At 40.2% G+C, this 280,643-nt stretch overlaps 1 protein-coding gene and 4 pseudogenes across 2 annotated transcripts; 3 read left to right on the top strand and 2 right to left on the bottom strand.

Annotated features, from left to right (window-relative positions):
• Positions 1-37,045: 37,045 nt before the first annotated feature.
• On the bottom strand, positions 37,046-37,213 carry LOC149128854 (U2 spliceosomal RNA; annotated as a pseudogene).
• An 8,509-nt stretch (positions 37,214-45,722) lies between these two features.
• Positions 45,723-54,809, bottom strand: LOC100354491 (synaptophysin-like protein 1; annotated as a pseudogene).
• Positions 54,810-69,729: 14,920 nt separating this feature from the next.
• On the top strand, positions 69,730-280,385 carry SVEP1 (sushi, von Willebrand factor type A, EGF and pentraxin domain containing 1). The gene is made up of 48 exons (XM_002708072.6): positions 69,730-70,573; positions 113,729-113,984; positions 117,069-117,245; positions 144,454-144,612; positions 146,555-146,734; positions 155,068-155,247; positions 158,823-159,017; positions 161,730-161,848; positions 171,203-171,332; positions 176,285-176,392; positions 177,136-177,267; positions 178,185-178,379; positions 179,501-179,622; positions 181,221-181,329; positions 186,617-186,781; positions 187,824-188,057; positions 190,000-190,161; positions 192,277-192,438; positions 199,054-199,215; positions 199,624-199,715; positions 202,231-202,327; positions 204,207-204,320; positions 205,878-205,991; positions 207,018-207,219; positions 210,127-210,284; positions 212,119-212,320; positions 214,341-214,516; positions 219,034-219,158; positions 220,120-220,243; positions 220,975-221,145; positions 222,076-222,249; positions 223,378-223,497; positions 227,380-227,556; positions 227,753-227,837; positions 229,212-229,403; positions 230,364-230,531; positions 244,502-245,174; positions 247,820-250,611; positions 251,195-251,420; positions 254,860-255,015; positions 257,425-257,488; positions 261,077-261,250; positions 262,378-262,554; positions 265,214-265,384; positions 270,210-270,305; positions 272,038-272,133; positions 275,960-276,053; positions 280,008-280,385. The coding sequence occupies exons 1-48, from the start codon at positions 70,043-70,045 to the stop codon at positions 280,027-280,029; spliced, it is 10,710 nt and encodes a 3,569-aa protein (XP_002708118.4). The 5' UTR covers positions 69,730-70,042; the 3' UTR covers positions 280,030-280,385.
• LOC127490493 (ADP-ribosylation factor-like protein 5A pseudogene) lies at positions 231,829-235,186 on the top strand (annotated as a pseudogene). The gene has a single exon (XR_016211302.1). The product of XR_016211302.1 is annotated as an ADP-ribosylation factor-like protein 5A pseudogene (transcript).
• On the top strand, positions 276,594-276,687 carry LOC127485119 (U6 spliceosomal RNA; annotated as a pseudogene).
• Positions 280,386-280,643: the final 258 nt, after the last annotated feature.

Here is a 280,643-nt window from a genome sequence, read left to right as displayed (position 1 = left end):
ACACGTGTACTATCTAGCTATAGTATTGGGTCAGGGTTCTTGGGGACCTCCATGCTTCACTAACAATAAATGATGTGTAAATCATTTTAATCTTGCTTTAACAGAAGTTGTATCTATCCTCTGGGATCCCTTGCTATTCAAATTTACAAATTCCTTTTTTTTTTTTTTTTTGGAATTGGATTGGCTGTTATAAGCTTGATTCACTAAATTGCAATCAAATAGTCCGAATAATAGGATTTTACTAGAAGAGATACAGACCTGATCAATTTCTTGCTCTGAAAATACCTTGTGAATGCCACATATTTTATGGGAAATTCCATCATTATCAGCATGGGCAGGGTGGCTACGTGCCATTTCCCCTAAGTAGCACTAGTAAAGCCAAGGGGTCTTGGAATCTCAGTGACTGCGGATTTGTAAGCCAAAGTCCAGCTCAGGATCAGTGCCAACCATCAATGAGAGGAAGCCCAAGGTGCATCACTCAAATGACCTCTTTATTCAAGGCTATTGGACAAACCTTAAGGACATTGTGCTAAGTAAAATAAGCCAATCACAAGTGGACAAGTATTGCTTGGTTCCACCTGTATGAGGCATGGAAAATTGTCAAACTCAGAGAATCAGAAGATAGAATGTGGCTGTTCAATGATAGGAGTTTCATTTTTGCAAAATGAAAAAGATCTAGAGCTTTGTTTTACAGCAATGTGCAACAGTTAGCATTACTGTATACCTAAAAATGATTAATGCATTAAATTTTATAGTATATGTGTTTGTTTATTGAGAGAGAGAGAGAGAAAGGGAGAACTCTTTTTATCCATTATTCACTCCCAATGCTTGCAACAGCCAGGGCTGGGCCCGACCAAAGCCAGGAGCCTGGAACTCCATCAGGGTCTCCCATGTGGTTTTAGGGACACAACTGCTTGAGCCATCATCTGATGTGTCTAAGGACTGCATTAGCAGGGAAATGAATTGGAAGTAGAGTAGCAGGGATTCGAACCAGGCACTCTGATTTGGAATGCAGGAGTCCCATGCAGCAGCTTAAACCCACCCAAGTTGTGTGTTTTTTACTCCAATTTAAAAAAGTAAATTAATCTATCATCAGCAAATAGAAGCCGTTGCAATAGCAAAGCTTTGGCACTCCACAGATCCCAGTGTGTGGCAACTGGAGACTGCCAGCCAGCTACACTCCCTGCAGCAAGTTCTTGGAACCCAGTATAAAATGACTTTGTATACTATGCTACAAACAAATACATTCCTTATGATCGTAAGATCACTCAGCCACAGAGTGTAGAGACTGGATGCCAGCCAGTTAACTGACTCCTTCTGTGGCTTGTTGAGAACGCATGGTGCTGATGGCACTTCAGTAACATATTCGAATGCCAGTTAAGATTGCTCTCCTCCCCTGGGATCTCTGCTGGCTAAGATTCCTGGGAAGTAGGCTCATTAGGCAGGTAGCTCATTTTGGACCACACTGAACTTTGACTATGACCTTGTCTAAATAAGATCGGAGTTTGTGAACTTAAGAGGCTTCCATAGCTTTGGCAGCTCATGACAAGAACCTTGGGTGATTACTGACATCATAAATAAGAGTGTCAATTTGTTAAGTCAACAACAGGAGTCACTGTGCACTTACTCCCCAGTGGAAAGAACGGGCCATCAAAGAAGGAGGTACCTTTCTGTGAAGGGGGGAGAGAACTTCCATTTTGACTACGACCCTGTCTAAATAAGACCGGAGCTGGCAAACTCAAAAGGCTTCCATAGCCTTGGCAACCCATGACAAGAGCCTAGGGTGATTACTGATGCCATAAACAAGAGTGTCAATTTGTTGAGTCAACAACAGGAGTCACTGTGCACTTACTCCCCATGTAGGATCTCTGTCCTTAATGTGTTGTACTATGTGAATTAACGGCATAACTAGCACTCAAACAGTACTTTACACTTTGTGTTTCTGTGTGGGCGCAAACTGCTGAAATCTTTAGTTAATATATACTAAATTGATCTTCTGTATATAAAGATAATTGAAAATGAATCTTGATGTGAATGGAATGGGAGAGGGATCAGGAGATGGGAGGGTTGCGGATGGGAGGGAAGATATGGGGGGGGAAAGCCACTGTAATCCAAAAGCTGTACTTTGGAAATTTATATTTATTAAATAAAATAAAGCAGGTTATCAAAAAAAGTTTTTAAAAAAGGAAAGAAGGAGGAAGAAGGGAGGGAAGAAGTAAAGTATCTTTATTAGAAACATATCTATGAAATACATAAGATCTGTTGTCTTTATATTAATAAAAAAGCAAAAAGTCAAGAATGTGACTTGGAAAAAAATATCATGTGTGTCTCAGTAGGAGTTTCATTTTAAGAGCAATGCACAGCCATAGGAGTGTAGATAGCAACTGAAGCTACAAAAGCAAATAATATAACCTAAGAGAAGAGGACAAAAGACCAAAGGTAATGCGCTGGAAGAAGTGACTGACAAGGAGTAGCCAGAGAGACAGAAAAATTAAAGCAGTGCAAATGTGTAGAGAAGGGAAGACAGCAATTCCAGAAAAAGAGAGTCCTTCCCAGGTATACATTGAGTGTGATGAGAGGGCCTGAAAAAGGGACACTGGAAGAATTTTGTTAATTTTAGCAGTCCACAAGTCATTTATGACTTTGGTAAAGGGAAGTATGAGGGAATGATGGTATATGTGTTGAGAAACCAGAGTGGTAGAGATTGAAGGATGAATATAAGATAAAGAAATGTGTCGCCCTGGGGCAAAAAAATGTCCTACGTGAAGGATCTCTATGAGTGAGACCCCAGTAGAAAGAAGGGGTAATCAAAGAAGGAGGTACCTTTCTCTGAAGGGAGGAGATAATGTCCACTTTGCTTATGGCCTTGTCTAAATACTGATGGAGTGTGTCGTCACAAAAGTTTCCCCTAGTCTTGGAAGCTCATGGCAAGAGCTTCAAGTGATCACTGATGTCATAAATAAGAGTGTTCATTGTTAAATTAACAACAGGAGTCACTGTGCACTTACTCCCCATTCAGGACCTCTGTCCTTAATGAGTTGTTCTGTGAGAATTAACTGAAAACTTGTTCTCAAACTGTGCTTTTTATGGTGTGTATGTGTGTGTGTGGGTGGGTGCAAACTGTTGAAATCTTTACTTAGTATAGATTTGGTCTCTGTATATAAAGTTAATTAAAAATGAATCAGTGAAGAATGGTATGGGAGAGGGAGTAAAGTAGGATGTGGTGGGAGGGAGTGGGGGTGGGAGGGTGGGTAAGGGGGAAAGAACCGCTATATTCCTAAAGTTGTACCTATGAAATTTGCATTCATTAAATAAAAGCTTTTAAAAAAAGAAAATGTGTTGAGAAATCAGAGTGATATAGATTGAAGAATGACTATGAGATAAAGAAGTGGGGATAAGAAGAAGTATGATTCTGTTCAGAAGACTGAGTATGAATGACATAAGAAGTATTTTTCAAAAATTTATCTTGGAGGTATGCTGTGTAGGACCCTGTGTAGAGCATGAGGTTAAAGACAAAGGAAAGAGAAGATAGTTCAAGGTTTGAGGGACAGCTGGAGCATCAGGGGTCTGGAGCATGGTATCTTGTAATAGAAGATGATAAGTAAAGCATGAGAAGAGAAATCTGTAGAGAGGATAGCAAGAGGTTTATTGAGCCCTCCCTCTACAGCGGAAGGTGAGGTTTAGAAGATTAAAGCAGTCATCAGGGAGAGTAAGAGATTTAAGAATTCAAGAGAGCACACAATGAGGTCTTGGTTAAGAGTGATGCTGATACTCAAATTCTCTCCAGCACTTTTTTTTCCTCCAGCACTTCACAGCTTCCCAATGACAGATGTTGAATTGTTAGATTTATTTGGGGGCTGAGGAGGGAAAGGGTGTTAGTGATATATTAGTCCAAGGAAGTAGCATTCCAGAAGAGACAATGAAACGTGATACTAGGATGGAAAGTGGTTTTATTGAGAATAGAGTTAGAACAGCTGAGGACACCGATGGGACAAAGAGGGTAGGAAAATGGACAAGGGGAACATGGACTGTAATGAGAATGGTTCAGAAACGTGGGTTGATTTAAAGTAGTTTAGGGCAGCACTCAGGCCTCAGAATCAGCCCTTAAGGCATTCAGATCCCACTAAAAAGCCCATGAGAATTTCTCAGGCATGGAAAGCCAAGACACTCTGGCAAAAAAAAAAAAAAAAAAAAAAAAAAAAAAAACCCTAAATGAAAGATCTCTGTGAGTGAGATCCCAGTGGAAAGAACAGGCCATCAAAGAAGGAGGTACCTTTCTCTGAAGGGAGGAGAGAACTTCCTCTTTGATTATAGCCCTGTTTAAATAAGATCGGAGTTTGTGAACTTAAGAGGCTTCCATAGCCTTGGCAGCTCATGACAAGAGCCTCAGGTGATTACTGACATCATAAATAAGAGTGTCAGTTGTTAAATCAACAACAGGAGTCCTGTGCACTTATTCCCCATGTAGGATCTCTGTCCTGAATGTGTTGTTCAATGTGAATTAACAGTAAAACTACTACTCAAACAGTACTCTATACTTTGTGTATCTGTGTGGGTGCAAACTGTTGAAATCTTTACTTAGTATATACTAAGTTGATCTTCTGTATATAAAGATAATTGAAAATTAATCTTGATGTAGAATGGGATGGGAGAGGGAGTGGGAAATGGGATGGTTTTGAGTGGGAGGGAGGTTATGGGGGAAAAAAACACTATAATCCAAAAGTTGTACTTTTGAAATTTATATTTATTAAAAAAGTTTTTAAAAAAGCAGTTTAGGGGTCAGTTTTGGGAATACAGATCTGGGGCCATCTTGGTTCAATGTAGTTAAGCTCATTTCACAGAATAGAGACCTATCTGGGGCCATTGTTACTGTTTATTAAGTGCAAAGAGGTTGTAATGGTGTGTTTGGAGAGGAGATTTCAAATAAAATGGAAAGAATCAAAAGGATTTGACAATAAAGTCAAAATGAATGCAGAATTTTCAATGGAAAGTAGAAATGAGAGAATTTAGTTATATGTTAGCAAGAACTTTCAAAAGGAAAGTTGCCTACTGAAATGGACCAGTTTGTATCCTATCTTGGGCTGATATTGAGATCCCACAAGGAAAGGGATGGCCCACTTTAATAGAATTAGGAGAACATGCAAAGGTGCCAGTTGAACAGAAACCACCAATATTAGTGTAGAATTTGTGAGCCACTAACTATTGACCTTTATCATCTCTAGGCCTGCAAACAGAAGGAACAGAAAGAGAGTTACTGGAAACCACAGGCAGGGATGATTGTATTGTAGAGAACTTCCTAAAAGGAGTTAAGACCTTTGGTTAAGGGATTCCACCAACTCCAGGGGACACCTTTGATTTCTGGCAAATTCCCACCATTGGCCATCACCAACAGTAAATTAGAGACAAGGAAACATAATTACAGAGTTGATTGAAATCAATTTCCACAGTCACAGAGCAGGGGAAGAAGGGTGGAGAGTGCATCAGGGGTCACCCTCATTGGCTTCTTTAAGGAGTCTTTCCAAAGCACAGATGACACATGGGTACTTCTGCTCTGCTCAAGACAATAATTACCTTTTAAATAATCCAGTCAAATGGCACAGTTTGACTCACCTCCCTACTTGTTTCTAAAGACTGATTATACTATACTTTTCTAGTATACTACCTCTTGGCTCATTGAAGTACATACTCAGTATTCTACTGTGTTACAGAGGCTTTGGCACACTATGGAACAAAACTATTCTCTGAGACCTTTAACCGTTGGTCATATCCCTGAATTCAACACTTCTTCCTGACTCATCCAGCCCCTCTGCCTCTGCTGTAGCCTCTCCCCCTCCCACTTCTCCCCTCCTCTCAAATAAAATGTTACATGATAATTTGATAACCTTCTGGAAAATTCTAAGATAGCTAAGGTTGGAAGACCCTGTGGTTCTCACATTTGACTTAGATTGAGGGAGGATGCCCTCACTCTGTCTGAAGATACACTGTTCGTATTAACAACCTTCTGGAGAAAGCTGCAATGCTGTTGGTATTTTTGCTGGCTTCGTGTACCTTGCTTCAAACTGCTGCCACAGGCTGTTCAGATATTCTGTGCTGCTCCAGAGGGATTTTTAAGTAATTTAAAAATGATGACAACTGCAAATGGATTAATCCTAAAAGCATATTGTAAGGGAGGCATTGTCTTCCACTGTGAATCTTTTTTAAATTCAGTATTTAAATCACACTCTATATTTGCCCAAGTTTTGGTAGAAGTCGGTTTCCTACTCTTTACAAAAGCCGATAAAAGCAAATATTTATGAGGTACTTCCTCCAAAAAGTTCATGGAGAATAGAATGAAAAGATAAATTTATTTTGGAGCAAACGTTTTGGAAATCCACACATCATTTTTTTTATAATATGCATTTCCATGGACTTTCTTAAAACCTCTTGTCATCTTCTGAACCCTGATAACTGGGTATAGACAGTGCCTCTCAGCTCAGACAACCAGATGCCTTTGCGGTGACTCTGGGTCTGTGATAAATGACACAAAGAAGATGAAAGTTAGGATTTATTCCAGCAGTGTTGGCATCAAGTGTTCAGTGGCGACAGTGCCAACAGTACACAGCCATGGCAGTGCCTTCAGCAGTATCCAGTGTCCAGTGAGGGCAGTGTCAGTGGCTGTGCCCAGGGTCCAGCAGCAAAGCTGTGTCACCCTGACCAGGCTGTTCCTCTGCTGAGATCTTGGCCATAGTTCTAGATACCTGACTGCCCTTTTTTTCTGTCTGACTCTCTAGTGTTTCCAAAGATTTAATAAGCTCTCCAGATCCTTCCAATAAATTCCTTTCCTCCTAGATTAACCAGAGCCATTCTCTGTCCATTGCAGTAATAAGTGTGTATCTTACAAACAAAAATATTAAGGCTGTAAAAAGCTAAGAATCATGCCTCAAGTCTTAAACTAGTAAATGGTGGTAAATTTTTTTAAACTTTTTAAAAAAGATTTATTTATTTATTTGAAAGTTAGAGTTACACAGAGAGAGAAGGAGAGGCGGGGGGGGGGGGGTCTTCCATCCGATGGTTCACTCCCCAATTGGCTGCAACAGTCAGAGCTGCACCAATCCAAAGCCAGGAGCCTGAAGCTTCTTCTGGGTCTCCCACGTGGGTGCAGGGGCCTGAGGACTTGGGTCATCTTCTACTGCTTTCCCAGGTCATGGCAGAGAGCTGGATTGGAAGTGGAGCACCCAGGACTTGATCTGGTGCCCATATGAGATGCTGGCGCTGCAGGTGACGGCTTTACCCTCTACAACACAGTGCCAGCCCCGGTGGTAGATTTTTTAAAGATCTATCTGACTTCTGAGTGTGATTGGTTTTTCCTTGTCATGCTCTGTATCAACGTTGCAATTGTAGACTTCATATTATAAGGGGATGCCTTAGATTTTACTTATTTATTTGAGAGGTAGAGTTACAGACAGTTAGTGGGAGAGACAAAGAGAAAGTTCTTCCCTTCTGCTGGTTTACTCCCCAAATGGCTGCAACAGTCAGAGCTGAGCCGATCTGAAGCCAGGAGCCAGGAGCAGCACCCAAGCACTTGGGCCATCTTCTACTGCCTTCCCAGGCCATAGCAGAGAGCTGGATCAGAAGAGGAGCATCCAGGACTAGAATCAGTGCCTATACTGGCTGCTGGCGCCACAGGCAGAGAATTAACCTATTGTGCCATAGTGCCATCTCCTTTAGTTGTGTGTCTTAATAACCTAGTAAGCCTAGAGGTTAAACTAGTCAAGATCTGTGGTAGTCTGATCTATTTCTCTAGTGTGCTCAACTGAGAAATCATGAAAATGCCAAACACAGTAGAAAATAATATGGGGATAAAAATGCTACCGAGGATCACAGTGGACAAGGTCTGCCGCATATGGACAAATCATCCAGACCTCGTTACAAAGTGATGTGACCAGTCTTGGCAAGCAGTCAGGCTTAAAGAGCTCACGTATGCACGTCCAGATTGTACAGGGATGTCTGCTGATCTGATCAGTTAGTGTTCAGGTGGCACTCTGCCTAATAAACTTGAGAAGCCCTCTCTCCATCGTCCCTTCCTCACTTCTCTCTCTGCTTCAGTGGAAGGCCTCACTGGCAGATCCCTAATAGAGCTCCTTGCTAGTCATGTCTCTACACCAGTGTCAGAGAGCTCTAATGTAAACATCACTGTCCTTGGAATATGCTTGGAATGTTTTTCAACATCTTATGAGTTTTGTACAAAGTCTTCCATGTACCCTAGCATGCATGCTTCCACTCACTCCTCTTCCCTCTTTTTCTCATCTTCCCTTCCTCACACTCTTTATTCTAGGCATAAGTATAGTTCTTAGAAATTACTATATTATTTCTGGCTTCCATGACTTTTCATGAATCCCTTCCTGCTAGAATGCCATTCCATTGTAAGTTTTTCAACAACTACTTCTGTCCTTTGAGGTTGTACCTACATCTTAGTTTTCCATTTCATGAGGACAGAGGCTCTCCTTGGAATTCTCTGGGACTTCTACTCTGTCACCATCTCTCTTAACCTACAATCTGCTGTACAGGGGATTTTTTACCTGTTCACATGTCTATTTGTCTCTCTGTCCACAAGAATACAAGTTTATTGGAGGCTGGTTTGTATGTCTTTTATTTCCACATTTTCTACGCCTAGCAGAGTTTTGGATGTATTGTTGCATTAGAGGTCAATTCCATGATGAAAGAGGGAATACATAAAATTATATTTACTATTCTCCCTAGGAATTTTCAGCCTTGGAAATGAGTTCTTTTGATGAAGGAGTAAAATCATTACAAGAGTCATGCAGAATTACATTCTGTAGCTTAGGGAAATGGTTGTTTGAGGGTGCGCTCCACACCGGAGTGAAAGAAGGACTGGAGTTGGACAGTGCTAGATATCTGAAGCCTACGCTTTGGTTAGAAGAGAGGAAATTATTTATGTTAGTACCACAGCTCATTAGGGGGAAACAGTGGGCAGGAATTCTGTGTAGACTCTGTGTACAGGAAGAGCGGATGTGACTTGAGCCTTCCACACACTTTATCATTTGGGGTCCTGAGAGCAGCAGTAGGCTATGCCCTCTCCTGGTTTCTATGACTGGAACCTGAGTGCCCTGTAAGCCGGCCTTCTGTGTCTTCTCTCATCTGCCTCCCTCAATCCTAAGCCTCACCTAGAATTCCCTAAGGTATTTTGGAGAGACACAGAACACGCTGCAAACCATTACCTGAACCTCTACCAGCAACCAGTATGACAAATTCAACCCCATTTCTCTCCTGTCTCTTTCTCCCTTCTTCCTTATAAAAACTGGAGTATTTAACACTCTTACCACATGTTCTTTAAAAAGTTAAGTATGTTTTAGAGCACTGCAGGAGAAACAGAAAACACTGGGCTCTCTCCCCTCCAAAGGAAACATCCCACGTAATGAGCTTTATTTCTCTGTTGAGTCCCAGCCATCAGTGCTGTTTCTACTTTGGACCATGGCTTAGAGTGGTACAGTTCAACACAGCACGGCAGGTCATTGCTAGGCACTATGCCAGGCACCAGAATCCAAAAGAAACAGTGACAACTGCATTCACTAGGCCATGTGGCCATGTGCAGGGAGAAGTACTTGGCAAGACGTGGAGTACTACAGAAGGAGAGCAGTCCTCACAAAGCCTGCCCCAACAGTCGTGGTGTGTGGTAGGCAGCCTCTAGATGGCTCCCACATGGAATGCCCTTGTGTAATACTTTCTCCTTGAATGTAGGTTGGACATAATGACTTACTTCCAATGAATAGAACACAAAGAAGTATACCATTACATCACTTCAGAAATTAAGTTATTTAAAAAAATTGCTGATATGAAGTGGGCATTTCACCTAGCAGTTAAGATGCCCAGGTCCCATGTAGAGTTCCTGGGTTCAATTTCTGCCTCTGGCTCCTGACTCTAACTTTTTGATAATGCAGACCCTGGGAAACAGCCGTGATGGCTCAAGTAATTGGGTTCCTGCCACTTATGTGGGAGATCTGATTGTATTCCCAGCTTCCAGATTCTCCCACGGCCTGGCCCTGGTTTTTACAAGCATTTGTGGGGTGAATCAACATATGGGAGTTCTCTCTATCTGGTTATCTGTCTGTGTCTGTCTTTCCGTCTACCTTTCCAAGAAACAAACAAGCAAAAAACACCCTGCTACTTCCATTTGGGATGTTAGAACTATAGTACTCAGTGAGGCAGAAGGAAAAATCAAAAATGATGCCAGATTTCTGGATTTAATGACTAAATATATGTGTTAGATTTACTAACAGGTGGAAGATAAGAAAAGGTAAGGTAAAAAAAATCATTGGATTTGGATATGAAGTTTGAGATATCCATGTGGCTTCCAAAACAAAATGTCTGTTAAGCAGGTTGGATAGAAGTCCAGAGTTCAATAAAGTTTGGGAATTGTCAGCAGTATAATGTTGCTTAACCATGGTATTCAGACAGGAGAAAATGAGGGCTCAAGATTGAGCCTTCCATAATAACAACTTTTAGAGGCTACATTGAGAAACAACAAGTTAATAAAGCAAAAGATAGAAGCAATTTCCAAGGAAGTTGGGGGAAATCCAGGTGTGTGCATTCTTTGGGAAGGAGGAGAAAAGAATTCCTCAAGAGGGAGGGAGTGATCCACTGGGTCAAACCCTGCTGAGAGGGGGAGGGAATTAAGGAATGGGGAGTTCCTGGCCTGATCTCGTCCCATGGGTGATTTTGACAGGAGCGGTTCTTGCAGATTTAAAAGTTAGCAGAGCTCAAAAAGCACAATGCAATAGACAGCATTTCGCATGGCAAGTCTCAAGATCTCTACATCTATTAACTGAAGTTTGATCTGACTTGATTTCTGGAATTTTCATTTTGGAAACTAAAAACATAATGTATTCAAACAACACATTCAAAGTAGCTTTGCAAATTGCTTCCTCAAATTACTTGCCTTCTTTCTTGCCAGGGGGTCAGAAGATCAAAACAGCAACAACAACACCAAAAAAACAAAGCACAGTGAAGTCTTTCTTCTCTTTACCTGGGAATAATTGCTATTTGCAAACACTGATTATGAAAAATGCTTCTACGTATTATTGAATCCAGTAGTATCATCTTCTGTCAGTATGTAAAGAGTACAGTACACTTGCAGTGACTCTACAAGGTAATAAGGGTTCTGGACTACAGACTGTTAATATCTAGATGATATGAAAATGAGTTGTCCAGTTTTGAAAAATATACTGCTCTGGGGAAAGAGAATCCTTCAGTTTAGGCCCCCAGTGGTTCAGCAGCTTAGCAGCACGACATAATGTTAGGAAACCTGCATTGCACAACTGATTCAGTATGACGTGATCAACTTATTCATAGTCTATTTTTGTGACAATTTCTTAGAGCTGATGCAAGGATTAATAAATGTGGTCTATGCATAGCTCTGATGCTCTTGGGAGATTTAATTTAATAAAAATATAAACCCACAGATAAGACTTATTTTTGTAATGTCCTGGTAATCACTGGGATTAGGGCAGGCAAACCAGCCATGCTTTTGGCCCTGTTTCAAAGCCTGAGTGTGTGGCCTACGGACTACACTGGAGGCTGCTTTTGGTTAGCCCAAGGCAGTAGCCAGATTAAACTGTGTTGAGTAGGGACCGTCATGGGGATTTTGAGCTGTGATTTACACAGGCGTCTGTGTGTTATTATAATGTGTACTCAAGGAGGCATTTTCTGTGGCTTTCCATCTTTGTGAGTGAAGTAATGCTGAAATGTTTCTGTGCCAACAAACAAGTGATATGGTTGTTGTATCTCTCTGGATTCAAAAATACTAGCAGGCTATAATAAGCTGATGTGAATTTTAGGACTCTTTGCTCTCAAATTTTCTTTATAAAAATCTTTTCTTATTATAGCTGTTCTATGTAAAAACAATAATAAGAAAGCAAGCATAAACTATTGAGGAAAATAATAACAGTCAACAGTACTGCTAAAACTTTAGAAAACAAGTATTCACCATATATATGTATTTAACATCTTTTTAATATTATATGCATAGAAAATATATGCATTTGAAGTATACCCCATATGATTTTGTGTGCATTTATACCATTACTGATTATAAATTTTATTCTAATATATAGATATAATCTATTTAATTATTCACCCATTAAAGTTACTCCCAATTTCTAATTGTTAAGAATAAAATGTCTCACCTACTCTTTATGTGATTTGCTAATTGTGGACTTCAGGTAAATGTAGAAATAGAGTCACCAAAGTCTGAATATTTATGAGGCCCTTAATTTGTTTCCAAATTTCCTTCTAGATATTTTCACCAATGTATACTCTAACATATTGTCATTTTAAAACTACCCATGATAAGTTTATTGGTTTAAAACATATCCTGATTTATTTTAGGTTAATGTGAAATTTAATTTTTTGTAATACGTGTATTTTCTATTAATACTTCTTTTTATATAAATTTTGTGAGTTTTTCTTAGTTTATTTTCCCTCTAGGATATTTTTCTCCTTATTTCATGTTTAAGATCTCTTCTATACTAAGAACTTTTCATATTATATACTCTGGCAATTTTTTTCTCATTTGTTTCATTTGCTTCTTATGACTGAACCAGTTCTAGTATACTGCCCAGCATGTATTAAGTACTCAGTAAGTGTTGGATTAATAAACCAGGAACTAAGACTCATGAAAACCAAGCATATTTTTCCTTATAACATATAATATATAAAGTGTTTTGTCACATAGCATTTGTTAGTAAAACCTGTAACATGATATAAAGCAAACTAATACCATGATTTCCTTTATGGCTAAAGAATTGTGCATAATTGTTATGCTCTTATTTTTTTTTCTTTCTAAATTGTAAAAGATTTGAATATTGTTGAGTAGAATCTGTTGTTATAGGGATGTCCATGCTAAGAACTTGGAAATAAGCATGATGCATTTTCCATCAGAGTTAAGTTCTGAAGTCTATGTATGATAGATCAGTACACAGACATAAAACATCAGCAAAAGAAAAGAAAGTGGAGGCCAAATGGAAGGGCTGAGATATAGCCCATGTTAGTACATTCACGTATTTAAAGAGTTCTGCTTAACTAAGGAAACTTGAATATCTTCAGTAGTACCCATCCAAGTAATATCCCAAGAAAACTGAGTTTCAGCAATCAGGCTTTCAGTTATCCTTGGAACTATCCTGTGTAAGATGATGTTAACAGCTAGCTCTGGGCCAGGCACTGTTCTAAATATATTATGCCTTTAATGTATTTAATTGTCTTTAGAATGTTGGGAGGCAGGTTCTATCTTTATGCTGTCCTCATTCTACAGGTAAGAGAACTAATTTTGTAATTTGCTCAAGATCCCATAGATATGAAGAGGTAGAACCATGATTTCAATCACGGAAGGCTGAATTCAGCACCTGTGCTCTTGGTCTTGGTCACTGCTCCACGTATTCATTTATTCATTCAACAAATTGGAACGGAATGCCTGTAGATGTCCCTGACACTGTGCTATGTGCTGAGAATCTAGGGAGATTCAAAATAAGCATGATACCTGCTCTTCTGGGGCTTATATTCTAGAAGTAGACAGGACTTAAATCAATCGGTAAATACAGGAGCACTGCCTGAGTTAAGGGATGTAAAAGGAAATGATGGGGTGCTCCACAGTGTACAGCAGGGGCCCTTTCTTAGGTGGGAAGACCAGAAAGTCTCTAAGGAAGTGATAATTAAGCTAAGATTAAATAGGTTGGTAAAAGTTAGTGAAGAATGGAGAAAGAAGTACTAGGCATGGAAAGAGCAGGGTGGAATGTTTCTAATTCTGTTGACACAATCCCATAATGCAATGGATTTATTTATATCAATGCTATTAAAATTAATCTCTCTGCACCCCCTTGTTCTGAGGTTGTATGCACTAAAATCTTCTGTTCTAAGTTGGTTTCACTTAGAGTTTGGCAAGTAGAATGCACTGATGGTGCAGACTCTCTGTGTGTTGAAGATTGTTGAGTAAAACATTCACATTTACACTAGTTTCCAGTATATTCTCTTCTTGTTACTAAGTTTGTCAGTTTCAGACCCTAAACTTTCAAACCAAAGCACCAGATCCTCTAAGGAGTGACCTGGATTCTAAGTTGAGTTCCTACCCAGCTCCAGCCCGCCTTCCCTTTAAACTATTCAAACACTTACGTCCTATCTTGCTCATCTGTAAAGTTTTAGAAATCAGTAATATTTGACAAAGTGGAAAAAAAAAAAAGTGAATGCTTTAAAAAACTAGATTGAGTGGCATGTGATTCATGATTATTTTGATGAATTTTTACTGAAAAGAAAGTCCATCTGGAAGACACTCTGAATGAAATCATGTTTTGAATATTTAGGGAATAAAACAGACACCATCTTGTCTTAGCAGTCATGTGCTGAGTGAGTAATGCTGGTATTCTTTTACGAGACTGTTTCAGTATAAAACTGTAGTAAACTCTGCTGGTAAGTGTTTCCCCACTACAAGCATGGAAACGAGACTTACTCATAATATTTATTTCTTCTCCCGAGTGCCTTTGCAGACCTGAAACATCTGAACTAACAAAAGCCCTCCAACTTCTAATATGACACAGCTGCTCCGAGGATTGCGTGCGTGCATATGTGTGTTTGCCATGGGAGGGGATTTCCTTGTATTTATTCATTTATGTGCCCTCTGGAGAAGGGGCAAGTTCAGTCCAACTGGAATCCAAAGTGTTTTTTTTTTTTTTTTTTTTTTTACTGGGCATTTGTTAGATGTAAAGAATTGGCTCATGTCTAAAGTATCTTCCAGGCAGTGTGCAGCTGAGGGCCATAAAAGACGAGATTGTGTATTGTTTTGGGACAGTGATGTGAATGGGTGGCATTTGCACAGTGAACAATCCGTTTTTCTACCAGTGTAGAATAGCATGTTTATCACAAAGAATTGGGAATTACACAGAAACCGCTATCAAAAGATATATTTACATGGTCATTGTCCATTAGTAATGATTTAAAATCAACAAGTTAACGTTCGACACATACACTATTCTTTTGGCGGAGTAGGAACAAAAATGGTTATCAGCTCCATAAATCAGTCCCTTCTTTATTCTTCACCTTTGTCCACACAAATTGGTCAAAGAGAAAAGGAGATATCCTTCAGAAAAACAAAATTTATCTATTTTGATTCTACCTGAAGGTCAGATTCTATCTGAAAGGGGGGAGAGTGGTGAGAAAGAAAGAGAAAGGGAGGATCTGTCATCAGCTGGTTCACACCCCCAAATGCCTGCAACAGCTGGGGCTGAACCAGGCCAAAGCCAGGAGCCTGGAATTCAGGTTTCTCATTAGGAGGCAAGGACCCAAGGACATAAGCCGTCACCTGCTGCTTCTCTGGGTGCACATTAGCAGGAAGCTGGAATGTGAAGCAGAAGTGGGACTTGAACCCAGACACTTTGATATGGGAAGCAGGTGTCCCAAGCAGTCCCTCACCTCAGGAGATATTAAATGTTACCCACTTAGGAAACATCCAGAAACTCAAAAAAAAAAAAACTTTTCTTTCTTTCTTTTTTTTTTTTTTTTTTTTTTGACAGGCAGAGTGGACAGTGAGAGAGAGAAACAGAGAGAAAGGTCTTCCTTTTGCAGTTGGTTCACCCTCCAATGGCCGCCGCAGCTGGCGCGCTGTGGCCTGTGCACTGCGCTGATCCAAAGGCAGGAGCCAGGTGCTTCTCCTGGTCTCCCATGGGGTGCAGGGCCCAAGCAGTTGGGCCATCCTCCACTGCACTCCCTGGCCACAGCAGAGAGCTGGCCTGGAAGAGGGGCAACCGGGACAGAATCCGGCACCCCGACCGGGACTAGAACCCGGGGTGCCGGCGCCGCTAGGTGGAGGATTAGCCTATTGAGCCGCGGCACCGGCAAAAAAAAACAAACAAACAAACAAACAAACAAAAAACTTTTCTTCTTCTCTTTTGTGTGTATTTTCCAAACCTGTTAAAGAGGCGAGTTTAGATTCCTTTGGAGACAGAGTATGGCATGTATGGGAGGCTATAAGAGCAATCTGAGATGACCCCCAGAAGTTAATGAAACAACTACATTCACATAGGAAACTAGAGAACTACCACCAAATCCTAGGATTTCCATTAATTACAGATAGAATCACGCAAATGAGACGTATTTAAAGAAGGTTGATGGACTGACTTGCAAATTGCTTGCCTTAATAAGCAGTGCTCTTCAAAAATTAAGAAGAGATTCTATGTGCTATAAATGCCATACGTTTACCTGATCTAGGGTTTGACTTGGAAATGGGCCATCAAATCCTAGGACAACCCTCCAATCAGAGGTCCTGACCAGGACGTTGAGCCTTGAATGAGTCAAGCAAAAGCAAAAGGGGATTTAGAATCCTTTCACGGTCATGGTTCTAGCAGCAGCAGTATGGGCAGCTGTGCTGGTGGCAGCAGGTCAGAGCACACCTGCTCCTGGGACATCACCTGGACGACAGCGCCTCTTGCTTCACTTTCCTGATTTCCACCCATCTTTGAGTCTGATACTCTAGTCCTCCTGCTTTGATTTGTGAGCTTTACAATATCCTTCTAGTAATGGTTTTAGTATAAATTAGTCAGAGCTGATACTAATGGTTGACATCAGATATGAAATTATCTTTAAAAACAATTTGCCTCATGAAGAAGTATATTAGCACTATCTTGTGGGCATTTAGAGAAATAAACATAGAAAACAGATCTAAAACTGTGAAAGTTTCTTGCCATAACCCATGAAGGTTAAAAACTGGGATCCCCCTCCCACGCAAGCGATGTCCCAGTGGCTGATGCTCAGCCACGCTGTGTTATTTATGTCTGTCCTGATGGGCATCTTGCTACCCATAAACAGATCTCATCGATCACAGCTGCTCTCCCAAAATACTCGTTGGTATGAAACACCTTCTGCATGTGTAGCTGAGGCTGTATTCCCCTCACCTGATTGAAAATCCTAGTTTGAACTGTTTTCATCATCGTGACTTAAATAGTAAGCCATGTGTTATACCTCACAGCTGAATCAGGTTAAAAATGTGACCGAATTAATTGTGTGGTACAAGAAGGTCTAAATTTTATGGTTGAATACAAGGCAATTGTATCTGTCACAAACGGGTGTCATAAAAGATTTAGCAAGACCTTCTCATGGCTCAAAGAGAGACTTGTCTGATTTACGATTTCTTGATAGCACTTAACATTTTATTTGGACTTAGAGATAATTCTAGACACATCAATCAAACAAGCTGTTTTCAAATCTTCCTTCTCAGCTGTTCCTGGTGCCAGATTGTCTAACAAATAGAGGCATAAACAGATGTAATTTGTGGCTGGTGGAGACCATTCTCTGTCATGCAATAGGCCAGCTGGTGATACAATGCACAAGACAGTCCACAGCCTGACTCACATCAGAGGCTTCTCACCCCTCGTGTACACAAGCAATGTTAAATGTCACACTTAAACAAAACAACAAGAGAGGATTACAGAAAATTAAAACATTTGCTTACAAACTTGGTAGCTGATACTTTATTCTGACATGAATTCCATAATCAAATCTTGCAAAGCAGAAATTTCATGATCAAAATAAATATGATTATTTGAAGAAAGGGACTTTGGCAAAAAATATCAACAGGGTATATAATTGATGGCACAGACACAAGATAATGTTTACATGCACGTACACACATAAATGAGGGTACTTCAAAGAGTAAAAATTGATCTAAAGAGTATTTTGGCACAAAAGAATTTCAATGTCCATGCATAATTTTTTCCCACAATGAAATCTTCCATTTTGTTTTTAAGACCCCCTCAGGTAGATATGTTCATGTATGTATGTAACATATACTTGTGCATATATAAAAATATTGACATATGCACACATACAACCTACCTATTTGGCATGTAATTATGTCATCACCACTTTGTGAACAACAGATCACTCTATAGAAAAGCTATAGAGTATAACACTATATGGAGATAATTTTTCAGAATGTAAGAATATTGCATTTGAGCCATTACCAAGTTTTAAAATATAAGAACAGAATTTACTTAAATAGTACTGTTTGCACACATGTATATATGTAGCAGGAGGAAGCAAAGTACAAATGTTAAGAACTTTCAGAGGTAGAATTAGAAATGAATGTTTCTTTATACTTTTTTGATTCCCTAAATTATTCACTATGACAATGTATTAATTTTAAATTAATATATGTTTATGCAAGTTATACATATTTGTATATAATTTTTAAATTTACATTTAGTTGTATAGCTATGCTCCTAACACTCCTCAGACAACTCCACAAATTATTCATGTGCCCATCAGTTCTTACTTAAGGGGGCTTTAAAAGGGTTCATAAGGAAATGGAATTAAAAGTTACATTTTTCCCTGAATGCAGTGAAGCTGCCTTCTGTTATAACATTATGTTGACTTATGAATATTGATTGGTTTTTATGCTAAAATACTGCTTTCTTTTTCAAAAAAGGTACAGAGTAGGAATGTTTTTGAGAATTTCTATATTAAAAGGCTGTTTATTGAAGGTTCCACTTACAAAAGATAATGGATTGAGAGTAGACTTTTCTTCACTGTTGTCTGACATTCGACAAGTTTGAATCTGATCTAAATTTTGTGCCATAAATTTCTCTGTCTTCTTTTGGCTTTGCTTATTATCATGAAAACTGGAGAAATACTGGATCCATTTGTCACTAGTTTAACCCCCGAGACGGAGGGTTGTTTTAATCTTCAGGTCAAGGTCTCCTGGAATCTGAGAACTCTGTAGTCACCCCTGGTGGAAACACAGGCTGTGTAGTCTCTCCATCAGGTTACACAAAGGTTGGGTTGCTTGGCAGAGCTAGGATTTGTGACTCTGCAGGTGAAATTATAAATATTCACCCTGATTAGTTTAAAAACTGTTACACACCCCATGAGTGATGACTCCAAACCCTACATTAGCTTTCCTCCAAATCCTGTTGAGTTTTCATCATTTGAAGATTGTTTTAGTCAAAGACTCAGTGGACTCAAAATGAAGATTACTGAATTCCAGCCATCATAGAGCATTGCTCTGCAAAACAGTCTCTTGATGTCATGAATGAAATTGGGTTACATTGATTTTACTGTTTCAACACAGCTGCTTCTTCTTAGTAGTGGGATCTTGTATTTTTCTGTAGGCCATAGCAGCAGAGGTCAAAGGAGGACCATTTATCAAGGAATATGTGAAGATTTTCTGTTTGCAACTCCAGCAGCTCAGAAGGCATCAGACCTTGTGCAGAATCTATCACAGTCATTGGAATCCCCAGCGAAGGGGAGAGGGTGGGGACTGAAATCAAACTCATAACTGAGTAGAACTGCTATTATTTTACTTTCCTGTGCCAATCTCTTCCATGAGGCATTCCACTGAACTGGTTGTAAGAACCCCTCAAAACTGTGACAGCCTCTATTGCTTCCTAGTAATAATGTCCCTGGGTCTGCCAATAGGACTGTCTTCTAATACTCCCTAAGCCATCAGACAATCAAGTAAGCCACAAGGTGACAAACAATGCACTATCAACATCCTCTCACAGAGATTAAAATAAAGTCAGCACTTCAGGATTTTCTAAGCCTCTCTCTCTTTCTCTCTCTCTCCCTCTCTCCCTCCTTCTCTCTCCCTCTCTTCCCTCCTTCCCTCTCCCTCTCTCCCTCTCTCCCTCTCTCCCTCTCTCCCTCTCTCCCTCTCCCTCTCTCTCAAACACACATACACGCATACCCATCATAGTTGTGGAAATAAAGTCACAAACTTAGATATTTTTGCTGTGTGGGATTTAGATCCTTGTCGTGCTTTGGGCAAGAAACTCTGAGAGTAATATCAGGATATAATAGTAATATAACAGAGATAACATTAATTAATATCTGTTTCATGTGGATATTTTGATGACTAAATATATCTGTTCCTTGTTTAAAGAGTTTATTTCTAAAAAAATTGTCATTAAGTAAAAATAGCCATTATTTTTTAAAAGATTCACCAAATGGGAAATAGTCCATTCCAATTAGGCAGCTTCCTAAACATTAAGCACAGAGTCAGACATTCAAACATTCTACCTTATACCATTTATATTATAGAATCCAGACCCCCCCCCCCCCCCGCAACCAACAATATGTGATGACATGGGTCTGTGATCCATGAGGTTGTGATTTGAAGGATGCCATTGAAGAAAGTAGGAAATATTGTGAAGAAAATGTGTAAAGCTACAGACAAGATCAAGCTTTTCAGTCACTTTAGAAGCATCTATTAATGAATATGCTAATAGATATGTGAATGCTAATTGAGGAGTGCACCAAGTATGAGGGTCAAAATCAATGTATATTTTAACATAAACAGAGATAACTGAAGCAGGGCAATAAGATTTTTAAAAATTGAAATGCAAAAATCGTACTGAAGATATACTGTAAGCTTTAGTGTATTCAATGATATACCAAAATATAGAAGAAATCAAACAGAAGTAAAAAGAAATGTAATTTTGTTAGTGATTTTAGCATCCCTTCTCCATGAGAAATCAAATAATCAGAGTATTTATAGTACTATATGGAGAATCTGAGAATATAACATTACTACAGAGCTTATATTCTCTATCATACAAATATAGACTAATCCTTTTCATAGTCCCTGTTAAAAGACATTTGTTAAAATATATCATAAAACAGGCCGGCGCTGTGGCTCAATAGGCTAATCCTCTGCCTGCGGCGCCAGCACACCGGGTTCTAGTCCCGGTCGGGGTGCCAGATTCTGTCCCGGTTGCCCCTCTTCCAGGTCAGCTCTCTGCTGTGGCCCGGGAGTGCAGTGGAGGATGGCCCAAGTCCTTGGGCCCTGCACCCCATGGGAGACCAGGAGAAGCACCTGGCTCCTGCCTTTGGATCAGCACGGTGCACCTGCCACAGCGCGCCGGCCATGGTGGCCATTGGAGGGTGAACCAACGGCAAAGGAAGACCTTTCTCTTTGTCTCTCTCTCTCACTGTCCACTCTGCCTGTCAAAAAAAAAAATATATATATATATATATATATATCTTAAAACAATTCTCAAAACAATTTATAAACAAAAAAGAAAAAAGATATATGCCTCTGAAGTAAAATAATACTCTCCTAAATGATATTTAGATCAATGGAATTCAGATACTTAAGATCATATTTTTGTAAAAAAAAAGTTTATTTATTTAAACTCAGAGTTACAGAGGGAGAGAAAGAGAGAGAGAGAGAGAGAGAGAGACACTCTTCTATCCTCTGGGTCACTCCCCAAATGGCCACAGTGGCCAGGGCTGGGCCAGGCTGAAGCCAGGTGCCTGGAACTCCATCTGGATCTCCCATGTGGGTGGCAGGGGCCCAAGCACTTGGGCCATCTGCTGCTGCTTTCCCAGGCACATTAACAGGGAGCTGGAGTGGAAGTGGAACTGCTGGGACATGAACCAGAGCCCATATGAGATGCTGGCATCATGGGTGGTGATTTTACCAATTATGCCGCAGTGCCAGCATCCTTAGAATAATCTTGATGGAAGTGCTCTTGAATTGTTAAAACATGAATATGAAATTCACATAAATCAAATAGATCATAAACTTATAAGAATATTTGAAAATATTTAATCAAAGACATATAATTTAAAAGATATTTGGTACCTATTTTGAGACAAATGATTTTTAATATAACATCTACTACGTTATATGTAATATGTTACATATGTAAGTCAAAAAGAAAAGTGTCAGGTTTCATGTTTTCTTGGAACCAATTTGAAAATAATATATGGGTCTTTAAAAAGCTCATGTGACATGCATATTATGAAAAAATCATGTATGAATTTTAATATTATCTTACACCAAACAGTTCTACAGACTTTTTGAAGTACCATTGTACTTTAAAAATGACTTTAATACAAAAGTTGTACAACTAGGGCATCCTTTTGAGACAGTTAGATATGTAACCTATAACTTAGATTTTAGATACCAGAATGTTCATGACAGTGTTATTTATGAGGGTAAGATATTGGAAATAACCTAAATTTCCTACAACAGATCATTCATTAAGTTAGGTATGTTATTACAATCATAAAAAATTATGTTGCTGAGAAAGACTTAGTGACATATCAATTTGCTTAATACATCATTTATTTTTAAAACCCTATTAGTAATCTCTTGTAGGCTATATTCCATTTTTGAGAATATTAAAATGGGTGTGCACTAAAATGTTAATAGTTATTTCATCTGCAATTATGAATCACTTTAAATTTCTACAATCTACATGTGCAATGAAAATAGTGACGATTAACCATTTTTTAAAATTATGTCTCCAGTTTTTAATAGATCTAAGAACTGGTTCTTTAAGTTAGCAGTGCCATCTGCTGATCATCTTGGGAGTGTTTATTCAGAACAACAACAAATGTTCAGGATCTAGGGAAGTCAGTGTTCATCAAAACCAATCAAATGAGATATTTAAGAAAAGTAGAACATATAGGGAGAAATCTTGTGGATTTTACTTAATTTCCCTAGTGTATGTATGGTGGCATTAAAATACTTTCCATAATCTGAACACAGACTCCATCATTTCTTATCCCTTCATTTGACATTATACTCTCCTCATCTTCAACTTATAGGCATTCCTTTCCATAAAAATCATGAAAGAATTGGAATTCTAATCAAGTATATGTGCCAGCCAGCAAATCGCAATGAGCATTCATCCCAGGTTCAAGGTAAAGTGAAATACCTTCATAAACAAATAATAAATGGGAAAATGAGCCAGGTTGGGTATTATTCTATTCTAACAATATATGAAGTACATTGAATCTGTTCTCTTTGTATTAACATCACATTAACATGACAGTTGTACTAATTATCATGCATTTGCTGTGACCCTAAAGATATAATATATTAATAAATTCCTTAAATTAAAAAAGTTGCAGTAACAAATGTGGGAAAATTGTTTAGGATATGGGAGTGGAGAAAGATTATGTTAATGGACCTCTTTCACATGGCAGGGTGAGTATCTGACACAAAGGTATGTCTAATAGCTTAATATGGAACAGATGACATCATAATATAGCCTCTATTTTTCATTTTGTCTACAAGGATGTAAGTGAAAGATTGCTTTCAATGTCCTCTGCATTCCAGATACATTATGTTTACAGTAATTCCCAAATCTATCTATCTTGTCAAAGCAAGTAGTCCAGGAGGATAGGACGCCTTCCCAGTGGATCCACGACCCACGGTCATCCGGTGCTTCAGCTTTGTGATACCATCTGTAACTGTACTTGGGGCCCAAATCAACGTTTCTTTAATTATCTTTTTTTTTAAATTTTTTAATTATTTATTTTTTTTTTTTTTACAGGCAGAGTTAGACAGTGAAAGAGAGAGACAGAGAGAAAGGTCTTCCTTCCGTTGGTTCACCCCCCAAAATGGCCGCTACGGCCAGCACCCTGCGGGAGCCAGGTACTTCCTCCTGGTCTCCCATGCAGGTGCAGGGCCCAAGCACTTGGGCCATCCTCTAATGCCTTCCCAGGCCACAGCAGAGAGCTGGACTGGAAGAGGAGCAACCAGGACTAGAACCCGGGGTGCCAACATCGCAGGCGGAGGATTAGCCTAGTGAGCCACAGCGCTGGCCCTCTTTAATTATCTTTAAATTCATCTTTGACTTTGCAAAAATTTAAACAGTATTTATCCACTTGCAAATCTCCTTGCTACTGTCTCATGTTCCCAAAGATCCTTAGCAGGGATTCTGGTGTCTCAACAGCAAATTCTCTTTAAGCACAGACCTAGTGACTTAACGTGTTTAATTTACCTCAGTACTCTTTCTGTGTCTATAGAAGTCTGCATCTTCTAAGAATGGTGTTTTTAAAAAAATTTTCAGCTGAATATTCTTTCACTGATAGAGAAGACAAAGTTTGCCTGGATCAAGGGATTTTCCCCTGTTATTAATAGTACACAACAATGGCAAACAAAGGCCTGCTCCGTGTCTGTGTGCTACAATTGAGTTTATTATGAAGCATCTTGTGCAGGTCTGTGAGATTGTTTTTAAAACTACATATCATTTTTCAATCTAGTTGCTAATATATTAAAATAGTACCACTTAAAAATAAAATCGGGGGGGAGGCGGTGCTGTGGCACAGTAGGTTAATCCTGCACCTGGCCTGCAGTGCTGGCATCCCATATGGGCACCAGTTCGAGTCCTGGCTGCTCCACCTCCAATCCGCCTCTCTGCTATGGCCTGGGAAAGCAGTAGAAGATGGCCCAAGTCCTTGGGCTCCTGCACCCATATGGGAGACCCAGAGGAAGCTCCTGGCTTCAGAAGGACTCAGCTCCAGCCATTGCAGCCATTTGGGGAGTGAACAAGCAGAAGGGAAGACCTTTCTCTCTGTCTCTCACTCTCACTGTCTGTAACTCTACCTTTCAAATAAATAAATAAAATCTTTAAAAATAAATAAATAAAATCAGGGGAGTTTGGGGGAAGCCATAGCAATAGTGGTGGTGAAAATTCAAATCTCGCAGCATTTCAAATACACTAAGTAAAACTCCTGACTTCAGCATAATTACTTCTATTGGTAGAGAATGTTTATTCAAACTTCACATTACCTGTAAAATCAGCAAAATGCAAAAACACCGCCAAAATCTCTCTCTACCACTCTTAGTGAGACAGTGCATGGAAAGCAAAAGCAGTCCAGTAAAACCTGAATGAAAGAGAGATGAAGGGACTAACAGTGGGCCTGCAACTGATCTAAAAATCACTTTCTCCGAAAGAACATCAATCTTTGGTCCAAAAACACTAAAGGGGTACTGACCTCATGGAAACAACCCAAGGCAATATTGAAAGAGTGAGTCTGTGGAAGAGACAAGGGTTGAAAAGATACAAGATTCACCATCTGGAAATACACAGAGAATGAGCAAAACAGCAAGAGAAGGAAATACAAGATCGTAGAAGACAAAGGGAAGTAAAAGTGTCAAAGAACACACAATCATTCTCCTCATATCCTGAAGAAAAACAAAAGCCATCTAGAAAAAAATTTATACTTTTTGATACGGCACATGAAGGCAAGTTTGAATAAGCATCTTGTGTACATAAATTCCTGTTCAAGAAAACAAATTAAAAACAAAGCAGTTCATCTGAGGAAAGTTTTCCCCAAGCAGAAGAAAAGGAAAGCAGACGTAATCTATAATACAAAATTCTAAGCTAAATTAAATATTCTGAAAGAAGCTTTTGGGAAAATGGAAAAAATAAACACCTTGCATCCAAGATTCAAAAATCAATAATGGAAAAAATGAGGGAGTTGATTTAATTCAGGGGGAAATTATTTAAGAAATAAAGATTAAATTATAGGGTACCTGAAAACCAACAGACAAATGAAAGTTTACTAAAACAAAACGAATAAAGGTAGGAAAACCAAAGAATAAAAAGCGTAAAATAAGGAAGATATTTTTGAAAAAGGTTAAAGAGAAGTAGTTAAAATGGTATCATTGAAAAGAAGAACTAATTGGGGCTGGTGCTGTGGTGCAGTGGGTTAATGTGCTGGCCTGAAGCGCCAGCATCCCATATGGGCACCAGTTGGAGACCCAGCTGCTCCACTTCTGATCCAGCTCTCTGCTATGGCCTGGGAAAGCAGTTGAAGATGGCACAAGTCCTTGGGCCCCTGTACCCACATGGGAGACTTGGAGGAAGCTCCTGGCTCCTGGCTTCGGATTGGCGCAGCTCCGGCCATTGAGGCCAACTGGGGAGTGAACCATTTGGTGGAAGACCTCTCTCTCTCTCTCTGCCTCTCCTCTCTCTGTGTAACTCTGACTTTCAAATAAATAAATTGTTAAAAAAGAAAGAAAAGAACTAACATTTATAATTGGAGTTTCAGAAAGAGAAAAATTAAATAATAAAACCAATATTCAAAATTATAATCTAAGCAACCCTTTTAGAAATAAAGAAGAGCTCTTTTTATACATTGAAAGGACCTACCAGGTACTGGTGAAAACTGATCACAATGACTAACCTGTAACATTGCCCCATAAAACCATGAGACTACAAAAATAAAGAAAATGATTCCTCACAATCACTATGTTAAAAAATTACACAAGTTACAAGAGCAAGAAAATTAAAGTAGCACCAAATTTCTCAGAAAACACCAATGTGGAGTAGAAAGTACAGCATCAATGGGGCAGCATTTTCAAAAAACTCAAGTAAAAGATTTGTGAACCATTTTATAAAGTTGTCTTTGAGATGTCAATGTGCAAATATTCACAAGATCACTAAATTCTTCACTTCATTCTATGTGTATCTTTACATGTGAAGTGAGTTTCCTGTAGGCAGCATGTAGTTGGATCTTGTTTTTTGTTGTTGTTTTGTTTTGTTTTTTAATTCATTCAGCCAACCTGTATCTTTTGACCAAAAATTTAAATCAACTCCTGACATATTGTTAATTGATCACTGATTGCATATGTATCTGCTCTCTTAGTATATGTGGTCCTGCCATGTATTTTCATGTTTATTTCTATTGTAAGACTCCCTTCAGGATTTCTTGCAAGGCTTGTCTGATGGAGATGAATTCTCTTAGTTTTTGTTTGTCTGAGAAATACTTTAATTCCTTTAACTGCTAAAGGATAGCCTCCCTGGATATAATATTCTTGGCTGGAAGTTTTTTTTTTCTTTCAAGACCATAAATATATAATCCCAGTCTCTTCTGACCTCTAGGGCTTCTGCTAAGAAGTCTTCTGTTAGTCTCATTGATTTTCCTTTATATGTAACTTGATATTTTTCCTTTACTGTCTGTAGGATTCTCTCTTTGTCCTTACATTTGACAGTTTGGGTACCATATGACTTATTTTTTGCTGGGTCTGTTTTGGGTGCTGTGAGCTTCCTGAATCTGGATGTCCATGTCTCTTTCAAGACGTGGGAAGTTTTTGACTATTAATTCATTCAACAAGATCTCAATGCATTTTTTCCTTCTGTTCCCCTTCAGGTGTCCCTATAATATGATTATTATTTGCTTAATGGTATCCTGTATACCACGTAAGCTTTTTTCATTCCTTTAATTCTTTTCTCTTTATTTTTGTCTGAATGGATTATTTCAAAAGTCTTGCCCATCAGACTAAAAACTCTTTTTTCCATTTGTAATACCCTGCTTTTGACGACCTCAATTGTACTTTCATTTCATTGATTGAAGTTTTCAGCTCCAAAATTTCTGTTTGGGTCTTTTAAATGATTTCTATCTCTTCATTGAATTTCTCAACTGATGTCATCTATTCTTTTCCTAATTTCTTTAAACTGTTTATTGCATCTCATTGAATTATCTTAAGATCATTATTTATTTTGAATACTTTTCATGAATTTCAGATTTCCTTCAGATCAGAATTTACTTCTGGAAATGTATGATATACTTTTGGATGTGTCATGCTTTTTTTCTTCATGTTTCCTGTGTCCTCACACTGATGTCTATGCATCTGGCATAATGGCTCATTTTTTTGTAGAGTAGGCTTAATTGGAGGAGATATCTTTGTTTTAATAGATTCTGAGGTGTCACTGGTTTTTTTATTTGGTTTTGTTCTAGGTCAGACCAGAAGTGTAACCTCTGAGTGATTTCTTCAGTGGTAATCAGTGTCAGCAATGCCTAAAAGTGCTATAGTTGTCTAGTTCATAGCAGTTTATGAAGGTAGTAGTATGACTTTGAAGTAGAAGTGAGCTTCTGAAAGTGTCTGTCTTTGGTCCCAAGAGAGTTGTGTATCAAATACACAGGTTTGTGATGACTATATCCACATTACCAGTGCTGTGAGAAATAGAGGAGGCTTTCCCCTTGTGCATCAGGTAAGCCTGATTGATGCTGGGTTTTGTAGCACCAATGATTATTACCTTCAGCCTATATAATGTGGTTAGGACTTTTCTCGGTTCTCTCAGTTCTTGTTTTCTGTAGGTATGACTAATGCTGGGGCTTATAGCACCAACACCTCAAGCTCCAGCTTTAGGAGATGTTAAGGGGACTTTGCTCCATTCTCACAGGGTGAACACGGGTTATTCTGAGGATTGTGCTTTGGCAGGTGTGGGTCAGAAGCACTGGAATGCAGATAGGTTCTTCTTAGATCCCATGGAGTATGTTCCAATGACCCTAAGGAATGTTATACTAATAGTCATAACCCTAGAGTTAAGAATACAGTGGAGTCCATACCCAGGTGTCAGATGGTAAGTGCCGGTTATGATGGGTTTTATGGACTGGAAGTCACCAGCCTGAAGCAGAGGAATGCAGTTAGGGGCCTCTAGATCACACAGGTGAATGTGAATTACTCCAAGGGGTATAGCACCAGTGGTGACAGTCACAGAGTTGCAGAGCAGAGAGAGGACTGCCCCCAGTTCCCACAGGGCATGCAAGGGTGTTACTGGGGATTGTGCTGTAGCCCTCAAGAACCATGGGATAAAAGCTGCATGAGGGGCTTCCTCAAGGTGTGCTTCTGGGACTGTATATAGGATGTTACTGGTAATTAGTACCAATAATTCAGTAAGAACTTCACTAGATTGCACAGCTCAAGCAAGCATAGCTTCAGGGCTTATGCCCAGATCTCTTGTGGCTACAGGATTCACAGGGGCTTGCTCTCTACCCTGGAGAGTGCACTTGGGGTCTCTGGGGACTTCTGATAGTGAAGGTGCTCCTCACTTCCACCAAAGGCAGGTGGAGTTTAGCACCTCTCAGCAGAAGCTCAGTTCTGGTGCTTTGTGGATAGAGGAAGGCAGTGTAGATTTCTTCAGAGCAAAATAGTCACTTGGACCCCAGTCAGCCCTCTAGACCTTATGGAAAGTCTGTGGAACTGTGGAATTCTCCCATAGAAAGGGTTGCCCATCTGTAGCAGCGGTGGGAGTTGCAGTGCCTTCCATTTAGCTGTTCATAGCAAAATGGCATCCCCTGCAGAGGAGCTGGGGAAGGAGTAGTGGGCAGCAGCAGTTCTCTGTCTACTGACCTTCAGAGTCTCTGTGTGGTTTGTAGATCTCAAACTTCCTTATTGAGATTTTTCCCTCAGTCAGTCTCCTCAGTTCTGATATTTTATTTAAAGAACACTTTTCCCAGCAAGTTGTTGTCCTCCAGCTAGGGCACTGCAGTAGGAGTGGTAGCAGCAACAGTGGCATTTTTTCGTTTTGGTGAATTGGTATTGTACTATCAAGTAATATCTGAGAAAGCAAATACAAATCTTGGTCCACACACTTCACATTCCCCACAGTAAGACTCTGTGTGAATGGAAGGTATTTGATTTTCTCATTTTTGAAAAAAAAATGATTGGGTTATATTACACATATTTATGGGGTACAGTGCAATATTTTGAATCATGTGTACATTGTATAATGATATAATCAGTGGAACTGCATTTTCATAGTCTTAAACATTTATTATTTCTTTGTCATAAGAAAATTCAAAGTATTTTGCAGCCATTTTGAAATATATAATGTGTTATTGTTAACTATATTCACCCTATTGTGCAATAGAAATCAAGGAAACTCTTATATATTATTTCTAGGAATGTACATTGTGGTGAACAATATGGAAGTTACTTAAAATTAAAAATAGAACTACCCCATTAGACAGCAATCCCACTACTGGGTAAAAAGAAGATATTAAAACTTCTTGGAAAACGGAATTAGAAGATAAATATATTTTGGCACCAAAATGTTTTAAATCCATACACTTTCAAAAATTATATGCATTTTTATGAATATATGCAGATCCTGTCTTATACCCAAAGGAAATGAAATCTATGTCAAAAAGGCATCTTCACTCTCATTTATTATTGTTCATCATAGCTGAGATATGCAATCAATTGAAATGTTCATAAGCAGATAAGTGGATAAAGAGAATGTGGTACATATGCATAATGGACTATATTCAGTCATAAAAATGATAGAAATCCTTTAATATGTGACAACACTGATGGAACAGGTGGTCATGACATTAAGTGAAATAAGCCAGTTACAGAAAGACAAATACCACATGATTTTACTCACATGCTGACTAAAACAGTTGATCAGATGCAAGTTGAGAGTAGAATAGAGATTATTGGAGCCTGAGTAGAGTACAGGGTGTAAAGGTTTGGGTCAGCAGGGCTACCGTGTATACTTGGCTAGAAGGATTAAGTTTTGATTTTCTCTTTTGAAGTCCTTTGGAATTCAGCTTATGAACCACTGGAGGGCAGCAGAGACAGGATTTTTAGCACAAACTTTAGCTACCAGACACTGACCAACTGATGGATTTGTTCATTTAACACATAATGACACAATGCCCATTATGTGCAATGTCTTCTCTATTACTGGATTGAAATCTGTATCATTTTACCTAGTATAATCGAGAGCTCAAAAATACATGGAATTTTAAAGCTAGCAAGAAGCACAAGACTTATATCTACTAAGTTGTCTTGACATTGTCTCTTTCTGCTCCTTCCCATGTTTAAAAATGTTTATTGGTTTTCTTTTTGACCTGCTCATTCTCATAGTATGACAATATAGGAAAGAAAAATGAAAAGAAAATTCAACCATAGATAAAGTTTAGCATTTTAATAGAATTCTTTCCAATCGAATATGCTGAGGTGTTGGTTTATTGAGTTTATAGATTTGATCTTACAACCTACAGACATAGCTTAAAGTTATGCAATAGCATTAGAGTGCTATATACATATTAACAATTATTTAAATAAATTTTATTTATGAATAATTTTTAGAAGTTCAGTACTGTTTATATATTACTGTGCAAGATGGCCAAAACAACTTATCCAGACAAATACAATTTTCATTCTTCTACTGAACATATTCATTTCTTCTTGTATTTCTCTCAAAAAAAGGAAAAAAATTTAGTGAATTTTCAAGTTGCTTTGTATTTGGATCCATCACAGTACATCCAAGAAAGAGGCCACATGATCTCCACAAAATAATTGATGCACTACTGATTTTAATACAAAACAGTATAATAGTAAATTAGAATTAAAATATTGTGTGGAGCAAAAGAATATGATTAAGTGTGTGTATTTACAATCCAATATTTTAGTTCAGATAGTGAAAGTTTACCCTCCTTGACCTCATACACTTTTCATTGTAAATGACCCCCTCAGAGTAGATGGGAAGGATTGATGGCTCACGTTTCCACTTACTCATTAGCAGATTATCCCTAAACTATGCCTAAACATGATTTCACATATTCAGACTTCCAGAAAAACAAGGTACACAAGCATTTCCCATCCTTGACAGCTGAACAGCCTATAGGAGAGGCAGAGAGGTAAATAACTTGCTGTGTTAGGTGCTACCTGGCGCAAGCACAGGTGTTAGAGGGTTCATAAGAAGCTCATCTGACCAAGCTTTTTATCTTAAGGGAAGTTTCCCCAAGAAGATGGTTAGGCCAGAAACTAAAGGGCATGGAAAGAGAAAAATGATTTGGGCAGAGGAAGTAAAACACAAAGATCTGACTTCTGAATTCTTCAGAATGGAGTGAGTATGGGGAGTCAAGGTCCATGAGGTAAGCAAAAGTGAGATAAGAAGAGGCATTAGTAAACCACGTTATGCAGTTAAATCTTAATCATGCAATTGTAACATATGTTTACTCAGGATAACATGGGAAAAACAGATTAGAGTAGGAAATACTGGAAGGAGGAAGTCCGCCTACTTCTGTGAAGATGATGGATGTGTTTTGTTTTTCAAATGATAAGAAAATCATTCACTCACAGAAACTGTTATAGAGTTGAGACACAGCAGGTATTGGATCAATATGGAAGGGATGAATGTTATAAACAACTTAACACCCGTATTTGGACATTCCTAAAGAGATAATTGGCCTACTGCTATTCCTTCTACCACAATTTCAAGAGCATCTTAATACCTTTTATTTACACTTCAAAATCAATGACTTAGAGCTATAGATATTGAAGAAGTTAAGTCACGTAATCTTTCAAGAGTGCTGTCAAGATCTGAAAAGACTGATTTTTATCCAAGTGTATACTTTGATGTTATAGAGGGAGGATCCATTTACCTTATCATGTCCTTTATACTGGCAGTATTGCCTCGGTCTGCCAACTTCCCTTGGAAAATTTGTTTTTGTAACCTAGTTCTGTATGAAATGTTTACTTATCCATGAAATGTATGAGACTACATGGAAATTTATTACATTTTATAGTTTAGATTAAACACATAGATCTGCATATTGTGAAGGAAAATGATTGCGTAGATAGTGCACAGTAAGCATAAAGTACAGCTTCCTCATACACAGTGTAGCCAGAGGGAAAATCAGAAAGGAAATGTCTGATCATAACATTAATGCAGCTCTGGGTTTCTGGAATAATTCATCTGCTGCTGCATAAGGAGCAAGCCGAGAAGAGTGGAAATTCTTCCAACTTATTTTCTTTAAGAAACTTCCGTGGAAGTGTTTCAAATCTTCAGAATCTGGAAATAAAGATTTTTAAAGCATGCCAAAGTAGTATAGGAGCAGATGGTCCTAAAGAATTTTTAAAGATGGAAGGAAATCATGAAAACAAAAGGCAGTAAATCAAAGAAATGTTTCAGTCATTTATAAACATTAACATTTTAGTTTGATCATTTGATATCTGTGTTGTTCACTTAAAACTGCTTAAATATGCCTTGTCAAATTTTTCTTTTGGATTGTAAGTTAGTTGTAATAGGTTGTCAAAAATAGAAAAGCTAAATTTATTTTAAACACATTTCTTAGATAATTTTTAAAGATGCAAATAACAATTTTTACATGTAATTATAAAAGACACCATATCTCCAAGAGATAGATGTGTAAATGTATTAACATTTATAAGGCAAAAGTTAGAAAATATGAAATCTTTTGTATTTTATAATTAAATCATTTTAGACATTCCAATGATTTAATCACATAAATCTCTATTTAGATAGATAGATCTCTGTGTGAAAATACTGCAAAAATATTTTTAAATTTATATAAAGGAAACAAATTTCACATGTTACATACATTCAGAGTTAAGAATATAATGACACTTCCCATCCAACACTCTGAATCTCACCCTCCCTCCTCCTCCTTTCCCATTCTACCTCCAATTTTTCCAATGACATACTTCCAATCCAGTTCACAATCTCAAGCTTTACACTCCACTAAACAAAGAATTCCATAAGCAGTAAGTAGAAAACTACTGTTTCTCAAGAATTTAGACAAGGGCTATAAACAATAATCAAATTTCAAAATGTAATTTTCACGCATATATTACATACTTTTGTACTCTGTTTATTAGTTACCACAAATCAGGGAAACATGCTATTTGTCTTTTAGGACCTAGAAAAATAACAACAAACCAAACCCAAAATTAGCAGGAGGAGAGAAATGATTGAAATAAAAAAGAAATGAACAAAATTGAAACAAAAATTGCAAAAGATCAGTAAAGTGAAGAGCTGGTTTTTTGAAAAAAATAAAATAGATACACCATTGGCCCAACTTACAAAAAAAAAAAAAAAGAAAGAAAAGACCAAAACGAATAAAACCAGAGATGAAAAAGGAAACATAATAACAGATACCACAGAAATAAAAAGATTCCTCAGGAATTACTACAAACAGCTACATAGCAACAAATTAGAAAATCTACAAGAAATGGATAGATTCTTGAACACATACAATCGGCCAAAATTGAGTCATAAAGACAAAGAATACCTAAACAGATCAATAACCAAGATTGAGACTGAATTAGTAACAAAGACCCTCCCAACAAAGAAAAGTCCAGGAACAGATGGCCTCACTGCTGAATTCTACCAGGAATTTTTTTTAATAGAGTGAGAGATTTATTTTTTTTAATTTATTTTTTATTTGAAAGTCAAAGTTACCGAGAGAGGGGAGGCAGAGAGAGAGAGAGAGAGGTCTTCCATCCACTGGTTCACTCCCCAATTGGCTGCAACAGCCAGAGCTGCACCAATCCAAAGTCAGGAGCCAGTAGCCTCTTCCGGGTCTCCCATGCAGGTGCAGAGGCCCAAGGTCTTGGGGCATCTTCTGCTGCTTTCCCAGGCCATAGCAGAGAGCTAGATCGGAAGTGGAGCACCTGGGACTTGAATGGCACCCATAAGGGATGCCAGCATTGGCTTTACCCACTAAACCACAGCACCAGCCCCTCTACCAGACCAGGCTTTTAAAGTAAAACTAATTCTGGCTGGCACTGTGGCTCACTAGGCTAATCCTCTGCCTGTGGCGCCGGCACTCCAGGTGCTAGTCCCTGATGGGGCACCGGCTCTAGCCCAGTTGCTCCTCTTCCAGTCCAGCTCTCTGCTGTGGCCTGGGAAGGCAGTGGAGGATGGCCCAAGTGCTTGGGCCCTGTGCCCACATGGGAGACCAGGAGGAAGTACCTGGCTCCTGGCTTCAGTGCAGCATGCCAGCCATAGCAGCTACTTGGGGGGTGAACCAATCAAAGGAAGACCTTTCTCTCTGTCTCTCTCTCTCACTGTCTAACTCTGCCTGTCAAAAAAAAAAAAAAAAAAGTAGAACTAATTCTAATACTTCTCAAGCTACTCAAAACCATTGAAAGGAAGGGAATCCTCCTACATTCTTTCTATGGGGACAGGATCACCTTAATTCCTAAGCCACAAAAAGATACAACAGAGAAAGAGACCTATAGACCAATATTTCTCATAAACATAGATGCAAAAAATCCTCAAAAAATACTAGCCAATTGAAACAAACAGCACATCAGAAAGATCATTCATCCAGACTGTGTGGAATTTATCCCTGGCTTGCAGGGATTGTTCAACATTCACAAATCAATAATTGTGATACATCACATTAACAAACTGAAGGACAAAAACTGTATGATTTTCTCAATAGAGGCAGAGAAAGCATTTGATGAAATACAACATCCTTTCATGATTAAAACCTTAAGCAAATTGGGTATACAAGGAACATTCCTCAACCCAATCAAGGCAATTTATGACAAACTCACATCCAGCATTTTACTGAATGGGGAGAAGTTGGGAGTATTTCCACTAAGATCCAGAAGCAGTCAAAGATGCCCACTCTTACCATTGCTATTAAATATAGTCCTGAAAGTTTTAGCTAGAGCCATTAGTCAAGAAAAAGATATCAAAGGGATACAAATTAGAAAGGAGGAGATCAAAGTATCCCCATTTGTAGATGACATGATTCTATACATAGAGGAACCAAAGAGGCCACTGGAACTATAAAAGGGTTTCATAAAGTGCTAGGATATAAAATTACTACAGAAAAATCAATAGTTTTTATATGCACAGACAATGCTATGACTGAGAAAGGACTTCTAAGATCAATCCTATTCACAATAGGTACAGAAAAAATTAAATACATTGGAATACATTTAACCAAGAAGATAAAAAGATCTCTATGATGAAAATTATAAAACATTAAAGAAATAGAAGACACCAAAAATGGAAAAGTCTTCCATGTTGTGGAATTAATATCATCAAAATGTCCATACTACCAAAAGCAAGTTGCTGATTCAATGTGATCCCAATCAAAATACCAATGACATTCTTCTTAAATCTAGAAAAAAATGCTGAAATTCATATGGAAGCATAAAAGATCCTAAATATCTAAAGCAATCTTATACAACAGAAACAAAGCTGGAGGCATCACAATACCAGATTTCAAGACATACTTCATGGCAGTATATTATTCTTAACGATTTGACAATTTGTAAAACGAAGTTTAACAAAATTACATTTGTTGCAACACTGTTACACACAGGCATTTTTTTTTTGTCTTTTTCTTTTTTAATTTCAGCTCCCACATATATGGGAGTACATGCTGTATTTTTGTTTTTGTGTCTGGCTTCTTTCACTCAACATGATATCCTCCAGTTGCAATCATTGTGATGCAAGTGATACAATTTTATTCTTTTCTGTACAATAGGCCTATAGATATAAAGATTAGATATAGATATACCCATTTTTTTATCCATTCATCTAATGAAAGACATCTTAGCATCCATTAGCTATTATGAATAGTGCTGCTGTAAGCATAGCAGTATAGGTATCTTTGATACAATGTGTTTATACCTTTTGGGTATATATCGAGTAGTGGGTTTGCTGGATCATATGGCAGGTCTATTTCTAATAATTGACCTGTGTACTTTTATCTTTTACTGTAGAAAGTGTAGTTTGGGAATCAATGGTACTGACATCATTTGAGAGCTTACTCAAGTTTTAGAAATGCAGAATCTCAGGCTAAATCCTGTAAAACCTGCCTTAGACCTGTTTTCTAACAGAGTTCCGAGGGATCTCCAGTCTTATTATAATTCCCTAAAGCAATGGTTTTCAATGTAGGATTTCCAGGACAATAACATCCATTTCAGCTGAGCTTTTGCTAGAACTGGAAATTCTCTGGCCCCACCCCAACCTGCTGAATCGGAAACTCCAGTCATCTAGGTTTTATTGAACTCTGGTGATTTGAATAATATTAACATGTTTGCTGCATGAGAGAGTAGTCACTTTGTTCACAAACAGTTACCTAGAGAACTAGAAAATATCTTGATTCCCTGGTTACAAAAAGTTATACAAGTTACACAGTTAAATCAAGGTCCTTGAGTGAAACCAGGGTGTCAGGGTTTTTAAAATTCTTCAGCAGATTCCAATGTGCATTCAAGTTTGAAAATTAGTGTTCTAAAAGAGAAAAGCTATGCAAATTCATTTGAGGAGTAATCAAACTGGTTGTCATTTTCAGAGTTACTACAGTTATTAGATGTCATTGCATTTATCAGAAATGATTATTGGTGTTGGTATTTGGGTTTCTTTTACAGAAAAGGTTTTTATATCTATGTCATCTCATATAGTGTTTTTTTTCTTCATTAAATTCACCATAAATCCTTTGGTGACATTAGTGTCATACTTGTGGGAAACATTTCTAGGTTAAGATTACACTTGAGCTGGTGCCGTGGCTCACTAGGCTAACCCTCTGCCTTGCGGCGCCGGCACACCGGGTTCTAGTCCTGGTCGGAGCGCCGGATTCTGTCCCGGTTGCCCCTCTTCCAGGCCAGCTCTCTGCTGTGGCCCGGGAGTGCAGTGGAGGATGGCCCAAGTGCTTGGGCCCTGCACCCTATGGGAGACCAGGATAAGCACCTGGCTCTTGCCTTCGGATCAGCGTGGTGCGCCAGCCTTAGTGCACCAGCTGCGGCAGCCATTGCGGGGTGAACCAATGGAAGGAAGACCTTTCTCTCTGTCTCTCTCTCTCACTGTTCACTCTGCCTGTCAAAAAAAAAAAAAAAAAATTACACTTGATCTTAGCCAAAAGGCCAAGAAGCGATCTAGGTTAAGATTAAACTTCTAAGTTTACATATCCTGTGAATTGAGAAGAGGAAATAAGAGAACAAAAAGGAAAACACCTGTTTTGAGTAGGGGTAGAGCATGAAGAGGTAACTACATGAAAGAGGGAGTAGTAGGCAGCAGTGTCTGCTGGCTGCAGGAAGGTAGGAAGGAAGGGAGTAGGATGGAGTTAACTCCGTGGGAGAAGCAAGGTTAACTTAGGACACAGATTCTGAGTATGGGGGAAACATGTACAGGGAAGGTCTCAGCTCAGAGAGGCAGACATTGACGACAACAGCCAGGTGTTTCTGGAAAGTTGAGGATCACTTATTCAGAAAGTAGTAGCCAGAGTGTAGCTAAGAGGAGGCATCCAGCTTGGAAGGCTACAAGGCGACACATGGACCATGTCTTCCTGACACTAATTCATAGGCAGGGTCTTGGATGGAAGTCAGAATTCTCAAGGAGTGTGGGAAAGGAATGAGGCCCAACTCTGGTGGTTTAAAGAAATCCATATTCAATATGGGACTGGCTCTTGGGTTGTTCAAACTTCATAAATTTTTGGCTTACCCGGCAAATCTATCGCACACTCAACTTTGCTACTGTACGCTCTCAAAATATTGCCAGGAAGGCACTCTTCTTGTGCCTACCAGGCTGCTAGCAAAATGTTACCTGGGAGTATATTTGAGGGAACTTCAAAAGTTTGTGGGAAAATGGAATTACATTTCAAAAAATTTTTCAAAAACATGCAAAATTTTTTCACACTATTCATTTCCCATGGACTTTTTGAAGACCCCTTGTAGTATTCCTTCACAGGCAATATTAGTTTGGGATATCACTCCAAAATAGGAAGAAATTGGTAAACACTGCCTAAGCAGTTTTCAGACATGGATAAGAATGATGATTTTGATAGATGTATATCCCATCTAATAAGCTCGCACAAAATAAGTAGGTAGCAAAAAAGAGAGGAGGGATTCTAGATGTTAGTTCATAAACCAGAATCTACTGACATAAGCTAAGTAAAACATACTGAGTTCTTCCTCCAGTTGGAAGCAAGAGCCATTGCAGATGTTCTGTTAATGTCCTAACCTTACCACAATTATTTGGACAATGAACTTGTCAGCTTCAAAAAATTTGCTGATTCTTTAAAGCAGAAAAGAAAGTTCATGAGATTAGCCATGCGCTACTGATTATCAATTGATTCAGAGAGTAGTGCTGCAAGATCTATGGAAGGAGAATGTGGTTGCTGTGGCCATTTCACAGAAAGATTCGTCAGAAAAGAGACTGAAAACTGTAGAGGACCTGAGGGAGGAGAGGGGGCTCAACTGGAGACAGCCCAGAGCCTCAAATGGGGTTGGATGGGATTTCATCTGCATCAGAGGAAATTGCTGCGGGACTGTTAGATTCCGTTTTCTGAATGAAGGCAGATGACTATGTCTATGATACTGTTGAGTACAGAAAGAGCCCTGAATGAGCACTCAGTCATGTAGAGAATAATGGGAAAGAGCTTTGGATCTTTCCCAAGGTGCACTGATACAAAAGGCACATACTGTTGTATTGAAGATAGTGGTTCAAAATGTTTCCGCAGACGCCTAAACTCTCCAAAGTCTCAGAAAGTTATATCAATTCTCACCCTCAATAAATGTGGTCTGGGAAAGGAAGAGTGATAGAATTAGAGGTCTACAGGAAAAAGGGTTAGGGTCAAAGCCAAGATTCAGAATTTATCTCAGATGGGAGCAGGCACTGGTTCTGAATAAAGGTTGGAGAGACTCCTGACATAAATGCCCTTGTCAACGAAAGTTTGGTGGGGGTGACTTTTGGTACCTTGCAGCTTTCAAGGAATTTCTGCCTTTCCTCTGTATCATCTAATTTGCGTGCATTAAGTTGTTCATAGTACTCCCTTATGTACCTTCCATATCTATGGGGTCTGTAGTAATAGCTCTCCTGATGCTGCATTTTCTCCCGACACAGCTTGAGCTATCTGGCTAGAATTTAAAATAGTGAACGGCCTTTGGTTTCAATGACCTCCTCTGTTGTTTTTCTGTTTTTCACTTCATTTATTTCTACTCTTGCATACATTATTTCCTCCCTCCCTCCCTTCCTTCTCCTAATGTTGTTTTCCACTAGTCCCTTAAGAAGTATATCAATGTGAGACTTTTCTTTCTTTCTTTAATATGACCATCTTATGCTATAAATTTTTCTCTAAGTACTAGTTTAATTGCATTCCATAAATTATAAAATACTGCATTTTCATTTTCATTCAGTTAATTTTTTTTCTAATTTCTCTTGAGATTTTTTTCTTTTGATCCACAGATTGTTTAATTTCAAAACATTTTAGAATTTTCCAGATGTATTTTTGTTGTTTATTTCTAATTTAATTTCATTACTGTTAGAGAACGTAATTGCATGGTTTCAATTATTGTAAATTAAGTCTTGTTTTGTGGCTCAGGATATGATCTATCTTGGTGAATTGTCCATGAACACTTGAAAAGACTGTGTTTTCTGCTATTGCTGGATGGAATGTTCTACAAATATTAAGTTTTTTAGTCTTCTATATCTTTGCTTTTAATCTGGCTCTCTTGTTGATTACTAGGTATAGATATCTCCAAATGTATTTGTCAATTTGCCCACTTCTTTCAGTTTTCTCAGTTTTACATTGTATCCTGCTTGTATTTAGGACTATTACACGTTTAAGATTGTTAGGGTTTTTTTTTTTTCTGTAAAATTTACCCCTTTATCAATACTTATTGTCTCTTGTTACCTGTGATAATATACCTTATTCTGAAATCTGATCTGACTGGTATGAATATAGCTACTATAGTATGTTTTTTAAAGATTGGTTTCTTTTTTAAAAAATAATTTATCTACTTGTTTGAAAGAATGGTGGGGGGAGGGGCAGATTTTCCATCTGTTGGTTCATTTCTTAGATGGACCCAATGGCTGGGACTCCATCCAGGTCTCACACACCAGAAGCAGGGTCCCAAATAACTGGACCATCTGTTGCTGCCTTCCCAGGAGCACTAGCAGGGAGCTGGATTGGGAGTTGAACATCCCAAAAGAACTGGAGCTTCCATATGGGGCAGCAGCATTACAAGCAGTAGCTTAGCCCACTGTGCCACAGTGCTGGCCCCTTCAGTATTTTTTGTTTGGTGTTTTCATAGTATATCATTTTTTCTATACTTATATTTAAAATGGGTTTCCTATAGTTGATATATAGCTGAGCTCTCTTAAAATCTGACAATTTCTGTTTATTTTGTAAGTTGTACCTAGAAACGTAGAAGCCTTATGTATACAAAGGCTCCTTTATACTCCCCTATTTGTGTTATACTTGTAACATATACCCATTTCCTCACATTAAAAATACCACCAGATAATGTAAAAATTTCTTTTGATAGTTATAGACACTAACAGGAGAAAAGTAAGCTATTATGTTTATTTAATATTTACTGTTTCTGTTACTCTTTTGTTTCCTAGAGTTCCTAGAGTTCTTCAATATTTGTTTCAGTTCAGGTCTGGTGACTACTAGTTCTGATAGATCTTCAACAGCTAAGAATGTCTTTATCTTGCTTTTTTTACTGAAATACATTTTAATTGAATATAAGATTGGAGACTGGCAATCCCTTTCAGTCAGCACTTGAAAGCTGTTATTTCACTATCTTTGACCTCCATGGTTTTTGATGAAAAATCCACAGTTATTCAAATTGTTGTTCCTCTGGATGGAATGTGTCATTTGCTTCTCACTTTCTCTCTCTCTCTCCCTCTCGCTCTCTCTCTTTTCTCACCTTATATCTTATGAAGATATTTTAGGAGTTGATTACTATGCATCTTGGCATCATTTTCTTTGTTTATCATATGGGAGATTCTCAAAACTCCTTGAATCTCTAAATTTATGCCATAAATTCACAAAATTTAAGAAGTATTCGCCTATATTTCTCCAAAACTTTCTTTGCACCAATCTATTTCTCTCCTCTTTGTAGGGCTATAGTGACACAAATATTAGAACTATGAGATTATCCCTTACCTGCCAAAGAATGTATTCTCTTTTTGCCCCCAATTTTTAAAAATATTTTATTCTAAAGATTTGACATTTCTATTTATTTCTTTTCTTTTTTTAAGTATTTTTTTATTTGAAAGTTAGAGTTATAGAGAGAAAGGGAGACAGAGAAAGAGAGTGAGAGAGAGAGAGAAAGAGAGACCTTTTATCTGCTGGTTCCTTCTTCAAGTGGCTGCAATGGCCGGGTGTCTATTTTGTTTTGATGTGTTTCATTTTATTAGGTCATTACTCCAGTTAAGTTTATACCATCAGTTCTTTTCTTTTGTGTCTGGTGTCTTAATCTTCAAAAGTTTTTCTGTGCTGTTCGGATCTGCTCCATGCATATACTTCATTGGGTTAGTCTTGGATATAGGTGGTAGTCTCTACTCTGGGTCACTTTTCAAAGCCACTTCTTTATGCTTGTTCCATGCATTTACAAGTTGTGGGTGAGGACTTGAGTCAGTTCACACACAAAATTAGGAAATCTCTTTTTTTTAAAAAAAAAAAAGGTTTATTTTACTTATTTGAGAGGCACAGCTACAGAGAGGGAGAAGGAGAGACCGAGAGAGAGAGAGATATTCCATCCACTTGCTCACTCCCCAGATGACTGCAATGGCCAGGGCTGGGTCAGGCTGAAGCTGGGAGCCCAGAGCTTCCTCTGGATCTCCCATGTGGGTGCAAGGGCCTTGGGCCAGCCACTGCTGCTTTTCAGGCACACTAGCAGAGAGCTGGATCAGAAGTGGAGCAGCCGGATCCTGAACTGGCACCCATATTGGACGCTGGCATCACAGGTGGAGGCTCTGTCCGCTACACAACTCTGGCCCCAGGAAATTTTTTTCGAGTTCCCCCTGAAATTTCCTCCTACATTCTTTGTTGCCTGTGGTCCCTTTTCCTAGTTCTGACTAGAAAGTCAGGGCATCAGCCTGCCCATCTGGGTGCAATCTGTGAAACTGAGAATGCCCTCAGGGTGAAGCAGCCAAAGAAAAGAGAAAGAGAATATAAAAATAATGGTGTTTCCCTCAGTACTCTGTACCACAGCTACCCTTTTTCTTTTTCTAACCAAAGAGATGGGTTTCTTTCTGAGCTTTAGGTACTTACATAGAAGCTTCCATGGCAAATTATCCCAGAACTTAGTGGCTTAACACCGCAAATACTTAGTATCTGACGTTTTCTATGGGTCAGGATTCCAGTGGGTGCAGAGGGTTGCACACATCTCAAGGCTTTACAGAAAGGTATCTGCTTCCAAGTTCACTGATGTGCCCATTGACGGGCTTTAGATGTCCCACTTGCAAGCTTATTACAGGCTGTTGAGTCACTACAGGACCCTGTTGGCTATTGGCCAGAGATGTCAGTTCCTTACCACGTGGGTCTCTCCACAGGACATCTTACAACAGAGGGATAGAGTGAAAAAGAGTAAGAAAAAATGGAAAATAGAGTCATTTTGTAACTTAATCTTGAAAGTGACATCCCAACACTTTCAATACTTTTTTTGGTTGGGAGTGAGTTTTAAGGTCGGCCCACATTCAAGGAGAAGCAATACACAAAGGCATGGATACTGGGAGGCAGAGATAATTAGGGGCCAGTTTAGACATTGTCTACCATACCATGTTAACCTGACATGCCTGATATGCATGATTTGTAAGAGCATTTTATACCTCCAGACCCTTTCCATATAACATGGAAGAATTTAAAATATCGTCATATGTTTTCTTTTCTTTCTTTCCTGGCAAATGTAGATTCCATCTGGGTTCAATAGACATTAAGCATGCTGGAAATTACAAGGCAGATCTAGAAAGAGCCAAGGATATGGAAAATAAATGTGGGTATGTTTGGTGCATTATTTCAATGTAGAATGGTTTCCTAGTCTGAATATTGTTACACAAATCAAGTATAAGAAACATCTGGGAAAAGGAAACCAAGGTACAACTTAACAGGATGAACAGAAGTCAGTCAGTGCAGTATGTTGCTTCATTATAAATTTTCAAGTCCACTAACATTGTAGATCAAGAACAAAAATGATTCCCTTAGGGATAAATTAAGCTACTGACAATTGGGTCTTTAGCAAGTAGTGAAACAAGAGAGAAATTCCTTTTTTAAAAGACTTTATAGCTGGTTAAGAGACATTGTGCACAATAAAGCACTTTGAAGACACAGAATGCTTGGATGTGGGGCCAGTAAATTGAATTTCAGGAAGCAGATTCCTCAAAGTGCCCAATTTGCTGCCAATAGTGGCAGAGTATATTTCCCAATGTGGTTTATGATGATATTATATTTTCTATTCCATATGTTATTCTGCAATATGACCTTGTTCCTCCACGTGGAATTTCTCCACCTCTGAATCCTAATTGGCCTCATGACAGCATTTACCATTAGAATGTGGCAGAAGTGATGCCACACCAGTCTCAGTCACCCTTCATAACAGACCCAGCAGCTTCTGTCTCCCGACTTGGAACCATGAGCCACCACACAAATAGTCTAGGCTATTCTCTTGGATGGAGAACCACAGGGAGATGCCCTGAGTTATGTAATGGAAATGAAGCAGTCATTTGGACATCCTGCCAACGGAGCCTCTAGGCAACCCCACACACAGCCTCTATCTAATTGCATTCCCATGAGAAATCCCAAATGAGGACAATCCAAGTGATCCCAGCTAACCCAAAGAATCGTGAAAAGTAAGACTACATTGTCCTTTTAAATCATCATGTCTAGGCCGGCGCCACGGCTCAATAGGCTAATCCTCCACCTTGCAGCGCCAGCACACCAGGTTCTAGTCCCGGTCGGGGCGCCGGATTCTGTCCCGGTTGCCCCTCTTCCAGGCCAGCTCTCTGCTATGGCCCGGGAGTGCAGTGGAGGATGGCCCAAGTGCTTGGGCCCTGTACCCCATGGGAGACCAGGAGAAGCACCTGGCTCCTGCCTTCGGATCAGCGTGGTGCGCCAGCCTCAGCATGCTGGCCGCGGCGGCCATTGGAGGGTGAACCAATGGCAAAGGAAGACCTTTCTCTCTGTCTCTCTCTCTCACTGTCCACTCTGCCTGTCAAAAAAAAATCATCATGTCTTAGGACAAGTTGTACACAATAGATAATCAAAAACAATGCTATAGACATGAGATCAAAATTTGAAAAAATCATTATGTTAAACATAGACACTTTAGGAGGTTTATAACATTAAATTATTTAACCATAAGACATCACTGATGGACATTTTATAATGTTCATCTATTTGGATATAGACAAGTTTATTTTTATATTCTGTAGCTTAAAATAAATGTAATAACAATAATGATTGGAATACCTTTAGATAAACATTATTGTTTATTTGTATGCTTCTTTTCATCATCTTTTCTATGTGCATAATTTTTATAAAAATTCATATTCTGTGAGCATGTATACTTTCGTATCCCTCCCATTTCAATGGGATCTATCTAACCATTCTCCTATTACATGTTCAGTTTGGTTCCAGTGGTTCAAACATGTTACTTTTTTTGAATTCTAAATCATATTCATTGTCACAATATCAATGCTAAACACAAGACAGCAACTCCATTGACTCTAGATTTAAAGTGTTTCAAAAATAAAATGTAATCTTAATTTTTTAACCCCCTACAGAGAGTCTACCAAAAAAAAGTGGCCCATTTTTCTCTACTTTCAAGAAGACTAGGTTTTGATCTATGTTTATACAGCATGAGCGACAAAGAACAGCAAACAAATGTGAACAAGAATAATGCCCAGACATACGAAGCTTCTAGGTGAACCGTGTTCTTTCTGCTAATACATAAAGGTACTTCAAAGAAGTTCATGGAAAACACACATTATCTTTTAATTCCTCTTAAGCCGCTGGTGTAATGTAAGCTTATACATCATGCAACAGAATTACTAAATAAACTACACATCTATTAGAGATTTCCAAATCCCTGCTCCCAACTCAATTTTAGTATACCTATTAAGTACAGTATACCTATTAAGTACACGTAGAAAAATAGAAATAAAACATATACCCAGTATTTTCAATTACATTTTTAAAACATGAGCAATGCTCAGATACAAATTTTGAAATATGTTTTTTCTAAATACAACTTTTATAATCTAGGCTTTCTTAAACAGACAGATCTTGAGCATATGATCTGTACAAACTTATAGTAGTGTATATCCCAAATAAAGAGTTTTCTTGCTATTATGATACAATTTTTCTGAATGAAGATATATGTTAAGGCTTAAGATGTAAACACTTTAGAAAGCAAACAACTTACTGCTCAGTTAAAAAGGTGTATCATCTCATAATACTTTCAAATTTACATGTGAGAATGCATTTACAGCTTACATTTCGAGGAAAGCTACAGGCTTTATGCAACACAGCAAAATTGAAAACCCACCAATTTTTTGAGAAAGCCATGACTTTTATTAGAAACTAATAATGCTTATCAAGATGTTGGCAACAAGTCATAGCACAGACACACATTTCCCACAGTGCATTTCTCCCTTGAATTATATTCCCGCAAGAGGTAGAACACCTTGGCCATGGGCAGTAGAAATATTTGATGGACTGTGTAAACTGGCCTCCTGGTATACAAAGCACACAATTCCTCCCCAAAGTATGTCCAGAGACTCAAAGTTCACAGATACATTTAGGAATCCTATACTAGTCACTGAACCAAAATATCAATGCACTTCCTGCTGTCTACAAGACAGAAGTTCCTGAACAATATGGTGGCCAGCGGCTACCTTAATATCCATAAGAGCTTTAGTCCAGGCTGAAGGGTCACCAACCACAACAAAATGGCAACAAGAGTAACAGCAAAATCAACCATGGGAAGTGTGCGACTATCTTGATATAGGTTCCTTTAACCAACCTACAGCAGGGCAGCAATGCAGTACAAGAACATGAAGACTGCAAACGTAACATAGAACTGTGCCCAAGAAGAGGAATCGCCTGTGAGGACGTGACTTTCCCAACTCACACCACTCACAGTTACATTTGGAGCTGCCTGAAATGGTTAATCCTGAATGGATAACCCTAAGTAGCTGTAACCGTTTTAGTATCAGGAACCCGAGGAGGACTGGCACTGGCACCTCTGTTTTGCCCTTAAAACCTCCACAGGGGATGAAAGTAAAGATGGTAGCAGTCCACTGGAGGACCTTGATGAAGCTGAGCGGCTCCTGGAGCAGGTTGAGGCTGATCTGGAAGGACGCCTTCTAAGGGAAGGAGGGTTATTTTCATAGAAAGGATTCTTGCTGAGGGATAGAATCATTATAGTTTGTTTTTAAAAAATAATTCTATTATTGGACCAGGTTGCCAAGGGCTAACTATGTGGAATAGCATCATTTTTGTCAAACTGTAGCTCAAAAGTGTCCATCAGAGTCCATCTGGACTACCAGCATTAATTCATTAGTACTGGTCCCCTGGTACTACTTCTTGAGAAGGAGGGCAGGACCACATGTGGGTACACCAGCAAAGAACGCCAAGGTCAATGGGTGGTGTCGAACCTCAGCGAAGGGGGGAAGTTTGGAAGCACATCTGCTTTGTGTCTGCAGACCCTGCCTTAGCCAGTCCTGGGGCTGAAAATATATTCATTAATTTTTGCCAATATGAAATGCATAAAAAGATTTCTTGTTTTCATTACAATGCATGTTTTCATAATTTTAAATGTGGTTAAATCCTTTTTCATATGCTTGGTGTCTATCTGAATTTATTCTTTTATGAATTGCTTTTCCATTATCCTTTGTTCACATTTTCAATTTTCATACTAATATGAATTTATAAGAGTGCTTTACACAGAAGGCTAATACATTTTTCCTACCACCTTCCTATTTGTTTTTAATTTTGACATTTTGTGATGAATAAAAGTGTTAATTACATGGCCACATAATGTATTTCTTCGTGATTTGTTTTTTTTTTGTGTATGCTCAAAACATTCTTCCCTACCTGAAAATCTTATATTTGTTTATCTATACATTCTTCTGATTTATTTATGATTTAATTTCCCAATAGTTATCTTAAATTCATCAGAAACCTAACTTATTATTTTTTCACTATTAACCATTCATCCTAGCATGTTTATTAAACAATCTTGCCACCAATGTGAAATGCTGTTTTTAACATATACTAAGTTCTTAGCTATTCTGACATCTGTTTCAGGATTTTTTATTCACTTTCACTGATCTGTCTCCTAATATTTACATCAGAGACATAGAGTCCTTTATCTTTTTTATTAATTATTTAGCGAATTATCTATGTGCCATAGAGGCAAACTTTGTTTTTGCCTAAAACTGGTTAAATTTAATGACTCTCAAACTTGTTTGTTTGATTTATTAAAAAATTAATATCAAACAACGAATTCCCTGTTGGTTCATCAGTTTGTGATAAAAAATTCTTTAGCTTGAGAGGAAATATTAAAAATCCTTCTAATTACTACAGTGCAAAGAGAAAAATCATCTAAAAGTCTTCCCAGAGTTCATTCTGTGTTGCTAGGACAACAAAGTTGCTGCACATAGGGGCATTCCTCCTTTTCTCTAGTAGAAGGAATTGTACCCAAAGTCAGCCTAGCATATGGCCAGAATCTTTTCTTGCTCTGCAGGAGGGTCTCTGACATGCCCAGCCCCCGTGTCTTCAAGTGCTAGGCCATTGTCCTTCCCACACAAGTCCTATGAACGGCTGGTAACACAGCCCAGACCATCTGGTCCAAACAGTCTGCTTGTTTCTTTATTTACTAAGCTGGATTCTTTTGCTGCCCTATAAGGAGAGACAGCAACAGGTTTGGGTCCCTCCAGCCCCCCAAAGATTTCCCTACTGCATGCTCAGCACATCTCTGAGATGATGACACCAGCAGGGTCCTGGGCCTTTTCTTGTTAACCGTTGGCTTGTCAGGTTGCACTAGCAACACTCTTTCTCCCTCTGTACTCTGAAATGATAGAATTCTCCTTAATTATTATCACATGACAGGTATATGTAAACTAAACAGGATTTGATGCAAATTTACCTGCTTGTTCTGCTCATATTTTGAGTTTTTATATATCTATTCATGGCTTAATATCTGTCTCTTTTCATGAAGGTTAGGAGTTCTTTTTTACCAAGAAAAAAAGATCAATTTGATCAATTAAGCTCTTTTCTCTCTCTCTCTCTCTCTCTCTCTCTCTCTCACACGCACACACACACACAGGTCCCAATTCCAGCATGTTTTTCATCCCAACATTTGGAGCCTAGCTCTTAATTCGTTATCATGCATTTGGAAGTTGAGGCAGGAAAAGGTGGAAGTGGAAGATGGCAAGTGAAGGGAGCTGAAACCTGCTCATCCTTTCAAGGGCACTGGTTGTGTCACTCCTCAGGACCAGGCACTCACCTGGAAGTTAGAAATGCTGCAATCCAAAGAACACACTAAACCCTACCGACAATTATCATTCATAGTTGTGTGTTATTCTCTATCATATGTGCATCATTTTCACAATTTATAATGATCAAACTTAATTTCCTTTTCAACCTATTAATGTAGTGAATCATATAGTAAATTTTGCATTCTAAAGATGAATGCAACTTGATCATGGTGTATTATTCTTTTTTTATTTTTTTATTTTTTACAGGCAGAGTTAACAGTGAGAGAGAGAGACAGAGAGAAAGGTCTTCCTTTACCGTTGGTTCACCCTCCAATGGCCACCGCGGCTGGTGTGCTGCGGCCGGCGCACCGCGCTGATCTGAAGCCGGGAGCCAGGTGCTTCTCCTGGTCTCCCATGGGGTGCAGGGCCCAAGGACTTGGGCCATCCTCCACTGCCCTCCTGGACCACAGCAGAGAGCTGACCTGGAAGAGGGGCAACCGGGACAGGATCCGGTGCCCCGACCAGAACTAGAACCCGGTGTGCCGGCGCCGCAAGGCGGAAAATTAGCCTATTGAGCCGCGGTGCCGGCCCGGTGTATTATTCTTAAAAACTGCAAATATTAGCACCGAGTTCAACATGATAACCTTTTTTCACAAAAAGATTCTGAAGCTGGTTTTCCATTTCAGCTACTTTAACTAGGTTTGTTTACACAGTTATGCTACATCTATAAAACAAAATTTTCCCTTTTATATGCTGAGTTTATATTGTATGAGACTCTCCTGAAGTTTGTTTCTTGTTGTTTTTTAAAAGATTGAATAAATGTGGTATAAAAATAATATACTTTAGAAAGACTAATTTGACAACATTATATTGATGTCAGTAATTTATATTTTTCAGAATACCATCCTTTTTTTAAAAAAAAAAAATTTTTGAAAGCATTACTGAAAGCAAGGGAGAGACAGAAAGAGACATCTTCCATCTGCTGGTTCACTCCCTACATGGCCACAATGACCAGGGCTGGGCCAGGCCAAAACAAGGAACTAGGAGATTCCTCTAGGTTTCCCACGTGGCTGACAGGAATCCAAATAATTGGACCATTCTTTGCTGCTTTTCCCAGGCCATTAGCAGGGAGCTGGATCAGAAGCGGAGCAGTCACAACATGAACTGGTGCCCATGGGGTGCCAGTACTGCAGGCGGCAGCTTTACTTGCTATGCCACAATGCTGGCCACCATCCACTTATTTCAAAGATTTTTTATATTTATTTATTTGAAAGCCAGAGTTACAGAGAGAGGGAAGAAGAGAAAAGATAGATCTTCTATCTACTGTTTTACTCCCCAAATGGCTGCAATGGCTAGGGCTTGGCCAGGCCAAAGCCAGGAGCCAGGAGATTCTTCACATGGGTGGCAGGGGCCCAAACACTTGGGCCATCTTCTGCTACTTTTCCCAGGTGCATTAGCAGGGAGCAGAATCAGAAGTGGAGTAGCCAGGACTTGAACCAGCACCTATATGGGATGCTGGTGGTGCTATAGGTGGTGGTTTAACCCACTATGCCACAGCACCAGCCCTAATACCATCCATTTAAAAAAATACTCCTCATACCCATGATTATATCTTGTGTATGACACTGTAGTTTCCAATATTGGTACACTCCAATATGGGATGCATGTGTTTCCCAAATGGCATCTTAATTGTTGTGACAAATGCCTACCCATACCTTTGAATAGAAAGAAAGCAACCAGTGATTAGACGGGTTTCAGGGGCAATTAAAATATTGCAGATAAAGGTACTGTTTGTCAGTTAAATCTCTGCTTGAGATGCCCACAACACAGAGGAGTGCCTGGATTGAGTCCCAGCCCTGTTTCCAATCCAGCTTCCTGTTAATACACATTCTAGGAGGCGGCAGGTGATGGCTCAAGTACTTTGGTTCCAGCCACTCATTAGGAGACTCAGACTGAGTTTGGCTTGGCCCAGCCCAGCTTTTGCATGCACTTGGGAAGTGAGCCAGTTGATGGAAGATTCTCTCCCTCAATAAATAAAATTAACATTAAAATATTGCAGAGATGCTGGAGGTCTGGGCTTGTAGATGTTATCTAAATTTAGTCATTACCTCTAGTGAGGTCACTTTGCACAACTTTCTTTTTTAAAAAAATTTTTATTTAAGTTATGCAAGTTTCATGTATTTCATATATAGAGACTTAGGAACATCTTGACACTCCCCCCCATCCTCCATCCTGCCCATGCTCCAACCCTTCCTCTTCCTCCCTCTCACATTCCCACTCTTGATTTTTTACGAAGATCTATTTTCAGTTTACTTAATATCATATAGTTAACCCTACACTAAGTAAAAGATTCAACAAATAGTATGAAGTGAGAGAAAAAAAATAGCACTGTTCCTCAATGGAGGAGACAAGGACTGTAAACAATCATCAAATCTCAAAAGGTCTATTTCACTCCAATACATTGCATTTCAGGTACTCTGTTACCTCAGATCAGGGAAACCATATATCTGTCTTTTTGGGACTGGCTTATTTTCTACATCTTTTCTAAAAGGGAAGTTCAAAGAGAAATCCCAAGCCATCTCAACGAATGTACTCCTTAAAAGTAGAAAATACTTTATTAATGAGAAAGTGATTATCTGTCCCCTCAGGAGCAGCAGACAGAAGTCATCCATTTAGAATCCCACTGGGACTTGTGCCATCAACATTATTTAGGGCCACATTCAACAAAGAGCAGTCACTGAATTTTTCCCAAAAGAAGGAACAGCAAACTTGGATAAAACTAGAATTAATGATAATCTTTAAAGTCAGTAATGAAGAATGGGAAACCTATACGTTTAATTTTTTATTCTGTAATCTTTAAAGTCAGTAATGAAGAATGGGCAACCTATACTTTTAATTTTTTATTCTGTTCACAAGAATATTTTTAATGAAGTTTGGGCAGTTATTTGCCCATCTTTGTGTCATCAAAAATCAACATTTGTACTCTGCTTCCTTCTTCAGAGTTGTTGGGCTTTATTTCCAACAACATTATGCACACAATGCACAAATGGTGTGCACGCATTTATATACATTCTTAAATATTCCAACACTCAAGAAATACATTTGTAGGATGCACTCCCTTGCCACTAATGCAGAGTTGAAGAGATGTAGGCAGCACTCAAAGTTGCTCATCTCATTCCACTTTAAGGAGGCAGAATTTCTCATCTGATTCAGGAGAACACAGCTTTCTGAGGAGGTCCCACTGGTCTGGCATACCAAGACAATTGTTCTCAACTCTGACTGTGCATTAGAATAACTTGGGAAATATAAAACTAAATGGAACACTCTAGAAATTCTTACTTAATTTGGCCTAGGAGATTGTCTGGGTATTGGTAGATTTTAAGAGTGTCCCAGATGAATCTCAGGTGCAGCCAGGATTGAAAACCTGCGGAGGTGGGGGCTGGAGGACACAGTGTGACTCCTATGAGTGGATGGTTTATCTAATCTCCCTTCTGGGTCTGGGACTCTGGGACAGGCTCTCGTCCCTTCCTTCCTTTTCTTTTCTTTTCTTTTTCCTTTTTTTTTTTTTTTTTTGGATGATTCATCTTCAGTGAACACATGGAAGGAATCATTATGTGTTTCCCTTGCCCCTGAGAACACAGGCTTGGAAAAGCTGATGGCAAAGAAAACCCCCATACTGCAGATGTGTGGGAGAAGTATGTGGGAAAGATCAGAGGAAGATGAAAAGATTATGAGAAAGACAGGCCATGAAATTTACTTATTTGCCTTTTACGTGAAGGAAAGCCCACACACAATTGAATTTTCTGCTGTCAGGAAATCAAGAGCGAGGAGAACATATAAGGGAAAAATCAAGGTTTTCTAATTTTCCTGAGAAAGACCTGAAAACTAGTGGGGTCACTCTTGCTAATGTCCTTGAAAGGAGACAAACTATTTTAAATGCCAGCATCAGCATGCGGGAGGTGACCTGCACCAAGGATGGGTTTTGTCCTCCAGGATGTAGACAAATAAAAACTGCAGCAGTGGTAGATGCTGGGCTATGGGCACAGGTGAGCTGGCATCTCACCCAAGTGCAAATGATGAAGCTGTTCTTTTATTCTCCCTTGGCTTTAAGTTTGCTGTCTCTTTCCCCTATTCCAAAGTTTGGCATAAAATTAAGCCTATACTTGGTACAGGACTGGAATAAGTACAGTAATATGCTGTAGTGATTCCTCTGTAGGTATTACAATTAAAAATGGTACAAGGGTTATGTGATTTAAACATCTTATGGTGATTTTTAAATCTGGGACATTTTAATCTGGCTGCTCATTGCTTAATATTCTTGCTGATTGGCAAATGGTTGGATTAGTCAAATTGGATATGATATGAAAGTACAAGGGCAGGAGAACAGTGTATGAAAATTAATCTCTAAGAGATTAAAAGAGGAAGGAGGTTATAAAGGGATATTCTGTTTTTCCTCTCCAGCACATACCTAACCTGCTAAATGAGAAGCAAAGCTATATCCATTGCTAAGGTCAAAAGCCCCTACAACTCCACACAACATCTAGAAAACTGGGATGAAGTGGCCTGGGGTTACAGATGACTTTTCCAGCTCATTTCACTCTTGAGATAGGACCAATGGATTACATGAAAAGACAATGCATTGATGAAACCTGTAGGTTATGTACTTGATCTTAAGAGACAGGGTGAACTGATAGGAGAAGCCAACTCCTTATCTTTGCTATCTAGGTTTTTACAGGAATCAGCCCCAGGAATGGGTCACATGTCAGAGGTGAGATTGAGTGGCATAGGTAAGCATAGGGCACAGTGAGAGATTGTCCAATGACTAGAGTTAGGGTGAGGCAAAGGAAGCTATGTCATGGATGCGTGGGTCAGATCCTGTCATTAGTTAAAACTTTGATACTTTGATCATCATGGACTTGTTTGCATTAATTTTGGGTTTTAAAGCATATTGCATTTAAACATTATTTATCTTGATTACCAAGATTATTAGTTTTCAATTAAATGTTGTGTTCAAGAGAAGTGCCTCATTTGCCATACCCCATCCCTGTCCCATAGGTTCTCATGAATGGGGGAGATGCACAGGGCTAACCAGAGGCCCCACCAGGGTTCACCAGACTGATAAGCAGTACAGCAGAAGACTGAGTGATAGAAAAACAAGCCAGGGATTAAATGCAGGCACTGCTCATCCTTAAAGGGATTTCATTTTCCTATAATCAGCTCGAGGAGGCAGAAGCTGTCCTTGCAACCCTACCTGTTGTTCCAGAATGTTCTGGATCAGAAACCACAGTTGAGTAAAGAACAAAGATATGGTCCAAATGAGGAATCTAAGGACAACAAGCACACTGTTCTACTTGTTACAATCAGCCAATATCTCAGGACCTGGTCCCTCCCACTCTCCATAGAAGAGGCAGAGGCTACTTTGGACAATGAAGGAGAAGACTCTACATAACATTTATTGTTCAGATTATACATTTAGAAGTCTGAAATTTAACAAGAAATAAGCAAATTAGGGCCAGCGCCGCTGCTCACTAGGCTAATCCTCTGCCTTGCGGCGCTGGCACACCGGGTTCTAGTTCCGGTCAGGGCGCCGGATTCTTTCCCAGTTGCCCCTCTTCCAGGCCAGCTCTCTGCTGTGGCCAGGGAGTACAGTGGAGGATGGCCCAAGTGCTTGGGCCCTGCACCCCATGGGAGACCAGGATAAGTACCTGGCTCCTGCCATCGGATCAGCGTGGGGCACCGGCCGCAGCGCGCCAGCCGTGGCAGCCATTGGAGGGTGAACCAAAGGCAAAGGAAGACCTTTCTCTCTGTCTCTCTCTCTCACTGTCCACTCTGCCTGTCAAAAAAAAAAAAAAAAAAAGGCAAATTAGGTTGATCATTTGATCATTTTGAAAATCAACAGAAATTGGTGGATAATGAGATTCCGGAAAAAGTCTATAAAGTTATAAATTACAAGTTAGGAGATTAGGTTATTTCGTTCCTGTTTTAATTACAATTCTCTAATAAGCTACAGGAGACAAACTGGCAAAAGCTTTAACCATAAAGACATTTCATATTCTTACCATAAGACAATCCTACAGCAAGTATCTCAGGGTTGGCTCTGTGGGTTACCAATACCATGACAGCTGCTCATTCTGAGCCCTTTCACCTCAGGCCACAAGCTGACTGGGACCAAGCTGACCAGGACAGTGGTCAACATCATATTCTTACCAGAACCTTCGAAAGGCTGGAACTAGGGTAATGTACGTAGAGTGGGGAAACAGACATCGCGAGTAAAGTTTCATTGAAAATTCTTTATCTTCGTAAATTTTATTTATTTGAGAAGCACACACACACAGAATATGAGACGAGAGAGAGAGAGAGAGAGAGAGAGAGAGATATCTCCTGTCTACTAGTTCACTCCACAGATGCTTCCAACAGCTGGAGCTGGGCCAGGCTGAAACTGAGACCTGGGAGGTATCTGGGTGGGTGGCACTTGAATGATTACCTGCTACTTCTCAGAGTGTGCATTAACAGGAAGCTGGAACTGGGAGTGGGGCCAGGATTCAAACCCCAGCACTGTAATATGGGAGGTGGGCAACCCCAGTGGCATCTTAACCACCAGGCCAAATGCTTGCTTCTCTCATCTCTTTATCAAGGATGAAAAATCTTTCCTAGAAGATCCAGTAGGCTTCCACTTAGGTTTCTTTGGTCAAATTGGATCAGCCTCTGTAATGGTGAGCTATCAAGAGTAAAAGGAGGTAGAATGATTATTGAGAAGACAATTTTTAAAAAAATTTTTATTTGACACATAGAGTTAGTGAGAGAGAGAGAGAGACAGAGAGAAAGGTCTTCCTTCTGTTGGTTCACCCCTCAAATGGCCGCTACGGCCAGCACTATGCCAATCTGAAGCCAGGAGCCAGGAGCTTCTTTCCTGGTCTCCAACGCGGGTGCAGGCACCCAAGCACTTGGGCCATCCTCCAATGCCCTCCTGGGCTACAGCAGAGAGCTGGACTGGAAGAGGAGCAACCGGTACTAGAACCTGGCACCCATATGGGATGCCGGCGCCGCAGGTGGAGGATTAGCTAAGTGAGCCACAGCATCGGCCCCGAGAAGACCGTTATTAAGAGTGTTTGCCGGCCGGCGCCGCGGCTCACTAGGCTAATCCTCCGCCTAGCGGCGCCGGCACACCGGGTTCTAGTCCCGGTTGGGGCGCCGGATTCTGTCCCGGTTGCCCCTCTTCCAGGCCAGCCCTCTGCTGTGGCCCGGGAGTGCAGTGGAGGATGGCCCAGGTGCTTGGGCCCTGCACCCCATGGGAGACCAGGAAAAGCACCTGGCTCCTGGCTCCTGCCATCGGATCAGCGCGGTGCGCCGGCCGCAGCGCGCCGGCCGCAGCGGCCATTGGAGGGTGAACCAATGGCAAAGGAAGACCTTTCTCTCTGTCTCTCTCTCTCACTGTCCACTCTGCCTGTCAAAAAATAAAAAAAAAAAAATAATTAAAAAAAAAATAAAAAAAAAATAAAAAAAAGAGTGTTTGCCACCTCCTGCCTCAGAATCAACCCTTGGGACATTCGGATCTGACTAAAAGGTCCATGAGAGTCTCGCAGGCATGGAAAGCCATGACACGGTGGCAAAAATCAATCTAAATGAAGGATCCTGGTGAACAACACCCCAACAGAAGGATCAGGCCATCAAGGAGAGAGGCGCCTTTCTCTGAAGGGAGGAAGGAACCTCCACTGTGATATGGCCTTGACTAAACAAATTCAGAGTTGTGAACTCAAGGGGCTTCCATAGCCTAGACAGCTCATAGCAAGAGTCTCGGGTGATTGCTGACGTCATAAATAAGAGTGCCAATTGTTAAATCAACAACGGGAGTCACTGGGTTCATGCTCCCCACGCAGGATCTCTGTCCTTAATATGTTTATCTATGAAACTCAAAAACAACACTACTAGTCGAACAATACCCTATACCGGGTTCGGTTGTGTGAGTGCAACCTGTTGAAATCCCTGCTTAGTATATACTAAATTGATCTTCGGTATAGGAAGGTAACCGAAAATGAAACGTGATGAAGGGCGGGATGGGAGAGGAAGTGGGTGAGGGGAGGGCCACGGGAGGGAGGGAGGTCGGGGGGAAGCCACAACAATACAAAAGATGCATTTTATATTCTACTTAAAACTATTGGTTGAGCTCTGTAATTAATACACAATTACTCTTAGGTGTTTAATCAATGCTATAACTAGTACTCAAATAGTATTTTACACTTTGTGTTTCTGTGTGGGAGCAAAATGTGGAAATCTTTACTTAACATATGCTAAATTGATCTGTATATAAAGATAATTGAAAATTAATCGTGATGTGAAGGGGAAGGGGAGAGGGAGTGGGAGAGGGGAGCGTTGTGGATGGGAGGGAAGACACGGGGTGGGGGGGAGGAGGCTATTGTGGTCCATAAGCTGTACTTTGGAAATTTATGCTCATTAAATAAATTTTAAAAAAAAAGAGTGTTTGCCACAACACCCAGGTTTATGGTTGTACCATTTGTTTGCTCTCTCTCTCTCTCTATATATAGGGATATATGCATAATAAGAAAAAACGAGAGATAACATCAACAAACTCCACAAACTCTCAGTGTGTGCAACAATAAGCACCATGAAGTGCACAAGTTAACAGGCTGGCTGGGTTCAGTGGAGTGGCTCTGCTCATCCTGGCTGCACTCCCCCAGGCACCTGGCAGTGGGCTCGATCCCAGGCTGGCCTGTGGAGACGTGGTCAGTCGGTACCACCTGTCTCTCTTCTGTCTCCTGAGACCAGCGGGCTAATGCAGGCATGTTTGTTTTTGTTTCTTCTGGCAAAAAAAAAAAAAAAAAAAAAAAAAAAAAAAAAAATCAAGAGAAAGCTCATTATGCAAATTCAAGCCCAAGCTTGTGTCATTCTGCGAGCATTTAATCTATCCAAGCAAGTCCCAGGCTGAGCCTGCAATCAAGAAGTCCTTCCCGTGGAAGAGATGAGAGACTGATCTGCTCTACAAAGAGAATGCAGTGAAGGAAAGAAGAAAACAAGAGAGCAAGCAAAGCTAGAAACAGAAAATCTAGAACAAAATGATAGGAAACTAGGTTTATTGGCTAGAAACATTCATGCAAATGCTTTAGTATCCTCCTAAGGCATCTTAAAGAGAAACAGTCTGAAAGGAAGTTAAGGTTGGTAAGAGCACAGCCTAGCAGCTAAGTTACCCATGGCCTACACTCCTCTAACTCCTGACTCCTGCCCATCTCTAGCTCCTGACTCCAGCTTCCTGCGGATGCTGACCCTGGGAGCCTGTGGTGATGGCTCAGCTGTTTTGGGAGACCTGGCTGGAGTTCCTCGTTCCTAGCTCTGGCTCTGGCCCTGGCCATTGCAGACATGTGAGGACTGAACCAGTAGAAGGGAGCACTGTCTGTGTCTACATCTGTCTGTCTCTCTTCCTCTCAAATATGTATAAAAAAATTTAATGAATAAGGAAACATAAAGCAAATTGAAAACAGTGATACTGGTAATGATTAGGACAATGGTAATAATTATAATAAAGCTGAGGTGCCATTCTGATATAGGTGGAATTCAAGGTTAATGTATTAACTGAACAAAGACTAATTTTTTACTGTTGACATTATGAACTAATATTATTAATGAATGAACATTTATTGATGCAAATACATAACTATTATGAACATTTATTCATGAAATTAAAAATATCATAAAAATAGAAAACAAATCCTGAAAATATAAATCATCAAAAAGTGACTGTAGCATCTTTTTAACATACTTGCAGTCTCTAATGGATTGACGAGATTAAAGTGAATAAGGATATAGTGCATTTGGGAAAGTATAAAATGAAGTTGATTTATAAGATTGGATAATTTATATCTTACAGCCAAAAATGCTTATTTTCTTAAAATCTCATGAATCTAATGATGTGTTTTACTGTATGTCACGTCAGGTCATAAGAAAGTTCAATAAGAACAGACGATGTACAAGCCTAGTCTTTAACCTCAATGAAATAAATTGAGAATTTATTTAAAAATAGGGGTGGGACATTTGACACAGCAGTTAAATTGCCACTTAGGATACCCACAACCCATAGCAGAGCACCTGGGCTCAAATCTCAGCTCCACTCCTGATGCCAGCTTCCTGCTAATATGTACCCTGTCAACAGGTGATAGCTCAATTACTTTGGTCCCTGCCACCCATGAGGGAGACAAGTTTAGTTCTGAGCTACTGGCTTTGACCTGGCCCAGCCTTGGATATTGCAGGTATTTGTGGAGTTGAGGAGTGAACCAGCAGATGGAAGAGTTCTCTCTCTCAGTCTCTCTTCTCTCTCTCTGCATTTCAGATAAAATGAAATGATTTTTTAAAATATGTTAACAGCTAATTAAAAATTTTTTAAAAATCTGAAAAAAGTAGGTTAACAAAACACACAAACACTTGGAGTCAAAATAATGACACAGAAACAAAATAAAGCAAACCACTGCTTCAGTAATTTCTTGACCAAAGAGAAAAATAAAATTTTAATTAGAAAGTATGTAGAAAGTAATAATGATATTATGCATCTGACTTAGCCAAAGCTATACTCCATGGAAAAATATATCTGTAGGAGTTTTATTTAATACTAAAAAAAATCAAAGGAAGATAGAATTCAAATCAAGAAGCCATAAAAGAAATTGTTCAGGATAAAAGCTTAAAGTAATGTATCAAAAAACAAAGAGTCTAAGTGTTGGCTTTCTTAAAAGTTTAACAAAACAGGTAAAATGTTCATGAGGGGGAAAGTAAAATTGCCAATGTGTAATGTTGGAAAGAAACTAAGTAACACCATGGCTATGGAGGAGAATGCAAAATATAAAAGCATATGACACTAAAATCTTTCTATTGATAACTTTTATTATTTATTAATTTAAATGTGAATTACTGATACTTTCTTAAGAAGTATAATTCTTCAAATGAACAGATAACCTCGGAAGAGACATGGAGTGCAATGAAATTATTACTCAAAACATAAGTAATAATTCTAACTCTGAGGAAGAAGGAAGGAGTGTGTTGCTCCCTGTCTGTCATACTGAAGACAATGATAAAATCTGCAAGGAGTGCGTGGAACCTCTCTATTTGAGGCCCTTGAAAAAATAATAGTGGCAGCCGGTTTGGGAGAAAAGACCAGAATTCAAAGCACCACTGAGTGGCAATGGGTTTTCCATTTTTTATTCCCCTCCAGGATTGCCCAAGTTTAATTCAACATCACCTGAAACCCAAAAGTAGACGTTGGTGGAAACAGAGAAAGTGCCAGAGGAGGCATTCAGTTTGAAGCAGAGAGAGTAGAAACAGTGAGGAAACTCCCATTTGTGGGGCCAGTGCTGTGGCATAGTGGGTAAAGCCGGCACTGCATATGGGTGCTGGTTCAAGTCCTAGCTGCTCCACTTCTGATCCAGCTCTCTGCTGTGGCCTGGGAAAGCAGTAGAAGATGGCCCAAGTCCTTGGTCTCCTGCACCCATGTGTGAGATCTGGAAGAAGCTCCTGGCTCCTGGCTTCTGACCGGCACAGCTCCAGCCATTGCAGCCAGTTGGGGAGTGAACCAGCAGATGGAAGACACCTCTCTCTCTCTCTCTCTCTCTCTCTCACTCTGACTTTCAAATAAATAAATCTTTAAAAAAAAAAAAAAAGAAAGAAAGAAAAGAAACTCCCATTTGTTTGTTTTCCCTGCGTTTCCTTAGTCCCTGCCCTATAAACTCTTGGCAGCAGCAGCCATGGCAGAGGCTGACATGCAACAGGATCCTGCAGGAGCCACAACCTGCTGGAACAAGACCCTTCCCCTAAGATGTGTAAATAAATGTAGGAGGATAGGGCAAAACCACCACATGCCACATGGCTCACACACAAGACTAATTATAGAAATGAGGAGAATGTAATAACTGAGATATCAACATGGGGGTCAGAGGACTGAAAAAGGGAGCCCCAGAAAGCCAGCGTGTAATGGGAGGATGAAGGGAGCAAGGGATTTGGGAGCTCGCGGACACCTGAGCTGCTGGTCCATGGATCTGATCTTCCTTCATTACTGAGCTATCTGATAGACCAACATCTATGTCCCAGATTGACCAGTGGGGGGCTCACGTACAGGAAAAACCCCACTTGCCCTGCAGACACTTGGAAATCTGAACTAACCCTGGAGCCAACCGACACAGTGTCTGGTTGCATCCTGTGCTACAAGCCTCCCCAGGTAACCTGCCAAGAAAAACAAAAACACCAAAGCTGCCTATATAGGATTAAAACAATACCCAGAATCTCATAAGGTAATATTCAAAATATTCAAGATATAATTCAAAATTACCCACCACTCTCTCTTGTCCCCCATAAAAGAGGCATAACTTGCATTGTGAAAAGACAGCATTATGTGACAGACATTGAAATTACAAACTGCAAAAACTTTAAAGTAATTGCTCCATAAAGCTCCAATAAGCAATGTTAAACCCTCTAGAAAAAATGCAAAAATATAAAGTTTTATCCAAGAATTAGAAGAGATAAAGAATGAGGTAAAATTTTTAGAACTGAAAAATATAAGTGAAGATAAGACCTTACTGAATAAGCTTGAGTCTATTTGAGATACCAGAGAGAAGTTACTATCAATCCAGAATTATATACCCAGCAAAAAGATTCGGTGGCAGTTTCAGATGAACTAAAGCTGAGAATTTATTGCCAATAGATCTGCTCTACAAAAATTTGCAAAAAGAGTTCTTCATAACTGAAGGACATTTGGAACTTCAGGAATGAAGGGTCATATTCAATATCAGCCATTGGGATGATGAGATACTAGTTCTGAGCTATTCAAATGATGAGTAGATGTGTGTATATACGTACACATATATATACATATATACATACACACAAATATGTGTGCATATATGCATGTATGAATATGTGTCTCTTCACACACAAATGTCAAGTGCTGGATGAGATCCAGGGCAACTAAGAGTTCTCACACGCTTGTATTGTGAATGAGAGATGGTAGCAGTATATCTTCTCAATAGAAAATTAATTACCTTTACTGATCCATTCATATTTCACACACTGGTAGGAGAAGGAAAACATTTTCGCAGTTTCTTATAATGACGTCATAATTCTACCATATGACCTACTAATTTCATCCTTGTGTACTTTCTGTAATTAAATGAAAACTAAGACCTATGTACAAATATAACAAAAGTTATTATGCTGTCTCTAAAATTTACATATTGCTTGTTTCCACTCATGTGTCATTCTTGAGCAGGACAAATATGATGATGAAGAATAGGTCAATGGTTGCTAAGGGTTATGGATGGGAGGAAGGTGTAACAATAAAGGGTTTTTTTTGAGTGATAGAAAACTGGATTCTAGGGGCCAATGCTGTGGTTCAGTGGGTTAAACCCCAGCCTGCAGTGCCAGCATCCCATATGGGCACTGGTTCAAGTCTTGGCTATTCCACTTCCGATTCAGCTCCCTGCTATGGCCTGGTAAAGCAGTAGAAGATGGCCAAGTCTTTGGTCCCCAGTACCTGTGTGGGAGACCTGGAAGAAGTTCCTGGCTTCAGATCAGATCAGCTCTGGCCATTGTGGTCATCTGGGGAGTGACCCAGGGGATGGAAGACCTCTCTCTCTGGCTCTACCTCTCTCTGTAACTCTGTCTTTCAAATAAATAAAATAAATCTTTTTTTTAAAGAAAGAAAAGACCTTTCTCTCTGTCTCTCACTGTCCACCACTGCCTGTCAAAAAAAAATTAAAAAAAAAAAAAGAAAGAAAGAAAACTGGATTCTGGTTGTAGTTGTGGCTATGTGAGTCTGTGTATGTGTCTCAATTCCTGGAACCATGCAGGTATCAAAAACTCATTTTACTGTATTATAATTTTTTAAAAATTATAAAATTACTATAGCTATAGGTGCCTCCATATGGGAGCAGTGGAGGTATAATTTGTCAGTAGGTAATATAATTATCTTTACTGGTTCCTTCATATTTCACAAACTGGATGGAGAAGGAAAAGTGATGAAAATAAAAAAGATATGTCTTTTGATGTCATTATTATTTTTATTTGCTTTTAGCAGAGCACCCTCTAGTGTAGTGGTTAATATCACAAATGGAGTTTGATTCCATCTTTGACTTTGGATGGTTTGTCTGCAAATATAGATAATACAATTTTTTGTATGGGTTGAAAATGATGAAAGAGGAACACACGGAGCTGCTGCTACTTTAACTAAATATTTTTGAGATAACATATTTTAAATTTACAGTATAGTCAAATTGCTCTACTAAATATACCAGCAAACAAAAAGATTATAGTCCAACAGAAAAATAGGCAAGGGCTTTAAACAATAACCAAATCAAAAAGTAAGTTTAAAAGTCACAAAATTATTAAAACTATACTAGTATGTAATTCCTATCAATGTGCTTGACAAATATTTAAAACAAAGTTGGAAAGAATACCATATTTTCAGCAGAACATACACACAGGCAAACTGCTACTTCTAAATGGATGCAAGGGATGATCTTGTCCATGAATCCAGAGAGCCTTTCTGTATGTGTCCTAGAAAAGACAGAGTCTCCTATAGCACCTTTGGTTCAAAAATTCAACAATACAGGCAATTTTCTGTGTATAAATTCTTTGTGGATGAGTCAAACTCCGTAGATGACTGTTTCTGAAGATGTAAAGAAAATGTTGACTATGCACATAATAGTTAATCTAAAGAAAGCTCATTGAATATTCAAGGAGTTGGAGGTACCTCAAAACCACACACTAAAGATTCTCAACAGGTGTGTCTCTCACCAGTTCAAATGCAGGTCCTGGAGTAGCTGTTGTGGGGCAGCACTGTAAGCCACCACCTGCACTCCCAGCATCCCATTTCGGAGTACGAGTTCAAGTCCCAGCTACTCCTGTTCCAATCCATCTCGCTGTTAATGTGCCTGGGAAAACAGTGGACAATGGCCAAAGTACTTGGGTCCCTGCCACCCATACAGAAAACCTGGATGGAGATCTACGCTCGTGGCTCCAGACTGGCTTAGCCCTAGCTGTTGTGGCCCTTTGAGGACAGAACCAGTAGCGAGAAGATCTCCCTCACTTTCTGTCACTCTCCCTTTCAAGTCAATAAAAATAAAATCTTAAACCAAAAGATGGAAGCCCTGAAAAGCTTAGCACTGGAAGATATCCCCTGTTGATTGGGAATGTGCTCCTGGCGCTCAGGTATCCTGAATAAGAGCACTTGGTTTCCTAAAGACAGTGTCTGGTTAGAGACCAGCTAACTACTTTACATTAAAGAAGAGGCAAGCGCATGGTACATGTGTTGTTGGGTCAGAAGACAATCAAGACAACCTGGGAGAGGTGCTGTGGTATAGTGGGTAAAGCCACCACCTACAGTGCTGGCATCCCATATGGACACTGGTTTGAGACCCGTCTGTTCCACTTCCATAGCTCTCTGCTGTGGCCTGGGAAAGCAGAAGATGGCCCAAGTCCTTGGCCCCTGCACCCACGTGGCAGACTCGGAAAAAGCTCCTGCTCCTGACTTCAGCTGTTGTGGCCAACTGGGGAGTGAACCAGCAGAGAGAACTCTTTCTCTCTCGGCCTCTCCTTCTCTCTGTGAGTAACTCCGACTTTCAAATAAATAAATAAATCTTTTTTTTTTTTTTTAAAAGACAACCTAGCTGCACTTGGGCCACCCACACAAAGTAAAAGTTAGAGTGTGGTGTGTCCTATGGAGAGCACAAGTCTTGGGACCATTGTTCATTGAAACAGTGTGTCTACCTAAATGTAATTCACCATGTGAAGTGGCCAATTAATGCCCACATTTGATTGGTTGTGAAAAGGACACCAGACGTGTTTCAACAGGCTTATGTACCTGTCCATAGAGTTAGAAATGTGAGGGACTAATTTGATGATGTTTTTCACAACTCGATTGGTTGGCATGGTTGTCTTCAGGAGACTACACGCTGGCCCGTTATGAAGTCCTTCTGAGGCTTGGCAAAGGCTCAGGTTTATTTAGAAGAAATCAAGACCAAATTATCCGAGGCATTTCATCACAGATACAGATGCTAAAAGTGGCACAAACAACATGTTGGTGCACCACCTTCACTGCAAGCCAGCGTTGCTAGCAAGGGGACAGCATGTTGGAACATGCCATGTACTGAGAAGTAATATCAACAAACCATTTTATTTATTTATTTACTTATTTATTTATTTTTATTTGACAGAGTTACAGACAGTGAGAGAGACAGATAGAAAGGTCTTCCTTCCGTTGGTGCACTCCCCAAATGGCCGCTAAGGCAGGCACTGCACCGATCCGAAGACAGGAGCCAGGTGCTTCTCCTGGTTTCCCATGCGGGTGTAGGGCCCAAGCACTTGGGCCATCTTCCACTGCTCTCCCGGGCCACAGCAGAGAGCTGGACTGGAAGAGGAGCAACCGGGACTAGAACCCAGCACCCATGTAGGATGCCAGTGCCGCAGGCAGAGGATTAACCAAGTGAGCCACGGTGCCAGCCCCAACAAACCATTTTAATGTGCTCAGACTATAGTCCTCATGTAGTTCTATTTCTTCATCTATTTAAAAACTCATCTGAAAAGAAAAAAAGTTGTATTTATTGACTAGAGTATTTGGCAGGATTAAGTGAAACAAAGCATATAAATTAAGTGTATTCTGAATGTTTTACTGTATCTAGTGTTATAACCAGGTTTACTACATTAATCTCTATGTATTGCTGTGTAATTGTTCTCAATGTTTTGCTCTCAGGGTATTTCCCTACAAACTCCATCTTCGGGTAGTAATTCTGCTTAGAAAAACATATAGAGTGACACATTTCCCTGTGCTCTGTATGTGGGACAATGTCTTCGTTAAATTCACAACAGAAAGATATTCTTATAAAATAGTCACAAGGTGGCATCTTCCTCCTATCACCACTGCCTTCTGCTGTGATTCCCTGACACTGCGTTAGGGATTTAAGAAGAAAACACCATTTCCAGCACACACGGAAATTGAAATATTTCCTGCCTGTGCTCCCATTACTGAACTTGATTCTTTTTAAATTTTTTTATTTAAGGTAAACAAATTTCATGTAATTCACATATACAGATTTAGGAACTTAGTGATGTTTCTACCTTTGCTTCCACGCATGCTCCCACACTTCCTACTCCTTTCTCTCTTATCCCCTGTCTCATTCCAGAAGAATCTTTTCCACTGTTACTCTCTGCTCTCTTAGTCCCCTTTCCCTCTTTCCCCCAAAGGTGTCTTCTCTTCTTATAGCATCTACTGCAATATAGAAAGAGAGAGGCGGGGAAGGTAGGGGTAGAGGCAATGTCCTCAACTCAAGTATGGGTCCCAGTGGGTAAACAGGATTGAGGGTCTGTTTCTGATTTCTCAAAACTGTGGACCTCTGAATTAAGATACAGGTGGTGAGAAAAATACAATGCATCCCTTCTCCCCTTCCCCCACCAACACATTTTTTTGCAAGTCTTTATTTCATGAGATGAAGCCAGGGTAGGATTTTCCCAATTCAGCTCCAGGGTGTCATTTCAGTACCTTCAGGTTGCTTTTCTTAGGTTTTGGTATGGCACATTTCTGTCATTTTCTGTGTTTATTATTGTGATATAGACTAGAGGTTTTCCATCTCTGCCTTACTGACAGGTTAGGTTGCATGTGTACCTTTTTGCCAGGACTGTCTAGAGCATCATAGAATTGTAGCTGCATCCCTGGTCTCTACACACAAGATGCCAGTACCACTGCCCCCATCAAAATCTTCCAGAAATTGCCCAGTGTTCTGGGATGGAAATGCAAAATCCACCCTCCCATTGGAAAACACTGCTTTAGACTAGAGGGTCTAAAGGACTAGAGCACACTGGGGATCAACAGCAAGAATTGGAGTAGCAGTCTTGTTTAAATTCAGTTGAGAGGTTTGCTGATTTTTGGAAAAATGGTAAAATTGGCTGGCGCCGCGGCTCACTTGGCTAATCCTCTGCCTGCGGCGCCGCAGGCATCCCGGGTTCTAGTCCCGGTTGGGGTGCCAAGTTCTGGTCCTGGCTGCTCCTCTTCCAGTCCAGCTCTCTGCTGTGGCCTGGGAAGGCAGTGGAGGATGGCCCAGGTCCTTGGGCCTTGTACCCACATGGGAGACCAGGAGGAAGCACCTGGCTCCTGGCTTCGGATCCGCACAGCACGCCGGCTGTGGCAGCCATTTGGGGGGTGAACCAACGGCAAAGGAAGACCTTTCTCTCTGTCTCTCTCTCTCTATCTAACTCTGCCTGTCCAAAAAAAAAAAAAAAAAAAAAAAAAAGATAAGGTTATTACTCCCTCCTCCTTTGGATTTAGACATGGCAATGTGACTTGCTTTGGCCAATGAAATGGAGCAGATATGGTTGTGTCACTTTTGAGGGGCAGCTTTAAAAGCTGAGTACAATTTACTGTGACCTCTTTTCTCTGACACAGAACTCATGAAAGCATATACTGCATCTGTAGCCTCCATAGTGACAGGTTGGAGTACATTGGTCATGATTAAATTCAGCTGGATGAGACAGAAACCTGCCCCCCTCCAAGTGTAGAGAGAAGTCAGGGATGTGTACGCTGTGTCTAGCCTATCTACAGTGAGCTCTCCCTAGAATGGGACCATCATTCTAATTGTCCAAGGTAGCTGATATGCCAACATGGCTGCTAGAATTCTGCCACCATATTCATGTTCCAGACAGAAAGCGGGAATAAGGGCTGACAGGAAGAGACAACAGAAGGAGACAGCAGCTGTCTTGTAAAGAGGTTTTCTGGAAGCTGCCACACAAAACCAGAATGCTCAGAACATAGCATCATGGTCGCATCCAGTTGCAAGAGAGGCTGGGAAATGTAGTCTTCACGTACCTTCGTGCCCAGCTAAAATTCAGGGACTATATTTCTGTGTGAGAAGGCAAGCCAAAATAGGAGGGTTGATGGGTGACTAGGAGTCTCTGCATGGTGAGCAAGAAGCCTAAGTTAGGAAAAATACAATGGCCCATCCTTAATCGCAGAGCTGGGTTAGGGAAGGCGCACAGGACCCACGCCTGATCCAATGCAACCCTTCAAGTTATGGTGGTGGTGTTTGTTTTTGCTTTAACTCGACCTCCTGGGGAAGCATCTTTGCTTTTCAGGCCATAAATCTGAAGACAGAGACTAAATGCACCATGCAATGAGCAGCAGAAGTCAGAGGAAAAGGGAAGACCTATGTGGTTCTTGATTTCCTTTCCCAGGTCTGAGACCAGCCCTACCCTCCACCTTTTTCCCAGCTTAGTTACTTGAGCCAAGAAATCTTTCTGTTTAAATGAAAAGTGCCTACTGCTTGCAACCAAAGAGTTTTCAGGCAATTGATTGTCCACCTCCCTGAGTTTTTGTGGGGAGCACATAGTGCACATAGTAGCTGTGGTGGTGCCTTGCACGCAGAAGTGCTGAAACGTTAGCTTTTCGTGATGTGCTTTAAGTAACACAAAGTAGATACAATTTGGAAAAACTTTCTCCTTTCTTTTTTAAAGTTCCAGCTCAAATGGTGTCTTGCTCATTCCCCAGGAAGATTTAAGCCTTTCTCCTCCTTGCTCTGTCTTCTCCATTCTTGGAACCATCCTACTGTTTTGTAATTATTTACAAATCTATGTTCTCTTCTGATGCACTCTGAATTTATGGAGGACTGAAAATGAGACTTCTTCATCCTGCAATGCTCAGTATTGGCAAAGAGTAGATGACTAATAAATACTGTTAGAAAAATAAGGATTTGGAGAGCATTCATGATTAAAGGTGAAATTAACAGCAACGAGCATTTATCAAGTGCATTCCATGTCCTAAGCACTATCCAAAGAACTTTACTTATTCATGATTTAATTCTTGTACTAAACCTTATTAAGATGTTATTATTCCATTTGGCAACTGATGTCAAATTCATTCGACTAGTAAATGGCAGAGCAAAGATTTCACTCCAGGCAAACTGTTTTCAGAGACCTACCATGTCAGCATATGCACTGTGATATCTTTCATCGGAGGTATTTCATTAAATATAGATGGAATTAAACCGTTCTCTATCAGAGAGAGGGCATACACTGAGCTCACTGAATCCCATCATGAATCAGATGTAGATACTCCACCAAGGACTGGGAGCAACTCGATTCCAGTGATGCACGTACCTGCAGAGGCATATCTACACAGGGCTCCCGAGTTCCGGCTGGAAACCTGTAACCAAGGCCCTCACCTGTCATGTCAAGTGCATTCCTTCTTTACACTTGAATCATCCCCTTTGGGAACTTGCTTTGGAAAAACCACCCCCAGGTAGCAATCCCTGTTTCAATGTTAAATATATATATACATATACATATATATATATGCCAGTACCATTCAAGGCCAGATGGCCCTCACCTGTCAGACCAGACGAAGCACATGAAAGAGAACTGGGGGAAAGGGACCCCCAACTCACCTTTCAAATTTCAGCATAAACGTCACACCCTCGGAGAGGGTGATCCTGGCCTGTCCAAGCTCAAGTCTGTTCACCAAAGCTTTCCTTCATAGCACATAGCACAGTGAGTTGTAATTAAAGATATATTGTATAAATGTCTAGTCTGTGGTCACCTGACTTGTTGCTCCTCAAATGCCTTAAGGACAAGATCCATGTCAAAGGTGTTCCTCCTTATATCCCTGGGGCCCAGTATGAATCCTGGCACATAATGAACACTCCAAAAAATAAAAAAAAAAAAAAATTAAAGGATGTGTGAAATGAATGAAAGAATAAAGGAACGGATGAACAAATAAGTGCACAGGGGTAGACGCAGTTTCTACAGTCTGGCAGGTGAGATCTGAGTGGGCCCTCAAGGCTCTGCACGTTCACAACCAGCACTGCTCAGACACCCGGTCAGAAGTCACGCACACATCTACTTGGTGAGCGCTTTGGCGCCCCCGAAGCGGGGGAGGGGAGAGAAACACCGAAGGTGAGCAAGCAGTTTTGAAAGGATGCTTTCAACTCCCTGGCCAGTCCGCGGGTGTGTTTTCTTCTGCAAAGTGTTTCCAATTACTGTGGCACTCTCGGTATCTGGATCCATCTCCAGTGAATTCCTCCGCAGCTCCTGCCAGACATATGGGATCAATCAGGGCTCCGGCGCTGGTGCGCTTGCTGCGGGAATGTTGACAGGCTGACAGACGCGGGGTTCTGGTGTCATGGAATCTCCGAGCCTTTGGCTGCATCCCGGGAGGAGAAGGCGAGGGGGAGGAGAGAGATAGAGGCAGAGATACAGAGAGGGGAGAGGGAGAGACGGAGAGAGGAGGGAGATCCTGGTTGACTGCCCCCTTTCCTTCCAACAGTTTATAGGCTTCAGGCAGACGGAGGAGGAGGAGGAGAGCGGGGCAGGAGCGCGCCGCCGGAGGCGTCTGGATTGTGTCCCCAGTGTCAGATGAAAAGGCGCTGAGGCTCGCGGCCGCTGCCCGCGTCCCGCTCCCGCGCGCGCCCCTTCCGCGAGCCGGGCCGCCGCCTGCCCTCAGGGGCGGCCGCTCCGTCGCCGGCGCGATGTGGCCGCGCCTGGCCTTTTGTTACTGGGGTCTGGCGCTCGTGTCGGGCTGGGCGACGTTTCAGCAGCTGTCCCCGTCGCGCAATTTCAGCTTCCGCCTCTTCCCCGAGGCCGCGCCGGGGGCTCCGGGGCGCTTGCCCGCGCCGCTGCCCGCGCCCGAGGACGCGGCGGAGAGCAAAGTGGAGCGGCTGGGCCAGGCGTTCCGGCGCCGCGTGAGGCGGCTGAGGGAGCTCAGCGAGCGCCTGGAGCTCGTCTTCCTGGTGGACGAGTCGTCCAGCGTGGGCCACGCCAACTTCCTCAGCGAGCTCAAGTTCGTCCGCAAGCTGCTGTCCGACTTCCCCGTGGTGCCCACGGCCACGCGCGTGGCTATCGTGACCTTCTCGTCCAAGAACAACGTGGTGCCGCGCGTGGACTACATCTCCTCGCGCCGTGCGCACCAGCACAAGTGCGCGCTGCTCAGCCGCGAGATCCCGGCCATCACCTACCGCGGCGGCGGCACCTACACCAAGGGCGCCTTCCAGCAAGCCGCGGTAAGGCGCTCGCCCCGGGGCCCTTCCCACCCGCCGCTGCCCGCCGGCGACTAAGGCGCCGTTCCGTCTCGGGCGCGGCGTCACCTCCCCAGGTGAACGTCCCCACCCTCCCGCTCAGCCACTGGGAACCCCCCCCCCTTTGGTAGGGTCATGGGTTTTAAAAGCTTGTAACGAGCGGTCGGGCCGCGTAAATGATCCCCTGTTAGGATGGAGGGGTCCTGCAGAGGCTGCCGCGTTCACACCTGTAGGAACGGCCCGCAGCCACGTGCGGCAGGTGAGTATGCGTCTCAGAGTGTTCGGCGAGCTGGGACGCGGAGTGCTGCTGAGTAGTGCCCCATTTCTTTGTTCGGTAGAAAAGTGCGTGTCCTTAACTGTACTCCAAGTCCTTTATGACATTTTGAGCCACTGGAAAGGGAAGTCAGTATGGGCTGATGGACTTTTACACTTGATCTTTGCTAAAAGGGCAAGAAGCGATGGGCTGATGGACTTTTATGAACCGAAGTCTGTCTGTCTGTCTCTCTATTTTGTTATTACAAAGTGGTACATACCCAGTCGAAGAGGGTTCGGAACATTTAGAGGTATCTGACACATAATATTGGAAGGCAGTGTGCGTGGAATGAATGAAAGAGAAAATGAAAAAAAATCACCTTGTGAGCCCATCACCCTTGAAAAATCGACTGTTTACATGTGGTTGGACGTTTGTCCAATATGCATTTTAATACACACTTTGAACCCAGCTGGTGTCTTTCAGTTAGCTTGCATTTTTCATTGGTTCTGTCATGGTTAAAACGTTCTGGGTTAGCTGCGTACTATTCCATTGCAGGCACGTGCCATAATTCATCTCACTAATAGCCTACTCTTGGGCACTTAGGTTTTCTCTTCGCTGAGTTCTAGAGAATACAAATATTTGTAGACCCCTCTGGTTTTTTTTTTTTTTCAAAGAATTCTATGAAAGTTGCTGAATTAAAGGATATGAAAATTTTCAACTTCTTCATACATACTGTGCATTCCTCCCTTGGAAGGCTGCGTGAATCTACATTCCCTCTGGAAAAGTGTTAGGGGAGTTAATTTGCTACATGCTTACCAACCAATACCATGTATTATTCATTTTAATATCTTTGCCAAATTGATAGGTGCATAGCTACATCATTTTAGCAAATTCAAGTTTTTGATTTTTAAAGGTAAATATTTGCCAATACCTTTACTGGGCATTTGTATTTTTCTTTTGATAATTACCTTGTTGTGATTTTTGCCTTTTGCTTTTATGATACCTGTTTTTTCCTAATGACTTGTAAAAGCTCTTTATGTAGTACAAAGCCAGAAATTCCTTTTTGTATGTGTTGCAAATGTGGTTGTTTGTTTTTGTAGGTCACTATGTTTTACTTTTGTTTATGACAGCATTGTGAGGAGGAGGACTTAGATTTTTTCTTGCTCAAAGTTATCAAACTTTATCCTTAAGATCCTATATTTACTTATATTTCTAGAATAGCCTTATTATTTCCCAAGTTGTAGAAATAGTTTTCCATTTAACAGTTTAATCCATCTGGAATTTATTATTCTGGTGTTTGGTATGACAAAGATGTCTCATTTTATTTTTTAAATAAATAGTTAATCAGTTGACCCAGCGCCATTTACTTAATAACCACTGATCCTTATCCAGTTTAACTGAATTCTTCTTTTACCACATACCAAATGTGTAGGGGGATTTTTAGTCTCTTTCTGGCTTTCTGTTTCATCCTATTATCTATCTCATTCTTAAGCTTTGCCAAAGTGATTTAACTATCATAACTTCACAACATAATTAAATATCTGCTTGTGCAAATTCTCTTTTCATTTTTATCTATCCCTTTTCAAAATCAATCTTATTTATTACTTAAATGAATTTTAACTCATTTTCACATAGTCCAAATGAAATCATCAAATATTTTTATTTTAATATAGAAAATATTGAACAAATTTGGATTCCTCCAACACAAAGTATGATTTTTGCCATTGATACAGGGTTTTTTAGTCTGTCGATAAAATTATAAATTTTATAAATTAAGTCCTGCATAAATTTTCTAAACTTAGACCTAAAATATATTTTCTATTCTATTTACTATCATGAATGTCATATTTTAAATTGAATTTTAAGCAATTATTATTTATGTATGGAAGCATAATTAAGTTTTAAAATATGTCCTCTGTACCTTGATTCTTGTTGAAGACCTTTGATTAATTTTTCTTTCCTCTTTTAAAATATATTTTATTTTACTGATATTGAATATTGTAGAAAATATAATAATGAAAAACAGTGTACAAATCATTGTAATGTTTGGTACATGCTTTTCTTGACTTTGCTATTGTCTAGGTAACAGGTATGTTTTCATTCATATACCTGTAACATGCATGAAAATACCCAGAAAAGGATTGAATGGACATTCTCTTGTAATTTGGCTTCTTATTCCACTATATTTTATATTCTTATAGCCATAATAAGTAATATATGCCTACTTTATTGTTGTTTATGATCATACAATTTTCTACCCTAGGATATGATTTAATTTTTATCCTTTACCTATCATTATACAAAGGCATTTCAAAAAGTTCACAGAAAATAGAATTAAGAGGTAAATTGATTTTGGTTCAACAGTTTTGAAATCCATGTAAAATTTTCCTAATACACATTTTCTGTGACCTTATTGAAAACACCTTGCATGAATAGATTTCTAACTTTTTGCACCAAAACAAACTTCTCCTTATTCTTTCCACAAACTTTTTGAGGTTTCCTTGTATAGTTATGCAGCTGCAAACAACATTGTGTAACTGTCTCTGCCCTCCTCTCCGGTGATGACGTGAAGTAGCATCATTGCGTCAGAGTATGCACCTGTGCCAGATTGCTCTGCAGAAAGTGTTCCCCCAACTGAACTTCACATGCAGTTCCTGTGTCAGTGGTTAGGATCATTTGAATACCCCCTCCCCAACTTGATACATTGAAAGTGATGTCCCATTTTAAATTGCAGTGCCCTTTTAATGAGGGATACTGTTGGCCTTATAAAACTCCTCCTTTTTCAATATCTATTAAAACAGTGATACTCACTATTATTATAGTTGATTGTATTATCTAGTTTTCATTGAGAAGAAGTGGTTCCTTTGCTTATTGACTTGCAAATGTTCTAGGTGTTTTTTTGTTTTTGTTTTTTTTTTTTTTTTTTTTTTTTTTGACAGAGTTACAGAGATAGGTAGAGACAGAGAGAGAGGTCTTCCATCCACTGGCTCACTCTCCAGATGGCCGCAACTGCCCAGAGCTGCGCCGATCCGAAGCCAGGAGCCAGGAGCTTCTTCCGAGTCTCCCATGTGGGTGCAGGGGCCCGAGGACTTGAGCCATCTTCTACTGCTATCCCAGGCCATAGCAGAGAGCTGGACTGAAAGTGGAGCAGCCGGGACTCGAACTGGCACCCATACGGGATGCCGGCACTTCAGGCCAGGGCTTTAACCCGCTGTGCCACAGTGCCAGCCCCAAATGCTCTACATCTTAATGACAGTAACCTTTAACTGCCAAGTATGGGGCAAATATATTTTTTCTCAGCATTTTACTTACCTTTTAATGTCATTTAGGATGATAGCATCTATCATTTTACCAATATATTTCATCTATTTTTGTTTTCATTTGGTCTTTTTCATTGTATATGAAGTCTTTTTTTTAAGGAGTTACTTATTTGAAAAGCAGAGTGATAGAGACGAAGAGAGAGAAAGAAAGAGATCTTCCATCAGTTGGTTCACTGTCCAAATGGCCAAAATGGCCAGGAACCAGGAGTCTAGAACTCTATCCAGGTCTCCCCCATGGGTGGAAGTTTGGAAGGACTTGGGTCATCCTCTACTACAGAGCACCTGGCACTAGAACAGGAGCCCCAGAGTGGGATGGCATCCTAACAAGTGGAGGCTTAACCTGCTGTGCGTCACAATATCGGCCCCATTGTGTGTGAAGTTTTAAGGGCCTTTGCCTTTAAGAGATGAAATAACTACTTAAAGGTGCTTTGTTTATTGAAGTAGTACCATCAGGCAAGGTTTAGCTTTGCAGACCTGGGCCCCTGTTGGGCCTGGCCTCTACCCCACGCACTCCTGAGATCCAGATGGCTGACCTTATTCTAAATGCTAGTGCCCACTCTACAAAAGAAAAACCCTGCTCCCTGCATAGGGGAAAAACTTGCCATAAACCAGCTGCTCTGTTTGGTTTGGCCAGGTTTTCCTGGGACTTCTGAGAGTGCTGAGCCAAACCAGTGAAATGGGTAATGAGTCAAGTACACAGCGGTCCCCTCAAGACCTACTCTGTCTTCAGCTTTCCCCTTCCAAATACTACATCCTGTCTTGGAAAGTGGAGCTGCCAACAAAGTTCCCAGTGTCTCACTTCGCTCAGGGTCCGTTTGTAATCTACCGAGAAGAGATTTCTCGGAAGTTTGTGTTCACTGAACTTCCCCTTGACTATTTTTCTTTTCTCATTTTGGATGCATTGTGAGAAGGTGCAAAAGGTTAGCGGGCCCCAGTCCCTGTGTAACCTGGAAACCTACATGTCTGTATTGTAACTCTTCCAAGCCTTGGATGAGCCTTCTTAGGTAAGGAAAAGAGGATACCGTGGCTCACTTGGTTAATCCTCCACCTGTGGCGCCGGCATCCCAGGTGGGCGCCGGGTTCTAGTCCCGGTTGCTCCTCTTCCAGTCCAGCTCTCTGCTGTGGCCCGGGAGAGTAGTGGAAGATGGCCCAAGTGCTTGGGCCCTGCACCTGCATGGGAGACCAGGATAAGCACCTGGCTCCTGGCTTCAGATCAGCGTAGCTCCAGCCATGGTGGCCATTTGGGGGGTGAATCAATGGAAGGAAGACCTTTTTCTCTCTGTCCCTCTCTTTCACTGTCTAACTCTATCTGTCAAATAAATAAATAAATGAAAAAAGGATACTTAGAGAAAGCTGATGGAAGACCAACATGTAGAAATGGCATTAGTGGAAATTTGAATTTGAATTTTTGCATAGAGATCAAGCAAACACGTTTTATTGTGGAATTAGTTTGAAAATGGTAGGCTGTGTTAGTTTAGATTTGGATATGCAACTTAAACGTTTCATCGTGGGAATGAAGCCATTCACCAGATTCCCCTGTGGTGCAAAATGGTAACCATAGAACTGACCGACCTTTGTGTGAAACTGGATATCACAGGAACATTTTTCATGCTGTTACTTACTTTTCCTACAAAAATTAGTTTTTTGGACCTCTTCCATTTGAACCTGAGTGCCTATTGAACTTTATTTGCACACAAGCACAATCACAGACAGGCAGATAAGGAAACACATAAATATAAACAGAGATACATGCTGGCAAGCACACAATCACTCCTTCATAATCAAGAATTCTTGTTCCTCTCATGTAAAACTGCGAGATGCAGAATTTCATTTACTGGCATGAAATTTGCTGTCACCTCTCAGCACACATGTTTCACTAATCTAAGAGGATAACTGTTTTGCTTCACTTAAAAAAAATCATTTGGTGTCCAGACTGTACAGTGAGTAGGGAGTCTCTGAGTGGATAAGCTATTGCTACCCTGGATTTGAATGGGTAAGTGGCTCTGTAGACATTTTCTTCTCAGACACCAACACTTAGCGCTCTTCAAAGTATACAAAGACTAAAGCAGTGAATTCTGCAGTTAGTACAGATCCATCCAGAGACATAATCAATAGCCTTGAGGGAAAACCGTTAGCACCTTGAACTTAATTACATGAAAACCTTTTACAGAATTAAAGGAGCCTTTCCTCTCTGGGTTATGACTGATTTATAATGACCTCTTTTTTTTTTGGTTTTTCCTTTTAGCCATGTATTTATAAATCATTCCCATTAGCTAAATATTTGGAGTTGGCCGCACTATGGATGCCAGGCTGTCTGTGTCTTAAGCATTTTACATCAAAATGAAGTCACAGTCCCTGATTCTCAATTTGCTTTTTCTAAATAGTTATGAAGCAAACATAGAATGAAGCTTCTTTTGAAAAAAAAAATTTCTGCTTTCCTCATTGTTCCAGAGTTCCAGAAATATGATACTCTGGTGGGGAATGTGCAGTCTTGCCAAAAATCCCAGCTTTCAATGGCCCGAAGACTGGGGATAGACAGGCGGACACTTTTCCCAGCTTCAAGCAGACAGCATCATCTGTTGTGTGTCTACACCTGTTCATGTTCTCACCTTTAGCTGGAGAGCAATTTTCTCTCTCAGCCTTCTGGAAAGAAAGAATCTGCTTTTATGTTTTCTAATGAAACCTGAACACGTGTGGGATGCTACTGGTTAAAACCCTGATAACGAAAACTAGGACCATTTTGTTTCTTTTCATGAAATAGACTGGTGATAATCTCCGTATAGTCTGCAGTGATCTCTCTGGTGGCCCCAGTGTTGAAGGAAAATGGAAAGTTTGTGTTCTCCTTTCCTATAGGAAGGGGTGGAGGCGTCCATACAATCTTCAGTGGCTCCAGCTGTCTGTCCCAAACTCAGAGCATAATTTTGATGTCAAGAATTCCTCATTATTGCAGAAGTTAAGTTCTTTCTTGTTACTGAAAAGATGTATTCCCAAATGTACCTCTGGAAACATTCACTTTTTTTATGCTTCTTATACTTTAAACAGATTCTCATGTTGCCCTTGGCCTTAGAGAGGAACCTCTTTTTAGTTCTTTTCAGGACTTTGGAAGTGGGAAGGGAATGGAATGGCATGGCATGGCATGGCATGGCGTGGCATGGCATGGAAAGGAAAGGATGAATCTTCCAAACATAAAATAGATCTAGACTGCAAGTGTATTTCCCAGGCAAAGAAAGTGGTACCCAAATTCTTAATTGAAAGAGAGAACAAGTAATTCCCAGATGTAGAATTCAAATTTCTACTTAATCTAGCATTTGCATATATTTTACCTGTTATTTCTACACGTAAGACACTGATGTGTAATACACTGGGGTGGGCATTTGGCTCAGCAGTTAAGAGGTGACTTGGGCTGCCTACATTGCCTATCTGAGTGCCTGAGTTTGAGTCCTGACTTTGCTCCCAGTTTCAGCTTCCTATAATGCACACCCTGGGGAGCAGCTGGTGATGGCTCAAGTACTTGGGTCCCTGCCACCCATGTGAGAGACCCAGATTGAGGCTTCGTCTTGGTCCAGCCCAGATTGCTGTGGCAATTGGGAAGTGAACCAATGGGTGAGATGTCTCTCTCTCTCTCTCCCCCCTTTCAAGTAAGTTTAAAAAAAATTTTTTTAAAGAAGTATACCTGCTAGTACTGTTAAAAATGTTTATCATTATCAGCTGCCAGTACTCTATATTATGTTTGGTTGAAATGCATTGTAGGCAAACTTGGTAGAAGCCTTCTTTAAAGTACTTCTTTTTTAAGTTCTGTGTGTGTTCCCAGTTTGTCTTCTGAACTTCCTTCTTAACCCAGGAAAGTTGGTTAGGCGTGAGTTCAGCTGTATGTAAAAGAAAAATTTAGAGTTCCCCTGGCTGAAATGTTATTAACTTTTACTTCTCATATTAAGTCTTTTTTTTTTAAGATTTATTTATTTATTTGAAAGTCAGAGTTACACAGAGAGAGAAGGAGAGGTTTTCCATCTGCTGGTTCACTCTCCAATTGGCTGCAATGGCCGGAGCTGCGCCAATCCGAAGCCAGGAGCCAGGAGCTTCTTCTGGGTCTCCCATTCAGGTGCAGGGGCCCAAGGACTTGGGTTATCTTCTACTGCTTTCCCAGGCCTGGAAAGCTAGATAGGAAGTAGAGCAACCAGGACTCGAACAGGTGCCCAAATGGGATGCCAGCACTGCAGGCGATGGCTTTACCCACTGTGCCACAGTGCCAGCCCCTCAAATTAAGTCTTGATTAGAAAGCTCAGAGCTAAGATGGCTTATCTATGAGGTCTTCAAAGATTCAGATTCTGCCTTTCAAGTCTGCTCCCCCATCTTCATTTTTTTTTTTCTCAAAATTTAAAATGGCTGTTGGAGCTCCACCTGTCAGAGCTCTCACTTCAGACCCCAGGAAGGAGGAGAGGACAAAAAGGCTCGCACTCCTTGTAAGGAGACTGTGGTAATTCACCCAACACTTCCATGTAGGTGTCACTGGGGAAAACTTGGATCTTTTGTGCACCCATAGTTTTTGCTCAGAAAGAGTGAGTGTCCAACCAGGGAAAGGACTAGAAATCCCACTCTGTTTCTTACACTGACCTGGTCAGGGTCAAGATGGAATAGCCTGGCCTTGCCTAACTTAAAATACCTTTGTCCTTGGGCCAGATTATACTTCTTTCTGTAAAAATGATCAAAGTTCCTAAATAATCTATTGAAATATTGGCAGTAGACATTTCATATATTAGCTCCCTAGAAGCTTCTAAATAATGTGGCAGTAACTCCCAATTGAAACATTATACTAAGAGTGACAGAAATTACAAGCTACCAAAAAAAGTGTTTAATGTTAATTTAGTGAATACCGTTGTACATTTCTCTGGAACACATGGTTTCTCTTTGGCTTTTTTTAGAGTGAGCTGTCAGGTTAAGAGACTTTTGCATTAGAAGGAATTTCCTGTTAAGTATTGTCTCTGCCTTTCCCATAGATTCTTAAAACTATTCTCTAAATCCCAAGACCAGAGAAAGAATGGATTTCTGGCAGAGTCTGCTAACAGACAGCCTAACCTGCTCTGGTTTGGAAGCTGGTTGTGGATAATAGAAACACCATGAGTTGTTGTAACTCATGAATGTTGTTCACTAAAAATGAATGAAAGGGTTGAAAATAAAATCGGCAGATCCTTTTTTTTTTCCTTTTTAAAAAGTTTATTTGAGAGAGGGAGAAAGAAACAAAGCTCTCATCCACTGGTTCACTCCTTTGTTGCCTGCCACAGGCATGACTGGGCTGGAGACCAAAGCTGGGAGCAGGGGATGCAGTCCAGGTCTCCCCTGTGAGTGGCAGGGACTCGAGTCTTCATCACTGCCACCCAGGGTCTGCATTAGCAGGAAGCTGGAGTCAGGAGCTCGAGGGGTGTTTCAGATCCAGGCAATCTGATGTGGTATTCGTAACTGCTAGGCCAAATGCCCACCCCAAAGGGGCATTTTCTTATCATTCTTGATGAAAAGATTGAAAAAGTATTCATGCTCTTTGCTAACTGGCTTCCTCATGGGCTCATTCAAGGAGTTGATGTTTTACTTGTGTAGAGTTACTTGTAGGGTGGACATTGTGCAATGTGGGTTAACTCGCTGCTTGGGCTGCCCAGTCCCATTTAAATGTGCCTGGTTCGAGTCCCAGCTACTCCATCCATTTCTCATCCTGTTTCCTGCTAGTGTGTGTCCTAGGAAGCAGCAGAAAACAGTCCAAGAACTTGTGTTCCTGCCATCCACATGGGAAACTGGATGGAGTTCACAGCTTTGGCCTGGGCCAGCCCTCTCAGCTGTTTTGGACATTTGGGGAGTGAACCAATGGACGGAAAATCTCAGTTTCTCTCTCTCTCTCTCTCTCTCTGTGTGTGTGTGTGTGTGTGTGTATGTGTTGCTCTACCTTTCAAATAAACAGTTTTTTAAAATAACAAGCAACTGTCTTCAAATTCAAAGCATATATATATATCATAGCTGTGCTAAATGTAGATTCTAATAATAACATATTGAGAGTTAATAGCAAATAACTGCAATTTGAAATTAAGAGTAAAATTAATTCCCACAGATGAGTAGAGAAAAAGCTTTTAAAGAAAATTCTTAGCAGGACTTGCTACATGATTGAGTCACTTACTAAGGAAAGCAGTAATACCAACTTGGATGTTTTCCCAAGTGTAGGCTGTTGCCAGAGTATATTAAATCTATTTTGAGGTATGTTAGTTTGATACTTCATTTTTTTAATTCCTGTTCTTACAGTCTTACTAGCCTCAAGTTTTTATTGTCTGTCCTGCAGCACCTGGATATAGGATGTACTGGTGGCTTATACAAAGTACATTTGTTTTTTAATTCCAAGGAGAGAATTAAAAATGTATGTATATATGTGGTTAAATTATATGAACTTGTAATTGTAACAAATACGAACTCCCAAACTGTCACGGTTCCACCTATAAACCTGTGCATCTGTGTTTGTCCTCACTTCCTGACATGGATCACAGGGAGGGTCCCTTCCCTGAGCAAGGTAGACCTCTCACCATGTGCTTCTCCTCCTTTCCTGTGTCTTGAAGACCATCCTCTGAACAGGCTCTTTCTTCTAGACAGAGCATTTATGTTATTTAATAATTGGCAGTGTGTTTCACCAAAGCAATCTGGTAAATTTTCAGTGTGTTTGCAATACAAGTAGAAACCTTAAAACTAAGTGTTTACCAATCAAAGAATTTCTCATAAGAAAATAATTTGAGATACAAAGATCCCTATAAAAGCATGTTCATCCTAGTTTTGCTTGGAACAGGAAAAAATAGAGGAGCAATAGGGCTGTCATTTGAGTGACACCTTCTTCATCACCCCTGAGTTCTGGATCCTGAGTTATATAATACAAGAGGAAAGACAGATGGCAAAAACCAAACCAAACCAAATCAAATGTGCTCTTGTCTCCTGATAATGAAAAGGGGCTTAGATGCACAGCTTCTCTGAATTAGACTGACTTACCTCCCCAGCAACAGGCAATGCTGCGCAGAGGAAAGCCGTGCCATGTGGGATCAGGCTGTGAAGCTCAATGGGTTCCCCCTGGGCAGGCAATGGATGAAGGGGGTGGAGCTTAGGAAGCCCCTTCTCCTGGAGGAAGCGGGGCTGTGGGGGTACTGGGAGGGTGACTGAGGCATGGGACTCCAGGCAGAAGCTAGAGGCAGCAGATCCTGAGTCCTAACGACTCCAAAAGAGGCTGTCATTTTTTTTTAATTTATGCAACACAGAGTTCCCATTTGCTTTTATCCACTCCCCGAATGGCCACCACAACTAGGGCTGAGCCAGAACAAAGGCAAGAGTTGGGAACTCAATCCAGGTCTCCTGTATGGGTGGCAGGCACCCAATTTCTTGAGCCATCATGACTGCCTCCTAGGGTCTGCCTTGGCAGCATCTGGAGGCAGCATCTGGAGTGTGAAGAGAACCCACGTGCTCTAGTAGGAGATACGGGCATCTTAACCACTAGCCTAAACATCCACCCCAGAAGACTGTAATAAAGACATATCTGTAGTCAATAAAATTATATATATATAAAGATTTATTTATTTGAAAGTCAGAGTTATACAGAGAGAGGAGAGGCAGAGAGAGAGGTCTTCCACCTGATGGTTCACTCCCCAGATGGCCGCAACAGCCGGAGCTGCGCCAGTCTGAAGCCAGGAGCCAGGAGCTTCCTCCAGGTCTCCCACGCGGGTGCAGGGACCCAAGGACTTGGGCCATCTTCTACTGCTTTCCCAGGCCATAGCAGAGAGCTGGATCGGAAGAAGAGCAGCCGGGACTAGAACCGGCGGCCATATGGGTTGCTGGTGCTTCAGGCCAGGGCGTTAACCTGCTGCGTCACAGCACCGGCCCAATAAAATTATATTTTAAAAGACTGTTTACTGGCATCCTAAGCTAACCAGGCATCATATTAAGTGACATGAAGCTGCATGCATGTATTTGCCATCACTGTAGAACTATAGAAAGCAATTCCCATTTCATAATGTGCATAGGAGGTGAAATATGACTGTCTTACTTGGGCAAAGGTGATTGCAAGTTGACGTAGCTTTAGGGCATCAGGAGACAGAGCCTGGAGTGATTATTCTCATTTGTGAAAATCCTTCTTAAAGTCTCAGTTTTTACCTTAAATATCATGAGAACTTTGCATTCTATTCCACAATACTGTTCTGCTTTAAAAAATAAATGCTTTTAGCTTATGATCAGGAAATTGAAACGAAACAGTTCCAGTCTTTTTCTGGCCAATGCGGAGTGCTGTGGCCTGGAGTCTTCTGGGCTGGAAATTGTGCTGGGTTGGAGGGGACCAGCCTGTGAACCCTGCTTCTGACTCAAGCTGTCCCTGTCCTCCCTCTTAGTTCACCCTGGATCTTGAGACTCCAAGCTCACATAAAAGTCTGCAATAGGGCGATTGAAAGCAGTTGTTTCACTGCCAGGCAAGCTCTCTGAGGCCTCAGCGGTCCTGCCAGTCAAGATAGGACTCAGAGCTGGGTGTTGAGGCTACAGATGGTGGAAATAGCTGTGTCCATGGCCTTCCTGGGGGTCAGTAGGTCAGCTCTGGCCCTCCTTGATTTGTCAGAAATGGCCAGGGAGTGCAGTGGAGGATGGCCCCAAGTGCTTGGGCCCTGCACCCCATGGGAGACCAGGATAAGTACCTGGCTCCTGCCATCGGATCAGTGCGGTGCGCCGGCCACAGCGCGCCAGCCGTGGCGGCCATTTTAGGGTGAACCAACGGCAAAAGGAAGACCTTTCTCTCTGTCTCTCTCTCTCACTGTCCACTCTGCCTGTCAAAACAAAACAAAACAAAACAAAACAAAGAAATGGACGGGGACACTTTGCACCACTCTGTCAGTCTTTTTTTTAAACTTATTTATGGTGGGGGGACAGAAAGATATAGCGAGTGTGCAGGCTAGCTCTCCCATCTGCTGGATCACTCCCCAAATGCCTGCAATGGCTAGGACTGAGCCAGGCTGAAGCCAGGAGCTAGGAACTCAATCCAGGTCTCCTATGTGGGAGAAAGGAACCCAATTACTTAGGTTATCACTGCTACCTCTCGGGGTCCACATCAGCCAGAAGCTGGAAGCAGGAACTGGAGCACAGAATGAAACCCAGGTACTTTGATAAGGGGTACAGGTGGCCTAACTGGTATCTTCACTGCTACATCAAAGCCCCGCCCCAGTCTCTCTTGTTCTCACTAGTAATACTCAGCAAAGAACATTTTCAGGGAAGAAAGATGTTTTCTAACATTGTAATGGTGTCATATGTGAATGATATAGTTGCTCCAAATGAACCATTTTCCACAAGTAATTCATTTTCTGTGGGTCCCAAGTAATGTTCTTTATTGCGATCTTTGTCCCATGCAGTAAAAGGCAACCTATTTGCTTACTGTTATCAATGGAGAGAGACCAGGCACAATTCAAATGTATTACATGACAGTGTATTTTAATACGGACATCTCTTAACTTTGTGCACTGATTTTGGCCTGTAGCAACTTAGTCCTATCTGTAGAAGAAGACTGCATCGTTTTAGTCTTATTTTATAGGTTTTACCTTTCCAGAAGAATCTAAAATGTACTTTCAATGAAATTAAAATAATTTATTTGTGTTTTTCATATTACTATTTCTGGCCAAAATTCCTCTCTTATTGGTCATGTTCCTTCAAAATATGCATGCTTGGCTTTTACACGTTGCTCCAAAGTGATTACTTCAGGCAGTGGTTGTTGGAATTTTCTAGCAATAAAGATACCAAAGTCTAGGCTATTTGTAAGTAGCCTAATCTAGTGAGTAAACACCCACATTCTAAATAGGCATCTGCGAAAGGAGGCTATGTGGGATTTTCTCTTCTGTCCCAGATTTGGAACCAGGACTCACACTAACATGGAATAGTCTACATTAAAAAAAAAAAATCACCAACAGTTGAGAAGGATCCATTCCCTCAGCGTTCATGGATAGTATACAGTACTGGCCCTAACACCCGTCATATCCCTCTATCCTGCCCAGCACCTTCCTCCAGTTTAAATCAGCAGAGAACTGGGGAGCAAGAGAGAAGCAGAGCACATACTGGGGTCTCAGACTTTGAGAAAGAGCCAAGCCCCAACCAAAAGACAAATCTCTCCTGTCCATGCAGTGCTTGCCCCTTCCTGCAACTGGATGCAGAGTTCCTCGGGCAGAAACCATGATCTGCCCTGTGCTTATGTACTAGAAGCACAGCCAGTGTCTCTGTGTTCTACCCGAAGCACACCCTGAGATGAGGATCGGGGTATGAGTAGCTTATTTGGGAGGTGACCCTAGTAAATACTTACAGACAGAAAGGCATGAGATAAGGAAGGGAAGGCAGCCAACAAATGCAGAGGCCATTGGTACTTAACTCCACTGAGGAGCAGTGGGAGCTGGTATAGAATTCAAGCCTTGGCAGTATCACAGTGGAAGGGGGAGGGATCACAGGTGTTCATAGACCACCTCAAGTCAGTCTCTGCTGAGGGTCGTTCCCTGGAGGGCACAGTTCTCAGTCTTTCCCCACATCCTCTGCAAGCAGGCAGAGTAGTCCCTAGGCACCCAATAAAGCTGTCTGGCAAAGAGATGCAGATGTGGGCATAGGAGATCTGCCTGCGGGGCCCTGCTGTTGAGGGTAGGAAGGGAAGCTGAGAGGATCAGCTGTGCAGTCAGCATTTGGCAAAGCAAGGATGTGTGGCTTTTGCATGGGTGAAGGAGAATGGAGAAAACACTTTGACTTTAGTCACTTTCTTGTCCACTAAGCAAGAAGACTCTAGCATTAAGCAGTTGTTGGATGTATGTGCTACTGGAAGTGAGATCTGAGGAAAAAAAAATGGAGAGTTCTCCAAAGAACTCACACATGGACCAGTGGCCAGTAGTCCACAAATACAGAAAGAACCTGTGCTGTTTTCTTTAATTCACCTTCTCTCTTTCAAGATTTCCTCTGCTCACTATAATTTTGGGGCATAAGACCCAATGTCAGAATTGAGTAGGCAAATATGGCTAGTGTTATAGCAATATAGTTATTTTCAGTAGTTGTATAATCCATGTTCACCTATGATGTGTTCCCAAAATGCAAAAAAATACTGTAGCAGAATATCTTACTAGATGAGAGTAACTGTAGGGAAATGTGTTTGCACATAATTCTTGTAGCACTTGTCTTGCCTTTGCTTATTGTCGTCAGAGTTCACATCTTGTCTGACTTCATGTCTCCTACAGGACTTCGAATATGGCATTCATGATAACCTTGGAGTTTTTGAAAATATCTTTAGTATATCTAAGATACTTCATTTTATTTTCTTAATTATTTACTAACTTGTGAGCCACAGAGCCAGAGAGAGACTGAGCTCCCAAGGCTGGGACTCTCCCCAGATGTCCATAATGGCTGGGACTGACCTGGGCTGAAGGCCAGAGCCAGGAGCCAGGAATTCATTCCAGGCCTCCCACATGGGTGGCAGGAACCCAATTATTTGAGCTGTCACCACTGCTTGCTGAGGTCTGCCTTAGCAGGAAGCTGGAGTCATAAGCAAATCAAGGCAAATCAAAGATCAAAGCCAGTTACTCTGGTGTAGGGTACAGGTATGCTAATTAGAGTCTTAACTGATAAACCCAACATCTGCCCCAACATGTTTAATTTCGGTGTATCAGGGATAGTATTTTGTGTCCCTGAAATTTTTTTCTGTTTCAAATAAATAAAGCAATGACAGTTATGCCTTCTCAAAGAAATATTCAGTGGGTACCTTCATTTTTAAGTGACAGAATTTTGGTAAATTGACCCTTCAGATCGCTTTCCCATGGAAGCAATATGAATCATTGAGTAGTATCTCACATGAGTATGCATCTCTCCTTTTTCCCCTGAAATCTGGTCAAGAAAGAAAACCCTACAACACCTCAAGAGAGAAGCCTATTCATTGAATTCTGGGGCATTTGCATCTTCTGGTTTTTTTTTAAACTTAATTATTTGAAAGTCAGAGTTGCAGAGGAAGAGAGAAAGATCTTCGATCTGCTTGTTCACTTCCCAGCTGGCTGCAGTAGTCAGCGCTGGGCCAAGTTGAAGCCAGGAGCCAGGAGCTTCATCTTGGTCTCCCATGTAGGTGGCAGGGATCCAAACACTTGGGCTATATTCTGTTGCCTTTCCCAAGCCATTAACAGGGAGCTGGATCAGAAGTGGAGCAGCCGGGACACAGCCAGCATCACAGGTGGGGGCTCAACCCACTGCAGCACAGCACCGGCCTCTGGCTATGGATTTTGAATTTATGTCCACTCCCATATCACTATCAAGATTGCCCTTTACCATTGCTGTAATGCCATCCTCAGCACAGCACGCGTTAGAGTACTGATTTTTCTGCTCCTCTGCCTAGAACATTATCACCTCTTATTAGCTCAGGCCTGGGGGGTGGGGAAGGGGTAGTTGTGTGGTTATTTGGAGTCACAGTTTTCTGTAATCTTTAGTTCCATCTTGTCAGCCTACAAAAGCATGAGTGCTGGCTTTCATTTGCAGCTTGAAATGAAATGCTGGAAGCATTGTAATTGGTTTATCTACTTGACAGACATATGTGAGGAACATGTTTAAAGTTCTTTTGATGAGTCCCACTAAATGGCAATGAGTGATTACTACTTGTCAGCCACTACTCTAAGCACTTTCCCATATGAACTCAACTCTCAAGAGAAACATCCTTAATTAAGATAGAATTGTCCCCTAACATGTAGATAGGGAAATTCAGGCATAGAGCATGTAAGTAACTTCACCAAGATTATACCGCTGGTAGATCAAGGAACTAGGATTCAAGTCCAGACAACCTGGGCCTAAATTATTAACTTCCAGGCAAAACTCAATGCCACATTGTCAGAAGATAAAGTAGATGCCCTGGTGCATCCTCCCCAGTGAACTTCCTGCAAAATGTAAAGCAGAGAGGGCAGCAGTGAGAGGAACTTCGGTGTGTGGAGTAGAGAGAGCAGACAGGAGCAGACGTGGGACTAAGAGGAGTGAATATTTGAAGATGGTCATTTGAACAGACATTCTCCATGAATTCAGGTGGTCACTCTTATCCCCTAACCATCATTCAGTGCAGAGAACCACCCATCAGAGCTCACTTCTAAATGCTCTAGTTACATGGGCCAGCATCTGCCACCTCATGTAAGTTACCAGAGGTTTCTACCAGTCATGACAGGGACCAAGCCACTGAGGACCTGGGAGATCATCTTCCAGTTGCATCCTATATGCGTCTATCCTCTTCATTGATCAGGTTTTCCAGATTCTTAGCTTATTCTAATCCAAAATTAGCACTGAGCCTCACATCCTTTATTAAATAAAAATAAACCTGAAGCAAACATCAATATTTTCAATCCTGGGTGTCCTAAATCCTGCACTCAAACAATCACGCAGCCTAAACAAGTTTATAAATGCATATGCTGAACTAAAGTACACAATTTAGTCTTCCAAATAAATTCATTTTACTCTAATATGGTTTTTTTTTTTTTTACATATTATCCAACTTCACTGGTTTGTTTTCTTTTTTTTTTTTTTGTTCACATATTTTGCCATTTCGCAAAAGACAATAAAACCTCCCTTTTGACTATTGCAATAGTTTCTTCAGATACAAAATGCCCTTGGTTTAGCAACCATCTCAGTGATCATCAGAGCCTGGAAAAATCTGTTCATGGAATCATAAGTAATGAGCTAGATTCATTTATATAGCCAGTGCAGGACACTGTCATTGTTCAAGGGCAAACATGGAGCTAAATTCTAAGAGTTGTTTAAGGTACCAGAGACTATATTTTACTAAAATAAGTTTTAATGTTTGTTTATTTTCATCTACTTGAAAAGTAGAGCAACATAGGAGAGAGAGAGAGAGAGTGATTGATTGATTGATTTACCATCTACTATTTCATCCCCCAAAATCCCACAATAGCCAGCACTGGGCCAGGCCAAAGTCAGAAGCCAGGAATTCCATCTGGATCTCCCACATGAGTGACAAAACTCAAACACTTGACCCACCATCTGCTATTTCCCGAGATGCATTAGCAGGAAGCTGGAGTAGAAACAGAGGAGCCAGGACTTGAGTGGGCACTCTGATATGGAATATGGACATTCCAAGCAGTAGTTTAATCTGCTGTGCCACAAAGTTTATACTGTATATTAGGCTTAAAATATTTTGAAGAGTCGATACCTTTGAATTATGGTGTATATAAGCATTACTGCAATCATTCATTGATAATTTAAATACATATACAGTTTGAATATTCCTTAATCAAAATGCTTCAGACTAAAAGTGTTTAGATTTCAGATTTTTTTGGATTTGGAAATATTTGCATGTATATCATGAGATAAGGTGGCGATGAACCCAAGCCAAAGCACAAAGTTCATTTGTGTTTCATAAACATTTTACGCACACAGCCAAAAGATAATTTCTTGCAATGTTTTAAATAATTTGTTCATTAAGCAAAGTTTTGTTGTGAGGAATTCTACATTTTTGGTATCATGTAGGTGCTTAAAAAATTTGAACCACTCTAGATTTTGAGTTTTCATATTAGGGATGTTTAATCTATAACAGATTTTAAAATTATGAATAAAACTTAACCATAAGTCATTGGTGGTTTAATTTCAGTTTTTTTTATTTAACTTTCATTTAGCAAATATAAATTTCCAAAGTACAGCTTATGGATTACAATGGCTCACCCCCCCATAACTTCCCTCCTGCCCATGACCCTCCCAACTCCCGCCTGCTCCTTCTCCCATTAAATTCATATCAAGATTCATTTTTAATTATCTTAATATACAGAAGATCAATTTAGTATATATTAAGTAAAGATTTCAACAGTTTGCTCCCACATAGAACATAAAGTGGGCCGGCGCCGCGGCTCACTAGGCTAATCCTCTGCCTAGCGGCGCCGGCACACCGGGTTCTAGTCCCGGTCGGGGCGCCGGATTCTGTCCCGGTTGCCCCTCTTCCAGGCCAGCCCTCTGCTGTGGCCAGGGAGTGCAGTGGAGGATGGCCCAGGTGCTTGGGCCCTGCACCCCATGGGAGACCAGGAAAAGCACCTGGCTCCTGGCTCCTGCCATCGGATCAGCGTTGTGCGCCGGCCGCAGTGCGCCGGCCGCGGCGGCCATTGGAGGGTGAACCAACGGCAAAGGAAGACCTTTCTCCCTGTCTCTCTCACTGTCCACTCTGCCTGTCAAAAAAATAAAAAAAATAAAAAAATAAAAATAAAAATAAAAAAAATAAAAAAAAGAACATAAAGTGTAAAATACTGTTTGAGTATAGTTATAGCATTAATTCACATTGAACAACACATTAAGGACAGAGATCCTACATGAGGAGTAAGTGCACAGTGACTCCTGTTGTTGACTTAACAAATTGACACTCTTGTTTATGGCATCAGTAATCACCCTAGGCTCTTGTCATGAGTTGCCAAGGCGATGGAAGCCTTTTGAGTTTGCCGACTCTGATCTTTTTTAGACAAGGTCATAGTAAAAGTGGAGGTTTACTCCTCCCTTCAGAGAAAGATACCTCCTTCTTTGATGGCCCGTTCTTTCTGCTGGGATCTCACTCACAGAGATCTTTCATTTAGGTCATTTTTTTTGCCAGAGTGTCTTGGCTTTGAATGCCTAAAATGCTCTCATGGGCTCTTCAGCCAGATCCAAATGCCTTAAGGGCTGATTCTGAGGCCAGAGTGCTATTTAGGACATCTGCCCTTCTATGAGTCCGCTGTGTATCCCGCTTCCCATGTTGGATTGTTCTCTCCATTTTTTATTCTATCAGTTAGTATTAGCAGACACTAGTCTTGTTTATGTGATTCCTTTGTGTCGCTCCCCCACTCGCGGAGGAACAACACTAGACCCTGCGCTGTTCTTTCTGCCCGGCTCTTCCCGGGTTAGCTGCTGGTCCCTCACTCGCGGAGGAACGACACCGTCCCGGGTTGGCTGCCGGCCCCTCCACCTCCGTGGAGGGGCGGCACCCCCCGCCGCTTTCCCCGCTTCTGCGGAGGAGTGGCACACCGCCGGCTGGCTCTCTTGGGGGCTGCTCAGATGTTCCTCAGGTGTTCCTCAGATGTTCCTGGTGCATGTTGTCTCTCTCCTCCTTTACAGTCCTCTTCCACCAATCCCAACTCTGCTACCCACACGCCGAGCACGCTGCTCTCCTCCAATCAGGAGCAGGATCAGCTCCTGCAGCTTATCAAACTGATGAGGCAGCTGCGTAGAGGTTGTTTGGTCTCTCTCTCAGCGCCATATTGTGGGAGATCAGATGCATAGAATTAGTCCTAGTTCCAGTAATTTAGGGTAGTCTCAGTTGCTCCCCACAGTTCCCCCTTTCTATTTTTTGGCGTTGATACGCTCCTGTCTTTGGTGCCCCGCAGTGCACACTCTGCTCTGCTTGCTAGAGTTGCCCACAGGTGCTTACAGCCCTACCAATCAGGCAAACCGAATCCGGGTCCTCTCATCGCCATGTTGTGGGGAGGCTTTTAGGCGCTGATGCATGCCTGTGTTCGGTGCCCTGCGGCGGATACGCTGCTAGCCGCCCGCAGGTGCTTATCACCTTACTAATCAGGCAGACCAAATCCAAGCCCTCTCATTGCCATATTGTGGGGAGGCTTTTATTGGCGTTGATACGTGCCTATCTTCGGTGACCCGCAGTGCATACGCTGCTAGCTGCCCGCAGGTGCCTTACTAATCAGGCAGACTGAATCCGAGCCTTCTCATCATCGCCGTGTTGTGGGGAGGCCTTATTTTTCTCTATTTCTCTATCTCCGGGCATTCCTCTCTCTCCTATTTTACTTCTATCTGCCAGCATTCCTATTTCTCTCATTTTACTTCTATACTTCTGTTTCTCTTATCCCCGCGGCTTCCCGGCGCCCACCCTGAGGCGGCTTCCTGGCGCCCCACACCGCAGCAGCTTCCCAGCTCTGCACGTCTTCAGCCCGCACTTCTCTTATTTGCGCGGCTTCCCGGCTTCGCGCGCTCCTCGGTCTCCGCGCCTTTTTGCGCCTGCCCCATGGCCTCCGCGCTATCCCCGCGTTTTCCTATCTACTCGCGCCCCGTGCGCTCTCTCCGCTCTTGCCCCGCGCGCTTTTTCTGCACGCAGCGGCTTCCGCGAATCACAGCCTAGCTCACGTTTCCGCTACCGGTTTAGTTTTCAGTCTAAGTTCCCGGGCTAACCTGACGAATTCAAACCTAGCTTACATCTCCGCTTTTTGGTTTGGCTTCCCGTCTTTTGCTCCCCGGGCTAATCTGACGAACGCCAACCTAGCTTACATCTCCGCTTTTGGTTTAGTTTTTTCGCCTTTTGCTCCCCGGGCTAACCTGACGAATTCCAACCTAGCTTACGTCTCCGCTTCGGCCTACCCCCACGGCTTCATTTTCCCTAGCTTATATTTTTCTCTACCCGGTATTTTTCCTAACTTTCTTCCAACAATATTTCTCTCTCATTTCTCCTAGCTTCTCCCCACAGTCCGTATCTGAGTCTGTTTCTTCTAGCTTTCAACCTTAGATTTCTCCTAGCTTCTCCGCGCAGTCTGTATCTGAGTCTATGTTTCTTCTAGCTTTCACTTTCGCTTTCAACCTTAGATTTCTCCTAGCTTCTCCCCGCAGTCCATATCTGAGTCTATGCCTAGGCTTTCACTAGCTTCTTCCGGCACCTTTTCCGTCCGGCTTTTCCCTAGGCTCTTCTCTAGTCTCTCTCGGTATTTTCCCGCTTTTTACCTCCTAGGTTTAATATCCGAGTCATGGCACCATTATGTCGCTCCCCCACTCACTGAAGAACGACACTAGACCCTGCGCTGTTCTTTCTGCCCAGCTCTTCCCGGGTTAGCTGCCGGTCCCTCACTCGTGGCGGAATGACACTGTCCTGGGTTAGCTGCCGGCCCCTCCACCTCCGTGGAGGGGCGGCACCCCCCACCGCTTTCCCCGCTTCCGCGGAGGAGTGGCACACTGCCGGCTGGCTCTCTTGGGGGCTGCTCAGATGTTCCTCAGGTGTTCCTCAGATGTTCCTGGTGCATGTTGTCTCTCTCCTCCTTTATAGTCCTCTTCCACCAATCCCAACTCTGCTACCCACACGCCGAGCACGCTGCTCTCCTCCAATCAGGAGCAGGATCAGCTCCTGCAGCTTATCAAACTGATGAGGCAGCTGCGTAGAGGTTGTTTGGTCTCTCTCTCAGCGCCATATTGTGGGAGATCAGATGCATAGAATTAGTCCTAGTTCCAGTAATTTAGGGTAGTCTCAGTTGCTCCCCACACTTTGACTCTTAGTCCTATCAGTATGATCAATTGTGAACTGAAATTGATCACTTTGACTAGTGAGATGGCATTGGTACATGCCACCTTGATGGGATTGTATTGGAATCCCCTGGTATGTTTCTAACTACCATTTGGGGCAAGTCAGCTTGAGCATTTCCCAAATTGTACATCTCCTCCCTCTCTTATTCTCACAACAGAAATCACTTTTCAGTTAAATTTAAACACCTAAGAATAATTGTGTGTTAATTACAGAGTTAAACCAATAGTATTAAGTAGAACAAAAAAATACTAAAAGTGATAAAGTATTAAGTTGTACATCAACAGTCAGGACAAGGGCCGATCAAGTCACTCTCATAGTGTCCATTTTATTTCAACAGGTTTCCTTTTTGGCGCTTGGTTAGTTGTCACCAGTCAGGGAGAACATATGATATTTGTCCCTTTGGGACTGGCTATTTCACTCAGCATGATGCATTTCAGATTCCTCCATCTTCTTGCAAATGACCGGATTTCATTGTTTTTGACTGCTATATAGTATTCTATAGAGTACATGTCCCATAATTTCTTTATCCGTCTACTGTTGGTGGGCATTTGGGTTGATTCCAGGTCTTAGCTATTGTGAATTGAGCTGCAATAAACATTAAGGTGCAGACAGCTTTTTTGTTTGCCAATTTAATTTCCTTTGGGTAGATTCCAAGTAGTGGGATGGCTGGGTTGTATGGTAGGGTTATATTCAGGTTTCTGAGGAATCTCCAGACTGACTTCCATAGTGGCTTAACCAGTTTGCATTCCCACCAACAGTGGGTTAGTGTCCCTTTTTCCCCACATCCTCTCCAGCATCTGTTGTTGGTAGATTTCTGAATGTGAGCCATTCTGACCAGGGTGAGGTGAAACCTCATTGTGGTTTTGATTTGCATTTCCCTGATTGCTAGTGATCCTGCACATTTTTTCATGTGTCTGTTGGGCATTTGGATTTCTTCTTTTAAAAATATCTATTGAGGTCCTTGGCCCATCTCTTGAGTGAGTTGTTTGTTTTGTTGTAATTTCAGGGTTTTTTTTAAAGGTATGCAACACAGAATGTTTTGCTCCATAATGATTAATTGATGTAGTCATTCAAACAAACACAAAAAAGGAAAAAAGAAAACATCCTTCCAAATCCCATTTATTTGTAATACTAATAAAATCATAAATTAAATGTGGTTTTTGATAAATTTAGGATAACTATAACAAAATGAATGCATAGTAAGTTTGTGAACTTAAAATTTTCCTCCAACCTCCACCCCTTTGATTCTCCATGTGTCCATAGATTTGATTTGAAGTATATTTGGCTTTTTGAAACATTCCAGGGTTAGATTGTTGCTTAAGCCCAAATATTTGCAATGTAACGGTTTGATTTCCTGTGCCTTTCACATATTCTAAACTCCTGCTAAACTTTTTTTTTTCATTTTATTACAACACCTGGAAGGAAGACATAATTTCTTTCCTAGTGGCTTTGAATTATAAATAACATTCTTCTGCTCTCTCAGTAATGCTAGTGTTTTTACCCTTGAATCCTCCCAACCTCTATACCATGTTTCCTGCTGTTTGGTGCTCTTTTGGAAGGATAATTTGACCTGATAAATTTTAAAACAATTTTTCTACTGGATAAGTCTAAGCATAACGCAAGAATTCTACTATTTGTGATTCACATCCTTTGTAGTTCACACCAATCCACAGCTCTTTCCATTGTAAACAACACTTACCCTCCCTCTCATTCTCAATCTCTGTCTGCCTATGGCATTACCCCTTTCTGTTTGGATTGCAAGTACCCATCCAGAGGTTGAGAAACATCATTTATACTCTTTCTTCTAGCAATTTATATTAGGGTACAAGAAGCCCTGAAAGACTACTTTTGTTTTTAAACAGTAGATACAGAATATACAGTTGAGATTGTACGCAGTGAGCTATAAAATTCTCATCAGTGCATGGAGTGAATAAAGATAATGTGTAAAGAGAAACACAGCCTACCGTGTGACCCAGAGGGAAGCATAGGAAGGCTGGAGGGAGAAGCCACGGCGATTCCTACTGACGTGCTTGTTCCTGATTCCAGTGTCTCCTGAGGCCTAGCCCTTCTCCTTGATCATGAGTTGGGAAAGCTATTCCTATGTAAATTTCCCACTTTATTTAAGCTGATTATGTGAATAGCCAGTCCTAACAGCTAAATGTGGTTAGGATAGTCTTTGTAAATTTTGATTTTAAAACTGCAATATCTTTTCAGAATCAATTTATTTTTATGGTTTCTTAATATTTAATTCAATGTTTTTGAACAATATTTAACATTTTGCCATATTTACTTCATATAAATATTATATATATACACACATACAATTATTTTGAGAGGGGTTGATGTATTAATATTCACATAATGTGAGATGCATGATAAAAATGAGGAAAGAAGGATATTTTATTATTTAAAGAGTATAATTCATTGAAGACAACATTTATACATATCTGCTTACAAAAATATATAGCATCTACATGTTAATAATTAATAATTATTAATTATTCATTTCCACAAGTGAGAGAAAATATATGGTCCTTGTCTTTCTGTGTCTGGAATATTAGTCATTCACCAAAAAAAAAAAAAAAAATGGAATCCTGACATTTGTACCAAAATGGATGGGATTAGAGGAGGTCTTTTTTATATTTATGTAAAAGGAACAAATTTCATGTATTTGATATAGCTTTAAGAGCATAATGATGGTTCCTACCCTACCCTCACTCCCTCATTCCCACCCTCCCTCCTCCTCCTTTTCTATTTTTCTTTTAAGTTTTATAATTATATACTTTCAGGTTACCTTATAATCATAAGCTTAATTCGCCACTAAATAAAGAATTCAACAAATAGTAAGTAGAAAAACCATTCTTCCTCAAAAATATGGATAAGGACTCTTATCTATCTTAGAAATTCAGAAATATAAATAAAAAATAAATATAAGGAATAATTAAATCACAAAATGTCAGGGGCAGCACTGTTGGGTAGTGGGTAAAACTGCTGCCTGCGGTGCTGGCATCCCACATGGGCACTGATTCAAGTCCTGGCTGCTCCATTTCTGATCCAGCCTTCCCTTGTGGCCAAGACTGCTCACATCCTTGGACTCCTCCACCCCCATGGGAGACCTGGAAGAAGCTTCTGGCTCTTGGCTTCAGATCGGCTCAGCTCCTGCTGTTGTGGTCTTCTGGGGAGTGAGCCAGTGGATGGAAGACCTCCCTCTCTGTCTTTGCCTCTGCCTCTCCGTATCTCTGCCTTTCAATAAATAAGTAAATCTTTTAAAAATTTCACAAAGTATCAGTTTTGCTCATATACATTACTTTTTTATACAGTATATATGAATTACCACAAATCAGGGAAAACCTATTATATTTGTCTTTTTGGGACTGACTAATTCCACTAAGCATGATAATCTCCAGTTGCATCCATTTTGTTGTGAAATACAGGATTAACTTCTTTTTTTTACAGCTGAGTAGTATTTCATCATGTATATGTATCACAGTTTCTTTATCCAGTATCAGCTGAGGGACATTGAGTTGATTCCAAATCTTAGCTATTGTAAGTTGAGCTGCTATAAATATAGGGGTACAGATAACTGTTTCATATGCTGATTTCATTTCCTTTGGGTAAATTTCCAGGAGTGGAATGGCTGAGTCATAAGATAAATATGTTTTCAGGTTTCTGAGGGATCTCCATACTGTCTTCCATAATGGTTATACTAGTTTACATTCCCAGAAACAGTGGATTAGGGTACATTTTCTCCCACATCCTTGTCAGCACTTGCTATTTTTTTTATTTTTGGGTGATCACCTTTCTAATTGGGTTGAAGTGAAACCTCATTGTGGTTCTTATTTTCATTTCCTTGGTGGCTAGTGATCCTCGGTGTCTTTTCATGTATCTACTGGCCATTTGTATTTCATCCTTTGAAAAATGCCTGTTCAAATCCTTAGCCCGTTTCTAAGTTGGATTGCTTGTTTTGTTGTTGTTAAGTTTCTTGAGCTCCTTATATATCCTGGATATTAATCCTTTATCAAATGTATCATTTGCAAATATTTTCTCCCATGCTGTTGTTTGTCTCTTTACTTTGTTGAGTGTTTCCTTTGCTGTGCAGAAACTTTTTAGCCTGATGTAATCCCATTTCTCTATTTTTGTTGTTGTTGTTCTGTCTTTTTATTTTTTAACTTTTATTTAATGAATATAAATTTCCAAAGTACAGCTCATGGAATACAATGGCTTCCCCTCCATAACTTCCCTCCCACCCACAACCCTCCCCTTTTCCACTCCCTCTCCCCTTCCATTCACATCAAGATTCATTTTCAATTCTCTTTATATACAGAAGATCAGTTTAGCATACATTAAGTAAAGATTTCAACAGTTTGCACCCACATAGAAACACAAATTGAAAAATACTGTTTGAGTACTAGTTATAGTATTAAATCACAATGTAAAGCACATTAAGGACAGAGATCCTACATGAGGAGTAAGTGCACAGTGACTCCTGTTGTTGACTTAACAAATTGACACTCTTGTTTATGGCATCAGTAATCACCCTAGGCTCTTGTCATGAGTTGCCAAGGCGATGGAAGCCTTTTGAGTTCACCGACTCTGATCATATTTAGACAAGGTCATAGTCAGAATGGAAGTTCTCTTCTCCCTTCAGAGAAAGGTATCTCCTTCTTTGATGACCTGTTCTTTCCACTGGGATCTCAATCGCAGAGATCTTTCATTTAGGTCTTTTTTTTTTTTTTTTTTTTTTTGCCACAGTGTCTTGGCTTTCCATGCCTGAAATACTCTCATGGGCTTTTCAGCCAGATCCGCATGCCTTAAGGGCTGATTCTGAGGCCAGAGTGCTGTTTAGGACATCCGCCATTCTATGAGTCTGCTGTGTATCTTGCTTCCCATGTTGGATTGTTTTCTCCCTTTTTTATTCTATCAGTTTGTATTAGCAGACACTAGTCTTGTTTATGTGATCCCTTTGGCTCTTAGTCCTATCATTATGGTCAATTGTGAACAGAAATTCATTGGTACATGCCACCTTGATGGGATTGAATTGGAATCCCCGGTATGTTTCTAACTCTACTGTTTGGGGCAAGTCAGCTTGAGCATGTCCCGAATTGCACATCTCTTCCCTCTCTTATTCCCACTCTTATATTTAACAGCAATCACTTTTCAGTTAAGTTTCAACACTTAAGAATAACTGTGTATTGATTACAGTATTCAACCAAAAGTATTAAGTAGAACAAACAAAAAAAATACTAAGAAGGATAATGTATTAAGTTGCTCATCAACAGTCAGGGCAAGGGCTGATCAAGTCACTGTTCCATTTGTCTATTTTTGCTTTTATTGCCTGTGCTTCTGTAGTCTTATGTAAAAAACCATTGCTACACCAATATCTTACAGTGCTTCCCCTGTTTTCCTCTAGTAATTTGATGGTTTCAGGTCTTAGATTTAGATCACTGATCCATTGTGAGCTAATTTTTGTAAAGGGTGTAAGTAGGGGTCTTGTTTCATACTTGCATATGCAGAGATCCAATTTTCCTAACACCATTTGTTGAAGAGACTGTCCTTTCTCCAGGGAGTGATTTTAGCTCATTTGTCATTTGTTTGTACATGTGTGGGTTAATTTCTTGGGTCTATAGTCTTCCATTGGTCAACATATCTATTCTTGTGCCACTGTTAGCCTGTTTTGATTATAACTGCCCTGTAATATGTCTTGAAACTTGGTATTGTGATGTCTCCTGCTTAAATTTATTGATTAGGATTTCTTTAGCTATTCAGGGTCTCTGGTGATTCCATATGAATTTTAGGGTAATTTTTTCCAGGTCTGAGAAGAACATCTTTGGTATTTGGTATTTTATTAGAATCACATTGAATCTGTAAATTTCTTTGAGTAGTATGGACATTTTAATGATATGCAAATATCTTTAATTCAAGGGTAACTGTTAAAAGTCTTTATAAATTTATATTTAAAACTATCAAATATTTTTGATTATTATTGATATAGTATACACATTTTTAAACTTTTATTTAGTAAATATAAATTTCCAAAGTACAGTTTATGGATTACAATGGCTTCCCCCCGTCCCCATAACTTCCCTCCCACTCACACCCTTCCCATCTCCCGCTCCCTCTCCCATTCCATTCACATCAAGATTCATTTTCAATTATCTTTATATATAGAAGATCAATTTAGTATATATTAAGTAAAGATTTCATCAGTTTGCACCCACACAGAAACACAAATTGTAAAATACTGTTTCAGTACTAGTTATAGCATTAATTCACATTGGACAACACATTAAGGACAGATCCCACATGAGAAGTAAGTACACAGTGACTCCTGTTGTTGACTTAACAAATTGACACTCTTGTTTATGGTGTCAGTAATCTCCCTAGGCTCTATTCATGAGTTTCCAAGGCTATGGAAGCCTTTTGCGTTTGCCGACTTCGATCTTATTCCGACAGGGTCATAGTCAAAGTGGAAGTTCTCTCCTCCCTTCAGAGAAAGGTACCTCCTTCTTTGATGGCCCCATTCTTTCCACTGGGATCTCACTCACAGAGATCTTTCATTTAGGTCTTCTTTTTTTTTCCAGAGTGTCTTGGCTTTCCATGCCTAAAATAGATATAGTATACACATTAATAGTTTTACACAGAGCAAGAAAGTATAACTGTTGTGATTTTGTCTCTTTTTTATGTATTTGTATGAATACATATAAAATTATATATAATATATAGTTGAATCTAAAATTTTTCTAAAATTATTTTGCCAGCATATGTTATCATGTAGACATATAATAATTGAGTTTTTATTCTTTAAAAAGATGTGTTTACTTATTTGAAAGAGTTACACAGAGAGAGAGAGACAGAGAGATAGAGGGACAGAGAGACAGATCTACCATTTGCTGATTCACTCCCCAAATTGTGGCAACCGGAATCTGGAACTCCATCCAGGCCCCCCACATGGTGGCAGGGGCCCAGGTACTTGGACCATCTTCTGCTGTTTTCCCATGTGCATTAGCAGGGAACTGGATCACAAGTGGAGCAGCCAGGACTTGAACTTTTACCCACATGAGATGCTGGCATCACAGGCAGCAGCTTAATTCCCTGTGCCACATGCCAGTCCCAAGAATAAAATTTTTAAATCTCTATTAGTGGTTAGTTGTCAATGTAAAATTTTGTAGTTAAATTCATAGTTAATTTTATAGTTATAGTACATAATTTTTTTCATGATATTTTCTTTCAATTTGATTCTTTTTGGCTGCCTGTGTTATGGCACAGGGTTAAGCTACTGCCTCCAATGCAGGCATGCTGTATGAGTGCTGGTTCAAGTTGAAGCTGCTCCACTTCTTATCTTGCTCCCTGCTCATGTGCCTAGGAAAGGAGCAGAAGATGGTGCAAGTATTTGGGCCCCTGCTACTCATGTGGGAGGCCCAGGTTAGTTCCAGACTCCTGTTGCAAACATTTGTGGAGTGAACTTGTGAATGGAAGATCTCTCTGTGTCTCTTTCTCTCCTTTTATCTCTCTGTAACTCTGCCTTTCAAATAAATAAATAAATCTTTTTTAAAAAGTTAATTCATGGGGCCAGTGTTTGAGGCTGGCTTCCCATATGTGCACCGGTTCGAGTCCCGGCTGCTCCAATGCAGCTCTCTATTAATGGCCTGGGAAAATCAGCAGAAGATGGCCCACATGTTTGGGACCCTGCCACCCATGTTGGAGACTTGGGTGAAGCTCTTGGCTCCTGGCTTCAGCCTGGCTTAGCTTTGGCCTTCACGGCCACTTGGGAAGTGAACCAGCAGATGGAAGATCTCTCTCTCTCTCTCTGCATCTCCCTCTCTTGCTGTAATTCTGACTTTCAAATAAGTAAATGAGTCTTTAAAAAATTAAAAGTTTGATTCTCTTTTATGTGAAATATGTTCACCTTGTTATTATACTTATTTCCACTTCTTGCCTCATTGGGTTGGCTAGTGTTCCTACATAGAAATGTAGGGGCATTGTTGCCTGTTCCTGAATTTAATCAGGAAGCTTCAAGAATGATTTTGGACTTGGATTTTTGTTCATTGTCTTTTTCCTATTAAGTAAGTACCCTTCTATTCTTTGCCTAATTAATTTGTAAAGTCATGAACTGATGCCCAAATACCAAATTATGTTTGTATTATGTGAGATTGTCTTTCTCTTTGTTCTGTTGTCTCCTGACGTGAGGCATATGAAGAAATTCTCTAATGTCTGCACTGTGCTAAATGCAGCTTGGTCATATTGTATTGGCATGTAACATGTCAACTGAGGTTATTTTATAAGGTTAAATGTGATAAGATTCATATTGGAGTTGAATTTGATTTTATCTTAATAATGTAAGAGTGATATGTCATTTGGCCTCTCATTTTCACTTTTTGAGTCTGTAATCCTTTCTTTTCCTGTATAGATTTTCTGTATTTCCCTGTATGTTTGCAGAATGAATGAAGTTGGTGTGATTGGAAATATTTGGTCTTTTGCATGTTTTTTCTGTTTCTTTTTACATTCTGGATTAAGTCTGTCACTCATCAGCTCCTATACACACCATTTTCCAACTAGACGTATGGTCTCTATGGGTCCATTTCAAAATGATTTGTGTACCTACTTGATAACTAAAGCATGTATGTGGGTAGAGAATCCCTGACCATCAGTCTGAGCTGAAGCTCTTTGACACTCGGTGTGATTTGGCTAGACTATCATGAGTAGCCTAAGTGTGAGTTGACCCAACATTATTTTTCTTCCTTGAGTTTCAGCTATGAAGACTGAGTTAGTACTTAAAATAAATAAAACATACTAAGTATGATTGATTTGCGATTACAATATATATAAATAGCAAAGCTCAGTTACCATAAATACTCTTTTCCAGTTATAATTTTTTTATATTTTATTTTTTAATTAATTAATTAATTAATTTATTTTTTTGACAGGCAGAGTGGACAGTGAGAGAGAGAGAGACAGAGAGAAAGGTCTTCCTTTGCCGTTGGTTCACCCTCCAATGGCCGCCGCGGCCGGCGCACCGTGCTGATCCGATGGCAGGAGCCAGGTACTTATCCTGGTCTCCCATGGGGTGCAGGGCCCAAGTTCCTGGGCCATCCTCCACTGCACTCCCGGGCCACAGCAGAGAGCTGGCCTGGAAGAGGGGCAACCGGGACAGAATCCGGCGCCCTGACTGGGACTAGAACCTGGTGTGCTGGCGCCACAAGGCGGAGGATTAGCCTAGTGAGGTGTGGCGCCGGCCTCCAGTTATAATTTTGTCATTGTTTATTTATGTTTGTTTTTATTCAATGGTTCTGTTGTGTCAACTAATGACGCAATTTGATATCCCTCTCATGGTGCCTGATGCATAACAAGCTTTGGTAAAATAGGTTTAAATATAATTTTTATAAGAATTTTCATTTCATTATAACAGAACAGGATTTACAGTAACAACAATTTTTGGCCTTGATTTTATTATTTTGTTCTGTATGTTGGACATGTCACTAGTGAAAACTTAGGCGTTTTAAATTTATTCTTTCACTCATCTATTTCATAGCTGCTTTTTGATCATTGGTGGAGAGGGAATATAAAATTCAGTCCTTGGAATATAGCCAGACATATAAGCATTAACTGTAATTATGATAGGGTTAGAATAATGGAATGTGAGTAAAGGCACTGGAGTGGGTTTATTTTATGCACTGCAGAAGAATTTGGGAAAGTTTCAAAGAGAAAATGGACTTTGATCTAAATTCTGAAGAACTAGTAAGGGACAGAGGCAGACATGTTGGGAGATAAGAAAGACTTGGCGAGAATTTCTAGGCAGAACAGACATCAGGAAAGTATCATGTCCAAAGCCACCAAATAGACTGAGTGTCACTAGAATAGAGTGAAGGAGGTGGGTTGAGGAAGTAGACAGAAGAAAAGGCCAGGGTAAGTGGTGGGGCTGGGGGTATTGAGATGGATTAGCAAAAAGACTGGTAAAGAACTTCCAACTTCACTTTGTAGACAAAAGGAAAATGCTGAAAGTGTATTTGATGTCATGTCAGAAAATGGAATTGAAGTAAGAGTTAGAGATGCTTGAACCAACTTTTGTTTTCCAATAATCCAGATTAAAGTACCTGAACCAGGACTGGGGCAGCAAGATTGCGAGGTAGGCAGGTAATTCAGAGGTGAAATCAGAGGTCTGGATTCTTACTAATGTAATTGGGCAGACAGAAGACATCATAGATCACTCCAAAATGCAGACCGTGAAAATGGGGTGGATGGTGGTGCTGCATTTGCTAAGTCTCAAAAACAGATGGAGGAATAGATGTGCTGATTTTGAGAGATCCCATGATAGATTCAGAGTTATCCACTGGGCTCTGACATTTCACCTTGGGGGTTTAAAGGATTAATTTTGTATTGACTTGGGAATTATTAGTTTAAAGGTGAAAAAGTTCTGCGCTCACATGACATTCCCTGGGGGATGATAGAGGAGAGGAGAAAGAGAAAATTCAAACACAGTTAAAACACATACACACAAAAATATAAAATAGAAATGAGTAAAAACCTCTAAATATACTAGCAGGAGAAAGCCAACATTTTGATACATGTGTTGTCAGTCATCATCATAAAAATATATACACATACATGTGGTGCATTCTCCAGATAGCTGCACACCAATACAAAGTAAAAAAATCATGTTTGATTGTCTACTTCTTAAATGTGATATTATTTAACAATATCATTGTAATGATATTATAGGATTGTACCATAATTTAGTATTCTAATTCTGGAATTTTTTATTATTGCCAATTTTTAATGAAATTATTATGATATATACTTTATTTTGATTATTTTTGGGTATATATCCATGCTTATTTCCTTAAAATATTTTTAGCTGTAAAACTGAAGCTTAAAACATGTGAAATTCTTAGGGCTTTGATCACTTTGTCAAATAGTACTCCAAATATCATCAGTCCAGGTGGGATTCTCAAAAGAAGCACTACATATTTTATAATTTTGAACCTAAGCCAAAAGTTGTCCATGTGAGACATGAAACAGATAACATTATTATTATTATTCAATTTACATTACTTTGGTGTTAGTGAAGTTAAACATTTTACATATTTTCTGAAAATAGAATTCTTTTGTTTTTCTTTTGTTCTGTGGTTTGTTGGGTCAGAACAATCATTTATGTTGCTGTTATTTTTCTTTTCCTTTAGAGACATGTACAAGTTTTTTTAAAATTTTAAGGCCATTAATACTTTATTTTTTATGTCTGATGTACTTATTTCCCAGTTTTTTCCTTGCTTTGTAATTTTGAGAGGAACCCAAAATTTTAAAAGGCATAATACTTTCTATAGTTTTGTAATCTTATTCCCTTAGCTAGAAATTTCAAAATAATTTTAAATAATAGTGAAAATACTTAGAATCACTAGTTTATTGCTTATCTAATTGTGAAATTTGGTTTTTTACAGTTGAGCTTGGTTTCTTTTATTTTTATTTATATGTATCATAAATACAACATTAGGAACATAGTGATTCTTCCCGACATACCTGCCCTCCCACCCACTCTCTCCCCCGCACCGCACTTCCTCCTCCCTCTCCTGTTTAGTCCAAGAAAGAAAAGAAACAAAAAGAAAGAAAAAAAAGAAAGAATGGAATAAAAAAAACTAAGAGAATTGTTATGGTTTCATTTGATGTTTTGGGATAATCTATCACATTAATGAGGTATATATCTATTCCTAATGTTTGTTCATTAAAAAGGGCAGAATTTAGTCTTAATGAATGCCTTGCTAGAATCTTGGATTTTTTAAAATTTGGGCAATGATTATATTTAATTGGAGTAGAAGACTAATTTTAATCTATTTTTGCATTTGAGGAATAACTCCTATCATATAAAGAGGAAAGATCCTTTTACTGTTACTTGAATTAAGTTTGGCTGTATGTAGAATTTTGTAAATTTGTGAAAAAGTTTATTCAGCAGTTTTATACACTAAAATTTATACTAAACTCCATCAGCTTCAAGTTCTGACATCTTGTCTCGCTATATACAATGTTGACTTTCATTATGTTTTGACTTTTCTAACATTATTTTCTTATCTCTTGTATACATATTTCTTTTCATCGTAGTCTGTTGTCTTTCTGTGCCTTTCAGTTCTTGTTTTCATACAGGTTTTGGCTTTTGAAATCCTAATGATGTAAACACCATTTTCTTATACTTATTTTCATCATATAGTCATGTACTTAGTTGATTTTGTATATCTTAGATTTATAGAATATTCTCATTAGATTACTCTAGATATTTTATGTTTTTTAATGCTGGGTTGATTATATATCTCTTTTGACTTATTGCACTGTCCAATATTGTAGCCACTAATCACCAGTGTCTATTAAACCTAATGTAGTTAAAATTAAATAAAATTTTTAATTCAGCTCCTCAGTTTTAACACACTCATTTCAAGTTCTGAGTACCCAGATTTGTCAAGTAGAACAGATACCATATGGGTCATCACAGAAAGTTCTATCGAACAGTTCCGATCTAGACCATTTTGTTTAGACACAGTATGTGGCTTATTTTTTTAGCCCTCTCACTAATCATTTGGGTAAGTTATGTTTGTTTTAATAATAATAATAGATGGTGAATTTTTAAAAAGATTTATTTTATTTATTTGAAAGACAGAGTTACAGAGAGAGGTAGAGACCGAGAGAGAGGTCTTCCATCCACTGGTTCACTCCCCAGATGACCGCAATGGCTGGAGCTGCACTGATCCGAAACCAGGAGCCAGGAGCTTCTTCAGGGTCTCCCACGTGGGTACAGTGGCCCAGGGACTTGGGCCATCTTCTACTGCTTTCACAGGCCACAGCAGAGAGCTGGATTGGAAGAGGAGCAGCAGGAACTACAACTGTCACTCATATGGGATGCCGGCGTTTCAGGCCAGGGCATTAACCCACTGTGCCACAGCGCTGGCCTCAAGATGGTGAATTTTAAAGCCATGTATTCCAGCATTCCTTTTATTCTATGTGTTGTTTGTTGCAAATAATGAAATTATATATTTCTTCATTAATGAGTAAGAAAAAAAGGATCAAAAAATAAATCCACAATTCTATTTGGCTTCTTTGAAAATTTTCTACTAAATAAAATTAAAATGAAAGCTAATATATAGATGAAGTATAAGAATTCACTATGAATGACAGCTACATCTTAGAAAACATTGGTTTCATGTGTTTATCTTAAGTAAATAAAATCCTGAAATGAGAATGGAAATAGAAATGGACGTAGAGACGAAGGGATCAACATTTAAACAAAATGAGATGGGATTATAACAGAAAATAAAGTGACACTGCATAAACCCAAAATGATGATATAGAAGAAAAGCTTGAGATATTCCCACCAAGTGCAAAAAGAAGGAGGATGAAATAAAAAAATTTAAAAGGCTGGAATATGTGAAGAAGTCTGGAAAACGATGAATCAAAGCGAGAATAACTTATCTTCCCATAGATAATATTCAAAAATATAAAGCAATAAGCATCCTTTGAAATGAAAATAGCTGAGCATTTAAAATAAAAATATTAATTAAAGAATCTTGGTGAAATTTTAGAATTTGAAGGGCAGGGAAAGTATCCTATGTAGTTTATGATTCCTTGTTTGTACTTGATGTTTTCTAACAAGAAAGAGTGTAGAAAACAGGTTGAAACACTGGCCTCATATACTAATTTCTCCTGGGAGAAGAGAAGTCACTAAAGGTATTATTAGTTCATGATATCAAGTTCTTTCAAGGAAAGAATGCTAGTTAGGATCTTCAGTCAAGGCTGGTCACAATGGAAATCTGCAGCAAAGGTTGTGTTGAGTGGATATTATAATTGTGTGTAGTTTAATTAATGGAGCTCTAGAGCAAATTTTGTTCCTAGCCCAGATTTGTTGTGAGCTCTCTTTTTCTTCCAAGACCATTTTTCAGAAGAATTCTCTTGTGGCCTGACTTAGGATGGGGAAGGGGCGGGAAGGGGGGAGGTGCAATCTTGTGTAATGGTGATGGATCTCCGGTGTTAGAACGATGTTACACAACCCTGCATTTTTATCATTCTAATGACTATTGCTGGACAAGGGAAGCTTACTTCCCTGCCAGATATTTATACAAGCTAATCAGAGGCTTGATACAATACAGATGGTGATAACCTTTTGCCATCCAAAGTTCATGTTGAGTTTTGTTGAGTTTTTCTTTGGCAGCAAAGGGTTTGCCTCATTCAATATTCTAAACCAAAAAATTCTTTCTGAAATGCCTCACAAAGGGTAGCAGATGATGTAAACTATTTCAGGAACACTAAAAAGAAAATCCAGTGCCAGGCTTCTAGCACATTCCACAAGCATTACCACAGATCTCTCTTACTTCTTAAATTTTGGTATGAAAAATGTTTTTATTATGATTTTATTCAAGTACAATGAAGCACAAAGACTAGGGGGTAGGGGATAAATTATTTTCAGTAAATCATTCACCCCTCCTCTCTCTGTAAATAGCATTCCAAACCCAGGTCTTGTGTAATTCTTTGCTTGGACTATGCGTCCTGCTATTCTCCTTGCTATTTTAAGCTTAATATATTGTCTTGTCAACAGATATAAGGGTTCCTGTAAATACTCACCAGATCTCTGCAAAAATAGAAGACAAGTAGAATCATAGCTTAAAGTGTTTTGTGTGTAATAAGTAGTAAAGCAAGAAATCTCTTCGAGGTCCTACCCTGGCTGTGAAGGAATGTTATTGACATGAGCTAAGTTTTTTTTAAAAGATTTATTTTATTTATTTGAAAGAGTTACAGAGAGAGGTAGAGACAGAGAGAGAGGTCTTCCATCCACTGGTTCACTCCCCAGATGGCCACAATGGCCAGAGCTGCACCAATCCAAAGCCAGGAGCCAGGAGCTTCTTCCAGTCTCCCACATGGGTGCAGGGGCCAAGGACTTGGGCATTCTTCTACTGCTTTCCCAGGCCATAGCAGAGAGCTGGCTCAGAAGAGGAGCAGCTGGGACTAGAACCGGTGCCCATAAGGGATGCCGGTGCTTCAGGCCAGGGCTTTAACCTGCTGTACCACAGCACCAGCCCCATGAGCTAAGTTTAATATCACACAATAGCATTTGTTTGTGTCAGAGGGACAACAAAGGCACAAAAAAGAATGCTTTATCTTTTTCATGTGAAATATATCCATTCACACTCATATTCCTACTACTCACACAAGATCAACTCAAGTAATCGTCTTTAGAGTATCCTAGAATTTATCTATCCAACTCATTCATTCATGCATCAATATTTATGAGGACTCACTCTGTACCAGGCACTATCAAGATTATCATACTGTGGGGCCGGTGCTGTGGTGCAGCGGGTTAATGCCCTGGCCTAAAGTGCCGGCATCCCATATGGGCACCAGTTCAAGACCCACTTCCGATCCAGCTCTCTCCTATGGCCTGGGAAAGCAGTACAAGATGGCCCAAGTGCTTGGGCCCCTGCACCTGCATGGGAGACCTGGAAGAAGCTCCTGGCTCCTAGCTTCAGATCGGCACAGCTCCAGCCGTTGCAGCCATTTGGGGAGTGAACCATTGGATGGAAGATCTCTCTCTCTCTCTCTCTTTCTGCCTCTCCTCTCTCTATGTAACCTTGACTTTCAAATAAATAAATAAATAAATAAATCTTTTTTTTTAAAAAAGGATCCATGTATTGGCACTTTAAGCCAAGGTACTTCAGTATATATAAAAAAAAGAATATCATACTGCAAACAATAAGTTACTTTTTTCTCCCTTCTCCTTCCTTCCATCAAAATGCTGTTTTAGGGTTTTGCTTGCTGTTAAGTGCCATGACCTTGTAGAAGAGACAGTAATCAAAATTACTGCAGGCATCAGGGGATTGTCCATGCAGGCCAGCTCATAGCTTTAGAGAGGGAGCATGGGAAAGTCGATTACCCAGTAACACATGAGGATGATATAAACACATTGTGCTGCCCTTTGAATATGGAAAAGCATAACTGTAAGACAAATTAAATACAGTCTCATTTCATGTCATTCATAGCAGGTTGTTTATTGGTCTTTCTCCTAGAGGTAGTATTGAACAATAACAACAACAAAAAGGTATGTGTATAGTTCTGTCAGTAATTTTTATATATAAATTTTTATATATAATACACACGTGTGTATTATACTTCATTCAATTAAATACATTCCAGTTATTTTTTTACTGATACTCAAATTGCTCTTTATTTGACCAGAGGGAGCTTCAGTTTTGGCTTGGCCTTCATAATCTTTAACAGCTCTCTGTCATGAGAGGAGGGTCCAAGCTCATGTTGTACATTCCTTGCTCCAGACTAGATGTCAGTCATTTCTGCAAGAATCCCTGGTTCCCTTGAGTGAGGGACGGCACTTGGAGACTACGGTCAGGACTTTACAGATGCTGAATTTCCTGGGGGCTGATCCTGTGTGTGTGTGTGTGTGTGTGTGAGAGAGAGAGAGAGAGAGAGAGAGAGATGCATGCATGCATGCATGCCAGTCAGTTTATCTTTGGGATTCCTAGAAGTAGAAAGTAGAATTACTTGATCAGATGGTTACACAGAAGAATTTTAGTGAAGAATTTAATAAGCATCTCTGGCTCGCTCTCTCTCACTGTCCACTCTGCCTGTCCAAAAAAAAAAAAAATAATAATTTAATAAGTAGACTCTCAAGCTCAATCAAAAAAGGAATTTTTTATGTTAACCATCAACATATAGAAAGAGTGAAAAGATGATAGGCTTTCCCTAAAACCTGTGAAAACATACTTTAACGAGATAGCAGCCCAAACAGGGTAGCAGATTAATAAATCAATAAAAAAATGGAGAAGTTGTAGCCAGGACAAGAATGGGCCTATCAATAAATGATTTGGGGAAATTATTTATTCTATTGAATAAAATAAAATCAGTCCTTCCCTCACACAAAAGACCAAAAAATATCTATCTGAATTTAAAAAATAAGAAGTAAATAAAAGTACTAAATTACTACAGACATGTATAGGAGACTATTTTACTAGGCTTCATGGGGAATTTTCTAAGGTAGCATATGGGAAGAGACAGAGATAAAGACAGCGTGGGGTTTTTGCATCATCAGCTGCAGTGTGGAATAATTACTACCCTGCGCCCATCCTTTATTGACAAATATTTATTGTGTGAGTACTGTTTGCGGAACATTGTTCTGTACTCTGCATATTGGGGAACTGCGAAGATACATGCGTTTAAGGAAGTCCCATTTGGGAAGAAGACCAGGCTTCTGTGTAAAGCTGTCCTTGCTCTTAAAAAGCTAGGCCTGTCCCCTCTGCATGCCTGTGAGCTGTGTTGCAAGAGGTTAGATAAGGGGACCTGCTACCTTCCGTCCCTAGCCTTCATCTCTGCTCCCTCTAATACTGGGGATGGCAGAGTTCCAAAAGATGTTCTCTACTGTCCAAGATTTCATAAGGTTGTATCAGGAAGACAAGATATGCATGTAAAGATAAAGTATTTTAACATCTGCAGCTTGAAATTTTTAAAAAAATGCTCTATAATATTGAATGTAATTTCCTTTTGAGGCCCCAGTCAACCTGATGACAGAAAGTTCCAAGCAAACTCAAAATCAGAAGTATTGCATGCACTTTGCTTATCAAAACTGAGTTACATTCAGGAATCTTCCACTTCTGTTTCTCCATGTAGTTGAGTCTAAGCTCTGTGGCTTATGCAAAGCTGCAGCAAAGGAGCTATGTTCACCTCTCAGCTCTGACTTTCTGTATTTCCATTCTCTGAAATGTTCAGTTGTGTCGTCAGTGGCCGTGATGGAATGATGGTCCCCACTGGTCATCAGCATGTTTTCTGTTCAGTTTCACCTTCATCCTTGAGCTCTCCTCTTGGGGCTTCCATGATCTCTTCATATTAATATTGCTCAAGAAAGACACATCTCTATGTGGCTTTGGACTCACATGGTCTATGAGGTCACCTACTAGTACACCCTTACTGTTGTAAGACCGTTAATATGATAGGAGTCTTTTATAAAATGGAGAGGCTGGTTTACTTTTCAAACACCTACAATGGCCAAGACTGGCTGAGCTGTGGCCAGTGCTCTGGCATAGCAGTTAAACAAACCTGCCACCTGTGGTGCCGGCATCCCATATATGTGCTGGTTCAAATCCTAGCTGTTCCACTTCCGATCCAGGTCCCTGCTGATGTGCCTGGGAGAGTGGTGGAAGATGGCCCAAGTCCTTGGGCCCCTGCACCCACATGGGAGACCTGGCTCCTGGCTTTGGATCGGCCCATTTCTGGCCATTTGGAGAGTGAACTAGCAGATGGAAGATCTCTCCCTCTCTTTCTGCCTCTGCCTCTCTGTAACTCTGCCTTTCAAATAAATAAAAATAAATCTTTAAGAAAAAGAAGAAAAAAAGATTGGGCTGAGCTGAAGTTGGGGACAGCTCACTCAAGATTGCCCATGTGGGTGGCAGGGACCCAATTATTTGAGCTATCATTGCTGCCTCCATCAGCAGGAAGCTGTAATCAGGAGACAGTGGCAGGAACTGAAACTCAGTACTGTGCTGTGGAGCATGAGTGTTGGAACTGGCATCTTAGCTGCTATGGTAAAGGGCCATCCCTGGAAGAGTCTTAGTGTTGCATTGACTTTCTCTCCTGTGCCTCTGCCAGAGTGAGGAAGACTCATCACATCCTGTCTCCTTTAACACCCATATATTGTATTTCAGAGTCTCTTATTGTCACCAAGGGCATGTCTGTGGAACTTGCCACTATTCCCAAAATCCAAATGGAAGAAGGCCTATGGATCCCTCTCCCTAAAGAGATGTGTGTCACTCATCTCTTTTGTGACTGAGTGGAGGTGTGGAGCGTCTCACAGCTATACCCAAACTCTTGTTCTCTCCTTCTTCCTCTCCTCAGAGGTTCTTTTCCTGCCTGGAGCATAGAAAAATCTCACACTTACCAATCATTCATCCCAAAGTTCCTGTCCGTCATCAAGAGGGAAGCTTTCTAAACTTGAAGAGCCAGGAATTTTGAGACTGTTCATTGGGCCACTTTTTTTATGTATTTGGGGAACATCTTGGTTAGCATTTACATGATATTCTGCTACACAGTCAGCCCTTCATTCCTGTCTTCAGCGTGGTCCCATCTGCACTATATTCCTTCATGTCACGTGGCTTCTGAGAAAGACTGAATTTCCAGATATTCTCAAGAGTCCTTTTTACTTTAATTTCCTTTAAATTCAAGTTTAACAGCTTCAGCTTTAGCTTGCAAATACTAACAACATTTATATAAGGATTACTGAGTTATAATTAATATCAGTTGATTACTTACTAATAGAGTTTGCTTTCTATAAGCACAAATCTTACAATCTGAGATAATCTGGATCTTATAATGAGTCTACTCCCTAAAATGAATTGAGACCGGCGCTGTGGCTCAATAGGCTAATCCTCCGCCTTGCGGCGCTGGCACACCAGGTTCTAGTCCCGGTCGGGGCACTGGATTCTGTCCCGGTTGCCCTTCTTCCAGGCCAGCTCTCTGCTGTGGCCTGGGAGTGCAGTGGAGGATGACCCAAGTGCTTGGGCCCTGCACCCCATGGGAGACCAGGAGAAGCACCTGGCTCCTGCCAGTGGATCAGCACGGTGCGCTGGCCGCAGTGCGCCGGCCGCGGTGGCCATTGGAGGGTGAACCAATGGCAAAGGAAGACCTTTCTTTCTGTCTCTCTCTCTCTCACTGTCCACTCTGCCTGTCAAAAATAAATAAATAAATAAATAAATAAATAAATAAAGTGAATTGAGTCAGATTTATTTTTAAAGCCATCATATTGCCTTTTCATTTTAACAAAATATGACACAGTTGTCACTCTTCCAGCCTACCTTCTGAAAAACATGGAGTGTTTCTTGAATTATTGGATTCCTTATAAGGATTTGCCAGAAAATATGGATTCCTTATAAGAATTTTCCAGAAAACATATCCTGGTTCTTCTTTACCTTTTCTACCCATTTCTAATGAAAAACAACAATAGCAAATATTATGATGCTAGATTTGCCACAGGAGTGCTGGTGCCTTTTCAGGTTGCTGTTAAAAAAACATCATTAGAAGTAAATAGAATGACTTTTTAAAGTTTTCATTTTTTTCTTCTATCTGTAGGGATACACTAGCATATCAGATTTTTAAAACAGAATTCACTTGTCCTACAATAATAAAGCCCAAGTGTCAGATTTAGTGAATCAATATTTTCTCATGAAGATTGGACTCCACTAAAATCATCAGATTTTGTGCTAATACTGGGTGGTCTGAAAAAGATGAAAAATTGAATCAAGTCTACATTTTTGGAGAAGCAGTGGAAAAACAAATATAGAAAGCAGGTCAGCCATTACCAACTCTGGGAAAGATAAATCCTGCTGTGTTCCAGTTAGGTGTTTACTGTATGATCATGTGGTGGTTTGAATAGATTGACAGACATAGATCCTCATAGATAGATAGTAGATACTTTTGAAAGTAGATACATAAGACTCAGATTTGTTCCGTATTTTGAGATCCTCAGAATGAATAAAATAGAATTTGAAGCAATTTGTGGTGCAGCAATTAAGATTCCTTATAAGAATTTGCCAGAAAACACATCCTGGTTCTTCTTTACCTTTTCTACCCATTTCTAATGGGTATACCTTGAGATACCTGCATCCCATATGAGAGCATCTGATATCAAAGTCCAGTTCTATTCCTGATTCCAGTTTCCTGCTAATTCACACCCTGGGAGGCAGCAGTGATGGCTCAAATAGTTGGGTCCCTGACACACGTATGGGAAACTAGACTAAGTTCATAGTTCTTATCTTCTGGCTCAGCCCTGGATGTTGCGGGAATTTGAGGAGTGAACCAGCTGATGGGAGTTTTCCCTGTTTCTGACTCTGTATCTCTGTTTCTTTCTCTCTCTCTCTCTCTGACTCTGTCTGTCTCTCTCCATCTATCTATGTATGCCTTTCAAATCAATAAAATAATTTAATGATGAGTGAAATTATTAATTAAAAACTCACTCCATTAATATTTGTTACCCTTCATTAGCAAGCTTCATATTGACATGATGACGATGACACCAACAATGACAATGGATTTTAAATGCAGTTGAGGCTTCTTGTGGTTTAGTGAGAAGACTTTCGCAGGCTCTCTGATGTGCCTGTTTCTGTTTTACTTTCACTAATCAGTGCTCCTTTTCCCATTCCTGTGGAATGCTACTGATCTCATGAGTTCTCTCTTACACAAGAAGAGAAGTACGTAGTAGGAAAATACAACACAAACTCACTCTGACTTTCCTTATTTCTTCACAGCAAATTCTTCGCCATTCTAGAGAAAACTCAACAAAAGTTATATTTCTCATTACTGATGGATATTCCAATGGAGGAGATCCCAGACCCATTGCAGCATCACTGCGAGATTTTGGAGTGGAGATCTTCACTTTTGGCATATGGCAAGGGAATATTCGAGAACTGAATGACATGGCTTCCACCCCAAAGGAGGAGCACTGTTACCTGCTCCACAGTTTTGAAGAATTTGAGGCTTTAGCTCGTCGGGCACTTCATGAAGGTAACAAACCTATTGACATAACAAAGATACCTTTCGATGGTGTCTCCTCTCCTTCACTGCTTGAAACCCACTGATGAGTAGCGTCAGACTCTCACAACGTCTTCGTTGAGCATGATACCCACATGTCTTCAGTATCATAAAATTTGCTGAACCTCATAGAGATGACATTCTGACCTTGCACTGAGAGTATTTGTTTTGTCTTGCTTCTTAACTGTTGTGATGTGTTTTCACTAAAATATCCATATGCACCCACCTAGAACCGTGAGAATCATGGAATGAATTTAGGTGTGTTTGGAGACCACACACAGAGTGGGAAGCTTTGACTTAGATCTCATTTACAGTTGTCTGCATAGATGAGATAAACATTCAGAAACATGCAAAGTGAATCTAAGCAGAATGTTTCCAGAAATGCACAAGAAGATATAGGGCAATAAATACTTAACACACCCTTCTTGACCTAACAATTTGAAGATAAATAGGCTTATAAAGAAGCTTAAAAGCATTAACCTAAAAGGAAAGAAAATCAACAAATGCATCCAAGTTCTTTGTGCATTACTTGCAAAGATGTTTAGTTGCATAATTTAAGTGAACTTCCCGTCACGATATGAGCATGTGTCTTGGTCAGCCAAGAGAAGAAATTACAGAATGAGAGGAAATCAGACCAAGGTGATATGGTGAAACAAGCTTGGTTCTTACAAATACCCATGTGAGAGATTCTGTTGGAGGGGAAATCATAGCAGCACAAAGCTCCAAGCAATGAGTGAAGTTCATGATAAGTGGGTTAGCTCTACTGTAGTCCCAAGACAAGAGTTTAGAGGAAGATGTCAGGCTGTAGCTATGGAGACAGCGAACAGGATTTACCTCTCTCAGGGATGATGTTGGCAAAAGTTTTGGAGGTTAGGAACCTACTGCAATGGGTAGGGATTCAAGGTAGGGCTCGGAAGCAGCAAGAAAATGAGACTGGAAAATAAAGCAACTTAGATTACAGTTCTGGGTTGAATGAAATTTAGATTTTAAGAGACAAGCCTGAAAAATCCAGAATGCTTGAATTTTGTTATCCATAAACTGAGTGGTTTTTGATAAGTTATCTGTCTTTTGCACTCTTTAGGGTTCTTGTTAATAGAATGGAAAACAAGAATGGTATTTATTTCATAGGATTGTTATAAGGATTAAAAGGTACTGTTCTCATAAAGTGATTGGAGACTTACTGATGGCTTATTGTTGTAAACCCTCCAGTTATCTGCTATTACTACTCATTAATATTAATTGTTTATATTATTAGTTACCTTATTCAGTTTATTTAAGAGTTATTAGTATCGCTTTCCTCTCCTTTCAAGATGGAGAGTATCATATTATATAAAACATAGGTTTTTTCAGAAGGATTAAATAAAATAATTAGTTTTCCCTTAGTATCCAATTCATGCCAGAAGTTTAGCGACTATGACTACATCCCTTTCTTTTCTCCAGGGAAGAGATATATTAAGTGGGAAGACAAGGTAGTTGGCAGGTGGGGATAATGGGTACTACTAATGGGATTATGGACTTATGAGGGTTATCAGCATTCTTCTATCCTATAGAATTGAAGCATTCTGCTCTAATGTGAGTTGAACTAGAAACTACTAGATATGACAGAGATTTTAAGGAAAGGATTTTGTTTGCTTTCATGCAATAGGATTTTGGAAGGCACCACATTTCTTACTCTAAGCTAGCATCTAGAATTCATAATACTTGGGTGGAATTTGTAGATTTGGTAGAAAGAAAACTGTTTTTTTTTTAATTGAAAATCCATGATGATATCAAAGGAAAATTACCTTATTTTCCTCCTCTGTGTTTTCTGAAGCTATTTTAAATTTAGGTGGAAATATTAGTCTCAAGACTTACCATGTTTCTGGCCATTTGCAAAAAACACAGGTTACAGAAAATAATTTTCCTTATATATAATTCTCTCTCCTAGACCTGAATGCCAATATACCATTTTTGATAGCTAAAATTTTCTTGATCCCTAAGTGGCTTCACTACCAAATAAACCTGTGGCCTAATATCTCAGGGCTAAGTCCCAGGAGCCCATGTTGTAGACCTTTGACCCATACCACAATCTGTTGAGCTGGCCTCTTTGCCCTGGTGCTGAAGTCATCCCTATCTATTGTTCAGAGTCTCGATGCATAGGGACAAATGTGCCATCATTGAGGCCATCACCAGCCTCCTTCACAGGTGTTCCCTTGCAACCTGTGTGCCTTGCTGAAATTCATCCACTTGAGTTGCTACTTTAGAACCATCACTCTATCTGGCCCAGCACCAGGCAACTAGAACTGGGATGTGTGCAGACTTTTGAACTTCATCAGCAGGATATGTGGACTAATGGTTTGCTAATTCTATGTCATTTCTTCTGGGTCAGTTACAGTCAACCTTACCCTGTTAAGTCACTTTCTCAAAAGTTTATATGAGTTGTTGGATTCCCAATATGCCTCACTTTAGGGCATGGCTTGAGTAATCAGAATGGTTTCTATTTATACAGCATGTGTTACTTCATTTAAAATTGAGAGAGATCCTAGTTTTATTATTTAACTTAGGTGGCTCTGTTCTTTAAGTCTTTAGTCAAATAACTGGAGAAGTGATGGTATTTATTCCAAAATTAGTAGCTTGCCATCAACACTCCTGCATAGCAAATAGGACTGTGGCTTTATTTCTAACTTGAACAAAGATTTTAGAACTCTGGTTGCTGCTGTCTGATCTCATCCAGAGGCAGTGGAAGCCAGAGGAATGACCTGAAGAACCGACTGCCTTACTTCCTGCTGCATCTGGAGATTCCTCACTGAAGTATTTAATTTCTGCCTGACCCCATGTGGCCTTGAGAACTTATGATGAGCTCCCAGACTGAAATAACTTAACTGGCTGAAACAGATTCCCAGAGTGTGTAGTGAAAATAATGCGCATTCATATTTGGGTGGGAGTAGGGAGCAATTGGGAATTAGACGGATATGAAAAGATCTTTTCTCCAGCTTGCACTTCAGTTTTAAAGGCTAGAAAATATAATGTTCAACCATTAATCACTTTTTATTGCCTTCTGTCATGTGTTATTGACAGATTTACCTTCTGGGAGCTTTGTTCAAGAAGATATGTCCCACTGCTCATATCTTTGTGATGCTGGTAAAGACTGCTGTGACCGAATGGCGAGCTGCAAATGTGGGACACACACAGGTCAATTTGAGTGCATCTGTGAAAAGGGCTATTATGGGAAAGGTCTGCAGTATGAATGCACAGGTAAGTTGCCAGTTGATGTGTTAACTCTGCAAGTTATCTGTTTCTGTGTTCCAAGTGATCCTGAAACGCAATTGATTCAAAACCATAAGTGTGTATCATTGCTCATGAGCCTGCCTGTTGATCTTGATTGGATTCACCTGGCTATATCTGGGCTGTCTAAAATAGCTCTGTTTGGGACAATGAGGCTGTCCTCTATGTGCCTCCCAGTACTCCATTAGGATAGGCTGGGCTTCCTGGGAATTGGTAGCAGGCTTCCAAGAGGAAGGATGTAAATTTTCAAGGTCCCTTGAGTCCTAGGATCACAATTTGGAGGTGGAAGATTTAGTCTTTTTCATTTGTAATTAATCTAATAAAATAACCAAATCTGCCCTGTAGGCTCCTAATCCAAAGTATGTGTCCATCTCTCTACCAGAGTAAAGCCAGTATGATTCTGGTCCAGAGGCCATGTGTAACTTGTTGGATTGTCACATTACAAAAAAAAAAAATGTAACATTTGGGACAGGTGTTTGGCACAGTAGTTAAGATGCCACTTATGACGTTCCCATCCCATGTGGGAATGCCTAGGTTTAAGTTCCATCCTTGATGAATTCCGGCTTTCTTCATGTGCACCCTGGGAGGCGTCTCAAATATTTAGGTCCCTGCCACCCATGTTGATGACCTGGATTGAGTTCCTGGCTCCTGGGTTTAGCCTGGCCCAGTGCCGGGTGTTTAGGACATTTGGGTGAGCCAGCAGATGGAGCATCTTTCACTATGTCTCACAACATATATATAAAAAACTGCTTTTCAAGACATAAAAATAAATAAAGATTTTTTTAAATGCAACATTTTCTTGATACTCACTTAGCTCTTCATGAGCCTCCAAAAAAGGCATCAAAAAGTTCCCTTCAAAAATCAAATTCATTTTGTTGACGTTTGTAATTTTACTTTCTCTAGGTTTTCTTACAAGATCTTTACATTTTCATATTTGATTAAAGAGGCAAGAAGAGTAACTTAGGATTCTTAGATATATCTTGGGAAATACCTTATACATAGAAGTAGGATGTGGTTTTTCTGTCTTGGATAGCATTTTGTTTGTTCTAATTTGACCTAGAAGGCAACAAATTTTCTTGCAGCTTACAGCTCTTCCATCATTTGCTGTTTTGGAAAACTCTATCCCCATGGAAATTAACACCCATGAGGAAAATTGAGGAGCAGTAGGCTTACTTTGCTGTGTGCTGTGTGAACACTCATTACTCGTTTCAAGTGAACATTATTTTACTCTGGCATCTGGGAGATAGACTTGCTGTGAAACACAGAAACATAGTTCTCCACTACCTGTCTGACATGCTTTTTCTCTCCATTTCTGCTTTCTCTTCCTCATGGGACATTGCCTCTTGTGCCATTCTTGTCCTCTCTTTTTTATTCCTGTTGCTCCTCATCTCCTTACCCTTTACTTCCCCTCCCTCTCCTGGCTCGGTTCCCAGCTGGCAGACACATCCTCGCCAGGTCCGACCATCCATGCTGGCCCAGCAGAGTTCCTCCTTGCTTGGCTCCACTCCCACCCTGCTCAGCTTGATTTCTCACTTAAGCAGAAATGAAGATGGGGGAGGGGATCCACCCAGCTGCCTCTGGGTTGGCAATGCGCCTCTCCTTGTCTTTCCCTCCCCTCAAATCTTCCCACACTCCCATCAGCAGCCCAGCTTGGCACACTCCCCAACACCCCCTCCCTGACTCCTCTCAGCCTAGCCTACCAAACACAGGCAGAAAATCTCAATTTCTTTGCTAGATACTTCAGTCAGCATGTCTGCCTTCTGTGTGGTCCTAGACTGAACTGTTCCCTGCCAATGAGCCACCACCATCTTGTGGCTGCCCGGCAGCCTCAGGCACTATGTACAACAGCCCCCACTACTCCATGGCGCTATAATCTTGCATCCCTAGGGCTATGCTGCAGGAAGAGAGAGGAAGCAGTTTACATACTCACACGCCCCTAGTTACCCAAGTAGTTTTGCTGCTACCGGTAGTACATTCCAGGTTGAAAGTTACAGCAATCCTTTATATGTATGAGGTTGGATGAACCTGTTATTGACGCATCAATAGAGTAGTTGGGATCCCTTCTGCTGGTTTGAGCCAAGAACACTGAGTACAAAAGGGTTACTTTATTCATACTTCTCTTAATTTAGTATACCTCAGCTTAATACTTTTTTATATGCCAGGTTTAAATTAGATATAGTTGCATCATTATAAATGTTCACATTATCATTAGCATTTGTTTCTAAGAGATTATGAAAAGTCAGTGATACAGAAACTCCAAAACATACTCCTTCTTCATTTAATTGTAGGAAACAACACTCACTTCTGGTTTCTCCAGTGTATTAGGAGCTAAGAGAAATTAAATAAATTATATGTCTCTTAATGAAAGGTTCATTGCCACTCTTTTCTATCAAGAAGGTTGAAAGCAATTTTAGATTTAAATCATCCTCTACTGAAAACCTGGAAGCAGTGAGCCCTTTTGAAAGTGATTTTTGTCAAGAGATGTTATTATATGCACTTTCTCCATGCCAGGCCCCGTGTCAGGCACCAGGAAGGGAGTCAGTGGTGTGCAAACATGCTTGCTGTCTTCTTGGAACTTATGATCCAGACACGGGAATTAGCTCACAACTGCACACTCTGTGTGTTATTAAATAATAAAAATGTCTATGGTATGAGGAATGGACTCCAGGGAAGACTAAAGTAAGCTCCACGCTAGAATCTGAAGGATTCTAGGCCACAGCTATTTTATTACTCAAGGAGAGGATGATAACTTGCATTTTGAACAGTTGGAATTCTGAGTATTTATCCTCATTGTAGAAATAATGCTTTCAGAACTGAGCCATTCCTCTGTAGAGCCAGAAGAAACCCTAGAGATTATCTGCTCTAAACCCTTCATTCTGCAGGAGGAAATTGAGGCCTGGGGAGAGATGAATACTTTGCTCAAGATGACACAACCAGCCCTCAGTAGGACCTGGGGAGGGACCCAGGACACTTTTCTCTACATCCTGTTGTATTTCCAAAATATTCTACTGCTTGTATTTTCCTTTGAAAATAACTTGAAAACAATGCAATGCAGAGTCCATAGACACTGAATTGTGTTCAAAATATTTAAAAACACAAAACAATATGATTCAAATTCAACCTCTGCCAACAATAAACTTCATGGTTTTAGACAAGTTTGTTTTTTCTGATTTCTTCTGATTCTCATTTTCTTCTGTAAATGATATTAATGGTTTTATTTTAGATAGGTAGGTAGGTAGGTAGGTAAATAAAGTTGAAAACTCTTTTATAGTTTAATTTATGTGTGTGTTGTACATATATATAGTTAAAAACTAAAATGATATATTTATATATACACACACATATATATATATGTATATATATAGCCATGGAGACATACATAGATACTTGAAGATAAGTGACAGTTGTGTGCTTTATAAATTTCACTCTTCTAGGATAAACTAGTAGCCCTTCCCTGAGAAACTGTGCTATGAGAAGGATAAGGAATATCTATGCATGCAGGCAAATACCACCACGAGGCCTTTCACTTACTCAAGGTGAACTATATTATTGATCGGATGAGTATCTGTGAAGATCAAGAATTCTGAATGAGAGAAGGCAATGTGTCATTGAATGTTGAAGAAAGTAGAAATTATTTGCCTTGATTAGGATAAGGTTATATGCTGAGGTTAGTTATGTTTGTTCATTAATTTCCTAGAAAGGTAAGCTAATGGAGATGACTATAAGGGTTTTTTCAACTGTCTATTTGAGGGATAAGGAAATCTCACCCAGCAATCATAATGAAGGGTCTTGAAAAACTTATGTAAATTTGTGAGGGCAAATGTGTATTATATGAACACTATATATGGATTTCAAAAAATGCACACCAAAATAAACATTTTTAATTCCTTTATTCCATGAACTTTTTGAAATACACTTCTATGGTAAATTCATGGTGGAGCTGAAGTAGAATTACAGTCTCCTTATACCCAGCCCAGGGTTCCTTCTTTATATGAGGCTATATCAAATGCTGTCAATTAGACTTCAAAGAAAGCTACCCTCTATGATATTATCATGATTGTCTCTTTTGCCATCATTGTTCCAAGAGTTTGGCCATGTGGGTTACCTGGGTAACCATGGTCTCCAAAACATGTCCAAGACAGTGACTTTACTTAAATTAAACACTATTTCTACTAAACTACTTCATGGACAAGACTCTTTTGCAAAAGATGATTTAAATCATTGTAGATCTGTTAAACATCATGAAAATCTGAACCTGAATGCAAACCTGAAGATATTTGTTAGAAATCTCTGACAACTATCCTTTGCCAAAGAATTCCATTTTATAATACATTATCTGTTTGAGCTGCTTTTAATTTCTCTTGATTCAGAAGTTCAAATTAATTTCAAAATCATTATGTGCTTTTAGCCCATAGTCTTAAAGAGCATGTGCTGGTGTATTTTATGGAAGTTAGGAAAATATGATGTAAATAATCGTAAGTGGAAGAGTGCTTTGTCCATGTAGGTCTCATTCACATGTGTAACAGTACTGAACATCCTTTTACTTAGGAACCGTAAATCTTCTATGCTTATCTCTTCAAATCTGCCCCCTCCCATTTTGTAACTCACACTTCTTATCTTTCCTCTTAATTCTAATCTTTAGGGAACTAGAAATGGAGAAACTCCAGAAACACTCATGTATCAATACTTTTCTTGTCATAAGTCAGTGCTTTATAAATGATGCATGCTATTTTGTTAAAAAGAAAACAATCTACCTAACTCAGTTTGATTTACTGCAAATAGTTGGTATGGTTCAGAGATTCACATGTAGGTATTTTAGCACTACATGATCAGGTTTATAAGATTGAGAAAATATCCTTCTTGGATTAGTTGTTGAATTTCCACTAAGCGGAACAGCTTTGCAAAACTGCAATCTAGTAAGAAGGTTTTTATTTCATTTCTAGCTCTGTTACTAGTATAACTTTTTTTGTTCTTCACTTTAGAATGATAAGATAAATGATTATTGATAATGATAGCTAATATTAAATAGTGCCAGATAACTTTTCCAAGCATTGCTAGATATTAACTCACTTAATCTTCATAATAGCTCTCTGGACTGTTGTTGCATTTTAGAGATAAGGAAACTAAAGTCATGTGAGAGGGGGAGGAGGAAGGGTTGGAAAGTGGGTGGGAGGGGGGTCGGAGGGAGTGTCACTGTGTTCCTAAATCTTTATATGGAATACATGAAACTTGTATAACTTAAATAAAATTTTATAAATTTTAAAAAAAGAGTTTAAGTAACTTGTAAGTGTCATGCAGCTGATAGAGCTGGGTTATAAAACCAAGTTGTCTGGCTTCAGAATCTGCAGTCTAGTCATAGAAAAGCAAAATAGAAATGGACTCACAATTGAAAATATAATTTCAAATTCTGTTAAGTGTTAGCTTGATTCTTATGAGATCAATATTTGATCATCTTCAACCTACAAAATAATAGCTTCATATGGTTCAACTAGTACTGAGGGAGAAAAAAGAACAGAATTAATTATTCAAAACAGAATCAAGTCATGTCTCAACCACTCTTAATGTCTTTTAAATTATGACCTATTCATAGAATAAACTTCAGGGTCCTTAGCATGGCATAGAGGTTTTGTATGATTTGTCCTCTACCCTTTGAACTCAAAGCTGAAACTGTTTATAATTTCCTCTAATTCCCCTCTTGCTTTACTCCCCAGACCTTTATTCCTGCTTCTTCTGGAACCTTTCCCCACCCCTGTTGTCTCCATCAGATTGGTGATTCTAACAGGCAGTGACTTCCTGATTCATTTTGTATCACACCTGCCCTCAGAGCCTATAGTCTGCTCAAGAGGAAGGATTTAGGTAAGAAAGAGATTTTAACACCAGAGCCTTAAGTGGATGCGAGGTCACTTGTTGAAACCTAAGACAACTGCATGGTTTTCGCATCTGCCTTGGACAGCGTAGGATTCCTAGCATAAAGGCACATGGTAAGACATCTTTAAAATGTGCATGATTTATTTGAAAGCAAAATATTTACGTTTGGTTAACCTTTGCCAAGAATGAATTAAATACAGTGGATGGTTGATTTACTAGATTAGTCATTTTAAGGCGGGTAGATCATCAAATCAGCTGTGAAGAGCAGTGAACTCTTGTAAGCCCAAGCAGTTGCAGCTGTTCTGAATTCCCTCTGAAGGGATTTGAGGAGCACAGAATGTAGAGACATTAGGCATCTTCAGGACACTGATCCTTTGCAGATTCACTCTAGTTCAGTGAGTTTGGATGATGATTGGATTGAAGATTGTGCTCATAGCTGACTAGGAGCCAAGAGTGAGACCTGTGTTTCTTGAACTAAAGCTCTAGCTATATTATTTTTCATAGAATGAGAATATAGAAATATTCTATAGAAACAGAAACACTCAAATATTCATGTGGGGATATTTTATTATGCATGTAAATATATGCACATAAATCCCCATCCCCCACTCTGCACATGCTCACACACATACACATTTTCCTGTCTTAATGTTGTATCATTTTTTCGTTTTTGGAAAGAGAGGTGACAAAGAACTCTAGAAATTCTTGAATGGGAACCAGAACATTTGGAAATCTTGTTCTCTAAGCAGAGCTTAGCTGATTTTCTTCTTTTAAAAAAATGTCCCCAGAGGTAGCTAACAATGGATTTGTAAGGTGTAAGGAATTTGTACAATGTATTCCTGTTTGCTTTATATGAGAGACTATTGCTAGCATGTTGATACTGGCTCCAGTCAACTTAAGGAGGATTTGTAACTGCTGCCTAAATTATCCTAGTTTGCTTAACTTCACATCCAAAGAGGTGAATATCCAGCCCTGACAGTGCATTTTCCAGTCTATCAAGGTTCTATAGCATAAAAACATTAAAAATCGGAATATTGGTGTGAAGTCACAAATTCCCAAAATCAGTGTACTGTTTTCTTTAAATACTCATAAAACTATATCTGGTGCCCTAAAATTGCCAAGATAAGGATTGTGACCAATTTCTCCTTATAATTTACAAAATCAAAATTTTTCCCATCTTCCTTTACCTAACCACATTATAAGTGACTCTTTCCAACAACAAATAAGGAGACAATAGGAAAACATTTAAAATCTACTGAAACATGATCTTCAAACATTTTTTCTCTTATAACCCCTAAAAGATACTGAAAATCCATGCATCCTTCATTGATTTGAGTGGCCATCTATACTTTTTCAATAGGATTAAAAGATGATAATTCCCTAAAGTGCATTGACATTTAAAATACAACTGTTGTATGATTTTTCAAATGTACCCACTGAGATCCAAGTACTTCAGCAGATTACTCTCCTCTAGTGCCCATTGGCAAGCAAACACCTTTTCAATGCAAAAATCGTTTTGCATGGTTTTTATTTCCTTAGTTCTATTCCGCTTCTGTTGGTTTCATTGAATGTGTACATTTTGAAACTTCATATGAAAACACTGTTAGGAATTCATCTCTTGGTGGAGTGGATCAGTAATTATTTCATGTATCCATGCTCTTTTATTATTCACTGTTTGAATAAGAGAGCATACAGCATCAATTTCATTTCTTTTTTAAAATTTTTGTAGATTTTAGTGCTAAAAACCTTCTTTATTTAAATATATAAGTGGGACTTGAAATGGTTATGCTAATCTGATATCACTCAGTTCTTGTAGTTCCTCCTGAGTTATATGCCAAAAATAACATCAGTTTTCCATCATCAAAAAATTATCTTCAATGATCTATTAGCTGACAATTTCCTTAAGTCATTTTTTACTTTATTGAAATTGAAGAATTGGAAAACTTTTAACTTGAAATAGAAGCCAATTAGTCATTGTCTCTATTTCTGGAAAGTCCCTAGAAAAGGCTTTAGTAGGACTTACTCAAAAACTGCTTGTTAGTTTCAGTTATTCAAGATGAGTACTGTCTAGAGACCTGCTGTGCAACACAGGGCCTATGATCAGGAAAAGTTCTTTAGAGGCCCTGTTAAAATCACCTTGATTAAAGAAGTTTCCAGATGTCAAGATTTCAATTTAGGTGCAAATGAATGTTGAAGCTTTGGAAAATGAATTTCTTAAAATGGTCTGTGGATAGCCATATGCTAGGTACTCAGTCTTTGCCTGCTACATTCCTCATTTGAAGAAGAGGAAACAGGTTTTTTTTTTTTTTTAATGTTAATTTTTATTTATTTAAGAGGCAGAGTTACAGACGTAGAGAGGGAAAGACAGAGAGAAAGGTCTTCCAACCGCTAAGTTACTCCCCAATGGTCGCAATGGCTGGAGTGGGCCGATCCGAAGCCAGGAACCAGGAGCTTCTTCCAGGTCTCCCACACAGGTGCAGGGGCCTAAGCGCTTGGACCATCTTCCACTGCTTTCTCAGGCCATCAACAGAGAGCTAGATCAGAAGAGGAGCAACCAGGATGTGAACTGGCACCCAGATGGGATGTTGTGCCACAGGCAGAGGGTTAACCTACTATGCTACAGTGCCAACCCTGAAGAACCAGTTTTAATTCATTCAACTACCAAGATGCTAAGCCTGAAGAACCCTTTCTCTATGATCTCAGAGACTACACTTTGATTTGCAGTACAACCACATCATTCACTGCAGAGTTGTTATACATCCAGGAAACACCCAGAAATGTTTTTGCTGTTCTCTCCAGCTTACATTTTTAAAATAAAAAGTTGTGGGGCTGGCACTGTGTCACACACAGCACGTTAAAGCCCCAGCCTGAAGCACAGGCATTCCATATGGGCACCGGTTCTTGTCCCAGCTGCTCCTCTTCCAATCCAGCTCTCTGCTGTGGCCTGGGAAAGCAGTAGCAGATGGCCCAAATCCTTGGGCCCCTGCACCCACGTGGGAGACCCGGAAGAAACTCCTGGCTTCTGCCTTCAGATCAGTGCAGCTCCGGCAGTTATGGCCATCTTGGGAGTGAACCAGTAGATGAAAGACCTCTCTCTCTCTCTCTGTCTCTACCTCTTTCTGTAGCTCTGTCTTTCAAAGAAATAAAATAAATATTTAAAAAAATAAAATGAACAGTTGTTTCTAAGTTGTAGCTAACTACCCATAGTGTGCATGGGGTTGGCATTCACCAAATATTAGATGATTAACCAAGTCTGGACAATAGCCAGAGTTAACAGTTCCAAAATGGTACCTCAAGCAAGTGCACATCATTCTGAATTCTGTGAAATCATTGATGTGCTTTGCAGTATGCTAAGTGCTGGTGACGCCAGCACACATACACATACACATGTGCACATACACACATACACACACACACGCATATACACATATATGAGGGTACTACCAAAACTTGTGGAAAAAATGGAATTGAAAGATAAATTTATGTTGATGTAAAAAAAACTTTGAAATCTATGCAGTTTATTCATAATATGTACTTTCCATAAATTTTTCTAGATCCCTCATATATGAGATTTAGTCCTTATGCAACTATGTACTCATAAATAGTCATTGCTAACAGTGACATGAATCCTCATCATGAAACTGATTCTATCGCTTACCATGTTTTTCTGGGTAAATATTTGGCCCTCAGTTTCCCAGTCTTTAAAACAGAGTTAATAATACTAGTAGGATTGTTATAAAAATCAGATGTATTTAAAAGCTTACTAAGGTACCTGGAATGTATTAAGTGCTTGATTAACACAAATTATTGTGCTCTTCCAGTGGTATATATCCACAAGGGGTGACTTTGACCTCCAGGGAACCTTTGGCAATGTCTGGAGAGAATTTTGGTTCTTATGGCTGGAAGGAGCCATGAGTATTTAGTGTCAGCCAGGGATAGCGCTAGAAAGCCTTCAGTATACCACAAATCCCATGACAGTTCCAAATGCCAATAGCACTGAGGCTGAAAAACCCTGTTCTGCAAATTTATCCCTAAAACCATGGTGTTTGTGTGTGTGGTGCATGTGTGTGTATAAAGCTCCTTTGCATGTACTGATAGTTTTGAGTGTTTTTAATTTATGTCACATTTTAAGGTAAACCATTCTAGGATTCTGTGGATGTTTAGCATTTACGTGATCAATTAACAGACACATAAAACACATCATTAATATTCTTTGTAGTATAAGACAGATGGAATTAAGCCAGTAAAGAAAGGACGGGCCTTCATCTAATTTTAGAGTCCCTGGTTCAAGTACCAGTTCTCCACTTCCAATCCAGTTTCTTGCTAATAAGCATCCTGAGAGGAAGCAATTGATGGCTCAAGTACCTGTGTAGGTGCTACCCACATGGGAGACTTGGACTAAGCTCCAAGCTCCTAGTTTCAGCCTGGACCCAGCCTTGGATGTTGTTGGCATTTGCAGAGTGAATCAGTGGATGGAAGATTTCTGTCTGTCTGTCTCTGTCGTGCTACCTTTCAAATAAAAACGAAAATAAATTGAAAATAAGTCTCTTTGAGATTTTAAAATAATGTTGCATTCCCCTTTTAATCTTAAATATCATTTTTTTCCTGACTCACATGGGAAAATGGCACATTTTTATGGGGTACCATGTGATGCTTTGATACATGTATACATTATGTAATGTTCAAATCAGGATAAAAATGTCCAGCTTCTCAAATGCTTTGATGGGGAGAACATTCACAAACCTTTCTCCTTGTTTTTTTTTTTTTTTTTTGAAAAAAATATACTGTGCATTGTTATCTATAGTTAACCTATTAAGCAGTAGAACATCAGAGTTGCTGTCTCCTACCTACCTAAAATTTAGTCTCCATGAATCAACCTTTCCCCCCATCCTTCCCTCCCTTCTCTCTCCCATCTCTGGTTACTACCAATCTACTCTCAACTTCTACAAGATCAACCTTTTAGATCTAATTTGTGATTGAGATCATGTGGTATCTGTCTTTCTGTGCCTGGCTTAACAGAGGACCTAACAGAGTGTCCTCTGGGTCCATCCGTGTTTTTGCAAATGACATGATTTCATTCGTTTTAATGACTTACTATTTCATTGTGTATATGTACACTTTGTTTACCCACTCATTAGCTGACGGACACTTAGGTCTCCATTTCTTGGGTGTTGTGAATAGTGCAGCAATAATCCTAGCACTGCAGATGTGTCTTTGACAGGTATGTCTTTGACAGATTGACAACAGTGGGCTTGTATTTCTTTCTAAACAGTTTTAGAATATTGAAGTCATATGATTCAATTAGGGTTGAATTATCTGTTGGGTATGACCATTGCAGGGTCTGGTGCTGCAGCTACCCCAAACGGCTTGTGGCTGCTGACAATTTGATCCTTTCTGTGGCTCCAGGTGTGTGCATTTTTATTCCCTTTGTTGGAATATCCTATTTCTTGTTTGTCTGTCCAGTTCATACCAGTCCTTCAGGATTCACAACAAACTCAATTGTCTTCTGAAGCCTTTCATCCTTTCTTTTGTATAATCACCTCTGACACAGACCTAGCTTTTTGGTTCGCTTCTGTACCTTCTCTCTGTTCACACTTATTACATAGTATCATCAATTTTAGTAAGGTTGTCTTCTCTAACACTTTGTGAATTCCTGTAGATGTCTATACCTCTTTTTTATAGCCTCTGTTACATGGCGTGTGGACTTGGAGCAGGTATTAAATTTTTGGTGAATGAATGAATGACTTAATAAGTAAAGCAAGTTGCATGTTTGAATACTTGAGCACAGCATATGGAAACTCTGCTTGGTTCCCAACTTCCTAGGAATTTTCCATTCCTTTTTTGGAGAAGCAAAGGTGAACAAGTCTACTGACCCTAAGAAACACTGGCTTAGTATCAAAGTAAGCCATCTGGAAGGCCGAGTTCCACAATAGGAAGTGGATAATCACACATTTATCTCTTTCATATTATCTAGTTACTGAGATTGCCTCCAAATTTATCCCTAAAACCATGGTGTGTGTGTGTGTGTGTGTGTGCATGTGTGTGTATAAAGCTCCTTTGCATGTACTGATAGTTTTGAGTGTTTTTAATTTATGTCACATTTTAAGATAAACCATTCCAGGATTCTGTGGATGTTTAGCATTTACGTGATCAATTAACAGACACATAAAACACATCATTAATATTCTTTGTAGCCTGTTGTTAGAATTTTCCATTAAAATTTGAGATTTACAAATCTTGCCAAAATATGGGGGCAATTAAACAAATGTAAATCATGAGCTGTAGAATAAGTTATAAGAAAATAAATAAACATATGTGAAATACTTAAGGCAAAACTATAAAACTAACAAATCAAGAATATTGTATTTAATAATCAAAGCAAAAAGGAAGTTGTTTTACTATTCGCATGCTATATTATTGTCACATGGAAAAATTAAGGAACCAACTGAAAGCCACTAGCATGATAAGAATAAATTTGTCAGGTGGCAAGATGAAAACTGTAGGTATATTTTCTAATGGAAAAAAATTAAGTTTTAAAAATATGATAAAATCTCATTTATGCTAACAAAAAATAAATATTTCCTAAGGTAATTTGAATGAGAATTGTGTGACTTTCAAGAGGAGCCATAAGGCTTTAGTGAAACTGGTATGTGAACCAGAATTCTGATTCATAACTTTATGCACATTGATTGTCTTTTCCAATATGGAATACTTTCCAACACATTCCGTGTGTCTAAGTGTCTATGAAGGAATAGCCTTGAAAGAATATCATACTTCTTCAGTGACCAGGATATTTCAGTCTCCAAATGGTAGTTTCTTTACTTTGTTTGCTTCTAGATGTACCTTGAAATGTTTGCTTCTCTCTTGGGCTTTTTAACTAATGTGTTTTCACTACACTTTATCTTTTGAGATAATTTTAGACTTATGTGCAGTTTTAAGAAATTATAATATAGAAAGATTTCCTATATCATTTTCATAATTTTCCCCAGTGGTACCATATTGCAGAATGGTAGTACACTGTCACAACCAAGATAGTGATACTGATCCAGTCAACATACAGAAAACTTTCACCATCCTCAGGATCCTTCATGTTGCTCTGTTAGAGACTTAACTACTTTTTTTTCCAACTCCTCCCACACTCCTTTTTAATCTCTTGAGTCCATTAATTTGGTCTCTATTTCTGTAATTTCCTCATTCTAAGAATATTATATTCATGGAATCATATAGAATGTGGCATCTTGAGGCTGGCTTTTTTCACTTGGTACAATTTTCTTCCAGGTTGTTCCAAGTAGTAGTAATTATTTCATCATATAAATGTAGACTAGTTTACCAGTTTGCCTGTTGAAGGACACCTGGATTGTTTCCAGTTGGGGAATTTTATGAATAAGACTGCTAGAAACATTTGTGTATAGGTTTTTTATGAATATAAATCTATTTTGTTAGACCAAGTGTGCAAGAGTGCAATTGTATTGGAATTGCATGATTGATTTTTAAAGAAACTGCCCAAACATTTTCTAAAATGGGTGAACCATTTCACATTTCCATAAGAAATATAGGAATGATTCAGTTGTTTCTCTGTACCCTTGCCAGGCTTTGTCACTATTTTTAATTTTAATGATTCTGATAGGTGTGTTGTGACATGCAATTTTTGTTTTAATTTGCATGTCCCCAGTGACCAATGATGTTGAGCATCTTTTCATATGCTTATTTGCCATCTGTATGTTTTGTTCAGTGAGCTCTCTCCTTATGTCTTTTGTCCATATTCTAATTGGTTTGTTTGCTTTTTTATTTTTAAGTTATGACACTTGTTTATATATTTTACATACTGTTCCTATGTCAACTATGTGATTTGCAGATATTTTCCTCCATTCTGTAGCTTGTGTTTTTTATTCTAGGGGAATCTTTTACAGAGCACATGCCTTTGATGAAGTCCATTTATCAAATTTTCCTTCTTTGGGTTGTGCTGAGTATCAAGTCTAAGGTCTTTTCCTTATCCTGATTCCTGAGGATTTTCTCCTATGTTTGTTTTAAATGATTTTTGTAGTTTTTGATTTTATATGTAAGTTCATGAGCTAATTCCTGTATAAGGTGTGAGATGTAGGTCAAGGTTAATTTTGTACCCTTGATGTCTAATGTCTCTAGCATCATTTTTTTTTGAAAAGGCTTTCTTTCCTCCATTGAATTGCTTTTGTTGCCATGTTGGAAATCAGTTGAATACATATAGCTCTATTTTTGGATTCTTCCATTTCACTGATCTATCAGTTACTGTGGTCTTGATAACTATAGCTATTAGATAAATCTTGAAATCCTGTAGACTAACTTCTCTCACTTTATTCTTTTTTATCAAAATTGTCTTAACTATTCTACTTCTTTTGCCCTTCCATGTAAATTTTGGAATAAATATATTTTGTTGTCTACATCCACAACAAAAGTCTTGCTGGAGTCTTCATGGGAATTTAATTATATCTGTATATCCATGTGAGCAGAAACAACATCTTCACCATGCTGAACTGTCCAGTCAGGGATGTGATTGATTTATTTTGATCTTTTTTGACAACGTTACAGTTTTGCCTCGACCATCAAACATAATATAGAAAACTAGAGAGGAGGAGAAAAATGTATTGAATTCATTCATGTTTTTCTTATCATGCTCTTTCTTCCTAATATCCTGAATTTCCTTATTCTAGTATTTTCTTTCTCTTCTGAGAACTTCCTTAAATAATTCTTATAAAATGTATCTTCTGGTGACAAATTCTCTGTTTTCCTGCATCTAATAATATCTTAATTTCCCCTTCTTTCCTGGTATGAATTAATTCATTAAGAAGAAAATTTTGTTTTAATAGTTCTTTTCTTTCAACACTTGAAAAATACAGTCATTTCCTTCAAGCCTCCATGGTTTCTGATGAGAAAATCACTGTGTTTCTAATTGTTCCTTCCCCCCCTCCCCTTTTTGTCTGGCTGCTTTCCAGATTTTTTTCTTTGTCGTTTATGTTTCAGAAATTTAATTATGATGTGTCTTGGCATGAATTTCTTTGCTTTTATTCTGTTTGGGATTCCCTCAGCCTTTTGAATCTGCAGACTTATATCTCTTGTCAAAATTGGGAAAATTTCAGCCGTTAGTTTTTTGAGTATTTTTTTAGCCCAAACTCTCCTTCCCAAACTCTGATGACATGAATGCTAATTCTTTTGTTAGAGTCCCACATGTCCCCAAGGCTATGCTCATTTTTAAATTATCTGTTTTCTTCCTGTTGTTCAGATTGTATAATTTCCATTTTTTCATCTTTTAGCTCATTGCTTTTTTTCCTCACTGTCCCTCTATCCCATTATTGAGCTCCTCCACTGAGTTTTTTATTTTGGTAATTGCATTTTTCATCTTTAAAATTTCCATTTGGTTTTTCTAAGGATCTTTCTGTGTTTTCATTTGTTTTCAGAACAAATTGTACCTTGAAGCCTCTTTTTTATAGCTGCTCAGAAAATGTTTCAGATTATTCTTAACATCCTTGTCCTCTCTGTATTGGCCTCTTTGCTTTTAATAAACCGATTAGTTTATTTATGTATTTATAAGGCAGAGTTGCAGAGAGAGGGAGAGACAGAGACAGAGAGAGAGAGAGAGAGAGAGAATCTTCCATCACTGGTTCACTCCCCAAGTGGCCACAACTGCCAGGGCTGGGCCAGGCTGGAGCCAGGAGCTTCCTCTGGGTCTCCCATGTGGGTGCAGGGGCCCAAGGACTTGGCCATGTTCCTCTGCTTTTCCAGATGTATTAGCAGGGAACTGATGGGAAGTAGAGCAGCTGAGACTGGAGCCACTGCTCACATGGCTGCCTGCGTCCATCACATCCATTGCAGGCAGTGGGTTAAGCCACAATGCCAGCCCTGTGTTGGCCTCTTAATGATATTTTTTTAATTTAGTTTGAGATCTTCCTGGTCCTTGATATGACCTATGATTTCTAACCAGAGCCTATACATTTGCACATTGTGTTCTGTGACTCTGGGTCATATGTAAACTTTGGTTTTAGCTGGCTTTCTCTGACACTGTTCCCTTCGGAAAAGGAGGATGAGAAGCACAGCCATGTTCCTACCAAGTGAAAACAGGAACCCAGCTCCTCATTGCAGTGCGTTGGAGTAGCGCGGAATAAGCCTCCTTGTTTCAGGGTATGGATGGAAATTCTGGCTCCTCACTGCTCCTCCATTGATACTATCCTGGCTGGGAGGGCTAAGATGGCTTGAATGTTGCTCCCACATGACCTCTACTGACAGCACAGGGAGAGCGCCTGTTTACTGCTTAGTGTTCATGAAAGTCCCTAATCATCCAGTAAGACTCCTGACAACACCCCAGTAGGGAGCAGGGAGGGCCCCTTGTTACTTCTGGGTGACTGGTGGAAGTCAGGTGTGATACCCATCCCTGTGGTCACCATTGGTGACTCATCCTCCAAGTTGGCCCTCTCTGGTACCACTCCAGCAGAGGTGTTAGGGAGCCTCACTACAGCCTTGCAAGAGTGGGTTCTGGGCTCCCCACTTGGCTTGTGCTGTTATGACTAAGGCTGGGCCATAGTTTTTTCTGAAGTATTTGGCTATAGTAGAGGAGAACAGCCTTGTTGTCTGTTGTCAAGAAGTGCTCTATCTTACCAGGCTGCCCTTTTCCACATCCTTTGGCTAGAGAGAGCGTGTTTTGTTTGTTGCTATTTTGTTTTGCAGTGCACATTGGTGTTTGGGTTGTCAACTTGTCCAACTCCAAGTCTAGAGTATATAAGGGAAAAGAAAACCCAAGAAACTCCTCACCGTGTTTATTGTCCCTTGGATCTCGAGAGCTCTGGCTGATCTGACTTCTTAACTTCACATTGGAGGGTCACTTTATGTTTATTTTATATATAATACTCAGGATTTGTAGTTGTACTTACTAGGAGGATGAAGAAAAAGTTCATCTACTCCATCTTCCTGGAAAGAAGTGCTCTTTGTGTACATTATTTCTTCTGTTGATATAGTTTTTTCCATACTGGTTGTAAGTATGCGTTTTTCCCAGATGTTTTACCTGATGACTTTTTTCTACCGTAACTAGAATGAAATGGGAAAACATGGTTAATGGCTACCAAATAATGGCTGAAAACTTTAGAAACACAGAGAAAACCATAATGTTTATTAAGCAACAAAATTAATCACATTGAGGTTCTTAGCTTATCCTTGCATATAGGAATATGTGGGAGTGAGGAAATTATGCCATGTGTTTCAGTTAAATGTTATCATCCTCCAAATCCTTCTCCAATAGGGCTCCAAAATGGTCTTGTTACACACCCTAACTTAAAACATTGTCACTATTCCTGTTGTCACTAGGATAAACTCCTACTTTTGACTACGCTTTATTCAACCTTGAGATGCCTGGCACTACTTGCCTTTCTGGTCTCACTCCAGCCAGAGTGAACTCTCATTTTTCAAGCATATCAAGTCTTTGTTGTCTGTAGGTCAATCCGTGTTGATCCCTCCATCTGGAATGCCTTTGACCCTCACACCTATTTGTGATCTAGCCTCACCTTTGAAACCATTTTGACTAACAAAGCTAACCTGAGTAGTTTACCCCGGTCTCAAGTCTGGATTATGCTCCTCTTTTGTGTTGTTATGTAACATGTCACTTTCTCCTATTTAATTGTCTATTTAGTGCTATGACTTGTGGGCAGGTTTTAGTGCAACTGTTAAGACACTGCTTGGGATGCCTGTGTCTCATTTCAGAGAGGGCTGGCTTGAGTCCTAGCTCTGTTCAGAATTCCAACTTGCTATTAACATGCAACCTGGGAGGCAATGGGCAGTGGTTTCTTGTGGGCATCTGGGCAGTGAACCAGTGGATGGGAGATTCTCTCTCTCTCCCTCTCTCTCTGGCTCTCTCTCTCTCTCTTTCTCTGTCAACCAGTGAATGGGAGATGCAGATATATTCTCTCTGTTGCTCTCTTTCTCTCTCTGTCTCCCTCCCTCCCTGCCTCCCTTACCCTTTCTCTCTCTCCCTTTCTCTGTCTTTTAAATAAATTATTTTTAAGCTATGACTAACATAAGAGTACAGAAGGGGTTCTGTCTTATTCTTTTCTGTATCCCCCTCACCCTATTACTTATCCTTCTTGTCCCTCCTGAGGATCACAGATACTTAGTTTTTCAGCTAGGCTGCACATACTAGGAATCATTCTTTTTTCCTTTCTGTCTGGTAAGGTCAAGTGTACCAGGTCCGATGTATGCCGATTCTCCCTTGCCTTAGGACAAGCTAACTTTCAGCAGGCACGCATCAGTACAGTTGGAAATGCTGTTAAAATCTTAAACTCATGAACTGTTTAGTAAAGCACGGCTGCCCAGAGATCATTGAGTGCCCCTTTACTGATCTGATCCCCTTTTCAGCTTCACTGGGCCATCCCACAATCCACAGTAACAAAGAAAACCTGGCAGATAAGTCAGTATAAGAGCCTTGTTTTGCATTGCTGCTGCTGCTGCTGCTACCTGTTCTTACTGATCAGTGACTATGCCATTCTAGATTGTGATATTTTGAATATTGTTCCTTCCATGGATGGAGTTTTCTCCTGGAAGACCCTCAAGTCTGCTTGAACATAGGGAGACTCTGTTGGGCATATACATGGCCTAATCCCAGAGAAGGAGCTCCCCTAGGTTCAAAGTGAACCCCTCTAGCTCCGAATTCTCAGGCCTTCACATTTAACTAGTGATTAATTGGTAATTTTTAAAACTGTTATACTCAGTGGTAATGAGAATACAATGTTATACACTTTCAAACCTGATAATGGGACTATAAAATAGTTCAACAATAGGCTCACGAGTTTTAAAAGTTAATATTATTTTATCTAAGAACAAAATTTAAGCGAATCAAAGGGAACAGCTGTCTATAGAAAAGTTGTCTACAATTGTAAAAAATAGGAATCAAACTGAATTTCAAGCACTAAAAGAAGAGTTTAACCTAACTGGTTGAGTCTGTTGTACGTTGTATTCCCTTCATTGTAATATCTTGAGTTATTAGCCATTTTAGAAAGGAAAAAGATGGTTAAAATAATTCTAAAAATCCTCAGACATCCTGTCCTCAGAGTACTTTCCCACAAAGATTTGATTGTAAAACTCAAGATGATCTTAGATTTTTCTACCCAGACAGTAAACACCTTAAAACATTCAAGCATACCTAGTTTTCAACAAAAAAAGGCTTTACCTAAATACTCTATGCTTATGAATATTGTATTTATAGACAAATGTATGTGTGTGGATGTATGGATGGGTATATTGCATAACATACCCGTGTATTAATTCTTAACAGATGACAATTTCTCTTTGGCTGCATCTTCTTTAATATGCAGTCCTTTGAGGGTTTGGGTTTATGTCTTTTGATAGACTTGTCCTGATCCATCACTAACCTCCTGGTGAGTCTGAGCAGGTGCTTACATTTGCAGCATGGCATCCTGCAGCGAGGGTGCCATTTGCTGCTATGGCACCACACAGTGCTCACATTCACAATTTGGTGTAAATTGTCTGTACTCCAGCCAAATAAGCTAACCAATCACAGGGAGCATGGCAGGTGCTAATGCATTTTGCACAGAATTCAGAATGTGCAGAATTCAGTGGTTGAAAGTCTCCTTCTCTAATTCATTGAGGAAAATAGAAAAGATCTTGACTGCCTAATAAAAAAGACAGTCCCTGTATGCATTTCTAGATCCCTGTCTTGTATTTGTGAAAACACTGTGGAGCATAAGGATAACAGATTCTTTCTAGGGCAGTTTTGCCCTGTGCTCAAAATCCCTCAAAATCCTAGCACAACTATTTGTAGGAACAGATTTTTTATTCATATAAAATCCATAAATGTGAAGGAAGTGTTACACTGTAATAATTCAGAGCATTTTCCTGGAGGCCCGGATTCTTGCCGCCCTGCCTACATGTAGCGGAATCCAGGGCTTTGGAAGGGCACACCTCCAAGGGCGCCATTATAATCCACATGGATAGACATAGCCAAATGCAATTCATGCAGCTCCTCTAAATGTATACTCTTTAAAAAGATTCACTAGACTTTAGAAATGAATTGTGCAAAGGAACAGAAGCTCTCAATATTTATTGCATTGTAAAAATATTAATCTTAGATTATGTGTAAGAAAGAATCTTGTAAAATGTAAAGCACTACATGATATGTGTTGTAAATATGAAAATCATGTCTTAGATAGTCATCTAAGAAACTAATATTTAATAGAGAGAATGGAGAATTGTTTGTGTTTTACAAATTCCATACTGGTTGTGTTTGAATCTACTTCAGTCCAAAAATTGCATTGTCAGCTGATTAAAAATCTAATGTTAACACAGAATGATAACATTAGGAATCACACTTCCAGTAATAGCAGCTAATAACCACCACGAGGTTTCTGAAAAAGAGAAAGCACTTATTTTAACGGCAACAGAAAGAACATTTAAGAAATAATATTTGGTACATGTCCAGGAAGGAAACATCTCATTTAAAAAGAACCATAGCACTTTACCAAGACTTGTGAAACTTGTTCCAATCACAGATGTATTTCATCTTTTCAACTTTTGCTTGGTTTTGGATGAAGAACTTTCCCCCTTGGGAATCAAGGAAGTTGATTACACCTCTCCCACCAGAGTTGTGCAATCCCTTTAAATAGTTCGCCTGAAGTCTGTTTCCCATTATCATTATGAGTTTCACAATACATTTCCAAATGTACTTTTGGATATTTTTATCCAAAATGCTGTTCTCCAGTGTTGTAAACTCTTGATTATTATAAAGTTTTGGGAGAGTGATATTGTGAGATCCATTCCTTCTAGTATAATGTTATTTTTTAAAAATAAATTATAAGTTCTGTAGCCAAAATCTGACCACTCATTTGAAAGTTTTCTTTAAGTTGCTTTTTAGTATGTATTCTATTTCTAGAACCATCCAATGTTAGCTTTGGGAAGCTCACAAACATCATGAATTGTGACTTCTGTATTTTGTAGGAAATAAATAAAATAAAATACAGTCATTTGCCAGTGACCGTATAGTTTGTTAGAAGAGCCAAGACTGCAGCTCAGTTGTCTTCACTCCAAGGCTAATGTCCTTTAACATACTTCACTGGCTTCAGTCACCCACATCAAACCCACCTTCTACCTTCCAGCAGAAGCTGTTTCCTCCAGGTGACTTCTGGCTCACACAGTGGGACGGACAAATAATTGGGAGACTCCCTGAACTGACAAGAACATGTTGCTTGTCATATGAATCAGACAAGTGTGTGTCCCATACAGTGTGGTATTTGCCAGTGCTGAGGTAAAGATGACGAACTTTGTGAGCTTGGAAGAGAGCGCCAGGCTGAAGAGCCAGAAAGAGAGAGTGTCTGACGAAGTTAGAGAAGCCTCGAAGAACAAGGTAGAATCCGGAAGAATCTGGAGGGTCACCCACATGCAGGAAAGTATTTGCAAAGGCAGAAACTCAGAATTCTAATGCAATAAATGTGGTGGCACAAACTAGCTCAGTGATTCTGGATATTAGAATGTGCTAGCTCATTGATTGTGGAGCACATTAACCAGGGTATGGAATTCACTGGTGCAGGGTCACTCACAGAAGCAGGAAAGGAACAGACAGTCAAAGATGTCTTTATATTCCAGACTAAAAAGAGAGAGCCCTATCCTGCTGGTACAGTGATTTGATCGAATTTTTTTTTTTTGGTTGGTAGAAAGATTTGATTGATTTGAAATTTTAGAGAGAATGTGATTTGATTGGGTTGAAATTTTAGGTAGAACATGATTTGAAATTTTTGAAAATGTTCCAACAGCAACAATTAAGGTGCATTAAAGGGTAGAGATATGAGTAAAGGTGGAGGGACCAGCAAGGACAGCTTTGGAAAAACCCAGAAGAGAGATGACGACGTCGTATCTAAGACAGGGGTAACACTGAGGGAGAGGAGGGAAATGTGGAAGATTTTTAGGGAGGAAGCCCCAAAGAGTGTGCTTTTTTATTTATTTTTTATTTATTTTTATTTTTTATTTAGTAAATATAAATTTCCAAAGTACAGTTAATGGATTACAATGGCTCCCCCCCATAATTTCCCTCCCACTCACACCCCTCCCATCTCCCGCTCCCTCTCCCATTCCATTCACATCAAGATTCATTTTCAATTCTCTTTATATACAGAAGATCGATTTAGTATATATTAAGTAAAGATTTCATCAGTTTGCACCCACACAGAAACACAAATTGTAAAATACTGTTTCAGTACTAGTTATAGCATTACTTCACATTGGACAACACATTAAGGACAGATCCCACATGAGGAGTAAGTACACAGTGACTCCTGTTGTTGACTTAACAATTTGACACTCTTGTTGATGGCATCAGTAATCTCCCTAGGCTCTAGTCATGAGTTGCCAAGGATATGGAAGCCTTTTGCGTTTGCCGACTTCGATCTTATTTCGACAGGGTCATAGTCAAAGTGGAAGTTCTCTCCTCCCTTCAGAAAAAGGTACCTCCTTCTTTGATGGAGTGTGCTTTTCTTTCTGATGTTGAAGGAAATGCCAGAAGGAGAAAGGAGAGTGATCTCCAAGGGCAGACAGCCACAACCATGAAGTGAAATTTGGAAATCAAGACGATACCTCTCTTTTTATATGACGTTTAGTAAGTTTTAATTGATTTTACCCAAGTAATACCTATAAGTTGGAGCAAAACTAGAGAGGCAGGCACAGCAATTGAGATGCTGCTTAGGGGCCAGTGCTGTGGCACAGTAGGTTAAAGTGCCACCTGCAGCACTGGCATCCCACATGAGTACCACATCAAGTCCTGGCTGTTCCACTTCTGGTCCAGCTCCCTGCTTCTGCAATAACTGATACAGCTGGTTCTATTTCTCTCACCTTAGTTTATGCTGTTTTTGTTTTAATTCCCACTTGCTGTTCTTTTCCATGATATTTATCATTTAGGTTCTTTGTTACTTCATTTCCTCCACTGATGTGAAGATTATACATTTTTCTCTCTCTTCGTAGTTATATATTTTTTAAAAAGATTTATTTATTTATTTGAAAGTCAAAGTTGGAGAGAGGGAAAGACATAAGAGAGAGAAAGAGAGAGAGAGAGAGAGAGAGAGATCTTCCATCCTCTGATTCACTCCCCAGATGGCTGCAATGGTTGAAGCTGGGCCAATATGAAGTCAGGAGCCAGGAGTTTCATCTGAGTCTCCCACTGGGATGGCAAGGGCCCAGGTACCTAGGCCATCTTTTGTTGCTTTACCCAGGCCTTTAGCAGAGAGCTAGATCATTAGTGGAGCAGCCAGAATTCAAACCAACGCCCATGTGGGCTGCCTGCCCCACACATGGCAGTTATGTGTTTGTAATGTAGAACTTGAACCTGTATTTTTTTCACTTTGATCATATTGGTGAATATGAATAGAAATGAGAAATTTACGTTCTTACTACCCAGTTTCTCATCTATTTCAAACATTCTTAATATTATACAATGATTATTTTCTTGCTTTAATGTGCAACAAATTTTATAATTTTCATTGTAAAATGGGGCTTTATGCAAATTTTACATTTGTTTTCATTATTATAATATTTTATCATTACATTAAGCAATTTACTCAGTCCCACAAGTTCGTTTATCTCAAGCAATTTAATACTATTTTTTATTCTTTGTTTTTATTTTATTCTCAGTCAGTGAAATACATTTTTATTCCTAAACTCATGTGCATCTTCAAATTTCTTTCTTTTCTCTCTTACTTACCAACAGTTCACAAATACAGAATTTGTGGTTTAGAAATTTTTTTCACGTAACCATATATCTCATTCCATTCTTTTTATTTGCATTTGTTTTTCTACAGAAGAAATGAAGCATCAATTTGATTTTCTCATGTATGACTATCTTCTTTTCTTTTCTATAATTTTGTAGTATTTTCCTTGTAGTATTTTTCCTTTATCCTTGGTGTGAGCTTTTATTAAGTTTGCCTGAGATTTGAGTATTTTTGTGATAAAGTTTCAAGTAAGGAGCATGTTATTTTATTATTAACTTAACTCTGTTTCCAGATTTACTCAGTTCCATTGTTCTGGAACTATCTGACTTCTTTCTATTGCCACAAATCACATTTTTAATTTTAATTAAAAGTTATAATTCAGAGTTTCTTTTTCTATTTTTGCATTTAACTCAATCATGTTCTACAGCTGCTGACTTCTGTTTAAGAGATGATCTTCTTACATCTCTATGGGGATGCTGAGAAAATACTCACTGAATTATTTAAACAAAGAAATATTTGGGAATAGAAACACTTCAATACTCACTGATACAGTATTTCAGAGTAATGTTCCTTTTTATGCTAAGTGTTTTTTCACAAGTCTCTTATTTGTAAAGTGGTTTTCTCATTCTTAATAGTCACAAGTATATCTAGGTCTACAGTTTCTCACTGTGTGTATCAGTTTTTAAAGCAAGAATTTTTAGAAGCATGATTAGTTTTTCTAATAATTATACTTTATATCTTATCTCTGAATATAGCATTTTTATATTTTTAGGAAGTTATAATGGTTTAGCTTCAGCTCTAACATCCAGGAGATCTGGTTGTGAGACACAGACCTGCACTGGTGAAGAACATCACCTGTGCTTCGCAGCTGTCTGGGTTCAAATCCCAGCTCTACTACTTACTGCTTAATGCTGCCAAGCTATTTACACACTTAATGCCTTAATTTTCTCACCTATAAAATAGGATTAATAATATTGCCACTTCATAGGGTATTTAAGAGATTAAAAAGAAAATACTTATAAAATACAGAGAATCATCCTTGGGACATAGTTTCTACTACATATATAATTGTGAAATCGGAGATGACCCCCTAAAATTTATACAAAAATGTGGCTCCTTAAAGTTCCCCAGAAGCACCATCTGGGGTGCCACATATGCTACCGGAATTTGGGGTGCCATATGATATGACCATATACTTATTAATAAGTCCCCAATATTAATAAGCCCAAGAGGGTTCTTGCCTAATATTTAGAGAAGAATTCTAAATACTGGCACAGATAAACGAGGCAGCATGTTACATTTTAAGCCTTTATTTAGTGAGAAAGATGCAGAGAAGAGTGAGAGCTTTATCTAAGAGAGAGAGGTAAATCTGGGTTCATACAGAGCACCAGGAACCAGCCACGTGGAGGAGCATCTAGGCCTGGAAGCCTAGGCCACGTGTCCTGGAGGCGCCCGACTAGAGCAAGCCCACTCCTGGCAAGAGGCCAGGGAAGAAGAGAAGGGCCAGGACAACCATGTCCCAGGCTTTTAACCCACTTCCAAAGAGGAGTGGTTAATTAACCTGATTGGCTGGTGGGCACCCAGGTGTGGCCAGGTAGGGGGATAAGGTCACACAGGGGCGAGGTGAAGGTATCAGGTAGGGCGTGAGGTCACGCAGGGGCGTGGCGAAGGCGTGGCCTTCCAGCTCACAAACCTAATCCATTTTAACCTGTATGCCTGCCTACTTCAATTGCTTCGAAATTCTAGCTGTGCCTCCACAAACTGGGTAACTTTCATCAAAGTCATCAAATCTCTCCAAGCCTCCATATGCTCCTCTTTAAAATGGATATAATAATGCTTACTAGCAAGATTAATGTGTGTTAATGTTAATAACTTAATACTACTTAGTAATACGCTGAGGTTTAGATTGGCTAATTTATGTAAAATATCACCACAGAAGTCAGACATTCCTTGGTCGCCACTCTTTTGAATAATCACCTGCATGCTGGAACCGTGCTACATTTGGTTACCTTAACTGAGCACTGCAAGTTCCTTTATTCCACAATTTATCTATCATTGAATTTCTTAATTCTAAGTCACTTTATAGATGCATAACTCCAGAGGGATGAAGGTACAAATTCAAATCCACATTGTCTATGCAGAGAGGGGATTCGAAGCAAGGTCAATTAGATTTCATATTTAATATTCTATTATTTTTTCTATGAGCCTCAGAGGGGCACCGTCTTTAATTCTTTTTTCTTCAAAGAATCCATTTCCCATCAGTTGTGCTATTCCCCTTAAGCCCTTCACTTTCTCCTTGTCCTTTCCAAGTGCTTTGAAGAGAAGCAGTGAGCCCAGTGCCTTTTGCATATCCCCAGTTACTCTCTGCTGGGAGAGGGCTGTGCAGTCTGTGGCGCAGGCGGAGCTGCATTGGACGAAAGAGAAAATAGAGGGCATCCTAATTATCAAGATTTTGTTATCCTTTCCTTTCTGTAGCAAGGTATTTTGAGGTCAGATCAAATCGACTTTTCAAAGTCCTTACTTTAATATTACTATCGTGGCCACCCACACCGTGTTAGCAGGTCCTAAGATGAACATTTCTTTGAACATGGGCACGCTTTGAGTAACCCAGAGAATATGTGTATGCACATATTCACATACACACCTGTACCTTTCAGGTTGGAGAAGGGACTTTAATGGAAACTCTGTCTGGAACCCTGCTACTTAGCCTAAGTGTTGTCCTGACCGTTTTCTGAAATTTTTTTCTTTTCCCCTTAAATAAAGATTGCACCAAAGCGAGAGTAAGGCTTCATCATGGTTTGAAAAAAAAAATTTCTGTTATGTGTTCAAGATCATTAATTACTTCTAGTACTTTTTTTTTAATTTACAAAGATTTATTAGAGTCAAAGACCTCCAGCCAGAGCAGCATGGAGGGGGGCTTCCAAGAGAGGGAAAAACCCAAAAGGCCCCTTAGCATTCAGGTTTTAAGTAGAAGTTTGAAGGAAAAAAACTTGACAAACAGATTGGCATTCAGTTACCAGACAGGGACAAAACCCAGAGGGCCTGATTTTCAATGCTCCATCCTGTCTGGCCTGCTCAAAATAAAACAACAGACCATGCAGAAGGGTGGGATAGGTAACTAGTTTTCACAATAAACTCAGAAACTTAGCTCAGGAACAGCTCCTTGCTATTCTCATGATAAATGTGGAGATTCTAAAGGAAGGAGGGTGGCCTGTTTGTTCTTGCTAAAGATAACATTTTGGGGGAAGGAAGCAAATATTTTACACCCAAAATTCCATGGGGACCACCCTAGTACCTTAATGTATGTTGTTTGAGTTTTCCCATGAATCAGCCCAAACATATCATGCTGTGTTATGTTGTGTTTCAGACTCATTGTGGAACTTAAGAGACTTCTTCATAACCTGCAAATAACAAACAAAGTCAGGCTTTGAAACAAAATCTTGTTTCTCTCCTTGTTTGAGTTATGTTATTATTTCTATGCAAAGCTGGTGCTTTGCTCCCCTGCCCCCCAGTTAATTTCAGATACTTTACTCACTTTCAATTACATGTGCCACATAAAATGGGCTTCTCTGACTTCCTGTCTTCAGCTTGCCCATCGGGGACCTACAAACCGGAAGGTTCTCCAGGAGGAATCAGCACGTGCATTCCATGTCCTGATGAAAACCACACCTCTCCACCTGGCAGTACGTCCCCCGAGGACTGTGTCTGCAGGGAGGGATTCCGGGCATCCGGCCAGACCTGCGAGGGTAAGTAAGGAAGTGAAGAAGCTGATCTCTCGGAGAGAAACGGTGCTGGTGCTGGCATCCAACTCATTGAGGATAAGCTGTGAAACCCCTTTCTGCAGTCATATTTGGGTGACAGGAATGCTTATTTTTTTATAATGTGTTTTTTAAAGATTTATTTATTTATTTGAAAGCCAGAGTTACACAGAGAGAGAGGGAGAGGCAGAGAGAGAGGTCTTGCATCCACTGGTTCACTTCTCAATTGGCTGCATCGGCTGGAGCTGTGCAGATTCGAAGCCAGGAGCTTCTTCTGGATCTCCCACATGGGTGCAGGGGCCTAAGGACTTGGGCCAGCTTCTACTGCTATCCCACGCCATAGCAAAGAAATGGATCAGAAGTGGAGCAGCCAGGACTCAAACCGGCGTCCATATGGGATGCCAGTGCCCATATGGGATGACGGCACCCATATGGCAGTGGCTTTACCCACTATGCCACAGCATTGGCCCGGGAATGCTTGTTTTTATTTCATACATTTTGTATACTGAACATTTCCATATCTTGCTCCAGAAAAGAAGGGGACTGAGATCGTGGGAGTAAGGTAACTATGAAATCAGAAAGACTTAGTACTTGGGGGAAAGAATTCTAAAGTTGAAGAAGAGAGCAACAATTTTACAACAAAGTTGAATAACAAAAGAGTTAATGAGCTAATCTCAATCCTGGTGGTAGCCTAATTCATTTAAAATTATCCTTTCATAAGTAAAGTGTCTCATTATTATATCAAAAATGAAAGATCTAAATAGGAGCAGGCATTCGCTGTAAAGGTTAAATTGCCTCTTGAAATGGCTCAGTCTCATATAGAGTGCCTGGGTTGAGTTCCAGCTCCTCTGCTTCCTATCCAGCTTCCTGTTAGTGTTAACCTTTGGAGGCAGCAAATGATGGCTCAAGTACCTGGGTCCCTACCACCCATCTGGGAGACCTGGTTTGAATTTCAGGATTTTGGTTTTGGCTTGACCCAACCTCAGCTGTTATGAGTATTTGGGGAGTGAACCAGCAGATGAAGATTTCCCCAGCAGATATAAGATCTCCACCTGTCTCTGTCTCTGCCTTTCAAATAAGTAAATAAATTTAAAAATATTTAAATAGCATATTCCATGTACAAGAAGCTGTGGGTCCTGGGGTCTGCAGCAAAAATACTTTGCTAATCTTATTTGATCTTTATTTTTGTGTCATCTCAATTACAAGGGAAAATAATGACAAGTAAAAGTCAATGTATTAGTTCATTGTCCATTACATAATGAAATACCTGAGAATGGATAATTTTAAAAAGAAAGGGATTTCTTTAGCTAATAGTCCTGGAGGTTTAAGGGCACAGTACTGCCATCAACTTAGATCTGGTGAAGCCCTCATGGCAAATGGTCTCATAGCAGTAGGAGCAATTGTAGGGGGGAGATCGCGTCACCAGACAGGCAGCCCGAGAGGCTGGGGAGTGGCTTGTTCTGTTATTACAGCCCTCTCAGGAGAACTACCTGAGATTCCATAAGAACTGAGTGATACCCTCTGGGGTCGATGCCCCAGTGACTTAACCAACCTTGCACTGAGCCCCACCACTTCAAGCTCCCTCCGCTTCTACAAGACCGCACTGAGCACTGAGCCCCCAAATAAGAACCTCTGTGAGACAGTCTCCAACCATACCCAACCACAGTCGTCAAGATGAGAAAATGTCGTGCCCACAGAGATATCCCAATAATATGTTTTAAAGCTGAAAAATAATACTCAGACTCCATTTAAAATATAACTGGGAATAAATACCTAAGGAATGTTAGATAAAAGTTCTTCTTCCAAAAACTCACAAATTCAGAAGTAGTAAATGGAAATGCAATGGGGAAGTGAAAGCTTTGTCTAAAATGCTCCCTTAAGCACACCAAAGGCTAACTATGCTTTTTGATTTTATTTCTATAAATGTTAGTTGTCCACTGCCCTGCCCTGAAACCTCCTGAAAATGGTTACTTTATCCAAAACACTTGCAACAACCACTTCAATGCAGCCTGTGGGGTCCGCTGTCACCCTGGATTTGACCTCGTGGGAAGCAGCATCCTCCTTTGTCTACCCAATGGTTTGTGGTCCGGTTCAGAGAGCTCCTGCAGAGGTATGCAGACTGCCAATTCACATTGTTTACTGTCTTGCTTGATCTCCTTGATTTAAGCATTAATGGACCAGTCAGTTCCTTGTTTCTTTTTTTATTTCATAGACTACAGACCACACAAAAGGAAAAAATTATAGGGAGCTTCATGTCAGGACTACTAAGTTGTTTGACCACATCATCATAAACTATGCCCTTTGTGTTCCTTTTATGAATAAGCAAAGGAAAGGATTGCCTGAGAAGTAAATGCATAGGTTACCCAAACCTCAGATTTCAAGTAGCCAAGACAGGGTGCCAAGTTTTGGAATAGTTACTGTGAGGAGGTTGATTCTAGCTGTAATTGATTGTAGGACATAGGGGACCAAATGAGTATGCTGCATCAGGAAATGTGAACCAACATGTGCTCTGCAGCCTTTACTTAGGGTAGATCACATGCTGTATAATGTGGAGAACTGGCTATGGTGAGCTACCAGGGACGCTAGTCAGGCCGGTAGCAAAGGGAGACATACCACAGGTAGAACCTGAGGTTTCTACATCAAACGTAGAGAAACAGTGAGCAGTATGGTACTCAGCTCACTTCCACCTGCCATCTCCAGGACCCATTTTCCTACTTCTTGTACTGTAGCACAGCCAACTTTGTAAGGTTTTTCAAGGCTTCACAGACAAAGTAGAAAGAGAAGTCTCTCTAAGAAAAGGTAAGAGCAGAGCAAGCCAAGGACTTGAAGATCCCCACCAGAATTCCTGCCCCTGATGCTTCTTCATACTGTATCCAAGAGTTGAGGCCAACATAGTGATTCTAAAAAAAGTATTTATTGATTTTCTGAAGTTCAAACTTAATTTGGTATACTGGTTGGTTGGTTAGTTGGTTGGTTTTTACAATCTTTTCCCTACTACTTTCCCTTAGCATCCTTTGATAATGCAATAGCTAAGGATTTTGGCTCCTTTGAGATTCCACAAAACACAGAGCCTACTGGTAAGAAATTCTGTCCTCTGGTCCTCTCATGGCTCCCATTCTTATAAGGAAAGCCCACCTAGTCACCAATCCAAGATCACCGTGAAGGCCAGAAGACATCCATTGTATTTTTCAACTGCTGATACTGACCTCATCTGTAAATATGAATTTGCCTAAAGCAGGTCCTAATCCAGTTTCTTATCTACAAAAAGTCAAGGAAATAATGGAGAGGACCAGAAGATTAAGTAAAGAACACAAGATAGAAAACAGTAAGGAAAAAAAAAAATTAGAATCACTGAGATTCAAAGGCAAGTACATTGCTAAAATAGAACCAGGATTCCAAGAGATGAGAGAAATCTAAGAGCAAAAGGATTTCTTAGAGGAAAAAAAAACAAGACTAGTGATATAATAAACACAGTGTTTAAAGCCAAATCAATAAATAAGGAAACTAACTTAAGAAATTCCTGTGAAAGTGGAGTAAAATGTAAAAGACAAAAGAGGGAAGAATAAAGTGATGTGAGAGTAATCCTAGAACACACACCCTCTCATACTGGAAATCAGAATGCAGTGAAGCAGAGGATCAAAGAATGTGTCTCCATGCTGAACTATTGAAAATAAATATGCACAACCCAAATTATTCCTATCCAGTATAAAAATCACTTAGTGAGTGCCAGAAAAAAAGTTATCAAAAACAAATCCATGTCTGGAAACTATCTCAGTGAAATTTTGGAGTGCCCTGGAAAAACAGAAAATGAAGTTTGTCTCATGGTTAGAAATAACAGTACCTACGAAGAGAATCAGACTAGCTTTGGGCCGTGTGTTAGTCATTCTAAATGTTGGAAGATAAGAGTATGTTTCTAGGATTCTGATGGGAAAGAATCAGTTCCTAGAATTTTTAATCTTAGACAAACTTCTGTTTATGAGTCAAGGCAAAGGAAAAGCATTTTCAGTCTTGCAGTCTCAAGTGCTAAAAAGCCAGGAACGATTGCTGAAAAAACTAATTGTAGAAGACCTATAAAATAATATGTCTGTGAAATAAGCAGTAAGAAGTTCTGTGTAAAATCTCCACCTCTTCTGCCAAATGCCTCATAGGAGGGTTGTAGTTTCAGCTTTCCACCCAGTAGGTTCCAAAGAAGAATGAGAAGTGCAAGGTAGACTCCCCCTTTAGGATGAGGCCCTGCCCGGACCTCCATCCTCCACAATCCTTACCTAAGCCTTGCGTCATACACTAACAGGACAAGAGATGGCCGTGCCTCTCAGGATGTTATCTCTTTGCAAACTGTTTGCACAGCCTTGATTGTCCCCTGCCCTGGCTTTGATGTTGTGAGTTTTGTGTAAATAATCTGTTTACAATAACAGTCTGTGGCATCCTGTTAAAATAGCAGAAAGTAGACTAATACCCTTACTTTTATTGTTAATTAACCTATCACCTTCGCTAGACTATAAATTCCTTGTGAACACGCAATGTGTCTTTTCCCCTCTCAATCTTTAATCATGCTTCTGGTGAATAAAGAAAGATTGGAATTTAACAAATTCACACATTGATTAATATATTCATTGATGAACATTGATAAGTATCGACACAGATGGCCTGTTTCTATCACTTCCCATTCAAGAGCATCCTTGTTCTCTTTTGCTTAATTCCAATTTAATTGCTACTCTAATGTAAATCATTTTAATCAGAGTAAAAGAAATGCTAGAGGGCCTTAGATCTTCCTAAAAATCCCTTCAGCTTCACCACCAAAGCTACTACCTAACTTATTGGTACACCAAGTTGTCCTGGATGAAGAAACTCAGGCCTGTCCACCATGTCTCATCAACACTACTTAACAGATTTAGTTACCTGAGATGTTGTTCTATGAAACGTAGGAGTATGCCAAATTTCACTAAATTTAAAATACACTTTTTCGCATTTTAACATCTCGAAAATTGAGATGAACCCTCCAACCAGTGGCAGTAAATCCTTTACTGGTTTTTATAGTGCATAAAGCAATGGTGTACCTCACAATCAGAGTATCAGGGATTCAGTGAAATGATACTTGGGCGTGGATCTACTTCTGCTTCAGGGTGAGTAACATGAAAAAAGTCATAGTTTTTATAGCTCAAATATAAATCAAATTACAATGCAAAGAATATTTTAATTATGTCTTTCTTTTCTTGAAAATCTAAGACTGAGGTAGAAATGAAGATCGGTTAAAACGTGAAGCCTTTTTACACATTTCCTCTTATATCACTAATGCTCCTGTGTATATTGAATAACAAATAATTGGTAATCTTGATTCCTGTTCCTCCTGGGCACTCTTCATAACGCACATATAGTCATTTCCAATTTTGTCTGAATCTTGCATTTCTTTCTAAACAAGTAAGGATTCGTTTGTGGTTTTTCAGTGTTAACTAGCTAAATCACCATATCACAATCATTAAATTTTGTGGTATTTTTTTCTAACAAAAAATTTCAAGAAATGAAAACCCTACATTTAACATCAGATTTACATTATATTCAGTAGTAAATGCTATCAGAATTTGGAGACTGACCAGAAACATTTTTATGATTAGCTTTTAATATGAAAACCACAGCAGGCTCCTATGTTCTTATGCTGTCTGCTACATGATGATGTTTTGTCAAAAGACTTAAGTTTCTGTTTTCTAAAAAGACTAAATAAATATATACAGATTGATTCAACATGAATCTAATAAACATTGCAGGATTTTTCAGCTTGTTGAAATAAAAAAATTATATATCTAGCAAATAAACAAGTGTGTTCATTTTAAAAATTGTAATAAATGATCATTCTTGAGTGAAAAAGAATGTTGGAGGAATAAATAGACGTTCTTATAGTGCTTTGTTTTCCCTAAGGAGCAATAAAAGTTTATTAAAACCAACATTTCAGAAACAAGATAATAGTCTCATCTATTGTCAGTTCTCTTGAGAAATACTGCAGATCCATTTTCTCTCAGACTTGGAAAGCAGGAGTGATTTCAGCAGCTTATTGATATGGGTTTCCAGATTTTATGCAGCTTGAGCATAGGAATTACTCTCACTCAACTGTTCATCCCACCTGACACTTGGCATTGTGCTATACCTGATAGACACATTTAATAACAACTGAAATGCAGAGGACAAAATATTTCTGCACACTTGATGGATATACTTGGTGAAAATTGGATTTACATGATGGACACACTCTATAAAAAAATCACAATGGGAAAGGCAAATATTTCTACACATTTTTTCATTAATAGTTGACTTCAATCCAAACCATCCCAGGGGAAAAAGACATTAAGACTTATGGTTTAACCTGTAATCTAATTTTTGAGTTTTCTCCATGGAGTAATCAATCCTAAACATATATTTAATGCACTCAATATGTATGCTCTGCTAACTGATATAAATGGAATGGATTCCTGAGGAACAGTTTCTGTTAGTGACCTCAGTAGAATATACACTTGAATATTTTGCCTCAGCTTCCTTCTGTATGATTGTAAAATTAAATTTTTATCATAAACAAATATATATGCATGGTACGACAAATTGACAAATGAACTAAAGTACGAGTTCTGATAAAATTATTGAGTCCCAAACATTTTATTGAAAAAGCATTCAGAGATTGCTGTTGTCTTCTGGCCTTTAGTGTTGTCTGAGTGCTAGCTGAGAGCAAGCTGGACCTTGTTCTTTCATGGGGCTTGTAGGCTTCTTATCTATAAGCTTTGAAATGAACGTATTTGTCCGTGCCCATCCTTTTGGTGTAGCCAGCAGGTAGCTATGCTGGTTCCTCTCCATTTCCCTGTTCACGGCAGGAACGTTCAAGCCATCTGCTGAGAGGATGCATTTTGCCTCCCCATCATTTTGGTCCCTTCCCCTCTTTTATGCTTTTCCTTCCTCTACTTTATCCTACCTCTGTCAAAAGACAAAGGGCAACAAATGTAGCTATAGTTCTATCTGGCTTTTGTTTGCAATTCACTGCCTGGCACAGCCTCCAGTCTACAAAGTAAGAGAGCTCTGGGCAAAGCCTGATCAATGGGTTTTGATAGGCAGGAAAAGAAACAGAACAACAAAGGGAAAACCTGACTAGCATCAGGTTACTTACATTAGAGGGGACTCCCTTATTACACTGACTCAGATAAGCTGGAATCTTCTGCTTTGGGGACAAATTGCCCTATTTGGGGATCTATCTGCTTCCTTCAAGTTTCAGTTTGATAATGTGGCATGTAGCCGGAGTGACTGCACTTTGGTTTGACCTGGTCTGTTGGGGCCCAGTACAGGAGCTTATTCCAAAACAATGGTCCCCATAGCTTTGTTTGACATACCCTGTTCTTTGACTTCCCCTGTTCTCCCTTTATTCTTCCAGATCAACCTCCTCTGTCCCTTCCCCTCCCCTCCTGTCTTCCACCTTCCTTCACGCTCCCTTTCTCTTCTCTGCTTTCTTTATTCTCCTCTTTTCCTCTCCTTTACCCTCCTCCCTTCTTCCCCTGATTGGCGTGAATCTAAGCTAGACTGAAGAAAATGTGGTGTAGAAAGAGTACAAATTCTTAGGGATAGTTTCTTCTAAAGAGGAGCATCCACTAGGTCAGAGGCTCCCAATGGGTAGAGAAGATTACGGAGTTGAGACACTTGAAGGAGTGATCTAGAAGACAGAGGCGATTGTCAGGGTGGGATATTTGGATTAGTGATGGCAGAGTCTAGAGGAGGTATCAGCAAGAGGAGGATGGGGGTGGGTGAAGATACGGGCTTTGGAGAAGAGGAGGTTGAGAATACAATTTCAAATTGTGAAGAATACAATTTCAAATAGTGAAGTCACGAACTTGATGGGAGACAGAGAGTTCAGAGGAGCTCTAGAGCTCAAATGAGCTGCAGGTTTTCAGGAAGATAAAGAAGGAGAATGATCTGGAAAGGCAGTAAGGAGCAATAGAGACACCTGTCTGACATCCAAGCTCTGCCCCTAGGAGATAGTAAGGTTATGGTTAGAAATAAAGTGAACTGGGGGTGGCGAGGTGGTATGTAGAAGGTTAAGCTGTCATCTGCAGTGCTGGTATCCCATATGGATGCTGGTTCGAGTCCCAGCTACTGCACTTCTGATCCAGCTCCCTCCAATGCACCTGGGAAAGCAGCAGAAAATGGCCCAAAGTCCTTGGACGCATGTACCCACATGAGAGACCTAGAAGAAGCTCCTGACTCCTGGCTCCTGGCTCCTTGCTTCAGTCTGGCCCAGCCCTGGCTCTCTGTGCTTCCCTCTCTCTCTAATTATGCCTTTCAAATAAAATAAATAAATCTTTAAAAAAAGTAAAGAAAAAATTGAAAAGGCAAGTTTAGGATATAGGGAGATTTATTGAAGACTGATAACACGTCCCAGGGGCAGAAGCAAAGTGCCTGTTGGGTTAGATTTGGATCACTCCTGTGTGGGGGTAACCCTGGTACATGAGGAACTTTGGAGTCTGGAACTTCCTAGGATATTGTCATGAACAGGAATAGAGGGTATGATGCAATTAGTTGAAATGGACTCTAAGACACATCATAGGGTTTTGGTGGACTGAGCAGCAACTTAGTTTGCTGGGAGAACTTTAAGACATTGTTAAGGAACCAACAGATACACAAGCAGTCCAAATACCATCTTGTAGGTTTTCGGATGTATTGTTGAGGCTAGAGGGTCAGGAGTAGCAGAACTGAGAAAATTCGGATGTCTCTGGATACCATGGTATGGAAATGAGCTGAGGCTTTCAGCATCCACAGCACAGCCAATGCCGTCTAACCACTTTCTCATGGTAGTTTCAAAGCAGGTGGAGAAAGGAACCCTGTCTCCAGTTGTACCTGCTCACTTCTCAGACCAGAGGAATGTAATCTTAGATCACATGTGGTGGTTATGAGCAGGGTTAGAACACATACAAATCCCATGAGCTGAAAAAAAGGCAAGATCTTTCCCTAGAAAATTAACAAACATTGGATGGGCATTTGGTGTAACTGTTAAAACGTTGCTTGGGGTGCCTGCTTCTCATATCTCCATTCAAGTCCTGACTCTACTTTTTGTTCAAGTCCTGGCTCTACTTCTGATCCAGCTTTGCAATAATGTGCAGCCTGGGAGGCAAGGAGATGGCTCAAGTATTTGAGTCCTTACCACCCATGTAGAGGACTTTGATTGAATTCCAGATTCCTGGCTTTGATCTGACCCAGTCTTGGCTGTTGTGGGCCTTTGGGGAGTCAACCAATGGATAAAGATCTCTCTCACTCTCTCTCTCTCTCTCCCTGTGTGTGTGTATATCTGTGTCTCTGCCTTTCAAGTAAGTGAAATATATGATAGAGCATTTCCTTTTTTTAAAACAGTAACAAAGTAAAAATGAACATGTACAGGGTATAGATAATTAGGATTTATGTATAGCTACTGGTATCAAAGACCCCAAAAATAATGTTGTAAGCAAATTAGGGGTTTATTTTTCTCTCATCTAAAAGAAAGACAAATTAGGTGATTCAAAGCTGGGATGCTGGCCCTACAGTCACAAGAGTTCCAGGCTGCTTTTACATTTTTGCTTTTCCATCTTAGTGCTTGATATTTATCCTATGGTATTCTATAAATGTACAATAGTATGCTAGTACTACACCTCATGCCTGTATTTTTGAATAAAGAAAGAGGAAAGGGGGAAAGCAAAGAGCTCTCTCAATTGGAATAGTTGCCTTTAAATAGCCTCCCCACAAATCCCACAACTCCAGCCACGTCTCCTTGTCTCTCATGAATTGTCAAAGAGAAGAATTGTAGTCCTCCAACTGGGGATATTCCTGTGCTGAATAAAACTGGGGAGAATAGCTATTGGTGGGCAACTCACAATTGCTGCCACAGCCACAAAAAAGAAAGTCAATGCATAAATCAAGATTAGCATAGGATTTGCAGTAAGTGTGCAGAAGGAAAGAAGTGAAAAACTAGAGTGAGAGTTGTGGTCAGATGGTAGAATACTGGAGTTTAAGATGATAGAAGTTGGACAGCTTTGCCATTCCAAGACCCAGGAAATGCTTGTGGCGTCCCAGAACCGAGTTCATCATGAACCTAAACGTTGTCCCAGAAAAGACCCCTTCCTTTTATGGGACTATTACCTGGACAATTTCAGCAAAGGCTCAGCTGAGGGCTACATATACTGCTCTGACATCAATGTCCATTTAGTGCCAGGCCCCTGAATTTCAGTTTCCCCTCCTCTAAGGCCAGAAGACTGCAAACAGTGATAACTTTTAGGCAATGGCATTTACTGAAACATAGGCTTTGAATTGTCTTGGAATAATTCAAAAACTGATGGTGTGTTCCTTATTTGCCATTTTAAGAAAATAAACATGTCTTGATGTGAAGCATTACTAAATTTAAAATTATACGTTTGTCCATATTTAGTCAAGTGTTTGCATTTTATATAGTGAGAACATGTCCCCATCTCCGCCAGCCCAAACATGGCCGCATCAGCTGTTCTACGGGGGAAATGTCCTACAAGACTACGTGTTTGGTGACCTGTGATGAAGGCTACAGATTGGAAGGGAGTACCAAGCTTACCTGCCAAGGAAATGCCCAGTGGGATGGGCCAGAACCCCGATGTGTGGGTGAGTTCCGAGACTGGAATAGGCTTTCGTGATTCATTCTCCTGCTCTCTGTGGTCTCCAGTTTTCTGTGAAGACCTAGAACTGAGCTATAGCTCCTACTGCATACAAATAAACATCCACATAGACTGATGCCTGGTGTTATATACAAATAGCTTGTTTTATTTCTCTCCGCTGGTAAAATGACTTCTAAACTAAATAGGATTTTCCAAGTCATTGGAGTTTATTACAACTTCAGATGACATTGCTTTTTTTGAAAAATTGAGCTAAATTCGATGGATTTAAAAAAAAAAGTAAATGCTCTCTAATTTCCTCAGTTTGTTAATCATGATTTACCTTTACCTTGTGAAGGAAAGAACAAAATTTTGAAACAGTAATCATAAGAATCCTTTCATTATTAAACATAATCCAATAAAAGGCAACTCACATCTAATTTAAAAGTTGGGAAAAGAACAGTTTCAGGGAAAATTGAAAGAAAGATACAATGATCACTCTTTAAGTAAAGGAAAATGAACTATGAAGGGAGATTGTCGTTAAGAGGGAAATCTTTCAAGTGATAAAATAGGATTTCAAATCTAAGCTAAAAAAATCTAAAGGAAGAATTTTCTAGGAATCTATAACAAAGCATTTACAAGGTTTTGAAAGAATAAGAAAACACTGTCTGTAAATCTGTGCACAGAAACTGAAATTTGATATTATCTATGATTTCCTAGAAATTGCAGATTTTAGGTGATTGAAGAAAAAAGTTGAAATGCAAATAACCAATTACTCATAAAGAGATAGAAAATGTGATTAGAAAATTAAGTATTCCCTCCAAAATGAATAGGGACCAAAGAAGGAAAATTGTTTCAAACTTTAAAGAAATAGTGATTTCCATATAAATTGGCACAAATAATGGAAATAAACCCAATTCATATTTTCGAACTTTCATTATTTTGTTTTCAACCTGACAACTCTAGAATCACTTTATGTATAACTATAATAGCAAAGAATAACATACCAAAACAAATAGGGTTTATCTTGGGACTATAAGAAGAGCTTAAAATTAGGTAATCAAGTCAAAGTGATAAATTGACTCATTATAACAAACAGGGAAAAAATTGTATATGTTTACAAAGAAAAATAAATTCATTATCATTTAAACTGTTTTTAATAAAATTTTAGAAACATGTATTACATTAATATCTCTGACATAACAAAAAATCATCTTAATTTGTCAGTCACTTATGGAAGAACAGTATTAAACCATCTTATTAAATTGGGAAAAAGAAAAGGATTCTTAGAATTAGCCATATTGTTTATCATTGTAAATCTTGAAATTAGAAATATTGGGATTCAAAATTATCATTTTTAGACTATACATCTCATTAAAAGATATGATTAATCTACTGAAAATGTGAGTTCAATAAAAATCATATGAGTACCAAATAAGCAGCTTTTCTATATACAAGGGTACTTCCAAAAGTTCCTGAAAAAAATGAATTGAGACATAGGTTTGAAACATAAGCCTATTTTGTTGCAAAAAAAATGTTTTCATCCGCTTTTTGGAATTAGAGAATTATTCCTGGGGTCATCTTGAAAATAAACTATCAAACTCTAATTTTGGAAGGAAATGGTAGCTAGAGATAACTGGAATAGCTAGGAGAAAGTAGCTATACCAGGTGTTAAGTTACAACTAAAGCTGCAAAAATGAAGAATATGCCAGATAAATTAAACAGAATAAATCCTGAAACCTACAAATTTCATGTATTATTAAGGATTCATCGTATAGGGCAGTTAGGAAAATATTTTTTTTGCCTTATCAAACAGGAAAACTGTCTAGTTCCTTGGGAAAAGCAAAAATAAATAAAATTTCTGTGTATCTTTAATTCATACTTCATAGAAGTGAATTCTATATAGATCTGAAAATAAAAGGTTAAAATAATACTAAAACCTAGAAAAATATAAGTAACATATATATATATATATATATGTATGTACACTAACCAATTTCAAGCTTTTTAAGCATAGAAGAAATGGAAATACTTCAAGGAAAAAAATCAGTAGATCAAACTATATACAAATTAAAGATAAAGATCTAACTATATACAAATTAAACTATATACAAATTAAAGATCGAACTATATATAAATTAAAGATATATTTACCCAAATACCATAAACAGAGAGAGAGAGAGAGAGAATATGAGAATATATCTTCAATGGTTTTGACAATTGTCGTAGTTTATAAAGAGCCAACCAGAAAACAAAGGACACTGAGTCCCATGTAGTCATTGTACTTAAACCACAAATTTGGCTCTAATTTTCCTGTGGATCAAAGCTGAACAGGAAGTCTAGGGAGGAACGTGGCTTACACTGGGCAAAACACAGACAAACCAATTTCTCTGGAAAAATGATTTCTGCTACTGGAGTTTTGAAAGAATTCATTTCATGGAGGAAGCACAAGAGTGGAGTGCTTAGAAACACATGAATTCTGCCACAGACCAGACACATGACCTTGGACAGATTACCTGCTCAGTTATTTTTAAATGGGAACAGTAAAAATACTTCATATTGAAGAGAGTCAAAGGAGTCAATCCTTGTGAAGCATTTAGAATAATGTCTGGCATATAGTAGGCAGTGAGTAAATATTAGTTATTATTTCATGAGAAATAGACTAAAGGTATGAGAAATGCTATCAGAAGAATCACTACTGCAGCAAACGCATGTGCATATGGGCACAATACATGTATGCATGAGCACATGTGTGCACACACATATGCACACCAACACACCCCACATTAAGTCCTAACCTTGATTTTCCACTATATCTGCTATCCCTCTAATTCATCTGCTGTTCATTGTCTATGATTAAGATTGCATTAAGGCTTAAGGCCTTAATTATGACACAGTGATTTTAGGAAAGTTATAAAAACTTTCCTCATTATGTGCTTGTTTAAAGATAGCACCATATTGTTGAAATCTTTACTTAGTGTAGAGTTGGTCTTCTGTGTACAAAGTTAAATTGAAAATGAATCTTAATGGAGAATGGTACAGGGAAGGGGAGAGGGAGGAAGAGGAGGGGTGGGAGTGTGGGTATGATGGGAAGAATAACTATATTCCTAAAGTTGTACATATGAAATTTGTATTCCTTAGAAAATAAATTAATTAAAAAAATAAAGATAGCACCCAAAAAATCTCATAAAATAGAGATTGATTGCTGAAGATATCACTTAATCCATGAAAAATGGAATTCAAGTTACTATTTTATACTTGAAAGCCTTGTCATAACATTCTCCAAACCAAATGAAGGTGTTCCAAGCAAGTGATATAAGTCACAATCAGTATTGGTTAAAATATCAGAAGTTTTTCAAGATTTTCATACATTGACAAAACAACAAGAGGTAACTAAAGATATGCAATTCAGGATTATTTATAATACATCATATAATCATACAATCAGTGTCACACACAATTCTCATTTAACAAGGAGTGTTAATTCCAAAATAGCACTGTTGTGTTTTTCTTGGGTAAAATGATTCTGTGGCATTTCCAAATTGTGCAAATGGAAACAATATGCTCTCATTTCTCTACAAACAGAGCGCCACTGCTCCAGCTTCCAGAAGCCCAAAGGTGTCATTGTGTCCCCCTCCAGCTGTGGCAAGCAACCAGCTAAACCTGGAACAATTTGTCAGCTGAGTTGTCGCCCAGGGTTCATGTTATCTGGAGCCAGAGAAGTGAGATGTACCACTTCTGGAAAATGGAGTGCCAAAGTTCAGACAGCTGTGTGTAAAGGTAGGCCTCTACATGGGTCAGTAGCTTTGCCTGTTTCCTATTGCTGTAACAAAATACCTGAGGCTGGGTGTTTTACAAAATCTATTTTTAGAAGATCTATTTGGCTCATCATTTTGGAGGCTCAAGGGCATGGCATTGATATGTGCTCACAATGACAGGAACTCATGTCTAAGAGAGATTATATTTCAAGATGGGAAGCCAGAGAGGAAGTCACAAGCAAGGCTCACTTTTTTATTCCAGCCCACTGTCACAAGAACTCACTCTTAGACCAGTGTGAACCCTATCTGAGGGCAGCATCCTCCATGACCTAATCACCTTCTCCTGAGCCCCTCCACTTAAAGGTTCCATGACCTCTTAATACCACCACCCTGGGGACCAGCCTTCCAGCCTTTGGAAAACAGACCCAAACCACATGCACACCATAGCAGTCAAGTTAAAAACCAAATTCCTGAATGATTGACATCTGGATATGGTGTAGCACTGTCTGTCTTTGCAACTTTTGCTGCAAACCTATGAGAAAATGGTAGACATAGCCCAATATGTACTACAAGTATTTCTGATTCAATATTATGGATTTATAAAACTCCAAGTAGAAAATGGCAAGACAATGATAGAAGAAATTTAAAATTAAGGATAATATTAGAGCAGGACATCAGATAAGTTTTCCATCAGGAGTTGAAAATCTTTGAGGAATTCTTGGTTGATATAAAGCAAGTGAGAATGAGGTGATTTAGAAAAAAACTTTAAAAGCTATCAGCACTCTGAAACCTGCATCCCATTGCGTTCAATTTTCCCTGCAGCAAGAGAAAACTACTAAAAAAATGAAATATTAAAAAAAGGAATCCTTAGAAGTAAAATATCATTAACATTTCTAAGAGAAGAAGAAGAGCAAAACATGGTCAGATATTATTGAAATTGTTATTAATGATTTGAAGGACAAAATGTAGACTCCCCTCAGAAGGCAGAATAAAGAAAGAACTTGAATATACCAGTTAACCAAAAAGATGGAAGAGATACCAATGATTGTCTGAAAACCCCAGTGTCAATTTAGTAAAGAATTCTTTTTTTAAGATTTATTTTATTTATTTGAAAGGCAGAGTGACGGAGGAAAAGATGGAGAAAGTGAAAAAGAGAAAGATCTTCTATCTGTTGGCTCATTCCTCAAAGGGCCTCAACAGCTAGGACTGGGCCAGGCCAAAGCCAGAAGCTTCAGACTCCATCCAGGTCTCCCATGTGGATGGCAGAGAAGCACTTAGACTGTCTGCTGCTGCTTTCCCAAGTGCATCAACAGGAAGCTGGATAGGAAGTGGAGCAGCTAGAACTCCAGCTGGAGCTCCAATATGAGATGCCAGAGTCACATATGGTAGCTCAACTTGCTTTGCCATGATGTAGGCCCCCTAGCAAGGAATTCCAGACAAAGCAAAAAAGGGAATGAAGAGAAAGAATATTTCTAACACTAGTAGAAGTTGTCTCTGATCCACAGAAAGCTAAACTTTTATATCAAAAATAACCCTGTGAGTATTTGCTTGTGTAATTTCACTGCTCCCTGTGCAATTTCTGGAGGGTGAGGGTAGTAAGATAATTTTCAATAAATTTCCAGGCCGGCGCCGTGGCTCAATAGGCTAATCCTCCACCTAGCGGCGCCGGCACACCGGGTTCTAGTCCCGGTTTGGGCGCCGGATTCTGTCCTGGTTGCCCCTCTTCCAGGCCAGCTCTCTGCTGTGGCCCGGGGGTGCAGTGGAGGATGGCCCAAGTGCTTGGGCCCTGCACCCGCATGGGAGACCAGGAGAAGCACCTGTGCGGTGCGCCGGCCGCAGCGGCCATTAGAGGGTGAACCAATGGAAAAGGAAGACCTTTCTCTCTGTCTCTCTCTCTCTCTCACTGTCCACTCTACCTGTCAAAAAAAAAAAAAAAAACTAGAAGAACAATGTGTTGTTCTGGTCCTTGTAGAGTGAGTGCCTCAGATGGACTTGGAGAGTCTGAGAAAGCATGCTGAGTAACTGGTTTTAAAGCTGAGAACTAAAATACAAGTAGTGGTCATCCAGGTGTAGGCTGGAGGGCATTAAGTCAGAACACAAGCAGGGGCTGGCACTGTAGTGTATCGGATAAAGCTGCTGCCTGCAGTGCCAGCATCCCATATGGACGCCGGTTCCAGTCCCAGCTGCTTCACTTCTGATCCAGCTCTCTGCTATGGCCTGGGAAAGCAGTAGAGGATGGCCCAAGTCCGTGGGCCCCTGCACCAGTGTGGGAGACCTGGAAGAAGCTCCTGGTTCCTGGCTTCAGATTGGCGCAGTTCCGGCTATTGCAACCATTTGGGGAGTGAACCAGTGAATGGAAGACCTTTCTCTCTGTCTTTCCTTCTCACTGTCTGTAACTCTACCTCTCAAATAAATAAATAAAAATGTTTAAAAAAATTAAAAAGACAGAAGTGAAAGAAGACACCGAAGGCTTTCATGGCCCTTGTAGTAATTCAAGTGGAGGGTGAGTTCCAGTAGAAGGCAGCGAGAAAGGAGGCTATGCCACCAGCACAGGCCTTGTAAACCATGCTAGAATATATTACTGGGGAGGCATTTGCATATTTCAAATCAGTGGTTAATTGGGATGTGAAAAAATGAGAGAAAATATTGACATGGCTATATTTTTTACTTCTTACTTAAATGACTTACAATCCTATGTCAGCATATTAACTAATTTGTGTATTTTCTGAGTCAGATGTAGAGGTTCCTCAAATCAGCTGTCCTAAGGACATAGAAGCGAAGACGCAGGAGCAGCAAGACTCAGCCAATATTACCTGGCAGATTCCGACAGCCAAGGATAACTCCGGTGAAAAGGTAAGGTTTGCAAATATGTCCTGATTCAGATGGATGCTAAATGTACTGCAGATGTATGTACGATTGGGGATTTGCTCATATTCCAATGATAATACAGTGCTCTTTCTACATATAGTTTACTTGTAAAGGGTGATGCCTCATCTGATAGAAGAATGATCAGCCTTGAGTTTTAAATTAGAAATCTCAGATGAAAGGTTACTTTAGATGAGCAAAGTTGGACATCTTTTCCTTTATTATTGTGCACAACCCTTGCTTATTTTCTTGCTGGACTACAATCATCTTGCTTTTTATCTATTGAATTCATTGTTTAGTGGAGCCAGTAAGCCCTTGACTATACTATAAGTGTAAAATGTTATCTGAAAAAGAAGATGAAATATTTTTTAAAATCTCTGAAAGTGGAAACTTCTCATTCCATGGATTTGTCATATTATTGTATCCACTAAGATTACTTACTAAGAATTCTTTGCCCCTTACTATGCTCTGAGGATCTTTTAAGAAGAAGAAAGATGTGGAGTCAATCCTGATTCCTGTTTATAAACATTATCTTGTATCATATGAGCCCCAAATGATTGCTTATTGCCCCAATCTAAAGGAGATCATGTCAGTGCTTCCTATGCAACATTTCCAAATCCAGCATTATTCAGAACACAGTATGATATAAACATCTGTGTAGTGGCTTGAGGTAATTATCCACTATGCCAGGAAGGGAGTTCATTTAGGAATTTATTTCTGACATCTACACTGTTAGTATTTGCATACATGAACATGCATGAATAGTGAATTTTTTCACATATTGTGTATATATACACTTGTATGAGATGGATCAGCCAAGATATACTGTGGGAGCAACACCAAAGAAACTGTTCTGGTAATTGTGTTGAATATGCATACAATCTATGTGATTTTTAAATCTGCTATTTAAAGTGAAAATGGGGCTTTAAGGCCTAAAGGCACAGAGGTGGTGTGTGTGATCAGCATTCCCGCATGTGTGATGTTTCCACTTTCCAGTAAAAAGCCTGTGAACACGTGTTGCTGCTGCTGCTGCTCATTCTTTTTCTTCCTTTTCCTGCTCCCCCTCCTCTCCTTCTCTTCCTCCTCCTCCTCTCCTTCTCTTCCTCCTCCCCCTCCTCTCCTTCTCTTCCTCCTCCCCCTCCTCTCTCTCCTCCCCCTCTTCCTCCCCTTCCTCCTCCTCTTCTTCTTCCCCTTCCTCTTTCTCTTCCTCTTCTTCTCCTGTGGACAGTAGGTAAAGGAATGCTAGGTAAAGTGATGTATTTCAGGATCTGCTTAAAACTCACACAAAATACAGCACCTTCACTTACATTGATGCAGGAGTCCTAGGTCTCTTAGTTTCTGGAAAAGAAACATTTCTTCATTTTCATTGCCTGCTCTTAGGAAGGGGTCAACCATTTATAAACCAATGCATCATTCCCTGTCCCTGTGCTAAGTTATCTTCTTTCTCCAATCAGAACTTCCTTTTTGCATTCACTCCTGCACAACTCATGCAACCCAAATTAAATTCATTCATTGCCCGATCCCCAATTCTCCAACCTAGTAATTTGCTTTTTGCCACTCTACCCAAATATTTTAACTTCTACACCATAAGATATCTGGAAGAATGCAGAATATACTATAATACATTGCATCTCAGAATGTATAGTCATTTTGGAAAACCTCTGTAAATATGATAGGAGTGGATACAAAGAAGCCAGGTAATCTAAGGAAGCAGGGCATGCTCTGGTACATGCTTCTGTATACTCTGCGTGATCATAGAATACCAAACAGCTACCTGAGAAATCTATGGAACACAGATGGTCTCATGTTCAAAAACACAAGCACTGAATGAAAGGGAGTCCCTCATCTCATTCATGGTCACATAGAGGCAGCTCAATAGAAAGGCAGGTACTAGAGGCATGAATTTGTAGATTGACATCAGAGAGTCTACACAGGATGGCTTTAGAGTGAGTGGATAAGAGTCCCCACTGCTGATATGCAGATTAAGGAGAGTGTCAGAGATCAAAGCCCAGGAAAGGTCAACACCTAGGAAATGAGCAGGGGTCAGCCATTTGGCATATTGGTTTAAACTACTTCTTAAGATGTCCTCATCCCTTATTGGAGAGCCTGGGTTTAAATTTCAACTCTGCTCTTGATTCCAGCTTCCTGCTAATGCACACCTTGGGAGGCAGCAGATTATGGCTCAAGTAGTTGGGTCCTCACCACTCATGTACAAGACCTGGATTTAGTTCCAGGCTCCTGGCTTCAGCCTGGCCTGGCTCTGGCTATTGTGAGGATTTGAACAATGAACCAGTGGATGGGACATAACCTCTCACTCTCACTCTCTTTCTTCCTCTAAAATAAACAAGTAAACATTTTTTTAAAAGAAATTGAGAAGGTTAAGCATTTAGCCTAGCAGTTAAGATACCCCACCCCACATTGGAATAAATACCTGGATTCAATTTCTGGCTCAGGCTGCTGACTCCAGCTTCCTGCCATGAAGTGATTCTCTTCCTTTACCTTTATGGTAGAAACCTTTTCTGGTTTTTCTCCTTTTCTTACACCTGATCCCACTTAATGTTATCTGTCCATCTGTTTTTTATTATTTTTAATGTATTTAAGAGGGACAGAAGGAGGGTGAAGGTCTGTCAGTGTTTGTCTATCTATCCATCTTTCTATCTATCTATCTATCTATCTATCTATCTATCTATCTATTGCTTATCTCCTCAAATGCCTGCAATGGCTGAAGCTGGAGCCGTAATCCATTCTTCCACGTGGGTTTCAAAGACCGAATTACTTGACCCATCACCTTCTGTCTCCCATGTCTCATGGCAAAAAGCTTGGTCAAGTATGTCATATACTAAACTAAAACTGAGTTACAGGGGGCTGAAAGATGTAAATTAGATTTAGCATCTGCAAGTTGACCTTAATGAGACCTATGTTAATGTAAAAGTACTTCAAAAGGTTCATGGAAAATAGAATTAAACGATAAACATATTTTTACAAAAAATTGTTTTCAATCAATGCTTAGTTTTTTCACAGTGTGAATTTTCCATGAACTGCTTAAAGGCCCTTTGTGGAACATGTGGAAAACAGATGATGACTGGTTAATGAATGAGTAATTTTCTTCAAACAAGGCTGTGAAACACTAGATGATGATTCCTGTAGAGTGAGGGCTTGCCGATAGATTTTTGGCTGTTTCCTAATATAAAAGTGATTTACACATGTTTAATTAATGACAATAGATCTTGTAAAGAGGCAAAAGGTGAGAATAGAGCAGAAAAGAGAATTAATAATGGGAGCTCCTTAGGAAGTCAGAGGGGAAGGAATCCAGAGAACAGGGGAAAGAATTCAAGTGACTTGGGAAGAGTTGTTTTATGTACCACTGGAAGAAAAGGAAGAAGGCTGGTGACACAGAAGTGAGTCAATGTGGTGGGAAGAGTCTGGGGAGGGTGACAAGAAGTTGAGGGTGCATTCATGTGATGACATTCTTTTTTTCTAAGATTTTGGGGAAGAAATAAAATATTCCAGTAGATGGATTGAATGATTGACCATTTGCAAATTGAAACCGCTAGAATCAGAAAGAATTCTGAGAGACATGAGCACAGTGCCCACCAGCTTCCATCCTGGTTGGAATTCTGAAGGGAATGGAGAAATGGGCAAACAGATTGTGAGACTCAACTGAGAATTCACCTGATTCTGTGGAGTAGAAGACGCTATGCTAGTCAAACACCCTTTGCTTTAGGCTAAAGGGAGGAAAGACTGTGTTGATCCCATACATTGGTTTTGTTCATGGGCATCTGGGCGGAAGGAACCAAGTCATGTGCTTCTTCCTTTCAGAGGCTCTGGAGGGGAATATGTTTCTTGCTTTTCCAGTTCTTACAGGTTGCCACATTCCTTTGGCCGTGACTGTATCATTTTGACCTCGACATCCATCTATCACCACATCTTTTTCTTTTCACCCTGACCCTTCTTCCCCCTTGCCGAGGTTGGGGCTTGGATTACATTTAGCCCATCTAGTCTTTTTTTTTTTTTTTTTGACAGGCAGAGTGGACAGTGAGAGAGAGAGAGAGAGAGGTCTTCCTTTTGCCGCTGGTTCACCCTCCAATGGCCGCCGTGGTCGGCGCACTGCGGCCAGCACACCGCGCTGATCCGCTGGCAGGAGCCAGGTACTTCTCCTGGTCTCCCATGGGGTGCAGGGCCCAAGCACTTGGGCCATCCTCCACTGCACTCCCTGGCCACAGCAGAGAGCTGGCCTGGAAGAGGGGCAACCGGGACAGAATCTGGCGCCCTGACTGGGACTGGAATCCGGTGTGCCGGCGCCGCAAGGCGGAGGATTAGCCTAGTGAGCCGCGGCGCCGGCCGCCCATCTAGTCTTAATTTAGTTCTATCTGCTAAGTCTCTATTGCCAGGTAACAAAGTATTCACAGGTTCAGGAATTAGGACACAGACAACTTTAGAGGGCCATTATTCAGCCTAACACAAGGGAGAAGATACTGAATATGCTTAAAAGAATAGAAATAAGAGTGGAAAGTATCAGTCAGATAGAGAAGTTGTGTATACAAAGAAAAAAGGAGTCAGTTGTGTATCATTTCTGGTCACAAAGAGGCCAGATACAAACCAAAATTGAAAGAATTAACCAGAATGAGAAATAACAAAGAAAATGTAGTGGGATTATTGGATAACATTGGGGACTCAACTTGAATTTGGTGATCAAAAGCTTACAGACAGTAATTGGCACTGTGGTATGAGTTTTTCTAGAAGTGGTATGATTCTCTAGGACAGGCACAAAAAAAGGCTGATAATTGGATTTCTCTACAAAATAGAACACTGGGAGGGAAAAGGAAAAGAAGGAAGGCAGTGTAGACTATTGACAATGAAAGGGTTTCTTGCAGTAATGAAGTGCAAGCAAGGGAAGAAATGAAGGGCAGGAAAGAACGATGCTGCCAAGAACATCCTTGTCCAAAGTCTCTGCCTTCCTCTCTGATTTTCTCCAAAACAGTCTTCAAACAGGCAGATTTCTGGGGAGAAAGTAGGATGCTAAGTTATAGATTAGGATCAAAACCATAATGTGTCACTCCCTCTGAACAGTCTGAAGCAGGACAGACACCAACAGAAAGTAACTGCAGCCACATGCTTTGGTTACTCGTATACACAAACAGTTCCTTTCTGTAACCAAACCCACTTGCAGGGATTAGAAAGAGAATCTTGCTGTCTAAACAAAAACTTGAATCTTGTGTCCACTTTGAAGTGTTTTCCTCCTGCAGCTCAGAGGTGGCCTACGTGACATGGAGAGGGAGAGCTGAGGGTGCTCTTGGATTCCTTCAGGAGCTCCCCTACCTCTGTTTCTGGCTTCTCTGGGGCCAGGGCTAGTATGATTAGTGGCATAATGGCCACCCCCAAAAATATCCTTGTTCTAATCCCTGGAAACTGTGAACATGTTTCCTTACATGGCGAAGGGACTTTGCAGAAGTGAAACTAAGGAGATCAGCCTGGACTGTTTAGGCGATGCCAAGTTGAATCACATGAGTCCTTAAAAGAGGAGTCCCTACCCCAACTCTGATTAGAGAGAAATGGTGGGGCAGGAGGAAGGCTGAGGGACATGAAGTGATAAGGACTCATTCTGCCATTGCTGGCCTTGAATTTGGAGCAATGAGGCCCTGCAAGCAGCTGCCTCTAGAAGCTAACAGAGGCAAGGAAACAGCTGTTCCCCCAGAGTATCTAGGAAGGAACTCAGACCTACTAGCATATTGCCTTGTAATCCTGTAAGATGCATCAGTATCTCTGGCCTACAGGCCTGCCAGCTAATAAAGTTGTGTTGTTTTCAGCTGCTAAGTTTATAGGACTTGGTTGTGGCAACAATAGGAAACTAGCATAGCACGGAAGCAGTAGTTCTGAGGATAGTTTTTAAGGTCTTTCAGTTTGCTACTAGTGTGTTGTTCTCTGTATAATGCTGAAAAGCAACACCCAAATACTGATTCTCACATCCAGTTCATACATGGATTCTGCAGAAGACCCAACCGGGACTCGCTTCTGCCCAGTGCAGCTCCCTGACAGGGAGTTACCCCCTGGCAGGAGCACTTCTGTCCACCCTCTCAGCTCCAGGCCTTGTGATGCCTCCCACAGCCTCTAGAGTGGAGTACAGCAGAATAGCTCAAGTATGACTGGCTTCCTCCTTGGCCTTCGTGTCAAAGAATGGGAAGACAGGCTCACCCACGATCAGAGCATCTGTCCTCCCAGTCTACCCACATTGCTTGAACAATCCTCCTGCCTTCGATGTTCATATATGCCGCTGACCTCCAAGGGGTGGTCAGAGGTGTCAGTCTCATCCTGTATCCTCTGTCCACACACTTCCTTGCCCCCTCCTGCTGTTCTGTGAGTAGTGATCTGCAGCCAGCCTTGTGATTGGAGACAGTCATCTTCCCTTTGCTTTCCTCCTGGAAAAGAACAGGGAGAGGCCCAAAACTCTACCCAGTGGAATTCTCCAATTTCTACAACGTCTCTCTGCTAATGTGGGATTACAGTGAGTGCTGGGGACGCTTGGCCAGCTCAGCCACTAGACTGAAAGCCTCCCGGTGGTTTGTCCAACCTTAGGGGTTCTCTTTAGAAGATGGAATGATTTAACCTCTGTACTCTTCAGCATCAGGACTTAAACTACAATTATGTATGGAAGGAATATGCCATCTTTTCAATAAAGTTTTTAAAACGTACAAAAACCTATCATTACCTGATTATCAGTGGCAAAAAATAAGATGATCTATTGAGTCTCTTTCAGGTAAAATGACAAATTATCAGTTTAATTCTTTAGCCACTTCAGGTTTTTAAAATATAATCTAGAATTTTTATTCTGCTATTGGTTAAGTATTAGTTTTTTTTACATTATATGAGTTCCCTTTAAAAAAATTATAGCCTTTCATAACTGTTTTGTAACCACACTTATTGTAACTTTTCCAACTAACTCCATGTTTACATAGTTTTGGTGTTTGCTGGCAGTTCTTTCATACCATGACTTTCCCCACACATGATGGATTTAATGTGATTCATCACTCGTTTGGTATGCTTAAAATCCTTTCTTTCAGAAAACATCATATAAGTTGGCAGGTTTCCAGAACCTTGGCATGTACAAAAATATATTTTATCTCCAAACTTACTTACTGACTAAGATAAGATGACATAACCTGATTGTTTTCCCCTTTTAAGTAACCCCTTATTTTCTGGATAGTGTGGGAACCTTTCATTATCCATGAAATCATGTAAAATTTGTTTGGGTGACAGTTGAGTTTCATTGATTTTTCTGAGACATCAAAAAGTCCTTTATATCTGCAGAGCATTAGCTTTCTTCATCTCAGAATTTTCCTTTGTATCTTATTCTTCCCGGTCCATTCATTCTGTTTTCTGTTTCAGAAACACTAATTGTTCATATATCTCTATTTTCTTTCCTCCATATCTATTACCTCTCCTGTGATTTGAACTCTTAGTTTTTCATTTGTATTCTGAATGACCTTTTAAATTTATTCTTTGCATTCCAGGTTTAATTTTTTGGAACTAAGTAGCTACTTAAATTAACTCTCTCTCTCTCTCTCTCCTCTCTGTCTCCTCTCTGTCTCTCTCTCTCACACACACACACCAAATATAAGAGATATAATGCTATGAGTATATAAAATATTATTAAATAGATATCCTACTCATAATACAAGATAGTACGATGTTTATGTATATACATATATGATAAAGGTAAATGTATCATTAAAAGAAAATAAGCAATATTGACAAAAAAATGGAGCCAGGTTGAAATATATACCATATTTATAGATGGAAAAGCTTACCTAAATATAGAACAAATGTATACCAATGACAGTGTCAACAGAATATTTTTGGAATTTGACAAAATATTCTGAAGTACGAAGAAGAATGTATAAATTAAAGTATCAAAAACAATCTCAAATGAAAGTATCTGACAAAATAAAATAAATAGAATGGTGTGGAAAGATGAATATCTGAATTTAAATATATTAACATAATTATTGGGTGACTTTTAAAATGTAGTTGTATTCTCAAATACTATAAAATTACATTTCTAAATCATTAAAAAAATTTTATTTGTTAGAAATAGCAAGCTCCCATTTGGTAGTTTACAACCCCAAATGCCCTAAAAACTGTAGCTATGCCAGGAACTGAGAATGCAATCCTGGTCTCCAACATGGGTGCAGGAATCTGACTACTGGAGCCATCACTGCTTCCTCCCAGAGTCTACATTGGCAGGAAGCTGGAAACTGGAGCTGGAGCTGGGAATCGAACCCAGGCACTCCAGTGTGGGCTGCAGGTGCCTTAGCAAGCACCTTAACCACTAGGCCAAACACCTACTTCCCCAGATTATTTTTAAATTCTTAAAAAGACTACCTTGGAGTATACTATAATGCTTATCAAATCACTTCATGAATGACTTTCTAAGCTTATTCAGATTTTTTTAAAAATCTACATGGTAGATTTTGCTAAAGTATTTTAAAATTCATATTAAAAATTACAAATTAAAAGACACATACCAGAGAAAAATACTTGAAACTTTTCAAAGGTTAAAATGATTATTGTATAACATACTAATGTAAATTTTTATTGTATCACAATTTCCAAACAGATGAAGAAAGTAAACATATGATTCCAAAAGGAAAAAAATATTATAATATCATGCAAATATATGAGAATATAATCTTAGCATAAGGTACTAAGAACCTGAGAATTAAACATGACCTGGTACCATAATCTTGACTCAGTAAGAAGTGATGCAGTTTCACATGGACTGGGGAGCTTGGATACTGACATTGTTAAACACTGCCAATGCAAATGTAAATTGTTACTATACTTTGGGAAAGAAATTTTCTATCAATAAAATGTTAGTAGCTTGTAGCTAACAACTCTGTTCATGGAACCATAAGGAAACAATCATTTTAAAGTTATTGATTCAAAGATGTTCTTCTTAGAGCTATCTGCAGTGGTAAAACTTGGGACCATGTGGGTATCCTTCAACAAATTTTTCTTAAAAAGAAATTATCATATATTTGTTCTATAGAACATTATAAAGACATTCAAAAGTCATCCTAAGTTCTAAAAACTATGTTAGAACATAAAAAATGTTTAAGATATTATATAAAAATAAGAAGCAGTATTTCATATATATGCCAACTCTATAAGCTTTGTAAGTAGGATAGTCTGGAAAGAAATACACCGGAAGTCTGTGCCTGACTTTTTTCCCTTTTCCTATATGAAATATGGTATCATTATTGAAACATTACTAATATAGAAATCAAAAACAATTAAGGTACTGTTGACATTAACTTTAACTTTGAAAATGTTTACTTCCAAAAGGTGTCCATCCACGTTTATCCAGCTTTTACCCCACCTTATCTCTTCCCAATTGGAGAGGTTGCTATCACATACACAGCAACTGATCTATCCGGCAACCAAGCCAGCTGCACTTTCCATATCAGAGTTATTGGTAAGTTTTCTTCACACCATCTGGATGGGTTTGCAAAAATAATTCAGTACCTGAGGGACTTTGTTTCCCCTTTGTCTTCAATGACTTCCTTTCATGCTGCTTCCTTCTGGCTTTGAAATCTGCGCAAGTCACTCCCTCTGTGAAGTCTGCATACCCTTTAAGTGTCACTGCATCTCGGAGGTCCCATATGACCCTTTTGAAGAGTTCCCAGTGGTTGACATCTCTTTCTTCTTCACTGCATTTATTCTCAAAGCCACTCGAGCCTGGCTTCTGTCCCCTTCACTAATATTCACTACTGTCACCAAGGTCACCCCGTAATCTCTACCACTCCTCTGACTGCACACTTTTCAGTCCTTACTTCTCAGAATCTTTCCTCAGATTTTACAGGATGAACCACGCATTTCTCATTAAGATTTTCTTCTTCCCTTGCCTCTCTGCCTTTCTCCTTCCTGGTTTCTCCCATTTTTCTCACCCTTCTTCATCTCTTTCCCAGGCTTCTCTTCCGAAGTATTTCTCCAATGGAACAGCAAGCAGGAAGGAAATACTAGAATTGAACATTTAGGGGTGTGTATTTAGCGAGTGGTTAAGATGCCTGTGTCCCACAGCCGAGTGCTCCTTCCTCTAGCTTGCTGCTAAAGCAGACCCTGGGAGGCAGCAGCGCTGGCTAAAGTAATTGAATTCCTGCCACCAATGTGGGAGACCAGGATTTAATTCCTGGCTCCCAGCTTCAGCCCAACCCAGCCTTGGCCATTGCAGGCATTTGAGGAGTGAGCCAATGGATGGGTTTCTCTCTCTCTCTCTCTCTCGGTCTGTGTCTCTCTGCCACCCAAATATTTAAAAATTGTAAAGGACAACATTTATTCATAACAGTTAGCTAAAGTAGAAATCTATATGTTCTCATAGGTACAACCCATTTAATTTCAGAGTACGTGTTTTCATATATTATGGATAGAAATAGCCTGCTCTTGCTGCTTGTGACTATAATTCCTTTCTTTTTTTTGATTTTTTTCATGTATCTAATAAATACAACATTAGGAACATAGTAATTCTTCCCACTGCTCCCATCCTCCCATCCACTCGCCCTCTTCCTCTCCCCTCTGCCATTTGGTCTGAGAAAGAAAGAGAAAAGAAAGGAAGGAAGGAAAGAAAGGAAGGGAGGGAAGGAGGGAGGGAGGGAGAGTGGGAGGGAGGGAGAGAAGGAAGGGTAAAAAAACTAAGGGAACTGTTCCTCAACAGTCTAAGCAAGGGCTATTGTTACTGCTTCTTGAAGGTGTTTTTGCTTTTTTTCCCCTTCTTCTTTTCCCTTCCTTCCTCCCTCCTCTTTCCTTTTTGCAACTTAATTATCTTTAAAGAAGAACCCAAGGATGATGTATCTTTTGTGAGCTCTTAGACATGACTATAACTTACCAATGCCATCTTACTGGTTAAAGTGATCAGTTTAAGTTCATAACTGATCATAAAGATAGGATTAAGTATCAAAGGGGTCACATGATTAAGATCAGTGTCTGCTAATAGTAATTGATAGAGTTATAAAAGAGAGAATGATCCTGCATGGGAAGCAGGACACACAGCAGACTCATAGAATAGCAGATGTCCTAAACAGCACTCTGGCCTCAGAATCAGCCTTTAAGGCATTCAGATCTGGCTAAAAAGCCCATGAGAACATTTCAGGCGTGGAAAGCCAAGACACTGGTAAGAAGTGACCTACATGAAAGATCTCTGTGAGTGAGATCCCAGTGGAAAGAAGGGGCCATCAAAGAAGGAGGTAACTTTCTCTGAAAGGAGGAGAGAACTTCCACTTTGATTTTGGGCCTGTCTAAATAACGTCAGAGTTTGTGAACTCAAAAGGCTTCCATAAAGCCTTGGCAGTTCATGACAAGAGCCTCGGTTAATCACTAACATCATGTCAATTGTTAAATCAACAGCAGGAGTCACTGTGTACTTGCTCCCCCTGTAGGATCTCTGTCCTTAATGTGTTGTACTATGAGAATTAATGGTAAAATGTCTTCAAACAGTACTTTATACTTTGTGTGTCTGTGTGGGTGCAAACTGTTGAAATCTTTACTTAGTATAGAGTTGATCTTCTGTATATGAAGAAAATTAAAAATGAGTCTTAAGAATGGGATGGGAGAGGGAGTAGGAGGTGGGACGGCAGTGGGGGTGGGAGTGTGGATATGGGGGGAGGAACCACTATAATCCAAACGTTGTACCTATGAAATTTATATTTATTAAATAAAAGCTTTCTATAAAAAAACTTATGAGACATAATAATATCCTCCTTTTAATACACTAAAAGGAAATGATTCTTGAGAACAAGTTTTACTATTAAGTCTCATGATACAGCTCTTTGTGGACAGAGATCCTGCATGGGAAGTTAGTGCACAGTGACTCTTGTTGTGCATTTAACAAATTACACTCTTATATATGATATCAGTGATCACCCAAGGCTATTGACATGAGCTGCCTTGGCTGTGGAAGCCTTTTGGATCCAGTACCTCAGCAAGGCCATAAGCAAAGCAGAATTTCTCTCCTCCATTCAGAGAAAAGTACCTCCTGCTTTGGTGGCCACTTCTTTCCACTGGGGTCCCACCCACAGAGGTCCTTTATGTAAGACTTTTTTCCCTAGAGTGTGTGACTATAATTTACTAGCTTGATGACCTCAGGCAAATTCCTTAAGTTTGCCTTGTTCAAAATTCCTGACCTATAAAATTAGAAAAAGAATATTTGTCCTATTTCCATCAAGCCACAAAGGTATGCATTAAGAACACTTAAAATGTGTAAAGTCTATAATTGTATTGAAATTACTTCCTATACAACTTTTGTTACCAACATCCTAAAACTTTCACCACACTTAGTCAGAACTTTGAAACCTGGCTTGGGCCAGTGATGTGGCATAGCAGGTAAAGCTGCGCCTGTAGCGCCAGCATCCCATATGGGCGCTGGTTTGAGTCCCAGCTGCTCCTCTTCTGATCCAGCTATCTTATATGGCCTGGGAAAGCAGTGGAAGATTTCCCAAGTTCTTGGGCCCCTGCACCTACGTGGGAGACCCAGAAGTTCCTGGCTCCTGGCTTCAGATCGGCACAGCTCCAGCTGTTGTGGCCAATTGGAGAGTGAAGCAGTGGATGTAAGACTCTCTCTCTCTCCCTTTCCTTCTCTCTCTGTGTAACTCTGACTTTCTTTTTTCTTTTTTTTTTCTTTTTCTTTTTTGACAGGTGGAGTTAGACAGTGAGAGACAGAGAGAGAGAGAGACAGAGAGAGAGAGAGAGAGAGACAGAGAGAAAGGTCTTCCTTCCATTGGTTCACCCCCAAATGGCTGCTACTGCCAGCGCGCTGCGCCGATCCGAAGCCAGGAGCCAGGTGCTTCCTCCTGGTCTCCCATGCAGGTGCAGGGCCTAAGCACTTGGGCCATCTTATACTGCTTTCCCAGGCCACAGCAGAGAGCTGGACTGGAAGAGGAGCAACCAGGACAGAATCTGGCGCCCCGACCGGGACGAGAACCCCGGGTGCCGGTGCCACAGGTGGAGGATTAGCCAAGTGAGCCGCGGCGCTGGTGACTTTCAAATAAATGAATAAATCTTTAAAAAAAAAAAAAAAAGAAAGAAACCTGGCTCACCTACTCTACCTCAAAACACCCTTCAACCTGAATTCCAGTGTTCAGCAACTTTTTTTTTTTTTTTTTTTTTTTTTTGACAGGCAGAGTGGACAGTGAGGAGAGAGACAGAGAGAAAGGTCTTCCTTTGCCGTTGGTTCACCCTCCAATGGCCGCCGCGGCCGGCGCGCTGCGGCCGGCGCACCGCGCTGATCCGATGGCAGGAGCCAGGAGCCAGGTGCTTTTCCTGGTCTCCCATGGGGTGCAGGGCCCAAGCACCTGGGCCATCCTCCACTGCACTCCCTGGCCACAGCAGAGGGCTGGCCTGGAAGAGGGGCAACCGGGACAGAATCCGGCGCCCCTACCGGGACTAGAACCCGGTGTGCCGGCGCCGCTAGGCGGAGGATTAGCCTAGTGAGCCGCGGCGCCGGCGGGTGTTCAGCAACTTTTAACTTTTGTGCTTTTCATCTCCTCTCCGTGTTCCCACTCCCAGGTCCACACCCTGTTCTTTGTCCTCACCTAGAATTTATCAGTCTTAGAAATCTTTTTTTTTTTTTTTTTTTGACAGACAGAGTAGACAGTGAGAGAGAGAGAGAGACAGAGAGACAGAGAGAAAGGTCTTCCTTTGCTGTTGGTTTACCCTCCAATGGCCGCCGCGGCCGGCACGCTGCAGCCGGTGCACCGCGCTGATCCGATGGCAGGAGCCAGGTACTTCTCCTGGTCTCCCATGGGGTGCAGGGCCCAAGTACTTGGGCCATCCTCCACTGCACTCCCTGGCCACAGCAGAGAGCTGGCCTGGAAGAGGGGCAACCAGGACAGAATCCAGTGCCCCAACCAGGACTAGAATCCGGTGTGCCGGCGCTGCTAGGCGGAAGATTAGCCCGTTGAGCCATGGCACTGGCCTAGAAATCTTTAACTCTAGTGTTCTGCCTATGGACACAACCTCCTGGCCTTGCATCAGTGACACACCTTCACTCATATCTTGTTTGTTCTACAACATGACTCACATGGGTGGCAGGGGCCCAAGTACCTGGACCATCTTCTGCTGCCTTCCCAGGCACATTAGCAGGAATCTGGGTTGGAAATGGAACAGCCAGGACTCTAACTGGAGCTCACATGGGATGCTGGCATGGAAGGCGTCACGTAACCTGGTGTGCCGCAATGCTGGTCCACAACTCTTTCTTTTGATATTGGGATCAGGGATAAGATCTATCTTACTATCAAAGCAGTCACAGGGCCAACCTTGATTCTTACGAGGTCGAGGCTCTCTGTCAACACAGGCAACTTTAATTCTCTCCTGCAACCCCTCTTGTCATTTTTAAAGATCAGCTGTGACTTCTGTGTCTGATTTCCTGTTCTTTAGATGTAGAACCACCTGTAATAGACTGGTGCAGATCTCCACCTCCGATCCAGGTCTCAGAGAAGGAGCATGCTGCAAGCTGGGATGAGCCTCAGTTCTCCGACAACTCGGGTGAGAATTCAAGGCTTTTGTTGTCAACATGGAAACATTGACTTATATTTAAATTTTAAAAATCTTTTAAAAGGACAAAAGAGAATAAAACAATTAGCAACTAAGAATGAATGGTTTTACCAAGTAATGTGTCGTTTTATTGCTAGGATAATTAATTTAACATTATTGGTCTTACCTATTCATGGGATTCTCCTTAATTCAGTGTTCAGTGGATACTTATTAAACCCTTACTGGGCATCTCACTTGAAGGTGTGCTAATAGATTTGTTGAATCTCTGCTCTACATTGTCCTGGAAGCATAAACTGTGCATTCTATTGGTATCTGTAGTATAATTCTCTGAATATGTGCTCAGTTACTAAACATTTATCAAATAAATTATAAACAGTCATAGGAAAGTAGAAAAACTTTAGTAAGCAATTGAAAGTTCATTTTAAAGGTTTAACTGAAAACAATGATAAAAATGAAAATTAAATATATTTCTTAAATTCTGAAATTTCTAACAGACTGAGTTATTGAAAGAAAATTATTTGTTAGCAAGAGTGCCTTAATCATATGGAGCTTTGAATCTATGATTTCTATGTTACAGAATAAATAATGAATCATATTTTCTACTCAAGGACAGATCAATGCAAATAAAATGTCCAACTTATTTGCATAAATAGAAAAGGAAACTTCAAATAAGAGACTAATGAAATGTCTACAGAAAAATAACCCCAAAATTGGGTCCCTTCTTTCCTCTTTAGGAGCTGAATTGGTCATCACAAGAACTCATACACAAGGAGACCTTTTCCCTCACGGGGAGACCATAGTGTGGTATACAGCCACTGACCCCTCAGGCAATAACAGGACATGTGACATCCACATTGTCATCAAAGGTATTCTCTTCATAAGCTCCTCAAAAAGCATTTGGCATGTGATATATATGATTGCTGTAATACTCTCTTATAAGTGAAATTAGACTGTAGGCACTATAAAGTTAGGATACTGATGGATCTTATTTAGGTTTCCAGTTGACATTTCCTGGATTTAAGATAGACAGAAATGTTTTCTTCCATGATTTTTGTTCATTAGCAGTTAGTTAACATTTTCTGTAAGTTTATAAAGTGTTGTAGTCAAGATCCTAATTTTGAATGATGGAGGAGACAGATTCTGAAAATGTTTGTTACATAATGTTATCCATTTTCTTATTTGCACTAAAGGAATGCCAAAATAATAACCCCAAATCAGAATAAAATATGTGAAGCTTCCAGTTATACATAGGTGCAGGTTTTAACATATCCCCATCCAGGAACCAATAATCAGACATGCTAAGGACTTGAGGTGACAGTTTTTCTAGGAGTGGTAGTAGATAAGAGTCCTTTCCAAAATTCAGCTTAAACTCCTGGGCTTTAACTTACACTTTTCATAGTATTATATATGAAAAATGCAATTCTTGGGGCAGGCATTGTGGAACAACAGGTTAGCAGGACCAGCATCCCATATGGGCACTGGTTCTAGTCCTGGCTGTTCTATTTCCATCCCAATTCCCTGCTAATGCATCTGGGAAAATGGCAGAGGATGGCCCAAGTACTTGGGCTCCTGAACCCATGTGGGAGATCTGGAAGCTCCTAGCTCCTGGCTTCAGCCTGGCACAGCCCTGACCATTGTGGCCATTTAGGGAGTGAACCAGTGGTTGAAAGATTCTCTCTCTCTCTCTCTCTCTCTCTCTCCCCCTTCTCTATAACTTTGCTTTTCAAATAAATAAGATAAATCTATTTTAAAAAGAAAATAAAAATAAAATTCTTTTATGTAGGTTCTCCCTGTGAAGTTCCATTTACACCTATAAATGGAGAATTCATGTGTGCTCAAGATAAGACTGGAGTTAACTGCACCTTGATTTGCTTGGAGGGCTACGATTTCACTGAAGGGTCCACTGAGAAGTACTATTGTGCTTATGAAGACGGTATCTGGACACCACCATATTCCACTGAATGGCCAGACTGTGCTAGTGAGTTTTCACTTTGTACTGGATCCCTTCTGTATGTGAATGTGCATGGGGTGTGTGTGTGCAGGCTTAACTATTAACAAGGAAAAGAACCTTACTATAGCAATTAATGGAAAATAGTGTCATGAATTTCAAATGTTCATGAATGAGAGAATTTCTCTTCCCTGGTCATGAAATATTAACCACCAATCCTGTTATAGATTGGATTGCTGTTAGGACAAGATTGAGTCTAAGGCAGAACTGTCATTTACCAGGAATATCAGAAGAGACTGGTTAGGATGTGGCTCTGGACCTATAAACACGACCTTAAAGCCTCATACTCCAGAAGAAGTTTCTGTTAAGACCCAACGTGTGTGATGGAATAAAATAAATCAGTCATACTCTACTTTTATTTGATTCAGGTTTAGCGCTATTCCATAATCTTGAATATGTATTCTTATAAAAATAATCCGTTATTTTGGTCTAGTGTAAATAAATATTCTCTGGAGGGAATCTTTGATCCAGCATGATAGTTACAGTTGAAATGCCAATGTCTTGGAAAAAGAGTTAAGTCCACTTACTCGAGCTAATATTTTTACCAATTTATGGAAGTAAATATAAGCAATATCACTCACCTCTTTTGCGTACATTAGATAGCAGGCTAAGGAGCATTGTCACGAATCCAAGGATAAATCTATCTCCATGAAAATTTTCATTTAAGGAAATATGAGTACACATAATATTTAGAAATTTTTCATTGTCTATTGTGGAAATATAACATAATTAAGTGTGCTATATATCTATATAAAATATGAATGGTTCAGGCAAGAGTTTTCAGAATTCTCAGGAATACAGTGCAGATAATTTTTATATTACTTATTCCCTAAAATACTTTTTCACATGATTGAAAAGAAAAGAATAATTTCTCAAAAGCAAACTCCTCATCAGGGAACTACTACTTGGTTCATGAAATATTTTGACCAATAAAAGACTAGAAGCTTCCTTTAACTGGCATCTCTTGCTTTCATAATAATCTCACCAGTCATATCAGGATTCAAGTATTGTTTCCAGTATTCCAAAGAAGGTTAAATCTTTGTTTTTGAAAACACTAACCAACCGAACCTGCTTTGCCCAATATTTTTCAGTAAAACGTTTTGCAAACCATGGCTTTAAGTCCTTTGAGATGCTGTACAGAGCAACTCGTTGTGACGACACGGACCTGTTGAAGAAGTTTTCTGAAGCCTTTGAGACTACCCTGGGAAAAATGGTGCGTCAGTAAGATCCCTCTACTCTCTGTCATTTTATTATTATTTATTATCTGAGAGCGTGCTGTCATCTGCTAGGTTACTCCTCAAATGCTCACAACAGCCATGACAGGGCCGGGGCCAAAGCTTGGAGATGAGAACGCAATCCGTATCTCCTACATGGGAAATCCAGCTACCTGAACCATCCCTGTTGCTTCCCAGGGTCTGCCTTAGCAGGAAGCTGAAGTCAAGCCAGAGCTCAAACCCAGGCACTCCAGTATGGCATTCTTTTGTATCAAAATAAACTTATCTTTTATTTTCATTTTCCATGAAATTTTTGAAGTTCTTTCATATTTATATGCCCAGTAAGTGGGTAGCATTTTTTTATCGGCTAACAAACATTTTATAGTGCTGGTTGCTATATGCCAAGCCCTGTTATAAATATTAAATAACTGACATCCACTCAATAAACACTTGTTGCAAAAAGTTTCCATTAAATCCATTCAGTAAAACTAAATTCTCAAAAGAGAAAAAATATTGTCATTATTGCTAGCAAACCAATAAAATATTACATTCATCCACCGTTACTTTAGATATGTATTTAAAAAGAAAACAATACAGTCATACTAATTTCCTCCCATCTTAAACTTGTGACCCATTCAGAATACTTAAATCAATTGAGCGATGCATGTTTCCCTGAAAATTCTGTGTATATTACTACGTGTATATTTTTCTTGAAAGTGAAAACATTTTACTTCTGAATAAACCTTTCAATGCCTCAACAAAATGTCATATTTCCAGGAAACATGTACCACTCGACTTCGTATTTTCATTCCTAATATGAAAAGCTCATAAATGTTTGCTAAATAAACAAATTTTTAAAAAACTCACACTGAAAATTATATGAAAGTGGTTTCTCTGTGTATAGACTCATTGTCCATCACAAGCTAAATTAAGCAAGATAAAAATGATATAATAGATCAAAATATGCTCTTGTTCATTCATCCATTTAATAAATATTTATATCTGTATTTGTAAATGGGAATAAAATAGTCAAAACATCATGCATTCATAGAACTTAAGACCAATAATCAAATTTAAAAAATATTTAGGATTGGCAGTAAGGAGGGTTATTTCCCCTCAAGCCATGGTTGACCGTACAGGTACAGAACTCTTAATTTAATCAGAGCTCAGGGTTCGCCAGGCAAGCACTTGAGGAGGCAGCATGCAAGGGAGCAGGCATCCATGAGGAAGCACGGAGGGTTCTGGGAACATTTGCAGGACAGGAATAGGGTAGCAAACAGATAGGGTCACCAAAAGGACCCAAAGAACCATTTGGGGTGAAAATTCAGAGACAGGAATATCCCAAGAGTTCTGGGCTTCTAGTGGTGAGTGAGAGAAACATACAAAAGTCTATGAGAAGAATCCTGGTGGCCTACAGACTGGGAGGAGCTGTAGGGAAGATGTAGAGGGGGTTCAGGGGACTTCTCAGGGACATGCAGAGCCGTGGGGCCCTCCTTGCCTCCTGCTGGTGGAGCCACCGCGGCAGGGGAGCAAAGGGCACATCCAGAGCGCACAGGCACACGACTTACATTTTATCCTTTCACGGTTTTATTCACAGGTCCCATCATTTTGTAGTGATGCTGATGACATTGACTGCAGACTGGAGGATCTGACCAAAAAGTACTGCCTGGAATATAATTATGACTATGAAAATGGCTTTGCAATTGGTAATTAAATTATTGAGTGTCACTTTGATCTGCAAAATAAAATGGTTCCAGAAAACTGGGGGAAAGTAGAAAAACTTTGTATTAATTTATTCATAAAATATTTGGGATGGCTCTATAATGTAACAACATAATTATTGGTCATCATAAATATACTAAATTTGGGTATAAATAAATTATTTTCAAATCTTAACCAAATTTCTTTTAAAACATTTTTTTAAATTTAATTTAATTTTTTTTGACAGGCAGAGTTAGACAGTGAGAGACAGAGACAGAGAGAAAGGTCCTCCTTTTCCGTTGGTTCAGCCCCCATTGGCCGCTGCGGCCGGCGCACCGTGCTGATCCGAAGCCAGGAGCCAGGTGCTTCTCCTGGTCTCCCATGTGGGTGCAGAGCCCAAGCACTTGGGCCATCCTCCACTGCACTCCTGGGTCACAGCAGAGAGCTGGACTGGAAGAGGAGCAACCATGACAGAACCAGTGCCCCAACCAGGACTAGAACCCAGGGTGACGGCGCTGCAGGCGGAGGATTAGCCTAGTGAGCCACAGCACCAGCCAACCAAATTTCTTTAGTATGATAGCAGTGAACTCACATTTTGATGATAAAATGCAAATATTTATATGATATCTTAGAAAATAATAGTTTCAAATGCTAGCAGCAAGTTTTACATGGCTTTCATTGGATGTTATAATTAAACCATTAATTTGAAATAGTTACACATGAAAAGTATTCAGATTCCCTACTGAGAATTTGTTAAAATTCAATGTATTCAAGTAAATATAGTTTTAGTGGAATTTTTATTTTTTAATGTATGCTATTGCTAAGTATAGTGTGTGAGTTTTATTTATTTATTTATTCATTAATTTATTTATTCACTGTGTATCTTGCCATAGAATTCAATGCCCAAATATTTCTAAGAAATTTCAGTTGTCTCCCTTGGGTCTTTTCATTAGCAAAATTCTCATCTTTTTTTTTTTTTATCAGTTATACCTCTTATTTTTATTCCATGCTTATAAAACTACTCAGGACTTCCAGAGTAATGTTTAAAAATCATAGTACCTGAAATGTACTTTATTGGGTGAAATGGACATTTTGAGATTCAATGATTGTTTACAGCCCTTGTCTCTTCTGTTGAGAAATAGTGTGGTTTTTTTTTTTCTTCATACTATTTGTTGAACTCTTTTACTCAGTGTAGGATTAACTATGCTATCATTAAGTAAACTGAAAATAGATTTTTGTAAAAATTAAGAGTGGGAATGTGACAGGGAAGAGGGAGGAATGGTTTGATCGGGGCAGGAGGGGGAGAGTAGGAGGAAGTGTCACTATGTTCCTGAATCTGTATATATGAAATACATGAAACTTGTATAACTTAAATGAAATTTTTAAAAAGAGAGAAAAAATCATAGTGATAGCAAAGTACTATAATGATTAAACACATGAACTCTACAACCAACTGTAGAGGTTCACATCCTGGCTACAACACATTCTGGCTGTGTGGTCTGAGCAAGTTATCAAACTGCTCTTTGCCTTAGTCTTGACACCTATAAAATCGGTATACAAGGGTACTGGACATCATAGGGCTATTGTAAAGGATAAATGAGTGGCCGGCACCACAGCTCAATAGGCTAATCCTCCGCCTGCGGCGCTGGCAACCTGGGTTCTAGTCCCGGTCGGGGCACTGGATTCTGTCCCGGTTGCTCCTCTTCCAGTCAAGCTCTCTGCTGTGGCCCGGGAAGGCAGTGGAGGATGGCCCAAGTGCTTGGGCACCTGCACCCGCATGGAAGACCAGGAGAGGCACCTGGCTCCTGGCTTCAGATCAGCGCAGTGACCAGCTGCAGCGGCCATTGTGGGGTGAACCAATGGAAAAAAGGAAGACCTTTCTCTCTGTCTCTCTCTCACTGTCCACTCTGCCTGTCAAAAAAAAAAAAAAAAAGGATAAATGAGTAAGGACAGGTGCTTGCAAGGTTGGCTAAGGTACTATATATTAACTTACATTACAATACGTATTCTGTTTGTTTCTGACATATCCCATTGGAAATGGTCACAGCATTAAGTAATATTGGTTATTGCTTTAGACCTCTCAAATATTTAAAGTATCACTTGTGCATCTATAAATATTAACAACAAATAATGAAATCAAGATAATCTACCCAGGAATAATTTTGTTACTACACACACACACACACACAATAGATGTAGATATAATTAGATAATGTAATAGATAATTAGATATAGATAATAGATTAGATGTAATTACATACTTGTATGCCATTTTGTAGACATGAATTTTAATCAACATTATATTGAAAACATTTTTATTCATTAATTATTATATTTCAGTATAATTATAATGACCACATGTAATTTCATCAATTTGCTATAATTTATGTAAAAAATTCCCTCTTGGTAGACTTGGGGTATTTTCGATATTTGACTATTATATATAATTCCTCAGTAAAAATTTTGGAAATTAAAGTTTTAGAAAGAAAAAATAAGGTGGACTTGGTAGTAGAGTTGGCACATGCAAAATAACCAAGCCTCTTCTGTCGCCCTTGACCCGGGTTTCCCCTCCCAGGTGTCAAGGTAGGTTCTGAGGTCACAAGGCTACAGGTAGAGGGAGTTGGTCAGCATCTTAAGGCTTTGGGATGGGATGTATTTCTCATACAATAAGAACCAAGTGGTAGTTTTTCTAGATTCAGGCAGAGCATTCCTCCCCCAGTGTTTTCTGGTGGAGAGTCACTATATCAATACATTATTTATGACAGGGGTGGGCAATGCAGTGTAGTGGGGTGGGCTGCCGCTTGGGATGCCCACCTCCCATATCAGAGTGCCTGGGATCCAGTCTCCTCTCCACTTTCCATCCAGCTTCCTGCTAATGTGCTTGGGAGGCAACAGGTCATGGTCCAAGTACTTGGGTTCCTGCCACCATGTGGGAGACGAGGTTAGAGTTCCTGGCTTCTGGCTTAGGTTTGGCCCAACCCCAGCCATTTGAGGGGGTGAACCAGCAGATGGAGGATTCTCTCTATATATATCTCTTTCTTTCTTCCTGTCTCTCTCTCCCCGTTTATCTCTCTGTTTCTCCATTTCTGTCACTCTGCCTTTCAAAAAAATAAAACAAAAAATATATAACACCTTGACAAGTCATATTGCATGAAAAACAGAGGACCAATAAAATGTTACAATTGGTTTAATTTCATAATGATAATGTAATTCAAATTAAAACTAAAAGTGAGATGCCACTTTTGACCTGTCAGATTATCAAAACAAAAATCATAACATTCAAAGTTAAATGTGGTATATATACACTATAGAATAATACTCAACCATCACAAGGAATGAGATCCTGTCTTTTGCAATAAAATGGGTGCAACTGGAAATCATTATGCTTAGTGAAATAAGCCAGGCTCAAAAAGACAAATATCATGTCTTTTTGATATGTGTGGCATTTAATTCAGAATACAAGAAAATATATAGGAATGAAACAGACATCTTGTGATATAATTATTGTTTTTAGCCTTTGTTTATACTCCTGTGCAATGGTGGTCATCCTACTTTTTACTTGTTGAATATTATGGTTAGTGGTGAATTAAGTCTATGATTATACAGTGGATTAAATTATGTCTTTACAAAAACTAATGACAAGGAAATAAGAGAGGGAAGGAGAGGGCTTGAGGGAGGGAGGAAGGGAGGAAGGGAGGAAGGGAAGTATGGTTATCTTCTTAGCATTGAACCCATAAAATACATGAAATCTGTTCTCTTTATATTAATAAAATAATTAATAAAGTTGGCAAAAGCTCAAGGGAAAACTATATTCATATATTATATAGAGAGGAGAAATTGAAGGTCATGTAACAATATGCATTTCAAAGATTAAAAACACCTAATATACTCAGACCCAGAAATTCCTCTTCAAACAGTATTTTTCAAGATAATAATGCCAGTGTATAAAAAATGTGCTACACTTTATCAGTACAGAGATGTACATTTTTCATATAGGCATTTCTGAAATTACATGTGTCTTCTCACTGATGGTATCTTAGCTTTGATAAAGTACTGTATGTACAAAGATATTCTGAAATTTTAAAATTATCTAAAAGTCTGAAAATAGAAACCAGTTGTTTGTGATATAGCTGTAGAAGATAATATTATACACAGAAACTCCATAATATGTTGTTGAGGAAGTTGAAAAAAGATTACCAAAAAGTATATACCTAATCTTAATTTATTAACAGTGTACTATTTGTTTTATTATATATAAGTATATAATATGTAATATATATTAATATATTATGCATGATATGTTTATGTATTTATAGAAACATTTTACTTTTTAATATATTTCCTTTGCTCATTTTCTCTGGCATAGCTCCATAATACTTGTGGGGAAACATTTAAAAGACAAAAATACTGATCCCAGTTAATTTAATAGCCAAAAGCATAATTAAAGCAAAAAAATTCAGAAATCAAATGGATGGCTCACATTCATATAATTGAGTGTTTAAAGCACATAACTAACCAACAGTATGGCCAGAACAATATTTATATCATTTACTGAAGTTTTATAATGAATCAAATACTGAGCTAGATGGTCCATATCAATTGTCTCATTTAGTCCACAGGAAACCTTATGATGTAAGATTCATTCTCTCATTTTATAAAGAAATCAAGATTCAGAAAGAGGCAAATAACTTGACTAAGATTATACAACATTCCTCATAAGCAGAGAAGCCACAATCTGAATCCATGAAGTCCATCACAGTGGTATCAAGGTTATCTGAGGATCCTTCTACATCCATGGCACATGCAGTGTGGTGCATTAGATAAACACTTAACATACATGCTACCCTTGGAAACTACCCCCACTTTAAAACACAATGTAGAATAATATTCACAAAAGGAAATATATTTTAGGCTTACTAAGTTATAAAACCAACTTTATTTAGTGGAATAACCCTTGAAGGGAAATAAGAATTGGTTAGAGTGCTGTCCCTGCCTCCTGTTTACCTATAAAGCTAAGAGAGACAGCTAACTACTAACTCAGAGATAGAATGATAGAAATACCTCACCAGCCCCATAGAGACTTTCCTTTCCTCTTTTAGTATAATTAATTGATAATCTAAATTAAATTAGAAGTGCCCCAGATATAAGATTATAGACCAAATCCTAGATGTGGTACATTATGGTCAGTTTAGGGGATGATCAAGTGCAATTTGGCTTATGACAACACTAGAATCTAAACATTGATGAAGATGTAACTGTATGACCTTTTGTTTCTCTGCCCCGACTGTTCAGGACCTGGTGGTTGGGGTGCAGCCAACAGGCTGGGTTACTCTTACCATGACTTCTTGGACACTGTGCAAGAAACACCCACGAGTATTGACAAAGCCAGATCATCGCGGATTAAAAGAAATATCCCATCATCTGACCACAAAATTAAGTTTATTTTCAATATCACAGGTAAGGAGAAAAGCAATATTATGTGAAATTCTTGGTTGGCAACTTATTTCTCAAGTCTCCCATTTATTATCGTTACCAGGAAAGGATCTCGGAGCTGAGAGTTAGAGAGAACACATTAATCAATAAGTCTTGTCGTCACTTTTTATTTTTATTTATTTATTTGAGAAGCAGGGTGGGAGGGGTGAGGAGAGGGATATTAATTGCACGTACTTGTTCATTCCCCAAGTGCCTGTGACCAAAAGCTGGGACCTCAATCCACGCTAAGGCTCCAACTACTTGGGGATCACCACTGCCCCCAGGGTCTCCATTAGCAGGAAGCTGGAATGGGGAATCAGAGCTAGTATTCTGATGTGGGACGTGGACTTATTAACTCCTAGGCTAAGCACCTACTGCTCATTTTTTGATAGGTGCAGTTTATGGTTCCCACAGCAACAAGAAAGCCACTTTGTTCTCATCTTGGCATGATGAATTAAGGCATGCTTTTTTTAAAAAAATTTATTAATTTTTTGAAAGAGTTACACAGAGAGAGGAGAGGCAGAGAGAGAATTCTTCCATCTGATAGTTCACTCCCCAATTGGTTACAATAGCCAGAGCTATGCTGATCTGCAGGCAGAAGCCAGGAGCTTCTTCCAGGTCGCTCACGTGGGTGCAGGGGCCCAAAAACTTGGGCCATCTTCTACTGCTTTCCCAGGCCACAGCAGAGAGCTGGATCAAAAATGGAGCAGCCGGGTCTCCAACCAGCACCCATATGGGATGCCAGCACTTCAGGCCCAGGGTGTTAACCCACTGCGCCACTGCATTGGGCATGCTTTTAAAAGGAAAAAATTTATAGCCATTTAATGTTATAATGAAGACTTCCCCCCCCCAAAAAAAATATGTGATGTGGACCTATTGTATAAGAGAAGAATTAAAACAAATTATATTGTTAATATTATCCATGTACTAGTTGTTCAATTTCTTTTTGGTAAAATCTAGCTACAAATGACTTCCTGCAATACCATCTGTATGGGTTATGTTTTATTGTGTTTTGTTTTTATCTCAGCTAGTGTGCCATTACCAGATGAACGAAATGATACCCTTGAATTGGAAAATCAGCAACGACTCATTAAGACACTGGAGACTATCACGAATCGGCTGAAAAGGACCCTCAATAAAGAGCCCATGTACTCCTTCCAGCTTGCCTCTGAAATGCTTGTGGCGGAGAGCAATTCATTAGAGACAGAAAAGGCTTTCCTATTCTGCAGGCCAGGCTCAGTGCTACGAGGGCGTATGTGTGGTAAGATTGTCCCTGGCATCACAAATATGTCACGCATGTTGGATCCAATGAGATGGGCAGAGCTATCTCACAAATATAAATGTATATATATAAAATATATAAATGTATCTCACAATTATAAAGGGATAATGTGGGCAGAGCTGTCTCACAATTATAAAGGGTAATGAAACCAACCTGTTGCTATTGTGTGGTTGTTTTCATTAGCCTTTTGCCTCAAGAGGCTAAGGAACCACTACTAAGCAAGACAAGGAATCTAAGTGAGGGGCTTAAATCCTACTTTTATTTGGAGAGCCTTAGACCAAGTAGCTTTCAGCAGTAGCTCCAATAATAATTTCCCTTCTGTGTGTCTGTGGAGCAGCCAGCATTTAATTCTGTGCAGCACTTTTCTGAGCTACAATGATTATGAAGCACAAATTACAGATGAGGACCTTGAAACCAGAGAGGCTAAGAACTTACCCAATACGCCTTACCCATTAAAACAATACATGGTGTAGCAAAGATTTCCACCCAGGCAGCCAACACCAATGAACTATTTTGAGCTACTTTTCTTAAATTGAGGTAAAAAAATCACATAACATAAACTTAACCGTTTTAAAGTTCACAATGTAACAACGCTGAGTACATTCACAGTGGTGTGCAACCATCACGTCTATTTCCAAAAATTGTTGTCACCCCCAAAGGGGATCCTGTGCTCGTGAAGCAGTCCTTTCTCATGCTGCCTCCCACAGCTCCTTAACGTTCAGCCTCTGATTGCCACAATCTGAATTCCTATTCTCAATGCCACAGGGAATATCCCCAAGAAGCTTCTTGAAGAAGTCATCACTTAGAGAAAAGGAATCTCCGGTGGCCTCACTCTGTACCTGCAGCTGGTCTGAATGACACACTCCAGTGTTACTCTCTCTTTGGACGTGGCTCTTGAGGCCCATCCAGGAAGTAGTCTCCCATGGTCCTTATCACTGTTCTAAGAGCTCAGATGGGCTTTCCATGTGACAAATTCTGCCCATGAAAAACACAGTAAAATTGTTGTGATTTGGAGCCTGCTCTTGGCTTGCTTCCCACCTTGTGGATAACAGTCGGGAACTGCCTTGACCTGTTTGTTTCAGTGTCATTTTCAGACTACCTGTGCCAGCATCACATAGAATGCATCTTGACTCAAGGCAGAGTCATTGCAGAGTTCGGTGTGTGAATCTGCATTTGAAATAAGTTCCCAGATGATTATTACACATGTTAATGTCTTAGAGCCACCTAAGCACTAATTTCAAGTGTCCTGTCCTTATGAGTACTTTGAAAGCAGCCTTTTTAATGAATTTCATGTTCCACATTTACTTGGATTACTGAAGCACTCCAAACCTACCAAGTACCTTGCAGGCCAAATCCCGAAGGAAGTTTCCAGAGTAGGCTCTTGGGACTGAGTCTGCCCAGGCTTGCCTTCAGCAGGCCACAGTTCCTACAAGCAGAGAGACAATGCTGTACTTAGCACACCTGTTAGCCTCACCACTTATGCCTCTTTTTAGGTCTGTGATACTCCAGTGACAGGTAGCCAGTTTTATAGGGAAAGAATTCAGAGAAGCAGCTAAGAAAACCTTTTTAAGATTGCAAAGCCTCCAGTGCACCTAAATATTCGTTGTTTTATCCTTTCCTCTTGGCATCATCTTCTTTGTTAGCAGTATATTTCAATGATGATTTGGTTTATCTTCATTTTAACCCATGCTTAAAGCCCCCGTCACATAAGCTGTAAGCTTAATTAACAAAATGTTGAATTTTCTCCAAAATGAGTGAGTAAACCGTTGGCTTATAGGAATGCATTTCAGGAAGTCTTTCACCCATAAGGAATAATACCTGGAAGCATGCTTTCTTCCTGTCACGCCGTAGGACAGAGAGCCCCTTTGTGTGTCAGGACCTGCTTATGTCAATCAGTGTTTCCTGTTGGTTTTCTCCACAGTCAATTGCCCTCTGGGGACCTATTATTCTGCGGAGCATTCTGTCTGCGAGAGCTGCCGGAAGGGATCCTACCAAGATGAAGAAGGACAGCTTGAGTGCAAGCGTTGTCCCCCTGGGACCCACACTGAGTATCTCCATTCCAGAAGCGTCTCAGAATGTAAAGGTAGAGGCTTAGTGGACGTTTTAACCAGAGGCAACTGAGTTTTGTTTCCAGCCATGTGGGAAGAAAGGTTTATTGTCTGCACTTATCACTAGATCTATGGCCATGGCCCCTAAAAAAAAGACAGATGACCAAAAGAAAGTGATAGCATACACTGTACAAAACAGGAGAGCCTTCAGAAGTGAAGACCCCAAGAAACAAGGAAACGTGTATTTTTGTGCTAAGTCTGATGACAAAGTGAGTATTTGTGGAGAGGTGTGATTGGACAAAGGGGGTGTGATCAGATGGCAATAAATAGGCAGAGAGGAGAATTTAGCAAAGCCACTTTTGCAGATTCTGCCCTGTGTCCCTGTGTTTTCAGAGGAAAGAACTTGGCTTTCCTCTGAGAAGGGGATGGGCATCTCTCACATGAGGGTCTTAAGATCTTATCTGGGGAGAAGGGCAGGCAGAGGGCAGAGAACTTCATGCTTCTGTGGCTTTCTTAATTTCTTTCTGGTTAAAATACTCAGTGCACCCAGCTACCAGATGTTGCTGTAGGGTGTTGTGAACCCTGTCACAGTTTTGGAATCTCCATGGCCAAGAGGATGAAATAAGAGCACAACTGAACGCAGTATTTTTTATTTATTTATTCATTCATTCTGTATTTTAATTATAAATATTACCGTGATGCTTCCCCTACTTTAAAAAAGTTCATTTGTCTTTCCTTATGGAAATATTCCGTTGTTCTCTCTAAATCAAACTCCAATCCACATTTATCAATTTACCCAAATTTTTTTTCTTGATACAAGAAAATATTTTTTCTACAATAATTAGTAGAACAGACATTCATGACACTTAGCAGTCACTGGATTCCTCTTTGTTAGAATAGTGTTTGATGTGGTGAGACAAATTCTCCACTTTCTTGGAAATACACGAACACATATGCTTACTGCTAAAATATGCTATGTTTTCAAAATATTTCCATTATTAGTCTCAGTGAGAGTTTCAGGTGGAAGCACTTTCTTTCCTAATTAAGGTTACAAAAGACACACCTAAAATAAGGTATTTCAAAATTTCTGCTTTTTGCATTATTGCAAAGCAGGTGCAGATGCTTACTGACAAATATAAACTCCAGGACAGAGCTAGGTGACTGGAAATGCACTAAAAATGCTAGCAGTGCTAATAGGAGCGTCTTGTGAAGTTCAAGGGCAGAAAGAAAAGGCAATGTCCTGAGAGTCAGGGCTTCCGGCCCCAGTCCTCTACCACAAGGTGTTGTCAGGAATTTTAGAAAGCTGCTTAGCCTCTCTGGATGGCAGGATATCACTAATTTCTTTTCTTCTTTTTTTTTTTTTTTGACAAATCCAAGTATATATTTTATTGACCAGTTCAGTTAATAAATATTTAGATTATTTCCTATCTGCAGGTACAGCAGTGACTTCATAGTGCATCTTTCCAATATGTTTCAGTGGCCAACATGTAAATAGTTGGATCTATGAGTTGGTGCCTTTTGTGTTCTTTGGTCATGTTTTGAATTTTTTTTTTACTTGAGTCTTTCATACTTTGTATTGAGTTTGTTCTGATGCATTTCATCTCCGAATTGCTGTTGTCTTTGCTTCCAATACAGCTTTTTTTTTTCTTTTTAAAATTTTAATGGATTTTGTGCTCCCTATCAGCCCTCAAATGAATTGTGCTTACAGGTAGGAGGAGGTGCCAAAGCCAGTTCTTTTTGGAGCTGCAAAAGTGCTGTGGTGGATATAAGGTTCTAACCCAATGTGGGGTTTTGTTTCTCTCACCCAGGAGAATAGTGTAAGAATTGAAAACTTCTACTTGAACAAGTTCCCCAGTGTACAACTTGTTCTTATGAGATTGACTTTCTGGAATGTAGCTGTCAAACTATTTATTGAAGACATTCTATGTATCAGATACTGTGATAAGAAATAACAGAAGTAACTGGAAACAAGCCTAAAATTTAGTAGGGGTCAGGAGCCTGGAACTCTATATTGTGTGTGTTTGGCTAACAGGAGTTCTTCATGTCCCTTGTTCTATGCTGACTTCAAATGCACAGAAGCCTATCCTGCACAGCGAAGTTTGAGCAGATTCATATCACTTTTATTAATCATACAACACTTTTCTTTTTAGCTCAGTGTAAACAAGGCACCTACTCATCCAATGGGCTGGAGACTTGTGAATCATGTCCCCTGGGTACTTACCAGCCAGCAGTTGGTTCCCGGAGCTGCCTCTTATGTCCAGAGAACACTTCAACTGTGAAGAGAGGAGCTGTGGACATTTCTGCCTGTGGAGGTTATCAAAGCTTTAGACACTGATATTTCTTTACACCTACTAGATAATGTGCGTGCATGGAGAAGTGGAATATTTTCACAAAACCATAGGTCTACTGTAAGCAAAGAATGTAAACAACTGTCTCTTCTAGGAGAGTTCTTAAATTCAGACAATCAGTACTTAAGTATAAACAGAGGTCGTGTTATTAGGAGCACAGAAGTACAGGGTTTGTTCTCAGGTGTCAAACAGTAAAATACATGTGGCTTCATGGTATGGCAGAAATACAATAGACCAGGAAGCTAGTTTCCTCATTTAAAAATGAGATCCTGTCCAGTGTTCCTTGAAACTCTAAATTGTGTTATCCTATGAATGATGACATTTCATTCCTTGTGATCTGAAGATTTTCCTGAGTGATTATTTGCTCAAGTTGCTTAGGTCATCTTCATATCTATGGCAGTATTTTTACAACACTGAAGCCAGTCTCCACTCACAGAGACTCTGGTTTAACTGGCAGCAGCTGGGCATTCGTTGATTTTCTTTTTGAAGATGACCCTGGGTGATTCTAAAGGAACAAGAAAAGTTAAGAGCTACTTCATGAATTCTCAGTAGTGAGTATGTGTGACTCAACAGATTTCTGGGCTTCATTCCCCAGAGTTTTGACTCAGTTAGTGCTGGGGAGGTGCCTAGGAATATGCATTTTTAGCAAGTTTTCAGGTAATTCTGATTCTGCACACTGAGAACTGTTGGTTTAAATGCAAATGCTCATATAAATGTTGGAATTTTTAGTACTTGTATTTCTGATTGACATCTCTATTGAATATAGTTTTCCAGTAAAATACTCCTAAAGATGTGAACAAAAATGAAATTTGACAACTTAGAATGACAGTGAAAGTAGGTTGATGGTCAAGATCAACCTAGTTCTGAAACTCCAAAAAAAAAAAAATTGCAGCTGCTTTTCAACATTGGTGGAACTGGATTAAAAATGCAAAGATGTTGGCCAACTTCTGCCACATCACTAAGGATGAAATAAGCATGCCCAGCTGAGAAGTTATTTTAATTTAACTGTATCCCCATTCTCTAAACATATATTTAAAAACCTAACGTCTATGGCAATCCCCATATTAAAATGCTTTCCCTTATTAAGTGAGACTGAGCTCCATAGAAAACAACTACATGGGGACCTTTGTGTGTGGTGGTGGTAAGGGGAGTGGCCCACACTGCATCTTGGGAAATGTCATCCTCATTAGTTTTGTACCATCAGAAAAAGGATAAATGAAAACCTAGAGTACTCTGAAACATAGGTTGTTATATACTCCATCTGTTTAAGATATCTCAGTCTAGTAGAATCATGGTAGATAAATGTTAGACATGAAGAACTAGGCCTCTAATCTTCATGAACCTAATGGGTCACTGAAGGGTTAAGAAAAGAATTTAGTAGGATCCAACTGGAACTCACAAACCACGTCTGTTGGGCAATACCAGCTTTGGATTTTTTTTTAAAGTCAAACAAAGTTTCCCATTATGGTTAAAATATAATCTTCTAAAGGGTCTTTTATTTTGTCAATACACAAACTAATTTTGGAATAAAGCTGCAATAAAAATTTCTCTCCCTACCCCCACTTGCTGCAACCACAAAAGAAACTAGGATATTTACAGTGAAGCAAGTTCATATTTGTAATTCTTGTCTTTAACTTTCTGAATAAGCCTTGAGGTTTGTCTAACATCAAATTATTGTAATTAGGCAATTAAAATTTCCAGAAAGCCTCTAAAGTTCTGGTAACTGCCCCCGTTTCTCCTAATATTGCTAAGCAGAATTTAAACCACATTCTGCTTGTCACTGAGTGAGAATTGGGAGTAACAAAACTCAGCACTCACTCCTGTTCTCCTGGATAAACACTATTCTACTCTGAACTTAAATACGCGTAAGTATGAATTTCAAAATGATCCCATATATATATTCTGTATTTTTCTATTATATTTATCTTATGGACACGATGAACAATTTATCATATATCTTTCTAATAAATGACTTTTACATTTCTTTAGCATGTTGAACTTAAAATATTATTAATATAGCAATTGTAAGTAAGTATATTATTATATTAAAGTAATATAATCTGTGCATTTTCCTTTTAAGCTTCTTAGGCCATTAAGTATTCTTGAGTTGGTGACTATAAATTCAAGAATCTAAAACTTTTCATTTTTTAAAAAAATACTTTTATCTGAAGAGTAAGCTCCAAACCACTTGTTGCTGTTGTTGTTATGAACTTGTCCATAAAAGAAGGAAAGGTTATTTGGGCGACAAGATGACATGACCTCTGACACTGACTCTTTGGGATGAAGTTAAGTCAGAAGGAGAGTCATTGACCTCAAACTCTGCCTTATTTTGTTTATTTTTGTATTCATTCAAGGTGTACAACATGAAGTTTTGATATATGTACTGAAATGCTTATTTTTATCAAACAGATTAATATATCCATTATCTCATGTGGTTACCCTGTGTATGTGTGTGTGTGTGTGTGTGTGTGTGGCAAAAGCTTCTGAACTCTACAGTACTCTTAGCAAATTTTCAGTATACAGTACTATTAACTGTAGTCAGGAAACCCACTTAAAGGCCAAATCCACTTAAATCCAGGGTTGTATGTGTTGTCCTTCATACAGTCAGTGAACACTACATATGGGATAACATTTTTGCTGGTCATTTCAGTGTTCTGTTTTTAATTTGGCTTTAACATATTTTTGTTGTTTAAAACTTTCCCCCTTCTTTTCTTACATTAGTTCCTTAGGGACTGTGTGTGTGTATGTGTGTTTGTGTGTGTGTGTAGTACTGTATTGATATTAGCTAATACTATCAGTATGTACAAGTATATATGATTGTTCATACCTGTGTAGAGTTATATGTTATGCAGCATATGTTGTATGTGTGTTTATAAATACATGTGACAAATTTGTGTTTATGTGTTGACTGCCTATATACGTATAAATGCAAATGCTTCTTGATTTACTATGGGATTAAGTCCTGAAAACCCCACAGGTAGTTGAAAATACCCTAAGTCAAAGTGCATTTATGCATCTTTCTCCCGGAGTATCCTAGCATCACAGCACAGCACACCAGAGCAAGTGTTGGTTGGTCCCCCTCCTCATGGCAGGGCTGACCTGGAGCTGCCACTCCTAAGAGAGAATCACTCTGTGTTTCACTAACCCAGAAAACAGCCCGAATTCAAAGCTGAAAGCACTTCTTCTAAACATTTATTGCTTTCGCACCATCATGAAATTGAAAACTCATTACATTGAACCAGTGTAATTTGGGGACTGTGGGTAATTCATTAAATGCTAATTGGCCACTCCTGAAAAGTATACTCTAATGACTGCTGTCTGTCCTTGGAATGTAATTTAAACTAATTTTCACATGCAAATTTATTTGACACTTTCTATGCCAAAAACGATATATCTGAACAACATGTTAGCTATTTTAAGAGGTCAACAAGCAATTTATTTTTAATCTTAATATTCTATTCCTATTATATCTTAGTGTAATTTTTGGCATTCTGTCATTTTTAAGGAATAATCTTTCTTTCATTTTGAAGACAAAATAGCCCCAAAAATTTATTTGTAAAATTTTTCATTTCATTTTTTTTTAAAAAAAGATTTTATTTATTTTTTTGAAAGTTACAGTTACACAGAGAGAAGAAAGGCAGAGAGAGAGAGAGGTCTTCCTTCCATTGGTTCACTCCCCAATGGCCGCAACAGCCAGAGCTGTGCCAATCCGAAGCCAGGAGCCAGGAGCCTCTTCCTGGTCTCCCATGCGGGTGCAGGGCCCAAGCACTTGGGCCATCCTCCACTGCACTCCCGGGCCACAGCAGAGAGCTGGAATGGAAGAGGAGCAACCGGGACTAGAACCCGGCGCCCATACTGGATGCTGGCGCCACAGGCGGAGGGTTAACAAAGTGAGCCATGGCGCTGGCCGCCCTTTATCTTAATTTACTGATGAAAATTATGTATTTAGCTTTTCATACTTGCTCATTCATTCTCCCAAACAAAAATTTTATATCTTTACCAATAGAATGTTTATGTTTTAAATGAACTAATTTAACCATTTAGAACTTTTTTTCCAGATAGGCAGTTATTTTTGGAAATCTGATTCAGAAAAATCATTTAAGAAATTGACATTGTGGCACAGCAGGTTAAGCAGCTTACCAAACCAGCATCCCATATCAGAGTGCTAGTTTGAGTCTCCGCTGCTCTGCTTCCAATGTAGCTCTCTGCACCCCAGAAGGCAGTGGATGATGGGATGGTCCACGTACTTGGGCACCTGACACTCATGCAGGAGACCCAAATGATGAACTGGCTCTTGGCTTCAGTCTGGCCCAGCCCCAGACATTGTGGCCATTTGGGAAACAAATCAGTGGGTAGAAGTTATCTTTCTCTTTCTGTCTCTCCCTCTCTGTCACTTTGCTTTTCAAATAAATAGATAAGTCTATATAGGTTTCAAACTCAAGTTTACACATAATTGTTCAAATCCAGAGCTCTACCTAGAACTCTGAAATCTGTCAAAGAATAGATTAACTTGCTCTTCATGAATAAACTATAGTTTAAAATTATTTCATGCAAATAACAAATTTATGTAATCTTTTCTAAATTAATATTAATGATTGCTATCTTCTGCCATCTGTTTAATCAACTCCTGATTTCTGGTCAGTTAAGTATTTTCTAATAAGATTTTATTTATTTATTTATTTATTTGAGAGGTAGAGTTACAGACAGTGAGAGAGACAGACAGAAAGGTCTTCCTTCACTCCCCAAATGTCTGCAATGGCTGGAGCTGTGCAGATCTGAAGCCAAGAGCCATGAGCTTCTTTCTGGTCTCCCAATGTGGGTGCAGAGGCCCAAGCACTTGGGCCATCTTCTACTGCTTTCCCAGGCTCATAGCAGAGAGCTGGATTGGAAGAGGAGCAACCGGGACTAGAACCAGCATCCATATGGGATGCCAGCGCCGCAGGCGGAGGATTAGCCTACTGCGCCACAGCGCCGGCCCCTGGTCAATTGAGTATTTAAAAGAGCTATGCTCAGAAAACTTGATTGATTAGTTTTCTTAAGCACTTTTTCTAAACTTCCTGAGATTATGCAAATTGTTGCTTCCTCCCCACCAATAAACAGGAAAGGTCATTACTTGCTCCCCTTAACCTCCAAGGTATCTCTATAAATTCTTCAACCAAATTTCTAGTTATTTCTGCAGGACTCGTTTTTATTATCATAACCCAAAACCTCGATGATAAGTGTCCTGATACCCTGGGCAGCTACTTCTTTGGGTTCTATCTTCTATGCTCACATTCATGCAGGCAGATCTTAATAATTTTAGCAGTTTTCTCAGTTTATAGTGGCTTCAGAGTATTTACAAATGATGCTGGTTCGCAATAAGGAAAGGGCATATTCTGTGTGCATCCTTCTGTGGGTCACAGTCTGTAATTAAGTCATCAGTGGCTCTACTTCAGTGCCTCTCAGCCAAATACAACCAAAATTTATCAAAGTGATATCCAATTTCATGTTACATTTGAGGCTATTTTTTATTTGGTTAATAGTCTACCAATTACTGGTGAGAGAATTGCAAATTTGGTTAAATGATAATACTCAACTGAATGTTCTTGCAAAAAGTGTGTTAACACAAAACAATGGCCTCAGTTACAAATGAAAGGACCACCAGATACATAAATACAAATAGCAAGCAAGTAGAGGGTGGCAAAATGGATTTATGAAAAAGTTCAATTCTAAGCAAAATAACATCAAATGAGGAAGAACAGGGTGGAGGGATTTTTATTTTTACAAAATTCAAAAGGAGCATAAGTTAATCAAGATAAAACTTCATTATTAAATCATAGCATTAGAACACATGAAACAAAATCTATGTTTTACAAGGGAAAAATGCAGAAATACTGTATCATTGAAGACTTACACTCCTGGGATTTTCTAGGATCAAGTTGGAAGTCCATAAGGATATACCAAATTATGATCTGAGGAATGATTTGGGAAATGTTTATGATACAATGTTAAATGGAAATAGCAGAATATAGTATTAGATGGCCAATTCTAATCTTTATTGAATTAAAGAAAGGAAGGAGGCCAGCGCCGCGGCTCACTAGGCTAATCCTCCGCCTGCGGTGCTGGCACCCCGGGTTCTAGTCCCGGTTGGGGCGCTGGATTCTGTCCCGGTTGCTCCTCTTTCAGTCCAGCTTTCTGTTGTGGCCCGGGAGTGCAGTGGAGGATGGCCCATGTCTTTGGGCCCTGCACCCGCATGGGAGACCAGGAGAAGCACCTGGCTCCTGGCTTCGGATCAGCGCAGTGCGCCGGCCACAGCGGCCATTGGGAGGTGAACCAACGGCAAAGGAAGACCTTTCTCTCTGTCTCTCTCTTTCACTGTCCACTCTGCTTGTCAAAAAAAAAAAAAAAAAAAAAAAAAGGAAGGAAGGAACCACAACAAAACATTTTCCTGGGTACTTCAATGGTATAGGCATTAACTGTGTAGAAGGGCTGATACTAATAATTCAATAGATTTCTTACAACCAAAGGTTTAAAGAGCATTTTATAAATATATGATGTGTTGCTTAATATGCAAAAGTCATTTTTTTTTAACCTTTACAGTGCCTTGTCCGGTGGGAAAATTCTCCCGTTCTGGGTTAATGCCGTGTTATCCATGTCCTCAAGACTATTACCAGCCTGATCCAGGGAAATCCTTCTGCCTATCTTGCCCCCTTTATGGAACGACAACTATCCCTGGGGCTAAATCCATCACCGATTGCTCAAGTAAGATGTGATTCTTCCTTTCTTATCAATCCCTTGTGGGAGACTTACTTTTGCTTGTTTCTGTGCTAGCTTAAGTTCTGAATATTACTATTTTCGGTGGAGTATGGTGTCTGGATTTGTTAAATGGTGCTTTTTGAGATCATTGTTGATGGCTGTGGCCCAAAGAGTCTTGCTTTGGATGCATTTGACTTGATACCTTCCAAATTTTTTTCTAAGAGCCTGGGATCTAGTGACATTTACCATCCATCTTCCTGTTCCCTTTTTAAATATTACTGAAACAAAATAGATGTAACTTTATTCACTTTGAAAACCAGAATCTTGAACATAATATTTAGAAAGTGTGTATTGATTGGCACTGTCTATTACTCATTGGTATGTTTATCTAATGCTTTCCTATTTATTTGTTAGGTTTTAGTTCAACTTTTTCAGCAGCAGAGGAAAGTGTTGTGCCCCTTGCATCTCCTGGACACATGGAAAAAAAGTATGAAGTTAGCAGTCAGGCAAGTCCATTTTCTATGTATAACATTTTTCCCAGTGGAATGGTTGGAAAACAATGTGTCATTCTACATGTCACACAGAGAAAAATACCAGAGTTAAACATTAAGTAATTAAGACTACTGAATATTAATAAATGAGTAATTGACTTACTAGGGACTACTCATAACAACTTTCCAAAAATGCATGAGATGTTCTAAGTACCAAAAATGGGAGTTTTTCCCAGAAATATCTGGACAAGAATGCATAGCTGTGGGAGCATTTTGATTCACTAATAATTGACACTTCCCACAAGCATAACCCATCATTTGAATCAGAGAATTTTGTTTAGCCAAAGGCCTTTTCTGATTGACAAGAAGTGTTGCTCAACCTTCATGAAAATTATTTAAATGTTTTATCCAGACAAAAAGTCATTCTTAAAGAAAATATGACTTTTAAAAAACTAAGAAGCATAACTAAACCACTTGTTTTCCTTTTTATTTTAAACACTAGTTGTTGACTGTGGTTTTTTTGGTGGATTCAGCTATTACTCAGAATTCACCTTGCCCAATGTGATAAATTCCTTGCCTTCTGATATTTTTAAGGATAATAAAATGCCACCTTACTAGTTAAAGTGATCAGTTTAAGTTCATAACTGATCATAAAGATAGGATTAAGTGTCAAAGGGATCACATAAATAAGACCAGTGTCTGCTAATAATAATTTATAGAATTAAAAAGGAGAGAATAACCCAACATGGGAAGCAGGATACACAGCAGACTCACAGAATAACAAATGCCCTAAACAGCACTCTGGCCTCAGAATCAGCCCTTAAGGCATTCGATCTGGCTAAAAAGCCCATGAGAGTTTCTCCGGCATGGAAAGCCAAGACCCTGTGGCAAAAAAAAAAAAAAAAAAAAAAAAAAAAAACCAACAACAACCCTAAATGAAAGATCTCTGTCAGTGAGAGCCCAGTGGAAAGAAGGGGCCGTCAAAGAAGGAAGTAACTTTCTCTGAAGGAAGGAGAGAACTTCCACTTTGATTATGGCCTTGTCTAAATAAGTTTGGATTTTGTGAACTCAAGAGGCTTCCATAGCATTGGTAGCTCATGACAAGAGCCTCAGGTGATTACTGGCATCATAAATAAGAGTGTCAATTGTTAAATCAACAATAGGAGTCACTGTGCACTAGCTCCCTATGTAGGACCTCTGTCCTTAATGTGTTGTACTATGCAAATTAATGGTAAAACTAGTATTCAAACAGTAAAAAAAATAGCAAGTCATGTACTGTCAAAATGAAGTATTTCATTTTAAAGGACAGTGTGGAAATCCCAGTCTTCCTCCTATGAATATTATAATAGATTTCTTATAGCAGTTACAAAAAGTATATCATTATAGTAAAAATCATCTAAGATTTATTTTGGTTCCTTCCATTTCAATTCAGCAAATCATTGAATATATGAGTATGAAAATATAAAATGTAAAAAATATAAAATAATAGAATACTATATAAACTGGTCAAAACCAACCATATAAGAACTGCTTATGAGTCTAATAGATTAATTATAATAGAGTTTGAATAGAGCAGTCAATTCCTTTGGTTTTAAATGGCGGTTTATTCAGAAGACTGATGTAAGGACAACTTGTAAATCAACTAGTTGTAGTTAAAAAACAGGATAATGAGATTATATTTGTTATTTCAACTTTTTTTTTTTTTTTGACAGGCAGAGTGGACAGTGAGAGACAGAGACAGAGAGAAAGGTCTTCCTTTGCCGTTGGTTCACCCTCCAATGGCCGCCGCGGCCAGCACGCTGCGGCCGGCACACCACGCTGATCCGATGGCAGGAGCCAGGAGCCAGGTGCTTTTCCTGGTCTCCCATGGGGTGCAGGGCCCAAGCACCTAGGCCATCCTCCACTGCACTCCCTGGCCACAGCAGAGAGCTGGCCTGGAAGAGGGGCAACCGGGACAGAATCCGGTGCCCCGACCGGGACTAGAACCCGGTGTGCCGGCGCCGCTAGGCGGAGGATTAGCCTAGTGAGCCGCGGCGCCGGCCTTGTTATTTCAACTTTCTACAGCTTAGTTCAATCATAATGATTTGTTCGACTTTATAAGTCAAATTTGAAACTCAGCCTAATGAATGTAAAAATTTGAAAGAATCCCAGAAACAGAGACTCTCAAACCTGGCCAACATTTTAAAATAATAATGTCCAGACTTCATCCCCAGAGGTTCTGAGTTAGCTGCCCTTGTTTTGGGCCCTGGCCATAGTATATTTTTCAAACTTGTAAAATGGATTCTAATCCATAGCCAGCATTTAAAAGCACTGCTTGGGTTTGCCAGAACATTGATCAAGAATAACATTGTTTGTGCCTATATATATATGGCAGGTACCAATATTATTCAAGCAGCAGTCCAATTAACTTTACTGTACTCACCTGGAGACAGGATCCCACTGTCTAAGGGTACAACCTTTTGACTCACAAGACTGCTTTAAATGAAGAGAGTGTTTTGTCTCTAATGGATTTCTTTTCTGCCACTGGTAGGTTTTCCATGAATGCTTCTTAAACCCTTGCCACAATAGTGGAACCTGCCAACAACTTGGGCGTGGTTATATTTGCCTCTGTCCACCTGGATATACAGGTATGATAGAGGAATGAAAATTTTGATATACTTTTCAAATGAGCTCAATATGACTTGCAAATCAATTTTCAGGATATTTAAGACAAAGCTTGTAAGGTATACTAAACCATATTAATGCAAAAAAAATCTTTGGTTGCACAAGATAAACTAATAAATAAAAAAGGTATACAGATCCCACAAGTGAGGTTTTTACAGTTGGGGGAAGAATAAAGAATCATCTTCTGCATGAGAAACTCACTTCACAACTCATAATTTAGACTGAAATGTAGTTCCAAGCACCATGTTCGAGGTTTCATTCTAATACAAGTTAAATGTAAGACACTGAACATGGAACACATTTTCCAGCATAAACATTTTCACATGAACTCTGAATTTCTCTCATGTGCTACCACAAGTGGATGCTCTTATGAATAGCTATGATTTGTTGCTTTCTTTCTTTCTGGAAACTGTACTTAGAAAAACAATGACTTTGGACTTGATTGTGTAGGAATTATGTTTCCCTCAGTTTGGTTCACATTCCAGTTGAGTCCAGAAACATAATTCCTAAGGATAAATGAATTATACCTTAATATTGCAATGAATTTAAAATAATTTTGTTTTCTTCTGGATGGTTTTTTGTGGTTTTTTAACATTTTATAACCACTTTAAAGTTTTTAATGAGAAAAATAGTATTTAAGTAAAATAATTCACCACAAAATATGCAAAAAGAAAATCAGAAAACAAAATATAGCTAAGAGCTAGCAAGAATATTGGTATTCCCACTTATTGCAGTTGGCCTGTGTAAATTTTCATAAAAATGTTTCTTCTAACATTCCTAAGAAATGATGGATCTTGTATGAGATTTACAAATGAGTGATGGTGGAGAGATGGCATGATACAGAACAGTGGTTTTCAATCATTAATGTGCATTTGAATCAACTGGAAACCTTTTTTAAAAGATTTATTTATTTATTTTAAAGTCAGGCTTGCAGACACACACACATATAAACGCACACACACACACAGAAAGAGAAAGAGAGAGACAGAGAGAGAAGGTATTCCATCTGCTGGTTCACTCTCCAAGTGACTGCAACAGCAGGGCTGAGTCAGGCTGAAGCCACAAGCCAGGAGTTTTTTCCAGGTCTCCCACCTGGGTACTTGGGCCCAGGCTCTTAGTCCAGGCCATTAACAGGGAGCTAGATGGGAAGTGGAGTAGTCAGGACACTAACTAGCACCACTAACTAGCCAATGTTGCAGGTGGCAGCTTTACCCACTAAAAAAGCTTTTAACACAGAGATTGCTGGACCTCAGACCCAGAATTTCTGATTCAGTAGGTCCGGTGTATGGCCTGAGAATTTGCGTTTCTATTACATTCCCAGGTATACCGATACTAGTGGTCCAGAAATCATGTATGAAGACCCCTTGGTCTAGAGGAAGAGTGTGGGTTTCTAGCAGTGCAAGCTGGCCTGTAGCTAGCCTGTGTGTATCCTATGGGAAGATGTAGCCCACCCTGGGAATCCTGGCACTGGGTGGATCTGGCAGGACTTAGCCCCACCTCCAGCCCTTAGCCAGAAGACCTTGATAGCAAGTATATGTACTTTGTATTTTTCCACTTGGGAATTAATGGAATTCCTGGCTCCATTTTATACTTAAGCATTTCTCTTTGTCCTTTCCTGTTTCTAATTTGGAATCTTTTGCTAGCCTTTGTATGCTCTTGTAAAGATATCATAAATCTGTTTAGAAGGAGGTAGTTTCAGCACTTAGCAAATGTTGCCCCTTGTCTTTAAAAGTACCTGCCCATTAATTAAGATCACTGAGATAACTTTCTTTAGAAGGTCATAGTTCTGTTTCTGCTATGCCCTCTCTTTCCTTATCCTTCAATGTTTCGTTTGCATTTTAGGTTTAAAGTGTGAAACAGACATTGACGAGTGCAGCTCACTGCCCTGCCTCAACAATGGAATTTGTAAAGACAGAATTGGGGAATTCATTTGTGAGTGCCCAGCAGGTTACACAGGTAAGGGGGACAGTCCGCCTTTCAACATGAACTTGGCATCATTCAGATCTCATCACCAAGATAAATTTGAAATGTATTTTGAAGATGTGGCTACAGAACAATGTATATTGTTGTTTATACATTGTATATGTAACAATGTATATTGTTGACATCAGTTAATCTCAAATAACAATGTATTGAAGTGGCAAATTTCTAAGAATATGTATGTGCAGTTTTGTTTTCACTCTGCTGTTATGTAAGGAAATTAAGATACCAATGTGTCAGTATGAAATTACTTGAAGTTTATAAAACATGCCACAAATATATTAAAATGAATCATACTCAGTTGATATTCCAAGATGCACACGGGCTCTGCTGTCAACTGAGGAACTGCTCAGCTGCACACTCCTCACCACCACACAAGGTGTGTGCTCAACAGGTGCATCTGCCAATAAAACCGCTTCCAGTTTCTAGTTTCTCTTCCACATTCTCTCCCACTCTGTGCCTGTGGTTATATTTTCACATACAGTGTGATAATGGTGCAACGCTACCACACATTTCTTTATCTAAAATTTCATGACTCAAATTAATGGCACCTAGAGTTGAATACTAGTGAAAACATGTGACCAGAATGACAGGCACATGCTATCAGCCAAATAGATCTAAGATTTTATATATGTAAATATATATTTACTAGACATTGGATGTATTATGCTATTTGCTAGGTTTTAGATTTATTGTATGCATTTTCTATGAAAAAGCAAAAATAATGTTCCTTATGGTCTATATGAAACCTAAAATTTTATGTTAGATTTACTGTTCACAAAAACTAACTTTTATTGGTGACATTTTAGCACATTTCATGTTGTTAATTTGCAAAGATATTATGCATGTGTTACATAATTCTATGACTTATAAATTTAAGCATCTTAATTTAAACTTTATCATCTCAAAGAGTCTGTATCTGTGTACTTGAATTTGAAGATATATCATTGTAGGTTTGTTTCTATGCTTGTCCTCAGTAACCTTACAGATTTCTTTGGATTCAGTTCTTAGGTCTGTAAAATGAAAGATTTGAGTGACATCAGTTAATCTCAAATTATGTTCACACAGAACCTAGGACAACCGCACGGAAGTTTGGCTGTGTTCCCAATTTTCAGAACAAAACAAGTTATTTTATTTATTCAGTATATTTCTCCAGTTATTTTTTGTGAACATTTTAACTAACTACAAAAGGAATTAACTCAACAAAGGGTGATCAAGTAGAAAACAAATAATATGAGAAAAAAAGTAAACACAATTTCACCTATCATTTTAACTAACACACATGGGCAGGTATTCATACTTGCCATTTTCCATTGCATGCTAAAAATGTTGCTTCTTGCTAGAAAAAATTCTATTTAGAAAAAGAAAAGAAAACATTTTATTTCAATATATCTGCCAAAGGCCAAAATTTTTCAGAAACTTGTTAGCTGTGATTTCCAATGGCTCTATTCTTGCACCTGAACCACTTGCTTGAAAGTTCTTAAAAGTCCTCTCGAGTTTTCCCCAGCTCTCAGATTCTGTGATTCTTTGCAGGTCAACAATGTGAAGAAAATATAAATGAGTGCAGCTCCAGTCCTTGTTTAAATAAAGGAACCTGTGTTGATGGCTTGGCTGGCTATCACTGCACATGTATCAAAGGATACATAGGTAAGGCACTTAGAGTCCTGTAATGCACCATAAACTGGTACTTTTACTAACATAATATTAATTAATGTTATTTGTGAATTTTGTGACTGTTCTTTGATAATATGAGACAAAGTCCTCATTTTGGGGGGAATACATGTTAAAGTATTTGGAGTAGAAGGGTATCAAGTCTGCAGTTTATTTTCAAACAGTTCAGTTGTGTGTGTGTGTGTGTGTGTGTGATTGTATTTGTGTTAAGACAAATTTCAAGAAGAAATTGGAAAAAAATTGTGCAAATGATATTTACAAATGGTGAAAGACCATATGTGTACATATGTGACAAAATGTGTACATAATTGATAATGAGGAAGTCCAAGAAAGAAAATGCCCAGTGTAGAAAAGAAGTAAAATAAATTAATCAATTAATTAAATTTTGCTGCAGAGAACATTTTGAAAAAAAATTATTTATAATTTATTTGAAAGGTAGAGACACAGAGAGCAAGAGATGGAAAGAGAGATCCTTCATCTGTTGGTTCATTCTCCTCATGGACAAAACAGCTGAGGCTAGACCAAGCCAAAGCCAGAGCCTGAAACAATCCATGTCTCCCATGCAGGGGGCATGGACACAATTACCTGGACCATCACCTGCTGCCTTCCAGGGCATGCATTTTGAGGAAGCTAGAGTCAGGAGCAGAACTGGAACTCAAGCCTGGGGACTCCAAATAAGAGACGCAGGTGTCCCAAGTGCCACCTTCACCACTAGGCCAAATGCCCACCTTGGGAAAATGGAATGGCTCAATTAGCTATTACTAATCTTAGTTTCAGAAAGAAGTGAGATTTTTTAAAAATCAAGTTATCAAAAAAGCTGAGTCCTAAAATGACTTATAAGAGCTCACTACAAATGGATCTCAAACCAGTTTGATAGGCAGTAGCTCTACAGCCTCCATTCCAATCCTTTAGAAGCAATTTCCTCCAAAAGGTCAACACTTTGAGCACAGTTTTTGCAGGGGGCTAATCATTTGAGCTCTTTTCTTCCTATTCCTCCTCCAGGCCTGCACTGTGAAACAGAAGTCAACGAATGCCAGTCAAGTCCCTGCTTAAATAATGCAGTCTGTGAAGACCAGGTTGGAGCGTTCTTGTGCAAATGTCCACCTGGATTTTTGGGTACCTGGTGTGAAAAAAATATTGATGAGTGTCTCAGCCAGCCATGCCAAAATGGAGCTACTTGTAAGGATGGTGCCAACAGCTTCAGGTATAAGACTAAGATTCATTTCCCTGCTTCTAATTTCTTAATTTCTCGGTTATCCCACAACCTTTATGGAGTATTGCTTCAAGTCCCAGCCAGCCATTCTCAAATGCTGACCCAACAAAAAGCTACCATGGTATGTACCCTTTCCTTGAGTTTCTGCTTCACTAAGCCTTTGAATCTGGCAACCCGTTACAGTGATGCTTCCCAAAGATTCTGATGCACTGCTCAGTTTGTGAACACCTGTTTTACCCTTGCAAAGTCATAATAGGTGAAAGGAAATACAATTCTAAAAAAGCAAATACAGTGGTGCTAATCAAAACCTGTATTCTTAAGTGTTTAATGTTTTAGCTGAAGCTTTCACACCAAGTAAAACTTAAATAGATTGTGCAGTCATACTGTCACAGTGTCCATCTACAGTCTATGTCCATGCTTTTCAAACTTTTTTTTAGCTTAATAACCCTTGGTTCACAAGAAATCTAACATGCAATAGTAATAAAAGCTAAGGGTGCCAGTAGAATACAACTTCAAGACCTGTCCCTCCTGTCACTTTATCATTCTTCCCTATCCTATTCGCTACCCCTGCAGGGAAGTACAGAAGACAGTGCCCCTGCAATATAGAAGACAGAATGTGATTGCTTGAAAAACCTCAGCAATCTCTAATGTCCTCAAGATGTTGCTGGTTTTATAAGTTCGTGAAAGGGAAACCCAAAAGAAAATAATCCCACCTCTACCCTAATTGCAGCATCTTCCAGCCTCTGGTTCAGTCTCAAAAGTGTACCGTAAATAGCCAGCACACTCTCCAGGAGAAATAGAATGGGCAGTGCTGCCCATGAGACTTTCACCCTCCCTGTGGAAGTGAGGTCTGATCAATGTAGCCACAGCTGCTCCTGGATGCTCTGCATTTTTGGGCTTATTGCATATAACATGCAATGAGAAATTTCCAGATGAACATGAGTTCCAGATTCTCTCAAGTTAAAAACAATGAACGAATATTAAATGTGTCTAAATCCTAATGAGAGGGAGGTGAAGGTAAACTCTCCTAATTTGGAAGGAAGGTAGGATGTTGGCAGAGTGAACCAATTTTATAGTCAAGGATATGGCAGTGTGCTGTTGATATCAAATGTGGGAGAATAAAGATGAATGGAAAACTCTAGCTGAAAGAGATTTACCCTCAAGTGCAGAAACCCAGCATAGATTGGATTGAGGACAGTTACCACTAAGATTTCCCTGTAAGCCCCCTAAACATCATTTATTCATATTGTGACCTTTAGGTCAATGTCAAAGAACTTTGACATGAATGTGCTAGTAATGGTAATATTAATCAGTATTGATCGGACAGATTGCCTTTAATCACAAAATATTTCAGCCATACAAAGAATAATAAAAACATGACTCATCATTTTGCTTTCAAAACTCAATATTTTGCCATATTTGATGTATATCTTTTGTTATGAAGAGATGATTCTAAAGATAAGGTTGAACTTCTTCCAACACGTGCACACACACACAAACACACATCCTTTTCCCTTATGGGAACCACTGTCATAAAATTAGTGTAGATCTTTTAGATTTTTATCTTTTACCATATATATAACTCTAAGAACAATATATATATATATATGTATATATAGTTTTACATGTTACATAACTGGCATCATACTACACATATCCTTTGCCATTTTTTAACTCAACACTATGTTTTCAGGTATTATCAAGGAGAATACATTTGACTCTGGTTTATTCATTTCAATTCTTGCTTAGTGTTTCATTACATAATTCCAGCATGATTTATTTTCCCATTTTCCTTGTCATAGACATTTAGACTGTTGCTGCTGTGAGCGTTTGTTGCATGGGTCCTTTTATGCCTTGTACAGTAAACTCTGTGAGTAAACAATAAGAAATGGATATGCAGACTCTGCGAATACAAAATGAACATCTCTTGAGACTGACAAATTATAGTTCCACTCAGTGTATGAGATTTCCTATTTCATAATACCTTTGTCAGCATTTGGCATTATCAGACATATATGCCATATTTATGAGCATACCACAGAGCCTGTATGCCATAGTGATTAAAGACAAGTATTTAGACTGAGTTCAAAATCCTACTGTACCACTGAGTAATAATAGGACTTAGACAAATTACTTAAATTTTCCAAGCCACAGCTTTAACTCATCTCAAAAATGGGAATAAAACTAATAGTGCTCTGCTGCTACAAAGATTAATTTAATGTATAGAAAGACTTTAGAACAAAATCTTAACTGTTTTAAAGATTTATTTATTTGAAAGGCAGTGTTGATGGGGGGAGAGGGGGCGCAAGCACATACTCCCATATGCTGGTTCAGCTGTAACAGTCAGGGCTGAGCCAAGCCAAAGCTAAGAGTTTCATCTGGGTCTCCCATGTGGGTACAGTACCCCAAGTACATGAGCCATCTTCCACCGCTTTCCCAGGCATGTTAACAGGGAGCTGGATCAGAAGTGGAGCAGTCTGGACAAGTATCTGCATCCATATGGGATGCTGGCATCACAGGTGGAGGCTTAACCAGCTATGCATGCCAGCCCCTTCATCTGAATTATTTATAGCTTCCCAATATGTGTATTTATAGAAATACTTATATTACCAATTATTATATTTTCCTAGAAATACATGTGTGAATATTTCACATGGACCAGAACTACTTTCTACTTTATTTTTTACTCCCACATTTCTAAAACTCATACATGTTGTCAAGTAGGTTTAATCATGTAAACTGAAAAAAGTAACTATTATCAAAGTACTGCTTTGATGTAGGAAATGGGTTTCAACAGCTCAATTCTGAGTCTTTGGGGACAAGTTTATCATAACCGAAAAACTTTTTAATGCTTTTTCTCAGCTTTTCTAGTAGTTACCACATGTTGTTTTCTTTCAGGTGCCAGTGTGCAGTTGGTTTCACAGGGCCACACTGTGAATCAAACATCAATGAATGCCAGTCTAACCCATGCAGAAATCAGGCCACCTGTGTGGATGAATTAAACTCATATAGTTGTAAATGCCGGCCAGGATTTTCAGGCAGCAGGTGTGAAACAGGTATATATGAACTCAATGTGATTTTGTAAACTTTATTTTATTCACTTATTTGCATTTCATGTGAAAGTGATGGAGGGAGGGAGGTAGAAAGGGAGGGAGAGAGAGAAAGAGATGGAGAGAAAGAGAGAATCTCCACTGGTTCACTCCTCAAATGTCTGTAAGAGCCAGAACTGGGCCAGGCTGAGGCCAGGAGCCAGGAACTCAATCCCAGTCTTCCACATGGGTAGCAGAGATAGAGGTACTGTAGCTATCATCATTCTCTTGGGATGTGCATTAGCAGAAAGCGGTAATCTGAAGCAGAGGCAGGACTCAAACCCAGGCACCTCGATATGGGATGCATCCCAAGCAGCATCTTAACTGCTGCATCAAACATCTGCCCCTGAACTCAATGCTGTTAATAGCAATACAAAAATAGTAATATCATAACAGTATTGATTTCTACCTGCACCATGTACTGCCTATATTCCAAAAAATATGCTTAATAACTTTGAGCTTATTAAATCTTCATAGCCATTCAATAAGCTAGATACTATGATTATTATCCCTTTTAGCACAAATGAAGAAATTGAAGTTTAGGAATGGTAGGGCGAAATGCAGAAAATTAAATTGAGCCTAACTCTCCACAATCTATAATGTTTAGAAAGAACACTGTGTGGGGCCAGTGCCATGTCTCACTTGGCTAATCCTCCACCTGCGGCACCGGCATCCCATATGGGTGCTGGGTTCTAGTCCCGGTTGCTTCTCTTCCAGTCCAGCTCTCTGCTGTGGCCCAGGAGGACAGTGGAGGATGGCCCAAGTGCTTGGGCCCTGCACCTGCATGGGAGACCAGGAGGAAGCACCTGGCTCCTGGCTTTGGATCGGCATAGCTCTGGCTGTGGCGGCCATTTAGGGGGTGAACCAATGGAAGGAAGACCTTTCTCTCTGTCTCTCTCTCTCACTGTCTAACTCTATCTATCCAAAAAAAAAGGACACTGTGATAAACCACTTGACCTTTTTTTTTTGACATGCAGAATTAGACAGTGAGAGAGAGAGAGACAGAGAGAAAGGTCTTCCTTTTTCCGTTGGTTCACCCACCAAGTGGCCGCTACGGCTGATGCATTGCAGCCGGCCGATCCAAAACCAGGAGCAGAGCTGGACTGGAAGAGGAGCAACCGGGACAGAACCGGTGCCCCAACCAGGACTAGAACCCGGGGTGCCAGCACTGCAAGTGGAGAATTAGCCTAGTGAGCCGCGATACCAGTCAATAAGCTACTTGACTTAAGAGGTTAGAGTCCATGGACTTGTTTGAGAATTAAGAACTGAGGCTACACTGCTTTCTCAGGACACTGGCGTCTTCTGCCTTTAGGACTTTGTTTTTCTGAGCGGGGTTTGCAAGTTTGGGGCAGAGCCAAGTTGCTTGGCATATAGGAAAGAGCCAGTGCCCTGAGGATGGACAAGGTGTTGCCTTTGCAGTTACCCTCTCTTCTCTCCTACCACATCAATCATTTCCTCTCCACTGAGTCATTCTCAGTAAACAGGCATGGTTTGCTATTGCCCAGCTTTAATAAAACCCCCAATTCCATTTCTCCTTCCAACCACATTCCCTATTTCTATGCTTCCTTTCACTATCAAGTACTTTTCCTATCTTATATACTCACAGATTGTTTGAGAGACTGAGCCATGTGTTTTCTAAATACCATGCATTTAATTTTCAAACTGTTTCTCAGGTAAATAATCAGATTTGCTGAAACAAGCTTCTCTGACAACAGCACTGTTTACCTGCTGCTTACATGGACCACTGGAAGTGCCTTGCAAGTGCCCCAGTCTGCACACTTACTTCTCTTATTCTTTGTAGAACAGTCTACGGGTTTTAACCTGGATTTTGAAGTTTCTGGCATCTATGACTACGTCATGTTAGATGGTGTGCTTCCATCTCTCCATGCCATAACCTGCACGTTCTGGATGAACTCCTCTGACACCATCAAGTATGGAACACCAATCTCCTATGCACTTGAGAATGGCAGTGACAATACCTTCCTCCTGACTGATTACAATGGGTAAGTGGAAGTTCCAGGCAGGCTATGCTTAGGACCTTACCCTGGGACCAAGTTAAAGCTGACAGTGGGGGTGGGGCATGGGCGAACATGGGGACAGGTACTGCAGCAGGACAGCAGGTTGACAATAATCAAATAGAACACCTGTACAAGTTCTATGAGAAAGCAACGTTTTAGTGATAACACTTCATGCATGTATTGTGTTTTGCTGTCTACTAGGTACTTGCATATGTATTCATTGTTCTACACAATGACTCAAGGAACTAGTGCCCATTGTATAGGTAGTAAAATAGAGTTTCACCAAGATTCAATGATTTGCCACAAATCTCACACCCTGGAGTAGTAGGTCTAAGTTTCAAACTCTGACCCTAAACCTGATGCTCTTCCTTCACAAAGTAGGACCTCCAATGGTTAAGTGATTTCAGTGATGTGATTGATCCATGGGAGATAGGTGTATTGAGGATGGATCAGTCGAGAGGCTCAGTCTGCAAGGTCACACTTTTTCATTTCATCAGGACCAATTAGTTCCACTGTGCTGTCAGGAAAGTCAGCCTGACTTACACCCAGAGTTTTACTAAAGAACCACAGACTTGGATGGGATGTCCATCATTGAACATTGCCCACTACCTTGGCCTTTGTGGTCCCTGTAAGATCTCTGCTGTTTTCCACTTGTGGAGTCCTTGGCAAGGCTGCAAGCTTATGCCTTCGATCTGTATAGAGTCTAGTGCGCCATCTGGCCTTTTTCTCTCAGCTCCACTCAATTTTTTGGTCCACTAATGAGTAGGTTGCCAGCCCCAGAGAGCCACTGAGCCCTTTTCTGTCCTCAATCCAAGGGACTCTTGCTATTCTAGTAGAGATCACCCATCCTCCAACAGAAGTAGACTGCAGCTTTTAGAAAGTCCAAAAGTTTGCAAAACTCCTCCTTTGGATAGGGAGGAGAAATACAGAAAAGAATCAGTGTTGTAAAAATATTTTTTCATAACACTTGAATAGGGTGCAAGAAGATACTGAGAAGCATATTTAATGAATTTTTATCTTCCATATAAACCTTTCCTATGTCTTTTCTCCATTTGCTTTTGAATGTTCACTTTAAGTTGCTTCTCATAGTTGTCATGTCCCTAAGTGGGATGGTTATTGGAAACTTCAATTTGGTTGGCCATCCTTGTTTGGGTTCCATTAATCTTATCATTGAATTAATATACTTTGTCCACCATGTGACTGTTTTGGCAATGATCTTAGTCAAAATACCATAGACTTGGTAGTTTATAAACAATATAAATATATTTCTCACAGTTCTTGAAACTGGGACATTTAAGATTCAGGGGTTGGCAGATTTGGTGATTGGTGAGTATTTACACTCTGATCCACAGGTAGCACCATCTGCCTGTGTACTCACCTGGTGAAGGGAGAGAAGTCTCTCTGGAAACTCCTTTATAAAGGCACTAATTCCACTCCTGAGGGCGCCATCTTCATGATCTAATCACATCCTAGAGGCTACACCTCCTAATACCATGACATGAGTGCTTGGGTGTCCAACATACAAGTTTGGAGGGAACACAAGTATTCAGACCATGACAGCAACCATGAGAAAAACTCATTTTCTCTGAGACATCTGAAGTTTGTTCTTGGTCCTAGGAAATATACATTCCAGGGGAAGGCTACCAGTCTGACACTTAAACAACTCCTGCCTTTTCCATTCTTGAGCCACTCTCTCCAAAATAGCCAGTTGGTGAATGGTCTCAAATTGCGCAATTCTCTTGGCTTCTCCTAAGATGTTTTCTTGCCCCTCAGTGTTTAAGAAACACAAACTAATTTCCAATGGGCTACAATAAAGTGTAATTAGTAAATCAAATCTGCTTCTAAGCAGTTTGGTCAATAGGATCAAAAAGATGAATGTGTTTACACAAAGTACTTTGCCCACAAACCAAAAAAAAAAAAAAAAAAAGAATTAGTTGCATGCCCCACAGAAAGGATTGCAACATAGGACTAATGACTCTATTCCCTGGCATGTTTCTCTTCACAGCTGGGTTCTTTATGTGAATGGCATGGAAAAGATAACAAACTGTCCCTCCGTGAATGATGGCAGTTGGCATCACATTGCAGTCACTTGGACAAGTGTCGATGGAGCCTGGAAAGTCTACATTGATGGAAAATTATCTGACAGTGGTGCTGGCCTTTCTGTTGGTTGGGCCATACCAGGTAGTGTCTTAGGAAAATGAGAAAAATTCTGTTAGGTTCTAGAGGAGGTAGTGCTTAAAAGGACATTGTGTTTGCTGCCTGGTTGTCCTTGATTTTACACAAAGGTCAGTGGTTTTCTTGTTGACTATTCCTGATTATCCAGACTGCGAGATGTTGGAGGCTTCTTCTCTGGTGAGTTGTGTGACTCTGTGCAACACATGCCTTTGAGGATCTATTACAAAGACTATCAAGAATTGTGCTGAACTCACCAGGGCTTACTAAGCTGACTTCCAAGGAGGAGACTACCTGATGCTGTTTGTTTGTTTGTTTGTCTGTTTTAGCGACTTTTTCAATTTTGCTTTATCAATATACTGGCTAAACAATTGGTAATAGCCGTCTGTCTTTTATGCCTTTTATCTTAGCTTTGTTTTTAATTAACACATAAAAATTATATGTATTTATAGGGTGTCCTGAAATGTTCTGATACATGTACACATTGTGCAATGTCCAACTCAGTGTAGACATATAGATCTCTTCAAATAGTTATCATGTCTTTATGGGGAAGACATTCAATTCCTTTCTTCTAGCCTCCTAGCTTTTTAATTTTTAACAATACAGAACTTAACCTTTTTTCTAAAAATACTTTGAAACATTCAGAGACCTTTAGTTTGAAGAAATGCAGAATCATTGTGTGACCCAGGGTTTCCAGCACGGCAATGAATTTGCCCCATCTGGATCCATCTACAGAAGGACTAAAGACAGTTGTTTCTTTTAAAAAAAAAAAAATGGTACCTGGATTAAAAAAAATGACCTTTTAAAACAAGTAACACTTTCACATAGATTTACCCAGTGTTTGTGTCACCACAGTCACATGAACTTAATAGAAGATAGTTATTACCCTTTTAGAGGAAACAGAGGCCCAAAAAAGTCAAAATGACCCCCTCAAATCACATTTCCAAAGTCTCACTCCTATGACTGGTGGGCTGCACCTTTTTCACTGCCCCTTGTGCCTTTTCTGCTTGGATTATTACATAGCCAGTCCTCCATACCCATGGCATCCACACCCATAGAGTCAACCAACCAAGGTTAAAAAATATGCAGTAAAGCAGTTGCATCCATACTGCACAGGTACAAATTGTTTGTTGTCATTACTCCTGAAACGCTATCGTCAAACAACTGCTCATTCAGCATTTACGTTATATTAGGTATTAGAAGTAATCTGGGGATGGTCCCGTGTGCAAAGCAGGATGTGAATAGGTTCCATGCAAAAACCATGCCATTGCATACAGGGACTTGAGCAGCTCAGGGGGTCTTGGACCCAGTCCTGCATGGATCCTCAGGGACAACAGTGTCATCCCTGTCCACAGGGATCAGGAGCCGGGCCTTTGGAAACGGAATCACTTGGAAGCGATGAAGGGTACCCGGGAGCTGTGGGTGGACACCTTCAGCATCTACCATGTTCACCTTGATGTTTAATGCTTTCCTGAGTTTTACTCACACCTTTGCCTAGAAACTCTGTCTTCCTTTTATGTGAGACGAATGCTCAGCTCTCAAGGGCCAGGACTGACCGCTTTTTCTGACCTCTGCCCTCGCTTCCTGAACCTTTCCTTTCAGTTCTTCTATCATTCTTCACACCTCCTTTGTTGCACCAGCCACGCTATCTTAGACAGTACGTGTGTCTGTTTTCCTCTGGATTTACCATCTCTCAGAGGCAGGGAAACTATTAGCTGTGCTTTTTTGTTGGCATAAGTCTAGGGTCTGATATTGCAGACCACACATCATTAATAGCTCCACGAACATCCGCTGGGTTTAGCCAGCCTGTGTCTCAAAGAGAGAAACCGAGTGGGCTGGGCAGGAGCATGGGGAAGGAGATCTAGGTGCCCTGCGTGCAGGGGCAGAGAGTGTGAATGGGTTTTGTGTGAGGAAGAAGTGTTTTCAGCTCCCTGCAGCTGTAGCACAGAGTATAGGAAAGAGAAAGAAAGAAAGATGTGATAGAGAAAGAAACTGAAATACAAGCTGGGAACGGGCTGTCATGAACTTGTTCAGTCCATTCAAGGAGTGCACACTTTGAGTAGGGGAACACTGGCAGTACTTCTACAGGAAGTGACATCACCAGGTGAGGTAGGGTGGTGGTTTCCTTTTGTGTCTCTTTCCGGCTCTGTGAGATCACAGGTGATTTCTTATTGCTTTTTCTTTGATAACCTTTTCATCATAAAAATATACTTCTCTTACGATTAAGGAAGGAACATGTATATCTTATGAAAGTTAAGCCTCTTGGGGAAGAATGAAAAGTGGATTAAAGGAGCAGGAAAATAAAACCTGAAAACTCTTACCGTAACTACCTAAGGAGATGGTTGGCTGACAAGGTGAATTAAGGACCGTAAATAACACAACAGTGTACTTGACAATCTTTCGGGCTATCCTAGCCTGTTTGGGTTGTCATTAAAATGTACCATAGAGTAGGTGGCAAAAGTGGCAGGAGTTTATTTTCTCACAGTTCTGGAGGCTGGAAGTCCAAGATTCAAGTGCCAGGATGATGGGTTTCTGGTGTGGGCTGTTCTTGGCCGATGCCTTCTCAGTGTCCTCCTATGGCAAAGGGGGAAGAGCACGCCCTCTAGTGTCGCTTTTTATAAGTGCCTTAATCCCATCACAAGACTCATAGCCTGATAATCTCATACAAACCTGATTTCTGCTTAAATACCATCACAGTGTCAGGGTGAGGGATAGGGTAGGGTTTAAGCATAGGAATTTGGGAGGGACACGGTTCATACCATAGATGTGACTGACTGGCTTCCGTTGGGAGACCAGGTTTAGTGTCTGTTAGCTCAGAGAAGAATTCTGTCTTGTCAGTGGCAAAAGGATTCAGTGTTTGGCTTTAGGTATGAGTGTGAGGTCTATGTGGGATACATGTACTAAACCTATGTGTCAGGTACCACTTTATATTTAATTGACAAAATTGTTTTTAGTGCTGGAATAAAATGAGCAAGGATTCAGCATGTGGACACATACAGAGGCTGTCAGGCAGGAGAACTGATGTCTCCCTCCTGGCAACATTAGAGACTTCTATCAAAAGCCTTAGAGAAGCCCATGTATGCAACCATCGATTCAGCCACCACAATTTAAAGGAAATAAAGCAATTTAAAGGAAATAATCGATGATCTGAATGAACGTTTATGTAGCAAGTATCCAGTTATTATTATTAAGTTATTGCTTAATTAATTAATTAATTGTTCCAAGTATTGTGAGAGTGAAACCCACTTGAGCAGCGACAACAGTAAGTTGCATGGTAAGAGACTGAAGTGACGAGGGGTAGGAGTTGCTGCCAGAATTTAGCCAAACCTGTCCTGAGGAAGAGGAATCACCCAGTGGGAGTCATGGCATTAGCTGGATGGAAGCAGTCACACTTCCTTTGTCACCTGGCAGGAGGGGCCCTCAGAGACTAAACTTGCTTCTCACCCCCCTTTCTTACATGAGTACTAGTCTTTCCATTGGCCAAGCCAACAGAAGCTGGGGGACACAGAAGCCAGGTGGTGCAGCTAACAGGAAACAAACTTTAGGACACAAAGCAGACTAGAGAAGGAAGCACAATAAATCGAAAGAGCAAACTGTGACCACCAACCCAGGGAGGGGCTCTTGAGTAGAATCAGTCGGTAGGTTCTACAGAGCAGTCACGAGAGGGGAATGAAGACTCTCTCTCTCTCTCTCTCTCTCTCTCTCTCTCTCCTTCTGTCTGTAACTCTGCTTCTCAAATAAATAAATAACTCTTTAAAATTCCATTGAGGAGCACTGTTTCTTTTTTCCTTCATACTATTTGTTGAAATCTTTTACTTAGTGTAGGGTTAACTATACGATCATTAAGTAAACTGAAAATAGATCTTTGTAAAAATTAAGAGTGGGAATGGGAGAGGGAGGAGGGGGAAAGGTTGCAGTGTGGGTGGGAGGGAAGATGGGGGGGGATGTCACTATGTTCCTAAATGTGTATATATGAAATACATGAAGCATGTATAACTTATAATAAAATTTTTTTTAAATATTAAAAAAAAGAAAGCAGAGAGAGATGAAAACTGGTGTTCCCTTGGGGTTTGGGAATGGGAAGGCCCCTGGCAGCTTTGGAAGGTTTCCTGGAATTGGTGGTGGGAATGACAGCCTTGTAACCTGAGAAATGAGCAACGTGGAGCACGGCTCCTGCTAGCCCGCCGTGAGGGTGACTTCCTAGAAGGAAGGAGGGAAAGGGGGCTTAGCTGCTTATCTGTTTTGCTAGCATCTCATATCGTTATGCATATATGTATTACATGTGATTTTTATAGTTTCATATCTGTAAATCTAATATAACATTCTAAAGCCTAGCTAACCATTTTTGTTCTATAAAATGATACCTTTGTCCTTATTGACAAAAATGTGCAATACATTTACATAGTGTACATTTTCAATACTTTTCTTTCAAACCTGTATACTGGCCATGCTTTCATTAAGTTAGTGTTTAGGAAATAACAGATTCTCGGGTGAGTTTTCCTCCTTTTTTCTGTTTCTCTCTCTAGGTGGTGGTGCATTAGTTCTTGGGCAAGAGCAAGACAAAAAAGGAGAAGGATTCAGCCCAGCTGAGTCTTTCGTGGGCTCCATAAGCCAGCTCAACCTCTGGGACTATGTCCTGTCTCCACAGCAGGTCAATCCCCTTTTCCGTGTATGACAGTAATGAGATGCAAAGGTACAAACCCAGTAAAACTGTGAACAGCCTAATGATGCCGTCTCTTGTTGTAAGCTCTTGGTTATCGGAATTCATCGCCAGTGCCACCTGATGCTGTGGTCTTAGACTAAAGCAGAAGTTGTCTGCATCATTTTTCAGTGCTCATTTTTTTAGTTACGTGTGATATTCCAAAATTCTACAGGGAATGATTCAAACCTTATAATTTCACAACTATAACGAATCACAGAGAATAATATTTCAAATCTGAGTGAGGTTGCAGAAACACAAGGCACAAGATCATATGTTGAGAGGAACAGATAAGCTGTTGGCTAAAAGCAATGTAAAATCACAGAGCTGGAGCTGAAATTCTAATTCCACCATGAACTCGCTGTGATGGTTTCAGACATGTTAATCTATCTCTCTAAGCTTCAGTTTTCTTATCTATAAAAGATAGATGATACTACATAGTGGAATTTTGATGGGATCGAATGAAATTCTGCATACACATCCATAGCACTGTTTGGCCCATGAGAAAGGCTATTTTAATTATTCATTCTTTCATTACAGTGGTGGAAATTCTTGAAACCTTAGTTCCCTCAGCCCTGGGTAAGAGGTCAAGGACATGGAATGAAGAGGGGGCACCTTACAACCTCTTAACCCCTGCTAAGATTCAGAAAATAAATTCTATGCATAGAATTTCAGGCAATAATGAGTCCAGTGGGAGTCATATTTGGAAGAGGCAATGACAGAGGCTGAGGAGAGAGAGAAAGAAGAGAATTTTCCTATTGCCTCTGAAATCATACAATGCAAGAGCCTGCTTCCCTTCATTCCCCACCCCCCAAATCTTCTCATGTGTTCAATAGGACTAAAGTATGATATAATAACTCCATCTTAGTAGAACAAGTAAGGTTTATGTAAAGGTGTGCTTTTAAACTCCCAGGTGAAATCTTTGGCTACCTCCTGCCCTGAGGACCTCAGCAGAGGAAACGTGTTAGCCTGGCCTGACTTCTTGCCGGGCATTGTGGGCAAAGTGAAGATCGATTCCAGGAGCAGATTCTGTTCCGGTGAGAGCTTCCTTCTTCCACAGACCCTGACGTGTCCTAACTACCCTGGGCTTTCTCACAAAAGGAGACCATTCAAACCTCTCTCTTGTCAAATCCTGTGTCCCTGCCAGTCTGCTCTTAAGCTAGCATTTCATGTTTACTCTACATTCATCCAAAGAATATTTTTAATCCTAAAATACATTCTACAAGGTGGAGTTAATTGGGGGAGGAGAGAATTTGGACAAAGGTTAAGTATGATAGGGAGTTAGGGTGCAAGGAACGGGAGGGTCTCTGTGCTCCTGCCTCAGATGGGTATTCTTTCGGTTCTGCACTGCCTAGCAGCTGTCTAGGAACAAGTAATCCAGAAGGAAAGCTGTGAATGTGTCAGTCAGCACGCCGAATCGTCAAACTCTGACTGATCACTGTCTCATGAAATCCAATGTATCCTAATGAGTTGATGAAAATGGGCCAGGAAGGGGCCTCTGATTGCCTGTCAACAACCCTTCATTAATATTCCTCAAGCACCATTTCTGCCTTTAAAGAGATAGCCAGCAGACTTCTGTTGAAAGAGGGAAAGTTGTTTGTTGACTCGGATGATTTTTACTAATAATTTGGCTGCTCCTATGTTAACTTGTTTTCATACGATTAGAGTGGCTCTCACATTCTGGTTCCAAATAGGATTTGAAGCCTTGGCTTGGTGATACAATTGCTGTGCTGCTGACAAGCTCTGCACGTGTGTTCTTGGCCCCCAGATTGTCCACCTTTAGAAGGATCCGTGCCTCATCTGCGATCTGCATCAGCGGATTTAAAACCAGGCTCCAAGATCAGTCTGTTCTGTGATCCGGGCTTCCAGATGGTCGGGAATCCTGTGCAGTACTGTCTGAACCAAGGACAGTGGACGCAACCCCTCCCTCACTGCGAACGTGAGCTGCCTTTGGTGAACTCGTCTCAGTGGCTCTTGAAAAGCATTGGTGCCATAGAGCACCGTTCAGGAATGCTAAACAAAAGAGCAATCATTCACAGTAGCAAACATTCATCAGATCCTTCCTTGGTTTAATCACCTGTGCTGAGCACCAAGAGTGGTGGGTGATGAAGACCCAAAGCCATCATGTGTCAACAAGGCCCCCAGGTCCCACAAGACCCAGACCAAAGGGAGCTGGGCCAGTGCTGAGTGAGCAATCAGGGAGAGATCACTCAAGTTGGACCTATCCATTTAATTTATTAATTCAATAATGTTTAAAATACCTACTAGGTGCAAGGCACTAACCTAAGTTCTGGAGATATCACTGTTGGAAAAAGAGATACCTGTTACTATAGAGTTTATATGCTAGTGGAAGAGTCAGAAAAATAAATGTAATATTTTTATAGTTAATAATAAAAATAAGGATTAGAAGCCTATGAAGAAAAGCAAAGCAGGGTAGAGAAACACCAAGGGAAGGGGGTTGTTTTAGATAGCGAACTGTATCTCTTATGTGTTGCCACAGCACAGATTTATCTGTTTCTTGTCTATCTACTCCACTCAGTAGAAAGCTCTACATGGCAAGAATTTTGTCTGTGGTTCGCTGCCGTAACTCCAGCACGTAGGTCAGTGTCTAGCAGGAAGTAGGACCTCCGTAAGTGTCTTTTCAATGAATCTGACTACATGCCTACTATGAGCCAGACAGCATGCTAGAGGCTGAAGACACACCTGTGACCACAGCCTGCTACCACCCCTGAAGCATTCTCCACCCCATGTTTGAGTGCAATGAAAAATTTCATGCCTCACTGGACTACTCCACTTGCTTACTAGAAATAAAAAGCCCTTCAAGCATTTTTCTCCTAATGTGGTTGTGTTCTCCCTGGTCACATCGCAGGCATTAGCTGTGGGGTGCCACCCGCTTTGGAGAATGGCTTGTACTCAGCTGAGGACTTCTATGCTGGCAGCACAGTAACCTACCAGTGCAATAATGGCTACTATCTGTTGGGTGATTCAAGAATGTTCTGCACAGACAATGGGAGCTGGAATGGCATTTCACCGTCGTGTCTTGGTGAGATCAGTGTTGGCGATTATTGCATGAGTTTATCCTGGCTCTGTGAGAAACACTCACTCAAACTTCCTGGGGCTCACATGACATTCTTTTGCTAACTTCATCTCATCTCAGTAAGTTCTGCACAAGCCATAGTGATGATGAAGCTGTCCACAGAGATGCCAAAAATGTTTTAAATTTTTCTCAGGCTCAGGATTAAGACTATATCTAGGCCGGCACTGCAGCTCACTAGGCTAATCCTCTGCCTTGCAGCGCCGGCACACCAGGTTCTAGTCCCGGTCGGGGCGCCGGATTCTGTCCCGGTTGCCCCTCTTCCAGGCCAGCTCTCTGCTGTGGCCCGGGAGTGCAGTGAAGGATGGCCCAAGTGCTTGGGCCCTGCACTCCATGGGAGACCAGGAGAAGTACCTGGCTCCTGCCATCGGATCAGCAGGTGCGCCGGCCGCGACGGCCACTGGAGGGTGAACCAATGGCAAAGGAAGACCTTTCTCTCTGTCTCTCTCTCTCTCTCTCACACAGTCCACTCTGCCTGTCAAAAAAATAAATAAATAAATAAAGACCATATCTATCCCTCTCCTTTCACTTGCCCACCCATAATCTAGGGAAATGATACTGTTATAAATCTGCAGTGTAATTTTGACTACTATATTTAAATTTATTAAACTATATTACATGAACTAGGCATTAAACCTAGCGGTTAAGATCCCCACATATCATATTGGTGCCAACATTTGATACCTCACTCCAGCTCCTAACTCCATCTTCCTCTTGGTGCACACCCCGGGGAAGCAGCAGTGATGGCTCTGTGGGGGGGTTTCTGCCACCCACATGAAAGATCTGGATTGAATTTCCAGCTCTCAAATTCATCCCTAACCCACTCCAGCCACTGAGGGCATTTATGGAGTGAACTAGCAGAACAAAGTACACTCTCATCTCTCATCTCTCTCTCTCTCTCTCATCTCCCTACCTAACCTTTTCCCTCCCTTCCTTCTTCCTCCTCAAATAAACACATTTAAATGCATATAAATGTTATACATTGAGTGATATGTAATGACTTCAATGTAAAAATAAATGTTTGATACACAAAGAAAATGAATCAACTGTAATTTTTGTTATCTGTGTTCACATTAGATGTGGATGAGTGTGCCGTTGGATCAGACTGTAGTGAGCACGCTTCTTGCCTGAACACAAATGGATCCTACCTGTGCTCATGCATCCCACCCTACACAGGAGATGGTAAAAACTGTGCAGGTAACTAATCCGTGTATACCTGGAAATTCTCATTTCAGTTTTGTAATTTAAATATCTTCTTTTGTTAAAAGATTTATTTATTTATTTGAAAGTCAGAGTTACAGAGAGAGAGGAGAGGCAGAGAGAGAGAGAGGTCTTCCATCTGATGGTTCACTCCCCAGTTGGCTGCAATGGCCAGAACTGCTCTGATCCGAAGCCAGGAGCCAGGAGCTTCTTCCGTGTCTCCCACGCAGGTGCAGGGGCCCAAGGACTTGAGCCATCCTCTACTGCTATCTCAGGCCACAGCAGAGAGCTGGAAAGGAAGAGGAGCAGCCAGGACTAGAACCGGCGCCCATGTGGGATGCCAGTGCTTCAGGCCAGGGCGTTAATCTGCTGAGCCACAGCACCGGCCCCTTAAATATCTTCTATAAGTGCATTATTTTTCTTTTTTTTAAAAAAAGTGTTTATTTCGTTTATTTGAAAGGCAGAGTGTGAGAGAGGCAGAGAAAAAAAGATTTCCCATCTGCTGGTTTACTCCCCAAATGGCTGAAACATCCAAGGCAAGGCCCAGGAGCCTGGAGCTCCATCAGACTCTTCCCACGTGGGTGGCAGGAGCCAAGTACTTGGCCATCTTCTGCTGCCTTCCCAGCTGCATTGGCAGGGAGCTGTATCGGAAATGGAGCAGTTGGGAGTTGAACCAGAGCTCCAATGTGGGATGCCAGGGTTGCAGGCAGCAGTACCACCCACTGCACCACAGCACTGGGCTTCAGTGTCTTATGTTTCAAATAAGACAATATTTTCAACTTCCAAGGGCAGAAAGATAGAAAAGATATGACATATAAGTTTTTATAAAAGAAACATAAGACACAACTAAAAGTGCTTTAAATTAGCACAGTGCCTCTTCCCACTTCCTGATTTTTGAAAAACACATCTGAGAGCCAACTGTGTTGTTAGAAAAACATCCACATTGTAGATTTAGAAATATAACTTGCCGATATTTCTAAGTATAAATATAGGTAGAGAAAATAGTTATAGAAATATGACCTATCTGCCTCAGCCAGAGCAAAGAAAACACCTGTCCCATGGTTACCTTCAGTGTCTCCCTGCTACCAGATTATATCATTGTACAAAGTAGTATCTCACCCTACCACATCTCTGTTTAATGATAACTTAATGACACCGGTCCACCTCTGAATCCATTGCTGTCTTCCTGCATTGCTTATGAGGACTAACTACTAGCAAATAATAAAATAGAAAGTAAAGAGCAATTTTAAGTAGTAGATCAAATATCCAGCTGTATAGGTCCCTAAAGTAAAGTGCTCCAATTTGTAGGAGAGAGAAAAAGTCCCAGAAGTTCTATATATGATAGAGATCTTGTTTCCCACCCTAGGCTCATACATATAACAGTAACAACAAAAGCAGAGTATCCGAGAGTGAAAGCGCAGAACCAGGATCAGGAACAGGTTAGCCAGGAAATCTTCCCGTAGCTAAACAGAATATCAGATGTATATGCAGGTATCAACATGTTTTCAAACTAGAAATCTGTATACTATTCAAGAACAAGTCACAAAACCTGCCTAGGGAAATACCTGATCTGGACTTACTTCCTCCTCTGAAAGGTGGGTAAACTTAAACAGAATTAAAAATTAAGATATTAACAAGTCTATTCAGAGGGAGAAATCGTTCTATATATATCAGAATATGGCATTGAATATGAGTTAATACAGGAACCAGAAGGAAAGTTCAGGCATCTGCTTGTATGGCGTAAGTGACAAGAGTGAAAAATGCTAGCACTGCAGAAGGCAAACCCACCAGACCACTTTTGAAAGCAGCTTCCATAGGGTTTGGCCTAAATAGACATTCTAAAGTTAGATGCAAACGTTGTGATTTATGATTGACATATAAGATAAATAATGCAACAGACTGTACTAATAATTACATTAGCAGTTACGGACAGGTGAGAATGAAAAGGAAATGTAGGAAATTGGTGCTTGTGATTTATACAGGTGTATATATAAGCTTATTTATATTTTAATTTATATATGTATATATACATATATTTTAATTTATATATGTATTTTATGCATAGTCAAATAAAATGTAATTTGAAGAATTTCTTCAAAGATTCATATTTATAAATCCTTCAACTTCCTTGAGAAAATATACAAATTATTAAAATAGAAGAAAAAATGAAATCTTTTATTGTCCCACACTCAGATATACTTATTGATAGAAATCAGGGCTACTTACTGCCCAAATTTTACTGTATACTCTCCTAGGTATTTATAAAATATATATACATATATAGATGATTATTAAAACACAATATATAGGCAGTTTTTTTGTTATTTCATGTAACATTACATCATACACATTTTTCATATCACAAAATTGTTTTAAAACATGGTTTTAGGCCGGCGCCGTGGCTCACTAGGCTAATCCTCCGCCTTGCAGCGCCGGCACACCGGGTTCTAGTCCCAGTCGGGGCACCGGATTCTGTCCTGGTTGCCCCTCTTCCAGGCCAGCTCTCTGCTGTGGCCAGGGAGTGCAGTGGAGGATGGCCTAGGTGCTTGGGCCCTGCACCCCATGGGAGACCAGGAGAAGCACCTGGCTCCTGCCATCGGATCAGCGCAGTGCGCCGGCCATTTGAGGGTGAGCCAACGGCAAAGGAAGACCTTTCTCTCTGTCTCTCTCTCACTGTCCACTCTGCCTGTCCAAAAAAAAAAAAAAAACATGGTTTTAATTGCTGTTATAATCTACTTTGTGGAGTCCCATAGCTAACCTTTCTTTGTATATTAGCATTAAGTGATATCCACTGTGAAAAATAGTTTAGTAAACATCTTTGGACGTAAATCCTTACATTTATCTCACCATCAAGATGTAAATCTGCGGTTACTTTCAGACAGTGTTTCAGTGGAAGTCCTTGTCAGATGTCCCAAATGACCTTAAGAAAGACTGAACCCATATTTATTCCCCACCACCGCATTGAGAATTCAAGTATTATATTCACTCGTATTGTTTTCCCTTCCTAGAAATGGTGGCTGCCCACATTTGTACCTAGAAGGGGCTTATGGTCCACAGTGTGTTTGGAAGGGAGGCTGGACACTGCTCCTGGATCTGCCCATGTGCAGCGTTTCCTTCAGCTAGAGAGGAAGTGGGTGACTGGGAGTGGGGCCAGTGCTGGGGTGCAGCAGATAAAGCCACTGCCTGCGACACCAGCATCCCATACGGGTGCCGGTTTGTGTTCTGGCTGTTCCACTTCTGCTCTGGCTCCCTGCTAATGCCTGGGAAAGCAGTGGAAGATGGCCCAAGTGCTGGATGAAGCTCCTGGCTCCTGGCTCCTGGCTTCAGCTTGGCTGTTGCAGCCACCTGGAGAGTGAACCAGTAGATTGAAGATATTCTCTCTCTCTCTCTCTCTCTCTCTCTCTCTCTCTCTCTCTCCCCCCTCCCTCCCTTTCTCTCCTCCCTCCTTCCCTCCCCCTCTCTCTGTTCTATATTTTTTATTTATTTTATTATTTTCAAATAAATAAATAAATCTTAAGAAAAAAAAAACAAAGGGTAGGGTTTGGGGAGACTTGTAAGGGGTTAAAGCCCTTCTAAGCCATGCTCTGGAACCATCACTACTTCCCCCAATAAGCAACTACCTCTTGAGTCAGATATATTCTGTGTGTTCTTTGTTAGTCCTTGCTGCTTGAAAATATGATTGCTTAAATGCCTATTAAATACGTAACTCAGTCTACTGCGCGACATGTCCCCGCCGTCCTTATATCTCCCTTAAACAGCTTTTCTCTCGGGCCTCTGACAGTTTGCTATGAAACTTTGTGTGGCAGATGTGAGAGCCACTTCTTATTACACACACTCACACACACACACACACACACACAACTGTTTCTTTCTTTCAAGAACCGGTAAAATGCAAAGCTCCAGGACATCCAGAAAACGGCCACTCTTCCGGCGAGATTTACACAGTGGGGGCCAAGGTGACATTTTCCTGCGAGCAAGGGCATCAGCTGGTGGGAGCCGCTGAAATCACATGCCTGGAGTCCGGAGAATGGAACCATCTGACCCCGTCTTGTGAAGGTGTGTTTCACCAGGGCCCTGGGTTTGCTGCGTTCGGCAACCCCGAAAGCGGAAGGTGCAGATGTGTCAAGGGTTAGGTTCTGTCAGTGTCTGGCTCCCGTTTAAATGTGATCAGAAAACACACTGCCCTTTGAGCTTTCAGACTCTCGCACTCACAGTCTGAGAAAACCGTGTTCTGTGTTTTTCCTCCTTGAAGCCATTTCCTGTGGGGCACCAGCTATTCCTGAAAATGGGGACATCGACGGGTCAGCGTTTACCTATGGCAGTAAAGTGACCTACAGGTAAGTGGCTCGTTGTGGAAGCTGTTGTTAACATGCACCAGCAGTGATACAGTATGAGAAGCGTACAGGGGAGGAGTTAATCCCATGGGATTTTTTTTTTTTTTAATTCACGTGGAATTTGTTGAACGATATATAGCGGGAAGAGATCTTAATCCAATCATCTAATGGTAGTCACTCTAAATGTCTGTTTTAAAAATAATGAAAAAAAGATTATTTATTTGAAAATCAGGGTTACAGAGGAGATGCAGAGGCAGAGAGAGAGAGAGAGAGAGAGAGAGAGAGAGAGAGAGAAATCTTCCATCCACTGGTTCAGAGCCAGGGCTGGGCCAGGCCAAAGCTGGGAACCAGAAACTTCATCCAGGTCTTTCATGTGGGTGCAGGGGCCCAAGGACTTGGACCATCTTTTGCTGCTTCCCCAGGTGCATTAGCAGGGAGCTGGACCAAAAGTGGAACCACTGGGATGCAAACTGGTGCCCATATGGGATTCCAATGCTACAGGTTTTGCCCACTATGCCATAGCACTGGCTCCTAGAATTCTTAAATTCCCTGTCCAGTAAGTCACCAGTTATTGCTTCCAGCACCCTCCTGAGGCATCCAGAGAATGGATGCTGTGGAAGAGGCTCCTAGCTAATGAGTACCCTTGGTTGCAAATGAGCTTTGATTCCAAGCTGGAAATCTTGGGCACTTAGATTAGACTCTCACTCTCCAACTGAGAACTTTGTGTTTGCAGCTGCTGACCTGTGTCGCAAACTGCAGGCACGCCAAGTTCTTAAATCTGACCTTCCACTTATCATCCAGTTAGGTACCTGTGGGTAAGACAAATGATATTCTTGGTTAAAAAAATAATATATATATATATATATATATACATATATATATATTTAAAGGCATTACTTTGGTAGAAAAAAGGATGGTCCCAATATGTATAAATCCTCAATTTTTAAAAATTTTTATTTATTGTTCTTTATTTGAAAGGCAAAGAAAGCAAAAGCAAAACAAACAAAACAAAAAAGCCAGAAAGCCTTTCATTCTACTGCTTTACTCTTCAAATGCTTAACAACAGCCAGAATTGGGCCAGGCCAAAGCCAGGTGTCCAGAATTCAATCTGGGTCCCTCACGCAGATGACAGGGACCCTGGTAGCTGAACCATCACCTGCTGGCCCCCTGGGTGCACCTCAGCAGGCAGCTGGCATTGGAAGCAGAGCTGGGATGCCAACCTAGGCGCTCCGGTATGGACACAGGTGTCTCAGGTAGAACCTTGACTGCTGCACCAATGCCTGACCCGGTTCTCAATATTTTTAGAGGTATTGGCACAGATAAAATTAATAGAAGTAAATCAAACTATATTCTGTGATTTTCCTTTACCTTCTTCAGGTGTAATAAAGGATATACGTTGGCTGGTGATCAAGAATCATCCTGTCTTGCCAGTGGTTCTTGGAGTCATTCTCCCCCTTTGTGTGAAGTAGTGAAATGTTCCAGTCCTGAAGACATAGAAAATGGAAAATATATTTTGAGTGGCCTTACCTACCTTTCTACTGTGTCATACTCATGTGAGAGCGGATACAGGTAAAGGCTGCAGACAGGAGCCCAGCTCCCTGCTGCTCATGATTTACTTCCTAGGTTCCATTTGTGACTGGCTGACTTTAAAAACAAATGTGTTAATGCCCATTTGTGTGCTTCCTGGGGCCTAACTTACAGCACCTACTCAAGGCAGTTAGTTTCACTGCCACTCTGGAAATGCTAGCTCGATTGCTGTCAGCATCCAGACTTTAAACATGGAAGTAAAAGTTGTTTGTGAAGCATAGTACAATACCGGATGAAGTGCTTTCACTATAGAATTTCCTTATAAACAGCTTTACCAAGTTTACATGCAACATCGTGTGAGATGTTGGAAGAAAGCAAGTTTACTTGATTATAGTTGTGCACATGTGTGTGTGCATGCATGTGTTCAACTAGAAAGGGCATTTCAAAAAAAAAAAAAAATCAGGCTGTGGTCAGAGACGTCAGCAGGATCCGTCAGCAGGATCCAAGGTGGAACAGGTCCCGTAAACAGGAAGTTGGAGTCAGGTTTCAAGTAAAGGCAGATAAGCCATGACTTAGGGATGGGAGATTTGGGAAGTCAAAGGAAGACCAGAGTCACAAGCACCATGGTTCAGTCACCCAGGCTCTTGGCAAAGACTACAACCTTAATCACCCTGATTCCCTGGCTGCTCAGGTGAGTGTCTCCCTTCCTGCTGGTCCTCACTAGCCCACTAACCCTTTCTCATCTAAGTAAGCTGCTATCCACAAGGTCTGGAGCACCCTGTACTGCCCCTGTAAGCCCATTACACTGTTGCATTTTATACCAAGTGGTAGTGGTTGTCATCATGGCATGGTATTAGATCTCCCTTCTTTTTATATAAAGTGATGAAATATGAAGAAATATTCTTATGCGCTATAATTCTCCCTGCCCCCTGTTTTCCTATTTCATCTCCGTAGCAGTAAATAAACAGCCCCCAAAAGAGGTAATGTCATTCTGTCCTGTAGCTTACAGGGTCCGTCCCTCATTGAGTGCACAGCGTCTGGCAGCTGGGACAGAGCACCGCCTGCCTGTGACCTCGTCTCCTGTGGCGCGCCGCCTGCCATCAAAGACGCTGTCATCGCCGGGGATAACTTCACTTTCGGGAACACTGTCACTTACACTTGCAAGGAAGGGTGAGTGTGGGCTTGAAGGCAGGGAGCGCGAGAGCGGAGAGGGTGGCTGCTCTCTCCAGTGAGTGTGGAATTAAATTTTCTGGCAGCCAGAGCACAAGGAAGCATTATACTTATTTTCAGGCAGCAAACAGGGACCATACTACCCTGTGGGAGCAAAATTGGCCTGGAATAGATGTGGTTTATCAAATAGGCTTTGAATAACACACATTGGCTATTGCAGGGGAAAATATATTTCAGTGAAAATGCCAAAGAACATGCTAAAGTGGGCCATTTGTGTATGTATTTTTTTTGCAAAACCCAAAGGAAGACTGTAAGTCACCATGTCAAGGTAGCATGTCTACAGGAAAAAAGAAGATGGTACGGTTTGGGCTTTTACATTTGTAAGGATCTTGCTGAATTCAGAGGGAATATTTGGAAAACCAACAGCAAATTACAAAGGGTTTTCACATTCATTGTCTTGCTAAATGTCCACCAAAGCCCTGTGAGTTTCAAGAAGGGAAACACTCACTCTGGGATGAGCACAGCAGCCAGTGATGTGCTGGTGAGTGATGAAATCCCAGAGACTCTGACTTCCATTTCATTCCAATTCAACGTTGTAATCCCTGGCTTTTTCCTATGCTTCCTCATTAAGCATTAAGGTATTAAGTATTCTCACTGTTGATAGTGCTTTCCTGCCCCAGACTTACCTCGGTTTTGCTTTTCACCCATTTGGAAGTAGACGTGACAAGGGGGTGCCTTTTTTCTACATTTGTACCTCAGCTCTGTTACTCACTAACTGTGTGGCCTTGGGGAATGGGTGTGACCTTTCTCTACCTCACTTCTCTTCCTACATAAAATGAGTTTATTCAAGGTTTACACTTGTGGATATTGTAAGGAATAAAATTATTGAATACGTGACCTAGCCAGGGAAAAAGAAAACCTCAATGAACCAAGCAAACTTAGCCATTGTTATGGTGTTTTAAAGTTATATTTATGTATTTGCATTTAATTTGGAAGTCAGAGAGACAGAGACAGAGACAGAAAACTTCTATCCATTATTTTACTCCCCAAATGCCCACCACAGCTGCAGCTGGACCAGGCCAGAGCCGGAAGCCTGGAACTCAATCCCTTTCTCCTACACGGGTGGCTGGAACTTGAGCCATCATCCACTGGCTCTAGTTTGCACATTATCAGGAAAGTGGAATGCCAGGGCCCTGGGGCCTTGGCACTGCCTCATTCCTCTCTCTCAGCTGCTGTGCCTTTGCAGATGCCCCACTGTACCCCCACTTCTGTCCTACAGCATCTGATACTTGCTCAGGCACTGCCCTGTAGTCATAGCTGCTCAGTATCTCAGTGGAGGAAGAGGCAAACACTGGACTTCTCCATACGGCCATCTACCAATACATTTATCTTTTTAATTACTTTTTAGCAAAGCCCCCAAACACTAGGAGTTTCCTATTGCTCATCTAAATGTGTAAAGTGGTCATTTGTTTTGGTGTGAGACTCTGAGGGGGGAGGGGTAGTTAACATCCTAAAATCCTAATCTAAAATTTCTCTTTTGATTCTTCTCAACTGCAAGCTTCTAAATGCAATTATTGGATTTGTTAAAATAAAGTCTTTGATCCTTGTTATTAATTGAACACAGAATTAATTCCTGATGCATATTCACGCTTTCTTTGTTCTCATTAAATTGCAGCTGTTGAACTATCTAGTAAGCTGCTTTTGCAAGGCCCTTCTGAAACAGAAGTGCTAATGATCCACTTCTCTCATTGAGCTTTCCAGACACACGCTCGCTCATTTGTCATGTGATGCCTGAATCACTTTGCTGAAAATTGCATCTGCAGATTGCTCTGCTCATTTTCAAAGGATTTGGGCTGATGGGTCTAGAAATATGAAAATGTACTCCAGCCAGTTTGTGCTAGGGCACAACCTTTCAAGGCATCCCATGACAGGGGTGGGCCATTTTCGCTGGGAGTTACAGTGTACAATAGTGTGTTCCATGTAGTGGATGGCCTGATTTTTAGTGAAAGTCTCTGTAAGAGTGTCCCCAGTGGCTCTAGAATGAGAATCCAAAATGACACACAGAATTTAATCAAATATTCCATCATTTTAGATGGGTAACTTCCAATTTTTCCTGCTTTAGTAGCCAGCATTTCTGGGCACATTTCATCCTCTATACAAAAGTGAATTGTTTTCTAAGTGATTCTTTAATAAAATAAGTGAGTGAAATGTGCTCCCCTTAAGTCTTAACACATACTGAGTCTTCTGCCATGATGAGACAGTGCAGCTACTTGATCAGAGATCAGTGATAGCAGTGTCTAGACAATAGCTATCAAGTATTTCCTCTTTGGAGCCATCTGGAAAACCTTTCTTTAGCATCTTAAGACTCATGTATGTACTTTAGAATATATTTATTTTTAATAACCCCCATTCTCATGGTCTTAGAATATATTATCTACTTAGCTAAAACACTGGCTCCCCTATCACTCAGGAAAATACATAGAGTTAAGGGCTTTGTGTCAGGCTGGGGAGGCCAAACATTATTTCTAGGATGTCACACAGCCAGTCTATGCCTGCCACGTCTTCACCCACCCACCCCCAGGGTAACTGTCCAAAACCACACAGAGGTCTCGTGTTTCACCCTCTGATTTGCAGGGTTCATTTGCCATTCCTAGCTGTTTGCAGGTTCTCAGTACATCCCAGCTGTACTCCAGTCCCATTTCTTCGCTTGTGCTACTTTTCTTCCTTGAGTGACTTCTATTCCTCGTTCCTAAAGACCCCCCTCTGGAGCCAATTCAGCTGTGAGGCATTTCCTCTCCTTCCCATTCTGCAGGTAAAATGGCCCCTCCTCCGTTAGGCAGGGGGCCTGCAGTACACCAGGGAGTTGTTGGGGTGGGGAACAGAGGTGCAGATGAAGGCATTGGCATCAAGTCTGTGGGCTAGGTGACTGGCACATAGCAGGCCCTTGAGAATTATTTTAAAAAGAACTAAATGTTAATTGAGAATCAAGGAAAAAAACCTTAGGTTAGTCCAAGGGATATGGTAGATTCTAAGAAATAATGGGTAACATTAAAATGCATTCTCTAAATTCATTTATTCAAAAATATATATTTAGTGGTAATAGGTTGTTGAATTATGGGGTAGCTTTGCTGTGATTTTCCAATAGGGAGGGAGGAATAGTTGGTGAAGATTTTTCAGGAGATCAGTGGCCAAAAGAAGCTTTGCCAAATTACAAAAGCCTCCAGTTCTCAGGAGACGTGAGGGATAAGGAAGGCAGGTGCTTCTGCCGCAGAGCAGCTGGCCCTTGAAGTAAAGGAAGAATTTCATGGGTAGTGCAATGGAACCTTATGAATCAGGGAGGTCTAAGGGCATGAACTTCAGCCACGAAACTGGCTAGCATCAAGGGATCCATGAAAGCAGTGATGCATGATTCAAAGTGTGAGAGTGATGTAAACTGTGTGTTAAAACATCAGGACCCTCACCAAGTGGAACTTCCACACACGGTGCATCATACCCAGGAACGGTAGAATCTGGGCACTTACCCAGGAATAAAGGGTTTCCTAATAATAAAATCATGCTGATAGCATGTTGTCTTTGTACACCTTCCTGGATCCTTTAAGATAGAAGCCATTTAAAAATGTATTAATATCAGGTCTGTATATAAAGAACAGGGATCACTCACTGGAGACTGTACTCAGCTATTGGAGATGTCTACGATTTCCTCACTGTGAGACCACTTCTGTCCATAGCACTACACATGACCATAGGCAGGATGGACACAAATATCTCTGCTGATGCCCTATAATTTTTTCCTGATCTGTCTGTCTCCAGTATACTTCATTAATATTGCCAAATAGCATGAAGGAATCATGAAGGAATTCGAACCTCTCTATAATAGCTGATCCTTTATCAAACTGAAATGAACCTCAGGGAAAGTTTTTGTTGACTAATGACATTAGGATCTTTGCTGATGAGTGGGTCAGATAACTTGTACTAGTGACACTGCAATTTGGTTTCCAAAGGACACTCACGAGTGATAAAATTACCAGCTTCATTTTAAAGAGGGGGAGAGGGATATCATGGAATATACATAGATGTGGGAGTCAGATAAACCAAATTCAAATCCCAGCTATGCAGATAATGCAGGGAAAACTGCCATCCTTTACCAGTTTTCTATGAATGAAGCTGTACACACATCCCCTACAATAGGAAGTAATGTAGAAGAGATAGTGATTAATAATACACATTTCCTAATGTGGGATATTGGTGGCCAAGAATCTCTTCGTTCTTCCTGGAACACTTACTATACTAACACAGAGTTTGAAATAGTTGTTGTGGACAGTACAGACAGAGAGAGGATTTCTGTAACTAGAGAAGAACTCTATAAAATGTTAGCACATGAGGACTTAAGTAAAGCTGGATTGCTGATTTTTTGCTAATAAACAAGATGTTAAAAAGTACATGACTGTAGCAGAAGTCTCTCAGTTTTTGAAGCTGACTTCTATCAAAGATCACCAGTGGCATATCCAGGCCTGCTGTGCTCCTACTGGAGAGGGATTACGTCAAGGACTTGAATGGACGATGTCCCGACTTAAGATTAGATGATCTCTACTGACCTCTTCTTACAGACTTTGTGTAAACAGTGTGCTGGACTTTACCTGAAAGCTGCAAAATTTAACGGCTTACATATATTTATAATAAACTGATTTAAACATTTTCTATAAGAAGAAAAATTCAGACCACTTGTTTGAAAACAAAGATGAAGTCTCACCTTCCAATTTACTTTCTCATTATTCCTTCCAAAGTAAGCTATGAAAGCTGTGATTGACATTTTTCTCATAATGAGTGCTCTCAGGACATTGTGTAGCCTGTGGTAAGTACAAAGGGAGAGGAATGCATTTTGAACTTCTAAGAGTTTTAGTATCAGTTTAACTCTCCATTGTTGAATGTTGTTATTTTCTTGTTCCATTTAGTCAAACTACAAATCCCAGATACTAGGTTTCCAATATTTTTAAATGTAACATTACTTATGAAAAGTATTTTGTGTGTGTATTGTATATATACCTCAAGTCAAGTTAATGGCTTTGGTTTATGTGCTAAAGAAAAGCAAGTAACACAAAAATTAATACTGTTCTTGGTTATAACCATAATGAGATGAGCATTGGCATTGGTGGTAAATGCCATTTTGTATGTTTCCTCTTTGTTCTCTGTGTTTTACTAACCAGCCCCCAAATCATGGAGCTACTCTTTTTTTTTTATATTGAAATAAAAACATTTTTTAACTTTTCTTTAGTAAAATAAATTTCCAAAGTATAGTTTATGGATTACAATGGCTTCCCCCCCCCATAACTTCCCTCCCACTCGCACCCCTCCCATCTCCCACTCCCTCTCCCATTCCATCCACATCAAGATTCATTTTCAATTATCTTTATATACAGAAGATTGATTTAGTATATATTAAGTAAAGATTTCATCAGTTTGCACCCACACAGAAACACAGAGTGTAAAATACTGTTTCAGTACTAGTTATAGCATTACTTCATATTGGACAACATATTAAGGACAGATCCCACATGAGGAGTAAGTACACAGTGACTCCTGTTGTTAACTTAACAATTTGATACTCTTGTTTATGGCGTCAGTAATCTCCCTAGGCTCTAGTCATGAGTTGCCAAGGCTGTGGAAGCCTTTTGAGTTCGCTGACTTCGATCTTATTCAGACAGGGTCTTAGTCAAAGTGGAAGTTCCCTCCTCCCTTCAGAGAAAGGTACCTTCTTCTTTGATGGCCCCATTCTTTCCACTGGCATCTCACTCGCAGAGATCTTTCATTTAGGTTTTGTTTTTGTTTTTTGTTTTTTTGTTTTTGTTTTTTTGCCAGAGTGTCTTGGCTTTCCATGCCTAAAATACTCTCATGGGCTCTTCAGCCATATCCGAATGCCTTAAGGGCTGATTCTGAGGCCAGAGTGCTATTTAGGACATCTGCCATTCTATGAGTCTGCTGTGTATCCCGCTTCCCATGTTGGATCATTCTCTGCCTTTTTGATTCCATCAGATAGTATTAGCAGACACTAGTCTTATTTGTGTGATCCCTTTGACTCTTAGACCTATCAGTGTGATCAATTGTGAACACTTAAAAAAACTCTTAAAAAAAAAAGGAAAAGTAAAAGCTTGATAGCTGTGTACCTCTTTTTTCGCCCAATCCCACATGTCAAAACATATAATCCAATTAAGTAGAATATGTTATCAAATTCTTGGTTAAGGACTACTAATGGACAAAACTGTACAATGAACAGTTACCAGATTATTCTTTTTGTTGGTCATTATGCCTTCTAAATTGCTAACCAAATTATTCATGAATCAGTCAATCATAAATTATGATAAAAAAACTATCAAGTTTTTTCTTTTTAGTGTTAATTTAGCACTGATAGGAAACAGGTCTATCCAGAGAAGTAATGCTCTATAAATATTATTAAATAATTTAGCTATAGTTTTTTTAAGTATTAAGTTATATTTGAAGCAGTTACATGAATTTGAGAATTGTCGCTCCCCCTCTTCATGGAGGAACGACACTAAACCCTGCCTAGGCTTCACATCCGAGTCACGGCACCATTATGTCGCTCCCCCTCTTCACGGAGGAACGACACAGGACCCTGTGCTGTTCTTTTGTCTGCTCGGCCCTTCCCGGGTTTGCTGCTGGTTCTTCCCGGGTTGACTGCCGACCCTTCCACCTCCGTGGAAGGGTGGTTCCCCCTGCCACATTCCCCACTTCCGCGGGGGAGCGGCACACCGCCGGCCGGCTCTCTCGGGGGCTGCACAGGTGTTCCCCTTAGATGTTCCTGGTGCATGCCGTCTCTCTCCTCCTTTATAGTCCTCCTCCGCCAATCCCAACTCGGCTGCCCACACGCCGAGTACGCTGCTCTCCTCCAATCAGGAGCAAGTCCTACAGTTTATTGGCTGAACTGGAGGCAGCTGTGTAGAAGCTGTTTTCTTCTCTCCCAGCGCCATATTGTGGGAGAGCAGATGCATAGAATAAGTCTTAATTCCAGTAACTTAGTCTAGTCCGAGTTGCTCCCAGTTGCTCCCCACAAGAATTAAGAGTAAGGCATATTCAAGCAACAGCATTAATTAATTTGCAAATTTCTTATTTTAGGAATTGGAATAATTTGAGTTTTTTTGTTTTTGTAAGTTTTCGTGTGTCTTCCACATAAATGCATTATTCGACAATTATAAAATGTGAATGTTTTTGGAATGCTTTTAAGAATTTGGTTTAAAAATCGATTGACATGATGTGTTGTTTGTACTAGGAAATAACTTGACCCAAAATACCTTCTGTGTTTGCTTAGGATATTTTGTTTGATATCTAAAAGTTGAGGTTTTTCTGTCTCAACTGTAAGCAAACATCCTAAATGTGTTAAAGCATATTCTCGGATACTCTATTTAAGTATCTTTCGTGTCCTGAAAATCTGAAGATTAATCTGAACTGCCAGTTTTTAGATTTAGAATATTCAAGGACAAAAATAACTACTTTTAGAGCGATATTTTAAATTTCATAAAGGTTTTGGTGAGGAACAATACTAGGTACTATAAGCATTGAGAAAACTTTGAAAGTTCTTTCTACCAAATATGAAATACTCAATTTCTAATTCCAACTCAGATACGAAAGATCAGTATTTAACATTGGATGTTTTGTGTTTTATAATATGTTCAAACTACAATTACAACATTTAGTCTTTGTCAACATACTTTTACAAACGTACATACTTAATAAGCTTTGTTCATATGTTCTCATATTTTCTCAAATAATTATAATGAGTTACTTGTAAATTAAAAATTCCCTAAAAAACCCAAGTCTATTTATCAGAGATAAGTGTTCTGCAAAGTAGCCATGCAAACCCATGCCTTTTGTACATTTCATTTTTTAATTTAGTTCCTTGAAGCATGCCCTACATTTTTACATTTGGTTTAGTGTAATGAATTCTGAGATGATGTCATAAGAATGCACAGAAGCGTCTACCACATTGTAAAAACATGATTCGGTTGCTTTCTACCCATCTGAGCTAAGTATTAAAAATGAGGTGGCGTCTATGTACCTGTTACATAAAACTGAAATTACAACTGGGAAAACAAGACTTCAATTCTCGGCCGAAGATGTCAGCGTCATTTTCACAGTGTTAACTTCCAGATAAGATAGAGAGCCTCATCAGTAGTTACATGAGCAATTTACGTATAGTTTAAGTGGAATTAAAAGGCAGTACTTTTGGATTTTTAATATGCTACTTGGGAGTTCAAGCAAATATCTCATTTATAGTCACTATGTTCAGCTTTGAACAAAGATTCATCTGTACATGTGGTGAGATTTAAATATGACATTTTGCCTTAAGAATAAAAATTTGCTTTGGCACTGCTGGCTGGCATTTTTAGTGAAGGTAGTAATAGTGATTTTTAGAAGTGAAGCACGAAACAGAAGGAAGGAGAGTTTCTGTTTGTTGGCCTTTTGAGAACTGCCTGTTGGGTAGTTAAGTGAGTTTCAGAACAGCACAGAGAACTTGAAGAAAAGCAGGAAGTTCTTGAGATGTTCTTTTCTTTTTTGTCTGAGCGTATAATATTAATTAAGATGCCTAGAGATGGGACTGTATTGTCTCTTCTCCTACAGGCTCGTTACATTTCTTGCTGTGAGTACAGCAGCCACATATAGTACAGACAACCTCAAAATCTGTTTTTATTAGTGTAAATAGAAAAACTGTAGGCAACTTTTAGTTTTCTCTGCAGGCATTTTCAGGAACATAGTGGGGTCTCCTTTGTATATAGAGGACAGCAGTACATCATAGATTATCTTAATGGGGTCGTCTTCTCTGAAATCGCCCACTTGTATCCTAGCTTCGTTCCCTTTTTCAAGGCTGAGTGAAGAGGATTCTTCACATGACTGAACTTTGAACCTCTCCACTCTGCAGATAGTATAGAACTTCTTGCTTCAGGGTCAGCTTTCCCATATCTCAGCTGTTCCTAGCTCTCTTGTATCTTCATTCACCATCAGTGAAGATACATTATCTTGGTTCTGCAGGTATTAGAAATGTTACCTATAATCATTGTGCCCCAAACCACTAGTTTCTAAGTGGCTTCTCTAGTTTCTTGCTGTCCTCCCACAAGTGGCTTGATTAACTGATTTGTACCTTGCTGGTGATAAAGCTTTGTCAGAGTTGAGTCCATCAGAACAGCATACAGTCCATACAGCACATAGATGCCTACAGTAAAATCCTTTAAGTTACACTGTATTTAACATTTTATGCTTCTTAATTTTAACTTCATATACTGAGAAGATTTGGAAAGATAAGACTCTGCCAGCTCCTGGAGTTATTATTTAGACATGGAGGGTATGTTATATATGGATTAGCTTCCAATTACTGAGGGTGATTATGCTTTGGAGAATATCAGTTCAGTCAGTTTGAGCTGGAAAAATATGCCAAACCAAATTCATATGTAGTATTTTACCTAAAGATATTCTTCAAACCATGCCCACATTCCATTATCTTCCTCATCTTTACTTAAAAAAAAAAAAAAGATAAATGTTAGATATCTAAATAAATGTCTAATGGAAAGCCTATCTTTACAGTTCTATCAGAATGTGCTTTAAGACATGTATTGACTGTGTAGATGCAGATTTAATATGAAAAATAGACCTTTACAGATCCACTTATAGAAAAACAACTGTATTGTGCTCCCTCAAGGAATGTATGGTTGGTTAAGACCTTGATAGTGGAGTAAAGGAAAGAAAACTAGAATTTAGAGCTTTGAATACTTCTATTTGATCCTAAGAACACATGGAATTGTGATGAAATGTAACAGAATACAGTTGGATTAGTTATGTAATATTTTCTATTACTTGTCCAGCCCTTGTGTGTTGTTCTAAAAACTAAACTTTAAATCTGTATGGTATTGCCTGCTGGGTCTCTGTTCTTTAGTTTAAAAAGAAGAAGAAAAGGAAAATCCCACACTCTGTCCTGAAGAAGTGCCTAAAACTGATTTGTGTTGATTTTTAAGTCCATCTAATAAATTATATCTGTTTTCTGTGGTATTGTATGTTCTTGTCTTACTGATGTCACAGTCCTGAGGGTTTCCAAGTCACAATTTGTGCTTTATTTGGATAAAAAGCCTTTACATGAAAGCCACCCACCCAAACCTGGACAAGCCATAGTGTAAGGAAGCACAAGCGAAACGGCTGAAATATTTCATGACACTGGTATTAGTTAAGGCAGACTAGGAAACTGAACTCTATTCCTGTTTTTTTGTTTTTCAAACAGTTTTAACAAGAGAGTATACTGTATATTTGTAAATCTTAGTGAAAGTTTATTGCTTACTTAATAAGAATAGCTTCTTAATTCTCAGTGGTTAGAATCTTAAGTGTCATCATTTAAATCTTGAGCCATTTTATTTGTGTGTATATCCACCAAAATCCCACCTTTGGTTTGACTCCATTTACAGACCAAAATATTTAGTAGAATCTTACTACATCTCTTGTATATTCTTCCAATTTTAAAAAATTGAGCAGTATGACTATACATTTCTGGGGTAAAGCTTGATGGTATTTTCAGTGATGTGCAATCACATGACACATTGTAAATCATCTGCATGCAAAGTGAAACATGTATCTGATTTTAACTTATTCTAATGATGTCCCTTCTCCCAAACTTCTTAGGCTGACTGATGCCTGCCAGAGTTCCTCTATTTTTGCCTGAAACTAGTCCTTTGAGATTGGAATAGTCTGTTTTTCTATTATGCCCCTCTGTGGTTTCATCAGATAAGGTGATACCTGCAAAGCACTTTTGAAGATGTTTTTTAGGTTAATGTCCAGGATATGAAATTGATGAGGCAGTTATGTCTAGTTGAGGGCTCATTTAGTTGCTTGAGATGAGAAAACTATGCTAATAATTTTTATTTATGTATAAGATATATTTTACTAATCATACTGATTTTGAAAGACAAGTTCTTCTTGTAGATAATATTCCTTACTGGGTTATCCTGAAGAAGCCTAGCTAATCTCTGGGCCAGCGCCGGGGCTCACTAGGCTAAGCCTCCACCTAGCAGCGCCGGCACATTGGGTTCTAGTCCCGGTCGGGGCACCGGATTCTGTCCCAGTTGCCCCTCTTCCAGGCCAGCCCTCTGCTGTGGCCAGGGAGTGCAGCGGAAGATGGCCCAAGTGCTTGGGCCCTGCACCCCATGGGAGAGCAGGAGAAGCACCTGGCTCCTGGCTCCTGGCTCCTGCCTTTGGATAGACGCGATGTGCCAGCCGCAGTGCGCCGGCCGAGGCGGCCATTGGAGGGTGAACCAATAGCAAAAGGAAGACCTTTCTCTCTCTCTCTCTCACTGTTCACTCTGCCTGTAAAAAAAAAAAAAAAAAAAAAAAAAAAAAAAAAAAACTGATCTCTGGCCGGTGCCGTGGCTCACTAGGTTAATCCTCTGCCTGCAGCGCCAGCACCCCAGGGTTCTAGTCCCTGTTGGGGCACCGGATTCTGTCCCAGTTGCTCCTCTTCCAGACCAGCTCTATGCTGTGGCCCGGGAAGGCAGTGGAGGATGGCCCAAGTGCTTGGGCCCTGCACCCGCATGGGAGACCAGGAGGAAGTACCTTGCTCCTGGCTTCAGATTGGCGCAGCACACCGGCTGTGGTTGCCATTTTGGGGGGTGAACCAATGGAAGGAAGACCTTTCTCTTTCTCTCTCTCTCTCTAACTCTGCCTGTCCAAAAAAAAAAAAAAAAACACTCTTTGTAAACACCTTTCGTAACCCCCAAATTGAACTGTGTGTGTTCTCTAACAAATTAGACTATCTTTTGAAAAATTTTAGGTTTGTGGGAATTTTCAGTATTTTAAAAGATTTTTCACTAAATCTTTGCATGCAATGGGAGGAGGAAATTTTGTCTTTCCTCATTATTTTGTAAATGTCTTTCTCTGTAAGCTTGGGAAGTTCCATATATAAGGAATATTCTAGGAAGTGAGGCTCTCCAAGTGCTTGGGTACTTTTGTATTTCCTCAGTGCTGATGAGTTAGACATTTAGGGCAATAATACTTTCGAGCCTTCTTGAGAAGACGTACTGAGGAAGGGTAGGAGGGGAAGATTGGAGTGGGGACCCCCCCATCGGTAAAGCAGTGTAATCAGCCGTGCCAGTGCCGCTTCACTGTGACGCTGTGTGTGTGCCCAGAATTAACTGAAATGTCAAGCTCCAGAAATGGAAGGTGTTGGTCAGGTGACCACTGGGAGGACTTTGTTGACTATGAAATGGAGGAATAATGTCAAGCTACTTTGGGGGGAAAATGGAAATATATTATTGGTGAGTTTCTGTGTGTAATATGTACATTAACTTTTTTTTAGAAGTTGCGTGTTAATCTGTATAAAATATTGTCTCTGTTTTATGCTTTGAGTAAAAAGGAAAAAGGAAGTTGAGTTAAATTGTTACTCTTATTATGTACTGTTCCATATACCTATTCTTTTAGAAAGGGTTAATTATAATTACTATTCCCACTTCAAAAAACAAAAACAAATCCCAGCTATGCTACTTACAACTACTTTAGGCAAGTTTCTAAGCCTGTATAAATCACCATTCACTAGTGAGTAGTAGAGTGAATAAATCAGTGTGTCTAAACATGATTTAATTAGCTCCCCAATTATTTTAGTCCCTTATTGTGAGAGTAAAGATATCCAATGATGGACTGATAAGCTGTCAGATATTCTTTCGAAACTTTCTGGCATTTTTCTTTTCGGTAAAAGCATAATCATAAAATAAGGGCTATTCACTTATCATTAGGCTAATATGCCGTATCTTAATATTTCATTGTCCTTTATTGAGGCAACCCTTGAGAGTAATTTAAGATTTTCACAAGACATCGATCTATCATCATATATGAGCATAAACTCCTTATGCCTAAAGAAAGATTGAGAGTTAGGAAGCAAGTTATTCCCACTGATTGAGTTAGCAGAGCCATAAGCAGAGCTCAGCTTCTAACGAACCAGAATGGTAAAAGTTTAGCACGTCTTAGAAACTGAAATTATAATTACTGTTTTAAAGTTCACTGAAGAGAACTCTGTAACTAGGAGCCGTATCTGAGTCAAAGATGGTTTATCAAAACTTGTTTCCAAGAGTAGTGTGGGGTAGCCATTGTGGCACAGTGGATCATGCTGCCACTCGGGATACCTAATTCCCATAGCTGAATGCCTGAGGTCAATTTCCACCTCTTCTGATCCAGCTTCCTTCCGATGCACCCAGGAGGCAAGGGAGGTCTTAATTACTTGGGATCCTGCCATCCACATGAGAGATTCAGAGGAAGTCTAGCTCCTTGCATTGCCTTGCCCAGCCATTAATGTATGTTGTGGGCATTTGGGGAGTGAGCTAGTAGAAAGAAAACCTCTCCCCCTCCTCCTTACTCTGCCTTTCAAATAAATAAGTAAAACTTTCTTAAAAAGCAAAAAAAAAAGCTCTTGTAAAAATCAACAGACTGTGTTATAAGGCAAATTGAAAGTATGTTATTACAAAAATTTAAGGAACAAAAAAGGAAGGTTGAAAGTACGATCATCTTAGAATTGTAACTACAAAATACATGAAATCTGTTCTCTTTCTATTAATAAAAAAAAAAAAACTAAAAAAAAAACCAGCAGACTAAAACCATCTAAAGGCAGATGAATTTCCAATTTTGAATTGAGTCACATAGGATCATAGCTAACTCCTCATTTTTATTTTGAAAATGTGTAACAATCACTACAGTTGCTTAAATTGCAAAAATCTTCCATTCATTTCCCTTTGTGAATAATTATTAATATTAACATCAAGATGTACTTATACATATCAAAGGAAAACTACTTTTCAGTAAGCTCAATATTCAAGCAGAAAATATATTAAAGAAAACAGAATAAAAGTAAAGTCACTTAGAAAAAATAATTATATGCAAATGCTTTTTCTCAAAGATTGTTTCATTATTTCTTTTCTGCCCTGCTGTCACCTTCATAGCTATACCCTTGTTGGTCCTGACACCATTGAATGCCTGGCCAATGGCAAGTGGAGTGCAAGTAACCAGCAGTGCTTGGCTGTCTCCTGTGATGAGCCCCCCAATGTGGACCACGCCTCTCCAGAGACTGCTCATCGGCTCTTTGGCGATATTGCGATCTACTACTGCGCTGATGGTTACAGCCTAGCAGACAACTCCCAGCTCCTCTGCAATGCCCAGGGCAAGTGGGTTCCCCCAGAGGGCCAGGCTGTGCCCCACTGTATAGCTCATTTCTGTGAAAAACCACCATCTGTCTCCTATAGCATCCTAGAATCTGTGAGCAAAGCAAAATTTGCAGCTGGCTCCATTGTGAGCTTCAAATGCATGGAAGGTTTTGTGCTGAATACTTCTGCAAAGATTGAATGTATGAGAGGTGGACAGTGGAGCCCTTCCCCCATGTCCATCCAGTGCATCCCGGTGCGGTGTGGAGAGCCGCCGAGCATCATGAATGGCTATGCAAGTGGAGCAAACTACAGCTTCGGGGCCATGGTGGCTTACAGCTGCAACAAGGGATTCTACATCAAAGGGGAGAAGAAGAGCACCTGCGAGGCCACAGGGCAGTGGAGTAGCCCCATCCCCACATGCCACCCAGTATCTTGCAATGAACCACCGAAAGTTGAGAATGGCGTCCTGGAGGTAAGGGACTAGTTAGCTAATGGCCCATGGAATTCATCACTACAGCCCACTGTAACTGACCTAGCATTCATAAACGGGGGCAGTCAGCAGATTAATTGTGGGAAAACGAAATTGGCTCATTTCCCTAGGTATGACTCTTCCTAATAGATTGCTTTTTTTTTTAAGATTTATTTATTGATTTGAAAGTCTGAGTTAAGGAGAGAGAGAATGAGAGGCAGAGAGAGAGAGAGAGAGAGGTCTTCCATCCACTGGTTCACTCCCCAGTTGGCTGCAGCAGCCGGAGCTGAGCTGATCCAAAGTCTCCCATGTGGGTACAGGCGCCCAAGGGCTTGGGCCATTTTCCACTGCTTTCCCAGGCCATAGCAGGGAGCTGGATCAGAAGTGGAGCAGCCGAGACTCAAACTGGTGCCCATATGGGATGCTGGCACTGCAGGTGGAGGCTTTACCTGCTACGCCACAGCACCGGCCCTCCTAATAGATAGCTTTCTGCATTTTCCTACTCTATAGGCATCCTAAGAACTTTGTGGCAATATTTTAGCCCTAAATATGAAGTTAAAGTAAACCAGTTTTAATAAAAGACTATTTTGGAAAAGTTATTCCAAGATGGATTTTTTTTTTCATTTTAAGAAATCAAAATCTAAATGGAGAGAAATCTATTACCACTTCTTAGTTTTAGGCAAAACATGGGCTAAACCAACTAAGACACAGTTTTTGATTTTGCCATTGTGGACAAATCATTAAATCTGACCCAAAAATATTTTGCTTTCACACTAATACAAGTCTTCCCAATAACTCCATCAAGGAAACAGGAATGAAAATCAATTCCCTCAAATAAAAGAACATGTTAGATAAGCAGTATTCAAGTTAAATACTCTTGAAAAAACCCCATACATACATACTACTTTTTTCTTTTATTCAAAATAACAAAAACATTTTTAAGGTTTTTATTTATTTATTTGAAAGGTAGAGTTACAGAGAGGCAGAGTCAGAGAGAGACAGAAAGAGAAATCTTCCATCTGCTAGCTTACTCTCCAAATGGGCGCAATGGCCAGAGCTGCGCCAATCCGAAGCCAGGAGCCAGTAGCTACTTCTGGGTCTCCTACATGGGGTCAGGGAACCAAGGACTTGAGCCATCTTCTACTGCTTTCCCAGTAGCGGAGAGCTGGATCAGAAGTAGAGCAGCAGGTTCTCGCACCGGCACCCATATGGGTTGCCAGCACTGCAGGCAGTGGCTTTACCCGCTATACCATAGCCCCAGCTCCAAAAAGCCTTTTTTTAAAAAATATTTTATTTAAAGTATACAAACTTCATGGATTTCATAAATATAAATTTAGAAACATAGTGATTCTTGCCACCCAACCTTCCCTCCCTTCTTTTTTCTCCTCCCTCTCCTATTCCCATTCTTATTTTTTACTAAGATCTATTTTCAGTTAACTTTATACACATAAGATTAGCCCTACACTAAGTAGAGAGTTCAACAAATAGTATGAGGAAAAAAAAAAAAAAAGAACTGTTCCTCAACAGTTGAGTCAAGGGCTGTTCAAAGTCATCGCATCTCAAAGTGTCAATTTCATTCCTATAGATTATTACCTTTTAGGTGCTCTATTAGTTACCACAGATCAGGGAGAACATATGGTATTTGTCTTTCTGGGACTGGCTTATTTGTGAAAGCCTGTTCAGGCTTTTGCTTAAATGGATTAGTTACTACTGGAAGAGGGCATAGATTCTGTATAAGGAGGCATAATTCATTTATTCATTTAATGAATATTTTTAGAGTTCCAAATAGGTGACCTTTACAATTATGAGCATTGGAGATGTGGCATTTAACAGTCCAGGTGAGGTCTATGATGGTATAGTGTTTATATCCATGTGGGGCATTAAATGGTACATAGTAAGTAAAATAATTAACTCTAAATACTTCAAAGTTCACTTTAGTGTGGAAGCTGGAATTTACAATTATTATTAACAGAGGATCAAAGCAATCTTTTTAAACATGTTCCTAATTAAATCATCAGCCTAAAAATGACCTGGTATTATATTACACACCTTCTTATTTGAATTCTGAGATCATGGATATTAATTTTTTTATTTAAAAGATGGAAGACGTTGCTTTTCATTTTCCACCCTTATGTTACAGTAGCAATTTTTTAGAAGTATGTTAAGAATGAAAACAGATGTCTGCTAGTGTTCTTGGGACATATACATAAAAATATTTTATTTGCCTTTTTTATTATCTAACACTAAGGAATATTGTGCATTTGTATATGCATTAGATTTTCTGTAGCTAAAATAACCTGTAGTGTTTCTTTTGTCAGGAAGATCTTTGTAACTTACCAAATAACTTAAAAATTTCAGAATTGCCCCATCAGTCAATTTAGAGAGTATTGATTTATTTTTTAGACTTATCATGGACTCAACACTACGGTAAATATTTCTGCAGCCTAATGTCTTCTACATTCCACTTTTTATCTTCTTTAAAAAAAGAGTGGATCTATTAGGACAAAATATATAAACCTTCATTTGCTTAAGTTCCACTTCACTTAATTAGTTATTTTAGTTGAGTTCTGTTTTACTATTCAAGAATGTAATCAATTACATTATCTGTTACACAAATTGTTCTCACTTGTTTTCTCCCCATTACACAGCATACAACCGGCAGGATCTTCGAGAGTGAAGCGAGGTATCGTTGTAACGCAGGCTATAAGCCCCTTGGAAGTCCTGTGTTTGTCTGCCAAGCCAACCGGCACTGGCACAGTGAATCCCCTCTGTTGTGCATTCCTCTCAACTGCGGAAAACCTCCCCCCATCCAGAATGGCTTCATGAAAGGAGAAAGCTTTGAAGTGGGCTCCAAGGTGCAGTTTTTCTGTAATGAGGGTTATGAGCTTATTGGTGATAATTCCTGGACATGCCAGAAATCTGGCAAGTGGACTAAGAAGCCAAACCCAAAGTGTGTGCCTGCCAAGTGCCCAGAGCCCCCGCTCTTGGAAAACCAGTTGGTGTTGAAGGAGGTGACCTCTGAGGTGGGAGTGGTGACGTTCTCCTGCAGAGACGGGCACGCTCTGCACGGCCCCTCCGTCCTGAAATGCTTGCCTTCTCAGCACTGGAACGATTCTTTTCCTGTTTGCAAGATGGTTCTTTGCCTCCCACCTCCCTTAATCTCCTTCGGTGTCCCTGCCCCGTCTTCTGCTCTTCAGTTTGGAAGTACTGTCAAGTATTCTTGTGTGGATGGGTTTTTCCTCAGAGGAGATCCTACCACCCTCTGCCAAGCTGATGGCACTTGGAGCTCGCCACTGCCAGAATGCATCCCCGTTGAGTGTCCCCAGCCTGAGGAAATCCTCAATGGCATCATCGATGTGCAAGGTCTTGCCTATCTCAGCACGGCTCTCTACACCTGCAAGCCAGGCTATGAGTTAGTGGGAAATACTACCACCCTTTGTGGAGAAACTGGCCAGTGGCTTGGAGGAAAACCAACATGTAAACCCATTGAGTGCCCGAAGCCCAAGGAGATTTTGAATGGCAAGATCTCCTACACAAACCTACATTATGGGCAGACCATTACATACTCTTGTGACCCAGGCTTCCAGCTGGAAGGCCCCAAAGCCTTGACCTGTTTAGAGACAGGTGATTGGGATGTGGGTGCCCCTTCTTGCAGTGCCATCCACTGCAATCCCCCACAACCCATTGAAAATGGCTTTGTAGAAGGAGCCGATTACAGCTACGGTGCCGTGATCATCTACAGCTGCTTCCCTGGGTTTCAGGTGGCTGGTCACGCCATGCAGACCTGCAAAGAATCAGGATGGTCAAGCTCCATCCCCACATGTGTGCCCATAGACTGTGGTCTCCCTCCTCACATAGATTTCGGAGACTGCACTAAAGTCAAAGATGGCCAAGGGTATTTTGACCAAGAAGATGACTTGATGGAAGTTCCGTATCTGACCCCTTATCCTCCTCCTCATTTGGAAGCAGTGGATAAAACCCAGGAAAGTGCAAAGGAGTCCCCTGCTACACATTCATCCAGCTTTCTGTACAACACTGTGGTTTTATACACCTGTAATCCAGGTTATGAACTTTTGGGGAACCCCGTGCTCACGTGCCAGGAAGATGGAACTTGGAATGGCACTGCCCCTTCCTGCATTTCAATCGAATGTGACTTGCCTGTGGCTCCAGAAAATGGTTTTATGCATTTTACAGAGACTACCATGGGCAGTGCTGTGCAGTACCACTGCAAACCTGGCCATATTCTAGTGGGCTCTGACATGAGACTTTGTCTACGAAACAGAAAGTGGAGCGGTGCTTCCCCACACTGTAAGGTCATTTCGTGCCCAAAGCCCAATCCAGTCCTGAACGGGTCCATCAAAGGAAGCAACTACACATACTTAAGCGTGTTGTACTATGAGTGTGACCCTGGGTATGTGCTGAACGGCACTGAGAGGAGAACATGCCAAGAAAATGAAAATTGGGATGGGAGTGAGCCAGTTTGCATTCCAGTGGACTGCGGCTCACCCCCAGTCTCAGCCAATGGCCAAGTGAAAGGAGATGACTACACATTCCAAAAGGAGATTGAGTACACTTGCAATGAAGGGTTTTTGCTTCACGGAGCCAGGAGTCGTGTTTGTCTTGCCGATGGAAGTTGGAGTGGAGCCACCCCTGCCTGCATACCTGTCAGGTGTTCCCCCCCACCACAGGTAGCACATGCAGTGTTGGAGGGCCTGGACTATGGCCTAGGGCAGGAGGTGGCGGTCCACTGTCAGGAGGGCTATGTGTTGGTTGGTGCCCCTAAGCTCGTCTGTCAGTCAGACGGCAGCTGGGATGCAGAGTTCCCTCTCTGTAAACCCGCCAGCTGCGGACCTCCGGAAGATCTTGCCCATGGATTCCCCAATGGCTTTTCCTTTTATCATGGGGGCCATATTCAGTATCAGTGCTTTCCCGGTTATAAGCTCCATGGAAGTTCTTCAAGAAGGTGTCTCTCCAATGGCTCCTGGAGTGGCAGCCCACCTTCCTGCCTACCTTGCAGGTGTTCCCCACCAGCCATTCAATATGGAACTGTCAATGGGACAGATTTCAGTTGTGGAAAAACAATCAGGATTCAGTGCTTCAAAGGTTTCAAGCTCCTAGGCCTTCCTGAAATCACCTGTGAAGCCAATGACCAGTGGAGCTCCGGCTTCCCACACTGTGAACACACTTCTTGTGGTTCTCCCCCAGCCATCCCAAATGCATTCGTCAGTGAGAGCAGCTCTGTGGAGGAAAATGTGGTAACTTACGCCTGCAGACCTGGGTATGTCATCCAAGGCAGTCCAGACCTGATTTGTGCAGAGAAAGGGACATGGAGCCAACCTCATCCAGTCTGCATACCTCTGTCCTGTGGACACCCACCATTTGTCGCCAATGCAGTGGCAACTGGAGAGGAATACACCTATGAGAGTAAAGTGAAACTCAGGTAAGACTGTGACTAGGGTGTCCAGCGGATGCAGGCAGGAGGATAATAAAATGGAAAAGCAGTAGGTCAAGAATTTAGCTAATTGGGGGAGAAAATACTTTCTCTGGAAATGTCACCCCCTTGGCATCTGACTCACTTTTTTTAAGATTTATTTATTTGAAAGACTCACAGAGAGAGAGAGAGAATTTTCCATCTGCTCCTTCACTCCCCAAATCGCCACAAGGATCAAGGCTGAGACAGGACAAAGTCAGAAGCTTCAGCCGGGTCTCCCATGTGGGTGGCAGGGGCCCAAGGACTTGGGCCTTATTCTGCCGCTTTTCCCAGGCCTTTAACAGAGAGCTGGATTGGAAGTGGAGCAGCCGAGACACAAACCTGTGCCCATAAGGGATGCAGCCTTGCAGGCAGTGGCTTAACCTGCTATACCACAACATGCGCCCCCCCCCCCCGCCGCCCCCAAGACTCAGTTTTGATATACTGTGTAAAATGAACTGTGAGCCTTTGAAACAGCTTCTTATTTCCAAGAACAGGTCAGGAGTTAGGCTGTACATTCTTCACAGCACCCAAATATCTATTTCCTTTGCAGATGTCTGGAAGGTTACGCAATGGACACTGATATAGATACATTCACCTGTCAAAAAGATGGTCATTGGTTCCCGGAGAGAATCTCCTGCACGCCTAAAACGTGTCCCCTGCCATCCAACACGACACGTATACTAGTGCATGGCGACGAGTTCAGTGTGAATAGCCAAGTGTCTGTGTCGTGTGCAGAAGGGTACACCTATGAGGGAGTTAACATGTCTACGTGCCAGGTAAGATTGCCTGACTTGTTTTAAGAGACTCAGAAAGAGGTAGAGATAAAGATACAGAGAAAGCATGCATTCCTGTCCACTGGTTCACTCTGCAAACATCCACCACACTCCCCGACTGGAGCTGAAGCCTGGACTAGGAACTCGATCCGGGTCTCCCCCACCATTGCTTGAGCTATCACTTCTTTCCCCCAAGGTGGGTGTTAGTGGAGTCAAGAGCTGGAGATGGGTACCAAACCTACCCACTCCGATATGAGACACAGGAGTCGTGACCAACATCTTTTTTTTTTTTTTAAGATTTATTTATTTTGAAAGTCAGAGCTACAGAGAGAGAGGGAGAGAGAAATCTTCCAACCTCTGGTTCACTCCCCAGATGGCCACAACAGCCAGGGCTGCTCCAGGCTGAAGCCAGAAGCCAGGAGCCTCATCTGGGTCTCCCACGTGGGAGCAGGGGCCCAAGCACTTGGACCATCTTCTGCTGCTTTCCCAGGCACATTCACAGGGAGCTGGATGGGAAGAGGAGCAAATGGGACTCGAACCAGCATCCCTATGGGATGTGGAGACTACAGGCAGCAGCTTAACCTGCTGTGCCACAGCGCCAGCCCCTTAACCAACATTTTAATCACTAAGCCAAAAACTTGTTCAAGATTGTCTAAATGTAACTTCTGTATCTGCACATATGGCCACAAAAGCAGTTTCTTGCTATCCTAAAAAGAAAAATTTCCTTAACTTTTTTAAACTCACATTAAGGGGCCAGCACTGTGGCATAGCAGGTAAAGCCGCCACCTGCAGTGCTGGCATCCCATATGGGCGCTGGTTTGAATCCTGGCTGCTCCACTTCCAATCCGGCTCTCTGCTATGGCCTGGGAAAGCAGTGGAAGATGACCCTAGTCCTTGGGCCCCTGCACCTGCATGAGAGACCTGGAAGAAACTCCTGGCTTCTGGCTTCGGATTGCAGTCATTTTGGGAGTAAACCAACAGATGGAAGACCTCTCTCTCTTTCTCTCTCCTCTCTCTCTCTCTCTGCCTCTCTGTAGCTCTACCTTTCAAATAAATAAATCTTTTTCAAAAAGCTCACATTAAAATATTTGAGACATTTCTTATTTAAAATACAATAAAATGTATCTCTTTTCAATATTTCCATTTTTAAACTAATAAAATGACCAAATTGGGTAAAATGTTAAACTATCTACAACAAGATATCCGTGGCAAATCAGCCAACAGCGTGTCTGCGTGCAGAGGTCAGCTGTGATCTATGGCCAGTGTTTCCAATGCCTAAGGAAAGACCAAGTTTGCAGGAGCAGACAGAGAATTGGAGTCCAGTTCAGCCTCTGCTACTTACTATTTGTGTGATTTTAAGAAATCACACATGTTGAAAGCAACATACACAGTTGATTTGTCATGAATATTTTATGATAGATATTTTGGCATTTTACCTGATGTTGGCATGTCCTTAGTTTAAAAACAGGAATCAGCACCATCAGTAACATGTCCCTAGCATGTCCTAGCTTTTGTAGGACATGGCAGAGAAAGGAAATTGAAATGAGCCGCTCATACATTCTTCCTTGGCTTCAGTCTGGGTGGGAGTGGGAAGGCCCAAAGGGAGGAATGAGGCATTGTATGCAAATGACTTTTCCCTTAGGCAGACTTTTGTTTGAACTCCATCTCAAATATTTACAGGTTTTGTAATTTTATTTTTTCTCCAGCCTGTTTTATTTATTTATTTATTGGTTGTGGTGGTTGTTACAAATATGTGATAATTGCAAGTATTCCTTGTCTAGTGTATATAAAGGGTTTATTCTTGTCTAGTGTATATAAAGTGGTTGACGTAGAGGATGGACTTGAGAACTCTTGCATTCTCCTCCCACTTATAAATCATGCATACTCAATGATTGATGACTGTCAGACCTAAAAGCAGAACCAGCAAGGCAAGTGACTGCCCAAATTATCAAGCTCTCAAGATTCGCAAGTTCCAGATGGTCCCTCTTTGATTTAGAGCTGAGGAAGTTGGAGGGAAGCTTTTTCCAAGATGCTGAGGTGTCTGAGCCAGTCCCACCATGATTAACGGAATCCACAATGGCTGTAGGTAGCTGGGTGATCCCCCACTGTTCTGAAGGTCAAGTGTTAGGGGTAATGAAGCCCTTTTTTTCTGAGACCAATAGTTGATTTTGACAGCTGTCATTACCTTCTCCACCCTACCCTTTGCTTAGTTGAGTTTTGGTTTAAATTTTTGGTCTGAAAAGTAGCTTATTTTGGTGCAAAAGAATTTTGAACTCATGTATATGAGAAATCTTCAAAAAGTTCTTGGAAAATGCTTTTGGTGAGAAACCTCAGCATGGATTTCAAAAAATTTTGCATGGAAATAGCTTATTTTATAATTTTTTCCCACAAATTTTTTGAAGTTTGCTTGTATACAAAATTACCATTTCCTTAAGGAAATACTAGCACTACAACAGCAGTGACTCCAGTGTGTTCTCACCTTACTCACCTGGAAGGCTCAGAATATTAAATCTATGGTAGAAAACAAAAAGGGGAGTTTTTTTTAATGTTTTTTACTATGTGACCTCCTTAAAAATAAATAATAGAGGCCGGCGCCACGGCTCAATAGGCTAATCCTCCACCTAGTGGCGCCAGCACACCGGGTTCGAGTCCCGGTCGGGGCACCGGATTCTGTCCTGGTTGCCCCTCTTCCAGGCCAGCTCTCTGCTGTGGCCCAGGATTGGCAGTGGAGGATGGCCCAAGTGCTTGGGCCCTGCACCCCATGGGAGACCAGGAGAAGCACCTGGCTCCTGCCTTTGGATCAGCGCAGTGCGCCAGCCGCAGCACGCCGACCGTGGCGGCCATTGGAGGGTGAACCAACGGCAAAAAGGAAGACCTTTCTCTCTCTCTCTCTCTCTCTCTCTCACTATCCACTCTGCCTGTCAAAAAATAAATAAATAAATAATAGAATGGTCTCTCAAGTATTCATGTTGGAATGGAGAAAATGAAGCCATCTCTTTTGTTTACCTAAAATTTGTTATTTCTTATAAGCTTTAAATTAAAATACAGAATCATGAAATACAAAGGTACACTGGTACATGCCGAGGAGTATTTGTGTAAACTACCAGGCCTCATGCATTACAAAGAAGACATCCTACTTAGTGTTCTTGATTTTTGAATGGATTCTATTTAGAAGAGAACGCTTATTTTACTTGTTTAGGAAAAGTCTAAAATTACCTAGTGGTAGCTGGTAGGAACATCTGTGGGATGGGAGGGGACGTGTATACACGTGTGTGCACATGTGTATGTGTGTGTATGTTTAAGGCCACAGATAGTAAGTAGCAAAAGTAGCGCCAACCTCTAGGTCTTTTTGATTATTGTTTTGGTAATTCTACCATTAACCAGTATTTAAGAATTTCATCATTCCTGTGTTCTGACTCCTAAATGTTACTTTGCTACTTAGCTCGATGGTTCCTGGGAGCCTCCGTTTTCTGATGAATCCTGCATTCCAGTTTCTTGTGGGGCACCTGAAAGTCCAGAACATGGCTTTGTGGTTGGCAGTAAATACAGCCTTGGAAGCACAATTATTTATCAGTGTGACCCTAGCTATGAATTAGTGGTAAGTGAACACATTCTTTAAATGGAATAAATTTGTTTTTCTGATATACTTAGGGATATTTAAGGTTCTGTTATACTTGGTTGACTTTTACTCTGACACTTTCCAAGAAATAGTTAAGTAGACTTAGAATTTCAAAAATCAAAAATAAATGTTTACAACAAATCAAAGCTATGAGAAGGAAGAAGAAGTAGGTTTATCAATCATGTGCCATGTTGTGACTCCAGTGGAACTTTTTTTGTTTTGTTTTGAAGGTTTTTAATTAATGAATACAAATTTCATAGGTACAGAGTTTAAGGGTATAGTGTTTCTTCCCCCCATTCCCACCCTCCCACCCCCACTCCCATCCCACCTCCCAGTCCCTCTTCCATCCCATTTTCCATTAAGATTCATTTTTAATCAACTTTATATACAGAAGACCAACTCTATACTAAGTAGAGATTTCAACTATTTGCACTCACACAGACACACAAAATATAAATTACAATTTGAAGACAAGTTTTACCATTAAGAACAGAAGTCCAACATGAGGAGTAAGTGCACAGTGACTCCTGTTGTTGATTTAACAACTGACACTCTTACTTATGATGTCAGTGATCACCCAAGGCTCTTGACATGAGCTGCCAAGGCTGTGGAAGCCTTTTGAGTCCACAAACTCTGTCAGTTTTTAGACAGGGCCATAAGCAAATTGGACGTTCTCTCCTCCCTTTAGAGAAAAGTACATCCTTCTTTGATGGTCCCTTCTTTCCAGTGGAATATTTAAATGTGTGTTTGGGCTTGCTGGTAATCACAGTTAGCAACAAGGAAATTCACCTGTTGCCATGGGGAAGTGACAATAAGGAAGTGACAATAGGTGTGCAAGGCCAGGATTTCCTCAACCCATCAGCTCATATACTTTGATTGAGGTGCCACGTTCCAGTATGGCAGATCTGGTCTGAAATTATCCTTTGGGCACTTCCTGCCCAACATCAATGCATGCTTAAGACCACTCTTAACTGGTAGTGTTAAAATCCAATCATTATCACCCAGGCCTCCCTGTCTGTTTCAGTGGAAGGGCTGTAGTCAATTTTGCTGAAATTTTATCGTATTAAACTTGAAGCTTAAGAGACCTGTTTTATATTACACAAGGTTGTCATCTGGTTTTTCAGGAAACTCTGCTCTGCTGTCTTTATTGTTTGAGTGGTATTTAAAGGTAGGTTTTGCAGAAGTATTCATTGACAGCGATCTGTTATACTTGTGTCCACGAATTTCTGGCCACGTTTTCAAAGAATCGTCATAAAATAGACCCATGAAAGCTAAAACTAGTTTTATTCAGATCTTTTTTTATTTCCTCAAAAAGCTAAAAAATAATGATTAAAAAAAAAGATTGACAGTGTTGCAGTGGGTTGCAATTAGAGAGGTTTTCTGATGTTGAAACCTAATTGTTCTTCTGTGAGATTGCTAATCTTGGCAATTTATTAACAAGAGTGATATAAAATTTTGAGCAAATATACAGCAAATTGTTGGGTGATTAAATTTGAGAAAGTAGATAATTTACCTTAAAAATTTTGGGGAATATCCCAGTGTTACCTACAACAATTATTGTTCTCCCTCCAACACACATATTAGAATTACCTGAGAAATGTTTTAGAAGTATAGATTATCCAGTTTGTTAGAGAAACTGATGATTCCAAATCACTTAGTGTCAAATATCTTAAGCCTATGGAATACTACTCGGCCATAAAAGGAATGAAAACCTGTCTTTGCACAGATGGATGCAACTGGAAACCATTATACTTATTCAAAGAAGCCATTCCCAAAAACACAAATACCATATGTTTTCCCTGATCTGTGATACCTAACAGAGTACAAGAAATGTTATGTATAGGAGTAAAAATGACATTTTGAAATTTGATGATTGTTTACAGCCCTTGTCTCTACTGTTGAGGAACAGTGTTTTTTTTTTTCTTACCATTTGTTGAACTCTTTACTTAGTGTAGGGTTAATCTTATGAGTATAAAGTAAACTGAAAGTAGATCATTGTTAAAATTAAGAGAGAGAATAAGAGAAGGAGGAGGAAAGGTGGGAGCGTGGGCAGAAGGGAGGATAGGGTGAGAAGTATCACTGTGTTCCTAAATCTGTATAAATGAATTACATGAAATTTATTTACCTTAAATTTTTTTAAAAAAATGAGAAAAAATAGGTGGAGCAAAGTGTGTATTTTATGCTAGTCTGGCAAGTTATAAATTTTGGAGTAATCTCATTAAAATGTTTTTGGAAGCCTGAATCTACTCAAATTATATTTATTTTAAGTGTTTGGCATTTCACTGCTAAGCAATTCAAGTGCATAGATAAGATTTCTTTGCATTCCCTCACTATGTTCCTATTAGCGAGTTATGACCTTGTCGATGACCTGTCTCCATTCATTCACAGGGGAACAGAGAGCGAGTTTGCCAGGAGAACAGAACATGGAGCGGAGGGGTAGCCACTTGCAGAAGTAAGTTACATGACCCTTACCAGTCCTGAGAACACACTGAGGATGCAGAATACAAGTGTGGCCATGTTCTCTTTAGGAATCAGCTTTGTAAATTAGTAAAAAAATTAGTAAATTAGTAAAAAAAAATTAACCAACTCCGTACACTTTATGAGAACTTTTCATGCCCTTTTACTCAAGGGCATCAAACCAATAAAAAGGTCAGAAACTATAGTAGAGATTAATGATTAAACCAGACCAGAGTACATGATTGCTGATCCTGGAATGACAAACATTTTGCTTAAAAACTGGTCAGTTATCGAGTTTATTTGCATTTTTGTGGGGTTTTTTTAATCCCTAAATAATTATGAATGAAAAGGCTTAGAGCTAGCGCTTTCTGGTGACAGACCAGCAAATGCTGATATCTTCGCTTTTTGTCCACCTGTCAAAATAGAAGTTTACATTAACACCTTTTGTGAAAGTAGCCAAGCTCATTTGGCAACATGTGTGCTAATTCACTGACTTCCTCTGCAGAACAAGATGTACTTGGAGAAAGTAGTTTGAACCCAAGCAAGTGGCAAGCTCTTTAATTTTGTTTCTTCATAATCCTGGTGGAGTCATCAGATTATCTAACTCTGAGATGACCTGGTCCAGCCCCTTCGGCTGACAAATGAGTGGGTAGACTGCCCAGCATCAGCAGTCAAGTCAGTGTCTGAGCTGGCACTGGCACTCCAGGGTCTCAGATCTTGGTTCCCTGTTGTTTCTACAGTATCTCTGGGGTAATGAGCAAGATGATTTCATGTGGCCAGCAGTCTGAAGTCATTTAGAGAGAGTATTGTATGGTTATAATTCCATGGAGAAAAAAATAGATGTTTTTGGTCAAAAACTTTGAATAACTACTATATAGAAAACTAGTTTTAAAGTGTCACATAACATCCCAGGTCACAGAAACGCATAGAAATGCATCATTTATTTCGGGCTTTGAGCATTCCTGATGGTGGCGCTTTTGGTCTCAGCTGTCTGTGATCAAATACTGTGTACATTTGTATATGTGTGTGTGCATATATGTGTGTGTGCATGTGTGTGCAAGAGAGGGGCGGGGTAAGCAGCAGGAAGCCCTGTGTCTGAAATTGGAAACTTTCTGGTGTCGGTGATGGTATTGCTTCCATTTTGTGGCAGGCGTGCTTTAAACTGCAAGACCACGTTTGCATAGTTTCCATCTCAGAAATGAGAAACGTAAGAGAAAACTCCATGGTTCCCTGTGCTTTTCTTTCTAAATATTAAATAAGTCATACAGATTTGTTGTGAAACATGATGTCACACAAATCAGAAAAGAACACTAATTTTAATCCCACTACTCAGGGCTAGAAACTGTTGATATTGATACATTTATTATATACTGTGTTCCAAGGCACTGAAAAAAATACAAAATTTTTTTGTGGGGGAAAAGTGCTCTTACTGAGCAACCTGATCCATAAGATCCCTATGTAATTTGATAAACTGTGAAAAAACATATGGGTATCTGCTACAGAGCAGCTTTCTGAGAAGCCTGATCAAGTCAGCAGGGTTCCCTGGACCAGTGCTTCTCAGAATGTGGCCTCCAGACCACAACATCAACAGCACCTGCAGAGTCTCAGACCCCACCTCAGTCCCTTTGACTCAAAATTTGCATTGTAACAAGATCCTTTGATGAGTCCCACATACTTCACAGTTGAAGAGGCACTTTCCATCTCTGGCTTTAGCTTTCAGCACATTGGAATACCCTGTGGAGCTTTGAAAGTTGCCCAAGCCCAGTCTGTCCCCTGTATCAGTTAAAAAAGAATCTCTGAGGGCAGGACCCAGCATGAACATCTTTCTAAAGTTCGTCTCCCCAAGTGATTCCAAAGTACAGGCAAGATTAAGATCCATAGTCAAGGCAGGTAGGCTGACAGAAGTCCAGGGAAGTCACTTAGCACCTAATCCAGGCACTCTGCTCTCTGAGTGACTGTTAGAATCATCTGAGCAGCTTTGGCTAACATACCAAAAGCTAGGCCACAACGTCTACATGCTGATTCATTGGTCTGCACCAGGGTCCTGGACCTGACAGCTTTCCGGGGACTCTAAAGCACAGCCAAAGCTGAGAGCCATGTCCTCCACCTCCATAAAAGTTATAACAGTAATAATAATGCGCATTTCCCGTGAACAGTTTGAAGAGTCCGCATGTGAGTAAGGATATCCAAAGGGCTGCTTAACATTAGAAGATGAAACTCACAGACAAGGTCATTTTTGATTAAGAATTTTGGAACCATTGACAAAGCAGTAACATTTTAGTCTACTGGCCAAGATGAGACTGAAAATATCCCATCAGTCGATTCACCTTATCATATTCTTGAGCCAATAGAAAATTGTTGGTCTTCTTTTTCTGGCTTTAGACTTCTGGGGAAAATACACAATACTAATGCTAAAAGTAATGCAACCACAAATTTAGAAAGTTCTTCTGAAAGAAAGAACACTGCTACTTTAAGGATTAAAATTGATGGTAGCTTTGGAAAAAAAAAAAAAAAAAAGATGTAACCCCACTTTTTAGACTCCAGAAAGGGTGATCCTGCTTTTTTCATAGTGGATTTCTGATACTAACATTTCTCACTGATATTCAATCTTTCTCTGTAACTGTATTATAATTACATCACTTTATGAAGTCTTCATATCCCTAAAAAGCAAATTAAATTGTCCTTATTCTAATTTCTCTCAAGTTCATGGCTCCCTGTTGCCAATACTTTCCTTTTATATTTAACCTATCAATAAGCTTATATTTTATCTCTCCTTATAGACACTATGACCTTGACAAAATTACTCAACTTCTTTAAGTCTCAGTTTTCTTCAGCTGTTAAATGAGACAGTCTCAGAGCTGCTGTAAGTTCTCCAGAATTTGGTTTGAAGTTTCACTCAGTTCAATTGACATTACAGATGAAAAATAACTTAGTATAAATATGTTGCACATAGTATTTGAGATATACTAAGAATGTATTTTTTATTTATCTGATATTCAGGTTTAGCTAGACATTAATTTGGTGTTATATGGAAAGTTCTTGGCCAAGATAGCAACTGTAAAAATGACATCTCCCGGAGTAGGTGTTTCCCCAAGGAGATGAGATGCCTGCATCCCACATTGAAGTATCTGGGTTTGATTCCCAGCTCAGCCCCAACCATTGCAAGAATCTGGGGAATGAACCAGATAGGAAGATGGGGACACATTCATTCTTTCTTTCTATCTATCTCTACCTCTCCCACCTCCCTCCCTCTATCTCTAACTCTTGCCTATCAAATAAATTGATGCTTTTTAATTTGGGTGTGAGATTCTTTTGTTAGTAATCTGCTCATTGAAATACCTCTTCCCCAGAGTTATTAACAGTGCATGTAAAGACAATGGGGGCTGTGGGAGAGACCAGCAGCCTTTGGTTGCCTGTATGCATTAATCCAGTCCATACAGATGCCATTTTTCCTCCTTCCTTTCATCGTGCCTCCTACCTGAGTAGGCTCTGATGCTTGACCCACCTGCCTTTAGCCACTGTAGCAAAGGCAGAGAAGATTTGGAGCAGCATTTAGTACAATATTCTCATTCTTTGTTTTTAGGGAGCAAGTGTGAAGCTCCACTCGAGTTTCTGAACGGGAAAGTTGAGATGGACAACTCCACAGCTGGATCCAGCGTGGTGTATTCCTGCAACAGGGGCTACAGCCTGGACGGGCCACCGGAGGCCCACTGCACTGAAAACGGGACTTGGAGCCACCCTGTTCCTCTCTGCAAACGTGTGTGTTGACTTGACGAGAGGTTTTAGTCCCATTCGGTTTCATGATTAGCTTCCACTTATCTGAAACACAGAGGAAACTCCAAATCTACGTGTGTGACCTAATCAATCTGATCTGAGGAGCAGCTTTTATCAGGTTCCTTACATGATTACAAGTGCAAGGCACTAAGAGAAAAATGCAGCTTAATGAAAGTTTCTCACGTACAGGGGTTCAGTTGCTGACAGGAAAGGGGTGAAGAAGAAAATGCATTTCAAGTGTGATGTTAATAAAGTATATATGAATACAGTAAAAAAAGATAATTGCTTAGAGCAACTTGTATGAAAACAGTATTCACAAGCAAGGTATACATGGAGAGAGCTCTGATGACCATTTAGTAAACAGTATGCAGCAAGAGCCTGAAGGATTCAGAGGAAGTAAACCTCACTTACGAAGTCTTCCTCTGTACCCATTTAAAGTGAGAAAAATCGAAATTGCTTGAAATAGGTGTAGGTGTGTATCACACACTTGCATGGAGCACAGCGATTGCCCTCATCAGTCTTGTGTTTTCTCAGGCCTGTGAATATACTGCCATCTTTATTCATACGCCTTGCAAACCCTGCAATTCCAGCTCTCGTATCCTGCCCACAGTAGTATGGGCCTAAAGATTCAACTCACATAGAAATGTCTGATGATTCTCTGGTTCCATCCTTCTAATGAATGTTCAGTAAGAAGAAGTAGTTCAACAGTGAGAAGTGTTTGTTCTATGTTCTTGATAGTCTAAATATTAAGAGAATGTGTGATATGCCCCTTGATTTCCAGCATGCCTTGTTTTCCCATTACCAGTCCAAAAAGAAGAATCTGCAATAATGGGCCATAGCTCAGACAGCTGTTTAATTTGCCTTCTCAGACTTTTTGGACCTTAGGATAGAGGTTGAATAACTTGGTAGATCTTTTCTAATTTTATCTTAAAAGAATTTTATATAGATTCAACACAAATCTCTGTGTAATATTTGAAGTTCTACATACTTAGGTCTCATATTATCATCATTGAGAATTCACCTCTTAGGGGACCCCTGCTCTTCACTCAAAGAGATCAGTTAGGAAAAGAAGGAAGAATATCAGTAAGCATTTTCTTTTCTTTTCAACAGCCAATCCGTGTCCTGTCCCTTTTGTGATTCCCGAGAATGCTGTGCTTTCTGAAAAGGAGTTTTATGTTGACCAGAATGTGTCCATCAAGTGTAGGGAAGGCTTCCTGCTCAAAGGCCAAGGCATCATTACCTGCAGCCCTGACGAGACGTGGACGCAGACAAGTGCCAAATGTGAAAGTAAGTCGGCAGGTGGAAGTAAGTCTCCCAGAATGGGAGTTTAACCAAATGCAAGGCTCTGGCCTACATGGTATAGGAATGTGTTATGTGTCCAGTGACCTCCATCTTCACAATGCTTGCACTCTAATTACCAAGTTAAGAGATAATTTGTGTGAAGACCATGGATTCTGGAATCAGAGAAGATCTGGTTTTGAATTTTATCCTCAAACTGTTTTAACTCTAAACTTCAGCTGATTCCTCAACTTCTCTGAATCAGGTTTCCCATTTGTTAATAGTACCAACAATACCTATCTTTCAAATTTGTTTTCAAGAAGAAATGAATTGATGGGGCCAGCTCTGTGGCCCAACAGGTAAAGCCACCGCCTGTAGCGCTGGCATCCCATATGGGCGCCAGTTAGAATCCTGGCTGCTCCACTTCCAATCCAGGTCTCTGGTATGGCCTGGGAAAACAGTAGAAGATGGCCCAAGTTCCTGGGCCCCTGCACCCGCATTGGAGACCCAGAAGAGGTTCCTGGCCCCTGGCTTCGGATCCTCACAGCTACGTCTGCTGAGGCCATCTGGGGAGTGAACCAGCAGATGAAAGACCTCTCTGTTTCTCTCTGACTCTGCTTCTCCCTAACTCTGCCTTTCAAATAAATAAAATAAATCTTTAAAAAAAGAATAAATGCATTGGTGCATACACATACTCTATTAGAAATTTATCTAGATAAAAAGAGAAATACAATAGCCCAAGCACCTGAGTTTTCAACTAGCAGCCTACTATAGCATTACAATGTTGGCTTTACTCTGCATAAGTGTGTACTATATTTTTAACTAGGATTGGGGCTCCAAATACCTCTGAAACCCACCCTGGTGAAATGGGGAGAACTAAGTATATGCAAACTGGAAGTTTTCTCTTTGACTCTCTAATCTAGTTATGGACAAACCTGAAGGAAAGTAGGTCAAGTGGCTTTACTTTGCCCACACATCCTCACATTGGCTTTGGCTGCCTATGACTTACCTCTTGGATCACTGGAAGAGAGCAAAAAGAGACATTCACAAGAGCAAAAAGGAACAATGTACCTGACATGCATCTTATTTATTCCTCAATATTACCGAGAGCCAGGAGAGAAAGAAGCAGATTCCATTATTATTTGTTATCCTCGATTTCTTTTGCTTTTTCCAGGAGACAGGGAAGTTTTGGCTTAGAATAAAATATTCTTCCCTCCCTTGAGCAGCAACCCTTATTCATTTAGCCTATACCTGAAAATTATCCCTATAAAATTTTAATTAAAATTTAGTGTGCATGAGACTCTCCCAGAGACAGTATGTAAGATGCAGGTTCATCAGAAACCCCAGAAATCTGCATTTTCTTTTTTCTCAAAAAACCTTTTATTTAAGGGAATTTTGCATTTTCAATAAGAATACCAGTGATTCTGAAACCCATGGTTTGATAGCCACTGCAATAAATCAATCATTTGATCTGTGTACATGCTGTGGCCCAACTTGGAAGCTCTTTCCTTCTGACCTACTCAAACTTGATAGCCCAGTCCCAGCCACTTCTACTGTGATTCATACTGTGGCAATCCTAGGCATGATTCGTTACATTCACCTCAATGTTTCCACCACATGGTACCCATGCCTCTAATGCAGCTTATTTTTAGATTGTATGCAGTATCTCTTTATTTCTCTTCCCCTATTTGAGCAAAGAGACAGCATTTTCTTTATTTATTTTTGGTTTATAACACATGGTAGGCATTTTGTCTCCCTTCAAAGATAAAATTTGGACAGAGCATACAAATTGTTCTTCCCTTTGACAAATTTTTAATCATATTATGACAACAAAATAAACTTTTAGGGGCCAGTTCATGAGGGTTCTTACACAAACTAGCAACTGATTAGATTCCCGACTCCCATCCAATCCTTGACTTGTGGTCCACTCCCTAATAATTCTATATGCCTTAAAGCTTCTTATAAAATTCTCAAAGCAAGATTAGTTATGAAAATTATATTTAAATATATGCACAGGTTCCCCTTGAAAGAGAAGGTTATCCAATGTAACACAGACCCAAAAAGGAGAAAGTCACTGCTTTACAGTATTGAAAGGAGGGAAACTAATGTAAAACCTTAAGTTTCATAAACCTCTTCAAGGCATTTAAATTGAATATCATAGGGTAGGGGCAATATTCATTCATTTACTCATTTCCCAAAGAAGCAGCTGGAGCTTTTTGCATTCCAGGCACTGTTCTAAGCACCAATAAATCAGCCCTGATGTCCGTTACTGTAATCAGTGATCTTTACTCTGAAATAGTAGTCTACTGTCTTCATGCTTTTCCTCATCTAATTTGATAAGCACCTCATTGATGTTCTCTTGCAGTCCTCTCTTGGGTCAAACACAAGAGTTCATTGCTGGTCTCTGACGGATTTCTTTCCTTGTCATCAAAATAGCTCAGCTTCAACATTTGAATTAGAAGACAAAACACCTTTGAGTTTATACATCAAAGTTTTAAAGAACCAGTGAATTCGTCTTATAGTTTATGGTATCCTAGATCTTACAGAAGTGAACATGTTTCCTTTGTGTATTATACCTTTGCTTTCTAAACTGACTCAATCATGGAAAAGAAACTGTGTTCTCAGTGTGGGTTGGTATTACAGGCTTAATTGTTCTGTTTTCCTATAGAAATCTCATGTGGTCCCCCAGCACATGTAGAGAATGCAATTGCTCGAGGCATTCACTATCAATATGGGGACATGATCACCTACTCATGCTACAGTGGATACATGCTGGAAGGTTCCCTAAGGAGTGTTTGCCTGGAAAACGGAACATGGACATCACCTCCTATTTGCAGAGGTAAGGAAATATTTGAGTGGATATTTCTTTTTTTAAAATTTATTATTAATAATACTTGTACATACTTTTGGGTTATAGTATGATATTTCAATACCTGTGTACACCATGTGCTGATCAAAGCAGAGTAATCAACATTTTCCTTTTGATATTACTTTCTGACTGGAGGCTTGGAGATTTTTACTTCTATTCGTTCTGACAGTATACTAGGTTATTGTGAACTACAGTCTCACCACAATGCTGTATAACACTAGGCTCTAACTCTGATTTGGTGCCTGTTATCCAAACTCCCTCTGTGCCCCCCCACCACCACGCCAAGCCTCTAGTATCACTTTTAATGCGTATTTCTTAGTGAAGCTGCAGAGAAGTGAATATGGAAGCCTAGTATCACCAGTAATTAGTATGCCATTTTTTTTTTGCCTTGCTTTAAATATTCTCTTAACTGTGTCAGTTTTCCTTTGTGGCTTGAGGTTTGTAAGCATACACATAGAACTTTTAGGTTCTGTGACTGAAATTCTGCCAAATGGAAAGAGGTAATGAGGCTTGCTACTACATCCTTCTGAAACTTATACTTTTTCAACAAAATATAACTTTTACAAATCACAATAACTATTTCATTCATTCTATAACTATTCACCGAAGTCAAGAATTATGCTAATGATCAAGACAGTCATAACCAAGGAACTCAAGTATACGCAAATTGTTGAATGGGTTTCCCTTATAGACCATGGTCAGACTACTTAGATTTGGAGTGAAAATGACAAAGTATTTGATGATGTAAGGGGGCAGTGAAAGTTGAAGAGGTCAATGGATGGATGGCGCGAGCCTCAAAAGAGGCAAAGCATTACCTCAGGGGAGAAGGGATTGACAATCTGGCAGCAGCAAAATGAAATTGCCAGCAAGTGAGACCTCAGAGAATGGACAGCTTTCTTTTGAGAGGGCTACTGAAGAGGTAGCATCCTCAAATAGTGACCCCAATTTCACTTAAAGTCAGAAGTCAAATGAGAATTATATATTTGCTTAAGATACTGCAGGGCAGTGGCAGCACTAAAGGGCTACTGGCCACCAAAGGCCACCATGATAAAAAACTTCCAAATCATCTCCAAAGCACATGTCCCCTGGTCCAAATCCCTAACGCAGACCACCTTGCCCCATCCTAACCTGCATATTTCAAATTGCTAAAACTTCACTAGCTGTAGTCTCAGAACTGCCTACACTTCTTTATGTCTCTCCTGAGTCCCTGTGGTTCATCCTCAAATGTGAAACCATAGAACTGACTGTAGCAACACCTTCTGGGTAGGTTTAGGCTTTCGCTGGTGCATTAAACATGCAGTGAGCCACTGGTCTGAGCCAGGACCTCAACTAGCCTCTAGGGTAGGCATTCCTACCTCCAAAGAGCTCACAGTTCACAGGAGGAGAAGGGCAAACTGCTCCCAAACAAAGGAAAACACAAAGTGATATTGGTGAGACAGGAAGATGTGCTTGCTCTGAGAACCTAGTGTAGTTAAAGCTGACCTTTCCCCTTGTGTGGGGTAGGAACGTCTGAGAAGGCTTAACAGAGAAAGCAGAGAAAGTTAAGCTTTGAATTGGGCCTTGCAAACCATTTTCCAGAGGAAGACAGGAAAGAAGGACATTGTGGTAGAAGAGGGATTTGTGTACACTCTGCATTTTTCCTAATGAAATGTAAGGAAGAATTGGACATACGTCTTTATAAATCAGGGTGAGTGGATACATATTTCAGATTATATGGAGGTACTTCAAAAGGTTCATGGAAAATGGTATTAAAAATGTTTATGGGGCTGGCATTGTGGTGCAGCAAGTTAGGCTGCCACCTGTGACTCAGGAACCCCGTGTTGGAGTGCCAATTGGAGTCCCAGCTACCTCTGCTTCCAGTCCAGCTCCCTGCTAATGTGCCTCGGAAGGCAGTGGACGATGGCCCAAGTGCTTGGAACCTGCCGCCATGTGAGAGACCCAGATGGAGTTCTTGGCTCCTGACTCTGGCCTGGCCCAGATCAGGCTATTGTGGACATTTGGGGAGTGAGCCAGCATATGGAAGATGGCTGTTTCTCTGTCTCTCCCACTCTCTGTCACTCTACCTTTCAATTAAATAAATAAATGTTTTTTAAAAAAAATTATTTGGTACAAAAAAGTGAGATTTATGCACAGTTTTTTATAATATGAATTTCCATGAACTTTTTGAAAATCTCTCTCTCATGTATGTGTGTGTGTGTGTGTTTGTAAGATTATATACATGAATATATAAGAGTTATGTATTTGCTTCAGATAATAGATATCTTTGTGAATATGGTACTAGAATCATAGAGTTCAAGGGCATGGACCAAAGCACACTCGATGAGAAAGCCAAGGGTGAAACTCTGGGCAGTACTAACATTTTCAGGTCAACAAGGAGAGGAGGGACATGAAAAAGAGCATCCACCAAGGTATGAAAAAAAAAAAACAAGAGGACAGTAGCGAGCCAAGATCAGAAAGAGAAGATATTTGTAAAAAGAAGGCGAATGATCCAACTGTGACTCATACGGTAGGGAAGTGAGGTCCAGGAGCTGAGTCACATCCCTGAATCTGACGGATAGGCAAATTTCAGCACGCTGGGCTTGAGCACTTCGAGGGTGTGTTGAGAGCAGTAGCCAGATTACTGTGGTTTGAAGAGTGAAATAAAGGCAAAGGAGCTAAGAAAGCAAAAGTAAAGCCCTTTTTCTAGAAATAGGTAGGCTGAAAGGAGGAGGAGACTATTAACCTGGTGCCTGTTACAGCCAGGTGATAAACTAGTTGATTTACCCTAAGTTATTTGGGGTCAGTCTGAGACTCTGGAATGTGTCCTGGGTACATGGGAAAGGCCACCAGCCCTCCGAAATTAGAGCAAATGGTTTCAATGAGAACATTCAGTGTCTCAGGACCTTATCAGACATTTTGATCCTCCTAGGAAAGATAAGTAGGAAGACAAATAGGAACACAGGTGTGTGCCACCAAATGTGAGAGGTGATTTGTTGACATGAGCACACATGAGCATGCATGTTAAGGGTTAGAGTGCTGAAGAGCATAGAAGAGGAAAGCCTTCATGAGTTTTCTTGGAAATTGGGAGTGAGTCAGGGAATGACTCATAGACAAGATGTTTGAACTGGATCTTGAAGAAGGGGAGGAGGTTTAGCAAAAATGGGGTTAGGACAAATTGAAGAAAAAGGGAATAGCACTTGGGTATAGTCAATAATATCATTGGCGACAATATGAAGTCACGTGTTGAAAGGCTGTCAGTGTTTAGGTGGGCTGGATAAAGGATTTCTTCCAGGAATTATCAAAAATCAAAATTTCAATGACTGGAGCTTTATTTACAGCATCCAAGATACAGAATCAGCCTAAATGTTTGTCAATAGGGAGCTGGCGCTGTGGTCTAATGGGTAAAGCATGGTGCCAGCATCTCATATGGGAGCCTGTTCCAATCCTGGCTGCTCCACTTCTGATACAGCTCTCTGTTAATCACCTGGGAAAGCAGCGGAAGATGGCCCAGGTCTTGGGCCCCTGCACCCACGTAGGAGACCCAGAGGAAGCTCCTGGCTCCTAACTTAGGCTTGGACCAACCCCAGCTTTTGTAACCATTTGGGGAATGAACCAGCAGATGGAAGACATCTTTCTCCCCCTCCCCTTCCCCCTCCCCCTCCCTTTCCTTCTTCCTCCCCCTACTCCTCTTCCTCCTCCTCCTCCTCTAACTCTTTCAAATAAATAAACATTTAATAAAAAACAAAGTTTCATTTTAAAAAATGGCAATAGACAATAGATAAATGGATAAAGAAAAAGTGACAGATAAATAGACACATTGAAGTATTATTCAGCCTTTAAAAATAAGAAATCTTGGCCGGCGCCACAGCTCAATAGGCTAATCCTCCACCTGCGGCGCCAGCACCCCAGGTTCTAGTCCCGGTTGGGGCGCCGGATTCTGTCCCGGTTGCTCCTCTTCCAGTCCAGCTCTCTGCTGTGGCCTGGGAGTGCAGTGGAGGATGGCCCAAGTCCTTGGGCCCTGCACCCGCATGGGAGACCAGGAAGAAGCACCTGGCTCCTGCCTTCGGATCAGCGTGGTGCACTGGCCACAGCAGCCATTGGAGGGTGAGCCAACAGAAAAGGAAGACCTTTCTCTCTTTTTCTCTCTCTCTCACTGTCCACTCTGCCTGTCAAAAATAAAAATAAAAAAAATAAGAAATCTTAGCGTTTGAGACAACATGGGATGTATTGGGAGGACATTTTGCTAAGTGAAATAAGCCAGACACAGAAAGACAAACACTGATCTAGCTGATTAGGTGGGATCTGAAATAGTCATTGAAGCAGAGAGTACATACAGTGGTAGCTGTCCGGGGCTAAGAAGGTGGAACATGGGGAGACACTGGTCAAAGGGTGCAAAGTTTCAGTTATGCACGATGAGTAGGTTCTGGAATGACAATGTACAGTAACGTGACTACACAAAGAGGAGGGAGGGAAGGGTAGCTATGGGGGGTGGTGATAACTATGGTAATTAGATTGACTGTGTTGATTATTTGGTAATTTCTATGAAAATCAAAATATGAAGCTATAAAACTTAAATATAAACAATTTTATTTGTCTATTAATTCCTCAATAAAGCTAGGAAAAAAAAACTGTAATGATAACCAAAAAAATACTAGGCTTTTCATATGTTGTCATTTCCTCTTGAGATTTAACGTGGTTTCTCTTCCTTAAAGTTTGAGTCAGGAAATATTATGAAATGGAAATGAGCAAGGCTATCTCCTGGATACCATTCCTCCATCATTCCCTGTATTCATGTCCTGTCCTGCTTCCCTGCCAGCTGTCTGTCGATTCCCATGTCAGAACGGAGGAGTCTGCCAGCGCCCCAATGCCTGTTCCTGTCCGGATGGCTGGATGGGGCGCCTGTGTGAAGAACGTGAGTCTGCCCTCAAATCGTCTAAGTCCTGACGATTCACCTGGAAGCTGCTGACTTACAGGAATTACTAGAAACTGGCTGTACTGTTGGGAGAAATTTCTTTGCTTGAATCCTCCTGAGACCAGACAGAGCTCATAGGGCTTATCTGAGCATGCCAGTAGGTTGTAGGAGACATACAATATCAAAGACCTTAAAATGCACTTATTAAGATCCATCGAAAGTCATCTTCACACGTCTCCTGGCACAAATTCATTAGTCTTCTTGGGAAGGAGTTGTCCTCCTGCTCCTTCCCTGATGTCGGGTCTTCCACGGCCTGTGCCAATCCTTGCTGCAGTTGGTATAACTGCATAGCATCACATCACACTGTACTTTGCAGGCAATATTTGCAGCCCACCATTTGCTCTTTGTCGTTAAGACAGTTGGTCCTAATTAAGAAAATAAGGGAAGTTGGCACTTCTATACCTATACAATGCTTGGTAAATTCATACAGAATTTTGGCCCTTACAAAGACATATGTCAGTTGGAATTTCCATAGGGAATATCAATAAGTGGTTTAAAATATTTACATAAGGGTGAAACAGCTTCCTGCTTCATTGGGAGTGGGGTCTGTAAACCACGAAGAGTCATCAGTGTGAGGGCCATTGGTTTATGGCAGTTTTTTTCTAAAGCTCAGGCATTTTGTAAGACTACATACTTTTAAATGTAACTTTTTCAACTAATCTGTAAAGAGAAAAGTGTAATGGACAGATATTTAGGCTGCTATCAACATACAGAAAAGACCTTATAGGGATTAAGAAGAAAGAGGGATTGCATTTTCTTTCCACAATCACTCCTTTTCAATTGGGATTCCCAGGCTGAACCTGCTATCTCCCCACTGCTCCAAAGCCTCAGGGAGCATTTATTGCAAGGTTCCCAAGCACTGGCTTGGCTCAGCTAGCTGAGCTCATTCAGCAAATGCCTACCCTCTTGCAAGAGGCCAAGACCAGGGCTTCCCAGGCCTTCGTGTGCATGCAGAGCCTCTGGACCATGCCTTAAAATGCATATCCTGAGATTCTGCATCTGTAACCAACTCCCAGGGGGTGCCACTACCATCGGCTAGAGAACTACACTCTGGCTACAAGCAGTGGACAGCCTCACACCTTTGAAGCACGCGAGGCCTCTTCAGAGGGTTCAATGGTGTTTAGTAGGAGGAATGATTGGTATGGCGAGTAGAGGGACAGCCTGGCTTGGTCACCATCAGGCCTCAAGTCCTAGGAAATAAAAGGCAAGTTGTCCCATTTTTACTAAAATCTTGCAAACACTTGCTTGTTATAGCCCATCTGATTCCCATTCTCACATGGTGTTCACTGGAGCCCAGAGGCAAGCAAACCCTCTTAGAGCATTTTATATATAATGTGTAATGGAAATTTGAAACAAAGATAAAAAGAAATCATTCTGCTTATGCTGTGGAGAATGAAAGCAAAGCAGTTAGCAGACATCAGTTATGTTGTGTCCTCACGGAAAGAGTCCATTTGGCATTGCAGTCAGTACATCTGACTGAGGATCCGACTTGCTGTCCTGATTGTGAGTGCCCGGCGTTGCTTATTAATAAGCACAACACATATGGCAAGATTACGTAGGGGGTCATACAAGGTTTCACTTCTCCGTGAAAATGATTCTTGAACACTGGAACATACCTAAGCATGTGTATTTTGATTAAGTCCTTTTCAATCTCCTGTTTTTCTCTTTGTAGCAATATGCATCCTTCCCTGTCTGAATGGTGGCCGCTGTGTGGCCCCTTACCAGTGTGACTGCCCATCTGGCTGGACGGGGTCCCGCTGTCATACAGGTAGGCATCCTCTCCCTCTTGGCTGTCTTGGTGTCTTTGTCCCATGAAGTCCCAGAGGACATTGAGGTCTGTAGCTCAAACTCAGAGGAGGTGCTGAAGCCAAAAGGGGCCCAAGGTTTTCAAGCATTCTTTAGGATGGTCCCTTGAATGATGATCTCAACATTGAACTGTATCATTACCAAGAAAATGCCTTTCAAGATCCCGTGCCAAAGAACAATGTCTGACTTGACGCAGTTGTCTGTTGCATGTCATTTGCTATGTGCTGAAGAATGTAGGGCAAATGTTGCGCAGAGTTTTGGGACTCATGTTACTCCAAATTACTAAACCCATGGTTACTATTTAGAAAGAACAAGGCTTATAAATACAGTTTAAATTACAATGAAGAAACTCAACGAAGGTGTCTCGTTGTCATGGAAAATGGTAATAAAATGTGGTTGACTGATGAGTGATTGACATCCAATTAGCCACTCTTGCCTTCCTATAGCATTTTTCCCACTTCACTTTGACATTTATTTAATTGCTTGATGATCTATGCCAGCCCCCAGCACTCTACACCACTCAAGAGCAGGGGTGTTCTTTGCCGTCTTGATATACACAATGCCTAGCATGGTTGGTGCCTGAATATAACAGGTTTGTTAGACAATGTCAAGTCAATCAGTTTGAAATGACAGATTTTAACCTGTTGAATGTCCTAAAATTTTAAACAGCTGTTAGAATAAGATTGTAAGAATGCTCATACTCCACCATCCTTCTGATGGGCAGTGTTGGTACTGCCTCTTCGGTGGGGTAGGATGTCAAGTAGATCAGGCTTGCTGATGTCAAAGTTGTCATGAAAATTAAGACCAGGTGACCTTAGAATTTAGCTTCCAAACCGGGACATTTTCAGGAGTGAAAGGGGCACTGTTAATAAATAATCCAGGGAAATGGGAGTGAAAGACACTGTCCCAGAGGCAGTCAGGGATGCCATCAGTCTACCTAAAGCCCAGACTGAGCCCTTGATGAGTGTAAAAAAGGGGAAATGTCACAGGGACTGAATCTGAAGCATTTGTGTTAGACTCCAAAAGTGATCCATGTAGTGTTTGTTTATTAAAAAAAATCAGCTTTAATATTTATCCACATTTCTCATGTATCCAAAGTTGAACTCCCCTGCGAACCAGCCCTGCCCTCTTGCAGGCTCCTTCTCTTGGCAGGTGTGGTTCTGGAAGAACAAGTCATTCCTGACTCCTTCCCCTTCGCCTTTGATTACCAGGATCTCTCAGGCCTGCTCTGCCCTGCGGACATAGTAGAAGACACTTTCTGCAGATTATGGCCAAGGTCTACTAGTTGGCCCTCCCTTCCCTGCTTCCATGCTGAACATGGTTAATATACAGTGAGGTGCTTCAGAAAGTTCATGGGACAATGGCATTAAAAGATAAGGTCATTTTTGGCGTGAAAGATTTTGTAACTCCTTGCATAATTTTTTTCATAATACACATTTTTTGTAAACTTTTGAAAACTCTTTGTATAGATGGATCTCTAATTTTTTTGCACCAGCGTAAATGTGACTTAACTCCACTTTTCATGAACTTTTTGAAGTGCCTTCATATCATTCCAGCCAAAGGCATGGAATATAAAATGCATAGGTGTGTTCAATCAGGCGTGACTGAAGTCACAGAGGAAACGTAGGAGAGTGATTGAGCATGAAGCCATAAGGATAAGATGCGTCAGACCAGGCAATGCACTGTATGCCAAGTTCAAGATGCAGGGTTGTCTTGTGAGCAGCAGTTCTAAGGAGGAAAAATCATCTAATTATATTTTCTTTTAGAAAGATGATATTGACAGCAGTATGGAAAATGGCCAGAAGCAACACTTAGAATAGAAAGATCCACGGGGTTATAGAAACAGTAACCAAAAAAATGTGTGTGTGGGGGGGGTGGGTTTGGGGTGGATTTGAGATAGAATCAGGACCACTTAGTTAGAAATTATGAACATTGCCATTTCCAGCAAGGGCCCCAGGATGGAAGGCGCTACCATTGACTGAGCTAGAAAACCCAGGAGCTGCAGGTGTGAGGGCATAGATGAGGAGCTCAAACATGCTGAGTTTGGAATGCACAGGGGGAGTGGTCTGATAGGCTGTTGTGTAATCCTTGAAGGTTTTCAGAAGATACATCTACGCTGAAGACAGAGATCTGTAAATCTCCCATGAGAAACATTCATGGGGAGGAAAATGGAACCGTGCAGGGGCCGTGTGGGCCCCAGTGGAACCCCAGGAACATCAATATAAATTCAGAGAGGGGCAGATGTTAGACTTTTAGACAGGGAAGAAAAAACAGTGCCTGGTTAGTACAGACACCCCCAGATCAGCATGCTCCTTCAAAGAGGAGCTTCTACCAGCAAGCAGAAACCATGGGGAGCCGGCTCTTATTGTTGATGGTTTTCATCCTGCTTCACTTCCTGTTTTTCTTTCTTATGAAGCTGCAGATAGAGCCATCCTGCTGGCCTGCTGTCGCTGGCACTTACCTAGAGAGCTCCTCCAAGGGAAATGGATATTGACTTGTCCTATCTCTTACCTTCTCTACCCTATGCTTACCAAGTGCCTGGTATTTACTTTCAGCATTTTCCCTATGTTTTCTGAATGAGCCATTGGAAAAAAAGGACATTTGTTTATTTCTTACCCAAAATGATTTTTTCATCCAGGAAAGGGCCTTCCTTCCTAAGACTGAAATGTTTCTTATTTCCAGGTTTCCCCTTATAGGCATCTTATTGTCTTCTTCTGTGGAGTTCCCCCTCTCTCTTTGATAAATTAAACTTGCTGGTATTGGGTCTTCTTCCAATTTTAGTGTCTTTTTTTATTTCAACAAATAAATTCATGCAGATGAAGAGTTTCATTAAAGGACTGTGATTTGTGAGAACGATGGCTGTGTAGTCTATCTTGGGATATTCTTCCATGGTTTCATCTGTGGTGAATTTTTAGTTCTAATCCAGGCTCTGTAATCCCAGTTAAAACTGGTAAAAGCTTTGAAATGTGTTTCTTAGCCAAACACAAAGAGCTGTTGAATCATCTGTTATTTTAGACAGTCCTTGTGCCTCAGAATTGTCATCTGACTTAACCATTCTGTCAATCAAGAGATTTCTAACCCAATTGAGAAATATATATATATATATATTTCAAAACAGTAAAGTTATCAGATTAATTGAATAAATAAAAATATTAAAGAAGAGAAAGGTTGGGGCTGGTGCTGTGGTGCAGCGAGTTAAATCCCTGGCCTGCAGCATCAGCATCCCATATGGGCACTGGTTTATGTACTGGCTGCTCCACTTCCAATCCATCTCCCTGCTCATGCACTTGGGAAAGCAGCAGAGGATGGCCCAAGTCCTTCGGCCCCTGAACCCATATGGGAGACCCAGAGGAAGCTCCTGGCTCCTTGCTTTGGATTGGCTCAGCTCCAGCTATTTTGGCTGGAGTGAACCAGCAGATGGAAGATCTCTCTCTCTCTCTCTCTCTGTGTGTGTGTGTGTGTGTGTGTGTGTGTCTTCCTCTCTCTATAACTCTGCCTTTCAAATAAACAAATTTTTAAGAAAAAGAGATTGGTGGAGTTGGAATGATCAGCACAGGTTTGAACATGGAGATAGAACCCGAGACTTAACCATGGGCACCGACTGGCTTAGACGCACAGAGGGAGGATGGGAGATCAAGCAGAGCAGCAAAATTGATGGCCTGAGCAGTGTATGAGAAGTAACAGTGGCCGCAGCAGGAAGTAGAGGCAGATCTTACTCCATGTGCCTTCATAAAATCTTCAGAGTTGCTCAGTGTTAATTAAATAAATGCGTGAATTTTTCATCCCAGCTGTCTGCCAGTTTCCCTGCTTAAATGGAGGAAAATGTGTAAGACCAAACCGATGCCATTGTCTCTCATCTTGGACAGGACATGATTGTTCCAGGTAAGACAACCAGCAACTAACATCCATCTAGAATACAAAGACTTCAAAACCCAACGTAATTCCAGAAGGAATCTCTGGTCTGGGTGCAAACATTTATATCCAAAAATATCTATATTCAGATACATTCTGTAAGTGTGAAAAAGCCAAAGCTAAGAAATGCTAGTTCAAAATTGACAAGTAAAGCAGTGATATCTAAAAGATAAATAGTCTTGTGTTCACTGTGGCTGCACATGTACTACAATTAGGATTACATAGAGAAGGGCTGATTTTTGATGCAGGAGCTAAGATACTGGGTCCCATCTGGGAACCAGGGTTCAAATCCTAGCTCTGCTTCTGACCCACCTTCCTAGTAATGTGCACCCTTGGAGGTTGCCGTGACAGCTCAAGTAGCTGGGTCCCTGCCACCCATGTGGAAGACCCAGCCTGAGTTCCAAGCTCCTGAGTGGGGTAACCCAGCCCCTGCCAGGAGTAAAACAGCAGGTAGATCTCTCTCTCTCTCTCTCTCTCTCTCTCTCTCTTTCTCTTTCTCTCTCTCTCTCCTTTTCAAATAAGTAAAAAAATAGCTATAGAGAAAAGATCAGTATGGCCCCTGCTGAAGGATGACATCTAAATTCATAAAGTTCCGCATATTTTTTCCACAATAAACAGTGTTGGAATTGATTTTAAATATTTAATTAATTTAAATTTTTATATTTTTAGTGTTTATATTTACAGTCTTCCACTGACTATAAAAAACTGTAGTTTTATTCATTGATTTCTCATGTCTCTCCAGATAAATATCATAGTTGAGAAAACATTGTCACAAAAATAAGTCAAAGGGTAAATAGTTAAGATAATTTATAGGAGCTGGCATTGTAGCAAAGGAGGTTAAGCCACCACCTGCAACACTGGCATCCCATATGGGGGCTGGTTTGAGTCCTGGCTGCTCCACTTCTGATTCAGGTCCCTGTTAATGGCCTGGGAAAAGCAGAATTTGGCCTAAATGTTTGGGCCCCTGCCACTCATGTGGGAGACCCAGATGAAGCTCCTGGACCCTGGCTTTGGACTGGCCCAGCTCTAGTCATTGTGGCCATTTGGGGAGTGAGCCAGCAGATGGAAGATCTCTCTCTGTCTGTCTTTCCTCCCGCTCTCTGAAACTCTGCCTTTCAAAGAAATAAACAAATCTTCTTTTTTTCTTAAAAGGGGTAATTTGTACCTTTAAAAACTCAGGAAGCATCAGAAATATAACGTGTATAAAATATTTTCAATATTCAAGCCTTGTCCTCACATATGTTTCAAGGTTGGCATATTATCACCTCCACATTAAGATTTTCAATATACATACTGTATTATGTCATTTAGATTTGTAATCTGTTCATTTATATTCATCTTGAAGGAATCATTGAAAACAAGTGGGTATTTTCATATTTTATAAAGTGGGAAATTCAGTTAACTGAAAATACCTCTTATTTTTCTATTGGTTATTATGTCATTTTAATTAGAATGTCATCATCAACTTGTAAAAATAATATAGCTGTTAAAATAAAAACCCAATCTATGACCAAATCCACCTTGTGGTCATGCATTTCCTCATATCATCTCCAGTGTATGGCATCTCTGTAGAGTGAAAGGGAGTTGAGCTCTAAAGAGAAATTGGAAAGGAACAAATATATTTAGAAGTTGTCAAGATAAAGAAAACAGTCTATCTCTGAGTAAGTTTGAAAGAATTTTAAAAATTGGGAGCCAATTAAAAAGAAAACAAAACCAAACAGTGACTCAAAAACAAAGTATTTAAAGCTTTCTTACAATTTTAGTCTTTATATTTCAACCCATTACAGGTAAGGAAAAAGAAACCTGGAGGTTGCATAGGTTCCCAATGTCTAAATATTCCCCCAGGAGTTCTTCCTTGATCAGGGAAAGGCTAGTTGTTATTAGTTTATATGAAAGTGTGTCTATTAATAAAGACAATAGAACCTAGATTTTTAATGCAAAACTTTAATATAGGAATTCAAGAAAAATGGTGCCAAATGAAGGTGAGGGGCAGCATTCCTCTATCGAGGAATGGCTCACCAACAACCCAGGAGACCAGGCAGGCTCCCTCTTCTGTAATCACTTCTTCTTGGAGACCCATATTAACTAGGACTCTCTTGTTAAAACTGTAATTAGCCGGCGCCGCGGCTCACTAGGCTAATCCTCCGCCTTGCGGCGCCGGCACACCGGGTTCTAGTCCCGGTCGGGGCGCCGGATTCTGTCCCGGTTGCCCCTCTTCCAGGCCAGCTCTCTGCTGTGGCCCGGGAGTGCAGTGGAGGATGGCCCAAGTACTTGGGCCCTGCACCCCATGGGAGACCAGGAAAAGCACCTGGCTCCTGCCTTCGGATCAGTGCGGTGCGCCGGCCGCGGCGGCCATTGGAGGGTGAACCAACGGCAAAGGAAGACCTTTCTCTCTGTCTCTCTCTCTCTCACTGTCCACTCTGCCTGTCAAAAAATAAAAATTAAAAAAAAAAAAAAAAACTGTAATTGGGCCGGCTCTGAGGCTCACTAGGCTAATCCTCCGCCTGCGGCACCGGCACCCCAGGTTCTAGTCCCGGTTGGGGCGCCAGATTCTGTCCCAGTTGCTCCTCTTCCAGTCCAGCTCTCTGCTGTGGTCCAGGAGTGCAGTGGAGGATGTCCCAAGTGCTTGGGCCCCTGCACACGCATGGGAGACCAGGAGAAGCACCTGGCTCCTGGCTTCGGATCTGTGCAGCATGCCAGCTACAACGGCCATTGCAGCCACTTGGGGGGTGAACCAATGGAAAAAGGAAGACCTTTCTCTCTGTCTCTCTCTCTCTCTCACTGTCCAACTCTGCCTGTCCAAAAAAAAAAAAAAAAACAACAACAACAAAAACTGTAATTAGATTAGGCAAAGAAGGAATTTTTTATCACAATAGAGGGACCTCACATGGAACCCCATGGCACGGGAGTGGGCAAGCATCAGAAGAACCAACTCCAGGGACTTGAATGCCCCCTGTGACTGCTCCACCTCCTGTCTCCCCAGGTCTGCCCACCCTCTGTGGCAGCAGAGTGGTTTTCTCTGGGAACCACTGCCTACAGCTCCCATATGTTACGTGTCATTTGTGGTATTCAGAGCACTATCCCAGCTTAAAAACCCAGGAGAAGGGCTCTATTTGGTCCAGACTAACTATAAGGTTCAGCACGGACCAATGAACTGTGGCCCAAGGTTGGGTTGTATTGTATTAATATGAGGGTTCATTTTGTCAAAACTTTGGTTAAAGGGCAGTGAGACTAATAACTCCTCCCAAAAAAGGAAGGTGGAATATAATTCCCTACCATGGGAGGGAGAGAAATCTTTGCTGAGAAGTCCAAACAATAAATATTTGCAAATAATTGTTTTCCTCTCTCCCACAATGTTACGTGAATTAAGGATTGTATGCCTAACACCTTGTACAAGCACAAAAATAGGTGCTCAATAAATGCTTGTTGGCAGTTGGAACACTCTCCTGACAGCAAGTGTTGGGGCAGCCTTTAAATCCCTCAACCTAAAACCTCTCCCCTCATGAATAAGACTGATGTGGTCTTGTTCCCAGGTACTTTAATCCTTCGGGAAAAATTGTTTCCTCTGATTTCTGTAAGTATCTTAGGAAAGTTGGTCCTAAACAAATGGTATCACTAGAAACTATAGATTGTTGGTGTGGAAGGAGACCTTTAGGTTCCCGAGGTCCAGACCTTCATGAGAATTGCCGGGTGGGAAATCAGTGACAATCAGGACTAGAACTCAGATCTGCTGCTTCTCGGATCTGTTCACAGCTTAGTGCCTGTTCTCCATGCACCCTGTTCTCTCCAGAGCTGACCCTGCAAACATCATCACGTCAGCACCCAGGCGTCCAAGATCCGTAATCCTGTTTTGATCAGCACCAGAGTGCTGTTGCCTCTTCATTTCAATCTCGTCTCTTGAATCCGTTTTGTTCTGTGTTTCAGGAAAAGGAGAACTGGGTTTTAACCACTGCCCAACCAACTGGCTTCCCCGAAAGCAGATCATCTCTTCCTGGTCGCACCTGGGCATCCTGGAACTTACACCAAGTCCAACATGGTGCTGGGTCTTGTTTCGTTCAGTAAACACATTATTTGGGATTTACTTTTTTATTTTGTGATATATTTTGTTATTCTTTGTGATATACTTTCTTACATGTTGCCATTTTTAAATATGCCTGTATTTTCTATATAAAAATTATATTAAATAGATGCTGCTCTACCCTAATAAAATGTACATACTCTGCTGTCTATTGGGAAAATTCCTAGTATACATTTTACTTAGTTACTTAAAATGTTACAATTAAAATATATTTTGCTACCAAATATTTTATTGGATAGTGCCATTTTGTCAGGTGGCCAGGAAATAAGAAAGAGGATCCACGTGCTTTGACCTGTGATGTCATAACACAGGACCCCTTCATTCTAGTTCCATTTTCTTATAATGTGTGTAACAACCAAGGCTTCTTGTTATCTAAGTGGAGAGTAACGGTTGGGCCTAGTGCCCTCATAGAACTCTGTCCTGGTGCCAGAGCAGCCTGGAGATTCTTCTCCCAACAATTGGAATGAAGTGGACAACAACTT

This window comes from Oryctolagus cuniculus, chromosome 1, assembly GCF_051225735.1.
Source record: "Oryctolagus cuniculus isolate XC-2025 breed Fujian yellow rabbit chromosome 1, ASM5122573v1, whole genome shotgun sequence".
Lineage (NCBI taxonomy): Eukaryota > Metazoa > Chordata > Mammalia > Lagomorpha > Leporidae > Oryctolagus > Oryctolagus cuniculus.
Note: the sequence above shows the minus strand (reverse complement) of the source record. Positions and strands in the feature narration are given on the sequence as shown.

Excerpts from the sequence above, each read along its gene's own strand:
- SVEP1 (XM_002708072.6), top strand. The coding sequence starts at position 70,043 with ATGTGGCCGCGCCTGGCCTTTTGTTACTGGGGTCTGGCGCTCGTGTCG. Across the intron at positions 186,782-187,823 it reads GTTTATTTTCAATATCACAG|CTAGTGTGCCATTACCAGAT; the intron begins GTAAGGAGAAAA and ends TTTTTATCTCAG. Across the intron at positions 204,321-205,877 it reads GTGCCCAGCAGGTTACACAG|GTCAACAATGTGAAGAAAAT; the intron begins GTAAGGGGGACA and ends GATTCTTTGCAG.